At 44.3% G+C, this 243,793-nt stretch overlaps 3 protein-coding genes, 3 long non-coding RNA genes and 4 pseudogenes across 18 annotated transcripts in view, besides 20 other annotated features; 8 read left to right on the top strand and 2 right to left on the bottom strand.

The window, feature by feature from the left end:
• Positions 12,000-12,665: an enhancer, noted in NCBI's record as "H3K27ac-H3K4me1 hESC enhancer chr1:224058715-224059380 (GRCh37/hg19 assembly coordinates)". NCBI's record gives its function as "activates a minimal SCP1, AML or CMV promoter by ChIP-STARR-seq in naive H9 embryonic stem cells {active_cell/tissue: H9 hESC(naive)}" and the evidence as "EXISTENCE:reporter gene assay evidence [ECO:0000049][PMID:30033119]".
• Positions 12,666-13,333: an enhancer, noted in NCBI's record as "H3K27ac-H3K4me1 hESC enhancer chr1:224058047-224058714 (GRCh37/hg19 assembly coordinates)". NCBI's record gives its function as "activates a minimal SCP1, AML or CMV promoter by ChIP-STARR-seq in naive H9 embryonic stem cells {active_cell/tissue: H9 hESC(naive)}" and the evidence as "EXISTENCE:reporter gene assay evidence [ECO:0000049][PMID:30033119]".
• ACTBP11 (ACTB pseudogene 11) lies at positions 18,743-20,533 on the top strand (annotated as a pseudogene).
• PHB1P11 (PHB1 pseudogene 11) lies at positions 26,219-27,271 on the top strand (annotated as a pseudogene).
• Positions 37,594-37,903: a silencer, noted in NCBI's record as "silent region_1844". NCBI's record gives its function as "represses an Ori minimal core promoter by ATAC-STARR-seq in GM12878 lymphoblastoid cells {active_cell/tissue: GM12878}" and the evidence as "EXISTENCE:reporter gene assay evidence [ECO:0000049][PMID:35858748]".
• TP53BP2 (tumor protein p53 binding protein 2) lies at positions 37,731-103,785 on the top strand. Of its 5 annotated transcripts, NM_005426.3 has the most exons (19): positions 37,731-38,024; positions 62,311-62,458; positions 65,341-65,472; positions 69,325-69,438; positions 73,165-73,247; positions 76,731-76,832; positions 79,330-79,504; positions 80,226-80,407; positions 80,783-80,947; positions 81,334-81,562; positions 82,868-82,978; positions 83,631-83,779; positions 85,001-85,463; positions 87,088-87,863; positions 90,238-90,375; positions 91,156-91,289; positions 94,504-94,670; positions 99,364-99,563; positions 102,784-103,785. In NM_005426.3, the coding sequence occupies exons 6-19, from the start codon at positions 76,746-76,748 to the stop codon at positions 102,823-102,825; spliced, it is 3,018 nt and encodes a 1,005-aa protein (NP_005417.1). In that variant the 5' UTR covers positions 37,731-38,024; positions 62,311-62,458; positions 65,341-65,472; positions 69,325-69,438; positions 73,165-73,247; positions 76,731-76,745; the 3' UTR covers positions 102,826-103,785. The 5 variants fall into 5 exon arrangements, with proteins under 5 accessions (NP_005417.1, NP_001026855.2, XP_011542570.1 ...); NM_001031685.3 differs by lacking the exon at positions 65,341-65,472; XM_047429498.1 differs by lacking the exons at positions 37,731-38,024; positions 65,341-65,472 and adding an exon at positions 38,273-38,442.
• CAPN2 (calpain 2) lies at positions 107,660-182,081 on the bottom strand. Of its 3 annotated transcripts, none has more exons than NM_001146068.2 (21): positions 181,847-182,081; positions 165,847-165,916; positions 139,460-139,578; positions 138,239-138,372; positions 136,513-136,681; positions 134,556-134,639; positions 132,703-132,788; positions 131,607-131,681; positions 130,722-130,882; positions 128,029-128,198; positions 126,298-126,309; positions 124,197-124,408; positions 122,061-122,097; positions 121,427-121,492; positions 119,471-119,528; positions 117,247-117,311; positions 113,769-113,837; positions 113,153-113,231; positions 111,753-111,869; positions 111,439-111,497; positions 107,660-108,844 (listed from the first exon to the last, which is right to left on the bottom strand). In NM_001146068.2, the coding sequence occupies exons 1-21, from the start codon at positions 181,847-181,849 to the stop codon at positions 108,821-108,823; spliced, it is 1,869 nt and encodes a 622-aa protein (NP_001139540.1). In that variant the 5' UTR covers positions 181,850-182,081; the 3' UTR covers positions 107,660-108,820. The 3 variants fall into 3 exon arrangements, with proteins under 3 accessions (NP_001139540.1, NP_001739.3, XP_047287300.1); NM_001748.5 differs by lacking the exon at positions 181,847-182,081 and adding an exon at positions 170,801-171,139; XM_047431344.1 differs by lacking the exons at positions 107,660-108,844; positions 111,439-111,497; positions 111,753-111,869; ... (6 more) ...; positions 124,197-124,408; positions 181,847-182,081 and adding exons at positions 125,347-125,973; positions 170,801-171,139.
• On the top strand, positions 108,844-110,967 carry LOC105373041 (uncharacterized). The gene is made up of 2 exons (XR_949167.3): positions 108,844-109,410; positions 110,592-110,967. It is a non-coding gene; the product is annotated as an uncharacterized LOC105373041 (long non-coding RNA).
• Positions 110,778-111,433: an enhancer, noted in NCBI's record as "H3K27ac hESC enhancer chr1:223959947-223960602 (GRCh37/hg19 assembly coordinates)". NCBI's record gives its function as "activates a minimal SCP1, AML or CMV promoter by ChIP-STARR-seq in primed H9 embryonic stem cells {active_cell/tissue: H9 hESC(primed)}" and the evidence as "EXISTENCE:reporter gene assay evidence [ECO:0000049][PMID:30033119]".
• Positions 130,234-131,433: an enhancer, noted in NCBI's record as "MED14-independent group 3 enhancer chr1:223939947-223941146 (GRCh37/hg19 assembly coordinates)". NCBI's record gives its function as "activates an origin of replication core promoter dependent on BRD2, BRD4, P300/CBP and CDK7 cofactors, and independent of MED14, by STARR-seq in HCT116 cells {active_cell/tissue: HCT116}" and the evidence as "EXISTENCE:reporter gene assay evidence [ECO:0000049][PMID:35650434]".
• Positions 132,137-132,431: a silencer, noted in NCBI's record as "tiled region #3187; K562 Repressive non-DNase unmatched - State 17:Gen3'". NCBI's record gives its function as "represses a minimal TATA promoter and a strong SV40 promoter by Sharpr-MPRA in K562 cells {active_cell/tissue: K562}" and the evidence as "EXISTENCE:reporter gene assay evidence [ECO:0000049][PMID:27701403]".
• Positions 135,277-135,571: a silencer, noted in NCBI's record as "tiled region #14236; K562 Repressive non-DNase unmatched - State 17:Gen3'". NCBI's record gives its function as "represses a minimal TATA promoter and a strong SV40 promoter by Sharpr-MPRA in K562 cells {active_cell/tissue: K562}" and the evidence as "EXISTENCE:reporter gene assay evidence [ECO:0000049][PMID:27701403]".
• Positions 142,366-145,216, top strand: LOC105373046 (uncharacterized). Of its 3 annotated transcripts, none has more exons than XR_949169.3 (3): positions 142,366-143,789; positions 144,563-144,692; positions 144,894-145,216. It is a non-coding gene; the product is annotated as an uncharacterized LOC105373046 (long non-coding RNA). The 3 variants fall into 3 exon arrangements; XR_949168.3 differs by having other exon boundaries at positions 143,236-143,329; positions 143,662-143,789; positions 144,563-145,216; XR_007066896.1 differs by having other exon boundaries at positions 144,563-145,216.
• Positions 144,834-145,349: an enhancer, noted in NCBI's record as "H3K27ac-H3K4me1 hESC enhancer chr1:223926031-223926546 (GRCh37/hg19 assembly coordinates)". NCBI's record gives its function as "activates a minimal SCP1, AML or CMV promoter by ChIP-STARR-seq in primed H9 embryonic stem cells {active_cell/tissue: H9 hESC(primed)}" and the evidence as "EXISTENCE:reporter gene assay evidence [ECO:0000049][PMID:30033119]".
• Positions 148,919-149,779: an enhancer, noted in NCBI's record as "H3K4me1 hESC enhancer chr1:223921601-223922461 (GRCh37/hg19 assembly coordinates)". NCBI's record gives its function as "activates a minimal SCP1, AML or CMV promoter by ChIP-STARR-seq in naive H9 embryonic stem cells {active_cell/tissue: H9 hESC(naive)}" and the evidence as "EXISTENCE:reporter gene assay evidence [ECO:0000049][PMID:30033119]".
• Positions 151,554-152,149: an enhancer, noted in NCBI's record as "H3K4me1 hESC enhancer chr1:223919231-223919826 (GRCh37/hg19 assembly coordinates)". NCBI's record gives its function as "activates a minimal SCP1, AML or CMV promoter by ChIP-STARR-seq in naive H9 embryonic stem cells {active_cell/tissue: H9 hESC(naive)}" and the evidence as "EXISTENCE:reporter gene assay evidence [ECO:0000049][PMID:30033119]".
• Positions 155,527-156,187: an enhancer, noted in NCBI's record as "H3K27ac-H3K4me1 hESC enhancer chr1:223915193-223915853 (GRCh37/hg19 assembly coordinates)". NCBI's record gives its function as "activates a minimal SCP1, AML or CMV promoter by ChIP-STARR-seq in naive H9 embryonic stem cells {active_cell/tissue: H9 hESC(naive)}" and the evidence as "EXISTENCE:reporter gene assay evidence [ECO:0000049][PMID:30033119]".
• Positions 164,072-164,919: an enhancer, noted in NCBI's record as "OCT4-NANOG-H3K27ac-H3K4me1 hESC enhancer chr1:223906461-223907308 (GRCh37/hg19 assembly coordinates)". NCBI's record gives its function as "activates a minimal SCP1, AML or CMV promoter by ChIP-STARR-seq in naive H9 embryonic stem cells {active_cell/tissue: H9 hESC(naive)}" and the evidence as "EXISTENCE:reporter gene assay evidence [ECO:0000049][PMID:30033119]".
• Positions 165,085-165,254: an enhancer, noted in NCBI's record as "experimental_5382 CRE fragment used in MPRA reporter constructs". NCBI's record gives its function as "activates a minimal promoter by MPRAs in K562 erythroleukemia cells, with activity observed for the introgressed 1:223906211 variant allele {active_cell/tissue: K562}" and the evidence as "EXISTENCE:reporter gene assay evidence [ECO:0000049][PMID:34662402]".
• Positions 170,502-171,453: an enhancer, noted in NCBI's record as "H3K27ac hESC enhancer chr1:223899927-223900878 (GRCh37/hg19 assembly coordinates)". NCBI's record gives its function as "activates a minimal SCP1, AML or CMV promoter by ChIP-STARR-seq in primed H9 embryonic stem cells {active_cell/tissue: H9 hESC(primed)}" and the evidence as "EXISTENCE:reporter gene assay evidence [ECO:0000049][PMID:30033119]".
• Positions 170,673-170,792: a silencer, noted in NCBI's record as "silent region_1843". NCBI's record gives its function as "represses an Ori minimal core promoter by ATAC-STARR-seq in GM12878 lymphoblastoid cells {active_cell/tissue: GM12878}" and the evidence as "EXISTENCE:reporter gene assay evidence [ECO:0000049][PMID:35858748]".
• Positions 171,003-171,392: a silencer, noted in NCBI's record as "silent region_1842". NCBI's record gives its function as "represses an Ori minimal core promoter by ATAC-STARR-seq in GM12878 lymphoblastoid cells {active_cell/tissue: GM12878}" and the evidence as "EXISTENCE:reporter gene assay evidence [ECO:0000049][PMID:35858748]".
• Positions 171,493-171,542: an enhancer, noted in NCBI's record as "active region_2591". NCBI's record gives its function as "activates an Ori minimal core promoter by ATAC-STARR-seq in GM12878 lymphoblastoid cells {active_cell/tissue: GM12878}" and the evidence as "EXISTENCE:reporter gene assay evidence [ECO:0000049][PMID:35858748]".
• Positions 175,320-175,819: an enhancer, noted in NCBI's record as "H3K27ac hESC enhancer chr1:223895561-223896060 (GRCh37/hg19 assembly coordinates)". NCBI's record gives its function as "activates a minimal SCP1, AML or CMV promoter by ChIP-STARR-seq in naive and primed H9 embryonic stem cells {active_cell/tissue: H9 hESC(naive and primed)}" and the evidence as "EXISTENCE:reporter gene assay evidence [ECO:0000049][PMID:30033119]".
• Positions 175,820-177,019: an enhancer, noted in NCBI's record as "MED14-independent group 3 enhancer chr1:223894361-223895560 (GRCh37/hg19 assembly coordinates)". NCBI's record gives its function as "activates an origin of replication core promoter dependent on BRD2, BRD4, P300/CBP and CDK7 cofactors, and independent of MED14, by STARR-seq in HCT116 cells {active_cell/tissue: HCT116}" and the evidence as "EXISTENCE:reporter gene assay evidence [ECO:0000049][PMID:35650434]".
• LOC105373281 (uncharacterized) lies at positions 176,028-205,860 on the top strand. Of its 3 annotated transcripts, none has more exons than XR_949164.2 (3): positions 176,028-176,310; positions 192,850-192,906; positions 205,596-205,860. It is a non-coding gene; the product is annotated as an uncharacterized LOC105373281 (long non-coding RNA). The 3 variants fall into 3 exon arrangements; XR_949165.2 differs by lacking the exon at positions 176,028-176,310 and adding an exon at positions 179,605-179,954; XR_949166.2 differs by lacking the exon at positions 176,028-176,310 and adding an exon at positions 190,228-190,266.
• Positions 181,746-182,592: an enhancer, noted in NCBI's record as "H3K27ac-H3K4me1 hESC enhancer chr1:223888788-223889634 (GRCh37/hg19 assembly coordinates)". NCBI's record gives its function as "activates a minimal SCP1, AML or CMV promoter by ChIP-STARR-seq in naive H9 embryonic stem cells {active_cell/tissue: H9 hESC(naive)}" and the evidence as "EXISTENCE:reporter gene assay evidence [ECO:0000049][PMID:30033119]".
• RNU6-1248P (RNA, U6 small nuclear 1248, pseudogene) lies at positions 193,564-193,627 on the bottom strand (annotated as a pseudogene).
• Positions 205,861-217,976: 12,116 nt separating the features above from the next.
• CAPN8 (calpain 8) overlaps positions 217,977-243,793 on the top strand; it is a 124,086-nt gene continuing 98,269 nt past the window's right edge. For all 3 annotated transcript variants that reach the window (NM_001143962.2, XM_017001267.3, XM_017001268.2), the window contains exons 1-2: positions 217,977-218,268; positions 229,279-229,348. In NM_001143962.2, coding sequence (NP_001137434.1) covers positions 218,032-218,268; positions 229,279-229,348 — 307 coding nt within the window. In that variant the 5' untranslated portion in view covers positions 217,977-218,031. The remainder of the gene's footprint in view (positions 218,269-229,278; positions 229,349-243,793) is intronic.
• On the top strand, positions 239,284-239,724 carry SNRPEP10 (SNRPE pseudogene 10; annotated as a pseudogene).

The following is a 243,793-nucleotide window of genomic DNA, read 5'->3' as shown; positions in this document are numbered from 1 at the left end:
TAATTTTGTGTTTTCTTTTTCTCATGCTTTTTTCTCTTTTTTTCTGTCTTTTATTGAATAGAAATTGTTTTCTTATTATAATTCTATGTGCAATATTTTGGTGGTTTCCTTAAATTTTTAACATCCATACCCTTTTTTTCCTAACAAAGTTTAAAGTTAATCAGTATTTATATCCTCTTCCCGAGTGAGGCAAGAATTTAGTGCATTTTAACTTCCTTCCAAACTGCACTCCCATACTTAGTCTGATATTGGTATTTGGTTCAGTTTGTTTTTAAACCTACAAAGTCCATTATTATTATTACTATTTTTTTTTTTTTTTTGAGACAGAGTCTCACTGTGTCACCCAGGCTGGAGTGCAGTGGTATGATCTCGGCTCACTGCAACCTCTGCCTCCCAGGTTCAGGTGATTCCCATATCTCAGCCTCTCAAGCAGCTGAGACTACAGGTGTGTGCCACCTCGCCCAGCTAATTTTTTTTTTTGTATTTTTAGTAGAGACAGGGTTTCACCCTGTTGCCCATGCTGGTCTCAAACTCCTGACCTCAAGTGATCCACCCGCCTTGACCTCCCAAAGTGTTGGGATTACAGGCGTGAGCCACCGCACCCAGCCCCATTATTATTATTGTTAATTGACTACTAGTGGTCAATACATTTTTATATTAAGCTATACGGTCATGCATCACTTAATGACAGGGATATGTTCTGAGAAATTCGTTGTTAGGTGATTTCGTCATTGGGCGAATATCAAAGAGAGTACTTACAAAACCTAGATGGTATTTTTAAATTCATTTGTAGTTTTAAATATGGAAAATCAAATGTCCCAGCACTATTACTGAATACTGATCATTTCCCCCACTTGACCTGCAATGCCAATATCAAATGCCACATGTCAGATTTCTATATATGCTTCATTACAATTTTATGGGACCACTGTTGTATTGCAGTCCATTGTTGATTGAAATGTCATTATGTGTCACATTACTGTGTTATCATCTATTACCAATATTTCTGTTCATTCTTATTTTTCATATTCTCTTCCTTCCTTCTTTCTTTTTTTTTTTTTTTTTTTTTTTTTTGAGACTGAGTCTTACTCTGTCACCCAGGCTGGAGTGCAGTGGTGTGATCATGGCTCATTGCAGCCTTGACCTCCTGGGCTCAAGCAATGCTCCCACCTCAGCTTCCCGAGTAGCTGGGATTACAGGCGTGAGCCACCACATCTGGCTAATTTTTGTATTTTTTGTAGAGACGAGCTTTTGCCATATTGGCCAGGCTGGTCTCGAACACCTGGGCCTCCAGTAATCCGCCGGTCTTGGGCTCCCAAAGTGCTGGGGTTACAGACGTTGAGCCACCATGCCCAGCTTCCTTATTCATTTCTATCCTTTGGTAATTTTTCAGTGAGAGTATTTGGGCAGTAAACGTTCTAAGTCATTATGTATTTTAAAATAATTTACTTTTTTCCCCCTACCTATTCATCCCTCCTCCCTAACCCCTGGCAACCTCTGATTTTTTTACCATCTCCACAGTTTTGCCTTTTCCAGAATGTCATATAGTTGGCATCATACAGTATGTAGGCTTTTCATATTGGCTTTTTTCACTTAGTAATATGCATTTTAAAGTTGTACTTCTTTTAAAATATTGTTTTGGCTATTTGTGTCACTTCGTATTTCCAGATACATTTTAGAACCAATTTGTCAGTTCACACACACACTTGTGCCTGCACATACACGTGCACAAATACTTGTTAGGATTTTGGTTGAGATAATATTGAATATACAGATCAATTTTGGGGAAATTACTATATTTTAAATATTCAGTCTTACAATTTTATCCTTTCATTTATTACATCATTCTTAATTTTTCTCAATAATGGCTTATACTTTTCTTAGTAGGGGTGTTGTACATCTTAGAATCCTATTGGTTTTCTAATTATTCATCAATTAGCTTGGTAAATTGTACTGTACTAGGAATTAGCCAAGTTCACCTAAATTGGAAAATTCATTGGCGTAAACTTGTTTAAAGCATCCTTTTAAAAGATTTTTCATGTCTTCAGTTTCTATTAAGATGTTTCCCTCTTCATTTACAATGTTGATTATTTGAACATTCTTTTTTTATTCTTGATCATTATCATCAGAGGTTCATCATTTGATTGGGGTTTCCAAAGGGGCCAAGTTTGACTCTATTGTTCTTCTGTCTTGTGTATTTGTTTACAATTTGTATTTTTTTTATTATTTCCTTCCTTCTGCTTTCTTTTAGTTTATTTTGCTATTTTTATATGACTTTCTTAGGTGGATTCTCATTGGCTCATTGATTTTCAGCTTGTCTATGCTAGTCTGCTGGAGTGAAATGAAATAATTACTTTTTTTGATTTGTTTAAAAAATTTTTAATAACATAAAATTCAAATATATTCAAAAGTAAATGCATCATGATCTTTCACGTATCCATCATAGCTTCAACTACTAGCTCATGGACATCATTTCATCTATATCCTTACTTCTACTCGCTCCCGCTGGCTATTGATTATTTTGAAGAAATTTCACATTATCCTTGCAGTGACAAAAAACAATAATTCCTTACTATCATCAAATATCCAGTCAGTGTTTACATTTCCCCAATTCAATTCTCTTCTCTCTCCCTCTCCCCATAGTTTAATATTTAAATCAGGATTCAAATAAAGTGTAGACACAGTCTCTTGATCTGTGTGCTCTTCCTATGTCCTTCTCTCACTCCCTCTTTCCTTTGCAAGGTGCTTTTGAAGAAATGGGACCATGTGACCTATAGAGTTTCTCATCTTTTGGATTTTTCTAATTGTGTCTCCTGGGTGTCATCTAACCCACGGGTCCGTGGCCCATTAGGAATGTGACCGCACAGCAAGAGGTGAATGGCGGGCAAGTGAGCATGACCGCCTGAGCTCTGCCTCCTGTCAGATCAGTGGCAGCATTAGATTCTTATAGGAGCATGAACCCTATTGTGAACTGCACATGTGAGGGATCAGATTGCATGCTCTGTATGAGAATCTAATGCTTGATGATCTGAGGTGGAATAGTTTCATCCTGAAACCATCCCTCCTCCCCGCCTGCATCTGTGGAAAAATTGTCTTCCATAAAACTGGTCCCTCATGCTGCAAAGTTTGGGGACCACTGATCTAACCTGTTGTTTGGTCCCCTATATTTCCTATAAGCCAGTAGTTAGATCAGAAGCTTAATCCTTCAGGTTTGATTGCTTTTGGCAAGGGTTTATATCCAGAATGTATAAATAACTCTCAAAAGTCAATAATACAGAAACAAACAACCCAACTTTAAAAATGCATAAAAGATATGAACAGATATATTTCACCAAAGGAGATATATAGGTGGCGAGTAAATACCTGAAAAGATCCTCATCATTAGTCATTAGTAAATGATCTGATTTTAATTATTTAAACTAATTAATAAAATCAACTAATATGATTATTACAGTAGTAAAAAATTATGAAATTAATCATGAAAATTACTTGCATTAATGTATTTAAATTTTTATGTTAAAAACAAATTAACAGCACAATGAAACATCACTGTCTAATTAGTAATCTAATTAGAATGGCTGTAATGAAAAAAGATTGACCATACCAAGTGTTGGCAAGAATTTGGAGTAACTGGAATTCTCATACACTGCTGGTGGAACATAAGATGGTGCAAATACTTTGGAAAATAGTTTGAAAGCTTTTAAAAAAGTTAAATGTATAGCTACTATATGACCACTCCTAGTTATCTACCCAAAAGAAATGAGAACATGATGTGTCTAGGCAGACCTATACACGAATGTGTTCATAACAGCTTTATTCATTTTTTTGTTTTTGTTTTTGTTTTTTTTTTGAGACAGAGTTTCACTCGTTACCCAGGCTAGAGTGCAATGGTGCGATCTTGGCTCACTGGAACCTCCGCCTCCTGGGTTCAAGCGATCCTCCCACCTCAGCCTCCCAAGTAGCTGGGATTACAGGTGTGTGCTATCACACCTGGCTGATTTTTGTATTTTTAGTAGAGACGGGGTTTCACCATGTTGGGCAGGCTGGTCTTGAACTCCTTACCTCAAGTGATCTGCTTGCCTCAGACTCCCAAAGTGCTGAGATTATGGGTGTGAGCCACTGCGCCTGGCCTAACAGCTTTATTTGAAATAGCTCAAACCTGAGAACAACTCAAAGGTTCATCAAGAGATTAATGGACAAACAAATTGTGGTACATCCAGACAATGAAATACTACTTAACAATCATGATAACAACAAAGAAGAAATGAAATATTGAGATACATAAAAATATAGATAAATCTCAAAATAATTGTTAAGTGAAAAAAGTCATCTCCCCTAAGTATATACTGTATGATTCCACTTACATAAAATTCTAGAATATGCAAGGTAATCTGTAATGAGAGAAATCAGATGGTGGCTGGCTACCTGGGGGATGGAGTTGGGGAGGAAGGAAAAAGAGGTAGAGATTTCAAAGGGTGCTGAATGTTAGGTTGAAACCTAATCCCCAAAGCAATAATGTGAAGAGGTGTGGTCTTTGGGAGGGGATTAGGTAATGAAGGCTCTGTCCTCATGAAGGGATTAATGCCCTTATAAAAGAGGCCCAAGGGAGCTTGTTCACTCCTTCTGCCATGTAAGGACACAGCAAAAAGGTGCCATCTATGAAGCAGAGAGTCCCCACCAGACACCAAATCTGCTGGTGTCTTGATTTTGGACTTCCCAGCCTCCGGAACTGTAAGTAATAAATTTCTATTGTTTATAAATCATCCCATCTAAGGTATTTTATTATAGCAGCCTGAATAAATTAAGACAAATGGACACCAGGAAACTTTGGGGTGTGATGGACATGTTCATTATCTTGATTGTTGTGACATCTTTTCACAGGCTTGTACATGTGTCAAAGTTGTCACTTTAAATATTGCAATTTTTTATATGTCAATCATACCTCAATGTGGTTGGCAGAATAATGGCCCTAAAAGATGTTCAAGTCTTAATCCCCAGAACCTGTGAATGAATATGTTCCCTCTATGGCAAAAAAGGAATTAAGGTTACAGATAGAATTAAGTTTGTTAATCAGCTAACCTTAAAATAGAGAGATTATCCTGGATTATCTGGGTGGGCCCAGTGTAATCACAAGTGCCCTTAAAAGTGGAAGAGGAGGCAGAAAAGTTGACAGTAAGGATGCCACTGGAGAGGGATTTGAGTTGACTTTGAAGGTAGAGGCTGTGAGTGAAGGAAAAAAACAGCTTCTAGAAGGTGGGAACAGCCCTCATGTTACAATCAGCAAGAAAATGGGGATGTTGGCTCTGCATCTACAAGGAATTGAATTCTGCCAGCAGCAAAGAAATGGATTCTCCCTTAGAACTTCCAGAAAAGGGTATAGCGTGCTGACACCTTAATTTTAGTCCAGTGAAACCCATACTGGGCTTCTGATCCACAAAACTGCAAAATAATAGATTTGTGTTGTCTGAAGCCATTAAGTTTATGGACATTTGCTACAGCAGCAAACTAATATACTCAATAAAGTCATTTTTTTTTTACAATGAATCTATTTTTAAAATAGCACTTCATAGACCATGTTGCATACTTCTGTCAGGAGGCATATAAAGTCTGGTTACCTGTCTGTGATGTTAGCTGCCATCAATTGCCTAGATTATTGCCTAGAACCATTAAGTCGTCATCACTTCCTAGTGACGACCTCTCAAGGCATGACATTTCCTTCTTGGTTAACTCAACCAAACTTCCTCCTGCGATTTCTACTCATTGAATCTAAGCCCTTTTCTATGCTGTGGCTCCTTAAATATTTGAAGACATGTCCTTACTTTTAAAAATCATTTTATTTTGAAAAAATGGAAACTCTATACAAAAACAGAATAATATAATGAACCCCTTTATGCCATTTCTCATCTTCGACAATTATCAACTCCAGACCAATCTTATTTCATTTACACCCTCATCTACTTCTTCCATCCTTTTTTATTTTGAAGCAAATCCCAGATCTCATATAATTTTACCCATATATAGTTCTGTATGTATAACTAGAAGAGAACTTAAAGAATAACCACAATATTATTATTACTCTTACATTTACAGTAATCTCATAATATCATTAACTATTCAATGACTTACTCCTATTGGTTAAGCATATCGTCTTTATTTATTTATTTATTTTTAAGACAGAGTCTCAAGTGGGAGTTTAGTGGTGCCATCTTAGCCCACTGCAGCCTTGACCTCCCAGGCTCAAGTGATCCTCCCAATTCAGCCTCCTGAGTACCTGGGACTATAGGCACCCACCACCATGCCTGGCTAATTTTTGTATTTTTTGTAGAGACGAGGTTTTACCATGTTACCCAGGCTGGTCTCAAACTCGTGGGCTCAAGCGATACACACACCGTGGCCTCCCAAAGTGCTGGGATTACAGGCTTGAGCTACTACACCCAGCTTCATATGATCTTTTTTTTTTGAAACAATTCTCATGAAGAGATCTTTCTGACTTAAAAAAAAAAATTCAAACACTCAGAAGAGGGGTACATAATTTCACCTCCAAGTTACACATGGTGACAATTTTTGTGCACATGATAATGATAGAAACAGGCTCACTGGGAAAGTTGAGTAACCATGTATACTTTGTCATTGGCAAAAACGTTATTCAGATTTACAAAACAATGATGTTAAAATGTAAAAAGTAATGCCTTTATAGAATTCATAATTATATAAAAACGTCATTTTTTAATCCACTGGAAGTTTATTTTTGCAAATGTTTTAACTTGTTAATTCAATTTTTCATAACCTTATTGCAACTATATGTATAAATGTATACATTTTGCCACGTTGGCATATTTGCATGTGCAAAACATATCTGCATACGTAGCACATGCAAAACATATCTGCATACGTAGCACATGCAAAACATATCTGCATAAGTAGCATATGCAAAACGTCTGCATACGTAGCATATGCAAAACATATCTGCATATGTAGCATATGCAAAACATATCTGCATATTTGCATGTGCAAAACACATCTGCATATTTGCATGTGCAAAACATATCTGCATATTTGCATGTGCAAAACATATCTGCATATTTGCATGTGCAAAACATATCTGCATATTTGCATATGCAAAAACATATCTGCATATGTAGCATATGCAAAAACATATACATATTTCACATATGTAATACCTGAGACGAAATAATAAGCCTGCTATTCCCTGGGGCTGTCTTACAAACCTCCAGTTTGTACACATCCTGACATGCTTCTTAGCAGCCACTCCATGGGTGCCCTAGTTGCCCCTAGATTATTTCAGTACATCGTGCTGCTACTGCTCCTTGAGGCATCTGGGTGGCATTTTGTTTGCAGTTAGAACACCTACACCCAGAGATTCTACCTGCCCTCTTTGCAGCCCTTCAGTTGTGGAAAGCACCTCTCCTCTGAAGCACACTGAGTGAACAGCTGGATGATCTCATTTTCCAGCCTTGTAGTTAACTGCTTGGGTTCTAGATACAGAGTTGACCACATGCTATGCACCCTATCTTGGTCTTGGACCATTTTGGTAGTTGGTAGCTAGGTTGTCTTTTCTTTTCCTCTTCCAGTGCTGTGGTGGGTGGCCTGAATTGTGCTCACTTGCTTGCTCTTTCCTGAAAGACATGCTTTTATTATTTTCTAAAATGGTTGACTCAACTCAAGAACCAGCATCTCCCCAGATTCAAAAGGGGTAAAGATTCTTAGTTTGTTTGTGCTGCTATAACAAAATAGCCAAGACTGAGACTGAATAGTTTACAAACAAGAGAAATTTATTTCTCATAGTTCTAGAGGCTGGGAAGTCCAAGGTCAAGGCACCGGCATCTCTTCAGATGTTGCTTCTTGAGTTGAGTCAATCATTTTGACTTAAGTCTCCCATTTCTCTGTGAGGTTTCACTTCACCTATATAATAATATCTGATCCCCATAGCAATCCTGTGAAGTAGGAAAAACAGGCATTATTATCCCCACTTAAAGACAAAACTGAGGATTAGAAAGAGTCATGTAGGGTTTTGAGAAGGCATAGACCTGTGAGGGAATGACTTGAATTAAAAATTCTAGCCGGGCACTGTGGCTCATGCTTGTAATCCCAGCACTTTGGGAGGCTGAGGCAGGTGGATCACCTGAGGTCAGGGGTTTGAAACCAGCCTGGCCAGCATGATGAAACCCCATCTCTACTAAAAATACAAAAATTAGCTGGGCATGGTGGTGCGTGCCTGTAATCCCAGCTACTTGGAAGGCTGAGGCACAAGAATCACTTGAACCTGGGAGGCAGAGGTTGTAGTAAGTTGAGATCACACCTCTGCACTCCAGCCTGGGCGACAGAGCAAGACTCCATCTTGTAAAGAAAAAAAAAACGATTCTTAGTCTGTGCTGCTATAACAAAATACCTGAGACTGAGACTGAGACTGAGTAGCTTATAAACAACAGAAATTTATTTCTCATAGTTCTAGAGGCTGGGAAGTCCAAGATGAAGGCACTGGCAGATTCACTGTCTGGTGAGGACCCAGTCTCTCTGCTTCCAAGATGCCGTGTTGCTGCCGCATCCTCTGGAGAGGAGAAGCACTGTGTCCTCACATGGTAGAAAGCAGAAGGGCAAAAGGGGCAAACGCTAGTTCCCACTATCCCTTACATGAGGTTGCTGATCCCATTCATGACTTAGTCACCTCTTAAAGGCCTCACTTCTTTTCTTTCTTTTTTTTTTTTTTTTTGAGATGGAGTTTTGCTCTTGTCACTGAGGCTGGAGTGCAATGGCGCCATCTCGGCTCACTGCAACCTCCGCCTCCTGGGTTCAGGCAATTCTCCGGCTTCAGCCTCCTGTGTAGCTGGGATTACAGGCACCCACCTCATGCCCAGATAATTTTTGTATTTTTGTAGAGATGGGGTTTCACCATGTTGGCCAGACTGGTCTTGAACTCCTGACCTCAGGTGATCCGCCTGCCTCAGCCTCCCAAAGTGCTGGGATTACAGGTGTGAGCCACCACACCCAGCCAGGGCCTCACTTAATAGTATCACATTGGCAATTAAGTTTCAACATATAAATTTTTGGGGAAGATTCACACCATAGCAGACTGTTTGGGGTAAGACTGGACAGCTACTTTGCTTGGGGAATGAAGAATCTAAAGAATACCGTGGAGACCTGGGCTTCAGAGCCAAGGGAGACGAGGACTCTGGACAGAGAGATTCAGACTTTCCCAAAGACTTTGCTTTACTAATCAATACCAACAGCAAGTAGTCCTGAGTGGGGAGGTGTCTGACTCTAATACTGTGTAAAAATAGTTGCAGCTACCCCTTATGGAATGCTTACTATGGGCCAGGGTCTTGGCCAAATATTTTACATATACCATCTCCTTTAGTTCTCACAGTAAATGTTTTCCTCATTTTACAGATGAGGAAATAGAGGCTTCCAGAGATTAAATACATTGTCCAATACCACCTGGCTATTAAGTGGCAGAGGTGGCTTCCAGTAGGGTTCTGTTTGACATTGCACCCATAATTTTAGCCACTCTAATTCTTTTCAGGGACTGATGTTCTTGAACACCAAGTGGGCTTTATTTCAGGGGCACAGCGAGGTGGACTTACGTTGTCCCTAAAGGAGCTAATTTTCTCCTGCTTGTGTCTAAGAAACATTTGTTAACAGAGACCCAGTAGGTCTTTGATATCTCTCTCTCTCTCTTTTTTTTTGTTTGAGACAGGGTCTTTCTCTGTCACCCAGGCTGGAGTGCAGTGGAATGATTATAGCTTACTGCAGCCTTGAACTCCTGGACTTGAGCGATCCTCTTGACTCAGCCTCTTAAGCAGCTGAGACAATAGGCATGCACCACCATGCCTGGCTAAGTTTTAAAATTTTTTTGTAGATTTGGAGTCTTGCTATATCGCTTGGGCTGGTCTTGAACTCCTGGCCTCACGCGATACTCCTGCCTTGGCCCCCCAAAGTATTGGGATTATAGGCATGAACCACCATGCCCTCTTGATGGACCAATCTGTTGCTGTCCTAAAGGTCTTGCTGCCCAAGAACTAACATACTTGGTAGAGGTTTTATTCTAGTCTGTTGAAAAATCCTTTTGTTTATTGCCCTGTACTTTCTTTGTTTTTGGAAACTTATTCTTAAGGTTAAATTAAAAAAAAAAATGATTTAGGCTGCTGGATTATCTGAAAGGGACCACTTACCTTACCATTGTCCACCAAGATCTGCAAAAACCGCTCACCATTTTTAGGTTCAATCAGTTTTGGGTTCATAGGCTTTACTTACCCCTTGATTTAATGTGCAGCTTCAGCACATCTTTAACTCTATAGTCAACATTGTCTTATCTAAACCTACATGTATACTCACCGGAAATGACTGTACCAATTTGTAGCTATGAGGCCTCAGTTCATCTCAATCTTGCCTTCTGGGAGTAGCCAGCCTATTATCCGGTTCAACGAGTTCTGTCAGTTAACCTGAAGCCCAAGAAGATACTATGTATGGTTCCATGTATGTCCTTGCTAGGATGTTTAGACCTGTGTCATGCATTTGCGCCCTACCTCAAAATCACAAGGGCTGTGATTTACAGCCCTTTTTATGGTTACCTAGAACTTTTGGTAGCCTTGAATTTGGGGAAGAAATCGGATAGTTAGTAAACACCTACGCATTTGTGTTCATATAAAGAAGCAGATAAGCTGACCAAAAGAAACCTCTCCCAGTCCTCATGGAATTCTAAGAGATGATTAAATCCTTCTTGAGAATTTTTAATGCATACCCTATCCCACTTCAATTTTTGCAGCCTTGAGCATACTAACAAAAGTGACACGCTTCAGCCTCTGCCGGGGAACTCACAAGCTGTAGCTGCTGCTCTTACTGCTGCTGCTGCTGCTGCTGCTGCTCAGAGTTCCTGCAAGGTTTCATTCAGCTTTAGGAGGCACTACAACTTATGGTTAGGAGCCAAAGCTGTAACTTCTAATTCTGGTCAAGATGCAATAACTGGCACTGGACTAGGCTTCCTGCCATAAACAAACATAAAACTAGATGAAACATATGAGGCAACTGTTTTCAGGCATGAAACAAGACAGTCCAGGATTGTGATCCTTGAGGAAAAGAAAATGCCTGGGGTAAGCCCCATTTGCCCTGGCTCTCTATCTGGGAGCAATTGCTAGACTATGACATCACTAGGTAGAGAGAAAAAAGAGCATGAGGGGACTCCTCTGACCTAAGGAGGCAGAGATTAGAGATTAGGGCTGCTGATAAGGTTTAAACCTGTGGGACAGGGTACTGAAGAGGAGAGAACGCTTTGTAGGGGAAAGGTGGCATGGATATCGTGAGACATATAAATCAGTGGGACTGGGTGGAGAGCCAAGGAACAAACCTGCGTATATATAGTCGATTGGTTTTTGACAAAAGGGCCAAGATAATTAAACAGGGAAAGGATCGCCTATGCCACAAATTGTCCTGGGAAAACTGATATCCACATAGAAAAAAAAAAAAGAACTTTGGCTCTTACTTCACAACATTGTATTAGTCTGTTCTCACACTGCTAATAAAGACGTACCCAAGACTGGGTAATTTACAAAGGAAAGAAGTTTAATTGACTCACAGTTCCACATGACTGGGGAGGCCTCACAATCATGGCTGAAGGCGAATGAGGAGCAAAGTCATGGCGACAGGCACGAGAGCATGTGCAGGGGAATTGCCCTTTATAAAACCATCAAATCTCGTGAGACATATTCACTATTATGAGAACAGCATTGGAAAAACCTGCCCCATGATTCAGTTATCCCCACCTGGTCCCTTCCATGACACATGGGGATTACGGGAACTATAATTCAAGATGAGATTTGGGTGGGGACACAGTCAACCATACCAGACATACACAAAATAATTAAAAATGGATCATGGACCTAAAATTGTAATATAAAAGTGCTAGAAGCAAACATGGGAGAAAATGAAACCTTGGGTTAAGCAAGATTTCTTAGGATGCAAAAAGCACAACACATAAAAGAAAAAAATGATAAATTTAACTTCATCAAAATTAGAATGTTTCCTCTTTGAATGACACTCTTAAGAAAATGAAGGGGAGGGGCCAAGAAGGCCAAACAGAAACAACTCCAGTCTGCAGCTCCCAGTGAGACCAATGCAGAAGGGGGTGATTTCTGCATTTCCAACTGAGGTACCCAGTTCATCTCACTGGGACTGGTTAGGCAGTGGGTGCAACCCATGGAGAACGAGCAGAAGCAGAAGCAGGCATTGCTTTACCCAGGAAGTGCAAGAAGCCAGGGGACCTCCCTCCCGCAGCCAGGGGAAGCCATGAGGGACTGTGCTACCCGCCCGGGTACTACACTTTTCTCATGGATTTTGCAATCAGCAGATCAGGAGATTTCCTGGTGAGCCTACACCACCAGGGCCCTGAGTTTCAAGCACAAAACTAAGTGGCTGTTTGGGCAGACACCCAGCTAGCTGCAGGAGTTTTTTCGTACCCTAGTAGCACCTGGAACCCCAGCGAGACAGAACCGTTCATTCCCTTGGAAAGCGAGCTGAAGCCAGGGAGCCAAGTGGTTTCACTCAGCAGGTCCCACTCCCACAGAGCCCAGCAAGCTAAGAACCACTGGCTTGAAATTCTTGCTGCCAGCACAGCAGTCTGATCGATCTAGGACGATTGAGCTTGGGGGGAGGAGGGGCATCTGCCATTACTGAGGCTTTCGTAGGCGGTTCTCCCCTGACAGTGCTAAGGAGACTGAGAGGTATGGACTGGGCGGAATTCACCACAGTGTGGCAAAGCGGCTGTGGCCAGAGTGCTTATCTAGATTTCTCCTCACTGGGCAGGGCATCTCTGAAGGAAATGCAGCAGCCCTAGTCAGGGGCTTACAGATAAAATGCTCATCTCCCTGGGACAGAGCACCTGGGGGGAGGGGCTGCTGTGGGCATAGCTTCAGCAGACTTAATCTTTCCTGCCTGCTGGCTCTGAAGACAGCAGCTGATCCTGACAAGGGGGATTGTCCCAGCATAGCACACCAGCTCTGCTAAGGGACAGACTGACTCCTCAAGTGGGCCCCTGACCCCAATGCTGACTAGAGAGTTAAAGATATGCTGAAGCTACACATTAAACCTCCCAAAAGGGGTCAACAGACGCCTCATACAGGAGAGCTCTGGCTGGCATCAGGCCGGTGCCCCTCTGGGACAAAGCTTCCAGAGGAAGGAGCAGGCAGCAATCTTTGCTGTTCTGCAGCCTTCACTGGTGATATCCAGGCAAACAGGGTCTGGAGTGGACCTCCAGCAAACTGCAGCAGACCTGCAGAAGAGAGGCCTGACTATTAGAAGAAAAGCTAACACACAGAAAGCAACAACAACATCAACAAAAAGGACACCCACCCAAAAGCCCCATCCAAAGGTCATCAGCCTCAAAGATCGAAGGTAGGTAAATCCATGAAGATGAGGAAAAATCAGCGCAAAAATGCTGAAAATTCCAAAAACCAGAATGCCTCTCCAGCAAGGACACAAAACTGGATGGAGAATAAGATTGACAAACTGACAGAGGCAGGCTTCAGAAGGTGGGTGATAACAAACTCCTCTGAGCTAAAGGAGCATGTTCTAACCCAATGCAAGGAAGCTAAGAACCCTAATAAAAGGTTACAGGGACTGCTAACTAGAATAACCAGTTTAGACAGGAACATAAATGACCTGATGGAGCCGAAAAAAAAGAAAAACACAGCACAATAACTTCAGGAAGCATACAGAAGTATCAATAGCTGAATCAATCAAGCGGAAGAAAGGATATCAGAGATTGAAGATCACCATGCTGAAAAAAAGTGTTAAGACAAGATTAGAGAAAAAAGAATGAAAAGGAATGAACAAAGCCTTCAAGAAATATGGTACTATGTGAAAAGACCAAACCTATGATTGATTGGTGTACCTGAAAGCGACAGGGAGAATGGAATCAATTGTGATATTATCCAGGAGAACTTCCCCAACCTAGTGAGATGTGCCAACATTCAAATTCAGGAAATACAGAGAACACCACTAAAGATACTCCTCGAGAAGATCAACCCCAAGGCACATAATCATCAGATTCTCCAAGGTTGAAATGAAGGAAAAAGTGTTAAGGGCAGCCAGAGAGAAAGGTCGGGTCACCTACAAAGGGAAGCCCATCAGACTAACAGCGGATCTCTCTGCAGAAACCCTACAAGCCAGAAGAGAGTAGGGGCCAAAATTCAACATTCTTAAAGAAAAGAATTTTTCAACCCAGAATTTCATATCCAGCCAAACTAAGCTTCAAAAGCAAAGGAGAAATAAAACCCTTTCCAGACAAGCAAATGCTGAGGGATTTTGTCACCACCAGGCCTGCCTTACAAGAGGTCCTGAAGGAAGCACTAAATATGGAAAGGAAAAACTGGTAACAGCCACTGCAAAAACACACCGAAATACAAGATTATTGACACTATGAAGGAACTGCATCTACTAATGTGCAAAATAATCAGCTAGCATCATGATGACAGCATCAAATTCACACATAACAATATTGACCTTAAATGTAAATGGGCTAAATGCCCCAATTAAAAGACACAGACTGGCAAATTGGATAAAAAGTCAAGACCCACCAGTGTGCTATATTCAAGAGACCCATCTTATGTTCAAAGACACACATAGGCTCAAAAAAAAGGGATGAAGGAATATTTACCAAGCAAATGGAAAGCAAAAAAAAGCATTTTTTTTTTTTGCTTGCAAGTAGGTTGCAATCCTAGTCTCTAATAAAACAGACGTTAAACCAACAAAGATCAAAAAAGACAAAGAAGGGCATCACATAATGTTAAAGGAATCAATGCAACAAGAAGAGCTAACCATCCTAAATATATATGCATCCAATACAGGAGCACCCAGATTTGTAAAACAAGTTCTTAGAGACCTACAAAGAGACTTAGGCTCCCACACAATAATAGTGGGGGATTTTAACACCTCGCTGTCAATATTAGACAGATCAATGAGACAGAAAATTACAAGGATATTCAGGACTTGAACTCAGCTGTGGACCTAATAGATGTCTACAGAACTCTCCACCCCAAATCAACAGAATAAACATTCTTCTCAGTGCCACATGGCACTTATTCTTAAACTGGCCACATACTTGGAAGTAAAAGACTCCTCAGCAAATGCAAAAGAATGGAAATCATAGCAGTCTGTCAGACCATAGTGCAATCAAATTCGAATTTAGGATTAAGAAACTCACTCAAAACCTCACAACTACATGGAAATTGAACAACCTGCTCCTGAATGGCTTCTGGGTAAATAACGAAATGAAGGAAGAAATAAAGAAGTTCTTTGAGACCAATGAGAACAAAGAGACAATGTACCAGAATCTCTGGGACACAGCTAAAGCAGAATTTAGAGGGAAATTTACAGCACTAAATGCCCACATTGGGAAGCTGGAAAGATCTGAAATTGACACCCTAACATCACAATTAAAAGAACTAGAGAAGCGGCCAGGCGCGGTGGCTCACACCTGTAATCCCAGCACTTTGGGAGGCTGAGGCGGGTGGATCACGAGGTCAGGAGTTCAAGGCCAGCCTGGCCAACATGGTGAAATCCCGTCTCTACTAAAAATACAAAAATTAGTTGGGCGTGATGGCGGGTGACTGCAGTCCCAGCTATTTGGGAGGCTGAGGCAGGAGAATAGCTTGAACCTGGGAGGCGGAGGCTGCAGTGAGCCGAGATCCCACCATTGCACTCCAGCCTGGGACAGAGTGATACTTTGTCTAAAAAAAAAAAAAAAAAGAACTAGAGAAGCAAGAGCAAACAAATTCAAAAGCTAGCAGGAGACAAGAAATAACTAAGATCAGAGCAGAACTGAAGGAGATAGAGACATGAAAAACCCTTCAAAAAATCAATGAATCCAGGAGCTGGTTTTTTGAAAAAATTAACAAAATAGACCGCTAGCTACACTAATAAAGAAGAAAAGAGAGAAGAATCAAATAGACACAATAAAAAATGATAAAGGGCATATCACCACTGATCCCACAGAAATACAAACCACCGTCAGAGAATACTATAAACACCTCTATGCAAATAAACTAGAAAATCTAGAAGAAATAGATAAATTGCTGAACACATACACCCTCCCAAGACTAAACCAGGAAGAAGTTGAATCCCTGAATAGACCAATAACAAGTTCTGAAATTGAGAAAGAAATTAATAGCCTACCAACCAAAAAAAGCCCAGGACCAGAAGGATTCATAGCCGAATTCTACCAGAGGTACAAAGAGGAGCTGGTACCATTCCTTCTGAAACTATTCCCAACAATAGAAAAAGAAAGACTCCTCCCTAATTCACTTTATGAGGCCAGCATCATCCTGATACCAAAACCTGGCACAGACACACCAAAAAAACTCCACAAAATTTCAGGCCAATATCCCTGATGAACATCAATGCAAAAATCCTCAATAAAATACTGGCAAACCAAATCCAGCAGCACATCCAAAGCTTATCCACCATGATCAAGTCGGCTTCATCCCTGGGATGCAAGGCTGGTTCAACATATGCAAATCAATGAATGTAATCCATCACTTAAACAGAACCAATGACAAAAACCACATGATTATCTCAATAGATGCAGAAAAGGCCTTCAATAAAATTCAACATGCCTTCATGCAAAAAACTCTCAATAAACTAGGTATCGATGGAACATATCTCAAAATAATAAGAGCTATTTATAACAAACCCATAGCCAATATCATACTGAGTGGGCAAAAGCTGGAAGCTTTCCCTTTGAAAACCGGCACAAGACAAGGATGCCCTCTCTCACCACACCTATTCAGCATAGTATTAGAAGTTCTGGCCAGGGCCATCAGGCAAGATAAATAAATAAGGGGTATTCAAATAGGAAGAAAGGAAGTCAAATAGTCTCTGTTTGCAGATGGCATAATTGTATATTTAGAAATCCCATTGTCTGAGCCCAAAAACTTAAGCTGATAAGCAACTTCTGCAAAGTCTTAGGATACAAAATGAATGTGCAAAAATCACAAGCATTCCTATACACTAATAATAGACAAGCAGAGAGCCAAATCATGAGTGAATTCCCATTCACAATTGCTACAAAGGAATAAAATACCTAGGAATACAACTTACAAGGGATGTGAAGGACCTCTTCAAGGAGAACTACAAACCACTGCTCAAGGAAATAAGAGATGACAAAAACAAATGGAAAAAAAATTCCATGCTCATGGATAGGAAGAATCAATATTGTGAAAATGGCCATACTACCCAAAGTAATTTATAGATTCAATGCTGTTCCCATCAAGCCACCATTGACTTTCTTCACAGAATTAGAAAAGAAACTACTTTAAATTTCATATGGAACAAAAAAAGAGCCCGTATAGCCAAGACAATCCTAAGCAAAAAGAACAAAGCTGGAGGCATCATGCTACCTGACTTCAAACTATACTACAAGGCTACAGTAACCAAAACAGTACGGTACTAGTACCAAAACAGATATATGGACTAACGGAACAGAACCAAGACCCCAGAAATAACACCACACATCTATAACCATCTGCTGTTTGATAAACCTAACAAAAACAAGCAATGGGGAAAAGATTCGCTATTTCATAAATGGTGCTGGGAAAACTGGCTAGCCATATGCAGAAAACAGAAACTGGACCCCTTCCTTACACCTTATACAAAAATTAACTCAAGATGGATTAAAGACTTAAATGTAAAACCTGAAACCATAAAAAACTCTAGAAGAAAACCTAGGCAATACCATTCAGGACATAGGCACGGGCAAAGACTTCATGACTAAAACACCAAAAGCAATCGCAACAAAAGCCAAAATTGACAAATGGGATCTAATTGAACTAAAGAGCCTCTGGACAGCAAAAGAAACTATCATCAGAGTGAACAGGCAACCTACAGAATGGGAGAAAATTTTTGCAATCTACCCATCTGACAAAGGTCTAATATCCAGAATCTACAAGGAACTTAAACAAATTTACAAGAAAAAAACAAAAACTGCATTGAAAAGTGGGTGAAGAATATGAACAGACACTTCTCAAAAGAAGACATTTATGCAGCCAACAAACATATGAAAAAAAGCTCATCATCACTGATCATTAGAGAAATGCCAGTCAAAACCACAATGAGATACCATCTCATGCCAGTTAGAATGGCGATTCTACGTCAGGAAACAACAGATGTTGGCAAGGCTGTGGAGAAATAGGAACGCTTTTACACTGTTGGTGGGAGTGTAAATTAGTTCAACCATTGTGGAAGACAGTGTGGCAATTCCTCAAGGATCTAGAACCAGAAATACCATTTGACCCAGCAATCCCATTACTGGGTATGTACCCAAAGCGTTATAACATTCTACTGTAAAGTCACATGCACACGTATGTTTATTGCAGCACTATTTACTAAAGCAAAGACTTGGAACCAACCCAAATGCCCAGCAATGACAGACTGGAGAAAGAAAATGTGGCACATATACACCATGGAATACTATGCAGCCTTAAAAAAGAATGAGTTCATGTCCTTTGCAGGGACATGGATGAAGCTGGAAACCATCATTCTCAGCAAACTAACACAGGAACAGAAAACTAAACACTGTGTGTTCTCACTCATAAGTGGGAGTTGAATAATGAGAACACACGGACACAGAGAGGGGAACATCACACACTGAGGCCTTTCCAGGGTGGGGGTGAAGGAGAGGGAGAGCATTAGGACAAATACCTAATGCATGCGGGGCTTAAAACCTAGATGATGGACTGCCAAGACCATGTCTGCCAGGTGAGCACAGAGCCTTGCCCTCGCTGCTCTGCAGCCTGTCCACACCCGCCGCCAGCTCACCATGGATGATGATATCGCGGCGCTCGTCATTGACAACAGCTCCGGCATGTGCAAGGCTGGCTTCACAGGGGATGATGACCCCTGGGCCATCTTCCCTTCCATGGTGGGGCGCCCCAGGCACCAGGGCGTGATGGTGAGCATGGGTCAGAAGGATTCCTATGTGGGTGACGAGGCCCAGAGCAAGAGAGGCATCCTGACCCTGAAGTACCCCATCGAGCACGGCATCGTCACCAACTGGGACGACATGGAGAAGATCTGGCACCACATCTTCCACAATGAGCTGCGTGTGGCTCCCAAGCAGCACCCCGTGCTGCTGACCAAGGCCCCCTGAACCCCAAGGCCAACCGTGAGAAGATGACCCACATCATGTTTGAGACCTTTAACACGGCAGCCATGTACGTGGCCATCCAGGCTCTGCTGTCCCTGTACGCCTCTGGCCGTACCACTGGCATCATGATGGACTCTGGTGACGAGGTCACCCACACTGTGCCCTTCTACGGGGGGTATGCCCTCCCCCACGCCATCCTGTGTCTGGACCTGGCTGGCCGGGACCTAACTGACTACCTCATGAAGATCCTCACGGAGCGCGGCTACAGCTTCACCACTACGGCTGAGCAGGAAATCGTGCATGACATCAAGGAGAAGCCGTGTTACATCGCCCTGGACTTCGAGCAGGAGATGGCCACGGGGGCCTCCAGCTCCTCCCTGGAGAAGAGCTACAAGCTGCCTGATAGCCAGGTCATCATCAAAGCAGTTCTGCTGCTCTGAGGCACTCTTCCAGCCTTCCTTCCTGGGCATGTAATCATGTGGCATCCATGAAACTACCTTCAACTCCATCACGAAGTGTGACGTGGACATCTGCAAAGACCTGTACTCCAACACAGTGCTGTCTGGCAGCACCACCGTGTACTCTGGCCTGCATAGCGGACAGGATGCAGAAGGAGATCACCGCCCTGGCCCCCAGCACGATGAAGATCAAGATCATTGCTCCTCCCGAGCGCAAGTACTCCGTGTGGATCGGCACCTCTATCCTGGCCTCTCTGTCCACCTTCCAGCAGATATGGATCAGCAAGCAGGAGGAGTATGACAAGTCTGGCCCCTCCACTGTCCACTGCGAATGCTTCTAGGCGGACTGTGACTTAGTTACATTACACCCTTTCTTGTCAAAACCTAACTTGAGCAGAAAACAATATGAGATTCGCATGGCTTTATTTGTTTTTGTTTTTTTTTTTTTTGGCTTGACTCAGGATTTAAAAACTGGAATGGTGAAGGTGACAGCAGTCTGTTGGAGCGAGCATCCCCCAGAGTTCTACAATGTGGCCGAGGACATTGATTGTACGTTGTTCTTTTTTTAAAAAATAGTCATTCCAAATATCATGAGATGCATTGTTACAGGAAGTTCCTTGCCCTCCTAAAAGCCGCCCCACTTCTCTCTAAGGAGAATGGCCCAGTCCTCTCCCACATCCACACAGAGGAGGTGATAGCATTGCTCTCATGTAAATTATGTAATGCCAATTTTTAAAAATCTTCACCTTAACACTTTTTTATTTTGTTTTATTTTGAATGATCAGACTTTGTGGCCCCCTTTTTTGTCCCTCAACTTGAGATGTATGAAGGCTTTCGGTCTCCCTGGGAGTGGGTGGAGGCAGCCAGGGCTTACCTGTACACTGACTTGAGACCAGTTGAATAAAAGTGCGCACCTTAAAAAAAAAAACCTAGATGACGGGTTGATTGGTGCAGGAAACCACCATGGCAAATGTATACCTATGTAACAAACCTGCATGTTCTGCACATGTATCCAAAAACTTAGAGTAAAATTTAAAAAATTGAAAAATAAATAATTAAAAAAAAGAAAATGAAAGCAATGCACCTTTGGGAGAAAATGTTCTCAATACACATGTCTGTTAAAGGACATTTTCCCAGAATCTATAAAAAAATTCTTACAACTCAATAATAAATAATTCAATTAAAGATGGGCTTACACTTGAACAGATACTTCACAAAAAAATACAGATGGCCAATAAACATATGAAAAGATGCTTATCACAAGTTATCAGACAATATCAAGTATTCTCAAATATGTGGAGCACCGGAACTCTTTTGTACATTGCTGGTGGGAATGTGAAACAGTACAACCGTCTTGGAAAAGTCTGCCAATTTTTAAAATAAAGGTAAACATACACCCACCAATTCTGTTACTAGATATGTATCAAAGAAAAGTGAAAACAGGTTGGGTGCAGTGGCTCCCAGCACTTTGGGAGGCCAAGGTGGGTGGATCAAACACCTGAGGTCAGGAGTTTGAAACCAGCCTGGCCAACATGGTGAAACCCCTGACTCTACCAAAAAATACAAAATTAGCTGGGCCCACACTGGTGGGTGCCTGTAGTCCCAGCTACTGGGGAGGCTGAGGTGGGAGAATAGCTTGAACCCGGGAGGCGGAGGTTGCAGTGAGCTGAGATCATGCCACTGCACTCTAGCCTGGGCAACAGACTGAGACCCTGTCTCAAAAAAAAAAAAAAGTGAAAACGTGTTCACAGAAAGGCTTGTACATAAATGTTCATAGCAGGTTTATTTATTCACAATAGCCAGAGAAATAGGAAATAACCCAAATATCTCTCTGTAGGTGAATGGGTACAAAAATCGTGGTACATATAAATAGTGGAAAGTTATTTAGCAATAATAGAAATGAATTACTGATATATGCAATAACATGAATGAATCTCAAAAGGTTATGCTGACTAGTGAAATTTGCTAAGAGAGTAAGTCTTAAATGTTCTCACCACACATACACAAATGGTAATTATGTGAGGTAATGGGTGTGTTAACTAACTTGATCATGGTAATCAGTTCACCATTTATATGTATATCAAAGCATCATGTTGTATACCTAAAATATATATAATTGTATTTGTCAGCTATTCCTCAATAAAGCTTGGGAAAACCCTTACACACTTAAAAAATATAACACCGTAAGAGGTAAACAGATGGCAATTCTGCTTTGTACAATACAAGCAAGGTTTGATCTTATTCATATGACTTTTTAAATGTATATAAAAATGAGACTGAAGTCAGGTGTGGTGGCTCATGCCTGTAATCCCAGCACTTTGGGAGGCTGAGGTGGGTGGATCACCTGAGGTCAGTAGTTCGAGACCAGCCTGGCCAACATGGAAAAACCCCATCTCTACTGAAAACACAAAATTAGCCGGGCGTTGTGTTGCATGCCTGTAATTCCAGCTACTCGGGAGGCTGAGGCAGGAGAACGGCTTGAACCCAGGAGGCGGAGGTTGTGGTGAGCTGAGATTGTGCCATTGCACTCCAGCCTGGGCAACAAGAGCGAAACTCCATCTCAAAAAAAAAAAAAAAAATGGGGAGAGAGACTGAAAATTGAAATCTCTCTTTGAGAAACAGATACTTATCTGTGTAGGGTACAGGAATTTCAAATTATAATTCCCCCCAAAATACAACAACAACAACAAAAACGTTATGGTGAACAAAAGAAGAGCAACACGAAAGAGTACATACTATTTTATTTTATTCATATGACATTCTGGAACATGGAAAACTACTCTCTGGCATCAGAAAGCAGATCTGTGGTTGCCAGTGTAGAGAAGACTAATACAAAGGGGTATGAGGATGAAGGAAATGTTATATAGCTTGATCTGTTTGTATTTGCAAGGGTGTATACATTGGCAAAACTCAAATAACTATACATTTAAGATACGTGCATTACTTTGTATGTAAATTATACCTCAATAAAGTTGACTTAAAAAATGAAGAACACAGGCTTTTGCATTACAGTGACCTGTTACTATTTCTCACTTGTACCCCTTGTAAAAGTTACTTATCTAAGTTCGAATTTCTTTATCTGTAAACTGGGAATATTAATAGTATCAATTTCATAGGGTTGTTATGAGATTTAATAAGATATTATATGTTGTATACTTCCAAGATCTGTCATGGAACTTAAAAATCAAAGGTAGTTCCTATTACTACTACACATGGTTTTTTTCTAATCACATCATGAAAGAATGCAGTTGATAATTCAGCCCATTTTTCAGAAGAGCTGCCTTTATAGATCTCAGAGTAGATGTGCACCTTTGCCTACCACCCACAGATCAGGCAGGCAGAAAATACAGACCATACTCTGGAAAAGCACCTTCTTTAATGCCAACTATCAGCAGGGAAATTGGGCTAAACTTCCTCTCCCAGCTGAGCTAGAGTATGACAATCTGTGTGCCTGGATACAGGGAGGGGCCCAATCTTTTATTACGAATTGAGATTTCTTTGGAGCAGAGCTACCCAGTTAGCCTGGAGCTACTCCAGGCTGACTCGAGTAAAAATGGGCTCATCTGACCCAGCTCGGTGTCAGAACAATGGGTCTATCTTAGATTCATCTGTGGTGTTATGTTTCGCTAAGGTTTTCTGCCCTCCTTGTCTATGACAGCTTGCTTAGCAACTTGAACCTGCTCTGCCCACAGTTTGGTTCTCTGCCACTTACCTTATGATTAGTATCTCAGTAACAGCTCCTGTCTGAACTTACCACTCACACACCAGTTTAATCACAGCCTGACTAGCCAGCTCTGCACCACCTCCTGCAGAACTTCTTGCCCAGATGGCTGCTGCCTTCTTGCCCAGATGGCTCTTCTCTTGGAGCCACCAGAAGAGTGAACCCTTCAGACTGAATAGCTCTCGGCTGGCACCTGGGAGAAGCAGGAAGAAATTTTTAGATTACACTTATCTGAATTTCTAATCTGAAGTATCAAAGCTGCATTCCATCACCCCTGCAAGGGATTTCAGTCTAAGATAAGAACTGAGGATGCATAATGGGTGGAGATTAATACCAGAGTTTAATGAAGCGGGGTTTGATACAGCTGGTGCATACAATGCCTTATTTGTCTTTGTATCTCCTGTTTTAGAGGAAGCCTTTCTGTTTGCAAGAGTTTCCTCTCTTTCGACTTTTCGTTCCATATGTTCCCTTGCCTTTGGATATTGCTCAGGTTAACCTAAAAACACACCCAGTGATGACAATGTGTAGAACATTCTATTTGTTTTTTTAGGCAATATTACATAGTGGTTTTCACCTTAGGCAGGCATAGATTTGAATCATCTCTGCTATTTATGAGTTGTGTGATTTGGGGTGAGGCCCTCTGCTCTAGCCATTCTGGCCTTTCTTCTGCCTCTCCAGCATGCCAACCTCACTCTTCCAAGGTTTTTGCATTTGCTCGTCTCTCTGCCTGAGACCCTTTTCATCCAGGACTTCTGAGGATAGTTTCTTCTTGTCTCTCGGATCTCTGTTCAAATGTCATCTCTTTGGATAGAACTTTCCTCACCATTATTTCTAAAATGCCCCACCTCGGTCACTATTGCACCATCTTATTTTAGTGTCTTCATAGCATTTATCTTATTTACTTGTTTATCATCTCTCTTCCCCAATTAGAATAAAAACTTCTAAGCTGGGCACAGTGGCTCACGCTTGTAATCCTAGCACTTGGGGAGGCTGAGGTAGGCGGATAGCTTGAGCTCTGGAGTTTGAGACCCGCCTGGGCAACGTTGCCATATCTTATCTCTACAAAAAAATACCAAAATATTAGCTGGGCACGGTGCCATGCACTTGTAGTCCCAGCTACTCCGGAGGTTGAGGTGGGAGGATCACATAAACCAGGGGAGGTCGAGGCTGCAGTGAACTGTGATCATGCCACTGCACTCCAGCCTGGGTGATGGAGTGAGAGCCCGTCTACAAAAAACAAAACAAAACAAAACAAAACAAAACAAAAAGAATAAAAACATCTAGAGAGCAGGGCAGGGCAGGAGGAACTTATCTGTCTTTTTCACCACAGTATCCCTAAAGTTTAGAATTGTACCCAGCACATACATAGCAGGTTTTTAGAAAGTTATCTATTCAATCAGTCAGTAAGTTAACATCTCTAAGCTTTAGTTTATCTGTAAAATAGAGATAATAGTACTTTCCTATAGGGTTAATGAAGATAATATGAGGAAATATTCGTAAAGGGCTGAGCATGATGCCTGACATATAGTAATTGTGCTATAAATGGTAGACATAGTTATTATTCTTTCTGCCTCCATTTCCCCTCTCCTGAGTATATAAGCTCCTCTAGAGCATCGACAATGCCTTATTCATATATTTCATATTGCTATGGATATAGTAGACAATAAAACTTAGTTTCAATGAAATAAAAATTTTTCCTAGTAAATCAAGGCTTCGAATAAGTGAAATAGAAAATACACTAACCGAACCAACCAAAGATGGTGAGCTCATCTTTTGGACTCAGTTAATCAGCCCTCCTCCCAGTGAGGGCTTTCATGACTGTCTCATCCTGGGAGGGTCAGGGGATAAGGTGACTATCCCTTGTGTGAACTTCAGCCAGAGCACCAGTGCATTTGATTTCACTCATGTGCTCGTAGGTACGTTTTCCTCTGCTAGATTGCGTGTGCTTTGAATTACTTACCTTTGTATCCCCACTGGCTGGCCCCTTGCCTTCTCTCGTACTCAGTATAGAAGTATTGAAGAATAGAACAGTGGTAAAGGGACAATAGTACAGGGATTAAGAATGTAGACTCTGGGCTCAAAGCATCTAGGTTCAAATCCTAGCTTCTAGCTTCTGCCACTTACCAACTGGGAGGCTTCAGACAAGTTACTTAACTTCTCTGTGTGCCTCAAGTTCCTCATTCATAAAATGAGGAGAACAAAAGTACCAATTTCATGAATATGGCAATGAAAATATTTCCTACCTATAGGGTTCTTAAAATAATGCTTTTTTTTTTCTTTTTTGAGACAGAGTCTTGCCCTGTCGCCCAGGCGATCTCGGCTCACTGCAACCTCCACCTCCCAGGTTCAAGCAATTCTCCTGCCTCAGCCTCCCAAGTAGCTGACACTACAGGTTTGCACCACCACACATGGCTAATTTTTGTATTTTTAGTAAGATGGGGTTTCACTATGTTGGCCAGGCTGGTCTTGAACTCCTGACCTCAGGTGATCCACCCACTGTGGCTTCACAAAGTACTGCGATTACAGGCATGAGCCACCACGCCTGGCCAAATGCCTTCGATTTTATGTGTACTTCATTTCACATAAATGTGCCCCAGACAGTGACTGGATCATAATAGACATTCAGTCGTGTTTATTGAATTAAATTGAAAACTTGAATGTAAATTGATATTCAGGGGTAAAGAAAAGCATGTTTATTTATTTATTTTTGTAGCTGGGACTATAGGCGCATGCTACCATGCTGGGCTAAATGTGTATTTAAATGGACAGGGAGAATTTGCCATAGTCGGTTCTTTTGTATAAGCATACTTTGATTACTTTTTTCAAGTTCATATTTATTCTATTAGATGTAGTAAATGTGATGTATGTTTGAAAATAGATTTCAGGGTATGTGTGGTTGGGGAATTCATGTGGAGGTCAGAGTAGAAGCAGATGTGAGAGGGTCAAGCAGAAGAAAACATGGCTGCCAAAGTGTTTGCGTCCATCGGCAAGTTTGGCCTGGCCTTAGCTGTTGCAGGAGGCGTGGTGAACTCTGCTTTATATAATGTGGATGCTGGGCACAGAGCTGTCATCTTTGACCGATTCCATGGAGTACAGGACATTGTGGTAGGGGAAGGGACTCACTGTCTCATCCCCTGGGTACAGAAACCAATTATCTTTGACTGCCGTTCTCGACCACGTAAAGTGCCAGTCATCGCCGGCAGCAAAGACTTACAGAATGTCAACATCACACTGCGCATCCTCTTCTGGGCCGTTGCTAGCCAGTTTCTCGCATCTTCACCAGCATCGGAGAGGACTATGATGAGCGTGTGCTGCTGTCCATCACGACCGGCATCCTCAAGTCAGCGATGACTCGCTTTGATGCTGGAGAGCTAATCACCCAGAGAGAGCTGGTCTCCAGGTAGGTAAGCAATGACCTTACGGAGCGAGCAGCCACCTTTGGGCTCATCCTGGACGACGTGTCCTTGACACATCTGACCTTCGGGAAGGAGTTCACAGAAGCGATGGAAGCCAAACAGGTGGCTCAGCAGGAAGTAGAGAGGGCGAGATTTGTGGTGGAAAAGGCTGAGCAGCAGAAAAAGGTGGCCATCATCTCTGCTGAGGGCGACTCCAAGGCAGCTGAGCTGATTGTCAACTCACTGGTCACCGCGGGGGACGGTCTAATCGAGCAGGAAGCTGTGGAAGACATCGCGTACCTGCTCTCACGCTCTTGGAACATCACCTATCTGCTGGCGGGGCAGTCCGTGCTCCTCCAGCTGCCCCAGTGAGGGCCCACACGGCCTCCACTTCCGCGGGCTGACCGGGCCACAGCCCCGGTGATTCTTAACGCCGCCTCCCTTCTGCTCCCACTCCAGAAATCACTGTGAAATTTCATGATTGACTTAAAGTGAAGGAAATAAAGGTAAAACCACTTCAGATCTCAAAAAATAAAAAAAGAAAGAAAATAGATTTCAGAAAACAATTACTTTAGGAGAAAAAAATCTTCAGTGGTTACAGTTTGAGGACTCATCAGTTCGAAGTGAAAATTCTCTCTAAGCAGATACTACTCTCCTTTTTCAGTTTTGTAGTCTCCTAAATTTACCTTCTCTGCTGACCTTTTAAAAGCTCCCTCTGGGCCTTAACTAGAGCAATAAAAATTGAGTTTGGCCAAGACTTTTACAAATTTTACTCTTGGGAGTCTCTCTGAACCTGTTCTGGGGTTCAGGGGCTGCCTGACAAAATACAAAAAAAGTTACTCTGTCTCAATTAATGTACATTGGGCGACAATAAGAGGTGGGGTGAAATATTCTCAACTGTCAATAAGAAACTTGAATGTCATACATAACAGTTATTAGAAGTGAGTTATGAATTCCTCATAAGTGGGATTTAAATGATGATATAAAATCATCGAGTTAGTTTCTCCTTGTCTCTCCTTTTTTTTTTTTTTGAGTTGAGTCTCACTCTGTCGCCCAGGCTGGATACAGTGGCGTGATCTCGGCTCACTGCCACCTCCACCTCCCTGATTCAAGCAATTACCCTGCCTCAGCCTCCCGAATAGTTGGGATTACAGGCGCACACCACCATGCCTGGCTAATTTTTTTTTTTTTTTTTTTTTTTTAGTAGAGACGGGGTTTCACCATGTTGGCCAGACTGGTCTTGAACTCCTGACCTCAGGCAATCTGCCCACCTCAGCCTCCCAAAGTGCTTGGATTACAGGCGTGAGCCACCATGCCCGGCCTAGTTTTTCCTTTTCTAATTATTTATCTTTAGCTATTCAGAGAAAAACTTTTGTGGCAGCAACACAATTACATTCATTTAGTAATTGAGAGTCAAACATTGTGTGCTAGGCTAAAGGGAATGCCCAGAACTTTAAGAACTGGTCCTTTCCTCAAAGGAACTTAGGCCACGTAGCTGTAAAATCAGTGTGCTTTTCATAGGTATTCTTGAAAAATACTTGAATAAATCCCAAGTTTAAAAATGATTTAAAAATGGTTAGGATGCAGTTCATTCAGTTCATTCTCATCTAACACTGTGTGTTTAAGAGGTGACCAAGAAGAAATACATGTACATTCCTTACAGTAGAATAAAGCCCCTTTGCAAGGGGGAGAATGGAAGCTGCGACATACTTCGTTGGTGGCCAATGGGCCTTTGTGAGTTCTTGGCACTTGGAAGCCTGTTTTCAGTATTTCAGGCTAAAATTCTCTTGCTTGTCAATAGAGAAGCCTTAATTTTTCTTTCTAAAGTCTCATCACATAGATTTTCTTTTTTTTTTTTTTCAAATGCTCATGGTAACACGGTAGTTATAAATATAGTTTTTTTTTTTTTTTTCTGAGACAGAGTCTCACTCTGTTGCCCAGGCTGGAGTATAGTGGCACCATCTCGGCTCACTGCAGTCTCCACCTTCTGGGTTTAAGCGATTTTCCTGTCTCAGCCACCCAAGTAGCTGAGTTAACAGGTGCTCACCACCATGCCCAGCTAATTTTTGTATTTGTATTTGTATTTTATTTATTTATTTTAAGACAGAGTCTCACTCTGTTGCCCAGACTGGAGTGCAATGGTGCGATCTCCACTCACTGCAACCTCTGCCTCCCGGGTTCAAGCAATTCTCCTTCCTCAGCCTCCTGAGTAGCTAGGATTATAGGCGGCCACTACCGCACCCGGCTAATTTTTGTATTTTTAGTAGAGACAAGGTTTTGCCACGTTGGCCACGCTTGTCTTGAACTCTTGATCTCAGGTGATCCACCCGCCTTGGTCTCCCAAAGTGCTGGGATTACAGGAGTGAGCCACCGCGCCCGGCCAGTGTATTTTTAGTAGATACGGGGTTTCACCATGTTGGCCAGGCTGGTCTCGAACTCCTAACCTCAAGTAATCCATCTGCCTCAGCCTCCCAAAGTACTGGTATTACAGGTGCGAGCCACCGCCCGGCCTCATAAATATAGTTGTTTATGAAAGACACCACCATTGGCCAATCATCAGAAGGGGAGCACTTTAGGTCTGTATTTCAGCAAGAGATTTACATTCCATAGATCCTTTCACTCTCATTCAATCAGAACTTTTTGTAGGCATTTATGAGATGGCTATTTGGGGTGACAGATATAATCTATGGCCATAGAACTGGGAAACACTGACTTGAATCATGTAAGCTACAGACAAATGAATAATTCATTGATTTAGTCACTCTTTAATTAATTTATTTATTCATTCTACTATTATGGACTGAGCACTGTTTTAAGTACTGAAGAATCCATGCTAAACAAGGATGAGTAGAGTCCCTACCTGTGGGTTACAGTATTGTGGGAGAGACTGACATTAATTGAATAACACAAACCAGTGTAATGAATACAGTGAATACAGTGGTGACACATGGTGTGAAGGTGAGGTCCTTGGAGCTATGCTACAGCATGTGCTAGAGGAAGCATGAAGGGCAAAAGGGAAACTGAAAAAGGTGGTGTGGCTGAGTCTCACAGAAGGAGAGGACTGTGGTACCTAGTACCACTGAAGGATGGGCAGAGACAGGCATTCAAGGGCTTGGAGGCAGAGTTAAGGAAGGACATCAAGCAGTGCTATCTTGTGATCAGATTTACGAGAAATGATGGTAGCTTGAATAGCATGGCTGTAGTCACGGAAGAAAGGGAGCTTGATGAGATATTTAGGAGACGGAATGAATAGACCTTGATGATTGAATAGATCTTAGAGATGAGGGAGAAATAAGGTCAAACATGATTCTCAGGTCTGTGGCTTGAGAAAATGGGAGAACACTTGTGGCATACACTGAGACAGGAAGTACTAGATGAGAACCAGAATTGGGAATAAAAACTACCCCTTGGTTTTAGACATGCTGAGTTGAGACATGTTGATATGGAAATCCAGCACTATTCAATAGAGCTTTCTGTGATGATGGAAGTGTTCTGTATCTACACTGCTGAGTATTTTAGCCATTACTCACATGTGGCTATTTACATTTAAGCTAAAATAAAAGATTTAGTTTCTCAGTTGCACTAGCCACATTTCAAGTGCCCAACAGCTATATGTGGCTAGTGATTTTTGCATTTGACAATGCAGTTCTAGAACCTAGAGAAGCAGCCTAGGTTGAAAATATAAAAAATTAGCCAGGCATGGTGGCTTATGCCTGTAATCTCAGCACTTTGAGAGGTCAATCCAGAAGAATTGCTTGAGGCCAGGAATTTGAGACCAGCTTAGACAACAAAGTGAGATCCTGCAGCTATAAAAAAAAATATGAAAATAGTCTGGGCACAGTGGCTCACGCCTGTAATCCCAGCACTTTGGGAGGCCGAGGAGGGCAGATCACCTGAGGTCGGGAGTTTGAGACCAGCCTGACAAGCATGGAGAAACCCCATCTCTACTAAAAATACAAAATTAGCCTGGCATAGTGGCGCATGCCTGTAATCCCAGTTACTTGGGAGGCTGAGGCAGGAGAATTGCTTGAACCGAGGAGGCAGAGGTTGCAGTGAGCCGAGATCTTGCCATTGTACTCCAGCCTGGGCAACAAGAGCAAAATTCCACCTAAAAAAAATAAATAAATACATAACAATTAAAAAGTTGAAAAAAATTAAATTTAGTCATACATGATGGTGTGCACCTGTAGTTCCAGCTACTCAGGAGGCTGAGGTAGAAGTCTTGCTTGATTCCAGGAGTTTGGGGCTGCAGTGAACTATGATAGCACCACTGCACTCCAGCCTGGGAACAAAGCAAGAGTCCACCTCTTAAAAAAAAAAAAAAAAAGAGAGAGATGTGTGTCGATGAGGTTTAAGACTGTGAAGACAACTTTCTAAGGAAGAAGTGAAGGTAGTCAGTGAAAAGAGGAAATGGCTAGGACTGAGACTACAGGACCTTCAACTTGTAAAGTCTGGTGAACAAAAATGAGCCTTCAAAGGATACCAAGAAGTAATCAGGGAGGTAGGAGAAAAACTGTAAGAGCCTTGTCATATAAGTCAAGTGAAAAGGGTGTTTTGAAAGGAATGAGCAACAGCTAAGTTGTTCTAGAAGGTTGAGGAAGATGAGACTGAAGATGTTTATTGGATCAGTGAAACACAGGCCATTGGTGACTTTGGCAAGAGCTGTTTCAGAGGAGGGATGAGGCTGAAAGGCAGACTAAATGAGTGAGGAGGGGGTGAGGTAATGGAGAGAGAACTGACAATAGAAGAAAATAAATCATGGGCTCCTTTTTCCACGGGCTACCAATAAAACAGGGAATTACTTTAGCCAAATCAAGCTAGAGTCATATATCATAGATATATGTCTTCAAACACTGAGTTTATCCTACAAAGTTACCAATTTTGAATCTTTTGTCATGATTATGAGGAGATATATGTGTGCTGGGTTTTCTTCCTACTCCAACTACCTTGGAGGGTGGGTATGAAATAGACCATGTGAAGGCTTAGAGGCCATGTTGAAGTATTCTTTATCCTAACAGCAATAAAAAGCAACTGAAGGCTTTTCTTTTTTAAGTCATTTTATTATCTAAAATTTAGAGCATACAGAAGAAGAGAGAAAAATGTAACTCATCACTCCCGGGTATTATTCATCACCTGACCCTAACACCCTTCAGCCTTTAGTCCTGGCCCATCCATACCCCATCTACTTAGATGAGAAGTTTTAACCACAGGAGTGATATAATTACACTTGTGTTAAAAAGACCATTCTTGCTGCTGGGTAGAGCAAAAGTCAGCACATTTCCAGGTAGTAAATATTTTAGGCTTTGCTGGCTGTACAGGCTCTGTTGCAACTATTTAACTCTTGTTGTAGCTTGAAAGCCGCACTAGACAATACATAAATAAATAAGTGTGTCTGTGTTCCAATAAAACCTTATTTATGGACACTGAAATTTGAATTTCATATAGTTTTTGCATGTCACAAAATATTCTTCATCTTGTTTTGATTTTCCCCCTCACAATTTAAAAATGTAAAAATGATTTTTGCTCATAGGCAATACAAAAACAGGCAGAAGGCCAAATTTGGGCTGTAGTTTGCTAAGCTCTAGGGTAGAGAATGAATTGCAGCAGGCAAGAGAAGTTGTGGGAAGACTTGCCCAAGGCTATTGCAAGAATCAGAACAAAAATCTCGCTATTCCTGTACCTAGTAAAGAGAAAAGACAGCATGGTAAGCATTTATTAGGTACTATACCATTGAGTATCTATTATTCCCTAGGCACAATGTTAGGGCTAAAGATATACAAATAAATGAGTAAGAAATCGTTTTTGCCTTGCAGCTAGTTAGGGAGACAGATGTGGTTTTTTTCTGTCATGTTGTAAATACCACAACATGGTACTATGGAATATACATGAAATATTGATTAATTCTGTGTAAGAAACATCAAACATGGCCTTAAGAGTGACATTTAGCCAATGTAGTGGCTCATGCCTGTAAGCCGAACACTTTGGGAGGCTGAGGCAGGAGGATTGCTTTAGGCCAGGAGTTCTAGACCAGCCTGGGCAACACAGTGAGACACCATCTCTACAAAACATTTAAAAATTAGCCAGGCATGGTGATGCATGCTTGTAATCACAGCTACTTGGGAGGCTGAGGTGGGAGGATGGCTTGATCTCAGCAGTTTGAGGTTACAGTGAGCTATAATCATGCCACTGCACTCCAACCTCAGTAACAGTGTAAGACCTTGTTTCTTAAAAAAAAAAAAAGACATTTAGGCATTTAGGTAGGAACTTGAAAGGCGAATAAAAGTTTACCATATAGGGTAAGGTGGAGGGAGGGGAAGGTTTTTAAAGCAGAGGGAAAAGTATAAATGGATGCAAAGAGGCTTGATACACAAGCTTCTGCCCCATTTTTCTTTCAGATTACTGCTAACTTGAGGGGAATGTAGGAGATAACTGAATAAATCCGTAGGTTAAGGAAACTGTAAAAATGGAGTATCTCTGGTTTCAAGAGGGAGGATAATTGGTGGAATATTAAATGATTCTACATGACCTGGGCACTGGCTACATCTTCCACCTCTCTTACCACTCCCCTCCTTGTTCACTCTGCCCTGGGCACACTGATCTTTTTGCCATGTCTTTGAGATGCCAAGCACAAGGCTGCCTCAAGCTCTTTGTCCTTGCTGTTCCCACTGCCCAGAGTCTGATTCCCTCCCTCCCCTCATTCCTCAGAGGCTTTCTCTGGCCAGCCTATCTAAAACAGGTGCTATTCTCTTAGATTTACCTAGTTGCTATTTTTTTCGTAGCATTTATTATTACCTTATTCATGTGTTTGTTATCTAGCTCCTCCCAACTAGAATATAAGCTCCATGAAGGCAAGTCTCTTCTCTGTTACCTCTAAAGTCTAGAACAGGGCCTGGCAAAATACAGCCACACGAGTATTAGTAAAAGAGATAAACAAAAGGAGTGGGGAGAGGGTAGAGAAGAACCCAGATGAGTTGGAGGTGAAGGGAATAGGTATTGCAGGAGTGCAATCTCAATAGTCTCTGTTTCATTGGCTGAGTAAGATGGGAATTCATCTTCTGAGAGGAGAGAGGGACTCAAAGTTTGGGACATCTGTGGAAGATGAGAACGAGTAACACAGGGAGAAAGTTGGGAACTTAAACATTTGAATTCAAACCAAATAGATAATTAATTGTACTGTGCCAAGGGGTGGGGTGAGAGCCAAAAGAGAAGATAGCTCCTCCCCGCTCAGAATGTGGCATTTTGACTTATCTTTCTTGGAGTTGAGTAGAGAATTATAGGGTGGGGAGAACCAAACAGAGGCTCTTGAAAGAATAAGCAGGTGAGGGTGGGAGCGGAGAGAAATTGAAACTTGGTAGAAAACAACCCTTCTGAGAGCCATGTTTGAGTGGTACAGAATCTGAGAGAATGAAACCAAAGCACAGACAAGGGTTCTTTGGTTTCACGCTTCTATGATTAAAAAAAAAAAAGTCCTCAACATACCTGCTATTTGGCAGCTGGGAATTCTCAATTGGCTAGAAGTGAGTTTCAGGACATATTGCCAATTGCTGTCCCTTTTCTCCTCCCTTCCCTTGGGCAGGGCATTTGTGTAAACAGACAGTAACGAAATAGAACTGGACTGTCTTATTCCAATTCTTCTCTCCTTGCTTCCATTTCTATTGTAATTATTTTATTAATAAGCTAGGGCTGCCAGCACTCATACTAAGTATAATTTACTATTGTGTACAACCAGTTTTAGGGTGGTAATGAGACACGGTTTTTTGGTGAGAACTGGAAGGTTAGTGACCAATATCCAGAATTCTTTTCCTGGATGACTGTGGATCATAATATCTTCAGCTGTTTTGGGGACTTCTTTGTCTGCAAAAAAATAAAAAAAAACCCCAGTGGAATATGAAGTAGGTTTTTTGGTGTAAAATAGTCCCTTTATGAACTGCAGTTTACCAAAAAGAATTGTTGCTTCCCAGAACTACCATTCAACCCAGGAATCCCGTTATTGAGTGCATACCCAGAGGAATATAAATCATTCTACCATAAAGACACATGCATGTGAATGTTCATTGTAGCACTATTCACAATAGCAAAGACATTGAGTCAACCTAAATATCCATCAATAACAGACTGGATAAAGAAAATGTGCTACATATACACCATGGAATACTATGCAGCCATAAAAAATATCAAGATCATGTCTTTTGTGGGAACATGAATGGAAGTGGAGGCTATTATCCTTAGCAAGCTAACGTAGGAACAGAAAACCCAATACTGCATGTTCTCACTTAGAAGAGGGAGCTAAATGATGAGAACTCATGAATGCAAAGAAGGGAACAACAGACAGTAGGGCCTACTTGAGGGTGGAGGGTGAGCGGAAGGAGTGGAGCAGAAAAGATAACTATTGGGTACTGGGCTTCATACCTGGGTGATGAAATAATCTGTACAACAAACCCCTGTGACACGAGTTTGCCTATGTAACAAACCTGCATATGTAGCCCCAAACCTAAAAGTTAAAAGAAAAAAGAATTATTGCTTCCCACAAACGTGCTAAATTTCAGTATTAGGGTTTCTTTTATTATTAAGATTCTGAAAGTTAACATGTTCCCAATTGATCTCCTCTTTTCTGTAACTTGGTCCACTCATGGTCTTCTCCATTTTGGTTTGTGGCAACTTCCATCTTTTGGGACAAAAATTTGGGCTTCTTTCTCTCATATTCCACATCTAATCTGTCAGGAAATTCTGTGGGTTTGGACTTGAAAATATATCCAAAACCTGACCACTATTTGCCATAGACGCTGTTATCGCCTTTGAGCAAGCCACTTCCATCTTTTGCTTGGCTTATCACAAGAGTTTCTTACTGTTCTCTGTTGACTTTCAGTTTTCCACAGCAGCTCTTAAAATATGTCAGCTGACATCACTCTTCTGTTCAAAACCTTTCCATAACTCCCCATTTCACTCAGAGCAAAGGTAAAGTCCTTAGAATAGCCTACAAGGCCCTCCTTGTCTGGCCCTTCATATCACTCCATCTCATCTCCTACTACTCTCCCCTCATCGTCTGCTCCAGCTATCTTAGCCTCCTTGATGGTCCCAGAATTTGCCAGGCAGGCTCCCATATCAGGCCTTAGCGTTGGCTGTTCCCTCTGCCTGGAAATCTTCCTTCATATTTGTGGAGTTCACACCCTCATTTCCTTCAAGACTGTGCTCACACACCGCCTTTTCAGTGAGGCTTACCTTGACCACCATATTTAAAGTTGCACCTGTACACCTTATCCCCTTCTCTTACCTTATTCTATTTTTTTCACAATAACTACACTTGTCTTTTGAACTTTTTGTTCATTGATGTATCCCTAGGACTTAGAAGAATATCTACCAAGTGGCAGGTATTTAATAAATATTTACTGAATGAGGGATGAATTTATTTTGCTTAACTCAGTATAACCCTCTTAAGAAAACAAGACTATAAACCAGATTTTTTGAGAACGTTAAATTCTTTTTTTTTTTTTCAGATGGAGTTTCACTCTCGTTGCCCAGGCTGAAGTGCAGTGGGGTGATCTCTGCTCATTGCAACCTCCGCTTCCCAGGTTCAAGAGATTCTCCTGCCTCAGCCTCCCGAGTAGCTGGCATTACAGGCATGCGCCACCATGCCCGGCTAATTTTTATATTTTTAGTAGAGACAAGGGTTTCACCACGTGGCCAGGCTGGTCTCGAACTCCTGACCTCAGGTGATCTGCCCGCCTCGGCCTCCCAAAGTGCTGGGATTACAGGCGTGAGCCACTGCGCCCGGGCGAGAACGTTAAATTCTAGTTGAATTAACCGTAATTTAGTATTTCCAGATACAGTATCTGGGATGGTGCAATAGGGAGTTCGATGGAGATTCTGGTAAGGGATATGGTGGGCTAAGAAAGAATTGTCTGTTCTTGATACTAGATAAACCCAGGGGATTTACCCCACTTCAGGTTCTAGAATCATGTATAAAGGCAGAGAAAAGTGATTCTGAGTGAACTTGCACTGACAACTTACTAGAACAAAGCTTCCTGGAGTTAGGGTTCCCGCAGTATGTGTCTCTCTGGAAGGTGGAATAAAAGCCTGAACCCGCTCTGCTACTCTTTGGAAGGCAGCCCTGCCATTTCCCTAGGCCTTGGCCTCCCTCCCTGGAAAAGGATGGTATCCACCGGCTCCCCGTATCGGAGGCTGTTTGCAGGGTGTTCCCAGCACCCCCCAGGGAAGCTCCTCAGAATGCTGCCTGACACATTTTTACAAAATTTATTTTTATTGTGGTAAAACATACACAACATAAAAGTTATCCCTTTATCCAGTTTGCGGTGTACGTTTGTTAACCTTACAGCAAGTAACACATGAGTTTTAAATTAGAATTTGGACAACGGCAAATGAGATGAAAGGCGAACAATCCGAAAGCCGGATCACTGAGGAGCTCTGGGAACGCGCCGCGAGCTGAAGCCACACGGGGAACTCCATTTTGTCGGGACAGGGTCGGTCCTGGCCGCCTCCAGGGAGTCGGGTAGTTTCCGCGGCGTGGCCCGGGCCTCCCCTGAAGTCCGTCCGCCTCTCTCCGCCTGGCCCAGCGGCGCGGCCGCCGGAGGACTCTGTCCACGCGCCCAACGTCGGGCGCCCTGTTCTGAAGGCAAAGGGTCCCCTGCCTCGCACGACTCGGAGCCGCCGAGGAGGTGACGGCGGCAGCCCTGGGGCGGCTCGGTGCCATTCACTACCATCCTGTTTTCCTGAGGCGCGGCCTTCCAATTGCCCCGGCTCCGCTAGGAGGCGCGCGCTCCAGCCGCTCCGCCGCGCGGCCCCGACCGCACTTCAGTCCGGGGCGAAGAAAGAAAAGGCGGCCGGCTCCCGCCGCTCCCCGTCTACCCAGCCGGGCCCGCGCAGGCGCGCGCAGCTCCCGTTCCCGCGGCCGCCCCTCCCCCAGGCCGCCGGGCGCGCCGCGGGCGGGGTCGGCGCGGGGGGCGGAGCCGGCACGGGCTCGGCTGGGGCCCGACCCGGGATTAGTTGGTTTCGGAGCGGAGGAGGGAGCCCCGACCGTCACGAGCGTCGAAGAGACAAAGCCGCGTCAGGGGGCCCGGCCGGGGCGGGGGAGCCCGGGGCTTGTTGGTGCCCCAGCCCGCGCGGAGGGCCCTTCGGACCCGCGCGCCGCCGCTGCCGCCGCCGCCGCCTCGCAACAGGTCCGGGCGGCCTCGCTCTCCGCTCCCCTCCCCCGCATCCGCGACCCTCCGGGGCACCTCAGCTCGGCCGGGGCCGCAGTCTGGCCACCCGCTTCCATGCGGTTCGGGTCCAAGATGATGCCGGTAAGTGGGCGAGCGGCCAGGGCGTCGGGCCCGGAAGTGTGCGGGGTCGCGTGCCGGGGGCTGGTCCGCGCCCTCGGGCGCGTCGGGGAAGGAGCCTGGGGGCCGCAGCCCGCGCGGAGGGGCCGGGGCTTTCCGAGCTTCGAGCGGGTTTCAGGAAGGGGAGGCTCCATCCTCTGGGCTCTGCGCCCACAGCCGTCGTGGGGGCGCGGCGAGACCCTAACCTCGAGGCGGGTTCCTCCAGCTGCTCCGGAGTCAGGCGAGCCGCCCGCGAGCCCAGCAGCCACTCAAACTTTTCGTCTTTCACTGGGTCTTGACTTTTTTGCAGTTCTTGAAGGTCAAGAATACGGGAACCGGGGACCTTGTTCTTTGCTGTGTCTTTTTACTTTTTACTGGAGTGAAACATACGTTACTGGAACGGGTACCTTTGCTTTGTTTTTAATTGAATTTCGATCTTGATATCCACAGTAGCAGCTAAGTCACCCTTACCTCTTTGTGGAAAGGGGTTTTGGTAAATGCAATCTCGGAAGTTTTAGATTGCAGGAAAGCGTACGTGCCTGGCTCCCTTCGTTTCCCACAGCTTTTAGCAAGACCTCCGGAGAGGATTAGTGCCTTCTTTAGGAGCTCCGCAGGCTTTTGACACGGCCACCAGGCCACAGATGAACAGCAGGTTTGAGACATTTCAGAAATGTCTCTGTCATTCAGCGATCGCGGAATGGAGGTTTGCGGTGTGTTGCGGTGGCTTCTGCAGACTTCAGTAGCGAGTTTCTTCGTGGAAGTTGTATTTGCACCTCTCCCACTGAAGTGGGGACATCTTGCAGGCATCCTATGCTTGTGGCTCCATTTGTTCAGACAAAGAAACAAAAAGCTTTTACTTTTATGAAGTCTGTGGAATGGAGTGATGACAAAGTTTGCAGTCATACATACAGAGTATAATATGCTGTTCCCTGGCCCCCTGCTTGTGTCATGGAGGGCGTCCCAAACTCTCACTGGGTCGACTTAACAATTCACTAGAATTAGTAATTGGGTTTAGAGGGTTTGGGATATTTTGTCCTGCCAGGATTCAAGGAATTTGAAAGTATTAATAGCATTATGCATCTTATTTTAGTTTAATGCCTGGTTATGAAATCAGGTTTGTAGTGTGAATACCCAATATTGAAATAATGGACCATAGATAAGGGTGATGGATTTTGCTGTTAAGATTTTTATTTCCTGGATTTACATTTCTTTGTGTTGAAGTAACTTGTACGGATTGTCTGTGAATTTTTCCTAACAGTAGGAGCAAGAGAAACACGTATCAGTTGTTGCTATATGGTTTCTTCCTTGTTTTTTGTCAAGGTATCCTTTGGAGATACCCTACCAAGGTATCCGTTGTGTAGCCGAATTCATAAAACGTTATGTGGCTCTTGAGACTATATTCAATTTAGCAGTATGGTTCTTCTGATTGCCTTTCTGATGTCAGAATACAATCCTAACACAGACTCAGTGTGGTATGATGGCACTTACACCAGCTTTGAAGTCAGACTAACACTTCAGTATTGCTCAGCTACTACCTTTAGTGACGTAGCCACTTAAAAAAAACTTGTCCCTCAGTTTCATCATCTGTAAAATGGGGATAATAGTACTCAGCTCTTAGGGTGGTTTGAGGATTAGAGTTATGTTTATGAAGGAAGTGTGATTAGTACAGTGTCTAGCTTGCAATAGGCGGTAGATAAACGCCTCTGAATTTCCAATGTTGGTTAAAGTGGAGATTCTCAGATTTGTGATATATAAAAATATGAAATAATTTTTCATTTAGTAGACTCATGTTATATGTGTCTTTATACTGTAATATTTTGGATATTTGAAAATAAAACTTTTATTAAGTATATTTCTCATCTTTGGCTTTTCATATGCTTGGATTTTTATTCCAACATAAATGTAATTTTGTTACATTGCTTTGGAAAATTCTAACCAATTTATCAGGAAAAGCCATTTAGTGTAAAAAAATGGATAGTCTCAGAATGTAGACAATTGCCTTGATGTACTTTTATTGTGGTAAAATATACATAAAATAAAATATGCCATTTTAACTATATTTAAGTGTACAGTTCTGTGGCATTAGGTACAACCCTTGATTTGCTTTTAAAGGCATTCTGAAGATAATGGTTTACTATTTAGACTGCATTATATTAAAAATGTGCAAATAGGCCAGGAGCGGTGGCTCATGCCTGTAATCTCAGCACTTTGGGAGGTCGAGGCGGGCGGATCACGAGGTCAAGAGATTGAGACCCTCCTGGCCAACATGGTGAAACCTCGTCTCTACTAAAAATACAAAAATTAGCTGGGTGTGGTGGCGTGCGCCTGTAGTCCCAGCTACTCGGGAGGCTGAGGCAAAATTGCTTGAACCCTGGAGGTGGAGGTTGCAGTGAGCCGAGATGGCACCACTGTACTCCAGCCTGGTAACTAAGAGTGACTCCATAAAAAAAAAAAAAAGTGCAAATAAATTGTGTTCATGTGTTTTCTCACCAAATGGTACAGGATCAAGTGGTTTTCTTTTATGTGGGACATGAAGTGATAATTGGATCCAAAACCAAAAGTGGAAGATGTATTTTAGAAGGCTAACTAAAAATAAGTAGCAAGCTCTGCAAATCACAGTAGAGATAATGATAGGGTACTGCAGAAATGGGATTGATAATTACTCTCACTTTCAGATACCTGCCATTGTTAGTATCTCTAGTTCTATGATATTTCCACAACTTGCCGAGGAGAAACTGGTTTTACTTTCATACTTGACATCTTTTTCCTGATGAAAGAAGAGATTATTTGCACTTTGAGAGTTTGGCTTTTTAGTGATCCGCATGTTGTATTTGATTTTCATGTAAAGGGAGGCAGTTACCAAAAGCAAAAATTCTTAGTCGTTTGAAAATTACATTAGATATCTTTTATTCACTACTTTGATTTTGTGAAGTGTTATGCTCAAAACAAAAATGTGTTCTTAAGAAAGAGCTTGGCTAACTCTAAAAGCTACTCTCTGCTCTTTTCAGCTGATAGTTTCATAAAAATTTTTGTTTGTACCTGCTGTTGAAATAATAAATTTTAAAAAATTATTTACAAAACTACACAGTATTTGGTAGTGCCACCTGGAAGACCAGAAGGCTTGAATTTGCCTGTCACTTGGTCATTGGAGATGCTGTATATTTGGCATGAATGTCCAGCTGTAATGGAAATGCTCTGTATCTTTGCTGTCCAGCATGGCAGTCACCAGCCACATGTGGCTACTGCACTTCAAATGTGGCCAAGGGAACTGAAGAACTGAACCTGAGTTAATTTTAATTATATTTAAATAGCCACATGCCTGGTGGCTACTGTATGACAATGCAGTCAAACCGATGTCATCATATAGCCCTTATATAGATGGTTTTAAGAAAATAATAGCTGGGCCGGGCACGGTGGCTACGCCTGTAATCCCAGCACTTTGGGAGGCCGAGGTGGGTGGATCACGAGGTCAGGAGTTTGAGACCAGCCTGACCAACATGGTGAAACCCCATCTCTACCAAAAATACAAAAATTAGCTGGGCGTGGTGGCGTGTGCCTGTAATCCCAGCTACTCAGGAGGCTGAGGCAGGAGAATCTTGAACCCTAGAGGCGGAGGTTGCAGTGAGCCGAGATCGCGAATCTTGAACCCTTGAGGCGGAGGTTGCAGTGAGCCATTGCATTCTAGCCTGGGGGACAGAGCGAGACTGTCTCAAAAAAAAAAAAAAAGAAAGAGAAAGTAATGGCTTATTTTAAAAAGCTCAGTTGAAGTGATCATAGTTTAATTCCTAAGTTTATGGCATTTTATCTTTCAGTGCTGCAGAGGCATAATTATTTCTAGTTATTTCATGATGCTGCAGAATAAAATTTGAGCTTCTAATTTTGAGGGTCTAGGAAAAAAATGGGATATTACAGTATCTCCTTTAGCAGTTTGACCACCTGATCAGTAGGATTTGTATATTTCTGAGCATAACTGCAAAGTGTGCAGCTCTACAGACCAGTAGCTTAACTTTTGCTTAAATACTTGTATTATTATTTACAAAGGTCTGGTTTTATTTGCACAGATTTGCACAAAACACAACCAAAATTGTGTTTTGAAACTAAAAATCTTTCAAGTTGTGTATTTGAAACATTATATTTGTATGACTTCAAGTTATGTATTTGGAACATTTTATTTGTATGATTATATCATGGTCTGAAAGAATTCTTTTTGCTTGAGTAATAGTGTAGCAAATTAGCTTAGATCAGGCTTTATTCCAGAATAAAGTTTAGATTAGGTCCCTAAAGAGAGGTTCCTATCTTTATAGAATTACAGTTATCAAAGGCTGTTAAACAAATAATCTATTTTTAGAAATGTGCAAAATATTTCTTTTATTTATTTATTTATTTATTTCTTGAGACGGAGTCTCACCACTCTGTAGTCCAGGCTGGAGTGCAGTGGCGCGATCTCGGCTCACTGCAGCCTCCGCCTCCTGGGGTTAAAGCAGTTCTGTGCCTCAGCCTCCCGAGTAGCTGGGATTACAGGCCACGCTCTGCTAATTTTTGTATTTTTTAGTAGAGACAGGGTTTCCCTGTATTGGCCAGGCTGATCTTGAACTCCTGACCCCGTGATCCACTAGCCTCGGCCTCCCAAAGTGCTGGGATTACAGGCATGAGCCACCGCACCCAGGAGCATCTCACATTTCATGTGCGTTAGTTTTGTTGCCTTGTGACTTCAGCTCTTAAAAGCTGAAAGACGTTTGAAAATTTCTGTATTTTTACCTGTTTCAGAGAAACCAGATTTAGACTTTTTAAAAGAAATTTACACAAGCATACACCTGCTTATATTTAACAATTAAGGAGAATGTATTTATCTGGAAGACACATGGAGGGTCATTTATTCGCATACACTGCTTCTAGGAAGAGCTGTGTTCCCTCCGTCTTTATCCCCACCGCCTCAGCAGACAATAAAACAAAACTTTCTTTTCTGGAGCTTTTAAAGAATACTGTAGACCTTTGTCTCTTTTGGTGATCTACCATAGTGTATGGCACTCTTTAAAAAGTCTTTCTGAAGTTAACACTGAGTATTCTTGAAGCTCATGTTATCTAGCCTCTCCTTAGCTTAAATGGGATAACTGCATACCATACCTCTCACCAGCTTTCTCCACAAGGATCTCACAGAATAAGAAGAACAGGAATTAAGAGTTTAGGAATCCAGAGTGTTCTTTTCAGCTCATGCCACTTAAGCCACACATTATTTAAATACTTGTTTTTGATGGTGTGCTAGGTACTGAACAGAACATTCTGTTTAATCAGATGTAATTGAAAAAAGAAAACACAGATGATGTGACTATGTATGAAATGTATAGTTATATTGCAGTGGTAGGTGAGACATTAAAATTCTATGTCTTATTGGGGCAAGCCAAGAAGTTTGGTCATTCGGGGATCCTTTATGAGCATCAAGTTTTAAGTAGTCAGTGATTTCTTAAAACACTTTGCATACCGTCTTACTAAAATAAATGTGTCTTATTAAAGAAATGCAAATTTTAAACATCAGTAGATAATGGGCAGGAAAAGTAGTTTTACAGATTTAGAAACTTTTTTTCTACATAAAATATACTCGAAAACAAATTATTTATTTGGATGATAATCGAACCAGATTTTCAATGAATATGTTCATTGGACCAGTAAGTACTGAACTTTCACTTGTTGTTGTTTTTTTTTAGACAGAGTCTTGCTCTATCACCCAGGCTGGAGTGCAGTGGCGTGGCGCCATCTCAGCTCACTGCAACCTCTGCCTCCTGGGCTCAAGTGATTCTCTAGCAGCAGCCTCCCGAGTAGTTGGGATTACAGGAGTGCGCCACCACACTCAGCTAAATTTTTTTTTCTATTTTTAGTAGAGACAGAGTTTCACCATGTTGGCCAGGCTGGTCTCGAGCTCCTGACCTCAAGTGATCTGCCTCCCAAAGTGCTGGGATTACAGGCGTGAGCCACCGCAGTTGGCCGAACTTTCACTTCAGTTGTTTTTCTGGATACAGATTTATAACTTAATACTACTTTATTTAAATTTCAAACATATCAACCCAAAATTCCTTAAGGCACAAGCATAGAAAAGTGGTAGAAAACCATAATGAATAAACTATTATAGATTACCAGTTTAAACTACTTGTGGTAATAAAAAATGATTAAGGCAATTTACTGTTCTTCCACAGGGGAGTGAACAATTTATATGTAAAAGCAGGGGGAGTGGAAGCTTCACTCTAACTTCCCTCCCAGGGATGAAGAGGAGCCCCCTTTCTGTGCCTCACACTGTGCCTGGTGATTTAGGTTGGTCATCCCGTCTAATCCCCTTATTACACTCTGAAGTTGATCTTCCCACTCTCATTCAACAGATAAGGAATTTGAAGCTCAAAGGGCTTAAGTAATTTGTTTCTGGTCACTAGTAGAAATGAGATTCGAACTGTCTGCCTGCAAACACATACTCTGTTCAAGATGGCAAATGCTTGGGTTAGAATATTTTTATATGTTTGACAGGACAAACAATGGTAATGATGTTCTTTTGGCTAATGGTAACTTCAAAAATTGCTTTTCAAAGCATAACCTTACTGTAGTTTTAAAGTAGAAAAGGAAAAATGGAAAAAAAAAAAAAAGAAAAAAATGGAGACATCGTCCCTTATTTAAATCCATACTGATGAGAAGATTGGCAGATAGTTCTCTTATCAACTTTCAAATGATGTGGAGGTGGTTACCTCCCCCTGGGCAAAGGAAACATCTCAATAGCTATTTCTTCCCACCTCTATCTAATATTACCATAGAGATCTCAGATCTTCCACATCTGCAGGGAAAGAGAAGGGGTGTGATAATTAGCTTTTGTATGAGGGGTGTTGAGTAGTCTTTCCTGAGATGATATCTGTAAATACGGCTTGAAGTTGATGATGTATTAGGTTGGTGCAAAAGTAATTGCGGTTCTTACCATCACCTTTGATGGCAAAACCACAATTACTTTTGGATCACCCTAATAGGAAAGGAGCAGAGTAGGATAGGCATGTTGGGAGAAGTGGAGGACAGGGACGCATAGAATGTCTGCTGTGAGATGACCAGTGACATTCAGCCATTTCCAGTTGCTCGAATGGTGCAGCAGTGACTTTGAAGTGTCCAGATGGGAGTGGAGTGAGTGTCTCCACTTGCAGCTTCAGGGCTGCCCGTGTAGTAGGGAGCAGTAATTCAATGTAGTCAGATACCTTTGTTGGAAATAGATTAGGGGCTGATTTTGAATGAAATCACATTAAATCATTGCTTTTCATTCTCCCTCATTAACCATTTAATTGTTTTTGGATGGCCTTTTGGGGATAACATCTGCTCAACAAATATTTAGTTAACATCTTCTGTATTCCAGGCACTGTTGTAAATGCCATGGAGACAGGAAAGGAAGTTTTCAGGGAGCTTAGCTTTCTTTCATAGTGCTTAATGGGAGATTTGGGTGGGAGAGAGAGAAAATAAACAAAAAAGAAAAACATGAGAGTTAAATGGGATTTAAGAAGGGTAATGTGACTGCGATGGCTACTTTAGATTGGATGGTCAGGAAGTGACATTTCAGCTGAGACCTGAATGACAAGAAGGAGCTGGTCCTGTGAAGATTTGCAGGTGGAGCATTTCAAGTGGGCACGATTCCTAGGGACTGGTGCAGAGGCCGGGAGGAAGCACTGGAGGCTGGGGCAAGGGGAGAGGGGCGGCGGGGGCGGGGCAGGGCTTCGTGGGCAGAGGGCAGAGTGACAAGAGCCGAAGCAAAAGACCTGTCAGCATATAGGTTTTCGCGGGCCAGAGGGAAGGGTGGAGGTGGCATGGGAAGGGACGTGGGAGCCACAGAAGAGGTTTAGTTAGCAAAAGTGACAACCTGATTGATTAGGAAAGCTCACTCTGTTGCTGTGTGGACAGTGGACCTTAGAGGTGCCAGAGTGTAAGACTTGGGCAAGGTGGGAAGAGTAGGAAAGTCTACAGAAAGCTGCCAAAAATAAATTAAAGGGTTTTAATTTTATTTATTTTTTATTTTTTACCACACCTAAGGCCCAGCTGACAGAATTGGTTGTGAAGGCACTCAAGAGTTTGTCACTTGCTCTAATAAATTGTTTTAGTGACCCTCAGAAGCCCCAGGGGTGAGAGGAGAAACAGTAGCACTTACCCGGGGTTGGAAGTAAGACCAGACAGGAATGGTGGAAGATCACTCCTGTATCCACAAGCTCCTTCCTATGGGGCTAAAGAGAAACCATACTTTTTATATCACCACAGAGCTCTGACAGCTACACAGAGCAGTTTAAATTTAGGCTTGAGAAAAAGCCTTCTGTCACCATGTTTCTTTTCAACTGAGTAGGGTGTATCAGGTTTCTCAAGGAAGCCATAGTCTGTCTTAAAATGCTTTAGGACAGCTTTACTTTTGACCACATGACCAGAGTGCTCTGGAAGCTTCTGATGCTTCAACCTAAAAGTTCCTTGACCCCCCGCCCCCCCCCTTTTTTTTTTAATTTTAAAACAATAGTATCTTCATTTTCCTGACACAAAGTAGCGAGTGACCTAGGAAAATCAAGTCTGAGTTAACTTTAATTCTAGAACGGTCTCTTTGTGGCAGTGTTTTCTGCATCACAACAAAATCTAGATAATAACTGCTTAGTTTGTGATATGTAGGTAATTTTCAAAAATTTTGTTAATTTCCTGAAAAGTTTGGGGGGTATCTATTTTGGATAATGCATTTATTTTAAAGGTAGATAGGATCTTTCTCTGGTAGGTTTTGCTTGTTGCTTTTAGTAGCCACGGACCTGGGCTTTCATCCTGCTGCTTTTCCTCTCTTCTGTCTTCTCCTGGAGCTGTTGAGTCACCAGGGCACACAGATCCCTCTTCTCCATTTCCTGGGGCACCTGTTTGGCCTCACCCCTCTCCTGCCTGGACTGTTGTAATGCTCTCCTTATCTATTTTCTTACCTTTTCTGTTCTCTGCCCCATCAGGCCATTTAACACACTGCTTCCCTGGTGGTCTTTCTGAAACAGCAATGTGTCTCTTCCCTCTCCAGAATTCTTCAAGTCTGACCTCTGTTCCTTACAGCATAAAATATATAAACTCTTTAGTGAGATAGAAAGTTTCTTTATTGTGTAGCCCAGTGGATTTCAGCCTTTTTGTGTCATTGATACATTTCCATTTCAGAATTTTTAGCTGCATAATGGAAATGATTGAAAAACTCAAAACACCAAGTCAGTTATTAAAACATAGCACCAGCTATGGCACAGTAGTGGGAATGCCTTGTGCTGTGCAGAAGAGCATCCGGTCACCTCGTGGTTCATTCGGCCTTCCTTCGGAATTGTGTTTCCTCTTGCTCACAGCAAGTTGTACTCTGTTGCATATTGCTCTCCACTCTTGCATATTGCCCTCCATGACGTGCTCCGCTCCATCGGACTTTGCCATAACAGCATGTGTATAAAACAAATTTTGTGCATTGAAAGTTTTTGCAGCACATTCGTGGCTTGTGGGTTGGGAATTGACCCATCTCTTCTTTGTCCTGCCTTGCGTCCCACCTCTGTGCTTCAACAGTTCCAGGACTATAGTTGTGAGGGCATGCCACAGTTTCCTGTGTCTTTATACACAGTGTTTCTCTCCCTAGATGGTCCTCTTCCTGCTTGTCTTATTCATCCTACAGTTTTAGCTTAATAGTACTTCTTTTATGTTAAGCCTTCTTCCACTGCTTGGAGGGGATTTTTTTTTCTGTTCTCACTGGACTTCAAATGCTTTAAATGTACTTTCACCAGGAAGTTCTCATTTCTCAACATTGCACCCTTTTCGTGGTTTGCAGTGCTTCTTCATTGTTCCATAAGCTCTGTGAGGACATGGAGCATGCCTTTTCATCTTTGTGTTTCTAGCACTTAGCACAGTGTTTGGCACACTGTAGGGATTTAATAAATATTGTTTGAGTTAATGGATGAATGAATATTCTTATTTTGGATTTTCTTTGGTGAGTGTAGTTCTTGCCTCTACTTCCATAGCAAAGTGGGAGGTAGGAAGGAAATAACTAGAAGCAATGGATCGGTTGTAGTTAGATCATCACGGATAGATCTTAAAAATGTAGTGCTTAGTGAGTAAAAGTAAAAAACAGAATGAAATCTGTAACAGTACCTTTACATAAAATAAGACGAATGCCTGGCAAACAAGACTCAGTTTAGAAGGAAGCACACCAACACTAAACTTATCAATAGTTGGAGCCGGGGAGGAATTAACTAAATGTATTTGTTCTTTTGCTTTATACATTGATTGTTTATGACAGATATTGAAGCAGAGTAACCTAAGATGAGTTGCTTTAGAGGATACGTTCAGAATTTGAAACTTATCTAAATTCAGCTTCAGGCATAGTTGAAAGAAGAGAAAAGGTTTCTTAATTTTACTTAAAGCAGAATTCTTTGAGACATTGTCTGGCTTTGAAAACATTCACTGTGAAGTAATACCATTTATAGATAAACATTTCTTGATGCTTCAGGATGTGAACATCCTCTTTGTCATGTTCTTGTTGCCTGTTAACTTTCTCCTCTTCGTGGAACTTTGAATCCCTGCGTCACAGTTTCAGTTCAGTCCAACAAACATGTATTGCATATTTGCTTTGTGTGAGATCTGACAGAGTTTTTTGGGGAGTGAGTTATAATGTAGGAGGAGGAAAACCAGGGAGGAGGCATTTAAGAACCAAAACATGTGTACTAAAGAATGTATAGACCAGTAGGACAGATAAGACAGGGATACAGACAACTACAGTGTGAATGGTTGTCAGAGAAGCAAAGAGAACATTTACTTCTGGCTGGAGGTGAGTGTGTGGGTAGGGATGGATGGATTGGAGGAAGTTTTATGGTCTTTGAGTTATTCTGGAAGGATGGGGATGAATTGACACTACAGGACAGAGTAGGAATCAGGTGAGCTACTCTGGGGAGAGAAGTGAGGAAAAGTGGCTATTTTAGATTCCTCATTTGGTGACTCGAGGCTATAACTGTGGAGTAGATAATTTAAAATAAATTTTAGGTCTTAATATTTCTTGTAATTGAAATGGAATTCCCTGAAATTCAAAATATGCAAATATAAATACCAGTGTATATGTGTCATAATGTATTGCTATTGTTGTTGGGTTAACTACTGGTATTATAATTAATATATACTACATAGATTAATACACACTGTTGTTATCTGCTAGTGAAATTAATACTCTACATTATTTGCAGCAAATTACTCAGAAACCTAGTTTCATGTTACTTCCCTGCTCAAAACCCTCTAATGCAGTGGTTCTTAAACTTAAGTGTGAGTACTGGGCCTCTCCTCTGGGGTTTCTGAATCAGGAGATGTGGAGCAGGGCCTGGAACTTTATATTTCTGACAAGTTCCCAGGTGATGCTTATGCTGTTTGTCTGAGAATTGCATGTTGTAAATCACTACTCTAGTGACTTTTCCCTTGCAATAAAGTCCGTACTCCTTATTCTTGACCTACAAGGCCCTGCCTGAGCTACCCCCTGTTCTCCCTGCCCTCATTGGCATAAGTCTGTATTCCTGATGTGGCGTTTTTTTCTGGTCATGGAATAGTCCAAGTTCATTACCACCTCTGGGCCTTTGATGAAATGTCTTCCTTCAGATGTTTCAAGTGGCTGTGGCTTCTTCAGTCTCAGCTCAAAAGTCCCCTTCACCCTGAGGTGTCTTTCCTAATCATGATCAGCCATCCTCCCCTCATCACTTCCATAATTCTTTATCATATCGCTTTATATACCATGCTCATTTGTGTGCTACCAGCCTCTCTTCTCTGCCCTAAAGAAGGCAAGCTTTTTCATCACTGTGTTCCTTTTGCTTTAACTGTCCTTTCTTAATAGGTATTTAGTAAGTACTAACGGGTGAATGAACGAAACTTCTTGTTGAAGTCAGCAAGAAGTTAGGATTGAGGGGAAGGCATAGAACCAGGAGCTTCTTTGGCATGGCTGGCTTTGATAGGATATGACTCCTATAGGTTTCTATGTAGAGGTCCCTGTTACCTATTCATGTATATGAAGTGGTTCTTTTACCAGACATCTATGACCAGCAGGCTACTTTATGATTTTTTCCTTAATTAAAGTAACTACTTCATATTTGCTCTATCATTTTTTTCCAGAATGTTGACTATTTCAGAATATGATTGTGTGCTCCAGATGATATTGAATGGATGGTCAGGATAGTCCATGCCTGATTAACATTTTTAACAGAATATTGTTCAAATTGATATTGAGACTTCACGTTATTGATTTCTGAATTCTACTAACTTGCTGTAAGTGAGCAAAGGAATAGTTTATGAAGTAAAAAAAATCCTTTGAATATGACTTTATGATTTTGCTTTAAATAAACTCAGATGTAACTGATAGGAACTGATGGGTTAATGTTAAAAATATGCCATCATATAAAGTGGTACACTTAGTGTAGAAGTAGGTTTAATATCATTGAGCCTTAATAGAACATCGGTATACATAACTTATGGTAATTGGTGAATATTTTTAAAAGCAGTTTAATGGCTCCAAGAGTAAACTCTAGAGAAACAGCTAAGAAATCATGATAGGCCTTTGTAAGCAGTGATTCTCTGATAACTTTAATAAGGTTGGGACCCATCGTCAGGGAGGTAGAGAGTGTCTCTTTGAGGGAAAGGACTCAAATATGTAGTGTCCCTGTGGCTCCTGAGGAAGGTTCCACAGAGACCCCTGTGGGTTGCCTACTCAGATATTGGGGAGACGAGGAAGGACAGCTCAAGCTCAAGCTGGGGTAGTGGAGCAGCACACTTCTTGCAGAAGACTGGCAGCCTAGCTCACAGCTAGGGTGCAGCATGTCTGAATTAGGGAGCCAAGCTCATGAGTGCCCTTGGTGTGCAGACTCAGCTGGCAGAGTGAGCATTGGAGCAGAGCTCCAGGTCTGTGCAGAGACAGGCAGAGTACTCTTGAGGACTGGAAGGGTCGGCATCTCCTTCCTAAACCCCGCCCAGTGTTAGAAGTCATAGTTGGGCTAAATGGCTGTGTATGAGTTTGAAAGAAACTTTGGTTATATCTTAATTTAATCCCCACTCTGTATCACAGTGTTGGGAGAGGTGTTTTTGCTTGACTGGGTTATAGGAAGCCTAGTGGCATTCTCCTCTTACAAGAAATATTTTCGGGCCTGCCTCCATAAGGGGTACAACAAAATATAGAAACTGAAGTAATAGTTTTACATTTATCTTTCTGCAGAGGAATTGTGAAACACAGAAACCATTCAGATTTTCCCCTAATCTCTCTACAAGCATAATCGCCTGGCTATTCCTGTGGTATTTCTTGTGAGTTGCAAAATTTGGGGAGGATTTGTGTCACTCTTTTTATAGATTGTTCATTTCATAATTTTCTGTTTCTTCCTCTTAGGTAAACTTGAAGGATTTGAGTTTTTGTAAATGAAAACTCTGAAGGTGCTGTTGTAGAGCGTAATTTCCCTTTGGTGACAGGGAACATCTTATACTCTTGGTTCCTTTCTTCTTTCTGTAGAACTTCACATGATTTTCTGAATCAAATGAATAAATGTTAGCCTCTGACTCATCTTGTAAATGCCCTAATCAGTTTTTTTTTTGTATTTCCTCTTAGAAAAGTCTTTCAGATTTTGATCTGAAATAATTCCTCTTTAAAATGAGTCATTCTTATGTTGATAGCATAACATCATAGTTACAGTACATACATGCTCTATAAACACAGGACTCTTAAAATAAATCTATGACCCATTGTTTTTAAATGAAAATTATCTGTGACTTTGAATTTTTGGAAGGGCACATCTTCATCTAGATATGACTGACATGAATTACTATGCAGTGTGCCTGTAGGTGGCCTGGCACAACTTAACACAGTGTTTTTTTTTTTTTTTTATCTTTCCTTCGACTTTCCTTCTCTTGAGATAGATGACTATAGGAGGTAGAAACAAGTTGTAATCACATTTACCATTTTTAATGAAATATTTTCATGTTCTTTTATCCCAGTTTGTATTAACTATACTTTTAAATTATACATTATTATAAAAATATTTTACTGTTGAGATTTTAAAAATTTAAAAGTGATAGCTATACTTGCCTCTGGTGTCGCTGATTTTCTGTGTATTTCATACAGGTCAGTATATATATATATATATATATATATATATATATATATTTTTTTTTTTTTTTAGATGGTACATATGTGTGTGCATGTGTACACACAGACACACATATTTTTACTTTTTTTTTTTTTTTTGGGAGACAGCGTCTTGCTCTGTCGCCCAAGCTGGAGTGTAGTGGCATGATCATAGCTCACTATAACCTTGAATTCCTGGGGTCAAGTGATCCTCCCACCTCGGCCTCTTCAGTAGCTAGGACGGACTACAGGTACATGCTACCACACCGAGCTATTTTTTTTTTTTTTTTTAATATAAATGGGGAAATGGGGTCTTACTGTGTTGCCCAGGCTGGCCTCTAGCTCCTGGCCTGAAGTGATCCTCCCGCCTCAGCCTCCCAAAATACTGAGATTACAGGCAGGAGCCACCCTGCCTGCTTTTTGAGAAAGAGTCTCACTCTCTCTCCCAGGCTGGAGTGCAGTGGCGCGATCTCGGCTCACTGCAAGCTCCGCCTCCCAGGTTCATGCCATTCTCCTGCCCCAGCCTCCTGAGTAGCTGGGACTACAGGCGCCCGCCACCATGCCCGGCTAATTTTTTTGTATTTTTAGTAGAGACGGGTTTCACCGTGTTAGCCAAGATGGTCTTGATCTCCTGACCTCGTGATCCTCCTGCCTCGGCCTCCCAAAGTTCTGGGATTACAGGCGTGAGCCACTGTGCCCGGCCGATGGTACATATATTTTTAAAGTTAAAAACACTTAGTATTGTTCTGTTTTATAACTTTTTCTTAACATTTTCCTAACACTCTATTTATACTTACAGGAGTTGGTGGCTGGACATAGTCCTTCTGGCAAATGATTTTAATTTACTTAACTTTTTCCCTGTTTAAAGACTTTTCCATGTTTTTGTATATTTAGTTTTCCATCTTACTATATATAGACCTCACACTATAGTGAAAATCTTCAGGCATTTAGAGTTTTTCTTCATTTCAGTTTTTTTTTTTTTAGGATAAATTCCCAGGAGTAAGGTCATGAGATATACATAATTCTGTGGCTTTTGATACATGATTTATTTTACTTTCTAAGTAGGATTTTTAATAATTTATAGTACTACCATCGTATCTTTGAGTAAATAACTTTTGTACAACCTCATCTATGTTGGATCTTGTCTTTTAATTGAAGACAATTTACTACAGGTTGAGCATCCTTAATCCAAAAATCTGAAATCTGAAATGCTCCAGAATTGAAAACTTTCTGAGTGCCTACATGATGCTCAAAGGAAATGCACATTGGTGCATTTTGGATTTTGGATATTTGGATTGGGGTGCTCAACTGCTTATCCATATATTCTAAAATCCGAAAAAATTCTGAAATACGAGACACTTCTGGTCCCAAGCGTTTCAGATAGGGGATACTCAACCTGTAGCTGTTAAGTGGTACCTCATTGTTTTAATTAATATTTATTTCCCTGCATGTCTTCATATTTGTATTGTCTTGTGGGATCTGTCATTTATATCTTCTGCTCTTAAGTATGCTTTAGAGTTTATTGTTTATTGATGAATGTCTTCTCTTTGTGTTCCTGCTATAAAAAATGATGTTCCTGATTTCTAAGTTCAAAGGAAGTTAACATTTTAATGTGTATGTGGTCACCAAGAAGGGCTGATCTAATATGCACTTTTTCTACCTGGGGAAGAAAAACTGTACTCTGTTACCAAGTAAGCAAGATGTCACGAGCCTTTTCAGATGTCCCAGCAATTTGCTGTCCTTGTAGTATGGGTAAATCTGTAACAGCTGTTTTTTTTTTTTTTTGACCTGATTATTGCTGCACTCTTTATGATGAAAACAATTTACCTCAAAAGTTGGCAGGAACACATTTATAATTTGATTCAATGAGAATAGTAGGATTTCTCACAACAGCTTCCCAGAGGCTTTAACTCTAGGGAACCCCATTTTGCTTGGTTCCTTATGGGAAAGGAGCTAATGAAGTCATCTTACATTCTTGAGAATATGGTATTTAAAGAACATATAGTGTCAGGAGAAGGCATTTTGGAAGTAAAGTTATGACAGATAATTTAAAAACATTATTTCCTTATGCTTACTATTAATTTGTGCCTGTTTGTTGAAACCTCGTCTACCTCAGTTCATAATCATCTTTTTCATTTCTGAATTTCCATTTTACCCACATTCTCATTCATGTAATAGAGTACTAAACATATAAAAATATATATATAGCTTTTGAGACAGGGTCTCACTCTGATACCCAGACTAGCATGCAGTGATCTCCTGGACTCAGGTGACCCTCCCACCTCAGCTTCCTGGGTAGCTTGGACTATAGGTATACGCTACCATGCTTGGCTAATTTTTTGTGTTTTTTTGTAGAGACAGGGTTTTGCCATGTTGCCCCGGATGGTCTGCTCTCAAATTCCTGGGCTCAAGTGATTCCCCTGCCTCTGCCTGCCAAAGTGCTGGGATTATAGGTGTGAGCCACCATGCCCGGCCTGAGATTTTTGTATCTCTCACATACTAAGCATACGGTGGGCTCTTTTTTTTTTAAAGTGATATATTCACATACCATAAAATTCACCCATATAAAATGTACAATTCAGTGGTTTTTAGTATATTCACAAGGTTGTGCTGCTATCACCACTAATTACAGAACATTTTCATCACCCGAGAAAGAAACCCCATACCTTTATCAGTCACTCCCTATTCCCCCTTCCTCAGTTCTTGGCAGTTATCAACTTTTTGTCTGTATGCATTTGCATATTCTAGACATTTCATATAAATGGAATTATATGCTATGTGGTCTTTCATGTCTGGCTTCTATCACTTAGCGTAATATTTTCAAGGTTTATCTGTGCGGTAGCGTGTATCAGTACCTCATTCCTTTTGATGGCTGAATAATATTCCATTCTAATATAGTGGACTTTTAAGATGTGCTTCTTAATTGCTTGTTTTTAATCATTCCTGACTAAATTTGAGGCAAGATAGTGACCCAAGAAAAACAGTCTCAACAGATATTTGTCTTCCATATCTCACGGTAAGGATCCAGGGAAGGCACAATGTATATGAATAAGAATGGTATGTGGTTATTTTCATCATTGATTGCTTAAAAAATCAATTTTATTGTGCACGTGGTACATTCTAGAAAATTTAAACGTAGATAAGTTCCTAAAAATTCACTTAGTCATCCCACCACCAGGGCATAACTACTGTTAATTTGGTGAATATAGTTTCAGGCTTTTTTCTGTGCCTGTAGATGTGTATGCATAATAGGATACAGTGAGCACTGTTTTATAACAAAACATGTGTAACTGAAATATTTTTAATAAAAATGTTTCATTTTTTATTCATTGCCTTCAAAAATATTTTGGTATCAGATGCAGGAAACTTCTTAGATTTAACAGTTTTATTTTTTATCTTTAAAAATGGTGGATTCTAGGCCAGAATTGTTTTCTGAAGGACTTAGTTGATAGAGTAGCCTAAAATTTCTTTTCTAAGTAAAATTTTCAACATGCTGATAAAAACTGCTTCACCAAAATGAAACAGAAGTGAATTCATTTTTTTATTAGACAGAAAATTCAATTACTTTTTGAATAATTCTTTTTGTAATACAGTAAATTTGTAAAACAAAGATAAAAGGATGGTAGCAATAAAAAGAACATGTGTGCCTGCCTGCATTTTCTCATGTTAACATGATAGGTTAGTGAAACCAGCCTCTCTTTTGATTATTTTTCTTATTTTTTTTTTCCTCTTCCAAGTAAAGGAAGGAAAAGGGAATTGATACATATTGGAAAAAAATAACCTTTATAACTTGAGGATATACTTATATCTATAGTTAGTTTCCTGTCAACACCATTTTCCCTCTCAACTAGGTCATTCCCATCAATTAAAATGGTCTGTAAAAACTCTCACCTTGAGATAAAAACAAAACACTCCTTTTACCCTGTGTCTCCCTTCCCTAGATGGCTCCATTTGCTCTGCCTTGGGTTAGGGCAGAACACACTGGAAGAACTAGTTGTCTGTACTGTGCCTCTGCTTCCTTCCCTCAGGTTCTCTAGCCTGTTCCAGCCAGGCCCTTATTCCCATGACTCAGTGCTGGTCAAGGCAGTCAGCAGCCTCCATCTTGCCAAATCTGATTGTACACTTTTGCATCTTCCTCCCTCACACGCTTTCTTTGCTTGGTTCCTGGTGTCCCGCACTCTTCTGGACTTCTTCCTTTTTTTGGTGGCTCTTTCTCAGGCTTCTCTGCTGAATCCTTGTCCTCCGTGGGACCTCTGGAGGTTGCTTGGTTAGCTTAGGACACAGTCCTCAGCATTCTTTCCTGTCTCTAGCTGGCCCTAGCTGCTCTCATCCAGGCTTAGGCTTTAAATGCCTCTGCATGCTCATCTCTTGCTTTCTCATCTCAGTCAAACTTGCATATTAGACGGCCTCTTCATGTCTCCGTTTGAATGTTCCATAGGTGTCTCATATTTAACATAGAGGCCTCATTCTGTGGGCCCTTCCCAACCTGTTCCTCCTTCCTCACTTTGTACCTAGTGCTTAGGTAGCAGATCCAGAGTCACTCTTAATTTCTCTCTACTTTCAAATCCCACATTCTGTCCACCAAGCGAGTCTTACTGGCTCTATCTTCAAATAATAATCCAAATCCAGCCATTTTCACCACCTTTGCTATTAATTTGCAGTCTGTGCTACCATCGTATCTCATTCCGTGTGTAGCATTTACCTCTTAATTGGACTTTCATGCCAGTCCTCCTGTAGTTTGTTCATATAGTGATTTTTTTTAAGGGCATAAATAGCTACCCCGTTCAAAATCCTCCAGTAACCTCTTACTTTTGAAAATTGAGATATAATTCACATACCATAAAACTAATCATTTTGAAATACGTAATTCAGTGGTATTTAATGTATTCACAATGTTGTGTAACTATCACCACTAATTCCAGAATATTTTCATCACCCCAAAAAGTAGCCCTGTACCTATTAGCAGTCACTTCCCATTTCCCCTTCCCGCAGCTCCTGACACCCAGTGATCTACTTTCTGACTTTAATGATTTGCCTCCAGTGGGCTTTTAGATTAAAATCCACAGTCCTTGCCCTAGCCTTAGACGATGGTTCTCAGGACGTGGTTTCTAGACCGGCAGTATCAACATCACCTGAGGGCTTGTTAGAAATGCAGAATTTTCAGTCTCCAACCCAGATCTATTGATTTTGGAATTCTTGGGGTGGAGCCCTGCAATCTGTGTTTAATAACGACCCTCTGTCCACACCAAAGTTTGGGAACCTCCAGCCTATAAAGACATGCATGATCTGGCTTTTGCTTGCCTCCTTGAATTAACCCTTTCCTCTTGCTTCGTCTGCAGTGACCTTCCTCTTGTGCAAATGTGACAAACTTGTTTCCTTCTCAAGGGCTTTAAATGTGTTGCCTCTGGTTGGCACATTCTTCTCCCAGACCTTAGCTGGGCTGTGTCCTCACTTCCTTTAGATGGTTGCTCGGTTGCTCAAGAGTCCTCTGACTGCATAGTACGGAGAGGAGGGCTCCTGTGCTGAGTGTCTTTTTTTTGCCTCTCTGCATTCACTTTTCACCTTCCTCCACCCTGCTTTGTGCCTTAGGAGGTTGACTTCTCTAAACTGCATCAACCGCTTCCCTTGCCATCTGGTAGGTAGTTGGGTTTGTCCAGTGGGGAGTAGTGGGTGGACATGAGAGGGAAGGAGCCAGGTTGTGGTGTTTATTTTTTTGACTTCCTTCCTGTGGGCTGGCTGTGTCCTTCTAACAGCTTTCTTTCTCTCTCTTTGAATTTTGTACTGTCTGTAGTATTACCTGTTTAGTAAAGATTATTTTTACATTAGAACAGAGACATATAGCAGATGATCTGTAAATACTGAATGAATGAAAATAATGTTGAAACAGAGGTAGAATGATGGTAGCAGGATGTAAGCTGAAGATATGAGTGGACAACACACTCTCTCATTTGAGAGTATATAGCTGTGCTACACGCTACATGCCATACCGTTTAGCAGTACCTGAAACAAAACTGACCGTGAAAATAAATCAGGTGAGATGATGGATTGTGGGCAAAATGTTGCTCTAAAAGACAGAACTAGAGGCAGTGACACACTTGGCACCGTGTGGTCCAGATTCAGGAGAGTCTTTACCTGTATGCTCTCAAGGAAGGGGCTCAATCTTGGTTTTGCCACTTAATAGCTGTGTGACCTGGGTGAGTTACTTAAATCCCTCTGTGCTTCAGTGTTTTCATCTGTAAAATGCAATCACATTTGCAGGATTTAATACTTAGTGTGTACTTGTTACACACCAAGCACAGTTCTAGGCGCTGAGTCTACAACACTGAACAAAGACAAAACCTTTGACTGTATGGAGCTTACTTTCTAGTAGGAAAGGCAGATAATAAAAATGAGTTAAATAAATATAACATATGACATGTTAGTGACTGTGCTAAGGAGGGAAATAAAGCAGAAGAATGGGCTAGGGTGTGTGTGTGTGTGTGTGTGTGTGTGTTTGGTGTTGGAATTCTAGGTAGGGTTCCTAGGTAAGGCTTCACTGAGAGGGTGACATCTGAGTAAAGGCGTGACGGAGATGAGGAAGGGAGAGTTACACTGGCATACAAAGAAGCGCATTCCAAATAGAGGAACAGCAAGTACAGAGGCTCCCACCTGGGAACATGCCTGGTGTGTTTGATGAACAGCAAAGAGGACGCTGATAGAGCACAGAGTGAGGGGGGATTAGAAGGAAATGGGGGCCAGATCATGACTACAGCAGACCTTGTAGGCTGCTGTAAAAATGTTGACTTTTACTCTGGTACCTAGTAAACATTTACTAAATAGTAGCTCTTAGGGAACTTTTTTTTTTAAAAATTAATTTTAAGTTCTGGGATACAGGTGCAGGATGTGCAGGTTTGTTACGTAGGTAAACGTGTAGCTATTGGGGAACTTAAAGACTCATTTTGAAGATGAGGATGCTGAGTTTCAGAGAGGTGACATTACTTGCCTAAGGTAGTCTAACTAATTATGAAGAAATCTGGAGTTTGAACTAGATCTCCTGCCTGGGAATCGACAAAAATAGCGTGTTGCTGGCCCAGCATCGCGGACTGCAGTACAATTACTAAAATCACCGCAGAGCTAATCTCCATACATTACAGGTAGAAGCGGGGTCAACTCGTACACTTACTGTTCATACCAGTGTTAAACCTGTGGGAAAAGTAACCATAAATAGAACACATCTGTCATCATTCTTATTTTTAATTGTACTTTTAAATAAATGAAGCTGTTGGTTTTCCAGAAAGTAAAAGATCAGATCTCTGTTAAAGTGTGGGTAACTGTGGTTAAATGGAGCATTTCCTAGTATTTTCTTTCTATAAAGGACAGCTTAAAGAATAGAGGATAGATCAGAAAAACAGAATTGTACCTTTCTCATTTCAGTAGGCAAATAGATCACTTATCTGAGTCTTTTTCTTCATTTATAAAGAGAAAATAACACCTGCTGTTTATCTGAGAGTTGATGTAAGTTTCTGAGATAATGTGTCTGAAAGATGAAGTTTACAGAGGTAAGGTGCTATCTTACATAATAGGCTTTTATTTGTTGATAAGGTGTGTGTTTAGCATATACTCTGTATTTCCAGTATTTCTGTAACTTAACACCTCTAAGCTTCATATTTACAATGAAAAGTTACTATTTTCAAAGTGATAAACTTCAAAGCAAGTTTTTGCATCGGTAGGGAGTATGGAGAGGGAGTATTTAATGCTAAAGTGTACATTATTTGTCTCCATCACTGAATATGCTGTATACTTTGGGAGCAGCAGACGAGTGTACTTCTGTGCTTTGTTAATCGTTTTATTTTTTCAATGATTTAGTCAAGGCTTTATGATTTTTGTGTAATAATTTTGAGTGCTGCCTTGTTGGCTAAGTTGAACTCTAGAACTGTGTACCTTTATGTAGTCAAAATGTGAAAAGCCTGAGATAATTAGCTTGAGAGCTTTTGAGCTCATACTGGGAAAGTCTACAGTGTTTTTTTATTTTTCCATTAAAAAATTGTTTCAACAGTGTTCACTATTTTAATTTTTCTGGATTACCCTCTGTTATACCTGTTCATGTGAGTTAACAGCTTTGGTTGCAGAATGTGGAGGCTTGGACTGGCTTGAGTGCAAGGGTCCGCTCTTTCTCTCATGTATATCTCCTCTTTCTCTGACCAATTCTTGAGGCACCGAGTCTGATGTCTTAGCCAGTTTCCATCATCATCCCTAATCCGGTGCTGCCTTTTCCCAAGCAACATCTTAATGCAGCTTTCTCCACTTGGGGGTAATGGGCAGAGACATTTAAGTTGGAAGGGGAGTTGTGTGACTGTTGGTAGGCCCTCCAATTGCTGTGTGATGTCCTCCTGTCATTGTGGTCATAGGGTATATCCTACTTATTCTGCTTTTTTGCAGTCTTAAAACCCAAACTTTTCCCAGTGCTTAGCATAGTTTCATTAATGATTTTAAAAGACTAAACTTGTCCCTCAAGTTTATGTTCCATAGGTTATGCATTCTCTTTCTTTGATTGGAATTATTTTCACAGGATGTATTCTCACTGTGAGGTAACGCTTTCAAATTATTATTTTTTAATCCTGATACATACTGACTTGCATGGAGTTACTCATTGAATTGAATAAACATAGAGCCTTACTAATTTGCATCACTGTCGAAAACTTGTTTCCTGTTTCACTTCGTTTCTTCAGCATTGGAAATTAACAAGATTTTTTTTTTTGTAATTTAATAGGTGTGAAAAATTTAATTCTTTAGTAGCAGTGTTTCTAAGATACAGTGTCTTTTTTTACTAGGAGAAAGATTGTCAAGATTGTTAGGTTTTTTTGTTGTTTTTTTTTTTTTGAGTCAGGGTCTCACCCAGGCTGGAGTGCAGTGGTGCAGTCACTTCTCACTACAGCTGCGACCTCCTGGACTCAAGCAGTCTTCCCCACTCAGCCTTCCAAGTAGCAGGGACCACAGGCATGTGCCACCATGTCTGGCTGATTTTCTTTTAATTTTTGGTAGAAACGGAGTGTTGCTTCGTTGCCCAGACTGGTCTTAAACTCCTGGACTCACATGATCTTCCCGCCTTGGCCTCCCAAAGTGTTGGGATTACAGGTGTAGGCCACTACACCCAGCCTATTAGTGAGTTTTAAATGTAAACCTTCTGTTGGTCTCAGTGTTTATATACAAGGTCAGGTAGGTGTTAACATAACAGCTACTCATTTCTACTTATACTTTGTTAATGAAATCTTGTACTTCAAAGTAGGTATTTAATTTGCTTAAAACATTTTAGAAGTACAATTTTTTGGCCGGGCGCAGTGGCTCACGCCTGTAATCCCAGCACTTTGGGAGGCCGAGGTGGGTGGATCACCTGAAGTCAGGAGTTTGAAACCAGCCTGGCCAACATAATGAAACCCCGTCTCTACTAAAAATACAAAAATTAGCCAGATGTGGCATGGCGTGGTGTGGTGTGATATGGCATGCGCCTGTAATCCCAGCTACTCGGGAGGCTGAGACAGGAGAATCACTTGAACTCGGGAGGCGGATGTTGCAGTGAGCCGAGATCATGCCACTGTGCTCCAGCCTGGGAGATGGAGTGAGACTCTGTCTCCAAAAAAAAAAAAAGTACAATTTTTTGAATAGGTAATATATGTACATTATATAAAGATTAGGTTTATACAGAGCTGCCCCACAAGCTCTGTTCCCTCCTGCTTCCACTTCAGAAGCAGCGTGTTACATTCTTACGTGTCCTTCCAAAAAAGAGACTGTGCATAAATAAGTATATATGGATGAGGTTGTCGCATCAACCTTTACAGGATTGACAGGAAGATATATTTGTAGTATGGGTCCAGCATATATAAGTATTTGGCAAACAACATGAATAAAACTGGCAAAAACAGATTTAATTTGAACTGATGTGACTGTATTCTAGGGTCACCAAGGGTTCTAGAGCTACTGCCCCATGGTAGGGGCTGGGCTCCAGGTCTCCCTCAACCCCCAGTCCACACCTCACCTTTGGCCGGGTGACAGCCAGACTGTTCTGTTGTACGTTTGCACTTCCAACTGAGATTTTGTTTGGAGAAAGGAATTTAAGGTGAATACCACATTAGGCAGACAGTACCAGTAACCATGTGTTTCTCTCTTAATTTTTAGATGTTTCTTACCGTGTATCTCAGTAACAATGAGCAGCACTTCACAGAAGTTCCAGTTACTCCAGAAACAATATGCAGAGACGTGGTGGATCTGTGCAAAGAACCCGGCGAGAGTGATTGCCATTTGGCTGAAGTGTGGTGTGGCTCTGGTGAGAGACGCTGACAGCCTCGTGCTTTAGTTCTTCTGTCTTCTATTAATGTTGGTTTGTAGACGTGGCACTGTGTGAATGCTCATGTTTCTCCGGGGAGAAACTGGAGAATAGCACGTCCGGCAGAAATAGTGTTCCTGATCCAGCTTTGGTATGATACATGAAGTCTTTTTCGGTTTTCTTTTTCTCCAATAAAATGGAGACACCACAATATAAAATACAAAAGGTCATCTGGGCTGTTGTGGTCCAGTGGATGGTGCTCAACAGTGTCTTTGTATGTGTAAGCTTTACTTAATTAGAAATTTGAGGCATCCTAACTGGTTTGCCTTCTCTCAATTTCTGTAGGTTTTTAGAGGAAGCTACTCAGTGTCGAGGAACTGTAGTGGCAGACAGCAGTGGTGAACTCGTGGGCATTATTGTAAGCCTTGAAATCAATCCTTCTGTATGGTTCTTTGGAGCTCTAAAATGGGATAGCCTGGTTTCTTTTTGGCTCCATAGGAGGTGGTAGATGTGGGAGTAATTTTTCATCATTTCTGCCTTGTTCCTACACAGGCTGGATGAACTCCTGCTGGTTTCCTTTTTCACCTCTGGGGATGCCAGATATCCCCAGAGCAAGTCACACACTGTGTTAATTGAGTTCATGCCATTCATGATAGCTAACTTCAGCTGAGCCCCCACTTCTTTTCAGGCAAGTCCTTTTATTCATCTTTGGTTAACTTTTCTACAGTTGGATGTTCTAGAAGGTCTTCTGCAGTCTCCGAATTACTTTCTTTTCTGTTTACATAGGAACCAGATTAGAACAATCACATGAAGAAGCCCAAGGGATCTTTTGAAAATGAAAATTAGATAATTTCACTTTCCTGCTTAAAACTAGCGACTTCTCCTCCACTTAGAATAAAATCCAAACTTTTAATATTAGGTTGTGAAGTTCTGTAGATTCTTTGTCTTTGCTCTTATCTGGTACCATTTTCTTCTCTGCTTCTTCCTGCAGCTTTTAAAATATTTCTCGAATATGCTAAGCTCATTCCCACCTTAGAGTCATTGGTGATAGCCATTCCCACTGTTTGTATTGCTCTGTCTCCAGATACTGTCATTGCTGGTTCCTTCTGGATTGCAGCTAAAATGTTAATCTCCTTCTGGAGAGGCTTTTCCTGAGCACCCTGCCAAAAGTAGCCATGAAGTTAGTTCTCAGTTACATCATCCTGATGTAATCCTCTGCAGAAGGCCCGTCACTCTTTGTGTGTGTTTATTAGTTTATTGCTCCTTTTATCCTGATAGCCCCAAACATATGCACTAGAATGTAAACTATTTAAGGGTAGAGACCTTGTTTATCTTGTTCACTGCTGTATCCCCAGCTCAAGGGGAGTGCCTTGTACCTAGTAGATGCTGTAGAAATATTTGCAGAATGAGGAAATGAACTTCTAGCTGCTCCTGGTAACCTCCTTGCATTTAGCAAATTACCTTGCTTTATTCTTTACTGAGATAATTGAAACCATCCATTGTGTGCTTCCTCAGTTTTCTTTTTTCTTTTTTTGAGATGGAGTCTCACTCTGTCGCCCAGGCTGGAGTGCAGTGGCGCGATCTTGGCTCACTGAAAGCTCTGCCTCCCAGGTTCACGCCATTCTCCTGCCTCAGCCTCCCGAGTAGCTGGGACTACAGGCACCCGCCCCCATGCCCGCCTAATTTTTTGTATTTTTAGTAGAGACAGGGTTTCACCGTGTTAGCCAGGATGGTCTCGATCTCCTGACCTCGTGATCCACCCGTCTCGGCCTCCCAAAGCGCTGGGATTACAGGTGTGAGCCACCGCGCCTGGCCCCTCAGTTTTCTTACTCTTTACCTCAGATTCTCTCTGTGTGTCTCCATTTTCTTCTCATTTTCATAGAGGAAGAAGTGTTCTATCTTTGCCAGGGCTGTACTCTGTTCCTTGATACTTTTGATCCCACTTATTCCTCTTGCTCACTTGAATTTAATAACCTTTACTATGTGATGATGACATGTAAAGGATTTTCTTTCTTACAACTTTTTTTTTTTTTTTGAGACAGAGTTTCGCTCTTGTTGCCCAGACTGGAGTGCAATGGCGCGATCTCGGCTCACTGCAACCTCCGCCTCCTGGGTTCAAGCAATTCTCCTGCCTCAGCCTCCCGAGTAGCTGGGGATTACAGGCATACGCCACCACGCCCAACTAATTTTGTATTTTTAGTAGAGACGGGCTTTCTCCATGTTGGTCAGGCTGGTCTCGAACTCCCTATCTCAGGTGATCCGCCACCTCGGCCTCCCAAAGTGCTGGGATTACAGGTGTGAGCCACTGCATCTGGCACAACTTTTTAATTAAAAAATTTTTGGCCGGACACGGTGGCTGACGCCTATAATCCCAGCACTTTGGGAGGCCAAGGAGGGTTGATCACCTGAGTTTAGGAGTTTGAGACCAGCCTGGCCAACATGGTGAAACCCCGCCTCTACTAAAGTAAAATACAAAAATTAGCCAGGCATGATGGTGGACACCTGTAATCCCAGCTACTGGGGAGGCTGAGGCAGGAGAATCCCTTGAACTCAGGAGGCAGAGGTTGCAATGAGCTGAGATCGCACAACTCCACTCCACTCCAGCCTGGGTGACAGCAAGATTCTGTCTCAAAAAAAAAAAATTTTTTTTTAATGATAACACCGATATGTGTTCTAGATTTTTTTCTTTTTCTTTTCTTTTCTTTTTTTTTTTTTTTGAGATGGAGTCTTGCTCTGTCACCAGGCTGAAGTGCAGTGGTGCGATCTTGGCCCACTGCAACTTCCGCCTCCTGGGTTCAAGTGATTCTCGTGCCTCAGCCTTCCGAGTAGTTGGGATTACAGGCACGCGCCACCACACCAGCTAATTTTTTTTGTATTTTTAGTAGAGATAGAGTTTCATCATGTTGGCCAGGATGGTCTCGATCTCCTGACCTTGTGATCCGCCTGCCTCGGCCTCCCAAAGTGCTGGATTACAGGTGTGAGCCACCACGATCAGCCTCTAGTGTTTAAAAAAGGTAATAATATAAACAGAATGGATGTCTCTGTCCTAAGCGATTCCCCTGATCTCTTGATGTAATCACTTATGATTTTAGCCAGATAATTCTCAGACCTTTTCTCTGCATTTATAAGTAACTGTAGAAATATTTTTGTGTTGTTTCTCCATTTTTCCTTTATGTAAACAGTAGCATACATATCAGTGTTCTCCAGTTTACTATTTTACCTTACAACATAGCTTGTAGATCTTTTCTTTTCAGATTAGTATGTGTAAATCTGTATCTTTTTTTTTTTTTTTTTGAGACTGAGTCTCACTCTGTTGCCCAGGCTGGAGTGCAGTGGCACCATCTCGGCTCACTGCCATCTCTGCCTCCTATGTTCAGGTGATTCTGCTGCCTCAGCCCCCTGAGTAGCTGGAACTACAGGCGCCCACCACCACGCCCAGCTAATTTTTATATTTTTAGTAGAGATGGAGTTTCACCATGTTGGCCAGGCTGGTTTTGAACTCCTGACCTCAAGTGATCCGCCTGCCTCAGCCTCTCAAAGTGCTGGGATTACAGACATGAGCCACCACATTATTTTTAAATTATCACATAATTTCCCCCAGTATGCATAAACTATAGTTGAGCTAACAATTGCTTTATTTACAAATATTTAAATAAATTATCTTGTTTTAATAAGTGCTGCAGTAAAAATCCTTTTAGGAACCTCTTCTGATCCTATGCAAGCATTTCTCTAGGGGGTGGATGCCAAAAATGGAATTCTTTGGTTAAAAGTTCATACATTTTTTAAATTTTCAAAAAAAATTTTGTTTTTCTTCTTCTTTCTTTCCCTCCCCCTCCTCCTTTCCCTCCCCCTCCTCCTTTCCCTCCCCCTCCTCCTTTCCCTCCCCCTCCTCCTTTCCCTCCCCCTCCTCCTTTCCCTCCCCCTCCTCCTTTCCCTCCCCCTCCTCCTTTCCCTCCCCCTCCTCCTTTCCCTCCCCCTCATCCTTTCTCTCCCCCTCCTCCTTTCCCTCCCCCTCCTCCACATGCAGTAATTGATGTGAAATATTTTATTTTTTTATTGAGACAAGGTCTTGCTGTGTCGCCCAGGCTGGAGTGCAGTGTGATTCAGTCTTGGCTTGCTGCAGCCTTGACCTTCTAGGCTCAAGTGATCCTCCCACCTCAGCCTCCTGAGTAGTTGGGACTATAGGAATGTGCCACCACACCCAGCTAATTTTTGTATTTTTTGTAAAGATGGGGTTTTGCTATGTTGCCTAGGCTGGTCTTGAACTCCTGGGCTTAAGTGATCCTCCAGCCTCAGCCTTCCAAAGTGTTGGGATTACAGGTGTGAGCCACTGTGCCTGGCCAGGCCACACATTTTTTTTTTTTTTTAATGTGTATATTTAAGGTATACAACATGATGTTATGGGATACCCATAGGTAGTAAAAAGGTTACTATCATGAACCACATTAACATAAAGGTTCACACATTTGAAAATGTAATATATATTGTCAGATTTCCTTCTGCAAAGGTTATATCAGTTCATACCCTTTCCAGTTATTTCTAGATGTATTCCTCATCAAGTTATAATATTTTAACTTTTACTAAACTGATAGCTGAAAACCTGACTTTTGTTTAAATTTGCATATTTCTGATTTCAAATGTGGTTGCCTGTTTTTTCATTTGTTCATTGGCCATTTGGCTTTTTGGTTTTTGAAATTGTTTCTTTATATTCTTTGCTCATGTTTACTCTGGCTTTTTCCCTTCCCTCTTGATTTGTAGGCATTTAAAAACCATTCAGGATCTTAGGCCTATTAGTGTGTTATTAAAAAAAAAATTCTTATTCCAGAGGTGTAAATGTGTTCCCCTATTATTTAATTCTCTAAGTGTTTAGCCTTTCTTCTCCTCTCCTGTCTTGTTTCCTTTTGCATTTCCTCACTACCCACTCGTGTATTTGCTTAGTGAATATTTCTCGGATGCCTGTTATGTGCTAGGGACTGCACTTGATTGAGAGGGATACAGAGATGAAAGTTGCCTTCAGGTATCTTACAGGGCACAAAGAGAAACAAGTATCCACAGACATTTATAATACAATGTGATAGTTGCAGTAATAGATGTATTTCATCTGCAGGAGAAAAGGGTGCTGGGGGAGATGATGAATGATAGGAATGGCATGTTCAGAGTCACATAGGCAGGAATGCCCTGTCAAGGAGATACAGTCATGTGTCAATAATGGTGATACGTGCCGAGAAATTTGTCATTAGGTGATTTTGTTGTGTGAACATCATAGAGCGTACTTACACAAATCTAGATGGTATAGCCTACTACACACCTAGGCTATATGGTATACAGCCTTTTGCTCCTAGGCTACAAACCTGTACAGCATGTTACTGTATTGAATACTGTAGGCAGTTGTAACACAGTGGTACATATTTGTGTATCTAAACATAGGAAAAGGTACAGTAAAAATATGGCCTTAAAATCTTATGGGACCACTGTCAACATGCAGTGCATGACCGTAGGTGTGGCTGGCACATGAGTGTTAGTAGGGAGCTTTGAGAGCCTTTAAGTGTCTGTTTCAGCTTATGCAGGCCTATGCCTGATCTTTTGCCATCACAGGGCCATCGGGATGTTAGCCTAGAGCTTGTGAGAAGTCCATATCTTTCTGGGGCAGTCCAGCGTGGACAGCAAGCTACTTTACTTCCTTTGAGTTCTCTCTTTGCTCCTGGAACCTGGAGATTTTACTTGTTTTGAGTACAGCATGTGTGTGTGTATTTTGTAGGGGTGGGTGGAAGGGCTACTCAGAATTTCTTTTGGAGGTGTTTCTCTCTAACTGTGGTGTATCCTTTTTGGGGGAGGTCTTAGAATATGTGTGGTTTATAAAAGGGGATTATCTATGTCAACTCAGTATGTTATGTTACTGGAAGTAGAACCAGAACTGCATTTTGTTGCAGCCAAGCAGATTAAGTTCAGGGTTGGTTCACCAAATTGGCTGGTGAATGCTTGCCTGCTCTGTTCTCTGCCCATGTTTATTTAAGGTGTTAAGATAGTGTCCTTGATTACTGATAAATGTGTTGAGTTTTCTTAGGGTATTTCAACATTCTTATATTTAAAAATCATGTTGACATTACTGGAGTTTCATTGATTTTAAGCAATTGCCTCCTCAAACAGTGTGTCTCGTTTTTATATCCAGATCCCTTGAGATTGGAAGATTTTTTTAGGACAGCTTGAGATATATTGTTTCTCCTGAAGCTTCTATTTTTACTAGGTATTTAGGTGTGCCCTTCTTTTTGTTTCCAGAAAAATTCTGACACTGGTATTCTCACTGGAAGAGGGGCAAATATAGATACATTTTACAGCAGTAAATAGACTTTTATTTGGAAATGGATGGGTCTGATTTTTTTAAATATTGTTTGTAAAATTATAATTTAAAAATAGCCTGTATTGAAAACTACAATTAAAAAAAAAAGACTAGGCTATTTAGAAAGTTGCTTTTTAATATTTTCTTTGTATATTCGGAGAATCATGAATATTAGTGTTAGAAGGGACTATGTGATCTAATATAGATTTTACAGAAACTTTTGGAACCACAGAAGTTAAATGGTGCACCTGTGGCCAGCGTGGAGCCCACTGGATTTAGACTGCTGAGCTCCTGACAGCTGGCTGAGATGCATTGCCTTTTGTAGTATTCCACCCTGGCTTGACTCTGTGTGTGTGGAAAATCTGTGTGACTTCAGTTTCTAAGACGTGTTTTAATGAAAAAAATTTACCTGAGATACTAAGCATTTGTTGTATCCATAATGTATAATTTGCATGAAGGATAGATGGTGAATGATATATTTATCTTTCTTTTACCTGAAAATAATGTGGTTTCTACTCATTTGCTTTAGAACGTCCAGTTGCGGATAATGAGCGAATGTTTGATGTTCTTCAACGATTTGGAAGTCAGAGGAACGAAGTTCGCTTCTTCCTTCGTCATGAACGCCCCCCTGGCAGGGACATTGGTAGGTAGTGCTCTGTGAATCGTGACAGATATTTAAGCTTTTATTTTGTGCTGGGAGTAGTAGGTGGCACATGATGAGAAGCCAGGTAATTTGAGAGGTGAAGGAGAGGTTAGGAAGTGGAAACAGTGGAGATAGGCTGTCGAGGGGAGAAGTTTGACTATAGTTGTTTAATGCAGGTGGGAAGGAGTCATTAGAGCAGGGGGTTGAAACTATAAGAAAGGAAATACTTGTTAGGCAGGGTCCCTGATTAGGTCCTTCCACAGCCCTGAGGCAGAAAGTCCTCTTAGACAAGAGGAAGGATCCCTCTTCCATAATAACAGGACAGAAATAAAACTGTGGCAGATGTGGCTAAATTTGTGCATTTTGTGGGAGTAAGTTGAGGGATTTCTCATCTAAAAACATTTGTTTTCTCTGAGGTAGGAGTGATGATGGAGGTGGGTGGGAAGCTGGAGCTGTTTTGGAGATTAGGAGAGAGGGCTTACTAGGGAAGCCAGACTGCTGGGAACCATTGAGGCCAGTTGAGATTAGAGACCATGAGACCATACATGATTTTTCTCCAGTGGTGGTCTACAGCCCAGGTGGGTTGTAAGAAGAGAAGAAAACAAAGGTGTCTAGACAAATTTTTCTAGGCAATTGTCTAGAAAACCCAAGGTTTCTAGACAAATTCAATGGGAGTTCAGTGGGACAGGGGAGAAGAGGGTATTGGCAAGGTGATACCTTAGCTGGGTGGGGAAGAAGTGAAGACAGGAGGGGCTGTGGGGAAAGAGTAGACAGAGTTAAGAGGCTGTGAGTCTCAGTTAGATGAAAGAACAGGTGTGAGAGGAAATGAGTGAGACGCCTGAGATTGAAAGGAAATAGTGGTCAAAAAACAGAAGGTTTGAATTGAAAATTTCGGAGGTAGAGGGCTTCTAGTGTTGTGGTCCCAGGTGGGGCCCTGAAATGAGGCTGAATTAGAGTGGAGACGAGAAAGCTAGAACTGAGAGGCTAGCATTTGGGCGGTAATGTCATCCAGAATGAAGGCAGGACTTGGAGGTGGAGAGAACAAGGGAGTCAGTTGGTCACATCGTTAGTGACCAGGGATTGTGACCAGAGTTTATAGATGACTGTAGGGGGAGGGTGGAGAGAGAGTGTGGGTGGGAAGCAGCAGTAGACACTGGGGACACAGCCATCCCTGTGACCCAGCAGTCTTGTAGGATGTGGGAGAACGAGCAGGGTTATTGGACATTACAAAAGCTCAGTTTTGGCTGAGCGCGGTGGCTCATGCCTGTAATCCCAGCACTTTGGGAGGCTGAGGTGGGTAGATCACCTTAGATCAGGAGTTTGAGACCAGCCTGGCCAACATGACGAAACTCTGTCTCTACTAAAAATACAAAAATTAGGCCGGGTATGGTGGCTCACGCCTGTAATCCCAGCACTTTGGGAGGACGAGGCGGGAGGATCACGAAGTCAGGAGATCGAGACAGACCATCCTGGCCAACATGGTGAAACCCTGTCTCTACTAAAAATACAAAAATTAGCTGGGCATGGTGGCATGTGCCTGTGATCCCAGCTACTCGGGAGGCTGAGGCGGGAGAATCGCTTGAATCAGGGAGTTGGCGGTTGCAGTGAGCCGAGATGGCACCACGCACTGCAGCCTGGCGACACAGCAAGACTCATCTGAAAAAACGAAAACAACAACAACAACAACAACAAAAAACAAAAATTAGCTGGGCGTCTGTAATCCCAGCTACTTGGGAGGCTGAAGTGGAAGAATCGCTTGAACCCGGGAGGCGGATGTTGCAGTGAGCCGAGATCACACCATTTGCACTCCAGCCTGGGCGACAGAGCGAGACTCCGTCTCCAAAAAAAAAGTTCAGTTTTATTAACTAACTGTTGCATTAACGCAAGTGTCTATATGGTACCTGACCATTAGGAATGATTAAATTTATAGTACGGGTTAGCTGAGGGGCAGAATTGACTTAGTTTGGCCCCTTCTACCCTACAGATGAGAAATGCTGATACTTAGGGGTTAAGTGACTTGTCAGAGGCCACACACCTAGAGGCAGAGCCAGGAGTGGAACCTGAATCACCTCAGCCAAGCTACCTGGTTGCCTTTCAGTATCACTGGTGTCTGTAATTTTATTTTAAGTAAACATGTATTTTTTTCCGTAGGCTTTTTTCTTTTTTTTTTTGTAGTTTTATATTGGCATTTGCATCTTATTTTTTTTTTTGTTCTCTATTTACATCACATGCACTCATCTAATTAGTTGAATTTTACCCATTCATCTACCTGTTCAAATATCTTGCTGTATAGTACTGGATAAATTATTAAATAGTCTCTCAATAGTGCAATATGCAGTTTCAGTGTCAGTAATGTGAGAAATATAATCTGAAGATAAAGGAGCTGTTTTCACGTTGTCACAAAACACCAGTGCCACATAGTGTTGAAATTGGGATAAAACAAGGATTGTTTTTCAGTCTCCTTTATTAAGGTGTTAACTTACTGTTTTTGGTCTAGACCTCTCGATTAAGGATTAGGAGACTGTCACCATATTCTTTTTCCAATTCAATTAGGACCTGTGACCCTGAATGTATATGAAATTATGTTTAAGGCTCTTATTGCTTACTTTAATTAGGTAACTGATGATACAAAGGAGAAACTAGTTAAGTGCTCTCTCTTTAAGACAGCAAAGAAAGCAATTATTCTGAAATTATAGAAGTTTTTTTTTCTTACAGAAATATTGTGGCAGATTACCTGAGCTATTTTGCCAGATAATTGAGCTGCATTTTAAAAATAAAAGCTGATCATATTAGAATTAGGTGCAAGTGTGATACTTGGCTCTGAGTAGACATGTTTATTTATTTGTTTATTAGCAATGGGAATTTGTGCTAAGATTCCTGACAGTTATAATAGACATTTTACTTAAGTTTCTTGGGAGGTAATTTGATAATTTTTTTAATTTCTGGGAAGTACAGGTATGAGCTTAATATATTTTTAAAATTCTCTGTTGGTATTATTTGCTTCTTATAATGTATTAGTTTAAATTAAGACGTTTCCTTTTATGATACATTAAGTGGTACTGAAAGACCCATGTATTTTGGCTTTAAAAATTCTTTTTAGCCAAAAAAGCAGAATATATAGTGTTTCTGGATAGTACCTTCACAAACTTAAACAAATATTTTGCTTAAATAAATGTGGAAGTACCTCATAGTACTTACAAATTACCACAAAATGTTTGCAATAAACCAAATAATTAAGATACTACTTGTTCCTTTTTTTAAGTGCTTTCTTCTCATAATAAGTTAAAAATATTGTTAGCGAGTACAAGGATGCATTGATGTAATTTTCAACTATTTCAGTGAAGTTTTTCTTGGTTTAACTACTGAGTAGCTAAATAGATGACTAGGAAGAGCAACTATAAGCAAATGGTATGAATTACTCATAGTCAGAAGTACATTACGTTTGTTAATTTTTCCTCCTTTGGTATGTGAATCAGACAGCTTTCCTAATGAATAGGTGGCATGTGATATTTAGTAGTGCTGAGTATTCACTGTTCCATGAAATTAATTTTGCAAAACACACTGAGTTATGAGACCTTAAGTCCATTGCTATTAGAAAATATTTTGTTTTAAGAATACATTCAACTTAAAATATCAAACAGTAATGACAGAACTCAGAAATGAACTGGTTCTTAAAATATCTGTCAACTCTAGTGTTAATGCATAGTTTTTGAATTTTGTCCTTAGTGAGTGGACCAAGATCTCAGGATCCAAGTTTAAAAAGAAATGGTGTAAAAGTTCCTGGTGAATATCGAAGAAAGGAGAACGGTGTAAGTTGTTGTTTTTATCCATACTGTATATACCACAGTGATACATATTTTTTAACTTTAAATCTTATTCATTATTACTTTGTTATTCAATGGGCTAAGGATGGCCGCTTTTTAAAGGTTATTTTAAATTTGTTTCATAGAAACTATTAATTTTAATGATCTGTATATGGCTGACTATTGGAAGAAGTTGTATGTTTAATGTGACACAAATTCAGACAAAATAAATGCTGAGCAAGTTTGAGGAAGTATTTCTTATTTGGTGATTTTATTTGTTGCAATCATCACTTTATTAAAAATGCAAAATTGGCCGGGTGCAGTGGCTCACGCCTGTTATCCCAGCACTTTGGGAGGCTGAGGTGGGTGACTCACCTGAGGTCAGGAGTTCAAAACCAGTCTGACCAACATGGAGAAACCCCATCTCCACTAAAAATACAGAATTAGCCGGGTGTAGTAGTACATGTCTGTAATCCCAGCTACTCAGGAGGCTGAGGCAGGAGAATCTCTTGAACCCGGGAGGCAGAGATTGCAGTGAGCCTAGGTCGCGCCATGGCACTCCAGCCTGGGCAACAAGAGTGACACTCTGTCTCAAAAAAAAAAGGAAAATTATATATTTATACTCTCGCTATTGCATGTGAATTTGAGCATGCATCTTTGGTATATTTTGAAGACATTTCTTTTCAGCGGTCACTATTTTTAGTGCCATTAGGGATTAGCTAAACTACCTTTCTCCAATCATCAGTACATTTATAGTAGAATTCAGATGATCTTAAGTACCATTTTCTCCTACTGTGTCTTTCTTCAGATTCTTCTTTTTCTTTTCTTTGATTTACTTATTTTTATTTTTATTTTATTTTATTGTTTTCTGGGATGAAGTCACATTCTGTTGCCCAGGCTGGAGTGCAGTGGTGTGATCTCGGCTCACTGCAACCTCCACCTCCTGGGTTCAAGCGATTCTCCTGCCTCAGCCTCCCGAGTAGCTGGGATTACAGGTGCCTGTGACCACACCCAGCTAATTTTTGTATTTTTAGTAGAGTCGGGGTTTCACCATGTTGGCCAGGCTGGTTTCGAACTCCTGACCTCAAGTGATCCACCCACCTCTGCCTCCCAAAGTGCTGGGATTACGGACGTTAGCCATGGTGCCTGAGCTTTTCTTTGATTTAATAATTATCTTACAATGATGAAAAGATGAAATGCAGATGATAAAAATGATCTTAGCCGTTGTTTTAGTGCATATGGACACAATGTATCTTCTCCTCCACCAACTAGAGGCTGAGGCATGAGGATGACTTGAAGCCAGAAGTTTGAGGCTAGCCTGGGCAACAAAGTGAGACTGTGTTTCTATTAAAGAGATATATTATATCTTTATATATATATTTTTAAAAAGCTGCAAAGTGTTTCCAAAGCGATCATATTATTTTACATGCCCACCAGAGTTTTACTGTTTCCACATCCTTGCCAAAGTTTGGTATGGTCAGTCTTTTTAATTTTAGCCATTAAAATATATGTGTAGTGGTATCGCATTGTGGTTTTAATTTGTATTTCTCTAATGACTAATGATTTTGGACATCTTTTCATGTGCTTATTTGCTCTCTGTGTCTCTTCTTTGGTGAAATTATTTGTTCAAATCTTTTGCCCAATTTTTTGCTCTCTCACTGAGTTTGAAAGTTCTAATAGTCTGGATCCAATTTTTTTTTTTTTTTTTAATGGAGCATACTTTTAGTGTTGTATCTAAGAACTCTTTGCCCAACCCAGGGTCATAGAGATTTTTTTTTCCTTTGTTTTCTTTTGGAAGTTTTGTAGTTTGCAGTTTTACCTCTAAATCTATGATCCCTATTGAGTTAATGTTTGCATATGGTGTGAGAATCAAAGTTCATTTTTTTTTTTTTTTTTGATACAGAGTCTCACTCTGTCGCCTAGGCTGGAGTGCAGTGGCGCGATCTCGGCTCACTGCAACCTCCACCTCCTAGGTTCAAGTGATTCTCCTGCCTCAGCTTCCCGAGTAGCTGGGATTATAGGCACCTGCCACCATGCCCAGCTAGTTTTTATATTTTTAGTAGAGATGGGGTTTCACCATATTGGTCAGGCTGGTCTCGAACTCCTGACCTCAGGTGATCCACTGACCTCAGGTGATCCACCCACCTCGGCCTCCCAAAGTGCTGGGATTACAGGCGTGAGCCACCGTGCCCGGCCCTGAGGTTTATCTTTGTAATATGAATATCTAATTGTATAAGCAGTATTTATTGGAAAGATTATTCTTTTTTCCACTCAGTTGCTTTTGCACCTTTGTCTAAAATCAGTTGCCTCATGTATGTGGGGCTATTTTTGTACTCTCTATTCTGTTTGATTGATCTACTTGTCTATTTTGACGTCAATACCACATGCATTGGTCACTGGAACTTTTATAAGTCTTGAAGTCAGGTAGTGTAAGTTTTCCAGCTTGATTCTTTTCAGAGTTATTTTGGCTATTCTAGATGCTTTGTACTTCCATATGAATTTTAGAATCAACATCAATTTTTACAAAAATGCCTGTTTGGGTTTCAGTTGAGATTTTGTTGAATCAATTTGAGAATAATTGCTGTCTTGACAGTATTGAGCTTCCAATTCATGAACATGGTGTAACTCTCCATTTATTTGCATTTTCTTTCAGCAGTTTTTGAGATTTTAGTATATACATCTTACCTATTTATTAAATTTATCCCTAAGTATTTCATATTTTTGATACTATAAATGGTATTTAAATTTAAAAATTTTAAATTTCTAATTGTTTCTAATATATTGAAATGCACTTGACTTTTGCATATTGATTTTTTTTTTTTTAATCCTGCAGTCTTGCTATGTAACCTATTTATCTGGTAGCTTTTTTGTAGATTCCATAGCATTTTCTTCATAGATGATTATATTGTCTGTGAAGGCAGTTGAACTTCTTTTTTACCAATCTGGATGCTGTTTATTTCTCTTTCTTGTTTTATTGCATTGGCTAGAACCTCTAGGACAATGTTGAATAGATGTTGTGAGAGTGGATGTCCTTGCTTTGTTTCTGATGACTCAATGTGTCTTGAATTTTTTAGTGCTAAAGTATTTTTAAATGATATTCCAATGACTAAATTCTAGGTTTGCTGCCAGTGCCTCAATACCATGTTTAATATGATCAAACACTTCTGTTGTAATATAAATTACAGAACAAGGTAATTCTGAATTGTTCCATTTATGTCCCTGACTGTTGAAACTATTTAATTTTAAACTTGCAACTTAAAATAAAAGATTATTGTATATTAGTGTGTTTTACATTACATCTTAAAAAGTCAATGTGGTGAGTATTAATATAAGAATTAATGGTCTGCTTGATATTATGAAAGAAAAATCGCTAAATAATTTTGTCATAGTTGGTTCATATGAAGCTTTTACATAGACCTTTGAGGGCGGAATCTCTGTGGTAGTTTTATAGTAAGCTGGGATTGTGTTTATTTGTGTTTTTACTTGTAGGTTAATAGTCCTAGGATGGATCTGACTCTTGCTGAACTTCAGGAAATGGCATCTCGCCAGCAGCAACAGATTGAAGCCCAGCAACAATTGCTGGCAACTAAGGTAGTATCGTCCTTTTTTTTTGGAGATGAATGCTCACTCTGTCGCCTAGGCTGGAGTGCAGTGGCACGATCTTGGCTCACTGCAACCTCCGCCTCCTGAGTTCAAGTGATTCTCCTGTCTCAGCCTCTCAAGTAGCTGGGATTACAGGCAGACGCCACCACACCTGGCTAAATTTTGTATGTTTTGTAGAGATGGGGTTTCACCATGTTGGCCAGGCTGGTCTCAAACTCCTGACCTCAGGTGATCCGCCCACTTCGGCCTCCCAAAGTGTTGGGATTACAGGCGTGAACCCCCGTGCCCGGCTGGTAGTATCTTCTTTTAAAAGAGCTAACAGGCCACTATTGTTAATATATGTGTAAGGCTATTTACATTCTACCCCCATTAAGCCAATTACCTCACAGATATGAGGTAACATTATCAACCCAAAAGCCACCTGCTGTTTGGTGCTCTCTTTGTGCTCTCTTTGAGTCCTTACTATAGCATTTTGTAGAAATCCTTGTATCATCCTAATTGTTCAAGATCTTTCTGACTCCTGATTCTGATCAAGATTAACCATGCTATGATGGGTATCAGCCAGACAGGAAAGGTGGAAAGAGCCCTTCATCTTTGCTTCTAGGAACTACTCTGGGCCACAGCAAGAGGAATATTAAAGTTCTAACATGGTATAACCATACCATAGATTAATCTTGGATCAGATTAATCTAATACTGTCCCCTTCTGGAGCTTGGCACCAATAACGGGCTGCTTGCCTTTATTTGGGGAACATTCTTTATCCACAAACTAACCCTAGTCCTGGCCTTGAACAAGGAAAATATAAGAAGCCACTCCATTACCATCAGAACTGCTGCTTCTCCTGCCAGCCATAGGCTTCCAATCTGACCCAAAAGCCAACAGACCTTTCTCTGTAAAGGGCTACATAGTAAATATTTTGGGCTTTGCAAACTTTGCTGCCTCTGTTGCAACTACTCAGGTCTGCTGTTATAAGCAGTCATGGATAATAGGTAAACAGATGGTGTGGTTGTGTCCCAATAAAACTTTACTTACAAAAACAAGATAGCAAGCTGGATTTGGCCTGCAGACTATAGTTTGTCAACCCCTGGTCTAAACACCCAGGATCCACAACTAACAGTCCTTTAGTGATTATCAGGTCACTGAAGCTGGGGTAGACAATTGTTGGTTTGTCATGGGCAAAGTTACCCAATAGGGCTTTGAAATAATGGCCAGGAATTCTTCAAGGCAGTTCTCAAGGCAGTGTGGACTTCATGTCATACTTCCTAGGGTTCCTGTGCATCCATTTCTGTTTGTAATACCAGACCCCAGTTTTTCCAAAATCATGCATATCATTGCTTCTCAAACCTTAAGATACATATGAATCACCTGGGGATCGTGTTGAAAATGCATATTCTGATTCAGTAGGTGAGTTGAGGTTTGAGCTTCTGCATTTCTCACAAGCTTCCAGGTGATGCTGATGCACATTACATTGAGTAGCAAGGATATATAGTCAAAAAGATTGGTTGTTGAAGAACAAATTTCTAAGCTTTTTAGTCTTCAAGGACTTAAAAACAAGTCCTTGTGGGTTTTTTTTTCTTTTGAGATGGGTTCTCACTGTGTTGCCCAGGCTGGACTTGAATTCCTGGGTTCAAGTGATCCTTCTGCCTTAGCCAGGGTTTTTGTTTTGATTCTTTCCATGTTACTTATATGTTCTAGGCATACTAATCTAAGAAATAGTTTACCTGTGATTATAAATTGTGTGGCTCTGTTACTCAGTTTTAGTTAAAAATTTTAATGTAATAAAAACAAAATTTCTGCTATAACAAAAGTACCTTGGGGCAGGGGAAAGAAACAATTTCAGATTCCATGATTGCAGCTTTCTAAAGGTGTTAAATATTTCTTTAGCTCTTTTCAGTGACCATTTATTGAGTATATACTATGTAAAATATCATTCAAAGACATTTACATTTCACACTTCATTTAATCTTCACTATAGTAACATTGGTAGTTACTATTGATCATCCCTGTTTTATAGATGAAGAAACATAGACTTGCATGCTTGGTGAGGTTATGCAATTTGTTCAGGGTCTCATAGCTAATAAGTGGTAGAGCTGGGTTTGAATCTAAATGTACTCCAAATCTTGTGCATTTAAATAGTTTCTTATGATGCTTCCCATTTCTACATGAGCTGCTTTTTAAAATTGTTGCAACAGTTTATGAAAACTAGTTCAAGAATTGCTGCATCCTTGCTGCATAAGAACCACTTGGGTTAAAAATACTGATTCCTGGATCTTATCCCCAGAAGATTCTAGGGTGGGCTCAGGAGTATCTGTTTTGAACAGACTTCCAGTGTGATTCTGATGGCAGTGTTTAGGAAGAAGGTGAGACCAGACCAGGGTTACAAGTGTACCTCAATCTCAACATCTAAGTGTTGCAGTTAGGCTATTTTGAGCTTAGTGGTGTACTTACCTAAAATGACATACCTAATGATTACTTTTATTTTTAGGAACAGCGCTTAAAGTTTTTGAAACAACAAGATCAGCGACAACAGCAACAAGTTGCTGAGCAGGAGAAACTTAAAAGGCTAAAAGAAATAGCTGAGAATCAGGAAGCTAAGCTAAAAAAAGTGAGAGCACTTAAAGGCCACGTGGAACAGAAGAGACTAAGCAATGGGAAACTTGGTGAGTTGTTCCTCATAGATTTACTTTTTTATACATTTATTTGTCTGGTTTTTTTGAGACAGGGTCTTACTGTGTTGCCCAGGCTGGTCTTTTGAACCGTGGCCTCAAGTGATCCTCCCACCTCAGCCTCCTGAGTAGCTGGGGTTACAGGTGCAAGCCACCATGGTTGATCTGTAGATAACTTTAAAGGGTATCTTTTGAAAAAATATAATTTACTGCAGTTTTGATGCTGCAGGTTCCTCTGAATTGAATTCAGCTGTTGAATGTTTTATACAGGATTTCTAAGATACCTTTGGAAAATGTAGCATTTTTTCCCCTTAATATTTTTTGACTGAGAATTTGATGAAGGCAAGGATTTTTATTCATATAATAGCTCCATCTATTACGATACCATTTTATTCAGAATGTTTGTGGTTTAATAGATCCACCTAATGTTATAAAATTGAAAGTTCTAAAGAAATTTTTATTGTTTCTAAAATTTGGAGTTTAATAATATTTTTAATGCAAATTCTGATAAATATACATTGATATTGAAGCACAGAGATTTAGAGATGTCTCTGTTGATTTCACTTGCTTCTAAAAGAAGTCGGTTGCTTCCAGGACATTCTGAAAAATTTTTCTACTGTTTATTAGAAAGTTCATTGTAAAGCCCGGTTGCCTGGGAAGTAGTCCATTCTTATTTTTCTTTTCAACTGTTGTTGCTGTTCTCTGTCTCATCTAGTGGAGGAAATTGAACAGATGAATAATTTGTTCCAGCAAAAACAGAGGGAGCTCGTCCTGGCTGTGTCAAAAGTAGAAGAACTGACCAGGCAGCTAGAGATGCTCAAGAACGGCAGGATCGACAGCCACCATGACAATCAGTCTGCAGTGGCTGAGCTTGATCGCCTCTATAAGGAGCTGCAGGTAGACCGTAGCTGTTTGCCAAAAGCTGTACAACCTCCTTTCCAGAAACAGAGTTGCTCATATAAGTAGCAAGAGGTGCTAGATTTCAGTTGCCTTTCCTTAAAGAGAAGGCAGGTTGTGGGGGGAACCCAAACTCCAGAGAATCCAGAGTAAACTTTATAGTACCCTAGACAGGAAATTTGAGACATTCCTCATAACCACAGCTGGTGGTCTTGCACAGGTGTCACTTAATTTTAAACCATGAGATGAGAAGTGTGGAGGGGTGGAGGGACCTCATATTTTTAGAAATTATATAATAGTTAACCATGTGATTAACTGTTTGAGACATTTTCTTCCTACTCCTTGGCTACCTTTTTTCCCCTCTCTTTTATTCAGCTAAGAAACAAATTGAATCAAGAGCAGAATGCCAAGCTACAACAACAGAGGGAGTGTTTGAATAAGCGTAATTCAGAAGTGGCAGTCATGGATAAGCGTGTTAATGAGCTGAGGGACCGGCTGTGGAAGAAGAAGGCAGCTCTACAGCAAAAAGAAAATCTACCAGTAAGTGGGCCGTTTTGTAATGGTTTTGGGGAGGAGGGAAAAAGATGACCAGCCCAGTGAGGTTACTCATAGGCATCTTCTTCAGAATCATTACTCAGTGTGCCCTCAGAAAACAGATGCTGTTTATGGATCCTTAAAAGACAATCCGCTGCTTTTTTACTTTTTAATGTTATTACCTGTGTAGCTCTGTTTGTCTCTAATACTTGTAATAAAGTGTGGGTGAGAGTTCATTGGGGAGTGTTTATTTTGGAATGTTTTTTGTAGACTCTATGGCTAGATTCTGAAACTGCTCATTTTAAAAAGTAAGAAAATGTCACATCTTAGTTTCTAAGTCTGATCACCTGAGATGATTTTTAATACTAAAGGACCTGTGCTTCTTTCCTAAGGTTTCATCTGATGGAAATCTTCCCCAGCAAGCCGCGTCAGCCCCAAGCCGTGTGGCTGCAGTAGGTCCCTATATCCAGTCGTCTACTATGCCTCGGATGCCCTCAAGGCCTGAATTGCTGGTGAAGCCAGCCCTGCCGGATGGTTCCTTGGTCATTCAGGCTTCAGAGGGGCCGATGAAAATACAGACACTGCCCAACATGAGATCTGGGGCTGCTTCACAAACTAAAGGTAAAAAGTCCTGCACAGCCTAGTTCTTCCTGTCCCCACTATTCTTTCTCCCAAGTTTGAGTTTAAAAAAAATCTCTCTTTGTATTCATTATTCATGTTTGAATTCTAAAAATCCTTTTATATTCTTTGCTGGTGTAATGAGACGTTTAAAAAATTAAAATTGATACCCTGGTTGTACAAGGATGATTTTTCTTAACCCTAAATAATACAATTCTATTCAGGAAATGAAATAAAATATAATATCTTTATAAACCTGAAAATTGTTTTAAAAAGTTCCTTATTGTTACTAAGGAAATTTTGATATTAATAACTTGAGAACTTTTCTTTTTGGGTAAAAACATATGTGTTTGTGGTGTCATCTGTATAGGATGTGAGGTTCTGAATCTATTATGTTGATGAGTGGTGTTAAATATTCATATCTGCTTACATGTGAGAATTTGCTGATAATTTTTAGAATAACATTAAACATATTGGGAGATTAAAAGTGAAAATAGCAGAGGCTCCTTGTGTTAGTGATCTTTGCATTCTGTGTACTTCTCAGATACATGGAGAGGTACAAGCCATAGTTTTGTAATGGGAGGAAAAAGTGTGGGGAGAATTGTAGAAAAATTGGGGTAAAGCATCCTTTAATGACCTTATCATTCAGACCCCTGGACAGAAGAAGTAATAGCCAGTATTGTCTCTGTTCTCTTACAATTATCATATGCAAAAAAATAGCTGATTTTCAAATTATTTGTTATTTTACCATAACTACTACTGTGAAGCAATAGTACCATGCAGTCTGGATTTTATTGTGGAAAGAGTTATATTTGCTTTGTTTCTGTAAGGAAAAATGAAAGCAGTGGCTTTTGAAATTTAAGTATCAGTGTAGAAAAAAACCTGAATATACTGATTTGTGAAAGAGTGCAGTTGAAGTCCTGGATTAAGGATCCACATATTTACTTTTGTGTTGTGCATGTATCACTTAAAATATCATTTATAAAATACACCTTAGACCCTTAGGTCTCTTGAATTGGAAAGTATTTTCTGGATGTGATGGTGATGTTTTCTAACACAGTGAAGAATAATGTGTCTTTGCTGGTTCAAGCAGACTTGCTGTGACTAATTTTAAATTGCCTGAGTAAAGTGGAAGAATCTTAAATTAGAAATATAAAATATAATACAGTATTTTCTAAGTAAATTTATTGGGGTGTTGTGAGTCTGGAATTTAAAGCTGTTTTTAGAGATTAAAAGTCTTAGCAGTAAAAATCATTAAAAATCTCTTTAGAATGCTGAGTTATTTGTAGCTGCTTTTCTGTATTTTAGGCTCTAAAATCCATCCAGTTGGCCCTGATTGGAGTCCTTCAAATGCAGATCTTTTCCCAAGCCAAGGCTCTGCTTCTGTACCTCAAAGCACTGGGAATGCTCTGGATCAAGGTGAGATTTATTTGTGCTACTCTTGAACATTAAATTTTGGTCATCTGAAAGGTGCTGTGTATTCTTTTAGAGAGTCCATTTTCTCTTTTCTTTCTTCCTTTTTTTGTTTTTTTTAAAGACAGGATCTCACTCTTGTCATCCAGGCTGGAGTGCAGTGGTGCGCTCATGGCTCACTGGTGCAGCCTCCACCTCCTGGGCTCAAGTGATTCTCCTACCTCAGCCTCCCTAGTAGCTGGTACTACAGGTGCATGCCACCATGCCTGACTAATTTCTGTATTTTTTGTAGAGATGGGGTTTCACCATGTTGCCCAGACTGGACTCCTGGGCTCAAGTGATCTACCCGCTTCCACTTCCCAAAGTGCTTGGATTACAGGCGTGAGCCACTGCACCCGCCTGATAAATCATTTTCTAGTGTGTTAACAATAGGGACAATATTTAACAATATTTATTTCCAGAACACCTTAATTTAGCTGGAGAACTCAGGTACGATCATTATAGTGCTTGGGTTATCCTTTTATTAGTTTAATTAAAAAATAGGAACGTGCTTTGTGGACACAGATTTTCAGGGAGATTTAGGGGAGAGAAACTTACGAGTGAATGAGATACTTTATTCTAAACAGTTTGAATGTCATTGTGATTTTTTTGTCTTTAGTTGATGATGGAGAGGTTCCGCTGAGGGAGAAAGAGAAGAAAGTGCGTCCGTTCTCAATGTTTGATGCAGTAGACCAGTCCAATGCCCCACCTTCCTTTGGTACTCTGAGGAAGAACCAGAGCAGTGAAGATATCTTGCGGGATGCTCAGGTACCTACAAATATCCTGGTTTTTAAAATTTAATAGTAATTCTATAATGCAGTTTTTAGAAGGGATAAAGTATTGTGTGAGGGAGAGCAGAAGAAACAGGATGTACCTAGGAGATTAGAAAATACATTAGCATTCTGTTATTTTAATTTCTCTTGCGTGAGTCTGTTTGTGCTCTCACACCCGGTGGGAGAATGGCTGACATGCTTGTTTTGGGTCATATTTCATGTGATTCTCTAAAAAGTATAAGTGCATCGAAGAACACTGTATTTGTATTGTTCAAGTATCTTATTTCTTCAAAGTTACAAAATGCTTGTGTGGTGAATTTTCTGTAACTGTTACAGTCTTAATCCTTGATAACCAGGTTATGTGTGAGTGCTCCAAGTTAGGTGTGTTTTATTACAGTTGTCTAGATTGCATGAAATTCCAGTGAACAAGAATGGTTTCCCATTATTGATGCCATCTGAATATGAAAGATGACAGTAAAAGTTTTCAAGTGGGCACTTAAATGTATTAAAATTGCCCAGATAGGAAGTGGAAACAAGGAGGAAGTCATAAAGGGAAGAGATTGTATTGCATTAATGAAAACCATTATTAAATGTGAGTAAATACAGAAATTTAAAACTAGTTAACAGCCAGGTGTGGTGGCTCACACCTGTAATCCCAGCACTTTGGGAAGCTGAGGTGGGAGGATCACTTGAGACTAGGAGTTCGAGACCAGCCTGGGCAACAAAACGAGACCCTGTCTATATAAAAATAAATAAGTACATAAAACAAAACAAAAGCTAATTAACAATTAAAAAATATGAGCTTATATAGATATATTTTCCGAGATGGAGTCTTGTTCTGTTGCCCAGGCTGGAACGCAGTGGTGCAATCTTAGCTCACTACAACCTCCACCTCCTGGATTCAAGAGATTCTTCTGCCTCAGCCTCCTGAGTAGTTGGGACTACAGGCGCCCGCCACCATGCCTGGCTGATTTTTGTATTTTTTTAGTAGAGACGGGGTTTCACCATATTGGCCAGGCTGGTCTCGAACTCTTGACCTCGTGATCCGCCTGCTTTGGCCTCCCAAAGTGCTGGGATTACAGGTGTGAGCCCCTGCACCCGGCCAGAGCTAATATTTTTATAGTGTATATTTACATTTGTGAAATTAGGTTATCTAGAACATCCTGTGTACCCAGTTATATAGTATTTTAACTGGCTTTTTATGTGTGTGTTATAGGTTGCAAATAAAAATGTGGCTAAAGTACCACCTCCTGTTCCTACAAAACCAAAACAGATTAATTTGCCTTATTTTGGACAAACTAATCAGCCACCTTCAGACATTAAGCCAGACGGAAGTTCTCAGCAGTTGTCAACAGTTGTTCCGTCCATGGGAACTAAACCAAAACCAGCAGGGCAGCAGCCGAGAGTGCTGCTATCTCCCAGCATACCTTCGGTTGGCCAAGACCAGACCCTTTCTCCAGGTTCTAAGCAAGAAAGTCCACCTGCTGCTGCCGTCCGGCCCTTTACTCCCCAGCCTTCCAAAGACACCTTACTTCCACCCTTCAGAAAACCCCAGACCGTGGCAGCAAGTTCAATATATTCCATGTATACGCAACAGCAGGCGCCAGGAAAAAACTTCCAGCAGGCTGTGCAGAGCGCGTTGACCAAGACTCATACCAGAGGGCCACACTTTTCAAGTGGTAAGGTTCTTAACGTTCATAGGTGACGTGCTTAAGTTCTATACCAGAACTTAAGCCATCCCTCAGCAGACAGCAAAATAACTAATCCCTATTTTGACTGACGCTAAGGGTTTTTAACTGTGGCTTCTGTTCTTTACTGGGAGTTTAAAAGAGTGCTTGCTAAATGTCTGCTCCTACAGTAGTAGGCACTAAAGATAATAGATGAATAAAGTGTGGTCTCAAGTCTGGAGGGGCTTATCGGTGAGGGAGAACCAAATATAATGGGTCATTACAGTGCAGAAGGAAGGTGTGTGTCTTCACTGTAGGTTGACCAGATGTTCTTGTCATATAGAGGACTGGACCACTGCCCCTGTCTGTGTGTGTGTGTGTATATACATATAGAGAGACATATATACGTAGACATGTATATATAGATATATATACACACACACACATCACACACATATATATATGTGTGTCTCTGTATGTGTGTGTCTGTGTCTATATGTCTTTATATATAACTGTGGCTGGGCGCAGTGGCTCACGCCTGTAATCCCAGCACTTTGGGAGGCCAAGGTGGGCGGGTCACCTGAGGTTGGGAGTTCGAGACCAGCCTGACCAACATGGAGAAGCCCCACCTCTACCAAAATACAAAATTAGCTGGACGTGGTGGTACATGCCTGTAATCCCAGCTACTCAGGAGACTGAGGCAGGAGAATTGCTTGAACCTGGGAGGCGGAGGTTGCAGTGAGCCGAGATGGTGCACTCCAGCCTGGGCAACAAGAGTGAAACTCCATCTAAAAAAAAAAACATACATACGTACATATATATATATATTCTCTACTGTATTTTAAGTCATTGTAATGGGGACATAGCCGCTAGCTAAATGTAAAAACAGAAGGTTAGCTTGTATTAAACATACACAGTTTGGAAATTTGTTGGGTTCTTTCTAAATTATTACTTCATAGGACTAGAATAAAACTTACCATGTTTTAATTGAATGAAAATAGCTTTGTAGTCATGAAATAACCATGTAATTGTGACCTAAGATGCCATAATTAAAATTAGCAAAGAATCAGTATATATGCTACCTCTTACTCTTCTTTTCATGGGTCTTTAGTGAAAATGGAATAATTTGGGAATTAGATAATTTTAATATAATCAGAATGTTAACAGGGAATATCTTTGGTAACTATAAGTGGTTCTTAATAATTTTATAAGCCAAATAGAAGTTCTCACGTTGATTCACTTTTGAAAAGTGAAAGATGGGATAGTACATGTTTAGTTTTAATCTGGACACATGAGGATTATCTGTTTTCATTGCATCTAAATGTTTTTCACATTTTGTTATTTTAAATTTGGATGCTACAGTGATTTCTTAAAACGGCAACATTTTCTTATTGTTTCATGAGATATGGTGCATGTTACAATCAGTGGGGGTTTTGATTCTGTAATAAGTTTATTATGCAAAGATGGATTCCCTGCTTTGTCATTTATTTTTAAAAATTAATTATATTTGAAGGGGATTATGTAGTAACAACTATGAAATTAAAAGAGGCTTTAGTTATTGTTAGCTGTTTCTGTTTCTTGCCAGTTTTGTTTAATTAATGCTAATGAGGGCTTTTTTTTTTCCTTTTCCAATTAGTATATGGTAAGCCTGTAATTGCTGCTGCCCAGAATCAACAGCAGCACCCAGAGAACATTTATTCCAATAGCCAGGGCAAGCCTGGCAGTCCAGAACCTGAAACAGAGCCTGTTTCTTCAGTTCAGGAGAACCATGAAAACGAAAGAATTCCTCGGCCACTCAGCCCAACTAAATTACTGCCTTTCTTATCTAATCCTTACCGAAACCAGAGTGATGCTGACCTAGAAGCCTTACGAAAGAAACTGTCTAACGCACCAAGGCCTCTAAAGAAACGTAGTTCTATTACAGAGCCAGAGGGTCCTAATGGGCCAAATATTCAGAAGCTTTTATATCAGAGGACCACCATAGCGGCCATGGAGACCATCTCTGTCCCATCATACCCATCCAAGTCAGCTTCTGTGACTGCCAGCTCAGAAAGCCCAGTAGAAATCCAGAATCCATATTTACATGTGGAGCCCGAAAAGGAGGTGGTCTCTCTGGTTCCTGAATCATTGTCCCCAGAGGATGTGGGGAATGCCAGTACAGAGAACAGTGACATGCCAGCTCCTTCTCCAGGCCTTGATTATGAGCCTGAGGGAGTCCCAGACAACAGCCCAAATCTCCAGAATAACCCAGAAGAACCAAATCCAGAGGCTCCACATGTGCTTGATGTGTACCTGGAGGAGTACCCTCCATACCCACCCCCACCATACCCATCTGGGGAGCCTGAAGGGCCCGGAGAAGACTCGGTGAGCATGCGCCCGCCTGAAATCACCGGGCAGGTCTCTCTGCCTCCTGTAAGTAATGTACTATCTCATAGCCTTTTCCGGAGTCCTTTACTTTGTTACGATTTTCTTGGTGGTCACATTCATCTTCTCCAGTTTGCATTTTTATTTTACGATTCCCTTGGCACAGAGTGGATCTTATAAATGTTTTCATAATGCAGTTTATTCAATATAAAGAACATTTTTCTGTTTTAGAGAGAACCCATTTATTTGTGAAAGAAACAGAGTTTTGTTCTTATCCCTATAAACACTGCATTTGCTGTTTCTTCTCTAGCTGATGTGACATATTAGGGAAGCAGCACCCGACTGGGACTCAAAAGACCTGGGTTTGAAACTTTTGATTACTAGCTTAGCTGTGTGAAATCAGGCAGATGGTATAACTTCTCTCATTGATGATGTCAATCTTTTTAAAAATTTTCTAGCAGTGAAATTTTAAAAAATGAAATGTTAGGTGAAACCTCAAACTTACAACAGTGGTAAAATTGGAAGGGTTCTGGATGGAGTGAGGGCAGGGAGGGGTAACTGGGCTGAGGGGCCCCTCTTCAGCCTCTTCCTCCCCTTCAACGAAGTCTGAAAATCTCTGGCTAATATGGTGATCCCTAAGATTTCTTTGTACTTTAACATACGAAAGTTATTCTAAGATTTTGTATGTTTTGGCTTGAGTGCACCTTCTACACTCCTTCCAGATAGTAAGCTTTTGTTTGAAATTTAAGCTTCCATCCTCTCACTTTGACATAGGTGAGAGAAAATAAAAATCCCAGAATGTCTGAATGAAGTCTGCTTTTTCATAGTTTAATTTGAAGCCACTTTGCTTCAGTAAGCACGGAAGGAAGTAGGATGCTGAACTATGAATTTAAAACCTGGTGAAAAGCAAAATAGCATTAAAAGAATTTTTTTAAATGTACTTTGCATGTTTGATTCCTTATTATCTTTTAGATATGATAGTATTCAAAGATAATAATTGTCCACAGTTATTTTTAACAATTGGTTACAGTAAATGTTTGCTTAAAAGTTTTATGTACTAAACATTTGAAGCTAGAAAAAAAAGTTTTAAAATAGAGGTTAACAGTTTTTAAACAACCCTGTGCCTCGTAAGTTCTGAGGCTTGATTCTCTTTGAGTTTTAAACATAAGAAAAGAAGGACGTTTTATTCCACATTGGCCAAAACCAATCCACGTTACAGCCACTTGTTATTTTCTGGCCTTTTTGTTGCTGTGTCAAAATAATCCACATTTTCAAGGAGAAAAAAGGAAAACTAGAATTGGTAAAAGTATTATACTTTCTTTTTAAGATTCTGCTGTTCTCTTCCTAGGAAGGTGTCTTACCTTTTCCTTCTCGATTTAAGTAAAATAGAAGCAACTATCTCGTACATTCTTTAACAGTGGGATCGGCAAGTGTCATTACACTGTACTGCTTATGACTTGTATTAACCACAGTCAGATAACATTCAGAGAGCAACATTTTAGTCATTGCACATTGTGAAATGTATTGTCGCTTAATGTTTTTTAAAACTTGGCAATTTTCCACATCTGAGATAAAATGAAAGAATTATGTGGAGTACATATATCACACCTCACAACAGTAAACGTCTCTACTTTGTTGGGTGTGTTTAAGAAACCTGTTTTACAGGATACTGGATCTAGTCTTTAAAATTTTGCCTTTTTTTTTTTAAGTCCGATTCATTAAAAGTTTAAGCTGGTAGGATTTATCCTTGTTATACCTAAGACAGACTAATAATCTGTATTATTTACCTTAATTATATGCTTTCCCCCGAGGAGGCATTCTGGTGTGAAATGGTTAAGATGGCAGACTTTAAAGAAGCCAGCTTACCTGGATTTGCGTCCCAGCTCTGCCATTTGCCGGCTGTGTGCCTTGGTTTCCTTATCTGTAAACTAGGGATCATAGGGTTTTTGTGAGGGTTAATGAATAATCATTCAATATAGGTTAGCTGTTGTAGTTGTGGGCTGTGCTGTTGCTCACTTTAAGAGAGTGGAGTTTGCTGTACTGTATTAGATAGGCAGTCTAAAGACCAGTCTTGGCTAATTCTGATACTTGACAGAACGCTAGCCTATTTGCCACTTCTGATTATACTCTTAGTTTAATTCATACTATAACATATAACCCAAACGTAATTATGTTAGATTTTATAAAGTTATGTTCCTCCAACTTTGCTCCATGGTATTTGTTCACTTTGTGAAAGTTCATTACGCTGCATGTCAGATTCGTATACTTTTCTGAATAATGTTATACTTCAATAAAATGTGCCAAATCTATATTGTTAAAGTGCCTCTCACTAATTTAGGTGAGAAGTCATTCCTTCCCATTTGCTGCTGTTGTTCTCTTGCATAGACGAGGATCCTAAATTTTCCACCCATTTTCTTTGCAGGGTAAAAGGACAAACTTGCGTAAAACTGGCTCAGAGCGTATCGCTCATGGAATGAGGGTGAAATTCAACCCCCTTGCTTTACTGCTAGATTCGTCTTTGGAGGGAGAATTTGACCTTGTACAGAGAATTATTTATGAGGTATGATTATAATTAGTAAATTTTTTTTTTTGAGTCAGAGTCTCGCTCTGTCATCCAGGCTAGAGTATAATTAGTAAATTTTTAAAATATGACCTTGTATTTTGTTTTAAAGCTCTAATTAGAAAGCGACTGTAGAGAAATTGTATTTTAAAATTGTTTTCCTTTTAGGCATTGTGGGGTTGTGTTCAGGAACTCTTGGGCACGCTTTAGAATAGGCTATGCTGTTTTAAAGGTATGACTATGGAATTGTCATCATTTGGAAGTTCGGTTTTCACTTGGAGTCCTCTAGAGTACTTTTCTTTCTTAAGAGAGATCATTACTCCCCTTTAGAAATTGTTCATGTATGGATTTGTACTATACTGTATTAGGTTAGAGATGCGGTCTCTACTTTTAGAAGCCTACTATTTAAAATATTTTTAGTTGACCTTTTTTTTTTTTTGCTTTCCATAGCAAATGCAACTTCTACTTAGAAACTAATTTGTGGTGAGAAGCTGGGAGGATAAATAAACAAAAATGACTATAAGGATATAGTTTCTGGTACTTCCTTTTTTTAAAAAAAACCTTTTTATAGTGACTGCCTACTTAATGTGGTTTTTCTGTCTGTCTTATTTCTAGAATTGTTCTTGGTATAGTTTTCTTGGCTCCTATAGGTTTTAATTATGATTTTTAAAAGTGTCACAAGAGTCCATTTCTGTCCTCTTGACCCTAAAGGAGCCAGTTAGTAGTGACAGTTCAGGTGACAAGAAACTAGAGTGATGCTCACCCTTCTTCTTGATATAGGTTGATGACCCAAGCCTCCCCAATGATGAAGGCATCACGGCTCTTCACAATGCTGTGTGTGCAGGCCACACAGAAATCGTTAAGTTCCTGGTACAGTTTGGTGTAAATGTAAATGCTGCTGATAGTGATGGATGGTAAGATTTTCTTTTAAACTCCAGTCAAACTTCAGTTGTGGGAATCGGTTTATAAGCAGTTGTCATAGTGCTGTTGGAAGACAAAGAAGTATGTCAGTTATGTCCTTGAGCTGCTTGTAATCTAGCTGGAGAAATGTGGTATCTATTTTTGAGGAATTAACATGTGTTCATGTAACAGTCATCTCATTCCCATCCTGGAAGTAGGTGGAGTTTTAAAAAGTTTAGTAGTTAATGATAAAAATAAGTGTAACAAAGTAGTACACAGTTAATTAGCATCCTTAAGCAAAGCTTAAGAGAGAAGTGCTGATTTAGGCAAGGTATCCCTAAGCCCCTGAAATGGTTCAGTCTTCAATATATTAATGTCCATTCTATATCTCCAAGAGGGGATTATAACTTGCAACATATCCTAAATATATTTGACCATGGAATCCATTTTTCGTGGAACCAGGGTGTACGTAAAACGCAAGCGGTACTGCAAGTGATGAGTATTGTTTGCAGGATAGGGGAAATGTTAGTCAATATTAAATAATAATAATAAAGGTCCTAATAAGGTCCTGTCATCCCCAAAACTAACAGAATAGACAGCAAATTTTGTATGTTATTTTTAAAAAAGAAAGTTTTAAGTTACATTGTGTTACTTTTGTGGAAGAATACAAACAATTGACTTTTTTCTTTATAGGATTTTAAAAAGTTGTAATCACACTATATTTACTCCAGTATTTTAGTTTCACAACTTGTTTTTCTCATAATATGGAAAATAGTTACCATATAAAATTCTCATGTATGCATATATAAATTGCATACACACATACATACATTTCAGTTAGCCTCGTATTACTCTACCGCGTGACTGTGTACTCATTTATTGTGACGGTCTCCCTTTTATTAGACATTGAGATTGTTTTCCAACTTTTGTTTTAATGCTTGGAGAAGCACTTTGGTTACAATTTTTAAACACTTATATTTTAATGTGTGTCTACTGTGGGAAACATGCAAAATAGAAATAAGGGGAAAACAAGCCATCTGTATCCCCACAGTGTACAGGTAAACACCATTCATATTTTAATATATTTTCTTCAGGCTCTTTTTAAAAAAAAATTATTTTTTATTTTTATTTTTATTTTTGTAGAGACAGGGTCTCACTGTGTTGCCCAGGTTGGTCTCGAACTCCTGGACTCAAGTGATCCTCCTGCCCGAGCCTTTCAAAGTGGTGGGTTTATAGGTATGAGCCACCGTACTTGGCCCAAGCTCTTTTTCATATGCTTTTCACAAATATAGTTAAGCTCCTAATACATATGTAATGTTTTAAGCCTATATTTTTAGTTTCACATTATAGCATAAAGAAAACAAATTCTTACTGTGTCATAATGCCCTTGTTTTCCTAATGTTGGGAGTTTATGTTGTATATAATTTTTCATTATTAAAAAGCATGCAGTGAAAAAATCTATAGTAATATTTGCCAAACTATTTAATAATAGTGTTCTGGCCAGGCATGGTGGCTAATACCTGTAATCCTAGCACTTTGGGATGTTGAAGCAGAAGATCACTTGAGCCCAGGAGTTTGAGATCAGCCTGGGCAACAGAGAGAGACCCTGTCTCTATAAAAAATTTTTAAAAATTAGCTAGGTGCGCTGGTGTGTGCCTGTAGTCCCAGCTACCGGGGAGGCTGAGGTGGGAGGATTGCTGGAGCCTGGAGGTCAAGACTGCAGTGAGCTGAGATTGCATTGCTGTACTCCAGTCTGGGTGACAGAGCAAGATCCTCAAAAAAAAAAAAAAAAAGTGATCTGGAATGGGGAATTTAAAAAAATTTTTTTTCTTTTTTTGTTTTTTTTGAGTCAGGGTCTTATTCTGTCACCCAGGCCGGAGTGCAGTGGCACAATCTTGGCTCACTGTAACTTCTGCCCTCTGGGCTGAAGCAGCCTCCCGTCTCAGCCTCCCAAGTAGCTAGGACCACAGATGTGTGCCACCACACCTGGCTATTTTTTTGTATTTTTAGTAGAGATGGGGTTTTGCTGTGTTGCCCAGGCTGGTCTTGAACCCTTGAACTCAAGTGATCTGCCCTCCTTGGCCTCTCAGAGTGCCAGGATTACAGGTGTGAGTCACTGCGCCTGGCCAAAAAAAAAATAAAAATTTTTTTGAGACAGAGTCTTGCTGTGTCACCCTGGAGTGCACTGGTGTGATCTTGGCTCACTGCAACCTCCACCTCCTGTTCAGGTGATTCTCATGCCTCAGCCTCCCCAGTAGCTGGGATTACACACCCGGCTAATTTTTGTATTTTTAGTAGAGTTGGGGTTTTACCATGTTGGCCAGGCTGGTCTCAAACTCCTGACCTCAGGTGATCTGCCCGCCTCGGCCTCCCAAAGTGCTGGGAGCCACTGCGCCTGGTCTAAATTTTTTTTTCAAGTCTGTATACCCAAGGAGAATAAAGGGGAGAGGAAAGAGTAAAGAAACTAAATCTTATGTACTTTAGAGCCTGATTAACATTTTCACACTCAACTTCTGAGTTTGGACAGTGGTACTGGCTCTTGTACCTTTACCATTACTCTAGGGTCATTTATAATCTATTATAAAACATTTGAGATGCTGGAGTTCTCTTTAATGGTATTAATAAATTCCTGCTGACCAGTTACCTATAGTTGAAATATGTGTATTTTACAGTCACTTTTCTGGTCTCAATTGATTTGACAAATTTTTTCAATTAAAATTTGTTTTAACTTGGGATTTAAAAAATATAAAAGTAGTTCATCTATGCAACTTAATTCCTTCAAAATTGATGACGATAAATAGATATTTAAAGGCCAGTGTTTTGAGTGAAGGTGTATAACTTAAATAACTTAAGGACTGTTAGGGCTTCTACTCTGAAAGAATTAGGCTGGATGCTCCAGGACATAGAACTAAATCCATGTTAATATTGTTTTTCTTAAATGTTTATACACATTTCATTTCTGTTTATTCACGTCCTTGATTCTTCTCACCCTTTGCTAAGCTCCCAGCCCCATTGTGGTCCATGACTCTCTGAAATTTTCATTTGTGGCTGTAATTCTTTGATGGGTTCAATCATCTGTGTTGAACTGGTTTTTAAAAAACTGTTTAAGAGGTTTTCAGAAGAAAACTTGGTAGATGAGAGACTCAAGAACTTTCTTTCCAGATATCTTATCAGCAGGTGTCATTCAGTTTAGGAAAACAGTTCTAGCCCTCGTATCTTGCTTCACAGGACTCCATTACATTGTGCTGCCTCATGTAACAACGTCCAAGTGTGTAAGTTTTTGGTGGAGTCAGGAGCCGCTGTGTTTGCCATGACCTACAGTGACATGCAGACTGCTGCAGATAAGTGCGAGGAAATGGAGGAAGGCTACACTCAGTGCTCCCAATTTCTTTATGGTATGTGACAAGTAGAACTAAATGTATTGATTACTGCATTCATTTATTCTGTATCTCCAGGGTATAATTCAATAAGTATTTTTGTTTGGAAAAAATCTTGTGTTATCCATAGTCTTGGGCCTTGAAAATACAACAGCCTTGGTCACAGATAATACAGCTTCTGTTTGTATGCTTAGAAACAGCTATTGTCAGGGACTTCTTCAATTACAAAAGACAGTGTTGCAGCATCTGACCTAGTGGTGTTAATGACTTTGACCATCAAAAGACCCTCTATTAAGGCTTTAGTACTTATAGATTGATGGTGTATCCTTGCAAATAAGTAAACAGACCCCCCTCTCCTAACAACATGATCAAGAGAAGTGAAGGATCAGTTTAAGAACCCAAATGGTCCAAGTTTTCCTAAAAATCAAACTTGTCATAAAGTGAAATAAAGGCAACATATATTTTGGAGCTGTCTTTTATTTTTTTCTCTTTTGTTTTCTTGATTTTGAGTTTATGATTCTGATTGCTAACATCAGATCTGTACCTAGAGGAAAATGGACTTGAAGTTTTAGATAGATATATGTTGATTGGCATTTGTATATACAAGGAAAATTTTTTTTGTTTACAAGGCTTAGAAGTTGAGGTAAATTTTCCTCTTTAGTTGGGCTTGAGAGGAATTAAAGAAGGAGGGAAGACAGAGACAAATGAGGAGGTCCCAGAACTCCATACTGCTCAAGTTTTCAGTAACTCCTTTCCCAGTTGATTGGAAGACCCCTAAGGGTAAAACAGACGCCTCTGCCCTCTCTGCTGAACTTTTCCCTCTGTCTCTAGGCCTTTTTTCAGGCCCTAGGTATGAAGAGAGAGGGGTCAGAGAACCACAAACCTGGAGTTCCCTTCTTCATCTCTCTCAGCTGGTAGTTTTTAATTGCTGATATTTGTGATTATTTTATTTTTTTAGAGGCGAGGTCTCACTCTGTCACCCAGGCTGGAGTGCAGTGGCATGGTCATTGCCCACTGTAGCCCCAAACTCCCAGGCTCAGGTGACCCTTCTGCCTCAGTCTTTCAAATAGCTGGGACCACAGGCACCTGCCACCACACCTGGCTAATTTTTAATTATTATCTATTTATTTATTTATTTATTTATTTTTGAGGTAGGGTCTTGCTCTGTCACTCAGGTTGGAGTGCAGTGGCACAATCACAGCTCACTGCAGCCTTGACTGCCAGGGCTCAGGTGATCCTTCCACCTCAGCCTCCAGAGTAACTGGGACTACAGGCATGTACTACCACACCCAGCTAGTTTTTGTATTTTTAGTAGAGATGGAATTTTGCCATGTTGTCCAGGCTGGTTCTCAAACTCGTGAGCTTAGGCAATCTGCCTGTCTTGGCCTCCCAAAGTGCTGGCATTACAGGTGTGAGCCACCATGCCTGACCTTTTAAATTTCGTTTGGAGTTGGGGCCTCAGTCTGTTGCCCAGGCTAGTCTCAAACTCCTGGCCTCAGAGAATCCTCTTGTCTCAGCCTCCCAGAGCTGAGATTACAGGTGTGAGCCACCATGCCCAGCCTTTGTTTATGTTTTAAACTCTGGACCATAGAATATTTTGATATAGTAACATATTTAAAAATTTATATATATAAATATAAATTTTATATATTTATGTATGTATTTTGTTTTTGAGACAATCTTGCTCTGTTACTTAGGTTGGAATGCAGTGGTGTGATCATAGCTCACTACAACCCTGAACTCCTAGGCTCAAGCAATCCTCCCACCTTGGCCTTCCAAAGTGCTGAAGTTATGGGCGTTAATATAATGTGTTAACCGGTATAATGTGTTGGCCGGGTGTGGTGGCTCATGCCTGTAATCCCAACACTTTGGGAGGCCGAGGCAGGTGGATCTCTTGAGGTCAGAAGTTCGAGACCAGCCTGGCCAACATGGTGAAACTCCATCTGTACTAAAAATACAAAAATTAGCCAGCTGTGGTGGCGGGCACCTGTAATCCCAGCTACTTGGGAGGCCGAGGCAGGAGAACTGTTTGAACCCGGAGGCGGAGGTTGCAGTGAGCTGAGACCATGCCATTGCACTCCAGCCTGGGCAACAAGAGTGAAACTTTGTCTCACAAAAAAAGCCGGGCGCGGTGGCTCACGCCTATAATCCCAGCACTTTGGGAGGCCGACGTGGGCAGATCACGAGGTCAGGAGATCGAGACCATTCTGGCTAACATGGTGAAACTCCGTCTCTACTAAAAATACAAAAAATTAGACAGGCGTGGTGGTGGGCGCCTGTAGTCCCAGCTATTCGGGAGGCCGAGGCAGGAGAATGGCGTGAACCCCGGAGGAGGAACTTGCAGTGAGCTGAGATCACGCCACTGCACTCCAGCCTGGGCAACAGAGCGAGACTCCATCTCGGGGGAAAAAAAAATATACACACACACACACACACACACACACGCACACACGCACACACACACATATATATAATGTGTTAATATGTGTTTTGCTGTATTAATTTTATTGACCATCTGACCTATATTTAGATATGGAATATGATTTTTTTAAACATTAGGGATATTTGGTCAGATTCTTAAAATTTATGAAGTATATCATAGATACCAGGATGTGCTGTTTAAGTAATAATGATAGTAGATTACACACAGTGAGTAATTGTGTACCCACCTTAGGAGACAGAACATAACCACTGTCCCTGACATTGTTTGGATGCCCCTCCCTGATGTGGCCCCTTCTCACGTCTGTAGTGACCGCCGCTTTTACGTTTAGCATTCCTTGTTTTGTAAAATAATTACATCATTTGTATATGAGTCCTATAACTAATATCTGCAGTTTTGCTTGTTTTTGCCCTTTATATAAAATCATACTGGTGATTCTGTGGCCTGCTTTTCTCATTCAACATGGTTTTTGAGATTCACTCGTGTTGCCTGTAGCTGTAGTTTATTTTCACTGCACAGTTTATCTTTTTATTCTGCTTTCGAAGGACATGTGTGCTGTTTCCCTCCTTCCCTCCTTCCCTCCCTCCTTCCTTTCCTTCCACTGTAAACATCCCTGTGAACATTTTGGTACTTGTCTTCTGGTGTTTATCTACAAGTGGACTTGCCAGGTCACAGTGATACACATCTAGCAGAGGGTTCCTTTTACTCCACGTTCTCTTTGACTCTTGGTGGATTTGGAATGATACCTCGTAGCTTTCGTTTGCATTTCCCAAGTTACCGGTAAGATTGAGCATGTTTTTAGTCCCCTCAAAAAATTTTTTAAAAAGTAATCTACAACTCTTAATCTGATAAATAGCAAAGTAATGAGAATTTTTCTCCATTCCTAATGATTTATTGGAGGCTGGGTGCAGTGGCTCATGCCTGTAATCCCAGCACTTTGGAGGCTGAAGTGGGAGGATCTCCTGAGCCCAGGAATTCTATACCAGCCTGGGCAAGACCCTGGTCCCTAATTTATTGCAAACTGGGACTTGAGCTGTTATTTTGAGTATACTAAAATATCCAGAATCTCCTACGTCTTTCTTCATTCCCATCTCAGACACTGTGGCCATTTTAAAAACTTTGTGAAATTACAGTTATATAAAGTTTGATCACCATGTGAGTCTGTCATGCTTTGCATGTCATCTTTAAACAAGAAAAGTTGGAAATTGTCTCTTTAGATTGGCAGAGCCTTCTTCTAGAAAAGAAGAATTTCTTGTTTCAGTTTTTCCCAGAGTGAGAGAAATATACTGTGTGCTATATCATTAGTTGATACAGGAATAATTTCATAATCAATAGTGTAGTGCTCACATAAGTTGAAAAAGCTAACTATTCAAAAGCTAGCAAGTATTTTCCTGGTTTTTAAAAAATTATAAAAGTGAAAATAATAATTCTGAATTGCTGAGAACTTTATTACCTTATTTTCCTTCTCCTCTGCTTTTTTCCTATTGCCTGCCAGTTGATGATTGTTATTTCTTACTAGCATTGCCCTTTAGGATAGGAAGGTATAAGTGAAGAAGGGCAAAACTTAAATGTGTAGTTAATTTGCAAATCTGTTACTAACTCTGGTGAAAGGTGGACTTCTGAGGATTTTTCCCTTCCTAGTTTGAGGATTTCGACATCTTTTAAGATTCGGATTCTTACTATATTAGAGTTGATTATATGAAGACTTTGATCATGTCTAAAATGCCATATTTTTGCATTCTAACATATTCTATATATATTTTTTCCTCTGTCTTTCCCCATTCGGAAATTCATAGAGACCATTGTGCCTCCATCTTTTTTTCTCTGTCTGCTCTGAATTTTGGGTAAAGAATGAAGTAATGTTTCTAGAGTTCCTTAGTCATTACATTTGGGAGTAGGCTGAAATTGGACAGGCATATCGTTCACTTTTTTAATATCCTAGACTTGAACAGTTCTTTTTTTAGTTCCTAAGCTTGCAAAAGTTTTGTACTCTGAGTAGCTCCTTTAAGAGATGCTTATAAAGTGCTAGGTTTTAGAGGTGTTTTAGAGATGATAGCATATAGTAATGTGTCCTTTGTATGTTCCCAATACACTGTTGCCTTCCACTGCATGCTACCCCCCACCTCAGGACATTTTATTGTATATTTAATGTAGTACTAACATTCCAGCCTGTACCTGTTTCTTCCCATTTTGTTTCATATAGCTAAAAGTTGTAGAGTGGTATACTCCAAGTTGTATATTCTGTGCTTTATCTTACTGTCATGATTTTAGGAGTTCAGGAGAAGATGGGCATAATGAATAAAGGAGTCATTTATGCGCTTTGGGATTATGAACCTCAGAATGATGATGAGCTGCCCATGAAAGAAGGAGACTGCATGACAATCATCCACAGGGAAGACGAAGATGAAATCGAATGGTGGTGGGCGCGCCTTAATGATAAGGAGGGATATGTTCCACGTAACTTGCTGGGAGTAAGTTATTCTGACGCTTACGGTGTTTTCATATGTGCCAGAGAGGGGCTTTGTAAAAACTGCTGTATGTTATGTGTACAGTGCACCAAACTGCCCTTTGTTAATAAGACATGGAATTTAAACATTTTGATAGTCTTAGACTTAAAGCCTCATTTTCAGTGATTCTTATTATGACCAATAACATCTGTTTGCCAGCCCTGGAGGTCAGGGGTCCTCCCTACATTTATAAACAGACTAAAGATAACTGGATAATATGATTGGAATTGAGCCTGTGACATCTGAAATCAATTTTTAATCTGTCTAAATCAGGATTTGCAAATCTGGTAGAGAGCTTCAGCAGGGCATTAAGGACAAGATTCTTTGTTTTTCTGTACTATTTGATTTATATTTCATAAAAAGCAAGAAAATAATATCATGCCAGCACGTATGTACCACTTCTATAGTGTAGTACAATGGGACTGCTGTCATCATGTAAAGATTCTCCTGGAGTATTTTCAGGGGAAGGCTGGCGTATGGTCAGACAGAGGAGAGAAAGCGAGAATAACAGATTCCAGGGCTTTGCAGTAAGCTCTTTATAGATTCAGCTGTTCTCTTATAGCAGTTGTGTGTGTGCAAGGGGCATGGAGGGTGTATGAAAGAGTGAGAGAAATGATCAGGGTAATCGAGAGATTGAGATAAAAGTTTAAAGTGCTTGCAGAATCTGCTGTTGGTGAGGAAGTAAGGAAAGGGTTGAGGAAGGGAAGAGCCAGTTGTGATACACAGAAGATGGTGTGTAGGTTGTGAGCACTGGCCTCTACGTTGCTTCAGCTCCATCTGCAGCACCTGTTATCTGGATATCCAGGCTGCAGAAGGAACGTGGGGAGGGCTGGAGAATCCTGCCTCCCAAGATTAGTGTGGGGATAACTCAGAGGTCTAATAGAGAGCAAATGGTAGATGTATTCTTGGTCTTTTCATCAAGTGTCGGATGGACATGGCCTCCACCCACATGGAGCTTCTACTCTGGCATCTAGGTGATGAACAGGATTCTGTCTGTGAGTGATCCACTGCCTAGGCATTACTTTCAATGGGATTACTTGAAATGACTTCAGTGTTGGGACCTGACTGCCTGGATTCTGACCAGCATCTCTCCCTGACTCTCCCTTCCACACTGTTGTTTGTCTAACGTGCAGTGTAAATGACTTATACACCTTGACTGCTGCTGTCCTGACAGCAAAATTTATTATGAAATAACCATTTCATAATAAGTTTTGAATAGATGATTAGACAGTATTCATTTGGGTGATCATAACGTAACTTTAAAGAATACTGAAAGTGAAAAACAAATACAATTAGACTATGCAGCCCTTAAAAAAAACTTTCAGGGGCCCGGCATAGTGGCTCACGCCTGTAATCCCAGCACTTTGGGAGGCCGAGGCAGGAGGATCACTTGAGGTCAGGAGTTTGAGACCAGCCTGGCCAACATGGTGAAACCCTGTCTCTACTAAAAATACTATAATCCCAGCTACTCGGGAGGTTGAGGCAGGAGAGTCGGTTGAGCCTGGGAGGCAGAGGTTGTGGTGAGCCGAGATCGTGCCACTGCACTCCAGCCTCGGTGACCCTGTCTTAAAAAAAAGCTTTCAGATGACCAGAGGAAAGTAGAAATATAAAGGCTGTTCTCTTTCAAGCACCCTCAGTTGCTTCTCCAGAGTCTCTAGCACTAGAGAAGTACAGTCTCTTGCCTACAGCCACTTTCCTTCTCTGATAAACATAAACATCAATGGTAAATAAGCCCTTTTGTATAGTTTCTTATCTGGGAAAGACTTTACCTCCTTAGAACTAGTTGCTTACTTGAGTCTTGTATTTTCTTTTTTTAAATTGGCAAAAATTGTGTATATTTATGGTGTATAACATGATTTGAAATATGTATACTTGTAAAATGGCTAAATTGAGCTAAATAATACATGCATCATCTCACATGGTCATCATTTTTTTGGTGAGAACATCTATTAGTGATTTTCAAGTATATAATACATTATTAATTATAGTCACCAAGTTGTACAGTAGATCTTTTGAATTATTTAAATTTTCTAACACAGGTCCTGTGGTTAATGACACGGGGAACATTGCATGTTTCCAAGTGCGGGAGCAGTGGGTCAGAGAGTGTTTTCTCTCGTGTGTGTGGCGCTTAGAAGATTCTGAAATTAACAGACTGGACTGAATATTTTCATTTTAGTCCTAAATTTAGATTTTCTTAGTACTTTGAAAATCTTTTCTTGTTAGAAGTATCCTCTACACCACTTTTTTGGTTTGTTTTCCTGATCTTTTTTTTTAAAGGAAAGTGCATATATGTAGTTAGGGCTCAGATAGCAGTCTAGAAAATTGTATTAGCTAAATGTCTTTTTTTCAGATAGAAAAGTAATATTTTCTGTAACATGGATCCACCAGTTTTTCAGTTTTAACTGGAAGTCTGACTCTTTTTAAAATTATTTATTATTTTTAAATTTTTTAATTGGGATGTAATTAAAGCCTATGCTTCTACTTTCTTTGAGTAATCCTTTTTCTTCCTCTTCTTTTGTCAAGAGGGGCTGCTTTTGTTTGGTGTGTCAGTTGAATTTATCAGTTTGACTTGGTCCTGGCTCAGGCCTAGAGGCCTTGCAACCTTCACTAGGACTCACCTTTACAGCTCTTGTGGAAACACAAAACCACAGAATTGTAAAGCAAAAAACTCCACCTAATCTTCCTTAAATTTATAGACTTTTAATCTGTGGCATTTCATTTCTGACAGTCTGAAGTCCCATGACACAATGTCATGTCCATTGTGAATAAAGGTAAAAGAATTCAGTCTCTTTCTTCCTTCCTAATAGAAGCTCCAAATGCTGGAGCATAGAGCATACAGCAGTTTGCCTTCCTTGTTAGAGCCGATTTACATAGAGCCGATTTACAGCTCAACAAGCTGTGCAGATTGAGTTAATACCTAGAACTGTCATGGGTTTTTATATTGCTGCTTTGTAGAGTTGTCACAGTTGACGGGCCCTTGTGATCTTTGAACGTCCTGCTGAGTCTAGCTATGACCACGTTGCTAAACGTAAAGCTCTAGGTGCCACACACACCACAAAGAGTGCTTTTCTCACTTTGATTTCCTTCCCATGACATCTGTCCCCTAACCTCATTATTTCTTGAAATTTTGTTATATTCCCACACATCTATTATAGTATGTAAAATTTTTTAAACTCTCTTGCAGCTGTACCCAAGAATTAAACCAAGACAAAGGAGCTTGGCCTGAAACTTCCACACAGAATTTTAGTCAATGAAGAATTAATCTCTGTTAAGAAGAAGTAATACGATTATTTTTGGCAAAAATTTCACAAGACTTATTTTAATGACAATGTAGCTTGAAAGCGATGAAGAATGTCTCTAGAAGAGAATGAAGGATTGAAGAATTCACCATTAGAGGACATTTAGCGTGATGAAATAAAGCATCTACGTCAGCAGGCCATACTGTGTTGGGGCAAAGGTGTCCCGTGTAGCACTCAGATAAGTATACAGCGACAATCCTGTTTTCTACAAGAATCCTGTCTAGTAAATAGGATCATTTATTGGGCAGTTGGGAAATCAGCTCTCTGTCCTGTTGAGTGTTTTCAGCAGCTGCTCCTAAACCAGTCCTCCTGCCAGAAAGGACCAGTGCCGTCACATCGCTGTCTCTGATTGTCCCCGGCACCAGCAGGCCCTTGGGGGGCTCACCTGAAGGCTCGAAGGCACTGCACACTTGTATATTGTCAGTGAAGAACTGTTAGTTGGTTGTCAGTGAACAATAACTTTATTATATGAGTTTTTGTAGCATCTTAAGAATTATACATATGTTTGAAATATTGAAACTAAGCTACGGTACCAGTAATTAGATGTAGAATCTTGTTTGTAGGCTGAATTTTAATCTGTATTTATTGTCTTTTGTATCTCAGAAATTAGAAACTTGCTACAGACTTACCCGTAATATTTGTCAAGATCATAGCTGACTTTAAAAACAGTTGTAATAAACTTTTTGATGCTAGCTGTTTACTGGTTTTTGTTTTTGATGTCATAAATAGACCTTGTTTAATAGTCACAAGCCGTTGGGATATCATACCCAGCTGAAAAAGAACAAACTGCTTAACATAAGTATATGTATCGTAATAAGAGTTTTTTACCAGCTAAGTGATTCAATGTAAGTGGTTTTTAAAATAAAATACTGTAGAGATCATGGTGATAGAAGCCTACTTTACATTTTACCTAGAGCCTCTAATAGACTGTTTTAGTGTCCTCATTGATTTATGGGGTGAAAACTTATATAGGCAAAATCTCCACATCATTTTATTAATATGTTAATAGGTTTGTGAATTGTTTCCAAACCCATTTGCTTAGTGGAACTACTTTAGTAGAAGATACAAATGAAAAACCATGGTCACTCTTCCTTACACATTTTTATGAGTAGCTAAATTCTAGCAAGGAAGGTAGATGAAAGAACATAATTTTGAGAATAACACTTTTGAGAGTAACGGAGAAGGAGTGACAACATAAACTAAACATCCGAAGACGTGTGGTAGGCAGAATTCTAAAGATGCCCTGCACCCCCATCCCTGTCTCCTGGTTATTCCTTGTATCACTAATGTAGGTACAATAAGTCCTTACTTAACATCATCATTAGGTTCTTGGAAACTGTGACTTTATTTTTCTTTTCTTTCCTTCCTTTTCTTTTTTTTTTGGGAGACAGGGTCTTGTCATGCTGCCCGGGCTGGTCTCTGATGCCTGGCCTCCAGTGGTCCTCCTACCTAGGCCTCCCAAAGCGTTGGGATTACAGGTGTGAGCCACTGCACCTGGCCAAAACTCAAAGTGAAAAGGTGTGTAACAAAACCATTTCTTTTTCTCATCAGTGTTCTAATGGTACAACATGAAGTGATGTTATTCGAGGACCTGCTGTTTCTGGTTGGTTGGTTTTACATCATTTTGCTCTAATTTGCAGTTACCAAGAACCTATCCGTGATGCTAGGTTTTGACGACTTACTGTACTGCTTTGAAGGACTTTTAAGATTTAAGTAAGTTTACGAATCAGTTGACCTTAAAATAGGGTGTTTAGCCTAGATTGTCCTGGTGGGCCACCGTAATCACAAGATCCCTTCACGGCAGGAGAGGAAGGCAGGAGGGCTGAGGCAGGAGGGTGGGCGGGGCAGGTGGGTGGGCAGTAAGACTTGGAGTGTGAAGACTTGACCTGCTGTCATTGGCTTTAAAGATGAAGAGGATCATGGAATGTGGGGGTCAGGGAACATGGAAGCTGAGAAAGACCCCCGGCTGGCCCATCCAGGAGATGGGGACTTCAGTCCTGATGGCCACATGGAACTGAACTCTGCTAACCTGAGTGGGCCTGGCTGGAAATGAATCCTCCCCAGGTCTCCAGAAGGAATGCATTAGTCCAATGAGACCAGCGTTGGACTTCTCATCTACAGAATTGTGAGATAATGGCTATTTTTTTAGGCCACTAAATTTGTCTTAATTTGTTACAACTACAGGAAACAACATGGATTCTAGTCCTGGGCTGTCGTACTTACCCATCAGGTGACCTTGCCAAGGACACCCGACCTCCCTGAGCCTTGTTCCCTCATCTGCGGAGTTTAATGCCATTGCCTTGGCATGCTTCCGAGTTGTTGAGGAAAACCTAAGTTCTGTGCATGAAGGTACTTGGCAAACTAAAGAATTACACAGATGTATGAACAGAGAAGATGTGAAAATTAGGGAACTGTGATCCCAGTTTTATATTCCTTAATTCTAAACTGAGAACATCATTGTTGTTAGTCTTTCTGTTCTTTAGTTTGTTTTATTATTAAAGTAAGTATCCTTATATCAAAGCTCCTTATAGAAATAGTACAGAAAAAGATTATGAAAGAGGGAGGGAAAAAGACCACTCTGGAGGTACCATTCACACTTGGGCCTATTTCTTTGTAGTCTTATCTATGATTTTTTTCTCTTTATATAGTTGAGAGCTTATTGTTTAAGCAATTCTGCATTCTCCTATATTATACTTGATATTGTATCATAAATATTAACATGAAAAAAATTTTTTTTTTGAGCCAGGGTCTCATTCTGTCACCTAGGCTGGAGTGTAGTGGCGCGATGTCAGCTCATGGCAACCTCCACCTCCTGGGTTCAAATGATTCTCATCTCAGCCTCCTGAGTAGCTGGGATTACAGGCCTGCGCCACCACACCCGGCTAATTTTTGTATTTTTATTAGAGACGGGGTTTTGCCATGTTGGCCAGGCTGGCCTTGAACTCCTGACCTCAAGTGATTCACTTGCCTCAGCCTCCCAAAGTGCTGGGATTACAGGTGTGAGCCACCATGCCTGGCCTATTAACATGAATTTTAATGGCTTCCTAATATTCCATCATGTCATTGAATCATTTGTCTAATGTTGAACAATTCTTGTGTATTGATGCTATAGTCATGTTTTTATGGTAGCACAGTTTTTAGGTCTTTACAGAATAAAAGGGAAGAAAGCAGGTGGGGAACAGACCATGCTAAAGGGGAGAGTATGCAAACCAGCTGTGCGCCTTCTAACGGCAGTGGAGCCACTGGGGATGTGGAGATTGTCACATGAATGGAGACGGAGTTAGCCAGAGAAGCAGACCTGAAGGAAACCAAAGGAATGTGGGTTCTCAGGAGAATCGTAAATGGTGTTAAAGGCAGCAGAAAGGTCCAGGGAGATAATGGCTGGTAGATGTTTATAGGATTTGGCATTAGGAGGTAACTGGTGATCATAAAAAGCAGCAGCAAAGAGAGGTAGGTGACTAGCCAGACTGTAGTGGGTGGAAAATGAATTGAGATCCAGTGTGGACAGCTTCTCCGGAAGCAGAAGCTTGGCTCTGGAGGAAGGAGAGGCCGCAGCAGGGGAGGTAAGAGTATTGAGTATACTTTAGGATGTGGTAGGTATTTATATATGTTTACATGCTGTGAGGGAAGAGCTGTGGAAAGAAAAACAGGAGAGGGGAAGAGAGAGAGAGAGAGGAGTTAATTGATAGAGGGCTGACTGACTGATGGGCCTGAGACTGCAATTCAGAGCAGAGACCCAGGAGGGAAGAAGTAGTGAGGGTTGGTGGCGGCGGGGGGGCGGGGGGTGGTGAGTTCGTACAGGCTCAGAAAGTTGAGCTTTACTTTGCTTATCATCTATTTGCGTATCTATCTATTTTTGCCCGCTGTAAAACAGGCATTAGCAAACGTTACACTAGATGGGAAAACTCAGGATGCTTGGTAATCTCTATTCCCTTTTCTTGTTCAGTCTTTTCTAAATTTGCTCTGATAAGCATATACCTTATTTATTTAATGTTATCTCAGAGACTAGGTCAGTCCCACAGATGAAAGTGCACCAGGAGATGCAGGGCCGTCAGCACAGTAGTCCAGGTTTGGAATGGCCTCTGCGGATGGGAGGGGCCTCCTTCCTGCTCCACTGTGTACCTCGTCTCTGGAGACCACTCTCTTCCTCAGAATCGAAAGCTGATCCCTCCTGCCTTTCACTCCCACCCCCTCCCAGCCTGGACCCTGGGGTCCTGTGTTGCAACCACTTCAGTCCCCACTGTCCATTCCCTTGTCCCCTGATCCTTCAGCTACCCTTCCCTTGCCCACCTCCAATCTTGAGTCAGTCCAAACATCTCCCACATCTTTCCTGCCACCTGTGCAGCTGGACAGAGAAATCACCGATGCGAGGAGGTTGGGACTCCTGCACTCTCATGGCCACCAGCCTCCCCTTTGCCCTCAAAATCCACTCAGCAAGCAAGAGAACTTCAACTCATTTGAGCCGAGTTTGGGAAATCCATTGTCTCACCTTGTTCAGGAAATATTAGGATGGCATTTGCCTATCATCTCAAGTCATCTTGAGGAAATGATTCATCAAGAACCACAAGCACCAGACCAGTGACTTCATCTGCATGTTTTCTCAGCTCCCTTGCTTGTACCTACCCCAGGAGGAGCTGGCCAAGGTCGAGCAGGGAACTTCCTGAGAGGCACATACGTCTCTGTGCTGCCTAACAGCAGATCAGCAAGCAGTAGAAATTAGAGCTTCCCTTATGTTATGGTCAGATTATCAAAGTTTCTGAATTGGATTTTAAAAAATTTTATAGTTCCACATTTTAATTATAGGCAAGGTGTCTTTTCCTTTGAATACATGAATTTACAGAGGCAGCATACCTTGTTAAAGTAGAAACAAGCTATAATTGTGTGCTCATAAACCGTCCTGTGGGGCTGCCCTCCAGGAAGGAAAACATGGCATGGTGTGATTGCATGGGGTAACCCTTTATTTTTATTTAACAGTACATTTGGAAGAAGATAAGGCAACAAGGCAAAATTTCTATAATGTTGCTAGCATTTTCCCAAGGTAAAGCCAGGAAACAAACTTGTGTCCTTTCTATAAGAACTTCTAAGTGATGTCCCCTCTAACTCCATGGACAGACACTAGTGGTGGTGAAGTTCATAAAGTTTTGAGGTGGCAAACAGCTTATTTTGTCCTTTATCATAATTGGTTTACAAATTGGATGCCTGGTTTTGGCATACTGGTTCAGTTGATCAAGCGCAGGATCCCTTTGGTCTTTGTAAGACCAGATGTATAAGGCCGAATAGGGTCAAGAACTTGATTGTAAGGAGAACGATTTACTATTACCAATCAATATTCTACAAAACCTGTCTCTTGTTTAACCCAAGCGACAGAGGTGAGTCTTCTCTCCTGGACTCTCCAGATGCCTTGACAAGATTACTTCATGATATACCATGTTTCCCAGTTGGCTCATGGGAAATGGTAATCTTGGACTGTTGTTTGGTAGAATCAACAGCTGCATTTTAAACTTGAAGTTGCTTTAAATATTCCCTGCCAAGGGCCTCGTGTCCTTTGAGAGCGACTCAATGTTTTTGCTCAGCTGTTAAATACCTCCCTGCATTTTTTTTTCCTGATTTAATATTGCTATGAACAGGAAAGTGTGTAAAAGTAAAAAGTGTATACTATTTACAGATTTAAAGCTTTCTTTGACCTTGTCAAGGGTTAAGCGACTCATTTGCATTTAGTATAATGATATGCAAATCTTTTACTTTGATGTGTGAAACTTCTGCTATCTCAAATTGACAGTATCATTATTTTCAGCTATGATCATCCGTTTAAGTAAATGTTCCCATAATTTTGAGGTCCAGATACAAAGTGTATTTCTATGGAAGCTTAGTCCTTGGCTGATTTTCCATCATGAGAAGTCTTCAGGCAGATTAGTTATAACTTCAAAGTACTGAGAAACAGAGCCACTGTGAGGAAGGAAAAAAAAAAGTCAGCTCAGTGACCACTTTTAAAATTAAAGGCTATTTAAGTACCTGTAGATTGTTCCAAAAAACTTGTACTGGAAAAGCTGATTGAGGGCTACAATATCAGTGCACTAACTCATATTTTTCTTACCTGATTTCTAGAGTCTAGCTTTTAACAGGTCAGTAGTCTGTGTGATTTGCATTAAGTGGCCATGAATCATATTACAGGGTTGATTGCACACATGAAAAGTGAAATTCACACAACAGAAATTAGCATTTTCACATCTCTGCCTCAGAGTATCACATCAGAAGTTAGTTTGGGATGTGGATATCCCTGCAACCAATGGTGTTCAGCATTGGTTCTAAGTTGTAGTGATACGGAAACTTTAAATCAGATTGATTCAACTGGTCTGGGATACAGACAGGACACCAGCACTTTGGCAAAGCTCCCCATGTGATGGAATCTGCAGCCAAGGTTGAAATCCCTGCAGACTGAACGGAGAGCTTCTGAACATGGCTCATCCTTGCAAAGACTACGAGAAGCGAGGATCTCCAGGAACCTGCAAAAGGTAAGGCTTAGGAGTGGCAGGAAAAGCCAGTGGGTAAGAAGATGCTTCTCGGAGGAGATGCGGAGGGAGTGGACTGAGCAGGCAGGCCAGGTGGACCCTGGAGTGGGGGTGGGTGGCTGGGGTAGAATAGGATATCCAGCAAGAATGACAGGCTAGGATTTCCAGAACTTAACATGTGGCATGTTTCGTGTCACAGTTGTGTTGACTCTACTATTTATTTCATTTTAAATTTTTTGAGACAGGGCCTTGCTCTGTCACCCAAGATGGAATGTAGTGGGGAGATCATGGCTCACTGCGGCCTTGACTTCTGGGCTCAGGTGTTCCTCCCACCTTAGCCTCCTGGGTAGCTGGGTCTACAGGCACGCACCACCATGCCTGGCTCATTTTTTTATTTTTTATTTATTTTTTTCTGAGACAGGGTTTTGCTCTTGTTGCCTAGGCTGGAGTGCAGTGGCACCATCTCAGTTCACTGCAACCTCTACCTCCTAGGTTCATGTGATTCTCCTGCCTCAGCCTCCAGAGTAACGTATTTACAGGCACCTGCCACCACGCCCAGCTAATTTTTTTTTTAGATGCAGTTTTGCTCTTGTTGCCCAGGCTGGATGGAGTACAATGGTGCAATCTCAGCTCGCCGCAACCTCCGCCTCCCGGGTTCAAGCAATCCTTTCGCTTCAGCCTCCCGAGTAGCTGGGATTAACAGGCATGTGTCACCACGCCTGGCTAATTTTGTATTTTTAGTAGAGATGGGGTTTCTCCATGTTACTCAGGCTGGTCTCGAACTCCCAACCTCAGGTGATTCGCCCGCCTTGGCCTCCCAAAGTGCTAGGATTATAGATGTGAGCCACCGCGCCCAGCCCTAATTTTTGTATTTTCAGTAGAGACGCGGTTTCACCATGTTGGCCAGGCTGGTCTTGAGCTCCTGACCTCAGGTGATCCACCTGCCTTGGCCTCCCAAAGTGATGGGATTACAGGCATGAACCACTGCGGCCAGCCTAATTTTTTATTTTTTTAGAGATGGGGTTGACTCTACATTGCAATCTAGGGGTAGAGATATTTCCTAGGATATGTAAAGTTTTAAGCAAGTTAGTGTTATTTGTAACCAGATAGACTATATTTTCACTTTGCTAATACAATGCATAATAGCAGAATGAGACAGTTATTTAGTTGCTGCCTTCCTCCAGAGTTCAAAATCCATGGAAAAGAGCTGCCAGTGCCTTAGACCTGCCCTCCTCACCACTTCACTCCTCTGTTACACGGACAGGACTGACAACTGCCATTCTCACCCAGTGTCAGCCACTTCGCCCGGCCCTCTGTGGCCTTCCCTGAGTATAGAGGAAATGCTGACTGGAGCCAGGTGATAATGGAAGTATACCCCACCTGGCTTCTTTCTTTCAGTGAGAGAACTTCCTGTCATTGGGATGACACGAGAACATTTTACGCTTTGCTTTTTGTGAAATTAGCATACCCACTTAATTCAGATTGATGATCATTTCAGAGATGTGTATTGCTAGGGTTCCAGACACATGAGTGCAATAACAATAATAAATGGCAAACGTATTTACTAGTATTGGTTTTATCTTAAACGGGGAGGGAGTAGAGAAAACTAATTTGCTTAAAGTATTTTAAGTAGATCCACTCTAAGAATGATGGATCTTCCCAAAACCCAACTTGAATTTCAGCTGAAGGATTTCTTTATATAAACATGTTCTCCCTTGCATGCTAATCAGGAGTTCATTTTTCTAAGCATGATCCTGCAGCCACTCCTTAGTTTAACCTTGAGCTACACTCAAGTCAAAGCTCATGAGAAGAGGGAGCCAGGCGTGCATTTTGGACTTGAGAATAGGTGGTTGGAAAACAACTGCAAGTAAAAGTGCATTGTGGGATCTTACAACCGGTTACAGGCCTGGCCCCGACAGACCAAGAGCTCTTTAAAGCAAAACTTGAAAAAGCAGATCACTCAAGTAACAGCCCTTTCCGCCCCATGCCTCCCCCATCCCCTTAGAAGCAAGGCGGGGCCTGCTGACTCACAGAGATAAGGTCGAGCTCTATTGTTCCAGTATTCTCGGGATCCAGCTGCTTAAATATCTCTGTGGAGGGAGAAAAAGAGGGTGTCACAAGTGAGTGAGCTGAAACAGATCACATTATCCTCTTTTCAGTTCAGCAACTGACTTCACTGACCACCATACATGCTTTCTTCCTCACCCTCAAATTAGTAAAGAGGGAATTTCATTCTCAACTCCTGGAAGACATGTCTCTAGTTTAGATGATTTCACCGAGGTGAAAGGCAGGCCACTTTAATACCAAGAGAACTGAAATGAGTCATTCCCCAAATATCCACTTACTGAATAGCGTTTCCAGCCGAACCAAACACCGAACAAAATTATCAAAATCGATGATGAGCTGGTCATCTGCAAACCGAGCAACGATGACTTGGTGGAGTTGACAGGGCATCTTGAAACCTGAAGTTACATGAACAAACAAACTCATTGCTAAGCATTAGATTGTTCCATTTAGCTGCGCTCACAGGCTATGAAACTAATGTGGTGATTTAAATGAGGTATAATTGCTTTTGTCCCTTGGCTGCTCTTCTGTGAGACTGGTTTGATTTTGCAAAGCCAGTACCTTCTGCTGTTTCTTTTGTTTTTGAACTGTCCACCTTCACCCTGCCTGTGTCCTTTGCTGACACATAAGTGTTTTCTTGCCTGTTTCTGTTCTCATGGTCACAGTTGCTTCATGTTGTTAACCATGCTGCTGCTGTTTGATTTTTTGTTTAGCTCTCAATCGTCTTGAAGATCAGATTCTTCCTGGATATATGTGAGCAGAAGCTTTCCTGGTAAACTCATAGTAGTTCTCTCTCCTTCCAGAGTAAAATAATTTTTATTGAGCCTATGGCCACCTAGCATCAAGACTGCATGTCCCAGCTTCCTTGCAGTCAACAGAGGCCTTGTGATCAGAGTCTGGCTGGTGGGATGTGTGACCGGAAATGGCCTGTGTGCCCTTAAAGGCAAGGGGCCCTTCTTCTGTCAACCTGTTGGTGGCATGTGTTTGTGGTGGCAGGCTGTCCCAGGTCCCTTGGATGAGGGTGACCCTTGAAGGTCCGGTGGGCATCATGGATGGGGGGAGGCTGGGGGAAGCGTGATCAGATAGTGACATGGTAGGATAGTAGGAGGCACCGTCCTAGCCGTGGACTGCTGGAGCTGGGATTGCTATACGACAGAAAGACATACCTCGTATAAACCAATGTTGTGTGGGGTCTCTGCAGCAGCATTATATTCCAGCAAATAGAATGAACAGCCTCATGCTGACACATTTGTTCCCAAAGCCCAGCAGTCTCCTGCTTTGCTGGTCTACCACTCGCTTGTGTCCTTTTATTGATATCCAATTCTGCTAGGGTCTTACCCTAAGGGCTGAGCTGAGACATTTGATTTCTGCCTAACCAACCCTGCACCAGAAAGGAAGCACCTGGAGGAGGCTGTTGAGACCTGGCTTTGCCTGCTTACTGTGCCAGGCGGCTCCAAAGGAAACTTGGATTCAAGAAGGCACAGAGGGCAGAGCATCCTACTGCATTTAATTTTACCAATTAGTCTTTGAAAGGGGAATGAAAAGGAGGTGTCTGTATTAAACCAGCACCTACTTTATTTTATAGCTTTACCAAATCTTGTGTTATATGGTATAAGATGAGTGTTCACATATTCTACAGACAGATTAAACTAGGAACGAAAATGCAGTTATAAAGGGTTACCTGCTTCTTCTAATGCCTTCCGCATTTCATAGGAATTCATGGTACCAGACCTGTCAACGTCGATTTCTCGGTAAATTTTCTGGAACACATAAGTTAGCTGTAAGAACTATGACCCAAAGCAAAGCTGGCAAGTTACCTCCCTAGTATGTGCTGAGTGGGGATGAAGTTTTTCCAGCTCTGTGCCTCTAGTTTGGCCGTGGAAGAATCACTTATGTTTCTGCCTTAAATAACTAATAGTATTTTGCTTCTGTCTGTGAGCTGGTTTGTAAATATGCCCATCAAATCAGCCAGCCAACGCCCATAGGTCCATGTTCTTGTCTTATATAATTTTTGTACTTTAGCTGTCAAAAACCCTTTTCAGGAAACCCTTGATGGTGGCCTTTAGATGATCCCAATAATCAGGAGGAAGGGAATAGGCCATTTCACCTGCGAAGTCCTGGTTGGTTTTTTGTTTGCATTTCCTCAGCCCCATCTTTACTCACTCTGAGCTTCATTATGGGTAAAATCCCAATCCCCTTGGAAATGTTTCTCCACTCTGTGCAGGAGTTGCTGCATCTTAAAGCATATGAACAGAATGTTTCCCAACACAGATCCACCCGCATCTCTGGGATCTTACTTGGTATTTTTGAATCTTCGTCCAGAGAATGTAGAACTCCTTCAGCCCCAGCTTGCCACTCCCGTCCGACTGCCTTCAGTCAAGGAAAGCCCTTGAGTGTGGGTCCATTTGCACATAGTGTCACCTAGTTTGTCTTCTCAACTGGATCTTTTGAATATCATAGCATATACACAAGGAGGGTTTGCAGAAGGATCCTTTTCCTGCTTTTCCCACTGGCTAAACCTCCATTTAAAGGATTGGAGGAAGGGCGAGAAAGACCTGCTGGCTCCCTGCCGAATCTGGTTGCTGTTTTGATCTAGGGGTGCTGTGGAGGCCCCAGATACTACTAAAAATGAGGTATTGGATGACATGCAGAGGGCTTTGGATGGCTTCTAGTGGCTAGGCCCTTGCTGTTTTTTTTAAAGTATGTGGAGTATATCTAAGAGGCCTTTGGTGAAGGGAGCTAGCAGGTGTACACCATGAATCCACTAGATAAAACTTCACAGAAGTGGCCAGGCATGGTGGCTCACACCTCTAATCCCAGCACTTTGGGAGGCCAAGGTGGGCAGATCACCTGTGGTCAGGAATTCGACACCAGCCTGGCCAACACGGTGAAACCCTGTCTCTACTAAAAATAGAAAAATCAGCTGGGCATGGTGGCGCGCACCTGTAGTCCTAGCTACTAGGGAGGCTGGAGGGGGGAGAATCACCTGAACCTGGGAGGCGGAGGTTCGAGTGAGCTGAGATCATGCCACTGCCCTCCAGCCTGGGTGACACAGTGAGACCCCGTCTCAAAAAACCAACCAACCAACTAAACAAACAAACAGAAAAAACTTCACAGAAGCTTAGGCTGCCCCTTACCACCACTTCTCACTAAGCATTGGAAACAAGGGGGAAATGGATGACTAGTTTGCCTTGGGGAAAGGTGGGTGGCCTGGGAAGGAGCTAGAGCAAAAGGGAAGTAGGATCCTCATGAAAGTAGCCCTTATCTAAATCAAGAAGACGATCTTATCCAACTTACAAGGGATGTGAAGGACCTCTTCAAGGAGAACTACAAACCACTGCTCAAGGAAATAAAAGAGGATACAAACAAATGGAAGAACATTCCATGCTCATGGGTAGGAAGAATCAATATTGTGAAAATGGCCATACTGCCCAAGGTAATTTACAGATTCAATGCCATCCCCATCAAGCTACCAATGACTTTCTTCACAGAATTGGAAAAAACTACTTTAAAGTTCATATGGAACCAAAAAAGAGCCCGCATCGCCAAGTCAATCCTGAGCCAAAAGAACAAAGCTGGAGGCATCACACTACCTGACTTCAAACTATACTACAAGGCTACAGTAACCAAAACAGCATGGTACTGGTACCAAAACAGATATAGATCAATGGAACAGAACAGAGCCCTCAGAAATAACGCCGTATCTACAACTATCTGATCTTTGATAAACCTGAGAAAAACAAGCAATGGGGAAAGGATTCCCTATTTAATAAATGGTGCTGGGAAAACTGGCTAGCCATATGTAGAAAGCTGAAACTGGATCCCTTCCTTACACCTTATACAAAAATCAATTCAAGATGGATTAAAGACTTAAACGTTAGACCTAAAACCATCAAAACCCTAGAAGAAAACCTAGGCATTACCATTCAGGACATAGGCATGGGCAAGGACTTCATGTCTAAAACACCAAAAGCAATGGCAACAAAAGCCAAAATTGACAAATGGGATCTAATTAAACTAAAGAGCTTCTGCACAGCAAAAGAAACTACCATCAGAGTGAACAGGCAACCTACAAAATGGGAGAAAATTTTCGCAACCTGCTTATCTGACAAAGGGCTAATATCCAGAATCTACAATGAACTCCAACAAATTTACAAGAAAAAAACAAACAACCCCATCAAAAAGTGGGCAAAGGACATGAACAGACACTTCTCAAAAGAAGACATTTATGCAGCCAAAAAACACATGAAAAAATGCTCACCATCACTGGCCATCAGAGAAATGCAAATCAAAACCATAATGAGATACCATCTCACACCAGTTAGAATGGCAATCATTAAAAAGTCAGGAAACAACAGGTGCTGGAGAGGATGTGGAGAAATAGGAACACTTTTACACTGTTGGTGGGACTGTAAACTAGTTCAACCATTGTGGAAGTCAGTGTGGCGATTCCTCAGGGATCTAGAACTAGAAATATCATTTGACCCAGCCATCCCATTACTGGGTATATACCCAAAGGACTATAAATCATGCTGCTATAAAGACACATGCACACGTATGTTTATTGCGGCATTATTCACAATAGCAAAGACTTGGAACCAACCCAAATGTCCAACAACGATAGACTGGATTAAGAAAATGTGGCTCATATACACCATGGAATACTATGCAGCCATAAAAAATGATGAGTTCATGTCCTTTGTAGGGACATGGATGAAATTGGAAATCATCATTCTCAGTAAACTATCGCAAGAACAAAAAACCAAACACCGCATATTCTCACTCATAGGTGGGAATTGAACAATGAGAACACATGGACACAGGAAGGGGAACATCACACTCTGGGGACTGTTGTGGGGTGGGGGGAGGGGGGAGGGATGGCATTGGGAGATATACCTAATGCTAGATGACGAGTTAGTGGGTGCAAAGCACCAGCATGGCACATGTATACATATGTAACTAACCTGCACATTGTGCACATGTACCCTAAAACTTAAAGTATAATAATAAAAAATAAATAAATAAATAAATAAAGAAGACGACGATCTTGATCAGACAAAACAGATTCACATCAGAAATACTGTGGTTAGGGAATATTTTCCTAGAGGAAGTAATGGAAACACATCACTGAGGAAACAAATTCGAGCTGCTTTGTGCAAAGAAGTGATGGGCATATTGTCAGGAATTTCCCGCACCAGCCCCAGGAATGGACTGGTGGGCCTACATTCTTTTTCTTTTTTTTTTTTTGGCGATGAGTCACGCTCTGTCACCCAGGCTGGAGTGCAGTGGCGCGATCTCAGCTCACTGCAACCTCCGCCTCCCAGGTTCAAGTGATTCTCCTGCCTCAGCCTCCTGAGTAGCTGGGATTACAGGTGCCCGCCACCACACCCAGCTAATTTTTGTATTTTTAGTAGAGACAAGGTTTCACCATGTTGGTCAGGCTGGTCTCGAACTCCTGACCTCGTGAGTCAGGAGGCCCACCTTGGCCTTCCAAAGTGCTGGGATTACAGGCATGAGCCACCGCCCGCCATGGGCCTGCATTCTAAGCCTTTCAGGGTAGGTGGGAGGGGGGGTGTAGCATTTGCTTTCCCTCATCAGAGGGTTCTCGCATTTCCCTAGTAAGGGAGGTCAGCGCTGCTGACTGTCCGACAGCAACTCAGCAAGTTGGGAACAACTGGCTATTTTGAAAAGGGAGAAGGCCATGTGTTTGAATCTTTCTGGAGTGAGATTTTAAACTCCCCCAGTCTCTATTCCCTGGAGCACATTAAAGGATACATCTAGCATGTCAACCATAATTTTGCATGTCTCGATGCTGAAGCCATCTGACTTGATATCTTGGCCTAAAAGACAAAATCAGTGTGACAGGAAAAATCTCTGAGCGGTGATGTCCAACTGAACTTTCCACAATCATGGAGATATTCTTTATCTGTGCCCTTCACATACAGAAGCCACTTCCATTATATTAAATAGCCACATGTGGCTAGTGACTACCAGACTGGGACAGTGCAGATGATGTCCACATTGTCCTGATGTCTCTGTATATTTGCCGTGGGCAAACAGGGCTTTAAAAAGTGCTTTTTGAACAAATAAATAACAGAATGATCAATGGTTGGGCCTTAGGTGCCCACAGGATATAAAGTCACCTGTAGTTGTTGGGCAGGGAAAAAGAAAACAGAGAGCAGGTGTGTTAATTCTAGGCTATGACCCGTGAGAGAAAGAGGTTTACTTGAACTGTCCATCTGCAGACATTTATGGACTGTGTCCCCAGCTGACTGAGAAACCTGAGGAACTGGGATCGATCCACGAGCTATTTGTGCTGCACTAAGTGAGTCCTGTCCACTTGGTGTTTGGCAGGTGGCATGAGACCCTCCCTAGTCACCAATGTGAACCTGGCTCCCCACAGACTTCACGAAAAGCCCAGCCTTTTTGTTATGTCCCCGAAAGAGGTTAGAGCCTGACCTGCCTCAAAGCTGCCACTCTGGGCACCAACCCCTTAGATGGTCATAAGGCTCTGGCCCAGCAGCTGTGCATGCAGACTCTGGTGTGGAGCCCTCCAGAAGGCTGGAGTCAGCAGGCAGCTAGGGGTAGGGTAGTAAGCTCAGAGGCACGCGCGGAGCGAATGCTGCTCCCCCAGCAAGGAGCGGGCTGAATCCAGGCAAGGCCCGCTTCTTCCCCACCTCCCAGCCCCACCCTCCATCTGTGCAGAAACAATGAGGCTTTAGTCTCCTCAGCTCATGAGGACTGCATATCTGAAGAGCTCTGTGACCTCACTTGTGCCTGGTGGCCTCCAGGGTAAACACAATCTTCTTGCCTTCCCTGAAAATTAGAGGAGGGCGGGTGCAGACTGGGTCTCCTCTGGGGAGGCCCTGCACTGGACTGACCGTAACCTGACTGGCCCAGCCCTCTTGGTTCACACTGGGAGGGAAGACCCAGCTGGCCCTGGACTCTTCTTTGGCTCTGAAAGGCAGATTTATTTTATCTCATGGAGTTAGGCTAGAGGCCATCTTGTCAGAGGGAATGATGTCCCTTGAAGTCCATGAGGCTTCTCGAGATGATCCCTAGGGCTGGTATGCAGCAAACAACCATGACTGCATTTGTCTCTGATGCAGATTCCTAACTTCTGATATGTTCAAAACTCTGCTTCCTGGATTGCCAGTTGCTCTCTTAACAAATGCAGCGTGATTCTTTTGATAATTTGAGGGGAAAAAATGTCTCTGTGTTGTGTTTCCCGCTCCTCCCTGCTGGTGATCCACAGTAAGGGGTTGAACAATCAATCCTCTGACATTTTTTTGCTTAAGAAATAGTTAGTTACAAGATGTGGCCGGGCACGGTGGCTCACACCTGTAATCCCAGCACTTTGGGAGGCCGAGGTGGGCAGATCACTTGAGGCCAGGGGTTCAAGACCAGCCTGGCCAACATGGAGAAACCCCATCTCTAGGAAAATACAAAAATTAGCTGGATGTGGTAGTGCATGCCTGTAATCCCAGCATTTTGGGAGGCCAAGGCAGGTGGATCACTTGAGGTCAGGAGTTCAAGACCAGCCTGGCCAATATGGTGAAACCCTGTCTTTACTAAAAATACAAAAGTCAGCTGGCTGTGGTGGCACTTGCCTGTGATTCCAGCTACTTGGGAGGCTGAGGCAGGAGAATCGCTTGAATTTGGGAGGTAGAGATTGCAGTGAGCTGAGATTGTGCCACTTTACTCCAGCCTGGGCGACAGAGTGAGACTCTGTCTCAAAAATAAAATAAAATAAATTAAAAAAATAGATCACACAAAGCTAGTATGTAGTGGAAACCTGGATTTGATCTTTGATCTGTGGATGCTACAAACACTTGTTCTTTTTCATCACATCATACAAATCCTTCATCCACTTCTTGGAGGGGATGGAGGGTGGTGGTTTAGTCACAGCAGCCAGACATGGAGGGGGAAAGATTTCCATGTTCCCTCCCATCCACAGGGGAAAGAGCAGGATGAGGTTTTGCAATGAGGGGATACTCACGCTTTGCTAGAACCCTTCTCAGGATGGTCTGCAGCTCAAAGGCAGAGATCTCCGCATCCTGTGGACACATAACCAGAGCATAGTTATTGGCCCCCCGTGGGAGCTGGATGAGCACAGGGCAGGACACCAGTGCATTAGGTAGGCCTGCGGTGGGGCCTATGAATGTGCATTTCTAACAAGCCCCCGAGCCATGTTGGGGCTGCTGTCCCCAGACCACACTTTGAGTAGTACTGCCCCATTCTGGATTTTAGATACAGTGTTTTTGGTTTGGTTCTTTTTAGAACACCCAGGCTGGGCTGGACTGCAGTGGAATGATCCTAGCTCACTGAAACCTCAAACTCCTAGGCTCAAACGATCCTCCAGCCTCAGCCTCCCAAAGTGCTGGGATTACAGGTGTGAGCCACTGTGCCCAGCCTAGATACGGTGTTTTAATGTACGGATGCAGTAGGGAGAGTTCACTCACCATTTCTTTGCTGTAGAGAATATAAATAATAAATACTCCCCTCTACCCATGTTTGTGGTCTTTCTTAATTCTCTTATACCATTCCTCTTATCTGGCATGTTTTCTTCATTCTTTAAAACTCAAAGCTCAGACTTCCTGTAAAACTGGTGAAAACCAGCTGTCTCCAAGACCTAGCCGGCCCTCCTCTATGCCCATCATGCCAGGGCCCCTCATGGGCTCAGATGTCTCTATCCACTTACACATATTTGTGTAACTCATGGATAAACTCCTTTGTTTAAAACCAAGATTGATTGCAGTCATGTTTGCCTTTTGGGGTGTGTATGTGTGGGATTCAATCAGAGGGGAAAGAAGACTCTCATGGCCCCTTTCCTTGGGAATCTGGGAGGGAGCAGAGGGTGAGAGGCCGGTGGAGGCGCAGAGCAGACGATGCCTGGCTTAGTACTTTGATGGGTCTTTAGGTCAGCGAAGGGAGTACCAGATGAGCTCAATGATTGGAAAGTTCCTCCACATAGTGAAGAAAGAGGACTTTTTTTTTTTTTTTGGAGTTGTTGGGAAGAAAGAGGGCTAAATAACTTTGTGATGGGACTAAATGGCTGAGGGATTTTTTTAAGAACAGGGAAGTGGCCAGGTATGGTGGCTCACACCCGTAATTCCAGCACTTTGGGAGGCTGAGGTGGGAGGACTGCTTGAGCTCAGGGGTTTAAGACCAGCCTGGACAACAAAGTGAGACCCTGTCTCTAAAAAAAATTTAAAAATTAGCTGGGCATGGTGGTATGCATCTGTAATCCCAACACTTTGGCAGACCAAGGTTGGAGGATTGTTGAGCCCAGGAGTTCCAGAGCAGCCTGGGCAACATGGCAAAACTCCATCTCTACAAAAATAAAAATAAAATAAAAATTAGCTAGACATGGTGGTGTGCACCTATAGTCCCAGCTACTTGGGAGACTAAGGTGGCAAGATCTCTTGAGCCCAGGAAGTGGAGGCTGCAGTGAGCTATGATCATGCCACTGCACTCCAGCCTGGGTGACAGAGAGAGACCCTGTCTCTAAAAAGAAAAAAAGAAAAAAGAAAAGAGAACAGAAAAGCCTAATTCAAACACTCTGTTGCAGGTGGCCTGCATTCTTGAGACTTGAAACCCTTCCATCTCTCCAAATCCTTTGTGGAAATCAAGGATAAGGGGCCAAGTTTCATGCCTCAATTGGTGTAGAACAGAGAAAATAAAACAGTCACAAGGTGAGCCCAGGAATCCTAAGGAAGGAGGAACACAGAGTCAGGGCTGACCATGCAAATGGAAGCCCCCGGCAGCATGCGGAGGTCTTAGGGAGGACACACGCAAGAGGGCTGAGCTGGAACCCAAGTGCCATTTGCAATTTCTCTTTGCTTTTGTTCAGTTTGTTTCCTCTCCCCTTTAAACTAAAGTCCCCTTGGGGACACACACTGTCTCTTCCTTTGCATCAACCAGAGTGCATAACATCGTTTTTGGGAACATTTACCTCTCCTGCCAACTGGGCAAACAGTCTCCTGAATCCATCATCAATGTCATCCTCGCTGATGTCGAACTGGAAGGTGAGGCAGAGACATGAGAATGCATCAGAGCGAGGCATGACACCAAGTGTCTGCCCGCCCTTCCATGGCAGCCACCTCCCACTCCCCTTCTCTACCCCTCCCTGGGGCCCAAATTCTACGGTGATTTGGGTTAAGATCAGGTATAGTGTGAAGAATTAATATAAGGTTTTTTTTTTCTAATTAAAACACAAGAAGGAATGTAAATTATGTGGGAAGGAGTAATATTCTAATTTCTCACAGAGGTATCTTCTCTAGCATCCAATTAAAATGGCCTTTTAGGATCTATTCTAGTGGGGACTCAGAAGAATAAAGACTAGCTGGAATGTTGTGGATGGATTTTGACAGTGGCTAGCACAGCCCAATAGGCAAGGGACTGGCCCATGCCCCCAGCACAGAGGCCAGAGCTGATGCAGGTAGTCGACTCTTGGATTCCCAGTACCCGGCTTTATCCTTAGTTTCAGGCTTTGTTCGTGAAGTCCAAAAACTCTTGGAGTTTTTTTGCTCCTCTGCTCTCTGGATTGTCCAGGACAGAGTGGGTGAAATTCAAAGAGTTACAAATACCTCTTCAAGATTGGCCTCGATTTCATCATCGACAGCTCTGGAAATAGAAGGAAATTATGTGTTACTGGAAGGCAGGCGAGGGCAAAAAGGAAGGAAATCACTGCTAAAATGGAAGTGCAGTGCTAAATCCAGCAGGGGGTAGGTGGGGTGGGGCAGGGCTGCGGTGGGGGGAGGTCTTTGTATTCCAAGTTTCTGTGATAACACCTCCCCTAAAAAGCAAAAATTTTTCTGCATTCCAAGTTTCTGTGATAACATTTCTCTGCATTCCAAGTTTCTGTGATAACACATCCCCTAAACAGCAAAAATAAAGGCAGAAGTGATCTGAAGGAAGGGTCATGACCAAAGCAACGTGGGCAGCTGGAGATTTTTGTTTGCTAGTTTTTGATCTTTATCAAATAGGATAGCCTTCGCGTGTAGCGTGGTGTTCGTCCTAGCCTTAAGGAATAGCTTCTAAGTTCCACTTGAAATATCCTTTGCCAACATAGACTTTCACACTGAGAATCATGCAGTGCAAATCATCGCCTACTTGTTCTGCCTCAGGTTGGAGAGGTGGGCAGTGCAGAGGCCTGTGTGTCATTTCAGCCAAAGCTCAGGTCAGGCAGTGGTTAGTTTATACTGTGCACCGCCCCTGTGTCCAGGGCCAGGTCCTTCTGCTCCATAGTGAGGGTAATCAAGCTCAGGAGGTTCTTCCTTGGGCCACTGTGATTTTAACTAAGTGACCAAGAGTCCTATCAGCAGGGCCAATGCCTGGCAGAAGGAAAAGGGGACCTCTTGGTGCTGATCATTGGAATCTGGAGCAGAAGGATTAATATTTTGGGACAAGGAAGTCAGAAACCTTTGAGAGGTGGGGTGTCCTCTTGGGGTAGGGAGCTCACCCTAGAGAGAGTTGAGGGGTTGAGGCTTCCCTGGGAGAGTGACTTGTGGCTGGCAGGGAGAGTAATGAGTTTGACAAAGGACACTGTTATTCTAATGCCACCAGGTCATGCTCCTATTTTCTTGTCAGTGAGGACTAAACTGAACACACCAGTCTTCCTCTAAGCATCCTCAGAGCTGAGAGGAAAGGTCCCTTCCCCCATGGTAGGCTTTAGCAAATGAAGACAGCCTGTCAGTGGCAGGGGGGCTACAGCCGTGCTATGGTGGCATTCATTGGTATGCAGCTGCCTGGCATTGCTTTGTCTCCCTTCGCCATGGGAAATTATTTCTGCATCATGCATTATCTTGGGGCAAGGGCAGTTCCCTGCCTCTACCTCCCATTGGCTCTTCCTCTACAGGAACCAGCAGGCCAGGTGGCTGACCCAAGCCCAGCACCTCAGACACACTCCACAAGATCTTTAGACCTCAGCACATGACCCAGAGTCCAAGGGGTCATCTCACACCCTGGTCCTCCAACACATCCTTGGCTCCTGTTCTTCCTAGCCTGACCCCCTACCTCCCATCAGTTCTGGAGTCTCCAATGGCCTTTCGATGAATTCCCTTTAGCTTAAATCACCCAGGGTAGATTCTGCCTTTGCCAATCAAGTGCCCAGCTGAACATACATGGTTGAGGCAGAAGTCAAAGTGGCAGAAGCCATTGTGAATTGAGGCCACCTGGACAGTGGCAGGAAATGGTGATGTCAGCCACAAAGGGTTCCCAAACGTGGGATCCCATGAGGAAGGGGAGAGAGAGCTGGTGACATGACAACTATAATAGGGAGAGGTTCTGGAGGTGGGAACCGTTGAGATGGTTCCCACCTTACACCCTTGGTGGCTCTGCTAGGCCAGGTGGCCTGGAAAATCAAGGATTACACCAGCACTGCTCAGCTTTCTTCAAATGACGAGACTGGATTCGTAGTTTAACATTAAAGTACCAACTTGAGAATTCAGAGACACGCTTATGAAATTAGACCCTGCAATTCACTGTACAGCCACCCCTTTCCAACCAAAAATATCCACAGTGGCTTTTTCCATTGTTTACCTTACTATAACACTAGAACTTCCTCAATCCATCAAATCCCCACACTAGTCCTTCGAGGTGGGCAGGTGTTACAGAAAAAGTAACTGACATTCAGAGGATGAAAGAGCCCTCTAGGGGCCGAGGAACAGACCAGTGGGGAGGGACAGGGAAGGGTGGGGAGAGGAAGGGACCAAACCGCCTACTGGTAGTCAGCTTTCTTTTCAGAAAAGACCCGGATGCAGAAATCCCCATCCTTGTTGGGTTCGAAGGTGGAAGGCACGAGAATGTACTCTCCTGGCGGCAGCTTGAAGCGGTTGAGCACCTCCCGGAGGTTGATGAAGGTGTCTGAGCGCTCCCTGGCGCGATTCGTCAGGAAGAAGTTTTTGCTGAGGTGGATGTTGGTCTGCCCACTTAACTGAGGAATAAATAGAGAAACATGGGGGTAGATGAGGGGAAGCCTCCAGGCAAGTATCATTTTCATTCACTGAGATAAAAGCAGTTGGGTAGTGTGGTGGCTCAGTCCTGCTGTCCTGGTGTATAAGGAGGCGAGGCCAGGCGTCAGAAACCAGCCTGGGCAACACAGGAAGCCCTCATCTATATAACGACGACAACAACAACAAAACAACAAAATTTTTTTAAAAAAATAGCAGTACAGTGACAATGCCTGGGTCATTTTAGATAAAAAGCAAACTTTTGTTAGGTGTGGTGGCTCACGCCTGTAATACCAGCACTTTGGGAGGCTGTGAGAGGATTGCTCGAGGCCAGGAGTTTGAGACCAGCCTGGGCAATGTAGTGAGACCCCTGTCTCTGCAAAAAATAAAAATATTAGCCAGGGGTGGCGGCAAGCGCCTGTAGTCTCAGCTACTCAGGAGGCTGAGGTAGGAGGCTCACGTGAGTCTGAGAGTTCAAGGACGGCAGTGAGCTATGATCACACCACTGTACTCTAGCCTGGGTGACAGAATGAGACCTTGTCTTAAAAAAAAAAAAAACAAAAAGCAAACTTTCTACCAAAAAACACAAATGCCTGCTGAGGAACTCGGAAGCACATGCCCACAGGGGTTTCACATCCATTCAGCTCCGCCTGCAGAGATGCCCAGTCTTTCCACAGTGTTCCCAGCCTTCCTCTAAGAGACTCTCAGGCAGGAACAGCGTCCACATGGCAGGAACCTGGCTCGGTTCTACGTGGTGTATGATGCACTATAAAAGCAAAGACAGGACTGGGGGCAGGAGAAAGACAACCCAGCTTCTAAACCAAGCATGATCCACCGGACCAAGGCTGGAGCAGCATCTAAAAGAGCCCGATGTGCTACCGGTTGCACTGCCTTGCTGTGAAAGAAATGTACTACAGGTGGGTCAAAGTGCCCCGTGTGTCTACTTTAATAATCGTGACCTTGGACCAGGCATCCCATCTGCTTCAGCAAGCGGTGACTGTGGGCCCAAATGCTCTCGCAAAATTTAAGTCATTCCACGGTAGTGCAGTGAGGTGGATGGTTGACCAGTTTTACTGAAAAATAAACTGAAATGCAGCCAGGCACGGTGGCTACACCTGTAATCCTAGCACTTTGGGAGGCTGAAGGGGGTGGATCACCTGAGGTCAGGAGTTCAAGACCAGCCTGGCCACCATGGTGAAACCCCGTCTCTACTAAAAATACAAAAATTGGCCTGGCATCCTGGTGCGTGCCTGTAGTCCCAGCTACTGGGGAGGCTGAAGCAGGAGAATCACTTGAACCCAGGAGGTAGAGGTTGCAGTGAGTCGAGATCATGCCACTGCACTTCATCCTGGGTGAAAGAGCGAGACAAAAAACAAACAAACAAACCAAAAATCAAAAAAAAAAAAAACAAAACCCTGAAATGCAGAGAGGAGCTGTAACGTGTCCAAGGTCACACAGCCTGGGAATTGGGTCCTGGTCTCCTCTGTGCTCCCGCGTTGTCTTCTAGTACAGTCTGCAGGGTTCACCTTTTCCCTGACTCAGTCTTCTCCTAAGAGTGACAAAGAACTTTGTGAAAAGCCTCCTGCAGTCTCAGGATCATGGATTTTCTGCCCAGAACCAAACCCTGTATGGGCTCTGCCAGGTCACAGGGAGGCAGCGGGTCCCACAAGGACTTTCCAGAAACCTTGCCCAGAGCTTAGACCAGTGGGATCTAGAGCCTGGGCAACTTCAGCAGGGCCCCAGGGGTGGCCAGGACTCATCCTTCATGACCACCAGCCCCTGCCCGGGCTTCACGACGCTCCCTGAGCTCCAGCAGTCTAAGCCTCTCGCTTTTTTGGTGACCTGAGCACCCCGGGACATGGGCCAGACGTACCTCCTCTGGAACCTGCAAAATAAAGGAGATGCAATTCAGATGCCGGAAAAGCAGTGTAAGAAAATGCATCACTGTGCTCTTCTCTTCCGCTGCCCCCGTTTTCTCTGTAGCATTAGCAATATCAACTAATTCAACCGAGTAACTGTTTTCCAAGGAACTCAAAGCCTCTCCAACACTGAAGAAAATCCTCTTATGTTGATAAGCCCTCACCTCCCTTCCTAACTTAGAGTATAAATCTCAGGCATGGAGATGTGAAGAGACTTGTCTAAGGTGGCAAAGCCCATATCGGCCTCCCACGCAGGGAAAGAGGGCCAGGCGGGCCCTGTTGGAGGAGGCAGCAGGCGAGGTGAAATACACCTGGGGCTAGGAGCCAGCAGTGCCGGCCTCTGTCAGCCAGGTCCAGTGGTCCGGTCTGCATTTCCTTGAGCAAGTCCCCTCTCCTCTCTGGCCTCAGTTTTCTTGTCTCAAAAATAGGACCCAGTGATCCCCAAGGTCCGTCCCAACTCTGAAAGCCCGTGGCTGCATTTCCAAGCCCATAAGCCGGTGGGAGGGAAGCTGTGTATCACAATTCCATTTGCATTGTCCTTGGATCGATTCTGTCCCAGATCCGAAGTCCTCAGCTCCTGTTTCAGAGACGGAGGGGTTTAGGCCTATGTGCATTTTTACAACTGATGGTATTTGCCCAGCTGCCTTTCTCAGGTGGGTGAGCAGGTAGAAGTCAGTGTTCCATGGGTGGCAACGTTGCCAGTGGTGAGCACAGAGCCTCCTCTCCTGACACCTCGTCTGGATTCTCCCAGGGGTGTGCTGGGAAACTGGCTCTTGGGAGAGGGTGGAAGCTCTGATTTGTACTATTTGCCACTTTCCATGGTGTAAACAGGTCCCTGCCAGGGCCATTTTTCAGGCTGCTGAAGGACCTCAGCAGACATGGGTCAGAGAAAAGAGATGGGCTTTGGGAGCCGGGAGGAGCCAGCTCCAGCCCATCAAACCGAAATGCATCCCCAGTCAGTGCCCTAAAGCCTTCCTTTCATCCCTCTCCTCGCATGGCTACCTGCAGCCCACGAAAGCTCTTTCTTGTTTTGCAGAAGGGAGTGGGGAGAGCCCAGGGGCCCAGCGTGTTGGGTGAGTTCTCAGTGCCCCAGCCCCAGCCTGAGGGCGGAGAGGAGACTGCAATGCGGCTGCCCTCTGGCTGTGGCTCAGAGTGAAAGGAAAACACGCATACAGCAGGAGTCTGTGTAGGGATCTGGGCTCCAGCCATCAGAGCCCTGGGGGGAGCATCATGACCAATGTTCCCCTGTCCCCAAGCTCTCCACCATCCAGGCCAATGACTTTGCCGAGCTCTGAGCAGCTGCACCCATGGACTCAGTCCTGCCCTCACAGTATTGCCTGATGTGGCCCAGTATATTCTGTTCTTTGAAGATGGGTAGGCTGACCAGAATGCCAGGCCTGGAGGATGTGAGAAGGGATGTGGAGGCCATTTGAGAGTGGAACTCCCTGCAGGCTGGCTGTGGGGGGCCCGTGAAGGGCTTAGAAGGCCCCACAACCCAGAGCCACTGCAGGGGCCTCCCTACGGGGGCTACTCCTGAGCCTGGCCAGGCTGGTAGTTTTGTTTTTCCTTGGCCAAGCTCCCGGTCTGGGATCCCATCCCCAGTTCTGCCTCTGGGGTCAGCTTTCCATGCAGGGGCTGAGATGAACACATGGGGAAGGGAGGGCAGGAGCCCCTGCGCTCTGCACCTCATAGATGCCAAAGCCGATGGTGTGCATGTCCTCGCCCATCTTCCTCTGCCGCCGTCGGTGCTTCTGAATGAGCCCCACCAGGAAGGTGCAGCCGCTCTCCCCATCCTCCTCGTCCTCATCCTCCTCCTCCAGCTTGATCAGGTACTGAGGGTTCATCCAGAATGTGTCTGCAGCCAGAAAGGGGCAGAGGAGCCCAGCCCTGAGCAGGAATGCATGGGGGTGGGGGGTGGCCCTGGTCTCAGGCTTGGAGGCTTCTGAGAGGGATGGAGATAAAGGGAGATGGTGGGAGGTGGTGGGAGATGGTAAGAGGTGGTGGGGGATGGTGGGAGATGGCAGAGTATGGCAGAAGATGGTGGGAGACAGCGGGAGATGTCAGAAAATGGCGGGAGATGGTGGGAGTTGGCAAGAGGCGGTGGGAGGCTGTGGGAGACAGTGGGAGATGGTGGGAGATGGCAGAGGATGGCAGAAGATGGTCAGAGACGGCAGGCGATGTTGGGAGAGGCTAGGAGGTGGGAGACACCAGGGTTGGAGTGTGGACTGCAGGCTTTGTTAGGCTGGAGACGGGTGACGGTAGCTGTGGAGAGAGGATGACCTGCACTTGTCTGAATCTAACAGGAACCTAAATTAGAAACTTTCTCTTGCAGTTCTCTCTCTGGCTCCAGGCTGGCTTGTCTTGGGGACTGGTCTGTCACTCTGGAACGCAGGGTGGTTAGAGCTGTGGCTTCCCCTCATGGTACCTTCTCTTCACTGGGCTCTGATGGGGAGCCTGGGGCGGGGCTCGGCTGGCCTGGGGGACTCCGGGATCTGCTCCCTGCACTTGCCGGTCGCCGCCCCCTCGGTGAGCCCGGAGGCCAAGAACATCCTGTGTATAATTCCAGACTCTTTCTTGTTCTGCGTCCCTTGTCCTCTCAGGCCTATTCCCTTGCCCTGCTCCTGATGTCTCTGCCCTCTTTACTTCCAAAACCTATTTATTTAAAAAATCTAAGATTCATTCATGTTTAAGGGGAATTATGCTAATTGCCTTTCCATACCTAATGGGATAAAACCCTAACTGTGAAATTACAGGCACCATCTTGTGTAGGGGTTGGCAGCTATGGCTCCGAAGGCCGCTGCCTGTTTTTGTAAATAACGTTTTATTGGAACGTAGCCACGGCCATTCGCTTAAGTATGGCTGCCTTTGGGTTATAGCAATAGAGTTGTTGTTATAGAGACTGAGTGGCCCACAAAGCCAAAATTATTTACTATCTGACCCTTTAGAGGGAGTTTTCCGACTCCTGATCTAGTGGGTAGGAGGGGTCCCTTGTGGGGGGCAGAGGGCCTTCCCAGCGCCTCTGGGACTGCCACTTGGTGGCTGCATACTTGAGGTGAAGGAGTCCGAGCCCCAGAACTGTAGGCCAGCTAGCCGCAGTCTGACTACTTGCTCTGTGGCCCTGGTATGCGACTTAGAGGCTCAGCTTCCTCATCTGTCACAGAGAATCACTATGTGACCATGATCTGCTGCCACTGTACTTACACAGTGACTCCTCAGTCAGGGGGCCTGGGTTCAAATCCCAGCACGCTCTGTGGCCTTCAGCAAGTCACTAGCCTCTCCAAGCCTCAGTTTCCTCATCTTAGAGATGGAGGTGATAAGAAAGTGCCTGCCTCAGAAGTTTGTTGGGAAGGTTAGATAGAATGTTATGCAGGCTGAATATCCCTTATCTGAAATTCCTGGGGCCAGAAGTGTTTCCTATTTTGGATTTTTTTGGATTTTGGAATATTTGTATATACATAACATATCTTAGGGATGGAACTCAAGTCTAATGACAAAACTCATTTCTGTTTCATATATAATTTATACACATAGGCTGAAGGTAATTCTATAGCATATTTAAAATAATTTTGTGCATGAAACAAAGTTTTGACTGTGTTTTGACTGCGACCTGTCACCTGAGGTCAAGTGTCGAATTTTCCACCTGTGGTATCATGTTGGGGCTGAAAAAGTTTTGGATTTTGGAGCATTTCAGATTTCACATTTTCAGATTATGGATCCTCACCCTGTGTACAAAACACTTAGGATAGTTCCAAGCACTGAAGGTGTGCCCCATAATTGGCAGATGTCATCATGTTCAGACAACTGCTGACGGACTAAGCCATGAAGGCAGAAGAATCAAGGGGCTCAACAAAGGCTGGACCAGAGGAGAAATCTTCACCCCATCTGGGCAGCGCCCAGTCAACATTTGCTGATTGAAGTGAGTATGGGGCAACAAACAGGGCCTGATATGTGGAGGGCTCCCTGGGTGCCGGGACAAGGTTCCCTTGTAGGCTCGGCTGCCTGGGTGTGGGGTGCATAGAGCAGCTCATGGCCGTGAAGTGGGATTGAGCACTGCTTCCGTGAGCATGGCGGAAGGTCAGGCTGAAGGTCATGATGGGCGCTGGGGAATCTAGGGCCTGGAGAGGACATCACAGAAACAGTGGCTCTTGGGTTTGTCCTGGGTAGGGCAGGAGGTAAGGGATTGAGAAAGAGAGCTCGGGGAGAAAAGGCTCAGGGAAAAGAAAAGGCTCAGGGAGAAAGAAGACAGAGAGGGTTCCAGTGAGCAGGAGCTGCCTCCTGGGGCTGCTAGGCTGGGGTGTGGTACACAGGGTGGGGTAAGGGGAGCTTTGGCCTTTGGTGGCCCCGCATTGCAACAGCCCTTATATGCAACAGCCCTTACTCGGGTAGTTCCTGCAACCTCCCGCGGTGGAGCCCCGCCTCCAGTTCCCATCCATTTTGGTGAGTTTCCACTTCTTGTAGGTATCGCTGGTGAGAGTGTCTGGGGTCAGGTTACAGATCTCCAGGCGGGAATAGTGCCTCAGGAAGTCACTGAAAGACATCCTGGCAAAAGCAGAGACAATCATCACAGGTGATAAGAAGACACACTGGTAAGCCTTGACTTTCCACCAACACCAGACCAGGAGCCACCCAAAGCCAGGCAGAGCAGCTCATTAGAACTGAGTGGATGGGCACCAGGTTCAGAATCAGAAGGCCCAGATTCCAGTCCTGGCGCTGCAACTTTCTAGCTGGGTGACTTTGAGCAGGTTACTTAAACTTCTCTGAAGCTCAGAACTCTCACCTGCAAAAATGGGAGCCGTGCCCATCAAATGTGACAATATATGGGCCCCATTTGATAAAGAGCATGTTGTGTCCAGGTGCAGGTGGTTATAGAGTGGCGCAGACACACAGACATGTGGGTCCATTGCTGCTCACTAAGGGACCAGTTTCTTAAGGGGCTGGGATGAGTCTCCGGAACCTGGGGGAGAAAGGCCCCATCTTTCCCTTGTTTCCTGGGATCTGAACATTACCAAAGGAATTCCTCTTAGCCTTTTTCTGAAGCTGCTCAGCTTATAAACCCCATTGTCAAGATGGACCGTTGAAGGGGCTTAAGAATTTCTTTATTCAGGCTCTTATAGTGAACTTAAAATAACAAAACCAGGATCCCACACGCTTGTGTCCTCGACATGGTAAACTCACTTTGGCCGACACTCTTTCTAATTAGCAGTTTTCTAGTAAAGAACATTGGGGCAGACAGAGCTTTCCCTGAAGCCTCCACTAATCTTACCAGAATTCTCCATCTTCATGCCGTCTGGTCAGCCTTTCCCTCTCCTCTGGGTCTATAGTGTTCCAGCTTGGGCAGCTGGAAAACAAAGTAAAGAGAGAGGCGTTAGTGTACGATGATTTCTCCCCAAAGGCCCCAGAGTTGAGGAAGAGGGACATCTGCTCTCACCTCTGAGGGCTCAGGCTCCAGAAAGGGGGAAAGTAGCCCACATCTGGCTAACAGCTGCATTTTAATACTCTTACAGCACTTTAAAGAGTATAGAACACTATACAGATGCAAACCAGGGAGCAAAGTGAGCGGGTGAGTTGTGCTGGAAGACAGTGGCAAGGAAGAGTCCAGAAAATGAACATAGTTCATTAGAGGGAGATGGAGTAGCTCAGAGCAGTTGCCCAATTGAGATGGGCCTGGCAGCTCTTTTAGAGACAACTGAAGATCTGATGAGGAGCCTCCGGCTGAGGCCTGGGAAGCCTCAGCAGGTGTCTCTCTGTCCACGGAGCAGAAGGACCTGGCCCTGTACACAGGGGCAGTGCACAGGGTAAACTAACCACTGCCTGAGCTTTGGCTGGAATTACACACAGGCCTCTGTACTGCCCACCTCTCCAACCTGAGGCAGAGCAAGTAGGCTGAGGTTGCCACAGCAGATGTACAAACAAGTGTTTACCCCAAATAGTTGAGGGTTCAACATGCCTACCAGTAAGCCCTGGAAATCAACAGAGGGATGTTTCTCTGGCCTTTGGTACAAAGTTCACATCCCTGTAATAGAAGTGCCTGGGGGAAGGTGGGGTGTATTTTTTTCCCTGAAAGCCCCATAGAAGGGTGGATTTGAGCTAGGGAAGGGGTGAACCTGGAGGCAGTGGCAGGAATGAACTTCACACGAGCAGCTTGGGGCCTGGAAGAAGGCACTCAGGCTGCTGGAGGAGTGTCCTGGTTAAAAGACCCTTTGAGGGGCCCCTGTCCACGGGTCCCTGTCCACGTGGCCTGGGCTCTCCTGGCTATATTTCTCAGAATAATGCACATGTCTTCTTCTCTCGCCCTCTTCCCAGAGCCTCCCAGCACAATGCACCCCCGCCTGGGGCCCCGAGGCCTGCGCCCTCCTCACTTGTCATTCCACCGCCCTGTCCACTCCACTTCTCCCCAGGGATTTCGGATGCGGATCAGTTTCTGTAGGCTTCCGTTACTTTCAACCTGCAGGATTAGATAAAAGGGAGGAGTAAGAGGTTGAGTTCAAGTCAGGGCTATGAAGGCTTGGGCCTCCAACCCCCTTCCGCATGAGCCAGGAGGTATGGGGCTGAGGACGGTGGGGAGGATTTGGGGGTTGAGTCCATGTATGAGGGAGGATCACAAGAGCTAGAGGGGGCTTGGCACCCAGACCTCTCACTGCTGCCTAGCTTTGGAAAATGAGATTTAAAGCTCCCAGGATCCGGCTCTCGAGGATGGGGCTGTTGGTGCTTCATCTCTGAACTTCAGCTTAACTGACAGGATGCGCTTTTGGTAAAGGAGCTCAGAGAAGCTTTACCATTTGTTGAAAGATCACTGGTGATAACAGGCACATGCAGTGAGTGAATCTGGATTGAGTCCTGGATGGGGTTGGGGTGGGTCGCCAGAAAGGACATTTTGGGCAACTGGGAAAATGTTAGTATAGACTTTATAATAGATGACACTACTGAATTAATGTTATTTTCTTAGGTGTGGCAACAGTAGAGGAATTATGTAACAGAATGTCCTTATTCATAGGGAATAAATGCTGAAGTATTGAGGAGGGAAGTGTCATAACGTCTGCAACTTACTTTCATATGGCTCAAAAAAAGTGCACACATAGATAAAGCAGACATGGCAAATGTTAGCAATCGGTGAATCTAGGGGAGTGGCAATTGGATAGTTATTATGTTAGTCTTTCAACTTTTCTGTATACGTGAAAATTTTCAAATAAAAAGACGTGTGTGTGTGAGGGGGTAGTTAAAAAAATCAAGGTTAAAAAAAGAACACTGGACATGCAGAAGATCTGCGGTCTAGACTGGGTTCTGTAATTAACAGTGAACTTGAGTTGCTTGATAATTTTTTTTTTGAGACATGGTCTTACTTTGTCGCTGAGGCTGGGGTGCAATGGCATGATCATGGCTCACTACAGCCTCGACCTCCTGGGCTCAAGTGATCCTCCCACCTCAGCCTCCCGAGTAGCTGGGACGACAGTGGCATGCCACCATGCCCAGCTAACTTTTTTTTGTAGAGACAGGTTCTTGCTACGTTGCCCAGGCTGGTCTTGAACTCCTAGGCTCGAGTGATCCTCCCACCTCGGTCTCCCAAAGTGTTGGGATTTCAGGTGTGAGCCACCATGTCAGCCCATAATATTTTCAATAACAACAGTGATCACAACAGCAAGGACAGCTACCTCCTTATATATGATGTGTGAGTCACCTCTGAGCACTTTACATATATTAACTTGATTGAATCGCCACGACCTTCCAATGGATATTATCATTATTTCCATTTTTTAAATGAGGAAACTAAGGGACAGAGAGTTCCAGTAATTGGCCCAGGCCACACAGCTGGTAAGAGGCAGTCAGATTTGAACATGGGCACGAATACTTTTACGAGATCAAAAGAGAAAGCACCTTATAGAGTATAAAACACTATGAAGATGCATTGTTTTATTATTTTTAGCTTATCAAAATAGTAAGGTTGTAACTGTAAAACAGGGTAACATCTAAAACAAGTAAAACCAGGGCCCCTGGCGCCGGCCACTGCGGCCACCAGGTGGCAGCGCGGCGCACCCGGCGCCCGAGCTGCGAAAGGGACGCCCTTCTCCTCCCGCGCGGAACTTCAGGAGTGCGGGGCCCGAGTGTAAACTGGACCACCGTGGGGCCGCGCGGGCCCCTGGGCATCACCACAAACTGTGCCTGTGGCCATCGTGTCAGGACAGCAGGACCCCTGCACATCCGCGCCGGCCGTTACCTCCTCGGCTCCGGTGACCGAGTACGCGTGCCCCTTCACCAGCTTCTGAAACGTGATGGCCTCCGAGTCCGCGGCGCTGGTGATCTGCAAACACAGCAACCGTCAGACTGGCCGCACCCGCTCTCCCTTCCTCCCGGACTCCCTCGCTCCCTCTGTCCTACTGCCGGGCGGGACCGCCGGACGCACTAGCGCAGCGGCCGAGGCCTGGGGTGGGAGGCTCAGGGCTGCGCTTTCTTGCACTTGGAGAACCTTTCCTACCCCGTTCAAATGCTTGAACGCCGAGAATACCAGAGAAAAGGCGGAATGCAACCCTCTCGCGGAACGAGCACAGGCATTCCCGTGTGAATAGCGCATCCACGGATTTCTGCAGGCTGGGAAGGGCGGGAAAGGGCGCACGGCCGAGAGAGGGCTGGAGGGGGTCCTCGATGGCGCAGGGAAAGGGCGCACGGCCGAGAGAGGGCCGGAGGGGGTCCTCGATGGCGCAGGGCTGATACCCAGACAGCCTTGAGTGGCCCAGGGACACTGAGCACACCCTCGCCCCACCACCAGCCCATGCTCCGTGGTCTGGCCCAGCCCAGCTGTAGGGTTTATACTAGGACGGTTGTTTATTCCGGTCTGAGTCAGAATTTGCTTCTGTTTTAAGAACGCCTCACAGCCTCTCCTTTCCCCTATCTATTCTGATGAAGGTTGAGCCTGGGAAGAAGGGCTGGAGCAGAAAGGGTCTTCTGCCTCAACGTGTTCTGCTGATAAACTTTGAGAATTCCTGCCTAGGGAGTCTGACCTAGATTTTGGCTCCAAAAGCCAGGGCTTCTTATCTCTGTCCCCCGCAGAGACCAGAACCTGGATGGGACAGGGCTCAGAGGTTGGGCACAGCCTTTGCTCCAAGGCTCCTGGGCACAGTGCCCACCTCCCATCCCCTGGTGAGCGTTGCCAGCAAGGCTATTATGAGGAAATCTTTCCTCCTCTTCCTTCCGAAGTCTCCCACGGGCCTATTAGCTCTGCAAGAGTGCAGGGGAAGGCTGCACAGCACTGCAGATGGAGGGGAAGGTGGCAGGGGCAGCAGGTGGCAGGGGCTCCCAGGGAACCTGTGGTCAGAGGGGTGGGGGTGATTCAGAGCAGGCTAAGAGTGGGAAGTGGACTGAAGACAGAAGGGCTGGAGGCACCATCACCCCATCCATTACACCCCAGACAGCTTGACTTTTGCCTAGCAACCCTTGGCTTCCAGGTGATGAGCAATAATGGTAGACACTGGGGTGCTCAGAAACCAATACCTCTAAGAGATGGCACTTTGAAATGCTAAACTGAAGAAGCCTCAAGATCTCTCTGACCTCCCCTTTCCTTCTGTCTCTCGATCCACTCTCCCCCAAAGCACAGGAGGAAGCTATTCTCTGAAGTTCCCTCACCTGCCTAAAGTCTGGACCTGCCAAAGATGAAAACAATGACGTCTGGTCCTTTCCATGAGTTATTATGAACTGAACTCATATTGCAGGAAGAAAGACAAGTCTGTCAACATGGCTAGACAGACTTGTCACAAACCACTGTCTGCTCTGCAGGCCCAACAGACTTTATCCCAGACCATTTATGTTCTTTAAGCCCAATGAATTCCCCTAAAAATCATTTACGACATCCCTAAAATCATCCGCACCTCCCCATCTCCCTTCCCCTAAGAGGAAGGGAATATAACCCTCTGTATCCCAATGCGTGGTAGGGAAATCTCTTGTGATTCTCCCCTGTCCACATTCATACATTTGTATGCCATTTCTTGTATTAGTCTTCCTTTTGCCAGTTGATTTTCAGCGGACCTTCAGAGGGTGGAGGGAGGTTTTCCTTTGGCCCCTACGTGGACGAGGGCTGCATTACGTTGTACACAGGAGCAGTGGGTTCCCTTGGGCACTGTGGGAGCCTCCCTTCAGCAAGAGCAGATGGGGTGAGGCTAGGGAAGGCAGCCTGGACTTACGTCGATGGAGCAGCCAAGGAGAGAGCCTTTTTGCAGAGCTTTCTGGATGATCTTGAACAGGTTGGGAGGGGGCTTCTTCAACTCATACCACTCAGCAATGCCTCCGGTGAAGTCTTCGAAGCCCTCAGTGGTGGCACCCCCTGATAGCGCTTCATAGCATCCGTTGATCCTACAAGAGGGGATTAGACGCTGCCGCTACCCTTGACACTACTGATGCTATAATCTCTCAAACAGCCACCCCCTAGTACCGTCTAGATTTGATGCTCCAGGGACCCCCTGCTCACATTCTCCTTGGCCTTGTTCCCAGCTCGGGGTGCTCAGGAAGGCAAGGTATAATGTCCACAGTTACCATTTCCCTGGTATTTTGTGTTTTAAAGAAAATCTCAGGCCGGGCGCGGTAGCTCATGCCTGTAATCCCAGCACTCTGGGAGGCCGAGGTGGGCGGATCACTTGAGGTCAGGAGTTCAAGACCAGCCTGGCCAACATGGCAAAACACCATCTCTACTAAAAATACAAAAAAATTAGCTGGGCATGGTGGTGCATGCCTGTAGTCCCAGCTACTTGGGAGGCTGAGGCAAAAGAATTGCTGAAACTCAGAACGTGGAAATTGCAGTGAGCTGAGATCATGCCGCTCACTCCAGCCTGGGTGACAGAATGAGGCTCCGTATTAAAAAAAAAAAAAAAAAAAAAGATTCTCGTAGAACCTTAGAGTCGGAAGGACCTTAGTGATTTTCTGGATGAACCTCCTGTATTGATTCCTTCTACATCCTGACAAGAAAGGGGAGGTCTACTAATGGGTCGTTTGGCATTGATAGCTTAAAAAAGGACAACCATTCAATAATGGAAGCAGTTTCTCTGAGAAACAGGCACGGTGTTGGCAAGGGCTTAGTGCTCCTGACTGCTGATGCTGGAGTCCGGTGGCTTCCCTGACCCCAGTATTGAGCAGTGGGACTTAGAAGCATCCGTCAGGCTCCAGGTTCTCACAGCTGACTCCTCCTTCCTGGATTGGGACTGTAAGAAACAGAAATCCACTTGCTGCTCTAAAGTGGGGTCACTTTAATGGAAGGAGCCGGGCGGCACAGCCAACATGGGGCCATTGTGGAGAGGGGCTGGTGTGGGGCTTCTTACTGAGAGTGGGCAGCCCTGAGCACTGGACAAACTCAACTGTGGGCAACCTGGGTGGGAAGCAGCTGTGCGGAGATGGGGAAGCCATTGCTAATCAGTGACATCATCTATTCTGGGCAAGTTTCCTACCTCTGCAATGAATAGTTCTGCCCATTGGCAAAAATTCTGCTTTTTTAAGTTGATACAAATGTGTCCTGTCAAGGAAGTAGAGCTCCTTCTCAAGTCCAGCACAATCAGTACCATAACTTGTTCCTGTGCATTTGGTTAAAGATGGTGATAGACATCATTTATCAGCGTACAGTGCAGCCAGGCACCCTGCATGCACTATCTCCTTGCATTTAGAGCCTAATTTTGGCCAAAGAAGTCCTTCTATAGAAAAGGACTTCCCACTCAAAGTAGTCCTGGAGTAGTTCTACTGATTTTTATATTTTTAGTAGAGACGGGGTTTCATCATGTTGGCCAGGCTGGTCTCGAACTCCTGACCTCAAATGATCCACCCACCTCGGCCTCCCAAAGTGCTGAGATTACAGGCATGAGTGAATTTTTTGGAATCCAGGGCATTGGGGGAAGGCCATGGGGCCAGGGGAGGATGGCAACTTACTTGGCGTATGCCTTCTCCAGCAGGGCGCTCCAGAACTCGCTCCCTTCGGCTGAATGCACAAAGAGCAGCTCCCCGTCCTTGGTGGGCAGCCTGTCATCCACCACCACCTCCACCCACTCGCCGTATTGCCAGAACTGCAGAACAAGAGAGGTGGGCTGCAGGAGGAGCTGGTGGCAGCACTGGGACTCTGAGCCTCAGCTGCCTCTGGCTCCCCTTGCCCTGATCCCCTGGGATAGGTTCCATGAGCGCATCCTGGGAGGAGGTGCTCCCTTAACTCTCCTATGCAGGCCAAGTCCTCACTAAAAAAGCGAAGACAGAGGCGCATGTCCATCCTTTCAAATCCACACCCGCCTCTTTAGCATTCTGCCCTGTACCTTAGGCTGTTTTTTTTTTTTTTTGAGACCAAGTCTTGCTCTGCCCAGGCTGGAGTGCAGTGGCACGATCTCGGCTCACTGCAACCTCTGCCTCCTGGATGCAAGTGATTCTCTTGCCTCAGCCTCCCGAGTAGCTGGGATTAAGGGCACGTGCCACCACACCCGGCTAATTTTTTTTGTGTTTTTAGTAGAGACGGAGTTTCAGCATGTTGCCCCAGCTGGTCTCGAACTCCTGGGCTCAAGTGATCCACCCACCTTGGCCTCCCAACCTCTGCCTCCCAGGTTAAAGTGATTCTCCTGCCTCAGCCTCCCAAGTAGCTGGGATTACAGGCCTGCACTACTACGCCCAACTGATTTTTGTACTTTTAGTAGAGATGGGGTTTCATCATGTTGGCCAGGCTGGTCTCGAACTCCTGACCTCAAATGATCTGCCCACCTCGGCCTCCCAAAGTGCTGAGATTACGGGCATGAGCTACCGTGCCCAGCCAGCTTTTTCAAGTATTATTTCTCATTTACCGGCATAAAAGGAGGAGAACTTCAACGTTTTTGTCTCAAACATCAAATAATACAGTTTTTTTTTTTAAACTTGGGAATTAGTTCCTGAACACCTTGCTCTACCTCCCTTTTACATGTCCCAAGAAACCACCCAGGGCCATCCCAGCCGGGTCTCACATCCTGGCCACGGGTAAGCCAGGAAGCTTCCTGCTCTCGCCCAATGTCCTTTGTAGAACAGTATTGGTCTTGGGAGTCTGCAAACACCAGGGACTGATGAACCCAGCCAAGCCAGAAGACTGTTCCTAGCCCCCTGGACCTGTTGAGGAACCACCTGAGCCAACCATTAAGTTACCTGGAAGTGAAAGATCCCTGCATAGTTTTCCTGGAAGCTCTGGTTTAGGGGGACGACTCGAGCCAGGATTTCTTCATTCAAGGTGAGGGAGGCAATGGCTGCCAGCAGCCAGCAGTCACCTGTGAACACAGCACAAGGAGCTCTTATCAGAGGGTCTTAGAACCAGGAGGATGTTAAAAATCTTGTCTCCACCTCCAGGGGCTTAAAGCCTAAGACAACCTGTGAATAGACAGAGTGAAGTTTCAGGCAGTCCCCCATATGAGGGTTGGGTCAGAGGGTTTGGGGGCTATTAGGTTGGTGTAAAAGTAATTGTGATTTTTGCACCAACCTAGTATTTTGAGGGAAATGCAAAGGGAGAAATGTTTTTGCTGTGTTGTGGTTGGGCAGAGATGGGAAATTTCATTCCCTGAAAGACCCAGAACTCTGGTGGCTGAACTGTGCCCTCAGAGCCCAGCCTTGCACCTGATTCGCAGCAGATGCTCCACAGTGAGAGAATGAAACCAGCGCAGCTGCAGAGGCTTCTGAGCACACAGGCTTTGAATGGGAGTTTGGGCTGGGTGTGGTGGCGTACACCTGGAGTCCCAGCTATAATACGAATACTTGGGAGGCTGCGGCAGGAGGATCCCTTGAGCCCAGGATTTCAAGGCTGCAGTGAGCCATGATTGCACCACTGCACTCCAGCCTGGGCAACAGAGGGAGACCCTCATCTCTAAATAAATAAACAAACAAATATATAAAGGGGAGTTTGAGTGAGAGAAAGAAAACGTAGTGCTAGATGGGAAGGGGACAAACGTTGCACGCCTCCTAGGAGGAAGGTCAGAGCCAGGAAAAGAGGCTCTGGCAGGGAGTACAGTCGCAGGAAGTAAGTACGGAGCAGTGCAGATGGAAAAGCCCTGAGTCAGAGGCAGAAGGCTGGACTGTCCCGAAGGGTTTCTGTGCGGAGGGGCAGAGGTCACTTCAAGGGGTAGACAAGGATGGGCACAACGAGGTGGGCAGCTGGCCAGGCAGCCTGGTCCCTCTCTGAGCCTCAGAACCCTCCCCCATGACATGGATAAGTGTGAGGCATAATGAGAGCAGGTGTGTAAGCACTCGGCACCCATTTGGTGCCAGTGCTAGGTTCTCAGCACAGCAGGCACCACAATCATTTCATGCAGTTAGAAGCAAGCTGATGCCAGCAACAGCACCCAGATGGTTTGCAGGGAGGGGTCATCTTCACCACAAAACACAAACAAAGGGGAGGGGGCCTGGGAAGAGGATGAGGAAGTTTACTCCATTCTTAAGGAATGTGCACTTTCCTACAATTTCCCATGACAATAATGGGAAGTAGCCTCAAAGGAGTTTAATTCACTGTTGGATTTATTTTCGCCAATTGACAGGTTTATTAAAAATGTTACTGAAGACTAGGCGCAGCGGCTCACGCCTGTAATCCCAACACTTTGGGAGGCCAAGGTCAGTGGGTTGTTTGAGCACAGGAGCTCGACACTGGCCTCGGCAACATGGTAAAACTTTGTCTCGACAAAAAAATACAAAAATTTGCCAGGTGTGGTGGTAGACACCTGTAGTCCCAGCTACTTGGGAGGCTGAGGTGGGAGGACTATTTGAGCTCAGGAGGTGGAGGCTGCAGTGAGATGTGATCATGCCACTGCACTCAGCCTGGGTGACAGAAGAGCAAGACCCTGTCTCAAAAAAAAAAAAAAAAATATATATATATATATATATACACACATATATATAAAATATGTAATATATGTAATATTGTTATATATATCAGTAACATATATATATGTTATTGAAGTTCACTGAATTCTTTGGTTTTGTTTTGTTTTTTGAGACAGTCTCGCTCTTGTCACCCAGGCTGGAGTGCAATGGTGTCATCTTGGCTCACTGCAACCTCTGCCTCCTGGGTTCAAGTGATTCTCCTGCCTCAGCCTCCCAAGTAGATGGGATTATAGGCACCTGCCACCATGCTTGGCTAATTTTTTGTATTTTCAGTAGAGACAGGGTTTCCCCATGTTGGCCAGGCTGATCTTTAACTCCTGACCTCAGGTGATCGCCTGCCTCAGACTCCCAAAGTGCTGGTATTACAGGCGTGAGCCAGCAGGACCAGCTGAAGCTCACTGAATTCTTTGAATTCTAGTCGATGACTTAGCATCCTGAGAGTTCCTGACCTAGCTTGTCCTGTTAGCACTTAGACATGGTTGCTTACAGCTCTTTGAGGCCTATATACGCTAATGACAGATCTATGGTAAGCGGAGACACATCCCCTGAGTCAGTCAGTTGGTAGCCTTGTAGCTCACGCCTGCAATCCCAGCTACTTGGGAGGCTGAGGCAGGAGAACTGCTTAAACCCAGGAGATGGAGTCTGCAGTGAGCCAAGATCACGCCACTGCACTCCAGCCTGGGCAACAGAGTGAGACTCTGTGCCCCCCAAAAAGAAAAGAAAAGAAAAGAAAAAGATAAAAGAGGCCAGGCATGGTGGCTCATGCCTCTTAATCCCAGCACTTTGGGAGGCCAAGGCGGGCAGATAGCCTGAGGTCAGGAGTTTGAGACCAGCCTGGCCAACATGGTGAAATCCCGTCTCTATTAAAAATACAAAAATTAGCTGGGCATAGTGGCATGCGCCTATAATCCCAGCTATTCGGTAGGCTGAGGCAGGAGAATCGCTTGAATCCAGGAAGCGGAGGTTGCAGTGAGCCGAGATTGTGCCATTGCATTCCAGCCTGGGCAACAAGAATGAGACTCCCTCTCAAATATATATATATATATATATATATATATACACATTATATATATATATACATTTTACAGCCAAAGATTCAAAAAGTTTTTCATCAGTTTTCCAAATTCTGGAGTTGAAGGAGATGTAGAGGCCACTAAAGAATGTCTTGATTTCTAAAAAGGTGGGAAGCATTTGAAATCCTACTTTTTTTGCTTCTGGTTCCTTCACTCTTTCCCTCACCCCAATCAGCAAAATATTTTGAACCAAGCTGGGAAGCTCCCTTACCCAACTGACTTCTTTCCTTTATTTTAATATCTGCTCGTGTAAGCGTTCTCAGTGACAAGATCTACACAATGATTACACAAAGGCTTAGGTGTGCCAGGCCCCGAGCTAAAAGCCTTATGCACATTATCATGTTATCTCATTTCCTTGTCACAGAACAGTTCCAAGGTAGGTACTATTTTCATTCTATTTCATAGTTGAGGAAACTGAGGTTTAAGGAGGTGGACTGGATCACCCAACGCTCCTAGCTAATTAGTGGCTGTCAGGTCTATCTGCAAAGCACAGGCTTTTGATGTATAACCAAAACAGTCTCCTCTGCAAAGAGGCTGGTGTCAATTTCGAATTCACCTAATTGAATTCGAAATTGGACAGGTCTTGGGGACTTTTGTCCTTAAGAGGTGTAAAGGTTTCTCTTCAAAGACCTTCCTCCCCATTTAATTAGGAATAAATAGTAACTTCTCTTAGAAGCAAAATTTATTCAAAGACCTGTGCTAACATTCTTAAATATCTGCTAGCCATGATAAAGAAATCAATGTACTTTATGTTCTTAGCTCCCACAATTTAGCCTAAGTATTTTCCCTGGCATGCTTATACTGGTCCAAGCAAGCATTAGGTCATAGCCTGTTCCTCTTCCTTATCTAAAGGTGTTTTTACCTTTCTCAGCATTCCACAAGTTACTTCCTCCTTCCTTTGTTCTCCTCTGCCTTTGCCTCTTTTAAAAAGTTCTAAGTTGTTAGCCAATCGGGACAAATACAGAATGGGAGGTCCTGTTCCAGCCAATGGAAACTGGACACAGCAGTAGGGTGGACGCGTCAGGTTATAAATGACCCTGTCTCCTTTGTTTGGTGTACTCTCGTGGCAAAACTCCTGGTGAGTGTACCCTTTCACAGAAAGTATAAAAATGTCCTTGCTGAGTAAATTAAATTTATGTTCAAGTGCTATTTCTTTACGGCACCAGGGAACAAGCATTTCAAACAGAGGTGACTCAATGGTGTTTCAGCGTCCAGGTGGCACGGTGTTCTCTCACTCCACCTCGACGGCCCATGTCCACAAGAGGGTTCCTCCCAACAAGAAGCCTGTTCTACAACCTCAGCAGTTGTAGACTTAGTCCCATCTTTCCCAGCTGAGGGTCCAGAACCTTGGCTGTCCCCATCAAGGTCAGAATCTACCTTACGTAAAATAATTTATGAAAACTCTTTCAGATCATCCTGCAGTGATTTCTTCCTGGTCAGGTGCCCTGGTTGAAGTCCATGACGTCTCTTCCTGGCAAAGCCTGTTTAGAGCTGTTATATCCTGGTCCGGATAAAATAAGCCAGCTAGCTCGAGAAGGGTGAGACGAAGAGTTTAACTCAGATGCTACAAATAACTTTTGGCTTAAACTGTTTTTAGCTCCAGGAAAGCCCCTGAGGGTGCCTTCCAGTGACGGAGGCCTCTCCTGGAATGTTGCCATATGGATGGGACTAGAAAAAGAAAGACCTATGGTTTTAATATTATGTATCTGCAAATAGTATTTTCCTTGTGCTCATTTTATTTTTGGAGGAGGGCTCTGCTCTCCAGTCACACAAAAATTTTGGCAGAGGGGAGGGTGGGATGGCTACTCAGACCTTGGTGTACCTCAGAGGACTGTCTGAACAGTGCACTTGGCACAAGCAAAACTCCTGCCTTCCTCTCCGGGGGGAATGTTCAGTTGTTACAAGCTCTTAGCCTTCCTGCTCAGGTACAAAATCTGCTTATGGGCCAGGCATGGTGACTCACACCTGTAATCCCATCACTTTGGGAGGCCGAGGTGGGCAGATCACATGAGGTCAGGAGTTCAAGACTAGCCTGGCCAACATGGTGAAACTCCATCTTTACTAAAAATACAAAAATTAGCCAGGCATGTTGGCACGCGCCTGTAGTCCCAGCTACTGGAGAGGCTGAGGCATGAGAATCACTTGAACCTGGGAGGTGGAGGTTGCAGTGAGCCCAGATTGCACCACTGCATTCCAGCCTGGGGCACAGAGTGAGACTCTGTCTAAAAAAAAAAAAAAAAAAAATCTGTTTATGCTTGGTTACCTGTTGATAACCTTTTGATCCTTAATTATTCCATTTATCTGAGAGCAGAAACTATTGTCTTGGGAACTTGAGTGCCTGGATCGTGGTGAGCTGGAGCTGAGTGCCCGATACATTCCAGCTGCCTCTTCATGTCCAGTCTACACCCTCCATCCTGCTGCCTGGGAGCTGATCTCTATGGGTATCTCACCGGGGGCCCAGGGCCTATGGCTGCTGGGGGCCAGAAGAAGGGAGGAGTGCAGTTAGGGTGTTTCTTCCCTGGCTCCTTCTCTGAGAGCGTGGCTCGGCTCCATGTGGCTGTGTCCCGTGACTGCGGGGCAGGTTGCACCTGCACATGAACCACTTTCACTGCTAGAATCTGACAATTGTCCCCAACTCACAGCTCCAGACCCTCTTCTGGGAAGGACTCAGCCACGCTTCCTCCTCGGATCACAGAAGACTCCAGATGCAAGCTGTCTGTTTGCAACAGTGTGCAGGGCTTCTCTGACTGGGAGGCTGCTCCTGTCAGCTGTTCACCTTCTTCACTGACTCCAGAGTGTGCACGTGAGCCTGCCTGGAGGCGCTTGGACAATCATTTACCCCATTTAAAAAAAACTGGCCTGCGTTCTTGACTGCAAAAACTCATTATCATAAAAATGCCATGTCCTCTTAAGTTAGCCTATAAACTTAATGTAATGCTAATAAAAATAGCAATAGGGCTAGGTACGGTGGCTCATGCCTGTAATTCTAGCTCTTGGGAGGCCAGGGCTGGAGGATTTCTTGAGCCCTCAGGATTTCAAGACCACCCTGAAATCTCACTATACTGTGAGACCCTGTCTCTATAAAAATTATTTTTAAAAAATTAGCCAGGTGTGGTGTCATGCTTCTATCGTCCCAGCAACTTGGGAGGCTGAGGCAGGAGAATCACTTTGAACCTGGGAGGTCAAGGCTGCAGTGAGCTATGATTGTACCACTGTACTCCAGCCTGGGTGACAGAACAAGACCCCGTCTCACAAAAAAGAAAAAAAAAGGTAATAAGATTAAAAATTGTTTTTGAACTTAGCTGATTCTGATAAGTTTATTTAAAAATTAAATATGAAGCATAGCTAGAAAAAAATCTAAGAGAAGGAAGTCTACCTCTATTAGATGTTTAAACACATAAAAAGCTACAGCAATTAAAACAGTATAGAACTTGTGCATGAGGATATAGATAAATAAATGGCACAGAAAAAATCTAGAATCAGACCTTCCCTGTGCTCCCCTGGGGGCACAGTGAGATTCTTTTATGGCTGTTGGGTGTCAACACTAAGTATAGGGCCCATCTGTAGCCCCTAAGGTGCTTTTGAAAGCATGCATGCCTTTTTTTTTCCCCTCTCCCGGTTTTGACACATTCCCTTCTTTCTGGGTTGTTTTTCTTTTAGAACTGACTGTTTTTCTTTACAGTACATGGTGTTATTGTATTCTCTCCCCCCCACCCCCCGCCCCGTCTCTTTTGGTCAGGCCTTAAATTCTCTGTGGAATGAGGTAAGGCATATGTAAATACTAAGCAATTCTGCCTAAGTCACTGTAAAGCTCCCACTCCCATCTCTCATCTGCCTTTCTCATCCCAGGAGCCTGACACCTGCCTCAGTCTGTCCAGCACCCTGGACATGAGCAAGGACAAGTGTCAGAGCTGGGTCCCCAGGGGACTCTGCTCATCCATGGGACAGACGGTGTCTCTGCAGAGAAGGAAGGTGGCTACCGATGACATCTCCCGCTAGCAGGGCCCTGGCTGTTGCTGGCCATGTTTATTACTAACGGCAGCAGATGAGGCCCTGCCTGGAGGTTCCTAAGCTGCCCCGTGAAGGTCCTGACCACGGGCTTGACAGACCGGCCATCCCTATATCCAGGCTGCCTCCATACCCAGCCATGCTTCTGTCCTGGAAGACACTCAACTGGCACAGACCTGAGAGGCTGGGGATGGAAAATGGAGGGGTTTTCTGCCTTGCTTCCTCTCCAGAAAAAGCCCACCTGGGTGCCCCACGAGCCTTATGCTTAGTCAAGCAGGGGCTGCCTACAGGATGGGATTTTAGGGGCCTCCTGTCCCTTCCTCCACAAATCTCCCCTACATCTGGTCTTAATTTCTTTATTCTTATTTTTATTTTTTTTTGAGACAGGTTCTCACTCTGTCACCCAGGCTAGAGTGCAGTGGTGCAATCACAGCTCACTGCAGCCTTGACCTCCCGGGCTCAAGTGATCCTCCCACCTCACCTTGTAGCTGGGATTACAAGCACATACCACCATGCCCAGCTAATTAAAAAACTTTTTTTGTAGAGGTGTCTTGCTATGTTGCCCAGGCTAGTCTCAAACTCCTGGTCTCAAGTGATCCTCCTGACTCAGCCTCCCGAAGTATTGGGATTACAGGCGTGAGCCACCGTGACCAGCCTAGACTTAATTTCTACAAGTGGCTCTCACTCTACATTTAGAGATCAGATGGGCTGCAAATACCCAGGGGGAAGGGAACCCTTGGATTTAAATGCTCTCGTGTGAAAAGGACTGAAAGCAGGCTTACTGGGGAAGATGGGAGAGGTAGGGTTCTGGGAGTCTGGACCCAGCACTGTTGAAAGGAAATCACCCAGGGCAGATGGTCCAGGGTTTCAAGGCCAAACTTGCCCCTGTATCTTTTGGTTAGGTTGGAACTGAGATTTTCCACCTTCCCAAATGGGGACCTCCAGGATCCCTGTGAAAGGCAAGTGTCACTGGAGGCTGGTGGTTGCCTGCTCCCTCAAAGCACTGACCTTACCGCTTGATTCTGTCACCTTCCCACACATCTTTTTGTCTCTGGGCACCAGGAGGCACCTGCCCGATGCCATCCTCCTGGGGTTCCTTGGCTTCTAGGCGCTTGACTGCCCTCTCACTCCCCTTTGGCTGGCTTTGCTCCTCCAGCCCAGCCCCTGAGGATCTCTCTTCCTGCCTCCCTTCCTGCCCAGGGCTGTGTGCTGCCCTTTCTACGTTGTCCAGGACCCCTCCAGCAAACAATCCCAGAGGCGGGGTCCCTGCTGGCCTAGTGGACAGAACCGGGGCACTCTGGGCAGGGGTGCTGGTCACTTGGGTGGTGAAAGGTCCCGAGTAGGCTGGGTGCGGTGGCTCACCCTGTAATCTCAGCACTTTGGGAGACCAAGGTGGGCAGATCACGAGATCAGGAGTTCAAGACCAGCCTGGCCAACATAGTGAAACCCCGTCACTACTAAAGATACAAAAATTAGCTGAGCATGGTGGCATGCGCCTGTAGTCCCAGCTACTAGGGAGGCTGAGGCAGGAGAATCACTTGAATCCAGGAGGTGGGGGTTGTAGTGAGCTGAGATTACGTCACTTCACTCCAGCCTGGGCAACAGATCGAGACTCCGTCTCAAAAAAAAAAAGAAAAGAAACGTCCCAAGTAGGTGGCAGGCTGGCAGGGGCGGGGGTACCTTTGCTGGCTGTCCCCCTCGCTGCTGGGCACAGGCCAAATGGCTCCACGGAGCACCCCACAGCCACGTTGAGCCTTCAGGTGGTTCTCAAACCAGAAAGGAGTATGGTGGAAAGACATCCCAGATAGATCTAAGAGGCTGGACCAGAGGTGGTTGGGGAGGGGCACTAGATTTGTGGTTAGAAGACCACAAATTTTTTTTTTTTTTTTTTTAGATAGAGTCTCACTCTGTTGCCCAGGCTGGAGTGCAATGGCTCCATCTTAGCTCACTGCAACCTCTGCTTCCTGGGTTCAAGCAATTCTCCTGCCTCAGCCTCCTGAGTAGCTGGGATTACAGGCGCCCACCACCATGCCCAGCTAATTTTTGTATTTTTAGTAGAGATGGGGTTTCACCATGTTGGCCAAGCTGGTCTTGAACTCCTGACCTCAGGTGATCCACCCGCCTTGGCCACCCAAAGAGCTGGGATTACATGCATGAGCCACTGCGCCCAGCCAGAGGACCTGGATTTTGGTCCTGATCTGGCCACTTAAGATTGTGTGAGCTTGGATACACTTCTTAATTTCTCTAAGCTGGTGTGTTCTCAGCTGTGAAAGGAGGATCATGATGAGGTGTATCCTCGGCAGGTTGTTAGGATCACGTGAGAGAAGGGAAACCGGGGTTCCATGGATGGGCTTTAGAGACCTGGAACCCCAAATGTTTTGTGCAAATTTGGCACACATGCAAACACATGCTGTTTTCTAGGGAGAGCAGTCTGGTTTCTCTCCCACTCCCACCCCGAATGGTTGGGAAACACTAGAGCCAGACCATGGAGTTCAAATCCTGACTGTGACCTGGGGAAACTACTCCCTCTGTGCCTCAGTTTCCTCATATATAACATAGGTTTAATAATAATAGACTGTCTCATGGCACTGAGAATTAAATGAAAAAAATATGCAAAGCATTGAGAACAGTGTCTCCAAGTGTTTGCTCTTTTCATTTGCTAATTTTATAGGCGTGGAAACTGAAACTCAAGGGAAGTGGAGTTTCGATTGGTACATGGTGTGCCAGACCTTGGCCACATTTGGCAGTCTTGTCCTCGAAAGGGTGCCAGGGTTGCCAAGGGTGCCGGCTGGTGAGGGGCAAGGAGAGAGGGTTGTGGCCGGGGGTCAGTGAGGAGGGAGGGGAGCTGCGGGGGAGAGTGAAGCAGTGCATAAGGTGTCTGTCTCACCGTCTTGAGCCTTCCGAAACTCTTCTTTGGAAGCAAGGGGTGTCCGAATAAGGAAGAAATAAAGGTAAATAGTGAGCACTGGGCGAGGTGTCCTGGTGTGTGCCTGTGGTCCCAGCTACCTGGGAGGCTGAGGTGGGAGGATGGGTTGAGCCCAGGAGGTGGAGTTTGCAGTGAGCTGTGACAGCAACACTGCACTCCAGCATAGGTGACAAGGCAAGACCCAACTCTTTTTAAAAAAAGAAAGTACATTTTTTAAAAGAGGGGGAGCACTGAGAAGGGTGTAGATACAAAAGCATTTGCTGGTGACACGAGGGTGGCCACTACAAAGAAGAGTGGCCACCCAGGCCTGACCGGGTCTCCAGCCGGGACTGTGGAGCCTCCCCTGCACTTCCCTGTAGCGCTGGATCCCGGGGCTGAGAACAGCAGCTCCTGGGAGAGGCTGGCCTTGAGGTCCCTTCCCTGCTTTTCTCCTCACATAACAGAAGGAAAGACGGCCCCTTAACAGCCTCCCTCCTCCTGAGTCTGCAGTTGGGACCGAGTCTGCAGTTGGGACCCAGTCTGCAGTTGGGACCGTTTCTCTCCCTGCACCCCTGGGCTGTCAGTTCTCTCAGGGAACGTTTACCACGTTTGTGCCTATGGCAGATGAGCATTCCTGTATTCATTTGCTCATTTGTTCAAAGACTTTTTAGTGTCATTCTCTCTGGCCCATTCTGGGACACCCACTGGGCTCAGTTAAGCCACTTTTGCCTATGGGTCTCTGGGAAATCCTCTCTGAATTCAAGCTTCCTCCACACCTTCTAATTTGTTTGGGAAAGGAGGTTTGATTTGTGTTTTTGAATCGTTAAGCACAGCAGCCTTCCCCTTCCAAGACTCACGTGACCTGGATAAGGGCTTCACTGCCCCCAGCAGGGCTGCCTTTCTTGGGGACCCACGGAGAGCACACCAGGTAGCCAGCCCTTCCTTCCACTCCAACCCACCCAGACCCTCCTCTGAGGACAAGGCACTCCCAGACAGACCTTATGAATGACTCCTTTAAACTCCAGGGCCTTCTACTGAAAAGATAAATTCATTCAGGGCCATGTCAGTAAATTTCCAGAGCTGTGCTCCCCAGCCTGGGTGTCTGCATCCTGAAGGTTGGCTGTGTGACAGGCCCAGCCCATCCTGGGGGGTGGGATGCAGCTGGATTACTAATATTTGCAGCTCCTGGAGGTTTTCCAAGAGGAAAGCATAATATTTGCTCTGCATTTTCTCCTTCTTTCCCTTCCGCTACTGCTGTCTTTCCTTCACAAACAGAAGTGAGGCAGAGTTGGGGAGCCAGGGGAGGGGGAGTGCAGGAGAGGCTGGGCTGAGGCACACCTGAGCTACCTGTGGCTCTGTCACACTATAGTGCAGAGGCTGCTGACAGTCCTGCAGGACAGGAGGTGTGTGGGCAGGTTGGTGCTGGCTGTCACAGTTACACCCAGTGCCTGCACTGGGAAGAATTGCGCTTGGTGAAGTAAAACACGCTGGATACCAGAGCAACCCCCAGGAAATAACTGGGTTTTCTTATTGTTTTCTTTAGTCCCTTTATTTGTAGGCACAGCTGCTTAAAGAAACAAGCTGGCCCCTGATGGTGCCAGAGCTTCTTGACCTCTGCCCAGATACCAGAGGGAGATAAGACCCCCAAAACTGGCAGAAACTGGAACAGGCAACCCCTTGTTACCTTCAGAACTTTACCATGTCATTATAATGCTAACGTCCCCACCTGTAGAAGAAAATCACCATTATTTCTGAACATGTGTCAGAGGCGTGTGAACTAGAGCAACTCCATCTTGAATAAGAGCTGAGTAAAATGAGGCTGAGACCTACTGGGCTGCATTCCCAGACAGTTAAGGCATTCTAAGTCACAGGATGAGATAGGAAGTCGGCACAAGATACAGGTCATAAAGACCTTGCTGATAAAACAGTTGCAGTAAAGAAGCCGGCCAAAACCTACCAAAACCAAGATGGTGACAAGAGTGACCTCTGCTCGTCCTCACTGCTACACTCCCACCAGAGCCATGACAGTTTACAGATGCCATGGCAACATCAGGAAGTTACCCTACGTGATCTAAAAAGAGGAGGCATGAATAATCCACCCCTTGTTTAGCATATAATCAAGAAGTTTAGCATATAATCAAGAAATAACCATAAAAATGGGCAATCATCAGCCCTCAGGGCTGCTCTATGAAGTAGATTTTCTTTTATTCCTTTATTTTCATAATAAATTTGCTTTCACTTTACTGTATGGACTCACCCTGAATTCTTTCTTGAGCGGGATCCAAGAACCCTTTCTTAGTTCTAGATCAGGACCCCTTTCTGGTAACACATCTTGCATTGTATGGAGAGGCATGTTTATGACCTGGGCCTGAGCGTCTAGAGGTCTCCACCCCCACACCGTGACCCCACACCTGCTTACACACCTCCCTGCCCCACACCTATCTCCTTACAACTCCCCAGTTTCCATGGCTCGGGGTGAAGGTGTCTTTAGAGCAAGAGCCCCCTCCTTCTCTTTCTCCTGGTCAGGAATAAAACCCTCTTGCCTTTTTTTCCAACTGAGTGTTCTTTCTTTGCAACTGATACCAAGTAGGGAAAGAACTCAGCTTACCGGTGACACACTCACACACACGTTTCACACACTGGCCAAGGGAGCTCATCTTGGAGGAAGAGCAGGCAGAACACAGAGCTGCTACGGGGCAGCCCAGACTCCCAGATGCCTTCCGCTGCCTCCACATCCCTCACTCCATGCTTCTCGCCTGGGGCCCAGCTTGCCGTGCCTCTGCACACCTCTGTCCTCGCGTAAGTCAACTCTGGAGGACATGTCTCTTTCCCCTCCAATCTAGTCTCAGGCTCCTTGTTGGTGCATTCCTGGCTCCGTGCCAGGCCTGTACTCAGTCTAGAGGAGACTGGCGCTGGTTCTGAGGCAGTGAGCTCACAGCCGGCAGGAGACAGACGTGGAAACTGGTTGTGGATGATGGTGGTGAGCATGAGGCTTTGAGTCTGAACAGGGCAGACTGGGACTGTAGGAGGGCTGGGGTGGGCGAGGAAGGCTTAGAGCGGGGAGCTGGGTGAGGAAGAGCAGGGGCACTTTCAGGGAGAGGGAAGGTCAAGTGCAGAGTCCAGAACAGGCAGGCAGCAGGACGGGCATTGTGGGGCTGGGCATTGGGAACTGGAGAGGGCTGGGGCTAGGCGGATTGGGTTGGATGTCCGGGCCAGCTTAGGAATCTGAACTGGCTCCTAAGGGAATTTAAGCCAAACTTCCTTCTCTTCCTTTCCCCTTCTGCACCAGACCCTCCAAGCATAATAAAATATTTGCCTTTTTCAGAATGAATCACTCCCTGCTTCCTCTTTGTGGGAAACCTTCCTTCCAACTCTCCCTCCTTAATCATCCTTTGGGGTATCTCTCTTAACCCCTTACTGTTCCCCTCCCAGATCCTCACACTGACTCCCAGCTGACTCCCAACATGATCTGAACTTGGAATTAATCCATCCATTTAATAATTTGCCTCCACTACTTCCATAGCTCCCTGAGGACAGGTTTTCTGGCAGCAATGCCCAAAGTGGATTAGATACAAGTATACATGCTCCTTAACTTACAACGGGGTTACATCTGAACAAATCCATCAGAAGTTGAAAATATTGCAAGTCGAAAATGCATTTAATACACCTCAGCCTACTGTAAACTAAAAATCAAAGTCTAAGCCCCTTAACTAACTGAATGGGTGCCCCCTTAGTCAAGGGGATTCCAAGGTAAACCTGAAAAACAAGTTCAGGCCACGATGGGAAGGGAGGTCCGTCATGCCTCATTTTATCCTCCTCCTTTAGGAATTCAGGCACAGCTGACCAGCCTTAACTGAAAACAGAGATCTTAAGACTCACAAAACAGACTCTTCCTAGCAATAAGATACCAAATTCCAACCACACTCTAGTAGAGCATCACATGACAGATAGCAGGCCCTGAAAGAAATCAAAGTATTTTAGCCCAAAATATATTTTTCTGACAGATTTTGAAATGTCTCTGAAAGCTGTCTCTTGTGGGAAAATCTACATTCTATAGCAGGGGTGTCCAATCTTTTGGCTTCCCTGGGCCACACTGGAAGAAGAAGAATTGTCTTGGGCCACACATAAAATACACTGACACTAATGATAGATGATGAGCTAAAAAAAAAAAAAATCTCATAATATTTTGAGAAAGTTCACAAATTTGTGTTGGGCCACATTCAAAGCCATCCTGGGCAGCACGAGGGTTGGACAAGCTTGATGTAGAGAATCACCTTCCCTTCAGGTCTTTTTCTGATCCTGAAGAGATTAGCTGAGCATCTAGTAGCACCTTTTAAAGGTCTGAATAGAAAACATTTGCCATCTATTGCCTTTGAGAGTGGCCCTCTGTGAGACTTCATCTACATAATAAAAACCTTGGTCTCTAACAACTTCTTATCTCAACCCAGGCACACTTTTCAACTGATTTCAGGTTTTCGTTTTTTTTTTTTTTTTTTTTTTTTTGGTTTTTTGGGAGCGAGTCTTGCTCTTGTCTCCTAGGCTGGAGTGCAGTGGTGCAATCCTGGCTCACTGCAACCTTCACTTTCTGGGTTCAAGCGATTCTCCTGCCTCAGCCTCTGAGTAGCTGGGACTACAGGCATACACCGCCATGCCCAGTTAATTTTTGCATTTTTAGTAGAGGCGAGGTTTCACCATGTTGGCCAGGCCAGGCTCGAACTCCTGACCTCAGGTGATCCACCCGCCTTGGCCTCCCAAAGTGCTGGAATTACAGGTGTGAGCCACCGCACCCGGCCTTGATTCCAGGTCTTTAGATAGTAACTTAATGCTTTCAATTAACTGCCAATCAGAAAAATCTCTGAATCCACCTGTGACTCGGAGCCCCCTCCAGCCCCTGTGCCTTCCCCATCCACTTCAAGTTGTCCCGCCTTTCTGGATTGATGTCTGCCTGTAACTTATGTCCTCCTAAAATGTATAAAACCAAGCTGTAAACCAACCACCTTGGGCACAGGTTCTCAGGACCTCCTTGGGCTTTGTCACAGGCTTTGGTCACTCATATTTGGCTCAGAATAAACTCTTTAAATATTTCACAGAATTTGACTATTTTGTTGACACTGCCTAACACCATAGCTTAGCCTAGCCTACCTTAATTGTGCTCAGAACACTTACAGTAGCCTACAGTTGGGCAAAATTATCTAAGGAGGCAAAGCCTGTTTTAAAATAAAATGCTGAACAACTCAATGTAATTTATTGAATACTGTACTGAAAGTGAAAAACAGAATGGTTGTATGGGTACTTCAAGTACAGTTTCTACTAAATGTGTATTGCTTTCATGCCATTGTAAAGCTGAAAAATTGCATGTCAAGCCATTACAATTCTGGGGCCACCTGTAGGCATCCTGAGCCAGACTCCAGGTGAGAACTGAGGCCCGCCTTGGAGTAATGGGGGAATAGAAGAAAATGGCGGCTTGGTGATGAGTTAAGGACCGAGAATGGAGGGACTGGTTGGACACAGAAAGGGAAGAACCTTGTATAGAGAAGGGATTGTGTTTTGCTTTTGTCTTTTTTGCTGAAGTCTCAGCCCACTGCTCTTCCTATAACAGATGCCCAGTAAAGCTGGCTGAATGGAAGCAGAAAGGCAGTTGCTGGCTTGTGCAAGTCAGGGCTCCTGAGCCCCATGGGCATCTCAGAACGCTTGGGGGTGAGTGGAGTCCTGAAGCTGGCACATCAGCCCAGCTTGTGAAGTCCTTCACTACTGTGTACCTTGGGAAGTCCCAGAAAACACATCCTCCCCACCCCGCAAACCATGAAGAGCTAATGTCCAAGCAGCTTGGGTTATTACTGGTAAAGGACAAGAAGGCCATTATTCAAAGGGGAGGAATCGTGGTGTCTTCCAAAAATGGTGGCAACAATGTTTCTGGTTTCACATGTTCTTCCAGAACCCTGCCACTCTCCATCTAGAAGTGGGCTCCATGTCCCTTCTCTTTGATCCTGGGTGAGCCTTCATTGATCTCAATGAATAGGATATGGCAGAAGTGATGCTATGTGACTTCCAAGCCTAGGTCGTAAAGATGAGACAGCTCCCAGGTCTTTCTCTTGGGACATGAGCTGCTGTAAGATGTTCAGCTACCTTCAAGTCCCTGTGATGGGGAGACCACAAAAGAGACAGAGATCCCTGGACCCCTGCTGATCCACCCTTCAGCCCGGGCACCAGACATGTGGTTGAGGGGGCCTACAGATGACTCTGTCCCCATCCCCATCTGATTGCAACCACTTGAGAGAGCGGGAGAGAGTTGCCCAGCTCAGCCCCGTCATCCTTCAGAACCATGAGAGAGAACAAAATGCCTTGTGTTTCAAGCCATTTGTTTTGGGGTGGATTGTTACACACTAGATACAGGTGTGACAAAACAGGGAGCTTGTGCTTGGGAGTCTGAACTGTAACGCATACCAGGGAGCCAGGGATAGTAAGATACACCTGCTAACAGAGTCTCCCACCTGGGGGTGCCAGCAAGAGAATGGAGCCAACACTGAGAAATGCCAGTGTCAGGCCACCCAGCTGCTCTGCAGTTCCCAAGGTACCCTGGACCTGAGATGTTCCCACTGTCTCCCTGCTGATGTGTGGTTTGGAAAGGCACCTGAGCTAGGAAGCTGAGCAGACGGAATGGCCTGCCAGTGGAACCATTCTCCAAGAAGCAGGGAGGGCCCTTCTCCTCCTTTGCTGTGTTCCTCCCAATGCTAGTGGGAAGCTTGAAGCTCCCCTCCCACAGGCTCAAATATCCCAGCAATGCTGCCCTGACCCCGTACATGCAATGTTTTCTCCTTTCCTACAGTATTTACTCATACTTGCGGCTGGATTAGATTGAAGCAATGCTGGAAAGAATATTTAGTTTGTCTTCAGCAACTCACCTACTGATTACCACTGCTATTCCTACCTCCCATCCGGCCACTCCCTTGCACCAGGCTCCCCAAATGGCATTCTGTGTGCCCAGTGACCCCCACAGTACCTCCCCCTTCACTCCTGCTCTGCCAGTGGTTCTCAACTGGGGGCATTCCATGCACCCCCCAACTCCGCCAAGCCCCCAGGGGACATTTGGCAAGGTCTGCAGACATTTTTGAGTGGCACACGGGGGTGTGTGGGTAGAGGCCAAGGATGCAGCTAAACATCCTATAATTCACAGGACAGCCCCCTACAATGAACAATTATCCAGTCAGTTGTGCCAAGGTTGAGAAACCCTGATGGATCTCAAATCGTACCTGTTTTGCGTTATATTTCTTTAGACCTTTTGTTCTTTTGTTTTGCATGCTGACAGCTAGATACACGATAAACAGACCAAGCTACTGAAGACTGCTCCTGGCTAAATTTCACCCTTCCTGAGACAACAGCATTTTAACAATCTCCAGCAGACCTGACACCCTGTCCCAGAGAGACACATCTCTCAAGGTCCTAGGCAGCCCAAGAAGGCGGAGAGCCACATTTTCAGGCAGCTGTGGGTCTTCGCTTTGGAAGGGAGGAGAAGGAACCTCTGAAAAGCCAATTCAGGGCCATCCCTCTGAAACTGGCAGGGAGGGGCTTCTCTAGAGGAAATGCACACCCCGCCAGCGTGCTAGGCCTGCGAGAGGGTAGCTGATGAGTCACCCTGGGCCATCCCTTTGTTACTCATTTCAGAGTCTGGCAGCAGCCCAGAAAAGGATACCCCCAAAGTGGAATTCCCCATGCATGTACAATCATCCTTCATTTGTATCAGGGGCTGGGAGGGGAGGGGGCAGATCCTCCATTTTACTCATGCCCCACCCTTATTAACAAGAAGTCTTCAGCCTCCTTCCCTAAACTGCACACACATCAGAACTGTGAGCCACAGCCAGTGATCCAAACCACGTGTCCCAGGCCTTTCCTTTCCCTTCTCCCTGCCCTATCTGCCAGAAGGGAGGCCCTAAAAGGGAGGATGGGAGGGAGGCGAGGGTGCTGGGGCTTGACATTCACTCTTCCTCTCTCTAGTCCCTTGCCTGTCTCAGCCGTGCCCTGGACCAGAAGGACATAACCTGTTGCATGTTTTGTCGTTTTTGTGTCCCTGTTCCCTGCAGCCCTGACCCTCCTGGGCCATCGCCCCCACGGTCACTAGTCAATATCAGAGTTTTTATCTCCAGTACCCCAGCAGAGGTGGCTGCTCCTTCCTGATGGCTGCCCTCCCCCCAGGCGCAGGCAAACCCACCCTCTTCCTCCCCATCCCTGCTCTCATCACAGACCCCACAGAAGAAGGGAGGAGGAGGTGGAACCTTGCCCTCGGCTGCCAATTCCTGTCTTAAATTCCTGCTCTTCAGGAACTCTCCTTTCTTAGCTCCTGGAGGAAGCCCAAAGACAGTATCTATTTTCCTGACTTCCTGAGGGGATTCACAAAGCTGAACTACTAGTCTTGCTTGGGCTGGGGTAGCAAAATACAGGAGAAACATCATCCTGAGAATGGGCCCAACAAGAATGAACGTGGGAAACTTTCTCACTCGGATCCTGGTCTCCCGAGAGACGGAGGAAACCCACGAGGCCCTGGGTTCCAGTGGCACCTTTCTGTCACATAGTCTTAAAGTTCCCTGCATTGTAGGAAAAGAAAAAGAAAGGACGCAAACATCGTCATTGTTCCCATTTCGCAGATGGGTGAGTGGAAACTTATGGCTAGAGATCACAAGGTACTGGAAGCACGTGTATGTGCTGGGATAGGAGAGAGTCCACGTTCCTTGGCACTGAAGGGCCTCTGGCCCTTTGTGGGAAACATCAGGAGGCCATGACCATTGTGTGACCAAAGAAAATTACAGCAGGAAACTCCTCTGAGTTTCCGGACCTTCCCCCTGGGACACCACCTCCTCTGTCATACCCCTCTCCAAAACTTAGGTGGCCGCCAATGTCAAGTGCTAAAGCTGGGACCCAGTCGGGTATTCAAGATGTGCCACAATGTGTCTCCACCTCAGCGACGCGACCTCATTTGACAGTACTCCCCTCCAGCTGTACTGTCCCCAAAGAGAACGTGCAATCTGCATGGATTAAACCTTTACTATGTACCAGCCTCTGGAGCTCTGAGCTTTATATGTCTATTATTTCATTTCATCTTTACAGTCCTCTGAGGTAGACACAATTTTTTTTTTTTTGAGATGAAGTCTCGCTCTATTGCCCAGGATGGAGTGCAGTGGTGCGATCATGGCTCACTGCAACCTCCACCTCTCAGGTTCAAGCGATTCTCCTGCCTCAGCCTCCTGAGTAGCTGGGACTACAAGTGCATGCCACCACGCCCGGCTAATTGTTTGTATTTCATATTGTAGTTTTGTAGAGATGGGTTTTCACCGTGTTAGCCAGGATGGTCTTGATAGTAGGCACTATTATTATCTTCATTTCACGGATGAGGAAACTGAGGTGTGAAGAGGATAGTGATCCACTCAAAATGACAGAGCCAGTATGTGGCAGAATAAGAGGCCAGTCCCTAACTGCCAGACACCAAGTCCTCATTCGCTACCCTGATATTTACAGATGTTTATTGATGTAGGTTTAGCTGTTTGTTTTGAGACAAGGTCTCACTCCATCACCCAGGCTAGAATGTCATGGTGCAATCACGACTCACTGCAGCCTTGACCTCCTGGGCTCAAAGTGATCCTCCCACCTCAGCCTCCCAAGTAGCTGGAACTACAGGTGCACACCACCATGCCCAGCTAATTAAAAAAATTTTTTTTTGTGGAAATGGGTTCTCATTATGTTGCTTGGCTGGTCTTGAACTCCTGGGCTGAAGGGACCCTCCCACCTCAGCCTCCCAAAGTGTTGGGATTACAGGCATGGGCCACCATGCCCTGCCTGTTTATTGACGTCTGTGCATTGTTTGGCTCTGATGTGAATACTATCCCGCTTTGGAGAGTAAAGGCTGAGAGGCTGGATTCCAGAGCGCAACAGTCTGCTGCTGTGCAGTGCAGCAGCCACAAGGAACATGTGGCTATTTACATTTAAATTAAATAAAATTACAAATTCAGTTTCTCAGTTGCATGAGTCATATTTCAAGTGCTCCACAGCCACACAGGGCTAGTGCTGCTGTTTGGAGCAGTGCAGATATACACGGTTTCCATCATCACTAGAAGCTCTATGGGACAGGGGTGGTCTAGAAGTGGCCTCACTGCACACCTGCTGGCCAGGCCACCTCCTCCTGGGGCTCAATCATCCAGACAGTGTTGCTAGCCAGGACCCCAACAGACCTCATGGAACCCACGGTCCTTCATTTCTCAAATCCCCAGATGAGTGTCCCTTGGCTGGTCTTCTTGGGGACTGGTGCTGAACAAGGTGGAGATATAATTCCTCACAAACACCAGTCCAGCTAAAGCCAGATGTGTGAGGGTGCAGGGGGCTGTCGAGGAAGGTAACATTCTAAAGTCACAGAATGTCAGAAGTAGTGGGGCATCAGGAAAATCTGTTCCAACCTTCTAATCTCAGAGACAAGATAAGACAACTATGGCCGTATAGGGGCGTGGTCTGGCTCCTGGCCACAGGAAGCTGGTGGAAAATCTAAAGAGGCACCCAAACAGGCAAAGAGTCACCCCTGGATCCAGAGGCCCATGGGGAGCAGGCTGGAGCCCTGGAATCCCACTTTGCACGCCCTGTGGCTTTGCAGGAAAGTATATGGGAAATGGGGGATTCTTGAAGGGGGTCCCACTGCTCCTATTCCTGGAGAGGGGGCAGGGAGAGCTAAGGAGAGATTTGTTCTTCAGGCATCTGATGTAGCTGGAGACCGTGGGTACCATGGCCAAAGCTGAGGCAGCCAGGGTGGGACAGGGGCCTCCAAGCAACACAGCAGTGTTAGCAGTTCACCTGGACCTGTTGATGAGCTGTCTTAGATGCACGAAGGCAAGAGATGTCTCATCTCGTCTCTAAGATCTTAGATCTTAAGTGCAGAGGGAAGGCAGCTGGGAGTGTGGACGGCAGCCACAAGGGAGAAAAGTGCAAGAGCATTTACAACCAGAAGAGAAGCCGAGGGGACATGATGGCCCATGGACAATGTAGCCATGGACAGTGCCCTGGGAGGCTGGTAAGGGGGGTGCTGGGACTGGTGGTGAAGAGATCATTTTTAAGAAAAAGAATGGATTTACTTTCTCCATCAAACCAGCCAACATCTATTTGCTAGTCTTTAAACATTTTAACTACATGGGTACTTATTTATTTACTTTTTGAGATAAGTTTTCCCTCTGTTGCCCAGGCTGGAGTGCAGTGGCTCCAGAACCAGGCTGGAGTGCACGGCTCACAGCAGCTTCTACCTCCTGGGCTCAAGTGATCCTCCTGCTTCAGCCTCCCGAGTAGCTGGGACGACAGGCATGTGCCACCAAGCCCAGGTAATTTTTTTGTAGAGACAGAGTTTTGCTATGTTGCCCAAGCTGGTCCCAAACTCGGGTTCAAGCGATCCTCTTGCCCCAGCCTCCCAAAGTGCTGGGATTACAGGTGTGAGCCACTGCATACTTATTAAAAAGGCACCACAAATTCCAATAGACAGGCATCTTACAAAATCTCTGATCAATATTCCCCAAAACTGTCAAGGTCATCAAAATTAAGGAAAGACTTGAGAGACTGTCACAGCCCAGAGGAGCCGAAGGAGACTTGGCAACTAAATGAAACGTGGGGTCCTGGATGGGATCCCGGAATAGAGAAAGAACCTTAGGGGAAAACTAAGAGAATCTGCATAAAGCATGGACTTTAATAATACTGCATCAATGCTGATTCATTATAACACGTGTACCACACTGATGTAACATGTTAATAATAGGGGAAACTGGGTATGAGGTATCTGGAACTTCCTGTATTATCATCTCAGCTTTTCTATAAACCTAACACTGTTCTTAAAAAAAAGTCTATTAACATTTTTAAAGGTACCTATTATAAAAATGCATTTTTAAATTTATAATTTAAAAATTATTTGCCAGGTGTGGTGACTCGCACCTGTAATCCCAGCACTTGGGAGGATAAGGCAGAAGGATTGCTTGAGCCCAGGAACTTGAGACCAGCCTGGGCAACACAGTGAGACCCCATCTCCACACAGACACACACAAAAATTAGCCAGGTGAGGTGGTGCGTGCCTGTAGTCCTGGCTACTTGGAAGGCTGAGGTGGGAGGATTGCTTGAGCCCAGGAGGTCGAGGCTGCAGTGAGCTATGGTTTTGTTACTGCACTTTAGTCTGGGCAACAGAGCAAGACCCTGTCTCAAAAAAAAAAAAAAAAAAAAAAAAGAAAGAAAGAAAAAGAAAGAAAGGAAAAGAAATAAAAATTATTTAAAACACTTAAATATTCAATTTTTAAAATTGAGGAATGCACATCTGACCCCTTTGTGTTCATTTTCTCCCCATATGTTTCTCCTTCTGAGTTTCAATCTGTGTGTTACCCAAACACAGGCCACAAGTTTGTCTCTCCTCGTTTTGGCATTTCCACCCTTAGATTATGAAATTTTCAAGGACAAGGATCTGGTTTCCAACCCAACTTATTTTCTTCTCCTCCTTTTCTCTTCCTCCACCATCCTCTTTTTCTTCGGCAATTTGGCAAAAGGACTTTTCACATAACTGGAATCAGTAATGATAATCCTGGTCCCTTGAATTTGTCTGGGATTCTATAGTGTGCCAAGTGTGTTTGCCTGTATAAATCTCACTTTTCTCCACAGCCCTGGGAAGGGATCCTTATCATTATTCCCATTTCACAGAAGAAGAAACTGAGGCTCAGAGGGGTTGGGTCCAAATAAGTGGCTAATGAGTGGTAGAAGGAACAGGACTGGAAAATTCCCCATCTGGCTTGCCTTTCCCATTGGTCTTGTCCCTTCCCCACTCTCTGCTGAGCTAGGCTGTGGGGTGGGGCACCCTGTAGCTAAACACCTCCCAGTGGGTGCTCTGGGGGTCCATGTGACATCTTGAGAAGGAGGCAGGTTGACCCACCTCTGAGGGGCCCAGGGAACATTTGCTGGGTTACAATGAAATGGGGGTGTGCTGTTTCAACAGCCTTGGCAGCCTTGGGCTCTACCCCAGGAAATCAGAGGCCTGCAAGGTGACCTATGCCTTCCTGGCTGGGGTAGCTGCCTTCATCCGTGAGCTGTGAGGCTGTGGGGAAAGCTCAGTGGTGACCCAGTGCAAAGTAAAGCATCAGAGGTAGGAGCAGCTCAGCCTTGGAGTTTCCTGGGTCCTTGGGAGCCATTTCAAGTGGCAAGCACCTGTAAGAATGTGGTTATTACCCCACGATTTCAGAGCCATATTTAGCTGCAGGGTCAGCCAGTGGAGGCTCCAGCTGGGTCTCCAGCCCTTCCTCCAGAAGGGCAGATTTTTCTCTGCTGAATCAATTCTTACACAACTATATTCTGCAATGGAGATGGCTCTTGGTGAGAGCAGCTCTGTAAACATGGTTTAAATGACTTTGGTGAAGCTTGGAAGCTGAGCCTTCTGGGAAGGAGCGTGGGTGTTTGTGGATTAAACATTGCTGGGCAGCACAGTAAACAGGGCAGGGCGTTGCAAAGTGCACAAGTCTAAGAATGTCACCTGCCCAAGTTCCCTGGGGGAACTGAGTAAGGCTCAGGGTAGAAAGCGCAGGTAGAGAAGATGAATTTTGCTGAGAATGGTTCCTCAGCACAGCACTATGGCAAATTGGAGGGAGCATGGGTTAGGAAGAGTGTAGGATTCAAAATCAGACCAGGGTTCAATCCTTTGGCAATTACTAGCTGTGTGGCTTTACACTTACTCTCCCGTCTCTGTGGCTCAGTTTTTTTTTATCTGTACAGTGAGGTGAGAATATTTACTTTAGATTTGGGATGAGTACATGAAATACTGTAGTGAAAAAATGCTCTATGAATTGCATACTGTTATGCAGGTGATGGGTACTGTTATTACTCCTTCTGTGTGTAATAAAAGAATGATCTTGGCTGGGCGCAGTGGCTCACGCCTGTAATCCCAGCACTTTGGGAGGCCGAGGTGGGTGGATCACTTGAGCTCAGAAGTTCAAGACCAGCCTGCGCAACATGGCAAGACCCGGTCTATACAAAAAAATACAAAAATTAGCCAGGTGTGGTGGCGTGTGCCTGTAGTCCCAGGTACTCAGAAGGCTGAGGTGGGAGGATCACTCGAGCCCAGGAGGCCAAGGCTGCAGTGAGCCAAGATCCTGCCAGTGCACTCCAGCCCTGGGGAACAGAGTGAGACCCTGTCAAAAAAAAAAAAAAAAAAAGAGAGAAAGAGAGAAAATAAGGATGATCTTGTAGTGCTCTAACCCTCTAGCACAAGGAATGAGGAGTAGCTGGTTAGAAACCCGGGAATGGCTTTAGAATAGCTGAATACAAACTCATAGGGGGTGTCTGAGGTCACTCCATTTACCCTCCTTCCTTCTCCGTTTTTGGAAGAGACGGAGGTTCCAGATGGAAGTTCCAGGTAATTACTTGCCCAGTCTTCGGACTACCAACAGAGCTGAGTCTAGGCTCATATCTCTGGCCATGTCACAGAGTGTCACTGCCATGGCCTCTGTTCCTGGTGCTTGTGAGGCTGTTGGGATTTGGTGAAGGTCAAGGCCCCATCAGCACCCGCTGGCCAGGTGCCAGAATCAGGGTGAGAGTACAGTATACCACATTTCACAGATTGTGATCTAACTAGAGTCCTCCAAAATAAAAGGCTGAAAGAACAAAATGACCAATACTGCATTATACGCGCGCGCGCGCACACACACACACACACACACACACACGCACACACCCCTGAGAAATTACAGACTAGCTACTAAGAAATTTTTAAAAGGTTTACATTTCACCTGGTTTATAATTCCCCTGGGAGGGAAATTTCTCCCAGGAATGTTAACCTTTGCTATCTCCTCTCCAATTGGCCCAGTGGTATTTACACAGGACTTAAATCATGTATTTGTTGCTTACACTTTGGCACTTAAGGTGTTGTTAAACTCTGAAGCAGATGTTAGGCAGTTGCTGTGTTTGTTTCTGGATTCTCTCTCTTTTTTTTTGAGATGGGGTCTCTCTCTGTCACCCCGGCTGAAGTGCAGTGGTGCCATCTCTACTCACTGCAACCTCTGCCTCCTGGGTTCAAGCAATTCTCCTGCCTCAGCCTTCTGAGTAGCTGGGATTACAGGCACCCACCACCACGTCCAGCTAATTTTTTTGTATTTTTAGTAGAGACAGGGTTTGACCATGTTGGCCAGGCTGGTCTCTAACTCCTGACCTCAGGTGATCTGCCTGCCTCGGCCTCCCAAAGTGCTGGGATTACAGATGTGAGCCACTGCGCCGGCTGTTTCTGGATTCTCTAAAGCCCCCGGGGTTGGTCAAAGTTTCCATCAATTCCATTTTCTCTAATGAATAGATTTTCCTGGAGGATCCGCCTTGGGTGCTCAAGGACCTCTATCTTCTGTCTTTTGTGGGGCGAGAAGAAAAGAAATGAAAGGAGTGTTTTCTGCAGGTAAGAATGTGCTCTGGCATCTCAGGAATCTGCAGAGCCTGAGCTCAGACAAACTTTCCCGCCCAGCTCATGTTCTTCCTCACAGTCTGTCTGTCCTAATGATTCACATGATGCTCTGACATTCCTCAGGGCTAGAAAATTTTCCAGGTCCCGTCTTAGGGAGTCTAGCTCAGGAATTAAACATACCCTGGGGTCAGGGGTACCAGCCACCACTTTAGCTGTAGGAAGACCTCTGCATCCTCATCTATAAAATGGGAATAATCACGGTGCCTTAGAGATACATATTAGCTGTTATCAGCTGGTATTAGGAGTATATGAGTAACAGAACCTCTGCTAGGTGGGTGAGGACAGGAGGTACAACTCTAGTTGACTGATTTTGCTACTGATGAACTTGTCTGGGGAGCCAGCCAGCTGAGGCTGATGGCAGAAAATAGATTTTTGGTTTATCAGAGCAAATAATCTGCTCTAGTAATTATAGGCCCACATTTATTATGAGTAAAAGAACATTGAGGGCAGATTCTATGAGAATCTTAGATAACAGCGCCAGGCCCCATTGCTGGGACTTCCTAGAAGCTTTGGGAATTTTCATACTAAAGGTGGAGAACCCTGTGGGTTGAAACCTTCAACAAGGACTATCTCCAGAAACAAATCTGAACTCGGCTCCAGAAAGCAAGGTTTTGGACAATTCAGCTACTCCAGTTCATTTTACTTAAATGAGCGTTACAACTGTGATACCATGGTGAGCTTGTCTTGCAAACACTGAGAATGCCCTGGTACTATAACTTCCTTCAGCAGCGAGCATTAGAGTTTCCTCTTTCTTTACACTGAGTCACCTTCCCTGGTTCCTGAACCTCACAGAACTGATGTCTCAGTGCTGTCATTGGTCTGGGGGAGTCCTCCCACCTAGTCCTCTGCCCAGAGTGTATTTCGTGAACCACTGGTAATGCTGGCTCCAGGAGGTGCATACCAAGGGGTGGCTGACATCCAGAAGCCCCCTGGTCCTCCTAGTGGCAGCATCTCTGTAACCTCAGCAACTAGCCCTGTGCAGGGGACACAGGAGGCCTCATTTGTGTGCCCCAGCATGGGGCTGAGGGTAGAATCATTGCCCGCTAGGGCCAAGAAATTCCATGGAGCTTCTCTGCAAATAGAAATTGCCAAGCTGCTTGGGAAGGGAGAGAAGCCACAGGTTGTCCCTCATCTCTTCCACCCACAGCCTTACAGACAAGATCCCCCAGCTTGCTCTGAATCTATCACTTACCCAGGGCTCCTTGGCAGATGTCTGTGCGGGTGGCTCCTCCAATGATAAACTGGGGGTCAGCGCAGATCTCCTGGGAACGAGACCCACAAAGTGCTGTTAGCCTACCAGCCAGGTGCTTCTGCAGCTAGGATGCCTCCATTCTCAGTGGGGTCTTCTAACCCCTTCTCCCCTTCCCCTCCCCTCTGGGGAAAGTGTGTCATCACAGTCAGAACTCTGTGTCATGAGGTCCTTCTGACCCCTGCTCCCTGGGCCCTGATGGGTGGATGGGTGGTCCTGTCTGAGAAGGGCAGGCATTGGACCCTGCACACTCTGGACTGCCTGGAGCCTCCTTCATTGTGCTGTGTCCCGGGGGCCACAGCAGCAAGTCCAGCCTTTTCTGCCAGACGTGGAGACCATCCACACTCTAGAGCCACCCTATCCACTGGGTTAGCATCCTCTCTCCTCTGTTACTGCATGCAAGTTGTTTTGCTTGCATGAAATTCCTTCCTTTCCCACTCTCTTCCCTCCTTTTCCATATTGCATCATACCTTGAGGCTCATTGTCACCTCCTCCGTGAAGTCGTCCTAGTCCAATCCTCACTCATCCCTTCAAGTCTGAGTCCCAGAGTCTCTGGACTCTGCAATTTACTACTTAGGTATTACTCTGATTTCCTAACACATACCCTTTTGAGGGCAGGCGGGATCTAACCCTTTTGAATTCTTCCATGGGACCATGAAACTTACAGCATCTATATATTCTGTACCTGCTTACATCAGAGACTGTGCTCAAAGCTTTACCTCATGGAATGGGTATTATCCCCCTTTTACAGACGAGGAAACAGCTCAAAAAGGTGAAGTGACGTGTCCAAAGTTAACACAGTTCACAGATAATAGACAGCACTGGCATTGGAACTTACTGATCAAATGCGCCAACTCTTTCTGCTCCTGCCCTGCCTCTAATTGATTTAGTACCAAGCGTTCAAGGGTGTTAAAACCTCAGGGGCCATTGTCATGAGCAGCCTGATGGAAGCCAACCTTGAACACTTCTTAGCCCTTTCAGCAGCCCTCTGAGTGTGTTTCGATTCTGAAGAGCCCCACCCAAAAGCCACAGAGGAAGTTGGGGCACAAATTTGAGCCTCTCTGGGCTCAGGCAACCTTGCCTTGAAGGAGCTGCGTCTCATGTCTGCTTGGGTTGCACACGCCTGCCTCCACCCAACGGCCCTCGGCATGCCCACTCTGTCAAGCAGAAGTATGCCTATATGAGACTTGGATCTAGCCCCTGTTCATTCTAGCTCAGATTGTGGGAGCTCTTCCGGAAGCACCATCTGCCGCAGAGGACATTCCCTTCATGCCTCTGCCTTGTTTCTCTCTGCTCCTGTCAGTTTTGGGGATGGCAGAGAGAATCAGAATGCTCTTCTGCTGAGGCAAAGGAAGCCAGCTTGGCCCAAGGCCTGCCAGAGAGCTCTTATCCAGCTGATGGAATAGATTGGGCTTGGTGCTGGGAGCCTGTTTATTATAAAGAATCACACTGATAATCCTGAGTGTGCCAGGCACTTACTCCAGCAGGGTTTTTCCATTATACTTCAGAAACTTTCTAATGCCTTTAGCAGCCTCTCTAGAAAAGTCAGAGTTCAGAGTGGTGCTAAACACCTAAGCATCTAAGCGATGCTTCAGAAAACTGAAACTTGTGCACGGCATGTAGGGCATCGAATTAAATATGGGTCTTACCAGTCAGTGAAAAGGGGCTGAGGGTTTGGGCTTTGCTGCATTATTCTGATAACCTAGGTTTGAATCCTGGCTCTGCCACTTATTATGTAGGTCGTAGGACCCTGGGAAGTCACTTAACCTTTTGAAGTCTCAGTTTTTTCACCTGCAAAATGGGAACGATGAAAACACCCACCACAGAGGATTGTTCTGAGTGTTAAATGAGATAATGATGTAAACATGCCCTGGCAAGCACTCCATAAATGTGATCTATTATTATTACTGTTGAAGAAGTTGATGATAACAGTCACTGAACTTGGAGACAGGACATATGGGTTTGAGGCTGAGTTCGGCCAGCTGAAGATAAGCAAGTGAGAAACCTCTCAGAGGTTTGATTTTCTTGGGGGAAACATAGGGGCTCACAACATCTGCCCTTGCTCCTAACAGACTGGTTGCTGGAAGGATCTGATGTGCCACCCGGATCACACCTGCTTTCTCCTCACTGTACCCCTGCATGGCCCTTGGACCCCACTGGACTTACTGCTTTAATCCCCGCTCCAGGCACTGGAGCCACTCTTGCCAGTGTTGTGAAATCCTCTCTCCGAGGAAGAGCAGCTCCTCCTGCTGCAAGGCTAACCTGCTCCCCTCCCCTGCCCACAACCCGTATTCTCACTTCCTCAGGGATCCTGTTTCACTGCCCCCTCCCTGCCTTTATCTTTAATCCCTTCTTCCTGGTGATTCAACATATGACACATTCAAGTTGTTCTCATATGAAAAAAACACAGGCTCTCAAAGTCCAGGTCCTACTCTACCTATCAGTTCTCCTCTCTTCCCGGGGGTCCTTCTTAAATAAGTTGATCATGTTCTTAATTTCCAGTTCCTTTACTCTGGAGTCTACAACAATCTGGCTTCTACTCTCACCTTTCCATTGAAATTGCTCTGCTAAACTCACCAATGACTTGCTAGTGTTCAAATCCAGCGGAAACAACTGTGCTCCCCTTGCCTGACCTCAGCAGCATTTGAGAAGGTAGGAAGGAGGCAGAGAGCGCAGCCATAAGGGGTAGGCTCAACATGCACAGACTACACACAGTCCTGGATCTATGCCCTATATCCACTTGACTCTGAGCAAGTATTTAACCTTCCCAAGCCTCAATTTCTTCAACTGGCAAATGGGGATCGTAAAAGTCACACTCTTCCTTAGTTGTGCAGTGCACAGCCCGCCTGCCCTAAGCAGTGGCGCTAGATCATCTCTAGACCTCTACATCCTCATCTGGAAGTCCCACAGGCATTTCCAACTGTTGGGGGACCTGTCTCTGTCCCCTCACTAGCCTCAGAAGTAAGTCTTCAGAAGCAGAAACCATATGCATTGTGCCCAGCATATAGTAGGTATTCGAGAAATGCTTACTGAATGAATGAAAGAATAAGTGAATGAGTATGTGAACTCACTATGTAAACTGTAAAGTGCCATGCAAATGTAAAGTGAACACATTCTCTTGGTTTGTGTTTCACTTTTTTTTTTTTTTTTTTTACTTTTTTATAGAGACAAGTCTTACTGTGTTGCCCAGGCTGGTCTTGAACTCCTGGCTCAAGCGATCCTCCCACCTTGGCCTCCCATAGTGCTGGGATTACAGGTGTGAGGCACTGAGTCAGGTCAGCGTATCACTTTCACAACCATAATTTCATTTGAGGCACATTACAATCCTGCATCCATATTCTACAAACAGTCACTTCTTTTGTGTTCACTGGTGTATCTCCTGAGCTCTCAGGACAGTGCCTGGCATGTAACAGGTGCTCAATCAGTGTTGTCAAATGAGTGAGTAAATGAATGAATGAATGAATGAATGAATACTGTGAAAGGCATGGTTATGTGTCAGGCACTGGGGATATACTGGTAAATAATATACACATGATTCCTGCAGTTCAGTAGGAAGAACAAATACATGTGATTATATTCTAAACTGTGACAATGCTATGAAGGAAATGAGTGGGGTGACAGAGAAAAACAAGGTGGGGAGGTGGCTGCTAAGAAGGGTCAGAAAAGACCTCTTTAGGAAGGGAACATGTGACTAAGTTGGGAAGAATGAGAGTGAGCCACACTCCAGGTAACAGCGTGCCTTGCTGGTGAGAAGGCCTCATGCAGGAAAGAACCGGCTCTTTGAGAGACTGAAAGGAGGCCATGACGGCAGGGCCTAGTGGGCCACAAAAGAGAGAAAATATTTAGGCAGCATGTTTTCTTTTAGATGAAGACATGGAGGCACAGAGAGGTTAAATGGCTCGTTCAAGGTCACCAGCAGGTTAGCAAGAAGAAGAACCCAAGTGCTCTGAGTCTGGGCTAGGGCGCTTCCTGCAGCCCTTGCTACCTATGGGCTGGATTTAGGGTAACAGAAGGTGACCTGGGAGGCTGCTGGGTGTGGAAGCAGAGCTGGAAGCCTTGTTCTCACAACAGGAATCTAGAAGTTGGACTTCAGGGCAGGCTTTCCTAGGCGTGGTAGGGGAAGCCTGGGGAAGTGTCCCAAAGGAGGAGGAGCCTCAGGGGTTCCCCAAGAAACAGAATGGACAAGTAGATTGGGGAGCACAAGTTGTCCCAGGGCCGGGAGGTCAGAGACCCTGGGGGACGGGATAAGGGGGTCTGGAGGGCTCCCGGAGGTTTCCCGGGTGATTCCCGCCAGGGAAACCATGAGACACCTCCGTGTCCTGGGTTAATTACCAGTGTCAATGTTATGAGGAGGTATCGCTGGCTCCCCTTTGGAAAAATAAATCTAACCCCAGGGCTGCAGGAGACTATCCTTAGTCACAAAATGACCAGGCTATGGCCTGTCCCCCTCCATGAACAGACAGAACCCCAGTTGGAGACGGACTTTGTCTGGTAGATGCTGCCTCTCACCGTCCCTTCCCTGCAGACCCGATTCCCCTTCCCTTCCAGCTCCCCGCTAGAGTCCAATCAAAGTTTCACCCCGGCCTCCTGCATCACCCTGAGTTTTTGTGAAGTCCTAAAGTGGCCTGCTAGTGGGATCTGAGGGCAGTGATTCGCCTCGACCCGCCCAGGAAAGCGTGGTGGGTGGAAGAGAGGGAAGGCCCCGGGAGTCCCCCCACGCTCGAACAGAGTCCCGGGCTCTGGCGGCGCGGAGGTGTCGCAGGACTGCGAGGTCCTGGCTTGCGGCTTCCCCACTGCAGCACCCGGGCTGCCCCCCGCCCCAGCGCGCCGCGGGCCGGCCTGCACCCCGCCCTGCCCGGCACCCCGCCCTGCCCGCGTCCTGCCGCGCGCTTCCTACCGTGGGGCGCTTCCACTCGATGCCCCGGGTTTTGCTGGAGTAGGGCCCCAACTCCTTGAAGCCCAGGGCCGAGGGGATGGCCGGGAAGGACGGGTCCTGGAAGAGCGTCCCGGCCTCCAGGCACTCGTTCCGCAGCGCCTCGTAGTCCTGGTTGAGGTACTTGATGGCCCTGTCGTGGGAGCCCAGCCCCTCGGCCGCCTCCCGGTCCTTCGCCAGCTTGGCCGCGATGCCCGCCATGCTGCGGTCCCGGCGGCCGTACTGCGCAGAGAAAGGTCGGGGCGACTCCGCGCTGCGCTCGGCTGGGGCGCGGCCAGGGCCCGGCGCGCTGCTGCGGCCACTGCGGGCGCCGCCGCTGCGAGCGATGATTCACCGGAGGGAAGCGGCCCGGCCCGCGGGGTGTGGCCTCAGCCGCTCCCGGCCTGCTGGGCTCCCGGCCCGGGACCAGGCCATCCTGCGGCCTGCCGAGCGCCGGGAACGCCGCGACCCGGGGCCGGTGCTGCCATCTGCGGACAGCTCCCGGGATGGCGCGGCCCGGCGCCGGGGAGGCTCGCGAATCGCGGTCCAGAGTTGGGGCTCCCACCGGAACCCGAGGCCACCTTTGCAGCCCATAGGGAAGAAGGCTAGGATAGTTGTGGCCGTCCGGAAAACACCCGGGGAGTTAGCAGAGGGTCAGGTAGTGAAGTCGAGGAAACTAAACCAGCTGCCCTGAACTTTGTGCCAAACAGCGTCTTAACGGCTCTGCATACATCATCTCATTTAATCCTCCCAGCGACTCTGAAGAAGGCGCTGATATTGTCCCCATTTTACAGATGAGAAAACTGAGCCTCGGAGACGCTAAATGACGTCCCCAATGTGGCACAACAGTCACAGGCAGAACAGGGACTCTAAGCCACCGGAGGCCTATTGCAATCACAATGCTGCAATTACTACTGCTCAGCTGTTTATTTGATTATAGATAGGGTTGTCAGATTTGGCCAATAAGGCTGGGTGCGGTAGTTCACACCTGTAATCCCAACACTTTGGGAGGCCGGAGGCAGGCGGATCACCTGGGGTCAGGAGTTCGAGACCAGCCTGGTCAACATGGTGAAATTCCGTCTCTACTAAAAATACGTCGTGGCAGGCACCTGTGATCTCAGTTACTCGGGAGGCTGAGACAGGAGAAACGCTTGAACCCAGGAGGGAGAAGTTGCAGTGAGACGAGATCGCGCCACTGCGCTCCAGCCTGGGTGACAAAGCGAAACTCCATATCAAAAATAAAATAAAATAAAATGATTTGGCCAATAAAACAACAACCCTCCCAAATGTTTAATTTGAATTTCAGATAAACAACAGATACTTTTAAAGTATATGTAGGGCCCAAATATTGCATGGGCATACATACTTATTCTAAAAGAAAATATGATTCATTGTTTACCTGAAACTCATATTTAACTGGCAGGATTAGTTGGGTTACTATAGGGAGAGAGCATTTAGAATACTGCCTGTGTTGGCTACTGTGACCACTCTGTTGTGGAGCTAGGGTGTGATTCTCATCTCACACACAGAGACATGGGTGCGTGCCAAGAAATGCAGATGGGCAGAAATTACCTCCTCTTCTTCTCTACAGTAGTAGGGAAGAATTTGGGTTTCACTGGAAAACTGTGCATGGTCTACAGCAGTGGTTCTCAACTGGGGGCAGTTTTGTCCCCTACCCACCCCAGGAGACATTTGGGAATGTCTGGAGATAGTTTTTATGGTCACAGCTAGGAGATGAGGTGCTACTGGCCTTTACTAAGTAGAAGCCAGGGATGCCGCTGAACATCTTCCAATGTCCAAGATAGCTCTTGTGAACCCAGAAAATCTGAAACAGGTCTCATTTAATTTAGAAAGTTTCTTTTGCCATGGTTGAAGATGCACACCTGTGACACAGGAAGTCCTGAGGACATGTGCCCGAGGTGGTTGGGGTGCAGCTTGGTTTTATACATGTTAGGGAGGCAAGAGCCATCAGTCAAGTACATTTAAGAAATACATTGGTTTGGTTCAGAAAGGCGGGACAACTCAAAGTGGCGGGGGGTGGTGGGTGGGTAGTGGGGGTGGCTTCCAGGATATAGGTAAATATTTAAACATTTTCTGGTTGACAATTGGTTGAGTTTGTCTAAAGGCCCAGGATCAATAGAAAGGAATGTTTGGGTTGCGATAAGAGGTTGTGGAGACAAAAGTTTTATCACATAGATGAAGCTTTTAGCTAGCAGGCTTCAGAGTGAACAGGCAGTAAAATGTTTCTTATCAGACCTAAACTCTGGTTGATGTTCACGCTGGAGAGGTATAATGAAGCATGTCCGACCTTGCCTTTCCTTCATGGCCTGAAAATTTCAGGTTAAAATTTTAAGAGCCTCGGCTAAGGAGGAACCATCCATTTAGATGGTTGGCGGGGGTAGGGGAGGGGGAGGCTTAGAATTTTATTTTTGGTTTACATTCTCCACCCAAAACATGATCTAGTCCAAGACATCAGTCATGTAGAGGCTGAGAAACCCTGGTTTAGAGCATCTCCTTCCAGAAGATCTGGGTCTAGCCTTTCATTGTTTTTGTTGTTGTTGTTGTTGTTTTTGTTTTTCTTGAGATGTAGCACCCTGTCACCCAGGCTGGAGTGCAGTGACAGGATCTTGACGATCTCAGCTAACTGCATCTTCTGCCTCCCGGGTTCCAGCGATTCTCCTGCCTCAGCCTCCAACGTAGCTGGGATTACAGGTGCACACCACCACATCTGGCTAATTTTCTATATTTTTTGTAGAGATGGGGTTTCACCGTGTTGGCCAGGCTGGTCTCGAATTCCTGACCTCAGGTGATCCGCCTGCCTCAGCTTCCCAAAGTGTTGGGATTACAGGTGTGAGCCACCACACGAGCCCCTTTCATTGTTTTTGAGTTATTTTATAACTCTAAGTTGTATATAACTGTAGCAATGTATAGTTACCTAAGTAACTCTAAGTAAGTAATCTAAGTTGTAGATAACTGTAGCAATGGAAAATAATTTTTCCTATAGATATGCAAATGCATTCTGTCCAGTAGAGGCACTACAGTCCCCCTGTAGAGAGACCAGTTTTTTGTCTAGTTGCATATTCCATTTCAGTACTCTTCACGTCATGTAAATTGTGCTGCTTTGGTTTCTCCTTTGAACCAGTTATAACATCCACCAGATTGCCTCGTTTAATCAAGTTAAATGGACTCTTTTTTTTTTTTGAGATGGAGTTTCACTCTTGTTGGCCCAGGCTGGAGTGCAATGGCACAATTTCGGCTCACCACAACCTCCACCTCCCAGGTTCAAGTGATTCTCCTATCTCAGCCTCCCGAGTAGTTGGGATTACAGGTGCCTGCCACCATGCCTGGCTAATTTTGTATTTTTAGTAGGGACAGGGTTTCTCCACGTTGGCTAGGCTGGTCTCGAACTCCTGACCTCAGGTGATCTGCCCACCTCTGCCTCCCAAAGTGCTGGGATTACAGGTGTGAGCCACTGCACCCTGCCGAAATGGAATCTTTAAAATGTGTTTATTTTATACTAATATGAGAGCCATGATGTTACCTTTTCTTAAAGCAAGTATTTTTGTCACTATTATTCCTCTGCCCCCATCTATTCTTGTCTCTGACACCCATTGCTTACCCCCTTTGCTTGACAAAACTTTGGTCAGACTTCTCTCTTTCCTACAGATCCCTGAATGCTGCTTGCCCCCAAGCCTGAACAAGCACAAACAAAGTGGAGTGTCCCTGCCAAGTCACTTCCCTGCCCAGCTTCTCCTGGGAATTGACTGAACACAGCAAGACCCTTTTCCTGTCAGCTCCCACTGGTCATTTCCCCTCACTTGTCCAGCTTCCCCTCCCAAGAGTCTGCTTATCTCCACTTGCTCCTCCTTTACCCTAGAAAAGAAGAATCTTTTTCTGTTTGATTTTGAGCTGCTTGCAGATTCTCTGAATTGGAATTGTCTTTCTCTCTTTTTTTTTCTTTTCTCTTCTCTTTTCTTTCTTTTCCTTCCTTCCTTCTCTTTTTCTCTATTTTTTCTTTCTTTCTCCCTCCCTTCTTCCCTTCCTCTCCTTCTCTCCTTCTCTCTTTCTCTCTCTCTCTCTCTTTCGCTCTTTCTTTCTTGTTTCACTCTTGTTGCCCAGGCTGGAGTGCAGTGGTGCAATCTCCACTCACTGCAACCTTCGCCTCCCGGGTGCAAGTGATTCTCCTGCCTCAGCCTCCTGAGTAGCTGGGATTACAGGTACCAGCCGCCATGTGCAGCTAATTTTTTTGTATTTTTAGTAGAGACGGGGTTTCCTCATGTTGGCCAGGCTGGTCTTGAACTCCTGACCTCAGGTGATCCACCTGCTTTGGCCTCCCAAAGTGCTAGGATTACAGGTGTGAGCCACTGCGCCTGGCCTGCAATAGTCTTTCTTTCTATTGAAGTGTCCCTTTATAAAAGTCTGGATTTTTTTTTTTTTTTAAACAGAGTTTCACTCTTGTTGCCCGGGCTGGAGTGCAATGGCGCGATCTTGGCTCATTGCAACCTCCGCCTCCCGGTTCAAGTGATTCTCCTGCCTCAGTCTCCCATGGTTTTGTTTTTATTTGACATCCTCCATCTCTGGTTTGCAAGTCTGGGCATGCTGCCTGATGGGCAGGTACCACCGTCCACCACCAGGCTTTGCTTTCTTTACTCTTGAATAAGGCGGGGACACAGGTTCCATTGTGTAATGGTTGGCACTCTGGACTCTGAGTCCAGAGATGGGGATACAGGCATTCATTTCTAGCTCATGGGTTTCTGGTGCAAGGGTTTCATGAAGCCATCACAATTGAAAACAGAGGAAAGCGACAGCCCTGTCCTGGAAGCTGTTCATTTGTTCCACTGTCTGATTTCCATTGGCCCCACCCCGACTTCTTCTGGGCTCGAGGCTCTTGGGAGAAAGCTTGTCCTTCTGCCCAGTGGGGCAGAGCGCAGGCTTCTCCTCCCACTGATCTCCTCAAGGACAGCTCATCTCTGGAGGAAGTGACTCCTCCCAGGCAGGTGGAGGTCATTTCCCTCCTAAGTCATTTTAGCAACAAATGGGCAGATCAGACCTATCATTCCAGTCAACTCAGAAGCTTTGCACAGCCTGGGAGCAGAAGAGCCTCCTGGCTCACCTGAAGTTCCTCTTCCCCAGCTAGGCAACACCCTCTTTGGTGCAGCCCTGGCCACTCCCCTTGCCAGCCTTCTAGGGATCGCTGCGCACATAGAGCTCTGCTTACAAAGGGCTTTAGGCTGTCCTATGCCACCCAAATTTAATTGCAAACACATACAATGACTACTTTCCCCAACCATTTGGACAAAGTCTAGTTTTTAAACCTGAGTTAATGTTGCTTTTTCTACTTCCCAAAGCCTCTCACACTATGCTATCTCACTGACCCAGCAAAGTCTTCTCTTTCTCTGACCACACAATCCTTTTCACGGGAACACAAGGACATAGACAAACACTTCATGGTGGAAAACCTTCCTGGAGTGAGTCAGCCAGCCCTGAGGATGGTGGTGAGTCAGAAACAGCTGGGATTATCCAGAACTGCCTGGGTCTGGGCCACTGACCTTGTGAGTAAATGAGAGAGGGAGTGAGAGAGAGAGATAGAAAGAGAGAGAGAGAGAAGAAGAGAGAGAGAGAGAGAAAATAAGAGAATAAGAATGTGTGTGTCTCAGAGGGCCATGGCAATGGAATCTTTTTCAGTAGTATTTTTCTTTAGATTATTTTCTCCCTGGCCCTGGATGTTTGAGATGCATCAGAGGCACAATCTGCAGGTTCTGGATTTTTTTTTTTTTTTTTTTGAGGTGGAGTCTCACTCTGTCACCCAGGCTGGAGTGCAGTGGCGTGATCTCGGCTCACTGCAACCTCCGCCTCCCGGGTTCAAGCAATTCTCCTGCCTCAGCCTCTTGAGTAGCTGGGATTACAGGGGCTCACTGCCATGCCCAGCTAATTTTTGTATTTTTAATAGAGACGGGGTTTCGCCATGTTGTCCAGGCTGGTCTTGAACTCCTGACCTCAGGTGATCCACCCATCTCGGCCTCCCAAAGCGCTGAGATTACAGATGTGAGCCACCGTGCCTAGCCAGGTTCTGGAGATACTAACCAAAGCTTCCTTTTTAATTTTGCACCTCCACGTGTCAGTCTCAGTTTTTATTTGACATATTTGTGCACTTTACACATATTTGTGCACTTAATCTTCACAGCCAGTCAAGGGAGATCTTATCTCCTCATTTAATGGATGAGTAAACAGAGGCCCAGCAGAGCAGCTGACATGTTGTGTTGTAGAGCCAGCCTGGCTGCCAACACCTAGACCATGGTCCCTTGGGGTCTGTCCATACCCAGTGTAGGAGGGCAGAGGGAACGGCAGGCCCAGGCAGAGGAAAAGAACCTGTTTTCTTCCCCTCCCTCTTTCAGGTCCGTGATTTGAATCCAAAGGAGATCACAGAGAATATGAATTCCACAGGGCTGCAAAAAACGGTTTCATTTGAAAAGAGATTTCTTTCTCTTCTGAAGCAGCTGCAGGGTTTATTCTTTCCTCATAGCTGTAGCATGAGTATTGGACAGGCCTGTTAGATGCCACTCAGGAGGGAGGGGGCTTCTGGAGGGATTCCAAGAGCTGAAGAGGCATGGAAAGGCTTCTCCCTGGTGTTGCAAAAGATGGGACGTGCTGACAGTAGAAGGAGAGAGGGAAACTCCGGAAAGAAATCCAGCAGCCCAGACAGTTTTCTAAGCCCCTTCTCTTTCCCCAGTCTGTTGGAGCTTAGGGTATTACATCCCACCCTTGCCAGGAGGCAAGAGCCGAAGCTGCTGCCCCTCACCCACCAGTGCTATCTCCCAGAGAGGTTTTCATAGCTGGGGTCCCCTAGTAGTAATTTTACTAATAATACATGTAGTCTTATAAGTGTGGGGTCTGGCAATTTTCAAAATACTAACTATCCATTCTCCCATCTCTTAAAATGGGGAAATAATACCTACTTTGCATAGTTCACACGGTTGTTATAAGCATCAAATCACAGTGTATGTGAAATTATTTGGGGAACTATAAAACCTTAGATGCTATCATTGTTATCATCAGCAGCAATGGCCCCTTTCTTCTACAGGCACATGAGTACTTGACATGTGGCAGCAAATCCTGTTTTCACGCTTCCTGTTGTAGGGAACAAATATAGAGCAGCATGCTTTTCTCCACTCCATGGGAAGTGATCACCTCAGATGTCAGCACCACAGGGTGCTGGGAGAGGAGTTGGCCCCGTCCATAATTCCCATCAGCAAGCTCCCCAATAAATATGTCTCTAAGCCAGAACAGGGAGCTTACTAAGCAGAAACAGCTACAAGACAAGCCTCCAATCCCCTGCCCCAAATGCCATCTACCATCCACATTTTATTTTTTTCATCCCTAAGTCCCTCCCACATCGAAATTCTAGAACTGCCCAGATATATGCTCAAGTTCACCTGGTAAGAAAGCCAAAGTAGCACTCTGCCACTCAGTCTTCCGAGGATGTAGTCATGGTGGTCAGTATGTCATTTCCCCAACACATCTCTGGGGCAGAAACCAGTTTCCCCTGTACAGTTCAGTGGTGGTTCTCTATGTGCAAGAATCACCAGTGCTTGTCTAAATTGTGATTTAGGTAACCATAGGAGACATTTGGCTCTGTCTTGCCTCTTTGTTTTGTTACTTTGCCCCGTTCCATTTCTTTTCTCAGCCAGTCCAAGGATAGGCTTGTTAACAGGGAGTGATATTGAAAGTATTCCAAACCACTGTAGTGCCGACACTGGCTTGCTGAAAGGGAAGTTGGTGTTGGCCGAGGGGCAGGAAGCCTCCCCTGAGTGAGCTATTAATCCTTTAGTGGATGAACTGGGGGAGTATGGGAGTTGCCAGGAAGGGGCTGGTGGGCCAGGGTGCTGGAACAGGGAGCGGCAGGAGGGGGCTGGGGGCAGCCAACTACCCATCCTGCTGTGACATATGACAGTCACCCAACTCCATCACCTACTCACGTTGGGGCTCCACATTTCCCCTGCCTCGGTTACATTTGTTTAATGACAGTCTAGATGTGTTTCTGTGTTTTCCCCTCAATTCAGTGTTGTATTTCTCCTGGGATCAGCAACTATTTTTTTGTTGATATCCTTGACCACCTCCCTCCTTCCAGGCACAGGGCTGAGCCCAGTGACATCTCATTATTGCTGTGGCCCACCTTATTGCAGGGCCGACATTTCAGATACCCTTCTCATTTCCCTTCCCTCAGCTATGGCTCCCTTTGGTTTTCCATCCTTGTGTCACACGGACCGTGACTCAGTGGCAAACTAAGACCTCAACTGTGGGTCTGAGACAAGTGTCTTGGTCTTCCTAGACCTCAATTTCTCCATCTGTAGAATAGGGAAAACGTTGCTGACAAAGAAATTCTCAGATGGGAGGAGACTTACAAATATAGCTCGAGTTGCTAATGCAATTCAAATGAGCCTTTGGACTTCCCTTCTGTAGAATAAGGCCCTAGGCGACTGAGGCGTTTCACACTTTGAGATTCATATGAAAGAATCTCAGGGTTGGATGGAACTTTAGGGGTCTTCAGTTCAATGTTTTTTGGTGTTGTTTTGAGATAGAGTCTTGCTCTGTTGCCCAGGCTGGAGTGCAGTGGCGTGATCTCGACTCACCGCGACCTCTACCCACTGGATTCAAGTGATTCTTGTGTCTTAGCCTCCTGAGTAGCTGGGATTACAGGCATGCGCCACCATGCCCTGCTAATTTTTGTATTTTTAGTAGAGACGGGGTTTCACCATGTTGGCCGGGCTGGTCTCCAACTCCTGACCTCAAGTGATCTGCCTGCCCTGGCCTCACAAAGTGCTCGGATTACAGGTGTGAGCCACCACGGCTGGCCTAGTTCAATGTTAAACAAACTTTACTCAGCAAAACATGTTTCATGAGATGTTCATGAGAGGGTCTGTGGCATGTGTGGATGTGAGTGTGTGGTTTTTAGTGATCAAATGAATTTGGGAAATGCTTTATACTTTTCCCTCTTGATGAGTTATAATGTGTATATTTTAATATTAAAGGCTCTGACAAGTCCTGTAGCAGAGAATTCTGTTTAACCAAGTGTGTCAACTTGAGTCCTCTGGGAAGCAAATGCCAAAACGAAGTTAGACATGCAAGAGACTTATTGGGGGTAAGTCCTGTGTAACTGGAGGGGAGAGAGAACAGGAGTAGTCCAGAAAAGCCTTCAGCCCATAACATAAGCCTTACACCTATGAAAAGAGATGGGGAAGGAAAGGCGGTGTGGTAGGAGGATCCATAGACTGCAGTGCCACTCTGAGAAAGCCTTGGCCAACCCAGTGGGGATTCTGGGGCAAAGCTGGGCCAATAGAAGTCTGCATTGGGCAGAAATGGCCAGCCCAGTACCTCTACTGTGTTGTCATTGGCTGGAGCAGCCTGGAGAGAACACATCCTCATCTCAGGTGCTTTGCAAATGGCCAGGCACGGCACAATGGGAGGCAGAGGTGAGAGGACTACTTGAGCCCAGGGGTTTGAGACCAGCCTGCACAACATAGAGAGACCCCCATCTAAAAAAAAAAAAAATCAAATGCTTTGCACATATTTACTCATTTAATCCTCAGAATAGCCCTATAAGATAGGTCTTGTCATTGTTTCCATGTTTACAGATGAGAAAACTGAGACACCAAGATACTCAATGAGTCACCCAGGGTTATACAGTCAGTGGGTAGTGGAGTTGGCATTTGAATGCAAAACTGCTTTTGGGAACCTCTGTCCTAGACAGGGGCAATGTGGTTTGCAGAGCAAATGGGGGAGAAAATGAACATTCTAAGCCTTACTTGTCAGCACCCTGCGAAGTGCAGTGGTCACAGTCCCCAATGACTTCCTTGATTCGAAATCCAGGGAAACCTTCTCAGTTCTTACTCTCTGTGTCCAGCAGCTGCCACTGCCACTGTTGCCATTCCCTTACTTTCTTCCCTCTGCTTCCATGGACCCCTCCTTCTCCTGGTTTTTCTTCCACCTTCCTGGCTGTTCTTTCTCAATCTCCTTCACCAGCTCCTTCCTCTCCTTCCTCTTCTTGTACCTTTGTGGATTTTTTTGCCTCAAAATCTACCTAGGTCAATAACTCCTATGCTTCTAATTTCCAGTCACAGGGGCCACTTGGAAATGTAGCAGTGCTTGGGGGAATATCACCAGGACACTTCCACTGGCCGGGCTGCTTCTCTCTCTGGGAGGTGGGTTATGTCCTATCCTCCCCGTTTTGCTCTCTTCTTGATGTATATACAGAGGAGACTTTTCTATGGACTTAGAGATAGTAATTTTTTAGCATATTAATTTCGGTTTTCAGGGACAGCTAGTGGAAGTTTGATGGTGTCCAAATAATTCTCCATATAATGTAGTTTATTTTCCTTCCTTTGTTTCTTCCCATCTTTTTCTTTCTTTTCCTTTCCTTTTCTTTTTTTTTGTTTTTTTAGACAGGGTCTCACTCTGTCAACCAGGCTGGAGTGCAGTGGTGCGATCTCAGCTTACCGCAACCTCTACCTTCCAGGCTCAAGCAATTCTCCTGCCTTAGCCTCCCTAGTAGCTGGGATTACAGGTGTGCACCATTACGGCCCAGCTAATTTTTGTATTTTTAGTAGAGACAGGGTTTTACCATGTTAGCCAGGCTGGTCTTGAACTCCTGACCTCAAATCATCCACCCACCTCGGCCTCCCAAAGTGCTGGGATTACAGGCGTGAGCCACGGCGCCCAGCCTCCTTCTTTCCTTCCTTCCTTCCTTCCTTCCTTCCTTCTTTCCTTCTTTCCTCCCTCCCTCCCTCCCTCCCTCCCTCCCTTCCTTCCTTCCTTCTTCCCTCCCTCCCTCCCTTCCTTCCCTCTCTTTTTTTTTTTTTTTTTTTGAGACGGAGTCTGTTGCCCAGAATGGAGTGCAGTGACACGATCTCAGCTCACTGCAACCTCCACCTCCTGGGTTCAAGTGATTCTCCTGTCTCTACCTCCTGAGTAGCTGGGATTACAGGTGTGCACCACCACACCTGGCTAATTTTTGTATTTTTAGTATTGACTCACCATGTTGGCCAGGCTGGTCTTGAACTCCTGACCTCAGGTGATCTGTCTGCCTCGGCCTCCCAAAGTGTTGGGATTACAGGCGTGAACCACTGCACCTGGCCTTCTTTCTTTCTTTAAAAATATTTTTTTCTTTGCTTTTTTTTTGTTTTCTCCACATAGTCGAACATCCTGGAAATTCGTTCCTTTGCGTTAGTCTCTGAGGATGGGCCAGTTAGCTACAGAGCCATCAGAGTCTGAGTGTCTGGCACCTGAGCTCCTCCTTGGCCCACAGAAAGGCTCTGCCCACCAGCTCCCCAGAGAGAATATGGAAATGCTGCCTGGGACCAAATAAGGGAATATAATGAAAGGGGCCTCAGGGCTGAGGCTGTGTTTGAGTCACATTTTAGCAAAGCGGCCACATAGCTTCTGACTCAGAGCACAAAGATTCTTCAATTCTTCATGGCAAGAATGAGACTCACAAGAGCATAAGCTCAGAGGTGGAAAGGAGGGCAGAGCTGTCTCCTCCTGTCCAGTCTAACCAAGGCAGCTAAGAAGCTGAGGCCAGAGAAGGGAGGGTCCCGCAGCCCTAGAGAGGGCCGGAGCCAGCTGGGGCTTCCAGACTCTCGGGAGAGGTCCCATCCTGCTGCCCGCTCTGCAGGCTCTGCTCAGTCTGCTTGGATGCTGCGTGTGTCGGGAGGCCCTGTCACCCTGCCCCTGACCCGGCTATGCTGGGGAGACCTCAGCTTTCTGACTCATACTCAGAAGGGAGTGTCTTAGAGGAATTTCTTTCCACTCAAGCAGTCTATGGACTGATCAAAAGTGCAAGTCATGTCAAGACATAAGTGCTCTCTAACATGTATTCTGCAATGTGGACTTGAATATAAACTGAAAAGCACAATAGTGAATAATTAGAGCTGTCATCTTGGCACGTTTTATGTAACTTCTGTGAGAGCGCGTATCACCTGGTGATACAAATATTTAGTGTCCATTTCCCCGCTAGCCCATCCATTTCTGAATGAGACACCATGTCTTTCTTGTTCACCTTTGTGATCCTGGCATAGTGCCTGGCACCTGGTGGGTGCTTGGTAAAGGTTTGTTGAACGAAGGGTCATAGGCACAAAGCGTTCCCAGGGAAAACTTGTTGGCATCTTTGATGTCAGAATCATTGATTTAGGGTGAGGGAAATGCTCCCTGGGCCCTGTGTCATGCTAAAGGAGTCCCTGAATTGAGAACTTTGAGGAGCCCAGATTTACTATCCACTAGGATTGCTTCAAATGTCTGAGTTTAGGGTGGGGTGGAGTGTACCCTCCTTTACAAGAGAACCAGAAGATTCCTCCCCCAGGGTTTAATGCTTGAATTCCTCTAGGAGAAAGATAAGAATGTTGCAGAACAGAGCTGTGCAAGCATTTCTTGTTGCTCCCTCCTCCCTCTCTCTCTTTCTCTCTCTCTCTGGGGCTGACTGGTCTGTCCCTAAGTTGTGGGTGCTGGTGCTGGTGTGGAGGGGGGATGAAGGGCCCAGGACATCTCTATGGGGTCTACTTGGGACCAGACTGGCCATCAACACACAGCCCAGCCTCTCCACTTGATTGCCACTCCTGGGGGCATTTCGGTGGACTACAAAGTGCTAGAAACCATGAAGTCCCTGGACGCCCCCTTGGCGCCCTGAGCATTCTATGTAGGGATGGGGGTGGTTGAGTGTGTTCTGGGAGTAGGGTCCTGGGGGAGGGTGGTGGTAGTAATGTGAGATTGGTGTCAAAGAAAAGAAAAAATTATTCGGTGGCACTTGTTGAGGTATGATTAGGAAGGCTTTATTCAGGACTGTTGCAATAGGCATAGGGGCCACTGCAATGGGGTTTTGCGGGGTGGATAGAGATTGGGCTCAACTCGGAATATGGCACGGCCAGGTGGGAATGCATAGCCAAGAAGCAGAGTGGGGGTCAGTGACAGATAATTACTAAGAGTAAACGTAAAGAATAAGGGGGATTCTGGCTAAACCCCCTAACCGAGTCTTGCTGAAGACAGGACAGGGTCATTGGACATCACCTAGATGGTGGAGGATGAGGAGCACAGTTAGATATTGGGGATGATCAGATAGCAAGGTGTTGAGGGGTTCTAGCTAAACTGACTTAGCAGGGTCCTCGTTAAAACTGAATTTTTCAAGGAAGTGCACAGATGGGCCTAGGAAAGGATCAGGAGGCTCACTAAAGTTTGGTCAAGCAAAGAATCTTTGTCAAGGGCCAGAAGAGGCCAGAGGTGAGGCCGAGAGGTGGGGAGGGACTAGCTGCTATAGGACCTTGTAAGGGCAATTGGAGGGGTTGGAAGTGAAGGGTGAAAGAGGTGAGTGTGGTGGTCAGGCTGGTGGGGAAGGAGTAGGGCTCTAGGCAGCTCTGGTGGAGAGGCTCCTGAGCCCCATCACAGGTGTTCCAGGGTCCATGAGAACTTCTTCTGATAGCAGGACTGTAGGCCCATGGTCCTGCTTGCCCACTCTTCAGAAGCAGGCCCTGATGGAGAAGAACTTGGCTTTTTATTTTTTATTTTTAAGAGACAAGACCTTGCTCTGTCACCCAGGCTAGAGTACAGTGGCATGATCATAGCTCACTGCAGCCTCCGTTTCCTGGGCTCAAGTGATCCTCCCACCTCAGCCTCCTCAGTAGTTAGGACTACAGGCATTTACCACCATGCCAAGCTAATTTGTGTGTGTATATGTGTGTGTGTGTGTAGAGATGGGGTCTCGCTATATTGCCCAGGCTAGTCTGGAACTCCTGGCCTCCATAATTATCCTGCCTCAGCCTCCCAAGTGTGAGCTTGGCTTTATGAAGATACAATAATTTGGGGGCTTCTCCTAGTCTATTCCCACTCACGATTTTTATTTTTATTTTCACTTTTTATGTTTTTTGAGAAGGAGTCTCGCTCTGTCACCCAGGCTGGAGTGCAGTGGCATGATCTCAGCTCACTGCAACCTCTGCCTCCTGGATTCAAGCAATTCTCCTGTCTCAGCCTCCCGAGTAGTTGGGACTACAGATGCCTGCCATCACGCCCGGCTAATTTTGTATTTTTAGTAGAGACGGGGTTTCACCATAATGGCGATGCTGGTCTCGAACTCTTGACCTTAGGTGATCCACCCGCCTTGGCTTCCCAAAGTGCTGGGATTACAGGCGTTAGCCACCGCGCCCAACCCCCACTCACAATTAAACACAGCCTGCACATGTATTTCTGCACCAACAGGTTGACAGGCTCTCATTGGAGAGAAAATAACCCGCTCCATCCTTTTGTGCAACTGGAATGATTTGTGTGTCTTGGGAAGTTTTAAAGGTCACCAAGATTTCCTGAACAACAAAAATAAGCCTGTAGTAATAAAGTTATTACACCACAATCATGCTCTTCACTGTGAGCTATAGCGGGTGGTCCTGCCCAGGCAGGTGATGACGGTAAAATGGCGCCTCCTGGGGCCCGTTTGATGTTGTATTGGCTCCACCACGTGGCAAAAAGCAGTATTGTTATTTCAAAGCAAGAAAACCCCTAATTTAGCCATGGAAAAGGAAACCTCTATTTCAAAAGGCCTTTGATGCTTTTCAGCATAAACAAGTAAAACTGGCAAAATGTCTTGTTTTGGATCTCAGGCAGTCATGACTCCAGATCCCAAAGCCCTCTGGAGTCTGATACTGAGTTCCTCATGAACTGACCCATCTATTTATGTATCTATCTGTCTATCTATCATTATTTGTGACCACACATAACGTGCCAGGCATAATGCTGGGTACTGAGGCTTCAACCGTGAACAGGATACTGTACTGTCCTTACAGAGGACATAGACAATGGGCAACAGGCCATTGCAATTCACTGTGGTAAGCGCTATGGAGACAAATTACTGAGGATCCTCACCCAGATTTGGGGAGTCTTGGGTTATTTCACTTAGCATAATATCCTCATAATATCCTCAAGTTTCATCCATGTTGTGGCACGTGACAGGATTTCCTTTCTTCCTTCCTTCCTTTTTTTTTTTTTTTTGAGATGGAGTTTTGCTCTTGTTGCCCAGGCTGGAGTGCAAAGGTGCAATCTGGGCTCACCGCCACCTCCGCCTCCTGGTTTCAAGCAATTCTCCTGCCTCAGCCTCCTGAGTAGTTGGGATTACAGGCATGCACCACCACGCCTGGCTAATTTTGTATGTTTAGTAGAGATGGGGTTTCTCCATGTTGGTCAGGCTGGCCTTGAACTCCCAACCTCACGTGATCCACGTGCCTCGGCCTCCCAAGGTGCTGGGATTACAGGTGTGAGGCACTGTGCCCAACTGATTTCCTTCTTTTTAAGGTGGAATGATATTCTATTGTCTTGGATATACCACATACACTGAGAAAGTCTTTTTACATTTAATTTTTTTTTTTTATTTTTGAGATGGAGTCTCACTCTGTCACTCAGGCTGGAGTGCAGTGGCGCAATCTTGGCTCACTGCAACCTCTGCTTCTTAGGTTCAAGTGATTCTCCTGCCTCAGCCTCCTGCGTAGCTGGGATTACAGGTGCGTGCAAACACGGACGACTCTTCTTTTTTTTTTTTTTGTATTTTTAGTCGAGATGGGGTTTCACCATGTTGGCCAGGGTGGTCTCAAACTCCTGACCTCAAGTGATCCACCTGCCTCGGCCTCCCAAAGTGTTGGGATTACAGGCACAAGCCACCACGCATGGCCAGGAAGTCTTTTTTTTGAGACAGGGTCACTCTCTGTTACCCAAGCTGGAGTGCAGTGGTGTGATCATGGCTTACTGTGGCCTTGACCTCCTGGGCTCAAGTGATCCTCCCACCTCAGCCTCCTGAGTAGCTGGGACTACAGGTGTGCACCACCACATCTGGCTACTTTGTGTATTTTTCATAGAAACGGGGTTTCACCATGTTGCCCAGGCTGGTCTTGAACTCTTGAGCTTAAGTGATCCACCTGCCTTGGCCTCCCAAAGTGCTGGGATTACAGGTGTAAGCCACCGTGCCTGGCCCTAAGGGAGGAAGTCATCAACTGGGGCCTGAGAGCTGAGTTCAATTAGTGTAAGGGTGGATGGATAGACGGAGAGAGGATAGGAAGGGGAGAGGGCTCCAAAATGACTGAGTAATTGGCTGGGAACTGAGAGAAGTTTCGGTGGCTGTAGTGTGGACTGTCAGATGAGGATGGTGATGGGAGATGGGGCCAGAGAAGAGAGCAGGTGCCGGGACACACAGGGCTTGTGAGTTCCGCGAAGGAGTTTGCCCAGTGTCCAGCAGGGGGCAGTAGTGGTGGTCTCCCCACCTTGTTCCTATGGGCTGATTTGGGCTGTGGTTCTGGCTGCGTGGCCTCTGTGTGTCTGTTTCCTCAGCCAGATCTTCTCTGAGTGGACAGCACTTCGAGAAGACCTACGTGGGATGGTTGGATCCTGGAGAGGCCTACAAGTAGCCATCGATTCAGTCCAGACACTATTTGCTCTGGAATGTGCGGGACTGGCTCACATTGGCTCCTGAGAGGAGGGAGAAAATGTGCGCAGGGCAAGTTGGAGACGTTATTTCTCAGTTTGCAGTTGGTTGGATCATGTCAGCCCATCAGGATATTTTAGCCAGGATGGAAACGAGCCTTCTAGAGCATTTAGGATGGGGATTGCCACTTGGGGAATTAAAGGCAATAATGACAAAATGAGCTTATCAGAGGACCTAGTAGGATTCTCATTCCTGTGGCTGGGTACTGTTGACAGGAGGGCAGCTTCCTGGGCACTCGAAGGCAGGAGGAACTTGACTCTGAACACGGCTAACGTCCTGTATTGTACAGCTGTGGTCATGCTGTGAAATTCTTGTGTCTTCTAGTTATATTTAGAGGAATTATATCTTTTTACTGTGTCTGTTGGTATTTTTACATCAATCACAGTCCATCTTGTAACAATAAAATAATCTTTCAAAAATGTTTTCTGTTTAAATTAGCCTAAAACTCTCCCTTTCTCTCTCTTTCTCTTTTTGAGACACGGTCTCACTCTGTTACCCAGGCTGGAGTGCAGTGGCACGATCATAGCTTGATTATATCTCACTGCAGCCTTGACCTCCTAGGCTCAATGATCCTTCCACCTCAGACTCCTGAGGAGCTGGGACTACAAGCACACACCACCATGTCCAGCTAATTTTTTTTTGTAATTTTTTGTAGAGGCCAGGTTTTGCTATGTTGCCCAGACTGATGCTGAACCCCTGAGCTCAAGCAATCCACCTGCCTTGGCTTCCCAAAGTGCTGGAATTACATGTGTGAGCCACTGGGCCCGCCCCCTAAAACTATCTCTCATTTTTCAGCAAAAAATCTGATGAGTACTAATTCCCTTTTCTCCCAACTTCGTGTCTAAGATTTTGAACGTTGGGTGTTTAATGTCTAACGGTATTTTCCTTCATGAAAACATGCAGGAGAGGGAGCTGCAGCTGCAAACTAATGTTCTGAGGCCTCTTCTCCCTGTTCTCCTGCAAGAAGTCCGAGGTTCATAGCACTGTGACTAAGAACACATCTTAGATAGCAGGGCCTCCGGATAGAGAGTGCCAGGGGCCAGAGGAGACCAGGCTTCCCCTCCACAGGTATTAGTGTGTATGTGGGGGTGAGTCTGTTGTGGCTTGGGGCTGTCCCTGGCCATTCCACTGAGAAATGAGCCTCATGTGCTGGAGGGCCGCCTGCCACTCTGGTCCTTTCTGCCTATGATCCAAAGGGGAGGATGGTGCCTCGTTAGCCTCATCTCACTTGTTCCCTGTTAGTTGATCGGGAAGTGTGGCCAAACCAGTCTGCCTAAGACTACACACCCTGAACTGATATGATGGAGGTTGACACCAATCTTTTGGGGGGTCTTTTGGAGGATTTTTAAAAAAATAAACTTCAGCTTTATCAAAAATTATGGAAAAATTGCAAGACTAGTCCAAACCCCTCCTGCATATTTTTTACCCAGATTCACCAATTATTTACCTTTTGCTTCATTTTTGCTTTATTATTCTACCATCCATCCATCCATCCATCTACATACACACCATTATATGCATATACATAGCATTATATCCCCATTACATATGCATATATGTGCTGTGTGCCTGTGTGTGTATATTTTTTCTGAACCACTTGAGAATCAGTTGCAGACATTGTGCCCATTTACTCCTAAGTACTTCAGGGTGTATGAAAGTCAGAATATTTAACACTGGCATATTGCTATTATTTAATCTAATTGATATTCAAATATCATCAATTGTCCCAATAATATCTTTTATAACCTTCATAATTTTTTTCTCAGGTAAATGATCCAATACAGGATCATGAAATGCCTTTAGTCATTATGCCTCTTTAGTATTCTTTAATCTAGGGCAGTTCCTCAGCCTTATTTTGTCATTTGTGACCTTGACATTTTTGAAGAACACACTCTAGTTAGTTTGTAGAATGCCTCTCAATTTGGATTTGTCTGATGTTTCTTTATGAATAGATTGAAGTTATGCATTTTTGGCAATAATATCATAAAAGTGATATGTCTTTCTCAGGACATTACATCAGGAGGCACATGATATCGATTTGCCCCATTTCTGATGATGATAATTTCGAGAATTTAGTGAAGGTGGTGGCTGTCATTTTCTTCATTGTAAAATTACTATTTTTAAAATACCTTTGAAATTAATCAATTATTTTTTGGGAACTACTTTGAGACCATATACATATTCTGTTCCTCAACAAACTTTTACCTACTAGTTTTACATTCATTGCCTGAACCAACCACTACTATGATTATTATAAAATAGTGTTTTTAAAAATTATAATATTTCCTCTTCCTTTATTGGCTGGTATACGACTGCTAGGAAGAGTTTTCCATTATCTCCCAGTTATTTACATAAATAAGGGCAGATAGGTTCCTATATTACTCAATGGATTAAATGCATTACTATTATTATTTATTTTGATGCTCAAATTGCCCCAGATTTTGCCAGGGAGAGTCCCTTCAGGACAGCTCCTGTGCCCTTCTGCCGTGTCCTCATCATTCTTCGAGCACCCCCTTACTTCCTGGAACATGAAGCTATTCCAGATTCCACTTATAATTTTTCTGCCCTAGTTCTGGAATTAAACATTTCTTTTTTTGTGGGGGGAAATTAAGCATTTCTTCAAGGAGCCTTTTTTTTTTCTTCTTTTTCTTTTTAGTGAGGAATAGTATTTAGAAACCAAGATCTGGGTGCTTAGTGCTACTGGAATTGCTTCTATTGCCTCAAGGCAGACAGATCTCTGTTCTCTGTATTAGAGGACACTCTGTCCACTCTCTAGCTAACAGGCCCAGCCAAGAATTTTCTTATTCTTTTTTTTTTTTTTGGCAGAGTCTCCAGGCTGGAGTGCAGTGGCAAGATCTCGGCTCACCGCAACCTCTGCCTCCCAGGTTCCAGCGATTCTCCTGCCTCAGCCTCCCAAGTAGCTGGGATTTCAGGTGCCTGCCACCATGCCCGGGTAATTCTTGTATTTTTAGTAGAGATGGGGTTTCATCATGTTGGCCAGGTCAGGTCTCGAACTCCTGACCTCAGGTGATCTGCTCACCTAGGCCTCCCAAAGTGCTGAGATTACAGGTGTGAGCCACCATGCCAGGATGAATTTTCTTATTCTTTAGGAGAATGTACCTTGATTTGATTTGTTATTCACTATTGAATGGGGCCAAGACCATAACGTTACATACTAGCATGTAGATTTTTGTCTAGTATAGCTACTAATAATTTCATTCAGGGAAAAAAAATAAAACAACAAAAGCTAAAATAAAAAATAAAAACCAAACAAATAAACAAAAACCCTAAATCCCAAAGGTTATAGTCTTCTTGCCCTGTATAACATTAACCAGTTTTGTATACCACCCCAAAATTCTATTTTAACATCTTTTATTCAGTGCCTATAATACTTAATCTCTCAAGTTCTCTTGAAACCAACTTTACCATCCCACTCATTCTCTCATTAATTAGGTAAACGAGTTTTTAAAAAACCAGGTACATAAATCTAAACATAATGCTCTCTTTATAAATGTAAATAAATAAAATACAATTTTAACTCATAAAAAATTATACCCACGCTGGTGCAGAGCCTCTCCTTTAATCCCAGCACTTTGGGAGGCCAAGGTGGGTGGACCACCTGAGGTCAGGAGTTTGAGACCAGCCTGACCAGCATGGTGAAACCTTGTCTCTACTAAAAATACAAAAATTAGCCAGGCGTGGTGGCAGGTGCCTATAATCCCATCTACTTGGGAGGCTGAGGCAGGAGAATTGCTTGAACCCCGGAGGTGGAGGTTGCAGTGAGCCGAGATCGTGCCATTGCACTCTCTAGCCTGGGCAGCAAGAGCGAAACTGTCTCAAAAAAAAAAAAAAAAAAATTATACCCAGCTGGGTGTGGTGGCTCACACTTGTAATCCTAGCACTTTGGGAGGTCCAGGTGGGTGAATCATTTGAGGCCAGGAGTTCGAGACCAGCCTGGCCAACATGGTGAAACCCCATCTCTATTAAAAATACAAAAAATTAGTTGGGCATGGTGGCACATGCCTGTAGTCCCAGCTACTCAGGAGGCTGAGGCAGGAGAATTGCATGAACCCGGGAGGTGGAGGTTGCAGTGACCTGAGGTTGCACCACTGCACTCCAGCCTGGGTGACAGAGACTATCTAAAAAAAAAAAAAAATTATACCCTGCCACTTGAATTTAAATTGGCCTCCAATTCCAAATGACCACAATGTGATTTATTTTAACCTTCCCTCTTTCCATATTTGTAATTCTCTTCTCCAACAGTGAGAGATATTGCTTTCATCCTTCTGAATATATTTATTTATTTATTTAATTCAAGAATACACAGAAAGTAGTTTTAGAATCACAAACCCATACTACCATGAAAATTACAACTACCAACTAGGTTAGGGTTCAATGTTTGTTTATAGTTCGTTTTGTCCTTACTGAGAAGATATAGTCAAAATGCTATAGACAAAGTCTCTTGAATTACTTAGTTTCCCCCCTATTCAATAGATTCTTTTTGAATCTGGCTGGGCACGTGGTGGCTCACGCCTATAATCCTAGTACTTTGGGAGCCAAGGAAGGATTGCCTGAGGCCAGGAGTTTAAGACCAACCTGACCAACATAGCTAGATCCTATCTCTCCAAAAAAAAAAAAAAAAAAAAAAAAAAAAAAAAGAGAGAGCGATTCTTTCTGAATCTAAAATCTGTTTAGAACAGGAGTGGCTTGGTTTACTCCACTACCCTTTGTTAGAGTGTTTCTAACTGTGGCGGTTCCTTTCACATGAAAATAGGGCCCTCACTTTTTGTATAGGTGGCCATAGACATATAATAGAAATAACAAACAGACAAGTAGCAGAATATACAAAACAGTTGCGTTTTGATCACTTCCCAGGAGTTGTGCATTCAATTTACCAGTGACTTCGTGTTTCTACTAGCCTTTTGCTGATATCCTAACTACACATTAGTTCTTTCCACCCCACGTGGAAAATGACAGTATTGGCGTACTTTAATTAACTCCAGATAATTTTCTCTATTTAGAACTCTGAGAAGTTGATCTCTCTCCAGAGGACCCCAGATAATAAAAAGCATTCTAATTCTCTAGAGTTGGGCCATTCAAAGCCAGTTTTAAACAAGAGGTTGAATGATGTCCCCACATGTTCAATTTTATATATGGTGTTAGCATACTTCTGGTGATAAGGGAGTTTTGTTAATGACTCATATAAATGACAGCTTAATTTTTAGTTTTTAATAGTTGTGCTGTGTGCTTTGCTCTCATTTTTAATAGTTCGCTGTGTGATTTGTGTCCTGTTAGGAACAGGATTCTAACAAAGCCTAACTCTTGGTGAAATCTGGAGTTTATCATCAGGTCCCTGGCCCTGTTGTATCACCCTTTCCCACCTTGATGGTAGTCTCCCTGTTTTCCTTGTATGCAGTGCCCTGAGGAGATCTTTTTCACACATTTAAAAGTCTTCTTTCATCAAAGTATCTGAAAGTCAGTCACATGAAGTTGCAAATAACAGATAATAGCTTAAAGTGTCACTCTTCTCTCCTAGACTCCTACAGGACAACCAGGGACAATCATCTTCACAGGAACCTATCCTCCCTGCTGGGTATGTAATTTGCATAATTTATAGCGCTGGGTGCAAAATGAAAATGTGCTTATCTTGTTAAAAATGCAGGAAAAAAACTGTAATTAAAATACTAAAATATAAAGCCTGTGCGGTGGCTCACGCCTGTAATCCCAGCACTTTGGGAGGCTAAGGTGGGCGGATCACTTGAGGTCAGGAGTTCAAGACCAGCCTGGCCAACATGGTGAAACCCTGTCTCTACTAAAAAGACAAAAATTAGCCGGGCACGGTGGTGGGGCGCCTGTATTCTCAGCTACTTGGGAGGCAAGAATCGCTTGAACCTGGGAGGTGGGGATTGAAGTGAGCCAAGATCGTGCCACTGCACTCCATCCTGGGCAACAGAGTGAGACTCTGTCTCAAAACAAACAAACGAACAAACCCCTAAAATATAAAGCTTTTTTTTAAAAAAACAATTTTTATAAAATGTAATAGGGATAATAGTGATATATGAGTAATGACTAAACCTACAAATTGCAAAAATGTACCATTTTTTGTTTCACCAATTTATATAATACAATGGATAATAATACTTTATTAATGTGAAATCTTGATTGGTCATAAGATTTTTCTGACTCACTTCTCTGCAAATCATTTCTAAAGCCATCAAAATTTATATATATATATATTTTTTTTTTAAAAAGGGGCTATGCTAATCTTCTCTGTATCATTCCAATTTTAGTATATGTGCTGCTGAAGTGAGCACCAAAATTTATATTTTCAAGATGATGACAGCAGAGTAAGAAATAAAAATAAAATCCTAAGCCTCCCAACCGACTGAATGGAGTGCCTCTCAGCCAAGTGGACCCCAGAGGAACCTTAAAAACTGAGTTCCCAGCCATAAGGGGATGGGAGGTCAGATACACCTCAATATGCCCTATCCTTATTCATCTTTAACCAGAAATTTTTCCTAAGGAGTACACGGAAATCAGCCCTGGGGAACAAGATACAGATGACTCTACTTCATTGCCTTTAGCCAGTCATCTGAGGCCATGACTGGACTCCCCCTTCCTTTTTGTGGTTTTTTTTTTTTTTTTTTTTTTTTTGAGACGGAGTCTCGCTCTGTTGTCCAGGCTGGAGTGCAGTGGCGTGATCTTGGCTCACTGCAAGCTCCATCTCCTGGGTTCACGCCATTCTCCTACCTCAGCCTCCTGAGTAGCTGGGACTACAGGCGCCCGCCACCAAGCCCGGCTAATTTTTTTTGTATTTTTAGTAGAGACGGGGTTTCACCGTGTTAGCCAGGATGGTTTTGAAGATCTCCTGACCTCGTGATTCACCTGCCTCAGCCTCCCAAAGTGCTGGGATTACAGGTGTGAGCCACCGTGCCTGGCCTTTTTGTGGTTTTAACACAGCAACTAACCAGCATTCCTTCCTGGTAAGAGATCACTGACCACAGAGTGGTTCTCAGCAGTTTGCAGAAGATGCACGTTGATGGTTTTTGTGTTCTCTGTTTCACCTTTTGATGTCAGAGGGCCAAAAACTCCACCCTTGGATCATGCAAGCATCATCATTTTTTGAACATGTGACGCATAAAGAGGCATGAAGCCCAATTGCACATGCACATGTTTCTCTTTTCATAAATATTCATGACTCCTCCTATTGTGTACTAAATATGTATACTTAGCCAAGCCATTCATTATACATTCCTGTTTTATCCATCCCTGCCTCGAAGTACCTGCTTCTGACTTCTGTCACAGGCTACACTTCCCAGCCTGTAGGAATGGCCACCTTGCAGATTGCAACACTTCATGAGAAATAAACCTCTTATTTCAAAATTTATGAACCTCACCACTCGTTAGTTGACAAGAGTATTAACCTAAGCATGGGGCCCCTCTTGGAGCAGGGCCCTTATGACTGCATAGGTTGCTGCCCATGAAGCTAGCTAGCCCTGCTGACCTTGTTGCTGGTTTTCCAGGAGTAGATGCCGAGACTGTGCTTGGTGTACAGAGTATTTATTAGGAATCAACATCCGTGGATGAGAGGAGGAGGAAGCAGTCTTGGGCAGAGGGAAAAGTCAAAATGTGATGCAATTGTGACAAAGCTTTGGCCATTCCTATGGGATGTTCTGGACCATACACGGCCCATCAGAGATGCTAGATTAAGCCAAAATGTCTGTGTCTTTATACCTTACTTCTATCAGTCATTGGATGTGAACTGCCCCAACTTTGGGAGGTGGGATTAGCAGAAAGTTTCCAGGTCTCAAATCCTTTAGAGTTTGTTTCAGTTGCAGAGAGCTAACTCAACCAAGGGCATGACCCTCCCAGGCTGAGCAACATCCTGCTTTCTCTTCTGAAGAAAACAGTAGCAAACCAAATCCAGCTCTCTATATATGATAATATATCACAGCCAATAGCTGAGGTCAAGAATAGTAGATTGACCTCGTGTGGTGACTCACGCCTGTAATTCCAGCACTTTGAGGTGAAGGTGGGAGGATCGCTTGAGGCCAGGAGTTTGAGACCAGCTGGGCAACATAGTGAGACTCTGTCTATACAAAAAATTAAAAAAAAATTAACCTGGTATGGTAATGTGTGCCTGTAATCCCAGCTACTTGGGAGGCTGAGGTGGGAGGATCACTTGAGCCTGGGACGTTCAGGCTGCAGTGAGACATCATCGTGCCACTGCACTCCAGCCTGGGTGACAGAGCAAGACCCTGTCTCAAAAAGAAAAAAAAAAAAAAAAGGAAATTGCTTAAACATTAGGGAATCAGAGAATCAGTCACTGATGGATTGATATATATTAACAGAATGATGCATAAAGATACAGATATAGAAAGGTTGAAAATAAAATGATGGAAAAAGATATACTATGTGAACAGTATGAGAAGGAAGCTGGCATAACTATATTAAAATCAGACATAATACTTTAAGGCAAAAATCATTATTAGAGTTAGAATGAGGTTGTTTGTGATGATAGAGGCTCAAATCAAGAGGAATGTTAAAAAGGAAGAGGGATAACTCAAGGGAAGGTCAGCGAAGATTGTGGAGGAAATTGTGTGTTTCCAGGAAGCTCCAGGCTCCTCACATTTTCCCCACCAGCCAGCAGATAGATATTCCATAGTTTAATTTCTTTAGCTTAGTGCTTTATTGTATAGTTAAAATTAAAAAAAAGAAAGCAAGAAAGGAAGGAGCCATCAAGTTATGAAAGGACATTGAAGAAACTTAAATACATATTACTAAGTGAAATAAGTTGTATTAGTCCATTTTCATGCTGCTGAAAAAGACATGTCTGAGAGTGGGTAATTTATAAAGAAAAAGAGGTTTAATTGACTCACAGTTTCACATGGCTGGGGAGGCCTCACAATCATTGCAGAAGGTGAAGGCACATCTTATATGGCAGCAGACAAGAGAGACCTTGTGCGGGGAAACTCCCATTTTTAAAACCATTAGATCTTGTGAGACTGATTCACTATCATGAGAACAGCACTGCAAAGACCCGCAAAAGTCATTATTAGAGATAGAATGGGGTTGTTTGTGATGATAGATGCTCAAATCATTTTTCCCCATGATTCAATTACCTCCCACCGGGTCCCTCCCACAACATGTGGGAATTGTGGGAGCTACAATTCAAGATGAGATTTGGGTGGGGACACAGCCAAACCATATCACTAGTCCGTCTGAAAAGGCTACATAACATATAATTCCAAATATATGACATTCTGGAAAAGGCAGAGCAATGGAGACAGTAAAAAAAAAAGATTTCTGGGTGTTTGGTGAGGGGTAGATGAACAGGCAAAGCACAGAGGATTTTTAGGGCAGTGAAAATACTCTGTCTGATACTATAATGGTGGATACATATTATCATATATTTGTCAAAACCCATAAAATATACCATACTAAGAGGGAACCCTAAAGTAAACTACAGTGATAATGACATGTCAACATAGGTTCATCGATTTTAACAAATGTACCTCACTAGTGTGAGACATTAATAATTGGGAAGCTGTGTGTGTGTGAACATCTTACTTTCTTCTCAATTTTTTGTAAAGCTAAAACTGCTCTGAAAAATAAAACTATTAATTAAAAAAATTAATAGGAGTCTGTGTACAGAGATTCTTTTTGTACAAGGAAAAAAACCAACTCAAATTAAGCCAAAAACAAAAGTAAATGCATGATAGGTCTTGGTCCTGCTGCTTGATGACTTAAATCTAAGGTTATGGCAAAACATCTGAAGCTCATTGCCAGGCTGTGATGGTGCAGGACCCTAAACAGAATGCTCACAATGGAGGGGCTCATGACATTAAGCCACAGAGGCACTATGAGAAGCTTGCCACAGGTGACAGCGACAGAGCTGTGAAACTTGCCTGTGGATCTATAATTTGGAAGTGGCCCACAAGATGAACTCCATGGGAAAGAGTTGGGCAGATAGATACATGGCAGGGCTGCTGAGTCCTGTGTGCAGGACACCCAACACGAAAACCTCATCCATTTTGTGCTGTCGCCTCTTTTCTTCCTCCAAAAACCCATATGATGTATATTTCTCTTACCTTTTTTCCCTGCAGTAAACCTAATCCTATAGATGCAAGAAGGCCTGCATATACAGAAGCAATCCCTGCAGTCAGCAATGGAGCCTCTCTTCTCTTAAGTGACAGAGAAACTGAGTCACAAAGTAGTCTAGGAGTAGAATGATGGTTGCTAGAGGATACAAGGAGTGGGAAATGTGGAGTTGGTGCTCAATGGAGATAAAGCTGCAGTCTTGGAAGATGAAAAGATGAAACCTGCGGTTTTGGAGATGGATGGTGTGATGGTTGCATAACAATGCGAATGTACTTAGTGCCACTGCACTGTACACTTAAATGCTAAACCTAGTACATTTTATGTTATATATATTTTATCACGGTAAAAAAAAGTCCAAAGTAAATGCATGCTAAAGATTCTGGAATGTCATTGTAAAACCAAGGTAGAATACGCATGCCTCAGGAATAACCTAAACAGAGACTCAGATAACATTGGGATCCCCTTTTCAAGGTGGGAGGAAAAGTGCCCAAACTTTATTTTTCACAGCTTCAACCATCAGATTCAAGTCCAAAAATCTAGGGAAAAAACTCATTGACCCATGTTGGGTCAGGTACAGTCTCCCATATCAATCAACTATGCACAAAATGTGCCCATGCCACCAGGACTGTGGGGTGTGTGGTGGCCAATTTTGGTAAATACTCCATGTGCATTTGAAAAGAACACGGACTTTGCTGCTGTTTGGTGCAGTATTCTACATATGCTAAGGAGGCTAAGTTTGTTAATTGTGTTATTCAAATCTTCTATATCCTTATTGGTATTTTTGTCTGCTTGTTCTATCCGTTACTAAGAGTATTGTATTAATATCTCATATTAAGATTGCATATTTTCCTTTTTGTCTTGCCAATTTTTATTGTACATATTTCGTGGCTATGTTGTTATAAGTATACAGTTTTACTACATCTTCCCAGTGAATTGATCTTTCATGATTATGAAATGTTTCTCTTTATCGCTAATAATGCTTCTTGCCTCAGGGTGTTCTTTTTCTGATATTATATAGCTATATCATCTTTCTTTTGGTGTTTGCATGCATTTCTTTCTGTACTTTTATTTTTAACTTTTCTATATCTTTATAGTTAAGCTATGTCCCTTTGTTGCTTTTAACTAGGCTGAGAATTTTTTTAATGCAATCATTTAGATTTAATGGAATTACTAATATGTTTGCATCTAAACCTACTTTCTTCTTTTTGCTTTTTGTTTGTCCCATCAAGTCTATGTTTTCCTTCCTCTCCTTTTTTTTTTTCCTTTCTTTTGGATTAACTATTTTTTATTATTTCATTTCACCATTAGACTGGTTTTTACTATCCTTTTGGTGGTTATCCAAAATGTCAATAATGCAGAGGCTAAGAAACCCTGACTAACCTCTTATTTTCTCTAAACTGGCAGTAAAATCTAGAGGTTTGATTGGATTCAGTTTATTTTTTGGGGGGTGGACAGAGGTCTTCACAGATGAACCTATATTGTACACCGTATTATATGAGAAGGCAATAATGTCCCATGCATAGATGCACAGATTGATAAGTGGGCTTAGGTGTTTCAGTCAGATCCATCTATTATAAAGTTCTCCATTCGCCTTTCATCTAATTGTGTTAGCATCCATTGGTGATGGCTACCTAGACTCATTATGTCATTAAGGGTTGCCAGACGGTGACTCCTCTATCACTTGTTCTCCTATTTGCTGCAATTCTTAAGAAGAGCATTGCCTTGCCAACTACTTACAGTCCACACAGGAAAGGTAGGATAAATGCATGATTGATGAAGCAGGAAAAGAGTGTTACTATGCAATATTACACCAAGCACTTGGTTTTAAATTAATCTGAGGCCTGTTGGAGGAAACAGACATCTAGGGGGCAGCAGAGACCACCAGTTGCTGGAGCCATCACTGATACCTTTAACATGAGTTACCTCTGACTGCTGTCGCTGCGCAGTTTAATTTCAGCTGGCTAGAATCCCAGCTGCTCTGAGAGGCCATATTCCCTTGCTGGCTGCAGTGAGGAGCTGGGTTTGTCTCTGGTGCCTCCTGGTCCTTGTTACCTGCTGCTGGAAGGTGAGAGAGTATCTCACCTGGGACTAGCAGAGGAACCCAGCAGTCCTGTGTTGGGGCTAAGGGGGAGATGTGGAGGGGAGAGTGGACTCTGTGACAAGAATGCAGACTCCATCAGTTCAACTCCCTGGGTGCATTCTACATAAAGTGATCGTTTGTCACTTTAAACAGTGTCAATATGGTATCTTGGATAAATGTGTGGGCTTTTAGCTAACACACTTGGGTTCCAATCCTACTCCTGCTACTGAGGAACTGTGGATGAAGCTCAGCTTTCTCACCTGTAGAATGTGGCTGGTGATAGTTGCTATTGCACGGCATTGTTGCAGAAGCAGGAGATGGTGTGTGTAAAGGGGTCAGCCGGGGACCTGATGAGCAGGCGTGTGTGTGCACCTGTGTGCTGTCGGAGCAGGGAGCCCCTCACTATTCCCTGGTGAGGCTCGGCCCAGCTCCCAGGCTGATAGCTGTGTTCAATGCCCAGCAGCCTTTCGCCTCCAGAGAAGTGTAGCTAGACAGGGTGCACAGGAGGGCTGGGCTCCAGGCTCCCATGCCCTCTGTGTCAGATGAGCACAGGAAGACCCAGGGTTAAAGTGACTTCTCCAGGTCACTCAAGAATGTGGCAGAGCAGAGGCTGGAATCTAGATTTGCAGACTCTCAGTCTTGAGCTTGTATTGGCTGCATCTAAGTTACTATTTTCTCTGGATACTCTTACTGCTTCTCGAAATCCTTAGGTTGTCTTGGTTTAAGTTGTAGTCGCAAACATTTTCAGAGACTCACACGTGAAATGAGCCCTCAGTATACATGTGTACTTTAATTCATACAATTATACTCATCACGGGCTTAACTATACTCTGTCTCTTACCAGTCCAAGAGTGTGAAATACAAAGTTTGAATATGACTTATATATTTAGCTAATTATTAATTCATCAAGCATGTATTGAACTCATATTATGTGCCAGGTTCTAAGTCACAGAAAGAAATTTGAGATAGGCTGGGTGCAGTGGCTCATGCCTATAATCCTAGCACTTTGGGAGGCACAAGCGGGTGGATGACCTGAGGTCAGGAGTTTGAGACGAGACTTGCCCACATGGTGAAAACCCATTTCTACTAAAAATACGAAAATTAGCTGAGTGTGGTGGTGTGCACCTGTAATCCCTACCTAGGAGGCTGAGGTAGGAGAATCGCTCAAACCCGGGAGGTGGAGGTTGCAGTGAGCCGAGATTGTGCCATGCCACTGCACTCCAACTTGGGAGATGGAGCGAGACTGCATCTCAAAAAAAAAAAAAAAAAAAAAAAGAAATTTGAGATAAAGGGAATAGAGACATAAGGATGAAAAATACAGTCCCTGCATGCAAGGAATTTCAACTTTAATGGGAGTAGTGGGGAAGATATGGAACGGAGAAGCCAACCTTACAATTCAGTGAGATGCATGGGCTAGCCTTTACCTTGAGAGACATTCTGGAGGAGTGATATTTGAACTTAATCTAGAAAGGTGAGTCATGCCTAAGCAGGGAGAGACCAGAGTGACTGTCCTTGCAGCCAGAAAGAGCATAGAGGTGTGAAAAGGCATTGTGAGTTTGGGGGGTGTTTCCAATGTTAGTTCTGCATGGAGGAGATATGGGCAGACAGGGTTGTGACGGTGACAGGGCTGGGACACCCAGACGCTGAGGGTCACAGTGCTGTACCAAGGAGTTGGGCTATCATCTTTAAGGCAAGGTGAGGAGCATTGAAGTACCTTAAGTGACAGGATCAGACTGTGGAGATTGGAGGGATTTGAGAGATTTGGAAGGCTATTGTTGTGCTGCAGGCTAGAAGGAATAAAGAATTGTACTTAAGTCATGGCTGTGGGGATGGAGAGGAAAGAAATGACTCAAGGGATGGTTACAAGAAAGACTGGACAGGACATGTGTTTAAACAGTGACCATGGGAAGGATCTGCAGCAGTGTTTTGGGACGAACCTTGAGAAATTGCTACCATCTGCCCAAGTTCCCACCTGGCTATTACAGGTTCAGCTTGAGGCATTTCTCTAAAATTCCTTGTAAATTGAAAGTCTAACAAGAACCTATACTAACAAGGACCTGTTAATGTTTTATCCTCCTTTGCCTTTCCTTTGAAAACCCAGTGGAGAACTCAGTGTTCTCTTTGGACTAGTGACTGGGGAGCTGGGGACGGGAGATGAGGCTCTTTCCAAGTGCAGCCTAGACCCTAACTGCAAGGGAGAGTGACTGAGGGGCTGTGGATACCACCTTCCCAGCTGATTTCACTGCCAGGCCTGCTGTGGGAACAGGCTTGTTAGATTTGAGGCTCCCTGGGCAGGATTCTTAACTCGTAAATATCTCCCTCTCTACCTGCTGTGGGGATTTCTTTTTTTACTGTCCATGTTCAAAATTGGATTAATTGTAATCCTTGATTCATAATACTCTCATTATTATTAGTCAACACATGGCTTTCTTTACTTTACTTTTCTTTTCTTTTCTTTTTTTTTTTTTTGAGACAGAGTATCACTCTGTCACCAGGCTGGAGTGCGGTGGTGCAATCTCAGTTCACCGCAACCTCCGCCTCCCAGGTTCAAGCGATTCTCCTGCCTCAGCCTCCCGAGTAGCTGGGATTACAGGCACACACCACCATGTCTGGCTAATTTTGTATTTTTACTAGAGATAGGCTTTCACCATGTTAGCCAGGATGGTCTTAATCTCTTGACCTCATGATCCGCCTGCCTTGGCCTCCCAAAGTACGGGGATTACAGGTGTGAGCCACCGTGCCTGGCCAGCACATGGCTTTCTTTAATTTCTTTAAGTTATTATTAGTAGTATGACGAACTGGGCACAGTAGCTCATGCCTGTATTTCCAGCTCTCTGGGAGGCCAAGGTGAGAGGATTGCTTGAGCCCACGAGTTTGAGATCAGCTTGGGCAACATAGGGAGAGCCCCATCTCTACAAAAAATACAAAAAATACAAAAAATTAGCCAGGCATGGTGATGTGTGCCTGTGGTCCCAGCTACGTGGGAGGCTGAGATGGGAGGATCAGTTGAGCTCAAGAGGTCAAGGCTGCAGTGAGCCACGATCATACCACCGCACTCCAGCCTAGGCAACACTGAGACTGTCTCAAAAACAAAACAAAAAGTATGATGAATTCCTATGTATCCACCACCCCACCCGAGAACTAAAAAATTACTTAAAACTTACGTCTCTCTATATGCTCCTTCCTCACTTCGTTTCCCACTCTTCAGGGTGAAAGAGACCACTATTCTGATCTTCGTGTATATATTTTCTTTTTTTCATGAGTTTTATTTCATATATTTGTATGCATATGTTATATTTTCCACATTCAAAATTTCTCCACTAAACAGGGAAAAGAGAAAGACCCTTTACATGGAGAAGAGCTAATATGCACTCCTTGAAATTAGAGCCTGGCAGCTTCCCGTATATAATTCTTATTAAAAATATTAAAAATTGGCCGAGTGCAGTGGTTCACACCTATAATCCCAGGACTTTGGGAGGCCAAGGCAAGCAGATCACTTTAGCTCAGGAGTTCGAGATCAGCCTGAACAATACGGTGAACCCCCCCAATCTCTACTAAAAATACAAAAATTAGGCAGGCGTGGTGGCGGGTGCCTGTAATCCCAGCTATTGGGAGGCTGAAATGGGAGAATCGCTTGAACCTGGGAGGTGGAGGATGTAGTGAGCCAGGATCGTGCCACTACACTCCAGCCTGGGTGACAGAGTGGGACTCCATCTCAAAAAAAAAAAAAAAAAGAAAGAAAAAAGAAAAAAAAAGTTAAGAATTCCTCTTTCAAAAAAAAAAAAAACTTTCAATAGAATGAATAGTCCAAGAAAACATCATGTTGGTGCTCCAGCATGTTACCAAGCACCCCAGGGGGCATATGTCCCCAGTTAGAGAGCCACTTCTGGCAAGGTGGCTCTGATAGGCTGAGAGAGGTACAGCCCTCTGGCCAAGGAAGTCAGGGGCTAGCTGCTGGGGTTGCAAGCACACCAGAGCTTGTGAGTTTGCAAACATACAGGGCTCCAAGGGGTGTGGGCATTGATGTTATGTGCCACAGCAACCAGTCCCTTAGCTTGGTCAGTGACATGGGACCTGTGTGATCTGGCTTAAGAAGGTACCAGGGCCAATTAGATTTTTCTCTTTTGGCAATTTAGACAGAGAAACACAAAGGGATTATTTGCTAGTAAGTTGTGAGAGCTGTATTAGGCAAGTCATAAGACAGAGTTGGAGCTGGAGAGGCTATGATAGGCCATGGGGAAGTCCAAGTTTTGCCGGAGCAAAAACAATGAGTAATCAGCCGGATGCGGTGGTTCACGCCTGTAATCCCAGCACTTTGGAAGCCAGGTGGGCAGATCACTTGAGGTCAGGAGTTCGAGATCAGCCTGACCAACACTGTGAAACCTTGTCTCTACCAAAAATACAAAAATTAGCTGGACGTGGTGGCAGGCGCCTATAATCCCAGCTACTTGGGAGGCTGAGGCAGGAGAATCACATGAACCCTGGAGGTGGAGGTTGCAGTGAGCTGAGATCATGCCACTGCACTCCAGCCTGGGCGACAGAGTGAGACTTCAATTCCAAACAAACAAACAAAAAATAATGAGTAGTTCAACGAGGCCAGCGGACAGCAGGACTGAATTAGACAGGTGACCAGAGCTGAAGCTTGCTAATGGGCGTGCAGCAGCGTAAGGACCCACCGTTCTGGTGCTGAGCCTGCTGGAGCCATGTGCAGCCGACATTCAGCAGAATTCACCTGCTGATTTTGGGAGGCCTGGCACCATCAAGGCTCTGGTTCTTAGATTTCTTGCTCTCACATATTCATAACTTACTTAATCCAACTTTCCATCTACCCCATGCCTGACCTGTGCCTGTACAGCTCAGTGTGACTGGAATAAAGCACACAATCAAGGTATGGTAGTTAAAAAAATGCCCATAAATTATTTGGTATTCCTTACTTTAAGAGGTGGAGGTAAATTCCTCTTTTGAGAGTGGGCTGGACATAGCAATTTGCTTCTAATGAATAGAATAAACCTGAAGTGAGTAGACAACTTCAGAGACTAGATTGTAAAAAGCAGTTCCCTCTCTGATTTTTGTATCACTTGTTCTGGAGGAAGTCAGCTGCCGTGTCATGATAACATTGAAACAGCCTAAGGAGAGACTTACGTAATGAAGAACCGAGGCCTCCTGCCCATGGCCATGCGAGTGAGCCATCCTGATAGGAGATCCTCCCACCACAGCTGAGCCATCAGTTGACTATAGCTGCAGTCGGTGTCTCATGAAAGTCTTAGAGGTCAGAACCATACAGCTAAATTCCCAAATTCCCTATGCACCGAAATGGTAAGATAATAAATATATGCTGTTCTAGACCACTGAATTTGGGAAAATTTGTCATCTGCAAAAAATAAATAATATATGTGTTGATCTGTCTTACATTAAATTGATAGTCACTAACTCAACTGGCCCTTAATGCCACCTGGCAGCATCATGTCTCTTATCCAATTTTCAATATCACTTATTTTATTTTATTTAAAAATTTTTTTGAGACAGAGTTTCGCTCTTGTTGCCCAGGCTGGAGTTCAATGGTGTGATCTTGGCTCACTGCAACCTCCACCTCTCAGGTTCAAGTGATTCTCCTGCCTCAGCCCTCCAAGTAGCTGGGATTACAGGTATGCACTATCATGCCTGGCTAATTTTGTATTTTTAGTAGAGATGGGGTTTCACCATGTTGGTCAGGCTGGTCTCAAACTCTTGATCTCAGGTGATCCACCTGCCTTGGCCTCCCAAAGTCCTGAGATTACAGGCATGAGCCACCATGCCCGGCCAGATCACTTACTTTATACCTCCTCTCTCTCTCTCAAATCTCCAACACCTCTGCCCCATTCTCACTCTCAGCTAATGCCCTTCACTCCTATTTCCAAGAGAAAGGTCAAAGCACTGAAAACAGAACTTCCCAAGGTCCAACTGTGACATCTATCCTCACACTGTGTCTGCCATCTACCCTGTGACAAGGGATGAACTGTCTGTGTCCTAAGGCCAACCTCTCCCCTTGGGCTCTAGATTTGATTTCCTCTTGGCCACTCAAAAACATCCCTCCTGAAATTCATCCCCCTCTCTATTTCTAGGTGGAAAGAGCATCGACCTGAGTCCAATCAGCTACTTACAGGTCAACTAAGAAGAGGACTGAGAGTTAACCATTGGATTGAGCAACATCAAGACCACCTGGATATTGGCCAATGGTTTTACCCTGACCATCTGCCCAGAGGGATGGTAAGAGAGAAAGGCAGGACAGAAATGAAAGGACAGTGAGAATACACACCACTTTCATGAAATTTTGTTGTGAAAAGAAAGGAAGAGGCCCGGCATGGTGGCTCACATCTGTAATCCCAGCACTTTAGGAGGCCAAGGCGGGCGAATCACCTGAGGTCAGGAGTTCGAGACCAGCCTGGGCAACATGGCAAAACCCCGTCTCTACTAAAAATACAAAAGTTAGCCAGGCATGGTGGCATGGGCCTGTAATCCCAGCTACTCAGGAGGCTGAGGCGGGAGAATCGCTGGAACCCAGGGGGCAGAGGCTGCAGTGAGCCGAGATCGTGCCACTGCACTCCAGCCTGGGTGATAGAGCAAGACTCAAGGTAAAAAAAAAAAAAAAAGAAAGAAAAGAAGAAACAGGACAGGGGCATGGAGTCAAGAGAGATTAAACATTTTCTTTTTTTAAGGCAGGAGAAACTATAGCAAACTTGTATGGGAAAGAAAACGATCCAGTAGAGACAGAGAAAACTGATGCAGGTGCATCTGTGGCTGCTTGGCAGCAGGAACTGAGGTCAGGGAAGCATGTGATATAGTGACATGCCCAGCAAGAACAACCTCAAAGTACACTCGTAAGTCCCCATATTGCATGTGGAGCTCTGTGAAGGGTTGCACGATGAACTTGAGAGAGACACAGTTCCTACCTTCATGGCCTTGTTTTCTAAGACTAGGTCAGAGGACTCTCCACATTTATGCCCTCTCTTTTCTATTGTATTGTATTTTATTGTATTGTATTGTATTGTATTGTATTGTATTGTATTGTATTGTATTGTATTGTATTTATTTATTTATTTGAGACAGGGTCTCACTCTGTCACCTAGGCTGGAATGCAGTGCCTATTTATGGGCATGATCATAGCTCACTACAGTCTTGACCTCCTGGGCTCAAGCAATCCTCCCAACTCAGCTTCCCAAGTAGCTGGGACTACAGGTGTGTACCACCACACCCAGTGAATTTCTTATTTTTTGTAGAGACAGCAGTTTTGCCATGTTGCCATGGCTGGTCTTGAACTCCTGGGCTTGGCCTCCCAAAGTGCTGGGATTATAGGCATGAGCCACTGCACCCAGCCTGTCCCTTTTCTAGCTAGTAGTTTTCTTTCAGAGGAAATCAAAATATCTCCCTATTTACGCTAAATATGAGTCCTGAACTGTTACAGCTTCTGGGGTAGATGAGGTTAGGGTCTCTGTCAAATGCCAGCATTCAGAGGCATATAAGAAGCACTCACTGTTTTCCTCTATTCACAACACATTTCGCTTCTGACACCAGATGTGTGGGTTTTTCCCCCACACTGAACAATTTTCCAACACCAGCTGGGTGTCCTACAATTTAACTCAATTCTGACACTAATTGCCTGGAGTTAGAACAAGTTAATGGCTCAGTCCTACAAGACCATCCCCACTTCAGAGCCCAATCATAAGTGGTGGGTCCCCAGGTCACCCACAACTTCTGTCTGACTTGGTTACAAATTGGAGGTTCCCACGACCTCCTCCTCATGTTCACTAATTTGCTAGAATAGTTCACAGAAAGCAAAGAGAAAAGTTACTAAGTTATGGGTTTATCATAAAACGATGCAATTCAGGAACAGCCAGATGGGAGAGATGCACAGGGCAATGACATGTCTTGGCTGTGTCCCTACTCAAATCTCATCTTGAATTGTGACTCCCACAATTCCCACATGTTGTGGGAGGTAACTGAATCATAAGGGTGGGTCTTTCCCATGCTATCCTCTTAATAGTGAATAAGTCTCATGAGATCTGATGGTTTTATAAGGAGGAGTTCCCCTGCACATGTCCTATTCTTGCCTGCCACCATGTAAGATGTTCCTTGCTCTTCTGCCATGATTGTGAGGCCTCCCCAGCCATGTAGAACTATGAGTCCATTAAACCTCTTTCCTTTACAAATTATGCAGTCTCAGATATGCCTTTATTAGCAGCATGAGAACAGACAAATACAGGCAAGGTATGGGGAAAGGGGTGCAGAACTTCCATGCCTTCTCTGGGCACACCACCCTCCCAGCACCTCCATGAGTTCAGCAGCCTGGAAGCTCTCTGAATTCTGTAGCTCAGGGATTTTTTTTTTTTTTTTAGCTGTGACCTTGCCTTTCTCTCTCTTTCTCTCTCTCTCTCTCTCTCTTTCTCTCTCTCTCTCTCTCTCTGTGTGTGTGTGTGTGTGTGTGTGTGTGTGTAGATTTCTTTCTTTATTATTATTTTTTAAACTTTTATTTTAGGTTCAGGGGTATATGTGCAAGTGCTGCGGTTTGGAGTTGTGTCCCCACCCAAATCTCATGTTGAACTGGAATTGCCAGTGTTGGAGGAGGGGCCTGGTGGGAGGTGACTGGATCATAGGAACAGTTTAATGGTTTAGCACCATCCCTCTAGTGCTGTTTTAAAAGTGTGTGGCACCCCTCCTTCCTCTTGCTCCCACTATGTAAGATGTGCTTGCTTCCCCTTTGCCTTCTGCTGTGATTGTAAGTTTCCTGAGGCCTTGACAGAAGCAGAAGCCTATACAGCCTACAGAACTGTGAGACAATGAAACATCCTTTCTTTATACATTACCCAGTTTCAGGTACTTCTTTATAGCAGTGTGAGAATGGACTAATAAAAAAAATTGGTACCAGAGAAGTGGAGCATTGCTATAAAGGTACTTGAAAATGTGGAAATGACTTTGAAACTGGGTAATAGGCAGAGGTTGGAAGAGTTTGGAGGGCTCAGAAGAAGACAGGAAAATGAGGGAAAGTTTGGAGCTTCCTAGAAACTTGTTGAATTGTTGTGGCCAAAATGCTGATAGTGATATGGACAATGAAGTCCAGGCTGAGGAAGTCTCAGATGGAGACCTCTCAGATGGAGCTTATTGGAAACTGGGGTAAGGTTACTCTTCCTATGTGTTAGCAAAGAGACTGGCAGCATTATGCCCCTGCTCTAGACATTTGTGGAACTTGAACTTGAGAGAGATGATTTAGGGTATCTTGAGGGAGAAATTTCTAAGCAGCAAAACATTCAAGATGTGACTTGGCTGCTTGTAAGAACCTACAGTCACATGCATAAGGAAATAAATGATCTAAAACTAGAACTTTTATTTAAAAGGGAAGCAGAGCATAAAAGTTTGGAAAATTTGCAGCCTGGCCATGTGGTAGAGAAAAAAAAAATTTCAGAAGAGGAATTCAAACCAGCTGCAGAAATTTGCGTAAGTAAAGAGGAACTGAATGTTAATAGCTGAGACAATGGGGAAAATGCCTGGAAGGCATTTCAGCAAACTTCATGGCAGCCTCTCCCTTCACAGGCCCAGAGGCCTAGGATAGAAGAATGGTTTTGTGGTCTGGACCCAGAGCCCCACTGCCCTGCACAACCTCGGGACAGTGCTCCCTGTGTCCTGGCGGCTCAAGCTCCAGATATGCCTCAGGCAGCTGCTCCAGAGGGTGCAAGCTGCAAGTATTGGTGGCCTCCACATGGCATTAAGCCTGTGGGTGTGCAGAGGACAAGAGTTAAGGCTTGGGAGTCTCTGCCTAGATTTCAGAAGATGTATGGAAATGGCCGAATGTCTAGGCAGAAGTCTGCTGCAGGAGTGGAGCCCTCATGGAGAACCTCTACTAGGGTAGTGCAGAAGGGAAATGTGGGGTTGAAACCCCCATGCAGAGTTTCCAGTGGGGCACTGCCTAGTGGGGCTGTGAGACGAAGACCACCATCCTCCAGACCCCAGAATGGTAGATCCACCAACAGCTTGCACTGTGCACCTGGAAAAGCCACAGGCACTCAACACCCTTGAGAACAGCCATGGGAGCTGAGCCCTGCAGAGCCACAGGGACAGAACTGCCCAAGGCCTTGGGAGCCCAGCCCTTTCACCAGTGTGGTCTGGATGTGAGACACAGAGTCAAAGGAGATTATTTCAGAGCTTTAAGATTTAATGACTGCCCTGCTGGGTTTTGGACCTGCATAGGGCCTATAGCTCCTTTGCTTTGGCCAATTTTTCCCTTCTGGAAAGGGAGTAATTATCCAATGCCTATACCCCTATTGTATTTTGGAAGTAACTAACTTGTTTTTGATTTTACAGGCTCATGGGTGGAAGGGACTTGTCTTGTCTCAGATGAGACTTTGGACTGGACTTTCGAGTTAATGCTGAAATGAGTTAAAACTTGGGGGACTGTTGAGATGGGATAATTGTATTTTGCAATGTGAGAAGGACACAAAGTTTGGGATAGGCCAGGGACAGAATATGGTTTGGATTTGTGTCTTCGTCCAAATCTCATGTCAATTTGTAATCCCCAGTGTTGGAGAAGGGGCCTGGTGGGAGGTGATCAGATCATGGGGGTGGTTTAATGGTTTAGCACCATCCCCCTAGTGCTATCTTAAAAGTGTGTAGCACCTCCCCTACACTTCCTCCTGCTCCCACCATGTAAGATGTGCTTGCTTCACCTTTGTCTTCCACCACGACTGTAAGTTTTCTGAGGCCTCCTCAGAAGCAGAAGCCTGTATAGCCTGCAGAACCATAAGCCAATTAAACAACTTTTCTTTATAAATTACTCAGTTTTAGGTATTTCTTTATAGCAGTGTGAGAATGGACTAATACAGCAAGTTTGTTATATAGCTAAGCTCCTGTCATAGGGATTTGTTGTACAGATTATTTCATCACCCAAGTACTAAGCCTAGTACCAAATAGTTATTCTTTTTTTGTTCCTCTCCCTCCTCCCACCCTCTACCTGCAAGTAGGCTCCAGTGTCTGTTGTTCCCTTCTTTGTGTTCATGAGTTCTCATCACTTAGCTCCCACTTACAAGTGAGAACATGTGGTATTTGGTATTCTTGCATTAGTTTGCTAAGGACAATAGCCTCTAGCTCCATCCACATTTCAGTAAAAGACATAGTCTTGTTCTTTTTTTGACTGCATAGTATTTCAGGGTGTATATGCACCACGTTTTCTTTATCCAATTTGTAATTGATGGGCATTTTGATTGATTCCATGTCTTTGCTATTGTGAATAGTGCTGCAAGAAACATTTGCTTGCATGTATCTTTATGGCAGAATGATTTATATTCCTTTGGGTATATACCCAGTAATGGGATTGCCAGATATAATGATAGCTCTGTTGTTAGGTCTTTGTAGCTCAGGAATTTTTATGGAGGCTTTATCTCATAGGCATGATGGATTATCAACCTAGTCACCAGCTCCTCTCCCCTGCCTGGAAGATGGGGAGTGGGGCTGAAAGTTCCAAGCCCTCCCTTCCTCCCTCCCTCCCTCCCTCCCTCCCTCCCTCCCTCCCTCCCTCCTTTCTTTCTTTCTTTCTTTCTTTCTTTCTTTCTTTCTTTCTTTCTTTCTTTCTTTCTTTCTTTCTTTCTTGTTTCTGAGACAGGGTCTCTCTCTGTTGCCTAGGCTGGAGTACAGTGGCATGAACATGGCCCGCTACAGCCTCAATCTCCTGGGCCCAAGCAATCCTCTTGCCTTGGTTTCCTGAGTAGCTGGGACTACAGGTGTGTACCACTATGTCCAGCTAGTTTATTATTTTTTATTTTTAGTACAGATATCATCTCACTGTGTTGTCCAGGCTGGCGCTGAACTCCTGGGCTGAAACGATCCTTTTACGTTGGCCTCTCAAAGTTCTGGGATTACAGTTGTGAAGCAACTTGCCTGGCTTTTTCCAAGCTTCTAATCATGGCTTGGTCTTTCTTGTGACTAGCCCCCATTCAGGAGCCCACAAGAGTCACCTTATTAGAACAAAAGACTCTTCTATTCCCAGGAAATTCCAGGGATTTAGGAGCTCTGTCAGGAACTAGAGTCAAAGACCAAATATTACAACAAAAGATGCTCCTAGCACATTTATCACCCAGGAAATTACAAAGATTTTAGAAGCTTTGTGCCAGGAACTGAGGACAAAGACCAAAATACTTATTTCTTATTAAATCACAAGATCACAAGAGGTATCCTGGCTGTGTCTTCCCTTCCTCCACACTCATCCCCAGCCTCTGGGACTCACAGAGGAGGTAAACTTGGGAACTCCTCTCCCTACCTGCCCAGCCCCAGTGCCACTACCTGAATTAAGCCATCATCGATTCTTGCTTGTTTCAGAGCAACTGCACCCTAACTATAGAGAAGAAGTCCACATCCATTTAGGATGGCATTCAAGGCCCCCAGTGTCTTTTCCTCTTGTTGTTTGCCTCCTGCCTCACTCCAGGAGTGAGTGATCTAGAATGATCTCATTCTAGATAATTAATATTCTGTTGGCACTGTGTGCAGAGCTGTTCCTTCTTGCCATTTTCTTGCTGTTCCCCTTGACTCCAATGCCCTTTTTACACTGCCTTCTTTCAAAATCATCATCCTTCAAGCACCTTATCCTACAGATCTAACTGGAAGGCCACCTCTTCCATGAAGCCCTCCTTATCACTCATCATCCTCAGAATCAACCACTCTTTCTTTGAGCATTGCCTGGTCTTTCCACTGCATGGAAGTTCTTTGTGGGCAGGCATGGTGTCTATTTGTCTTTCGATTTTTTCTTTTCTTTTCTTTTTTCTTTTTCTTGAGACAAGGTCTTGCTCTGTCACCTAGGCCAGAGTGCAGTGGCGCGATCTCAGCTCTCTGAAACCTCCACCTCCTGGGTTCAAGCAATTCTTCTGCCTCAGTCTCTTGAGTAGCTGGTATTACAGGTGCCTGCCACCATGCCTGGCTAATTTTTTGAAATTTTTATAGAGATGGGGTTTCACCACGTTGCTCAGGCTGGTCTGGAACTGCTGGGCTCAAGTCATCTGCCTGCCTTGTCCTCCCAAAGTGCTGGGATTGCAGGCCTGAACAAATGCGTCTGGCCTCTATTTGTCCTTTTATCCTCCTACGAGCATTGACCCCTGCCCAGTGGAGTGTTGGCACAGAGACGGCTTGCAGATCTGAGTGAGGCTTGCAGATCTGAGTGAGGCACAGAGATGGCTTGCAGATTGGAGGGCTGAGTGAGTCATTGGATTTCTTCCTTTTAGGCATCACATCTCACAGCCTACTGCCCAGGTCGCATCTCCCTGTTGGTATGTGTGGGTAGCGTGCCTTAAAAAGAGCATGGGAATTAAAATCAGAAGACTTGGGCTCAAGTTTGCTACTTGAGTGACCTTGGGGTAGCCTGACAATATGATCTTTCTTACAGACTTGTCGTGAATCTCTAAGCAGCCATGGCAGGAAAGTGCTATGTAGACCTTGCATTCTATTCAAATGTGAGTTTTTGCCACATTACTTAGTCATACCAGGTCAACAGGATCTGTAGGCCTCTAGGGGGCAGTCTCAGCTGGCCTCCCAACTGGCCTTGACTGAGCCCTTTCCTGCCAGGATGAAGGCCTGAGCTGTGACCCCTAAGATGCCATGAGCGATCCTGCAGACCTGGAGAGAGAATGAGCCCACACATCTCAACTCATCCAGGCTTCTGGTTAGGTAGGGTTTGCTCTTACAGCTCTAGAACTGTTTGCATGTGCTGGGCACTTGATATCCTGGGCAGATGGGAAGCCAATCTCTTCCTTAGAGGCCACCTACCAATGCTTGTATCATAGCCAGCCTTCCCCTCTGTAATGCCTTTTTTTCTCCTTTTCAATTTTAAAATTGAGATATAACTCACATAACATAAACATCGCCAAAGTGTACATTTAAAGTGTGATATTTATTTATTTATTTGAGACAGGTCTCGCTTGCTCATCCAGATGAGAGTACAGTGGTGCAACCATAGCCCACGGCAGCCTCAACCTCCTGGGCTCAAGCGATGCTCCCAGCTCAGCTTGACAAAGTGCTGGGATTGCAGGTGTAAGCCACTGTGCCTGGCCTAAAATGTGACTTTTGGTTGTGCAACTATCACCACCATCTCATTCCATAATAATTTCATCACCCCAAAAAAGAAACCTTGTAACTATTAGAGTCAGCCCCACTTCCCAATCCTTGGCAACCACGACTCTGCTTTCTTTCCCTATGGCTTTGCAATTCTAGGCATTTCATAAAACTGGAATTATACAATGTATGGCCTTTTGTCATTCGCTTCTTTTACTTTGCATGTCTTTAAGATCCGTCTATGTTGTAGCATGTAACAGTATCTCGCTCCTTTTATGGACTCCTTTTATGGCTGAATAATATTCCATCATATGCATATACCACATTTTGTTTATCCATTTGTCCATCGATGGGCATTTAGGTTGTTTCCACTTTTTGGCTATTATGAATAATGCTCCTATGGGCATTTATGTACACGTTTTTGTGTAGACATATGCTTTCAATTCTCTTTCAATCCTTGAAGTGGGATGTTACTCAGAGTTACTGTGTAATTCTATGTTTAGCATTTTGAGAAACTGCTGGACTGCTTTCCAAAACAGCGGCACCATTTTACATTCCCACCAGCAATGTATGAGAACTCTGTAATCCTCTTGACACTGGATTCAACCCCTGCTTGCCTTAGCATTCTGAAACTGTCAGGCCCAGGAGAGAGAATTCTGCAGTTAGCTTGCACCCATCTTTTCCCTGAAGTTATAGTTATGCAAGACAACAAGCTTTGCAAACTTTAATCATCTGAAAAGAACACTTGGACCGCTGGGTGCAACCAGAGTGATTTATCTTCCTTTCTAAGGGGATAATACAGCCTTGATCCTTTTGACTGAGAGGAGCCATGTATAGATACAGCTCAGCATCCCCACTTGGCTGGTGTGCACAGAGAAGAGGCAGCATTCACCTGGGCTCTTTGCCGAGAAGTGTTCTTATTAAGGAGGTGCTGCCAGGCGTGTGTCAGTTGTGTCTGCACACCCTCATCAACCTCTTAGTGGATCCTCAGGCTGCCTGGCAAGGAGCTGGCACTGGTTCCTGTGGTGCCTGGGGTGTGAGGCTGGAGAGACATCTGTCCAGGTGGACAGAGACAGTGGATGCAGGCTGCTTCCTCCTGGGTACCTGGCTGGAGAACACATAGATGTTTGCTGTCTGCTCATGAGGCGCTGGGGAGCAGAGACTTCTCAACTCCACTTGTTCTTTTTGTGCCTGGATACAAGGAAGGCTCTATTTTCAGTGGCTCAGACCTGCCAGCCTCGATGAGGAAGGGTTTGTTTGCACAGCATCTGGATGTGGGAGCGAGGTAATTCAGGCAGGTGGGGTAGGAAGGAGATTGCTAACCTCGAAGGAGTTCCCTTGTGCAGAAGGAAAATTACCAGCTGTGCTTATTCTGTGATTGGATGGAGGAAGGGCTTGTTCATTTTAGTCAGTCTAAGGGGAATGTTTCTGGGAGGTGTAGGGGAGAAAGAGGCAAGAAAAACAATCCCATAGGATCCTTGCTAATGAACTAATGACCCTGCCGGAAGGTGTCAGGTCCATTATACCTGGTGCACGTTTATCCACAGCACATCTCATACCTGTAGGTGTATATTCATGCAACAAATATTTATTGAGTCCCTACTATGTTCCAGGAGCTTTCTAGGGTTCAGGAATACAACAATGAGTAAAACAAACAGGGGTAATTGTCCTCGTGGAGATCAGAGCCTTATGGGGTGGAGAGGCATTAATTAAATGATTACAGGAATCGGTGCGGGACAGGGTCTTGCAGGTTGCTATGAGAGCGTATAAGAGGGGAAAATGGCTTAGTATGAGGTGTGGAGTTGTCCAGAAAACCTTTTCTGGGGCACCCAGGTCTACTGGATGAACAGGGCTGGGGTGGGGAGAAGAACATTTCAGGTGGAGGGCACAGAAGGTGTCAAGCCCTGAAGCAGGACAGAACACAACATTCCAGGAATGGAAAGAAAGCCAGGAGGGGAGAATGGAGCAGGAGGAAAGGTAGGCAGGGCCAGCTGCTCAAGGTCTAATGGGCTGTGCAAAATCCCCCTTACTCTTCTCCCAGGAACAGTGGGCAGCCATTGGAGGTTTTAAGCTTGGCAGTGACACAGCCAAGATTTGCAATGACCATTCTGTTTTGACTGAATGGAGTTGTGGTTCTGGTTTTAGGGGTGGTTGGGGCCACCCAAGTGAGACCGTGTCAACTGTGTGGGCCGGTGAAAATGTAACTGTGAACACTAGATGAGCTTAATAGTGGGCAGATGTGGAATCAAAGGGAAAGTGATGTTGAGGGAAGGAAGACGGGGTCCCCAAGGGGGCATGGACCATAGTCTTTCTGAGGCTAGCTTTAGCCTCTGAAGGCCATTTTGGCCTTGAATTTCTTTTTCTTTCTTTCTTTCTTTTTTTTTTTTTCAGGCAGGGTTTCATCACTCTGTCACCCAGGCTGGAGTGGGTGACTCACTGCAGCCTTGACCTGACCTCCTGGGCTCAAGTGATCCTCCTACCTCAGCCTCTTGAGTAGCTGGGACTACAGGCATGCACCACCATGCCCAGCTAATTTTTCTTTTTTTTTTTTTAGAGACTGGGTCTTGTTATGTTGCCCAGGCTGGTCTTGAACTCCTGGGCTCATGCAATCCTCCTGCCTCAGCCTCCCAAAGTGCTGAGATTACAGATCTGAGCCACCATGCCTGGCCTGGCCTTGAGTTTCTGATGAAACCTGGGAAACCACATGTTTTTCTGAACACCTGGGAGCAACCCTTCTTTCTACTTGCTCAGACCTACCCACCTAGCTAAGTGCTTAACACGTGGACTGTCATTGGCTTAGAAGGTCAGAGTTGGAGGCCTCAGAGGTCGGCTGGTCCAGAGCTTCTCAGAGGGCATCCCTGGATCCTTGTATTAGCATCATCTCTGTGGTACTGGTTTAAAAACTGCAGATTCCTGGGTCTTACTTCAGACCTCCTGAATTAGAACTCTTTTTTGGGAGGGATGGGGGTGGAGGATTTGTGGTAGCACCTATTAGGGAATCAGCATTTTGAGCGAGTGCTCCAGGGGATTCTTCTGCACACTATATTTGTTTCCTGCGTCTTCTGTAACAAATGACCACAAATATGGTGGCTTAGAACAACATACATGTATTCTGTCACCGTTCTGGAGGCCAGAAGTCCCAAGGCTGTGAAATCGAGGTGTTGGAAGGCCCACATCCCTCCAGCGGCTCTAGGGGAGAATCCATTCTTGCCCCTTCCAGCTCCTGTGGCTGCTGGTGTTCCCTGGAGTGGGGCAGGATCTCGCTAACCTCTGCCTGCCTCATTTCATCACCTCTCCTTTTTGTCTATTGTCAAATCTTCTTCTGCCTTCCTCTTAGGACACTTGTGTATTTAGGGTCAGGATAATCTTCCCATCTCGAGATCCTTAACTTAGTCATAGCAGCAAAAACCCTTTTCCCAGATAAGGGACTATTTACAGGTTCTCAAGATGAGGACCTGGTATCCTTGGGGGACCATTTTCTAGTGTGCCACAAACACTGAAGTTCAAAAAGCATTGGTGTGGTTGACATCCTTCGGGTAGACCAGATGTAGGAAACTGGAGCCCAGAGAGAAGTGACTAATCCAAGGTCATACAGCTTGTAACTCACTTCTGAGATTGGAATCAAGGCTCCTGATTCCAAGGCCTTTCTGGGAATCCTGGCTTCAAGGAATAGTGATACCTGACATTCACTGAATGTTACTTCATACTGTTCTAAGCAGATGACATGTACTATCTCATCACTCTTCCGAACAACCCTTTGTGGTAGGCTCTCCTATGCTCTTCCAGTTTATAGATAAAAAAACTTAGGAGAAAAGAGGTTAAACAACTTGCCCAACATGACAGAGCAAATTACCGGGGGAGCTGGGATAGAAACCGAGGCAGTCAGAGGCCAAAGCGTTCACTCACAGGTGGAACCTCCTCCAGTCAGGCTTATTCCAAATCTGGCCTGTGAATCACTACTCTCTGGTATTTTTTGCCTTCCTAGGAAATATGCACCAAAACATTTCTGGCAGGAAAGGAGGCCCCTGTAACTACTTGCCTTCTTCCTGCTCAGAGCCATGCCTCCAATTCCTTGATGAATATTTGCTTCAAGCTGCTCAATAAGCCTTCTCATCTCAGTCAATGGGCTTGAAGCAAGGTAAGCAGGTCTTGCAAAGAGGTGTGTGGAGGGAATGCCGGGGTGGGGTCAAGATCCTAATGGATTTCTTAGGCTAATGGCCTGGGATGGGCCCTGGAAAGTTCCCAGACCCCAAATTATTTGCAAAAGGCAGAAGAAGAAGGTGGGGCAGATTGGCCTGGACCTTGGGTACATATTTGTCCCTGGCCATGACTCACTTCCTTCTGGAACAGGGCCTCAGGTGAAATGTTTGTCTGCTCCACCTCCTTTAGTGCCTTATAGCTCCCCTCCCAGTGGAGCAGGTGTCTGAGAGTACAGTGCAGCCCTGCCCTTCTGTCCACCCTACAGAGCCCACGGCCATGGCAGCCCAGGCAGCTGGTGTATCTAGGCAGCGGGCAGCCACTCAAGGTCTTGGCTCCAACCAAAACGCTTTGAAGTACTTGGGCCAGGATTTCAAGACCCTGAGGCAACAGTGCTTGGACTCAGGGGTCCTATTTAAGGACCCTGAGTTCCCAGCATGTCCATCAGCTTTGGGCTACAAGGATCTTGGACCAGGCTCTCCGCAAACTCAAGGCATCATCTGGAAGCGGCCCACGGTAAGGAAGCGGGCTTGCTGTTGAGTGACATACAAGGTGGAGGGGCCTTACATCTGATCAGGAGGAACTGAGGGAGAAGTTGAGGCTGTGGACCCTAAGTGTCTGGATCTCATATTTCAGATCCCTCCACCACCACCTTTTTTAATTTTATTTTTTTGAGATGGAGTCTTGCTCTGTCACCCAGGCTGGAGTGCAATGGCATGATCTCAGCTCACTGCAACCTCTACCTCCTGGGTTTGAGTGATTCTCCTGCCTCAGCCTCCCGAGTAGCTGGGATTACAGGCATGTGCCACCATGTCTGGCTAATTTTGTATTTTTAGTAGAGATGGGGTTTCTCCATGTTGGTCAGGCTGGTCTCAAACTCCCAACCTCAGGTGATCCATCTGCCTCAGCCTTCCAAAGTGCTGGGATAGCAGGCATGAGCCACTGCATCTGGCCCCCCCATCACCTTTTGAACTCTTATTTTTTTTGAGGCAGAGTCTCACTCTGTCACCCAGACTGGAGTGCAGTGGTGCGATCACAGTGCACTGCAACCTCAACCTTCCTGGGCTCAGGTGATTTTCCTACCTTAACCTCCCAAGTAGCTGGGATTATAGGCACGTGCCACCACACCCAGCTAATGTTTACATATTTTTGTAGAGACAGGGTTGTGCTGTGTTGCCCAGGGTGGTCTTGGACTCCTGGGCTTAAGCCATCTGCCCACCTCAGCCTCCCAAAGTGTTAGGATTACAGATGTGAGCCACTACACCCAGCCTGAACTCTTGTTCAGAGATGGTGAGGTATAGAGAGAAGAGCATGGATGAGCTTTGGAACTAGGTAAGATAGATTTGAATCCTAGCTCTGCCTGTGTTGTTTTGGGCCGGTAAACTCTGTGAACCTTAGTTTTCTCATCTGTAAAATGGCATTTACTGGCACCTTATTTTTCAGGGTTGGTATGAGAATTAGAGATAAATCTCAGAGCATAGTGCCCAGAACATAATAGATGCAGAATACGTAGTTGTTATTACTGCATATGGTCCCTGGGCCAGTGCACAATGGAACAACTCAGTGCTGGATGCAATCAGCTGGCAGGTAAATTGTGACAACATCATTGCTGAAAGGTGCACGGTTGCGCAAGGTCATGAATTGACATTATTCCATCAGGGCTGGTGAGTGGAGAGGTGGGAGCTGGGGCTCTGTGGATGCAGACGGAAGGCAGAGGCTCCTGGATGCGGTTACTGATACTACCCAAAGCTCAAGGGCAAGGGATGGAGAACAGTCCTCCCAAAACCTAGACCCATGACCTATCACTATGTGACCCTTGTCAAGTGATTCCTCAGGGATGAGAACCTCTCCCATACAGAGTGGTTGTGAGAATTGAGCTCATCCATACAAAGTGCTCTGTTCAACAGAGCTCATAACAACGTCTCAGGAGAGGGGCTATGAAATGACCTGGGCACCTTTTGTCTTCTAAACCATGATAGGGAAATTAAGTCAGGGTTCCTATTTTCTTGGCAGTGGTTGAAACAGGAAGACAAAGGGAGAGTACTTCTTCTAAAATGGTCAAAATCACTATTTAACTCCAGCTAGCTACCTCTACCCTTTTTACTTTGATCCTGCTGATTTTGCCTAACAGTTTTCATCTCTGAGAATAACTCCTTGGCCATGCTGCCCTCCCGCCCACCGTGGTTCATCTTCCCATTCCCCTCTGAAACCTATAGGGTTACCCTGGTATGTTGATAAAATCCAGATTGGGAGTAATGGTTTTTATTCTAATTTCAAGACAGCCACATTTCATTTCAACAGACAGTTTTTTTGAGCTTCCATTTTGTGCCAGGCATGGGCTCTGCACTGATTGGAAAGGTGGTCAGGGAGAAGCTGAGGAAGGAGCTGTGGTCTCAGCTCTGATGGAAAGTGTGGGGAGACACAGGTGTGAATAAAGGACAGATGCCCAAGGCAGAATGAAGTAAGAACTCTACAGAGGCATAAATGATGGGCCATGGGAACCTGGGTTGTCACAACTGGGTGGTGAAAAGCCTTAGGGAGGGGTACCATTGCAGATCCCAAGGGTCTTGGGGGAGAGGAAGGAGGGGGAGAAAATTTTCCTTTAGAGACCAAAGTCAGGTATCAGTTAACCTTTGCTTAGTTTTTCTCCTTTCTTTGAAATCCTTAGAGACTTTACCTCCTTAACCACATAGCCTGTTCTTCCCCAAACTATGTCTTCACCTGTCCTCGTGGTCTGTGGAAATGCGGTAATTGTAGACTGGATGTGCTGATTTGTGGCTGTCAAAGGAGGAAGTAAAATTCAGAGCATGAGGCAGTAGAACCTGAGTAATGCGGAAGGTGCAATTGAAGGACTCCTATTTGGAGTTTTCAAGTGCGTGTTGAGTAAATAAATGCGTGTCAAAATTTAACCTCTCCTTCCCTAATCATCAGTGAAAAATTATCACACAGCTGCTTTTGGGCAGGCTCATGCTCACATACCACAAGGGTACATTAGAGAAGGCAGACTTATCCTCTAAGATCTTACAGTTATTGAATAGACTCCTGAATCAGTAAAGATTCTGATCCTATCTCTATGAGGAACATGCATTGAATGCTGAGAAAATTAGCCTGATCCTAAATGCTTCATTATTATTTTTTCCTCCCAAGAGGCCTTTCAAGGGTTTGCAAAGAGATCAGGGTATCCAGAAATGTGGTGCATTGTAAGTTCATTTGTTGCATTTACTCATTTATTTTTAAATTGTGGTATGATACACATAACATAAAATTTGCCATCTTAACCCCTTCTAAATGCACAGTTCAGTGGCATTAAGTACATTCCCATTGCTATGCAACCATCACCACCCTCCATCACCAGAATTGTTTTTATCTTGCAAAACAGAAACTAAATACACATTTAAAAACTCCCCATTCATTCTTCCCCGAATTTCGTTTCCTTTCTTTTCTTTTTTCTTTTTCTTTCTTTCTTTTTTTTTGTTTGAGATAGAGTCTTTCTCTGTTGCCCAGGCTGGAGTGCAGTGGCGCGATCTTGGCTCCCTGCAACCTCTGCCTCCCCAGTTCAAGCGATTCTCCTGCCTCAGCCTCCTGAGTAGCTGGGATTACAGGCACCTGCCACCAAGCCTGGCTAATTTTTTGTACTTTTAGTAGAGATCGGGTGTTGCCATGTTGGCCAGGATGGTCTGGAACTCCTGACCTCAAGTGATTCAATCACCTCGGCCTCCCAAAGTGCTGGGATTACAGGTGTGAGCCACTGCGCCTGGCCCTTCTCCCCAGTTTCTGACAACTGTTCTCCTTTCTGTCTCTTTGAATTTGATTATGTTGGGTACCTCATATAAGTGGAATTATACAGTATTTGTCCTTTTGTGACTGGCATAACTCACTTAGCATAATATCCTCAAGATTCATCCATGTTGTGGCATATGTCAAAATTTCCTTCCTTTCAAAGGTTGAATAGTATTCTGTGGTGTCTATAGACCACATTTTGTTTATTCATTTGTCCATTGTTGGTCTTGGGTTGCTTCCACTTTTGGTTATTGTGAATCATGCTGCTACAAACATGGGCATACAAACTTCTCTTTGAGACCCTGCTTCCAGTTCTTTTTGTTATATACCCAAAAGATATGACCCATGGCTGGATCATATGGCAGTTCTACGTTCAAGTTTTTGAGGAACCACAGTGCTGTTTTATATAGTGGTTGCACCATTTTGCATTCCCACCAGCAGTGCACAGGGTTCCTATTTCTCCACATCCTTGCCAATGTTTGTTATTTTCTTTCATTTTTTTTCTTTTTTGAGATGGAGTTTCACTCTTGTCTTGTCACCCAGGCCGGAGTACAATGGTGCGAATTCGGCTCACTGTAACCTCTGCCCCTCGGGTTCAAGTGATTCTCCTGCTTCAGACTCCCGAGTAGCTGGGATTACAGGCACTCGTAACAATGCCCAACAAATTTTTATATTTTTAGTAGAGACAGGGTTTTGCCATGTTGGCCAGGCTGGTCTTGAACTCCTGACCTCAGTTGATCTGCCCACCTTGGCCTCCCAAAGTGCTAGGATTACAGGTGTGAGCCACTGCACTCAGCCATTTTCTGTTTTTTGATAGTAGCCATTCTAATGGGTGTGAGGTGACATTTCATTGTGGTTTTGATTTGCATTTCCCCAAAGATCAGTGATGGTGAGCATCTTTTCATGTGCTTATTGACCATTTGTAGATCATCTTTGGAGAAACATATATCCAAGTTCTTTGCCTTTTTTTTTTTTTTTTTAAGACAGGGTCTCACTCTGTTGCCTAGGCTGGACTGCAGTGGTTCAATCTTGGCTCACTGCAACCTCTGCCTCCTAGAATCAAGTGATTCTCGTGTCCCAGCCTCCCAAGTAACTGTGACCACAGGCTCCTGCCACCAATTGGCTAATTTTTTGTGTTTTTAGTACAGATTGGGTTTTGCCATGTTGGCGAGGCTGGTCTCAAACTCCTGGTCTCAAGTGACCCACCTGCCTCGGCCTCCCAAAATGTTGGGATTACAGGTGTGAGCTATTGTGCCCAGCCCCTTTGCCCATTTTTAATTGTGTCGTTTGCTTTTTTATTTCACTGCTGCTTTTGAGGGTGATTTTGTACTTCTTCAGTGTTGGGGGCTTTAAGTCCACTGCCTAAATGTGACTCATATGATCCTGGTTCCCACACAGACGTTAATTTCTACCGCCCTTTGGGGGAAAGCAGATGAGATGGGTTGAACATGTATGTACACATGTTTTTGTCCTCTCAATAATAAAATAAAGATTGATACTTAGATATTTTCTGAAATCACATCATTTGACATCCTGCCCCTGCTGGGCGTTTCTGCCTATTCATAAGCAATTGAGCAAAGATTTGCTTGAGCTCTTGTCCCAAGGGTTTCAGGACAAGTTTGCCCAGAGGAAGGGCTCAAGGTCAAGCATAGGTTCTCAGGATGAACTTTTGGTTATTCACAATCCTGAGACAATTTAGGGTTGGGCAAGAACAATCCTACCACAAACAGCATGGTTGGCTATGTGAGATCGGGGGTGTTCTTAGCAGGTAGATTTTTGCCTCCTTATTTTCTGGCTTCCCCTCTGTGCTTGGTTAATGCCCAGCCCAGGTCCTGTGGTTTGAGGAATGCCCAGCATGAGCAGGCCCTGGTGCAGTGCAGTCAATGATATTCTTCCCTGAAGTGTCCACTTTTTGGCAATTAAGTGGTTTATTGATCTTAAGGAGAAATACAGCAAGACAGCAATGAAGTGATGTCAGCTGCATAATAAGGACCTAGTTTAAGAGAAATGTCAAGGGGATGAATTGTTGGGAGGTTAGGATAAGGATGAGGGTGACAGGCCTCAGCTTGGAGCTTCCACTCTTTCTTCAGCTGCTACATCTGGAGTGAATCTGGAGTTTTCAGTTTAGCCATGATTTATTGCGTGCTGGTTGTGTTCAGGTGCTGGAGAGGAGTCTTTGTGGAGCTTTGGCTCATCAGGGAGAGACATACGGACAAGTGGACAGCTGGCAGGCCACAGAGTGGTTAAGAGCATGAGCTCGTGCGTCAGGTAGATCAGGTTTCTGGTCCCCTCTGGCCATTTGCTAGCTGAGGAACCATGACTAATGACCCCAAGACTCAGTTTCCTCTTCCATAAAATGGAGATAACAATATTACCCACTTCACTGTTTTTTGGAGGCTTTGGTTATTGGGATGCTTGAATAAGGAAATCTAGCTGTTATTACAAGACAGAATATCCAGAGAGTGAAATAAATAGAAATATGAACACAATGTATGGGAGTTCAGGGGAAGAAGCAGTTAAATTTGACAGTGACATTGGGGCAGGTTAATTACCGGAGACGTTTGAGTTGGGATTGTTGGTGGAAGAGAATCGGGATAGAGACTGAAGAGAAGGCGCAGGTGTGGGCAGAGGTACTGGGTTGTGGCAGTGCATCGGGAGCAAGTGTATTCAGAGGAAGGTGGGAGTCCACTGTGATGGGAAGAGAGTGATAATCACTCACTGTGGGAAACTGACAGACAAAGCTGGAAACATCCAGTGGGGCCAGATCACAGAGGGATGGAGGTGCTGGGTCAAGCAATGTGGCTATACTTGAAGATGATGATGGTGAAGATGGCAGCATCTCTGGGGGTTCTAAAAACCAGAGCTCCTAAAGTGCAAACCAAAGCTATCAGACATGGTTAACGCTCTAGGAGAGCAGTGTGGCCAAACAGCCATCATCACTGAGACAGTGTGGGTTTCAGTCACTTTCTGCCTTGGATTCTTGACTGATACCTGTATTTCCTTAGGCCTGGTCATCAGAGGCTGATCCTAGGTTAGAGTAATTTGTATTTATGGAGTGTTTTGAGATCCTCGCTTGAGTAATAGAAAACAGTGTTACTAAAAAGACATGATTGTTATTAGGAAAGATAAAAAAGGGTTCTAAGTGTGGGTAGGTGGCAGGCTGCCTCTTCACAGAATCCTGCCTCTTTAAAACCTCTCTGACTCCCAATTACTTTGTATCTCTGATCTGTGCTTCAACAGGAACTTAGTAATGGAGAGATTTGGGGTAAGTTCTTTGGGCATCGTAGTGAGATGGAATCTCCTTGCAAAGCTGGGGATTTTCTTTTTCTTTTTCTTTTTTGAGACAGAATTTCACTCCATCACCCAGGCTGGAGTGCGGTGGCGCGATCTTGGCTCACTGCAACCTCCGCCTCCTGGTTTCAAACAATTCTTATGCCTCAGCCTCCTGGGTAGCTGGGATTACAGGTGCACACCACCATGCCTGGCTAGTTTTTGCATTTTTATTTGTAGAGATGGGATTTCACCACGTTGGCTGGGCTGGTCTCAAACTCCTGACCTCAAGTGATCAGCCCACCTTGGCTTCCCAAAGTGCTGGGATTACAGACGTAAGCCACCATGCCCAGCCCAAAGCTGGGGACTTTCTGTGGTCCCTGAAAGATTCATGCAACATATCAGTCATGACATTCCTTGGTGTGTGTGTATGTGTTTTTCTGGGGTGGGGGCATTTTTTGAATTATACTGAGTACCACGTAGTAAAATGGACATTCCATCTACCTACAAACCACTTAGCACCATTCTGTATATTTCACTTGTAATTGTCTGTAGCCTTTGCCAATGACTCTGTCTTCCAACCCAAACTCAACATTTTAGCAGAACTTGGGAGGCCTATTAGATATGAATCTAATGAAAAATGAGCAATGTGACACAGGTAATTGAAGATACAGCTCAGGGAGTTATTTTGGAAGCATCAGCATATTCTGCAGTTAATAGTTGAAGCCATGAGGTCGAATGATGTCACTGAGAGAAGAATGCTTAGGGGTGTTACTGCTGTATGAAATGGGATAATCTCAGAGGGTTGAGGACCAAGAGCCAGGGGTTCCTTGATACTTAGGGGTAAGCACAGTAGAAGAATGCATGAAGGAGACTGAGGAGAAATGCTCAGAGAGGCAAGGAGAAAATCAAGCATGAGTAAGGGTATGGAAGTCAATTTCAGAGAGGGAATAGCCAACGGTACCAAATGCAAAGAGAAGTTAGTTATTATTGATGACATGGGTGAGAGGAGTTTTATGAAGCTATGGATGTAGAAGTCAGATTTCAGTAGACCGATGGATGAATGGCGGATGAAGAACAGGAATCTATTCATCTATTTATTTATTTTTTGAGACAGAGTCTCACTCTGTTGCCCAGGCTAAAGTGCAGTGGCGCAATCTTGGCTCACTGCAACCTCTGCTCCCGGGTTCAAGTGATTCTCTTGCTTCAGCCTCCTGAGTAGCTGGGACTACAGGCACTCACCACCACGCCTGGCTAATTTTTGTATTTTTAGTAGAGACAGGGTTTTGCCCTGTTGGTCAGGTTGGTCTTGAACTCCTGACCTCAAGTGATCCACACACTTTGGCCTCTCAAAGTGCTGGGATTACAGGTGTGAGTCACCATGCCCAGCCAAGAACCTATTTTAAGAGAGTTTTTAAGAAAAGAGATTCTTCCAAACCCCTATTGAGTGTGCTGTCTTTTCTTTCCTCTTGACGACACAACATTTTCCTTCTTTTTTTAAAAACAACATTTAAATTAAAATTTTTTTCTCTTTCTTTTTACTTATTACTCTATCAGATCTCTCTGCCTTTTATTTGCCAAAAAATGACTGCTTGGAGACTGGGAGCTCTTGGGCACCCGGGGTGAACATTTGCAGCTGCACACTTTTAGAACACCCAGATTGGCTGGTGCCACTTTTCTCTTTAAGTTGCCGCCAGAGATTGCAAAAGACTGAAAGCGAATGAATAAACAAAAAACTAAAGGTCCATCACTAGAGAACCTTTATTTACAAATAAATAAATGGCAAGAAAATAAACGAGCTAAATAACTTATGGTACTTTTAATGAAGTTACAAAGCTCTCTATGTCCTAAGACATACGTACAAGACATATGTGATAAAAATGTGTGTATGTGGCTGGGCGCGGTGGCTCATGCCTGTAATCCCAGCACTTTGGGAGGCCGAGGCGGGCGGATCACGAGGTCAGGAGATGGAGACCATCCTGGTTAACAAGGCGAAACCCCATCTCTACTAAAAAATACAAAAAATTAGCTGGGCGTGGTGGTGGGCGCCTGTAGTCCCAGCTACTCAGGAGGCTGAGGCAGGAGAAGGGCGTGAACCCGGGAGGCGGAGCTTGCAGTGAGCCGAGATCGCGCCACTGCATTCTGGCTTGGGCCAAAGAGCGAGACCCCGTCTCAAAAAAAAAAAAAAAAAAAACAAAACAAAAAAACCCAAAACGTGTGTATGTACATAAATATGCTTTCATATCAGAAGACAGCTTCTGGAGGGACACTTAAGAAATGCTACCAGTGCGGACTCTGAGGCGGAAGGGATTTTGTGTTTTACACCATTATTTACTGTTGGGTTTTTTTTCTCATGTTCATGTATTAGTTTTTCAATGAAAAACAGGTAAATAAATTTTTGTTGTTGTTGTTTTTGAGATGGAGTTTCGCTCTTGTTGCCCAAGCTGGAGTGCAATGGCGTGATCTTGGCTTACTGCAACCTCCGCCTCCTGGGTTCTCCTGCCTCAGCCTCCTGAGTAGCTGGGATTACGGGGGCGCACCACCATGCCGGGCTAATTTTTGTATTTTTAGTAGAGAGGGAGTTTCACCATGTTAGCTAGGATGGTTTCAAACTCCTGACCTCAGGTGATCCGCCCACCTCAGCCTCCCAAAGTGCTGGGATTACAGGCGTGAGCCACCGCACCCAGCAAAATTTTTTTTAATACTTGGGAAAAAAAAAAAGTCAGCCCAGAGGAGCTGTTTCTGCCATTTCAGCAGGAGCCAGCACCTTATAGAGGCTATGGGGCTGCCACCTGGAAGGTTCCACCTCACACAGCAGAATCCCAGAATCCCCACTGCCAGCTTCATCCAGACCCCATGCATCTGCCCTCAGCCCACCCTCCTGCTTCCTGGTCCTTTCTGATCTGCCCTTTCTTCACCTCTATGAAGTAAGAATGAAATGATTCTCTCTCTCTGTGGCCAGACAGTCTTTGATGTAGTGCAGCCCAGGATGCCACCGATTAAATGTAGGCTGACTTCCGTTTTGTCCCTCGAGGTCCTGCCCTTTTCCCCTAGCAGTTTGCCTGGTGAACAGGTAGACCCATCTCTTCTTTAGGAACCAGTACGTAGACTGCTCCTGCATCCTACCTTTCTAATGGACAGGCATCATCTCCCACCCACTAAGTCTTGCAGCCATCATCCCTGTTGGGCCCTTCTCATTTTTCTCTCTTTGTGTTTTTTCTCCCTTTGTGGATATAGCCTACATTCTATTATTATGCACTAGCCTTTTTTCTCTGACTTTTTTCATAATGTCAATCTTGGTTTGCTATATACAGCAAAAGCACCTTGAGGCCAAGAACTACGTGGTTTATTTCTTTTCTTTCTTCATTTCACCATGTTTCCCTCTTTCCCCTGCCTGCCATGGTTCAAAGGGTACTGGATACAGAACGGGCACTCAAAAAATCCTTGCTGGGTAAACAAAGAAAGCATGACTAAAGCATGTGTCATTGTGCCCCAACAGAGCACCAGGGCCATGAGATTGCTGTAGGCAGATGCCAGTTGAGATAGGTGAGTGGAGGAAGTGCAGGTCAGATATGTGAATGTATCAGAGATGAATTCTCATCTCAGGATACATGGTACTTCTGACACTTCAGTGTGTCCATCAGCACATGGGGTCATTATCATTTAGTCAAGACTTTAACGAGTGCCCACAGGGTGCACAGCATTTTGCTAAATATTCTTCTAATCTCTTTATGTAAATAGGGGTGTTGTCTGAATAGGTGAGATCATTTTTCATCACATATTATCTCAGCCTTTGCCTTTCTCCTACCTCCCTGCTCCTCACCACCTTTCCACACCCACACACCCACACACCCACACCACACATATAGTATTAAAACACTAGTCCTGTCCAGGTGCTGTGGCTCATGCCTGTAATCCCAGCACTTTGGGAGGCCAAGGCAGATGGATCACTTGAGGTCAGTTCAACATCAGCCTGGCCAACATGGTGAAACCCCATCCCTACTAAAAATACAAAAAAAAAAAAAAAAAAAAATTAGCCGGGTGTGGTGGCACGTGCCTGTAATCCCAGCTATGTGGTAGGCTGAGGCAGGAGAATCACTTGAATCCGGGAGGCGGAGGTTGCAGTGAGCCGAGATCATGCCACTGCACTCCAGGCTGGGCAACAAAGCGAGACGCTGTCTCAAAAACTTAAAATAAAATAAAATAAATAAAAAATAAATAAAAAATGAAAACACTAGTCCTGGCAGGGGCTCTGGACTCCAGCTTCTGCTCTGTTCACCCCTGGCTGTGTGACTGTGACCAGGGCTCATCCCCTCTCTGGGCTTCAGAGTCCTCAGCAATAAAACCATGTGATGGGCAGTAGACAATCCTGGGTTTCTTCCAGCTCTGCAACCTGGGACTCTGATGTTCCTTTCCCCAGGCTGCTGCCATCACTGAGCACCTTGTGACTTGTGTTTTGTTCCAAATTACTTTCAGGAGTTGTGTCCCAGCCCTCAGTTTATCGTTGGTGGAGCCACGCGCACAGACATTTGTCAGGGTGGTCTAGGTGAGTAACTGGGGAGAGTCTTATTTGTTTTGGGAGAGGGCGGGTGTGTATGTGTCATGAGTAAACATCAGATGAAGCTGTGAGACTTCACCGAGTGAATTAGGTACCTGATGTGTCCGTCTGGGTTTGTGTTTCTGAGACTGCATTCTTCACTGTGAGTCCAAATGCTGGAACTTCACTGTAGGTCCAAATGCTGGAACTACCTCTTGGCTCCCCCTAATGAGAGATTTTGCCAGTTCATTTAACCACTTTAATGCTAGAGCAAGGAGCCAGGATTACAGGCGTAGAGTAGATATCTGTGCTATACTGTGTTTTTGTTGTAGTTACCTTTAAGTAGACATAATTTGTCCTTTGGAATGGCCATATCTAAGTAATTATGGGCTGTCATAATAAGTGCTTTTATAATTAGTAAGAAAACAGGAATCTTATTTTTGTAGCCAGACATTCTTTCATAGGCCTGGGATCCTGTAATCAAAAACCTTCATTTCTGAACTTATCATATTCCTTTTAAATTAGGGGCAGTTGAGTTTTTAAGAAATAATTTCATTTAGTTTTGTAAGTTCTAGCCTCCATTGTCAGAAACTGAGGCTCTCCTTGGTGGCAGATGAGCTTTATTGATTTCATAAGCCCTCCCGATACCAAGGCTTCACAGATGGGAGTTTCTGCGTTGAATTGGACAATCCTTACATTTTATGGGCAACATGGCTCTGAATTGAATTTGAGGGGCTTCCAAACCACCATCCAGTGACAGCTGCAAAATACAGAACCGGAAGTGAAGGTGAAAAAGAAACAAATCCTGCTTACTGAAAATCAGCAAAACAAACAGAAACCTCAGCATCACATGGACCCCATCACCACCCCCCGCCACTTTTTTTTCAGGAGGTTTTCTCTTTTTCTCATTCTTTCTTATTGCAGCCAAGAAAGCCCTTTCTCTTCAGCCTGCTGGAAATGTTCATGATTTTGAAAATCACAAGGCATTTTATTTTAAACGCTTCCAATGTTCTCTCCTTTAATGAATATAGCAAATGTACCTTAGAAAGAGCTCACAGAGCGTGACGATCAAGCAGCGGGAACGATTCGGGGTGCCGCACCCAAGCGCGTGCCCCGTTGCCTGAAAACCACAGCCTCCATTTCCCGAGCTTTTGTGTGAGGGCTCACAGAGGGGTAGCGTTCTGACCTTTTCTTGTTCTGGGTAAGTGTGGTGCCTTTTTACTTCCAGCTCCATGTTTAACCTAATTATGCATGTGTCTCAGGGACACACAACTTCGAAGGCGCCTCAGACAGCTCCTTGTTGGAGATGTTTTAACTTTGGGAAAGGTATTTAATAAGTACCTTTTCCTTGACGGGCTTGGATGGATTTTTCTTTGAATAGTTTTAAGCAAGGAGAAGTGAGGGTTTCCAAAAAGCGGCCTGAGCGTTACCATGGTGAGTGCGTGCTGCCAATGGAGAAGGAGGCTGGAAGCACAGGAAATGAACCCAACCAGCTCTCCGAATCCAGCTCACATCAGAACAAACGCAGCAGCCTCTGTGGTGGCTGCCCCGGGGAGCCCAGCCGCTGCAGTGGTGGTTTTTAATGAACAGAGCGGAAAGGGGCTGGGGAGTCCAATCTCCTGAAAGGAGCCAGGTGCAGACTGAGCCTTTGCCAGTAGAAGAGGAGATTCACAGCGCCAAGGCTATAACCCAGAGCGTCAGGGTGGGGAGCCAGGGGCTGAGTTGCAACAGCCTCTGTGGCCTGAGGGATCTGAGTCAGGGCTGGTCCTGAACAGTGGGTGAATTGTGAGAGATTAAGAGGAGAGATTCCCCACTCGACATACCGTGTGTAGTCCCAAAGAACAAGGGAGCAGCACACAGCACTTGTTGAATTGGGGCCTGATATGGATTAATGTTTGTTAAATGTTCTGTTGGTTTTTCAGAGTACAACACAGATTGTCATCTGTGTCATCTGCTCTAAGGGTTTCTAAAAAAGATGTTTATATATATATATATTTGAGACAGGGCCTGGCTCTGTCTCCCAGGCTGGAGTGCAGTGGCCCGATATCGGCTCACTGCAACCTCCTTCTCCTGGGCTCAAGTGATCCTCCCACCTCAACCTCCTGAGCAGCTGAGACAGCAGGCATGCACCACCACACCCAGCTAATTTTTTTGTAGTTTTTTGTAGAGACAGGGTTTTGCCATGTCGTCCAGGCTGGGATTTTTTTAAAACAGTTGATTTGTATAATGAAAATGATGTCTTTTTCATAGAGTTCTGTGTGATTATTTCATCATTATTTTGAATACACACAGTATAAAAATTAAAGCAACTGAAAGGCACCCGGTGAAGTCTGTTTCCCACTGTCTCCAGTTGACGCCACTGACTCCGTTGCTCACTGCCTTGCAGCCATGCGAAAAATTCCCTCCGTGTTTCTTTGTGCAAATTCAAGCAAATCTAAGTACATATTCTGAATATCCCTTCTTGTATTGAAGGCAGCACACTATCAACACTGTTTGGCACCTTGCCATTATTTGGTGTCATTTCACTTAATAAAGTATTTGGGGGATCTTTCCATAACAGTCTATAAAGAACTTCGTTCTCTGTGAACCATTCCAAGTGTTACACTCTGTCGGATTTATCCTGCCTCCAAAGGATGGACATTTGAGTTATTTTCTCTTGCACTCTTATAAAACACATGGCAGTGGATCTCCTTGTTCGCACTTCATATTGGGTGTGTTAGGCTATTTGCCAGCACGTCCAAAGTCTGGCTGCTTCTGTCAGGGTGGGCTGTGTGTTGTCCCTTCCTCCCTACTGTCCTTGCTAAGCCAGATTTTCATCCTAAATGTATGAGTCTCTTGGCTACCATCAGAGCTTATGCTTACTTAGAGCCCAGGAGCTGGCTTTTCTTGAAGACATATTTTAGGAAAATAAAGATTGAGGAAGCTGAATGCCAAGGATCCAATTGTTTCAAGTAATTTTTCCTGTAGAATATGACTTTTCTTTGGGCAGCTCAGTCCCTGAAGGAGGACAGTATGATTTTACCTCCATTTAAGTAATTAAATGAGTAAATCCTTTGTTGAAACAGCCCTCAAACGAAAGCCCTCCCACAACGCTCAGGCCTCCTGGCACACTGAGAAAGAGAGTTCTTCAAAGTTGCTGTTCCTGGCAATCCCAGCCTTTCCTTGCTCCGTCTTCTCAGTGGAGCCTGTTCTCACCAGGCCTAGCAAGGGCCACCCACACTCAGTGTCCTACTGGAGTGGAAGGAGTCTCAGGGTCGCCCCATGTGGTGATGGAATAAGTTATAATGTGCAGTCCCCTGTGGGTCATGTCTGTGTGTGCTTTTTCCAGTGGACTCTCAAGGGTGCACATCACTCAGGAAACTTCAGCGACCCAGCCAGTCCCTCCACTGCTCGTTCCAGCACAGTCTCTCTCCCTTGCATTTTGGCCTATGCACGTCTCAGAGCATCTTGAGGTCTCTGTGGCCACTGAAATAGACTTTGTCCAATGAATATAGCATCCATTTCTGGCTTTGTGCACCCCCTTATAGTAAGTCATACCCATATATCAACCAGAACTCCTTTGGTCACTGGCTTTCAAAGTCCAACCCAACTATTAATAGCTTAAGGAAAAGGATTATTTATTGGCTCATCCAACTAGATCATGGAAGGGGAACGGCATTGTTGGCTTTGGAGCCTGGTTCCAGGGATCTAAATGTTCCTGGCACACTCTCTGCCCATCTCTCTTCTCTGTTGGTATCTACAGGTTGGCTTCATTCTCTTCCATGGCAGACAGGATCCATCTGGCAGGAAACAGGACGACTAATGATTCCAGACTTTCCCTCAGTATAATTGTAAACCAGCTTTGGTTTTACAGATCTCAGAAAAGGACTGTGATGTTATGGTTTGGGTCTTCTCCCACTCCTTGAGCCAGTTACTGCAGCCACAGCCGTGGGCCCAGCCTGGGTCAGGGCCCCACTCTAGCTGCTGGGAGCCTCTTGTGACTGGGAACCTCCTCTAAAACCACAGGGAGAACTATCCAAAAGAAGGGGGCATGGCCATGGCTCTGGGCAGAAAGAATAAGGCAGGTACACCCCAACATGTAAATGGAGGGGGATCCCAGGTCTGGCCCAGCCTGCACTCTCCCTCTCCAAGGCCACCTCTGCCCTCTGAGCCCCATGACCCTGGCATCTTTCCCCCTCTCCTAAATCTATCACTCTGCAATGCTCCTGGAAATGCCTTTGCCAAGGGCCCCTCCTCTCTCTCTCTTGATCTACCACTAGCAGTGCCTAATTCAGCATGCACGGGTAGTCTTCTTGGTGCACCTCTGGCCTCTCCACCTCAGTTTTCACAGCTGTAAAGTGGGGATATAATCAAAGCCAGCTGGTCAGGTGGTTGTGATGGATAGAGAGTTGACACTTGGTTCCTTGTCCTCTAGGAAGTGGGGGCTACCGTGGGTGGAGGGGGATGGTAATAACTCTGGGAGTCCTGACTGTGTGCTCCATGAGACTGTCTTACACATCAATATATCCACGGTGCCTGGTACCTAGCAGGGCTCCATAAATGTTTGTTGCACTTTTGATCTGTTGGTGTAAATCCCTGCCTATCATCGTTATTAAATCATTTGAAAACACAGATAGCCTAAATCCAAGCCTTTTTGTATTTTTCATTTTCCTTTGCCAGTATCACTTTTGGCAATTAAGATGGATCAGGCATTTAGAATAAAAATTCCATCCTGAGGTTGCCTATGTGTCTCTATTTTCAAAAGATTTCAGAATTTCATGCAAACCAGCTTGTCTGCATGTCTGTCCCCAGCTTGCCGACACTGCTGGGTGGGTACATTAAGGGGGTTGGAGGTGCTGACTGATCCTTAACAGTGGAAGGATGTCCTGGAAGCAGGTCATGAAGGAGACTGTCCCTAGCCCCTGCTGGTGGCTGTGGAAAAAGGAACACAGTGCTCACTGCATCCTGGGGACCCCAGCAGGACTCTCAGAGTAAGCCTGTTTCTCACAGGCTCAGCAGTAACTGCTAACTCTACCTGCCATGCAAGCTCCATCCAGTTCTTACCTGAGTGCATCCACAGGCAGGAAACACTAAGGTGTGGTATCATTTGTGCCTATGGTTGTGAAAATGCAACAGGACTTGAATCGTCTCTATGTGTAAATAGTCCCAGAGGCCACATGAGCGATGCTACTGTATAAAAGTAGACCTTGGTCTCTGAAAAATGAAATTTGATGCTTGCTGCTTTCAGGAATGGGGAGCAAGATACTTTCTTCTTTCCTAAATGAGGACCAGAGACTTCCAGAATGTGGAAAGAAATTAGAGTGCTTTTTGAATAACACATGCTACTAGGTTTATCCAAACTTTGAATCTAGTGGGTGGCTTATTTTCCATTGGGAGCAGGATTCATGAGTGAGATGAGCTTTACCTTAAGGGTTTGATAAGTGCTGGGGTTTCTTTCTCTGTCTCCTGCCTTCCCCATCTATTTTTCACTCTGTCTTATACTCCGTGTGTTTGTGCCTGTGTGTGCTTTTCTCTTCTAACCCCCTTTTCTCTATTGACCTGATTTTTCTCTTCACCTCTATGAAATGGATGTCTTTTTCATTTTTGTTGCATTTATTGAGTTTTATATTCTGTATTTCTGTTTTGTAAAGAGAATGACTGGACCTTTTCATATGTCTCTAAAGGCAAACAAGGAACCAACAGCAACAACCTAAATCCAGTTGCCTTCTCTTCTGCATCCTGCACATTGATTTTCCTCTGTGAGTCCACGCTCCCCCATGGAGCGAGGCCTGGGCTCCTGGAACAGGGGCCTGGCATGCACACCGCTAGTCAGTAACTGGGAGTAGTGTCAGCATCTTTAAGATCACTTTCCTGGACACCTTTTGATCTGTAGCATCCTTCAAGGACTGTGGCAAAGTAAATCAATTCACTAGGACTGAGCAGATCCTTTTAATGAGCAGTCAGGGAAGCCTCAGGGAACATAAAGGGCCAAATCTACTCATTGATTATGGAGAGCACAGGGTCAGGCCTCCGAGGTGGGAAAAACTGCAGATGACAGCTCCATGTGGCCCAGGGGGCTTAACCGTGATTCGGGGGAAGTTCACTTTGCTACCCGTGGTGGCTCCTCTACTCCGCGGCGCATCGGCGCATCGTTTCCCTCAATCTTGGGTCCTGGTGCTCATCGCCCTCTGGTTTTGTTCCACTAACACCACTCTCCTTTCTACTCTGAACAAAGGGTCCCCAGGACAACCCCTTCCACTTTAATGAGAGTTTGAGGCCGTGGATTACAGGAGGATTTGCATATTGCGCATTATTTCAGGAGCACGAAAGAATTCTGCTTTGCGTGGAGAGTTCCATGAACCCTCACTAACTTAGCTCCTTTCTGTATGACTGCAGGAGATGAAGTACAGTCATGGAAATCAGGGGTGATTTTCATATCACATGACAGTTGCTACAAATATCCAAAACCCCACGTCTGCTCACTGCCATTTCATAATTATGTTGTCTATCAGGCCCCTCTCCAAATCTTTTGTTCATGACATTAATAGAAAAGCACAGCATTATTATAATTTTTAAAAAACATATTTTGATAACTTTCAGTATAATTGTTTTTTTATGGCCCTATTTTTTGTCTGAAGCATTTGCCAAAGGGGTCCTTCCTGTAAACCAAAAATATGACTGCAGCAGGTGTCGATCAATTCGAGGTTTTATTTTGCTAAGGTTGAGGACACATCTGGGAAAAAGAAACACAAGTCACAGTGGAATCTGTGACCTGTTCTTTTTCCAAAGAGGGTTTTAGGAACTTCAATATTTAAAGAGGAAGAGCAAGCAGGAGGGAAGAAAGAAAGGAGGGTAGGCAATAAGGCAAGTGGTTACATTCCTGTGAGGCTCTGATTAGTGCTCAGTGAATCTACATTTTACATGTGAAAAGAAGTGGGTAGAGGAAAAATCATTTATGCATTTTTCTTGTGCTTAGTAAATCTGCATTTTACATAGGATAAAGCAAGCCTGTGAAATTACAACTATCTGGGAACAAAAGAAAGGTAGTTTTTGGGCGACTCAATTCCCAAGCTTAACTTTTCCTTTAGCATAATGAGTTTGGGGTCCCAAGATTCTACTTTTCTATCACAATGCACAGGAAAGGTTAAGAATCCTGCCTTACAGGAATGCTGGGCTCCTTCCACCAGGGGAGACTTCTTTTTGCCAGAAGATAATTTTGTCAGTGTTCTCCAGTGTCACCTACTCAGAGGTGACCTGACTATTCCTCACTTTGTAAGAAAAGTGCAAAATTGCCAGTGAGCCTGAGTCCCCAGGAAGACACCCCCTGAACCTTATGAGAGGTGGCAGGTGGTGCCAGGCCAGGGGGTGCTCTCTGAGCTCCCGCTTGGCTGAGCTGCCTGAGGTTTGGGTCTGAAGATCAAGTCCTAGAGTGTTGCTGATTCCTATTTAGAGTGTTGCTTGTTAAAATGAATCTGTTCTGCGTTCTAGGCGATAATTATTTTAACACCTTTCACAGACCCCAGTGTTAGGACTTGACTTCACACCTACCAGCTCTGCTCTCTGCCTGTGGCTTCAGTTTTGCAGACATCGTCCCAGGGCCTAAGGACAATTTCTCTATCACAGACTGGCTGTGAGTCTTGGGCTTCTTCAGCTCTCTCTGACTTACGAGGGGTACCCTGCTGTCCCGCCTCAGCCATTAGTTCCAGCACATGTGGATGGTTCTTAAAGGGCATAACTAAAAGAGATCTGAAGACAACGCGGTTGCTCAAGCATCAGTAATGCAATGTCCCAGTCCCCAAGGCTCAAGGGAGCCTATGCATGCTCTCTTGGGGATGTGGTTGAAGAGAAAAAGGTGGAGGCAGGCTGGCGCAGAAGCAGGAAGGGTGAGGTTACAGGCTGTGTTAAGGCCTCTGTCACCTTCAGGGCAGCTCTGGGCATTTACTGGAAGCCCTGGCATCAGCATCTGGGACTGGCTGGGAGATGTACACCCTCAGTTCTTCAGTAGGCTGGCTCCCGCCATCCAAGGAATAGAGCAGGATGATCCCAGAAAAGGCTGGTCCTTCTGGAAGCAAATCCACACCACCTACTCACGAGAGAAAGGACAGGTGATACCCTTCTTCTAAGAGGCCATGAACCTGAGGAATGGAAACAAGTCCCATCTAACAAGTCCTTTGCAGACACTGTTCTTTCTCTAGTGCTTTCTCTTGGCCCTGTGGTTGCTGTGTCACCGCCCTCTTGTTGTCTCAGCTGTTCTTGCTGATTTCTGGCTGGGCAATCCCTCACCAGCTGGCAGAAGTGGATTGGATCTTCCCTGTACAGAGTGCAGTCTATTTTCCCCACAGTGCTCCCCCATAGTCACCTCGTAAAGTTACAGGTGGCATTTCTTGCTGGCTTAGGGAATGGAATGAAGCCACTCCATACCTTGCCCCAAACCTGCTCCTAGAAAGTGGAGCACTTTGGTTTACCCTCTCCCTTTACTTTGCACTTCAGTTTACCCTCTCCCTTCTGCTCCAGGAGGACTCTTTGTGCCTCCCTCAGGGGTCCCATAGGGTAGCTAAGCAGCCCTGGGATGTGTTCCCAGGCTTCATGACCCAGTACCTTGTTACTTTGGTCTGCATTCTTGCTCAACCTTGGTCCCTGATGCTCTGCCACCTGTGGCCCCCAGCCTTGTGCCCTATAGTGGGAGAGAGATCTGGGGATCCTTTCCCAGTTGCATCTGGAGCCCCTTCTGTACATGTGTTCAGGACTCAAAAACTGTTTCTCCATCATTTAACAGGGCAATGCCTGGAGTGGTCCCCCCACCCCCTTCAGACTTGGCTTAGGCTCGTATTTCCTCAAATCCCATTTTCTCTGACTTGTTTTGCGTGTCTGCTTGGGAGCAGTGTCTCCTTTCTCTGCTGGATCTTGGGTATCCAGAGTTGGAGGGCCTGATGGTTAATACCGAGTGTCAACTTGATTGGATTGAAGGATACAAAGTACTGTTCCTGGGTGTGTCTGTGTGGGTGTTGCCAAAGGAGATTAACATTTGAGTCAGTGGGCTGGGAGAGGCAGACCCACCCTCAATCTGGGTGGGCACCATCTAATCAGCTGCCAGCGTGGCCAGGATAAAAGCAGGCTGAGGAATATGGAAGGACTAGACTTGCCGAGTCTTCCGGCCTTCATCTTTCTTCTGCGCTGGATGCTTCCTGCCCTTGAACATCAGACACCAAGTTCTTCAGCTTTTGGACTCTTGGACTTACACCCGTGGTTTGCCAGGGTCTCTCGGGCCTTTGGCCACAGACTGAAGGCTGCGCTGTTGGCTTCCCTGCTTTTGGGGTTTTGGGACTCGGACTGGCTTCCTTGCTCCTCAGCTTGCAGACGGCTTATTGTGGAATTTTACCTTGTGACCGTGTGAATCAATACTCCTTAATAAACTCCCTTTCATATATACATCTCTATTAGTCCTGTCCCTCTAGAGAACCCTGACTAATACAGAGGGATCTAGGGAAGGATTAACTCTGGGGGCCACAACTCTGATGCCTACAGAGGCCACATAAATGAGTAAAGTAGGCCAGGAGGAGGTAACAAGAGAGAGTAGCAGGGACTGTGGCAAACCAGAGAACCTGCCCTGTGTGAGGAGGAAGCCATCACCTAGCTCGAGCTGGATGTTGCCATGCAGGAGCCGGGAGACCTTCCCAGACTGCCTTGCGTTTCCTAGCGCTCCCCTAGAAACTCTCACTCCCCTCACCCTGCTCTGGTTTCTTTACAGGATTTACCACCACCTGTCACATGCGTTTATTTATTGTTTGTCTTTCTCACTAGCATGTATACTCCATAACATCGAGGACTCTGTTTTTCCCCACTGTTGTATCCTTAGGGTCTGGAATACTTGGCACAGAATGAATGCTCAGTAAATATCTGTAGAATAAGTAGAGAGAGAAATTTTGGCCAGATTTTGCAGTTTTTATAAGAAATCAGAAATCTAGGAATTTCCATCATGGTATACCGTGGTCAGGGCCAGAAAGTGCAAAAAGCTATGATGGAGCCCATCAACCTCACCTACAGATTCTTACAAAATAGATCCCAGATTCAGGTATGGCTCTATAAGCAGAGAATATGTGGATAGAAGGCTGTATCATTGGTTTTGATGAGTATATGAACCTTGTATTAGTTGATGCAGAAGAGATTTATTCTAAAACAGAGTTAAAACAACTGGGTTGGATCATGCTAAAAGGAGATAATATTACTCGGGTACATAGTGTCTCCAACTAGAAATGATCAATGAAGTGAGAAATTGTTGAGAAGGATATAGTTTGTTTTTAGGTGTCCTTTGTCCAATACGAACATTTATTCATATTGTTTTGATTACCCTTATGTTATTACAAGATGACAATAAGTACTGTGGGATTGTTTGTATTAAAAAAATTTTTTTTAAAAGGAAATCAGAAGTCTAGATTTTCTAGAAATCATTATGCTGGCCAGTACTGTACGCGCTGGACAGACTAGATCGGCAAGCAGGTTAGGACGGGTTTACCGTCTTCAGTCTACATCAAGCCCCCACCGGGCCTGAATTATGGTGCGGACCCTGGGGACTTTCTGCATGCCAGTCGGCTTTCACCTGTGATGTGCGTTGAGCTTCTGCTAGCTGTCCTCACTTTGGACAAACTGTTTGGAGAAACTCTGTGCTTCTGTAGATGTGCTCCAGGCTTCTGTGCACTCAGTGGCTTCTGATTGAAAGGCTTTCTCTGCAGTTGCCCTGCCCACCAGCCTGGCCAGTGTCCCCTCTACTACTCCCTTTAAGAGTTTTGCTTCCTTTCTATCTCTTTTCACATATTTTTGCTCTTGGGCATTGTACTCAGGATATTTTCCCAGCCTCAAAGTATCTCGTTTTCTGCTCACAACACCCCACTGGGTTCCTTGGCATTTTAACATTTGAGTTCAGTTCACCTCATGTCAGTATATTTGAGCCTGGAAGACCACCCTCATCTTGCTAGGAGATGCCATTATCCTCTGTTGAATATTTGATGCACTTTAAAGATCTATGTATATTTGGAAACCTCAGGATACCTAGCCCGGAGTTGGAACTGCCGGGCCATTTAGGATCATTTTCGGAGGGGACACTTGACAGTGTGTCAGGGCTGTCCCTAGCAATAACGGTGATGTGCCATTTTTGTATCTCATCCCGTGTATTTCAGCCATGGCTGGAGCTAACAATTGCATCTCAGTGCTCATCTTTTCATTTCTTTCCCCATTACACCTGGCTTCTAGCATTTTTGTCTTATTTTTGAAACCAAAGAGCATTATAATTAAACTCAGTAAGCAAGCCGCTTTCCCTTGAAACACGCTCTGAGATGTGTTTACATAAGCCTCAAATATATTTACTCAGTGGGTTTTTCTCCCTCTGGTGAATCAATTCCACTTTTATAATTTACTAAGAAAAATGTTTCCCTCTAAGTAGCATTAAAGGTCTGATTTAAAGCTGGAGGTGAGGCAGAAAGTCCTGAAGCTGTTTCATGCCATTGAGTCTTATTCCTTCCACAATCACAGAAACGAGATGGATGAGAATTGGCCTGGTGGGCTTCAGAAGCAACTAGGAGGAACTCTGAAATAATCTGAACAAGTTTCTTCAGCTGTGAAGAGTTTGCTTGCTTTTTTTTCTTTTTCTTTTTCCTTTTCCTCTCCACTGAAAACTTAGAAGGTAAGGCAAAAATGGCTTCTGATTCAAAGATGACCCGTCAGCCTTTCCTGTTCTTTCCTCTGTTTTGAAGTACATTAACTCTCTGGGGTGCTCTGTAGCTCCTGGAAGCCGAAGACCCCCCTGGCCCAGAATAGTCCTCGGCCAAATGCCAAATGTAGTGATGTGTGATAGCTGCCCCTCCCTGAGGAGCTGCCTCTACGCTGCTATCAGGTCTGAGAGGCCCCTTCTGGGTCGTCATGGGAACCAGGAGTGGAGGTGCCGGGAAACCTATGGGGGGCAGCAGAAGTGGATTAGTGTGCCTTATTATATGTAGCATGACTCCAAAGTGTTATTTTGAGGCTATAAAAATTATAGTTGCCATAAATGAGTCACGTTACCATTGTTCAGAAAAACACCAGTGCTTGGGGCTAATCTTCGAAACTCTTTGTTTCAGAAAAATACCAGACTTGGGGCTAATCTTTGAAACTCTTAGTGACTTTCTTTCTTGGGTGACCCCAATACCCCACCGTCTGCTGAGAACACAGTACCTGGGGCCTTTTGAGTTTTCTGGGTATCTGTCATGCCCTGGATTGATGTTCTCTATAATCTTGCTTCTAGAACACTGGTAGCTTGCCATCATCCACTCTAAAAGGAGGACGATGTTCTAGTAAGGTGTGCCAGGTTCTTAATTTACAAGTACAGTAGGAGGTGGGCCCACGGTGTTGAATGGTGGTGGATTGAAGTACCGTTGGTTGTGGATGCTTACAGGAGTGAGGGAACACGTGGCTTATCTGACATACTCATTTGTCAGAATCAGGAAGAACTTTCACAGCCTATTTACTCATTTAAATATTTATCAAATGTCTTCTTCATGCCAGGAAACAGCGGAGAACAAATAGGCACTCCTTCCTCTTGTGGGAAAGAAGGCGGGGAAGAGGGTTCCAGGCTGCAGGAAGGAGATGAATAAAGGTCCTTTGGCTAGGAAGTGCATAGCACTGGGGCGGGGACTTGCAAAGTAGTGGTAGGACTGGTGCAAACAGGGAACAGTTAGTGCAAAGGCTGAGAGTGGAGAGGGAGGCAGTGGCCAGATCACGCAGGGCTCTGGCACTGTGTGAAGAATTCTGGACTTTATTCCTAAGGGCAATGGGGAATCATGTAAGATTTTAAAGCAGGGCTGCTTATAGCCAGATTTGCTGCAGTGTGGAGAGTGCAGACACCAGGAAGAGACAATTGCAAGATAGGAAACCCTCATTATTTGCAGATAACTGGTATTGGAAAGGGACCACTGAAAGTAAAATGGAGGTCCACATTTCTTAGTAAACAGTTTTTTTTTTTTTAAAAAAAGGCTTGATCAGTATCTTACTTTGAAAGATAATACAAAAAATTATGAAAAAGTTTTCATGTGACTTTGTATTTCATGATACTTATGTAATAGTTGCAGTTTTGCGCTAGCTCTTTGAACAAGGAATGAATCAGTTGTTGACTTTTTGAGGGAGAACTCATGCTGAAAAGATGACAAGACAGCAGGAAGCAACACTTTTTGCTTCCTGCTTGAGTTTTGAGGAAGAATCATGAAAACTTTCAAAGAGTTCATTAGTTTCTCCAAGGCCGTCCTTCAATACTTTGACGCTCAAACCATTCCCTTTTCAAGGACCAGTCCTGCCTTGAACCTCAGCAGTTTTCCTTCCTCAGCTGCAAATGCTTTAGCTCTGCCAACTTCTTCTTGGTCAGTGGTACTGAAGCAGATCTCCAGTATTACTTTCATCAACTTCATGAAATCCATCGAATTGAGCAAAATGTTCAGTGTTACTTTGCAACCACCTTGCATTGTATCTGCATGTGAGGTTGGCATGGTTGGTAGTTTTAATGTTTCTAGTGTTAGGTGGGGAGGGATGGTTGGGTGAAAACTCATGAATATTTCCACATCATGACAATTTTGCTTCTTTTTGCAACCTCCTAATTACTGCTCCTGGATGATGACTATTTGGAGAAAGAGGGTCCTTTATAGTCTTACTGGGAGTGGAGGCGATGGCAGCAATGTTAGGGAGGAGGATGGGATTTGAGAGCTATTTAGGAATAAAATCAAAAGCACTTGGGAAGCAATTCGATATGAATGGAGTGAGGAAAAGGAATCAGAATGGCTTCTGGGCTTCAGCAACTGACAAACTAGTGGCTCTGATGCCTGAGATGGGAAACCTGGACAAGAAGGCAGGTGGTGGGAGTGAGATAGCAGTCCTGAGTCCTATACCAAACAGAGGGGTGGATAGGGAAGGACACCAGCAACTTCCTGGTATCATTTCAGTTTTTGTTTTCCTATAGGCAGTAGACGCTCAATAAACATTTGTTGATTCACTTGTTTGGGTTCCCTGGTGTTTGGGTTAATTGTATGTTGGGGGATAACAGTGAATAATAAGGAGGTTTATTGAGGGCTTTCTATGTGGCAGGCCCTAAGCTAGGCACCTTGCGTATCTTATCTCATTTTTATCTTTATAAGAACTCTTAAGAAGTCAGGCTGTTTTATGTTATTGCAATGTAAGGAGATGCTATCTTATGAGGTAGGTCAGAGGGTGAAAAAATGCTAGCAAGGGGTGGGGAGAGAGGGTGGTTTGTGGCAATTGGAAAGTGAGGATGAAAAGGGGCTGATGAGAAGCTATGTGTAGGTTGACAGGAGGAGGGACTCTTCCCGAAATTTCTTGCTACCTTTGTACAGAGATCTAAGGCATGTATTTCAAATGATGTGAATGTATTTACTTCAGCTTCCACATGGCACTGCAAGATTTAGGAAGGCAGAAAACTCATCATCTTGCTAGAACTAGTCC

This window comes from Homo sapiens, chromosome 1 (assembly GCF_000001405.40).
Source record: "Homo sapiens chromosome 1, GRCh38.p14 Primary Assembly".
Taxonomy (NCBI): domain Eukaryota; kingdom Metazoa; phylum Chordata; class Mammalia; order Primates; family Hominidae; genus Homo; species Homo sapiens.
The sequence above is the reverse complement of the archived record's forward strand: the minus strand, read 5'-3'. Positions and strand labels throughout refer to the sequence as shown.

Coding starts and splice junctions, on each gene's coding strand:
- TP53BP2 (NM_001031685.3), top strand. CDS start 37,998: ATGCGGTTCGGGTCCAAGATGATGCCG. Junction 38,025..62,310: donor TCGGGTCCAAGATGATGCCG/GTAAGTGGGCGA, acceptor CTTAATTTTTAG/ATGTTTCTTACCGTGTATCT. Junction 91,290..94,503: donor GCTGCTGATAGTGATGGATG/GTAAGATTTTCT, acceptor CTTGCTTCACAG/GACTCCATTACATTGTGCTG.
- CAPN2 (NM_001748.5), bottom strand. CDS start 171,037: ATGGCGGGCATCGCGGCCAAGCTGGCGAAGGACCGGGAGGCGGCCGAG. Junction 138,373..139,459: donor CAGGGATCTTTCACTTCCAG/GTAACTTAATGG, acceptor CTTGTTCTGCAG/TTCTGGCAATACGGCGAGTG. Junction 132,789..134,555: donor CGGTCACCGGAGCCGAGGAG/GTAACGGCCGGC, acceptor CTAATCCTGCAG/GTTGAAAGTAACGGAAGCCT.